The following is a 245,746-nucleotide window of genomic DNA, read 5'->3' as shown; positions in this document are numbered from 1 at the left end:
ACTTCACAGAGCAAGGGTTAAGGTGCACATTCCTCAGACGGTGTCTAATGGAAACCTTTAACCTACCACCTACCTCACTGCTCACATCTTTGCCTAGTACTTCTCTTGAAGACTTCCAGTTAGAGAATTTATAAAGCAAATAAGAACCTGTTTGCTTTGTTTAGTTTCCTCTAGGAATCAGAAAACAACCTTTGGCACAATTTGGGATTAGATCCCTAAGACGAGAAGCAATATCTTTCAGTGTTTCTATAGCTGTTCTCACCTGTGCTCGGCCTTTTCCAATTTTTCTTGCATGCCAAGCCATCACTTGGATGATTCTACAGGCATTGTCTGTCCTGCCAGCAAGCTCTGGCTGAGGGCTGGATTCAAGGGATATGGATTCAGTTTAGTACTGGATGAGCATGCATCTCTGAGGATCTGGCACTCAGCGAGTACCCTAAATGTTTGCAGGGCTGAGCTGGATCAAATGGGTGCATCTGTGAGGGTCCTGTCAGTGGTATACTGGAGCCAGCTGGTACCAGCTTGTGAAAGCCAATTGTTAAATCTTCAGGAATTTTGCATGCCAGTTGTTAGACACAGCCACTGTTGAAAATTAATTTATATAAACTTGCAATTAAATAAATTATATTAAAAACAAAAGTAATAAGGAGAAGCATTTTCAGAATGGAAAGCAATGAGAAGACTAGCAAAAATTGTCAAAATCAACTTCTTCAGAACTCTAGAAATTAGCCAAAGGTTTGAACAACACAAGGAGCATTTATTAAAGAAAAATGGCTGACCTCAGTAAGAACTGTGAGCTTTGTGGTGTTTTCACTTGCTGTAGCCACATTCTTCTCTCCCATCTCCGTGGTAGTCTTGAAAAACATCAGCCTCACAACCATGGTAGCTGTGAAAATGAACAGCCTAGCTAAGCTACTGGAGGGGGCAGAACAGGTTTGGAGCTCTCCAGAAAGCTGCATCCCCAGAAAACTATCACTATTTGACCTGTCAGGCAGCTCCCTAGAAAGACATCATTCTCAGGATTTGTCTTTATTTGACAGGATTCAGAACTCCCTTAGTGCAAACAGCACTACCCACAGTTTGTTGAAAACAATCAGTGGCAACTGTTTAACATCGCAGCTGCCTGAGCCAGTGACACCAGATGGCTGATAGAAAATGTAAAAGAAAAATTCAGGAAATGAGGTGACAATGGACAGCTGATTTGGAAAATAGTCTGACAGTTCCTCAAAATGTTAAACGTAGAGTCACCATATGACCCAACAATTCTACTCCTAGATATACACCTAATATAATTGAAGACATATGTCCACATCAAACATTGTCCACCGACATTCATAGCAGCATTATTTATAATAGCCAAAAGGTGGAAACTATGCAAATGTCCATCAACTGATAAATGGATTAACGAAATATGGTATATCCTTGTAATGGAATATTATTCAGCAATAAAACAGAGTGAAGTACTGATACATGTTACAACACAGATGAAACTCAGTGAGACCAATCAACACAGATGAACCTCAGCATTATGCTCAGTGAAAAGAGCCAGTCACGAAAGGTATATTGTATGATTCCATTTTTATGAAATGTCCAGATTAAGTAAATCCATAGAGACAGAAATTAGGTTAGTGGTTGCCTAGGGCCAAGGGAAGAAATGGGGAGTGACTGCTAATAGGTATGGGGTTTCTTTGGGGGGTGTTGGAAATATTCTAAAATTAAATAATGGTGATCATTGCACAACTCTGTGAATATACTAAGATCCATTTTAAAGGAGTGAATTTTGTGGTTTGTGAATTATATCTCAAAGTTATTATTAAAAAGCAAAGGTTATAAATGCTAAAAAGTCAATTATTTTGCTACATTTACTGTTATCTATGCTTTGAGGTGATTTACATCTGTTGTAGCTATATAGTATAGCGGAAATGCTATATAATACTGTACTACTGCACAACTCTTGCCAACTCTGACTCCAGTGATATCATGTCTATAGCTTGAGTATTTACACCATGGAAATTGGCAAACATTACTAATCAAGGCTCTTTTCCTCCCAGAGAGCCACTTGTTATGTGCACTAGTGGTCTTGCCATAGGGCACCCTCCATAGGGTTTCTATGACTGCCGCTTGCTGACTTGAATCCTTTTTTGTGGTTGCATTACTTTAATTCAGCTTTGAGCAAATAAAGAGACCATGCAGCTTGGAAATCACCTCTTCCTAGTTCTCTGTCAATGAAACAAAAGCCACACACCTCATCTTCAACTTGCCTTCTAAGTGCCTTTGTATGAAGTCCTCACCTTCTGCTGCCTTCTAGATCCTCTGTCTAAAGTTGACTGAGTCAAGGACAGCTCGCCAGATGTGGTGGCCTTTCAGAGCCCTGAGCCACCACCCATTTATGGAGGTGGGGCCCCAATATGGTAAAAATGAATGAGTGAACAATGCTATCCCCAAGATAATTACAGGATTTATAAAAGTACTCAACAGACAGTGAGATTCAGGAATGGAATACCACTTTAAAATCACATTATGAGCATATTTTTCCCAAGCTCATCAAGGTGAATGCCTTCATTTGGAAGTGAGTTTTACTTAACCATGACTTACAAATCATTTTCTATATCTCAGGTACTGCTCTAAGCATTTTATGATAACTCTTTAAACTTTATCTAATTTTAGGATATTTTCATCATCCCTAAAAGAAGCTCTGCACTCATTTGCTGTCACTCCCCATCACACCCCTCCTTCTAGTCCTTGGAAACCACGAATCTACTTTTTGTCTCTATGGATTTACTAATCTGGACATTTCCTATAAATGGCATCATTCATTATGTGGCTTTTTGTGACTGGTGTAAGCTATTGACATTCCCATTTTACAGATGAGGAAACAGAAACAGGGGGGTTAAGTACTTTAGCCAAGGTCACATAGCTAGTAAGTGGCAGAGGCAGGATCCAAACTCAGGCAGCCTGGCTCCAGAGTCCTTGCGAGTCTCAAAATCAAAACTGAATAATGTCAAAAGCAAACATTGAAGGACTTTTGTGAATATGAGCTGTGAACCAAATTGCCCTATGTGTGCCCCTCAGGTGAGAGGCCCTATTAGGGGTTGCCTCCTGGCGGGGCCAGAGGTAGGGATGGGGGAAGAGAGGAGGTGGGGAAACAAATACTACCCTGAAGGCAATAGTTGCTCAAGAAAATAAATCTGTTGCGAAAGACAGATTCTCCTCCTGGGATGAACACTTGGGTCTTTTCTCTCTTTGGCCTGCCCAGAAGCTGAATTCCTTCCCATATTGAGAAACCCCATGATATGAATCTTGGTAGTAGGAAGGTCACCTCCCACTATGAAGACTATGGACCAGGCATGCCCTCTGGGGCCCCAGCAGCCAGGGTATAGCACATCTTTCCAGGTCCAAGGTGATGCTGGCAGCTGCGTCATCCTGGCACACAGTTCCCTTCTGCCCAGCCTGCTTGGTGGCTGCCCAGCCCCCTTGGTGGCTGCTCATGTCCTAAACCCAAGCCCAGCTCTTCTGTGGCTGTCCACTGCTCTCCAGCCACTTCTCAGCCCCGTGCAACCTCTCAGAGCATCAGAAGATCCTTGAAACCAACTCTCAGCTACTTCAATCTTCTGCAAGGATTCTTGGTGGCTCCCTCCCGTAGGTCCAGCCAGCACCCTCGGGGCTGCTCCTGAGTCAGACCCTCAGGTATTCACCGAGCATCAGCTGCAGTCAGTCACTGCACTGGGCAGAGAACATGATGGACACCTCTGCTTGTTGCCTCCCTTGGTGACCCGTCCCTGTCACTGTCTGACCCCCTACTCAACATCATCATTCCCCAGAGCAGTTTTCACTCTCTGTGCTCAGGCTTGTCGCCTGTTGCCCTCTGCTGGAACAGAAGTCCCATGTAGGGACCCCTACCTGTTGAGTTCTCGGCTGCATCCCCACTGCTAGAAGGTGCCCGGTGCCAGTTGGATCTCCGTCCACCACTGTTGAATGGCTGTGGGTTTGTGGCGTGTCAGGACCCAGGTGGGCTGATGTCTGTGTGTCTGGCCAATGCACCACCTCAGTCTGCAGGGTGAGCCAGAGGCGGGGCCACATGTGCATCCACTCTCCTCTGGAAGCTTCTCCAGGAAAATCTGGTGCAGGCTTAGCCCTCTTATCCTCATTCAGCCAGACACAGGGTTTTACTGTAACTCCTTCCGCGTCTCTCCACGCCCACTGTGCTCCCACCTGAGCACTAATGCCCAGCTGGGTCCCCGGCTGAGCCCGCAGTCACTGTGTCACTCTCCCTCTCTCCCATCTGCCCCAGTCCGCCTTCTGCAGTGTCTTCTTCCTAGATGAAGGTCTACGCGTCAGTCCTCTTCCGAAAGGCATCAGTGGCACTTGTCCACCAAGGGCCTCCCACTGGACTGGCCAGCAGGCCTTCCTCAGCCTCCGCTGGCCTCTCCTCCTGCCCTGCCTCTCTTCCACTCCCACCGACCCCTCACCTCGGAGGTGTTCCCTCCATCTAAAAGGCCCTTCCTTCTTGCTGTTGATGCAGCCTGGGTTGCTCTCCACACCCCTCTCCTGACTGCTTCCCCAGTGTCTGTGGACCGAGGGCTTCTCCAGGGCAGGGCGTGTGTACTGCTCACATCTGCTCCTTACCCGTCATTCACTTGTGAATGTCAACAAACTTTGGAGGCGGCTGTGATGTGTCGGGCCAGGTTGAGGCACCAGAGTGAACAAGAAGATGAGGCCCCTGCTCTCAGGAGGTGGTGTCCCAGGACAGGGAGCGCCAAGGCTGCTTTGGGAATCCCCTCCTGACTCAGCTTCCCTTGCCCCAAACCTGTAAAACTGAGGCTGATGTACAGGGGTGAGCACCTGCATCAGCCCCTCCAGGCCAGCCTGTGCTGGGGGAGTTTCACCAGGGGGAGGCTGGTACGTGGGCACAGGGTGGCTGGGCAGGTCGGGCGGGTGCCTCGCCCGGACCCATCAGCCAATGCACACCATTCTCTGGCTCTTCCTCGGCACTAGGAAGCGAGGGCTGGGAGCTTCCGAGTGGAGGGACTCCTAGGGAGGCTCCCCCAGCAGTGCCACCCTGACCCATCCGAGGTGCCCTTGGTGCCCCAGGGCGGGCAGCAGAAGCAGGAAGTTTCCTTATTCTTTATTATTTCCTTATTCTTTCTGTCTGTCTACCCCCGAATGTTGGGGAAACAAAGCCTTCATGGGACCCCAAAGACGAGGACAAGTAAGGAATTGACTCCGCCAGAACCCAACTGGCCAGAACCTGGGGCCAAAGTCACCCAGATGAACCACAGGCCGCTGTTTGCAGTTGGTGCCTGATCCTGCCTGCGCTCCTTTTCGGGCCCAGCGCCCAGGAGGAAGCCTCGGGTCACCAGTGCCACCCTCACCCCCACCTCGGCTGCCGGAGCCCAAGTCAGGGAGGCCCAGGTGACTTCCTGCACCTCCCCGCGCCCCACCTGCTTGAGCCTGAAGCTGTTTAGGGCGGTTCCAACATCTGCCAACAGGCTGGGCCTGAACGTGTGGCTCCTCTGTTGCTCAGTGAATTTATTACTTACTAGCAGAGGGAGGTGTGGCCGTTTTTTAAATTGCCAGATTTGATTAAAACAGGTCTCTTCAGGCTTCCCTGGTGGTGCAGTGGTTGAGAGTCCCCCTGCCGATGCAGGGGACACGGGTTCGTGCCCCGGTCCGGGAAGATCCCACATGCCGTGGAGCGGCTGGGCCCTTGAGCCAGGGCCGCTGAGCCTGCGCGTCCGGAGCCTGTGCTACGCAACGGGAGAGGCCGCAGCAGTGAGAGGCCCGTGTACCGCAAAAAACAAAACAAAACAGGTCTTTTCGCTGCTCTTTGCACATCTGGGTTGTAACCATAAACCACAGTTCTTCCGGGGGGCAAGTGTGTGTCCCTCTCTCTGATTCCAGGGACAGACAAGCCAGATTCTGCTCAGGATGCTCAGACAGGAGCTGTGTCCTGGGTGACACACAGGCATTTCTGGTGCGTTACTTCATTACGTTGCAGAATGACCCTCTGGGGTCGGAGCTGTGCCCATTTTACAGGTGCGGGCATTGAGGCATCTTAATTTTCCCTGAGGATGATGAGGCTGTGGGGTGATATTGGGTCAGCAGCAGGAAGGGCTCATAGGGGGGCTGACCTTCCGCCATGGGCTTCACTTGGGTCCAAGGCCATAGTCTCCCTCCTCACACCTGTTTCCTCTTGGGGGAGATGGGCCATGTCCCAGCTGCTCACCTTTCCTCATGAAGGGTGAGGCTGCCATCTGTGGACAGGTAAGGCTCGTGCCAGGCTGGGTGGGCTGGCAGAGACCCCGAGGAAGGACGGGGCAGAGGGGACCTGGGCATCAGGGACCAACACCAGGTCTGTCCTAGGTCTTGAGAGGACAAAATACCTCCAGCAGCTCTTCAGCTGGACACGGGGCTTTCCTGCTCCTGGGACTGTCAGGCGTGGGTGTGAGGGATGTCTCCGGGCATCCCTGGACCCAGCCTTCGTCCTCCTCTGCTCGTGCTGTGTTTATGTGTGTCGTGCTCAGCCACGCCCCAGATTCCTTTGAGAACAAGCACCTGCGACTTTCTTCTTATCAAGATAGCTATGGAGCCGAAGCCATGGAAGCTAATGATTCCCGTGGGGAAAACCAATTGCAAACTCCTTTGCCCTCCAAGAAAGCATTTCAAAGAAAAGACCCGAAGCCTCCTGAGGCATTTAAATCCAGGCTGGTGAAAGAGCTGGAGGTGAGACGGGGTGAGGCGGGGGAGACTGAATGCAGAGGGTGCCCTGGCTGATGAGAGGCCTGACCAGAGAACCAGGGTCCAACGGGGCTGGCTGTTGGGTACCCAGAAGGGTCTGATGACCTCACACAGGCCCCGAGCACAGAAACTCCAATGAGGAGGCATAAATAGCGGAAAATCACATCGCAGTAAGGCTGGATGAGAAAGGGAAGTGTGAGGCAAGAGAGAGAGAGAGAGAGAGTCCATACAGAGGACAGAGGCCAAAAGGCCTTAAAAGGCAAGAAGGGGGTCAAGACCAGAGTGACCACGTTAACAAGGGAAAATGCCATGTTGCCATGTTAAGTTAAAGGAGGCAGCATAATCCCATGTTCATATTCATATGCATATCATACATATCCATAAGGACTAGACAGAAATCACCAAAACACTAGAATAATAACATGCTTATGTCTGAAAGATAGAACTATGGATGTTTCCATTTTTTTCTTCCTTCCGTTATTTATTTATTCTTTTCTTTTCTTTTTTTTTTGGGGGGTATTTTCTCACTTTTCTATAATGAGCCTGAATTATTTTATAGGGAAAAGGGCAGATTGTTTTCTTTGTGTGTTTATTTTTGTTTTTAAGCTGGTGGATTTTTACAGACTCGACTCTGTGATATCCTGTCAAGGACAGAAACTTGGTCACCAACCAGCATTGCTTCCCAAGTAGAGAATAGTGAAGAATTTTTAAAATATGCTTTCCGTAGAGGAAAATATTCCAGATGACAATAAAATGATAATATCCATTTCTAAACATTTATATTCATGGCATGAGGGCACCGCTGCTCCTGGCCGAGCCAGTCCGCATTTTATTTTACACCTTGGGCTCTACTTGCTTGATTATGTACTGTTATCCTCACCAACTCGCTGAATCTGCTGCTTGCTGGGAGGTGTTAAAAAAAGCCCTTTTTTGGAGAGATAATTGAATCGGCTGAGGGCAGTGGAGTGTTTTATTTTTGGTGGGGTGGTTGGCTATGTTCCAGGTACTCTCTTTAAATCTGACCTGAAAGAGTGTTGCTGTCTGGTGATGACGGGTAGCTTTTCCATTTGGCTCTTCTGCATTGTTTCTGTGTGAGGTACAGATGCATGGAGTTGAAATTCTATTTGTCATGTCTTTATTCAAATCTGGGTATGTGTGTCTATGTTCAGAAGGAAGCTGGAGTCATGAGCTGGCTTGTCTGGGGACAAGACATCCTTTGTGGATTTTGGAATATCTAAGCAGAAATCGGCACCTTTCCACAAGTCAGGTTTGAGGGCTCAGGGGGTGCTATCTCCTTTACGCGAGAACAGGGAAGGTTTGACTGGTTATTTTTCTCTGTATTGATTACAATTATTTATGGACTGAGTGAGTTGATGGGATGTTTTGGCAATAGGTTATTTGGCTTTAGTCCTGCTAGTGAGATCCAGCAGAGAGAGTCTTTGAAGACACTGGGCTCTGAGCAAGCAAACGTTTTCAAATTATTATTATGGTAAAATATATGACATAAAATGCAACACTTTATTTTTAAGTGTACATTAGGTACATTCACATCGTTGTGCAGCCATCACCACCATCCGTCTTCAGAACCTTTTTTTTTTTTTTTTTTTTTTTTTGCGGTACGCGGGCCTCTCACTGCTGTGGCCTCTCCCGTTGCGGAGCACAGGCTCCGGACGCGCAGGCTCAGCGGCCATGGCTCACGGGCCCAGCCGCTCTGCGGCATGTGGGATCTTCCCGGACCGGGGCACGAACCCGTGTCCCCTGCATCGGCAGGCGGACTCCCAACCACTGCGTCACCAGGGAAGCCCCAGAACCTTTTCATCTTCCCAAACTGAAACTCTGTCCCCACTAAATAACACCCCTCCCCCTCCCCCAGCCCCTGGCTACTACCATTCTACTTTCTGTCTCCATGAATTTGACTCTCCTAAGTGCCTCATATAAGTGGAATCATGTACTATTTGTCCTTTTGTGACTGTCTTCTTTCACTGAACATAATGTCCTCAAGTCTGGTCCACGTTGTAGCAGGTGTCCATTTCCTTCCTTTTTAAGGCTGAATAATACTCCATTGTAAGGATAGACCACTCATCTGTTGGTGGACACTTAGGTTGTTTCCACCCTTTTGGCTCTTGTGAATAATGCTGCTAGGAACGTGGGTGTGCAAATAACTGCTCATGTCCCTGCTTTCAATTCTTTGGGGTGTATATATACCCAGAAGTGGAATTGCTGAGCAAGCAGGCATTTTAATAGAAAAGGAGACGAGGCCAATTGGAAAGTCTTCTGGCTCCGGGTCCTTGGGGTCAATAACACCTGCATCCCGGAGGGACCCCAGGAAGTTTAGAAAATGCAGCAGCACTGAGGCCCAGAACATCAGTTTGGGCTGGAAGCGTCTTCAGAAGCATGGAGCCCAAAGCTCTCTTTGTGGATGAAGAATCTGCATTGAGTTCAGGTCTTACAGTGAGACAGTTCCTCTGTCCTGGTCATGAAGCCTGAGCCCTTCTCCTCTTAGGGATAAAGAAGAGAAAGCCGAAACTCCAGAGTAGGAGTTGTAGGGGGAATTTTCTGCTGGATCAGGAGTTACTTGTGCCCAGTAAGAGCTCGCCACACATGCATTCACTTCTCCTGAGGACGGAGGTGAATTTCAAGAGGCACCACACAGATTGAATTACATCCAAAGTGACAGGCAAAGCATTAAAAAGTGCGGCTGATTAAATCCTAGGGATAAGCCCCTGTCCATCAGAGATCCCCTCCACACAGACATAAATCAGAGGCTCCGTGCAGCGAAAAGCCCTCTGAGATTCTGGTTTGGCAACAGCTGTGGAAAGTGCCAGAGATGGGCGTCGTGGCCTTTTGTCCTTCTTTCTGCCTCCCAGTGCCAGCCACGGGAGGCTGCCAATCATTTTCCCAGCCTCCTTTGAAGCTAGGGCCCTGCCATGTGACTGTATTCCACCAGTCAGATGCATGGGTGCCTAGTCAAGAGGCTAGAAACAGGAGCAGGCATATCCACTTTGAAGCAGGGAGGGAATCAAAGGGAATGTTATTCTAACGGGGTTCCCATCTAAACCTGTTCTGTAGTGTGCTTGGGGCTTGTTTCTGGTGGTGTAGACTCCAAGCCAGGTTCTCCAGCCTTTCTGGAGATTGTGAGTTACTTAGCACCCTTTAACACATCTCTTTTCTGTTCAAAGCAGCTAGAATTAGTTTCTTTGGTTACAACTAAGAACCCAGGCTGATTCATCAGATTACTGGTTATCAGTTAGAATTAGGTTCAGCTGTGAATATCGGTGACTCCCAAATAAGAGAGCCTTAAACAAGACAAAAGTGTATTCCTTTCTCATTTAAAAGTCTGGGCCAACAGTCCTGGCAGCACGAAGGCCCCAGATGTCCTGGCTCCTTTCAGCTTCCTGCTCTGCCATCCCTAGGGTGTGGTCCCATCCTCATGGTCCAAGGTGGCAACTGGAATTCCAGCCATCATATTCACATTCCAGATTACAAAATGGAAGAAAGGACAAAGAAGGGGCAAAGAGTTTGTCACAGCTACCTTTCAGGGAAGGTTACTGGAAACTTAAAACTCATTAGCCATTCTGGAATTCAATAGTGGTGATGGTTGTACAACTTTGTTAATGACACTGAAAATCACTGAAATTCCCTTTAAAAAGGGTGAATGTTATGGTACATGAATTATATTTCAATTAAAAAAAAACTTTTGGCCTTTCTCACTTTCTGAGATGGCCCACACTCTGTCTGTGGAGTGTGTTTCTCTCTAAATAAATCCACTTTAAAAAAAAAACTTTTACTTGCTGTTCAGCATCTTCTCCATTGTCCCATTGGTATATAAGATAATGCTAAAAGAATTTCCTTGAATGAAGTTTTACAGAAGGCAGCTTGCCTTCTAATCTATGCACCTTTGGGATTTTAGAAGAAATTTTATTCTTTACTGTAAAAAGGAACTGCTGTAAGAGTTGGAAACTTTGTACCTGTGTACATATATATTTTGGCAATAAAGCAGCATGGGCTGAGAATGCACTGAAAAAAAAAACCTCATTGGTCAGAACTTAGACACATAGCCATACCTAGCTGCAAGGGAAGCTGGGAAATGTAGGCTTTTTTCTAGGTGGCTGTGTGGCCAGCTAAGAATTGGGGCTTTCATTTACTGGGGAATTAAGGAACAGCAGATATGGTGGAGAGTTGGCAGTCTTTGTCAGAGTAAAGGGACACAGAAGAGGGTATTCAAACACTTAGAAGGTTTAGGTCTTATCCTTTAGCATTCCCACGCTAGTCAGAGTCCTGGAATTGGTGTCTTTGTTTTCACAAAGGCACATCCCCCTGGTTTCTTATGACCAAGCCCCAGTTAACTCAGAGTGGTTAATTTTAGCATCCCAGACCCTGGCTGGAGAATACAGCCCCAAGTGGCCTACAAAAGCCAAGGTGAAGATGTCTTACTGATAGAGGGTTTGAAGAATATGCTCATCCCAAGAGGCCTTCTATGTGCCACTCTTGGGATCTGGGCATCAGAAGTTCGTGTGGTACCCAGACCAGAGGCATCAGCATCATCTGGGAACATGTTAGAAATGCACATTCTCAGGCCCCAGCCTGGAGCTCCGGCAACAGAAACTGGGGGCGGGGCCAGTGATCTGTGTCTAAACCAGCCTTCCAGGGGGATCTGATGCTGCTGTTTGAGAACCACCCAAGACCACATACGGGGATGCAGTAGCTCTTCCTCTTACAGAGCTGTCTTCACGGGGTTGCATTTTGTTCATGAGTGTAATTCCCAACATCTTGAGCATCATAGGTGCTCAAGAATTATTTGTTGAATGAATGAATGAATAAGATGTTCTTGGCTCTCATGAAGGAAACTCCATTGACATTCACTGCTGATTTTGCTGGGGGGATATCGTTCACACCACCCACCCACCCCCATTCCCTCACCACCCACCCACCCCCATTCCCTATCTCTTAGATCACACTCCACATGAGACATTTATTTTCAAACTTAGGGCCAAAAGAGCTTGCCTCCCCTGAGAAATGGATATTGTATCAGTCAAGGTCCCATCAGGATCTAGATGGCACACTCAAAATAAGATCATTTTAGGAGGGTTTTTTTACAATGGAGCTATTTACAAAGGTGTGGATAACAGCAGTCAAGTTGTTATCACCCCTGGCTGCAAGGAGTAGGGAAGAAGGAGTTACCAGACCCAGGAGGGGAGAGAGCTAGGGAAGGAGGGATGACCTTCAGTTGAGAAGACAGCCAGCTCAAGGCAACTTAACCTTGAAGGATGAGGAGCTGGGGATGGAGGGGGAGATGACTAGTCCAACCTCACTCTCCTCTCTCCTCTGATCTCACGCCAGAGCTCTGCATGGAGTGAACTCATCTAGAAGCTGGAGGGCACAGGAACCTGCTGGTACGGTCCATACAGTGACAATATGTGGGACAGAGACTGGCCTGGAGAAGGGCTGAGAGTAGATCTGATGCAGTAAAGGGGAGATATCTGGTGTCCCTGACAACAAGACAGATGTAACTGATGGCATCTCCCTTTTCACTTTGCCTGCCAGGAAGCTCTGAGCCAAATAAGAGGCTTGTGCACAGCAACTACGTCAGCCTTTGACTTGCCTTTTGACTTCTTTTGTCCTTAGCTGTCACTTTTTTTTCCCATTTAATTGGCCCTGTTTCCTTCCTCCTGAGTTATGATGATTTTATTGCATATTTTCCTTTTGTAAGTCATCTCAGCCTTTGTGGCAGGAATCCTGGCACAGATACAAGGGTTTTGTTTTGTTTTGTTTTTTGGTTTTTGGGTTTTTTTTTTTTTTTGGCCACGCCACATGGGATCTTAGTTTCCTGACAAGGGATCGAACTCACTCCCCCTGCATTGGAAGGGCAGAGTCTTAACCACTGGACTGCCAGGGAAGTCCCCAGATACAAGTTTTTTAAATTAAAAATAAAATGTCTCAAATGGCTAATTTGTGCCAAACTTTGTAATAGGTACTACAGAATGTAAACAAACAAACAAATAAACAATAGGTGAAATGCAGCCTCTGTCCTCAAGGAACCCCAGTGTACGTTGTGAGGGCAAATTTCAAGGGTGCAAAGACTCTGCGATGAGGGAAAATAAGTTTGAAGCCATTTGGAGGGAGATGGACTTGCTACAGTCTCTCTAAAGATGGGTGAGATCACACATCTCTTTTGTCTGTAAAGGTAAGCACAGGACTGAGGGCTCTGCTTATGTGATCAATTCCGGTTTGTGCTCAGACCATCCAGGAGGATGATAGGAAAATCCAAGAGGGCATCACTCCCTCAGCATCAGGCTCCCTTTGTCTTCATGTTTCATCCATGCTGATGAGATCAATAAGGAGAACCACTGGGGTCCATGGCACCCAATGACGTCCTGGCATCAGGGCTGGCTGATAGAACTTTCCGAGATGACAGAAACGTTGTATATCTTTGAGCTATGGTAGCCACTGGCTACGTGCTGGGCACTTGAAATGTGGCTGGTGTTACTGAGGAGCTGATGTTTTTTATTGTGGGAAAATATACATCACATAAAATTTAACACGTTAATCAGTTATCATTTTTAATTTACCATTTTAACCTTTTAATCATTTTTTTAAATAAATTTATTTATTTTATTTATCTATCTTTGGCTGTGTTGGGTCCTCATTGCTGTGTGTGGGCCTTCTTTAGTTGCAGCGAGCAGGGCTACTCTTTTCTTTTTTTTTCTTTTTTTTTTTTTTTAAGATGTTGGGGGTAGGAGTTTATTAATTAATTAATTTATTTTTGCTGTGTTGGGTCTTCGTTTCTGTGTGAGGGCTTTCTCTAGTTGTGGAAAGCGGGGGCCACTCTTCATCGCAGTGCGGGGGCCTCTCACTATCGCGGCCTCTCTTGTTGCGGAGCACAGGCTCCAGACACGCAGGCTCAGTAGTTGTGGCTCACGGGCTTAGTTGCTCTGCGGCATGTGGGATCCTCCCAGACCAGGGCTCAAACCCGTGTCCCCTGCATTAGCAGGCAGATTCTTAACCACTGCGCCACCAGGGAAGCCCCTAATCATTTTTAAGTGTACCTTTCGGTGGCATTAAGCACATTCACATTGTTGTACAACCATCACCACCATCCGTCTCCAGAAGCTTTTCATCTTTCCAAACTGAAACTCTGTCCCCATTCAACACCAAGTCCCCATTCCCCCTCCTCCAGCCCCTGGCGAATGCCATTCTACTTTCTGACTCTGTAAAGCTCACGATTCTAGGTACCTCATCTAAGTGAAATCATACAGTATTTGTCCTTTTGTAACTGGCTCTTTCACTGAGCATAATGTGCTCATGATTCAACCATGTTGTATCAGGTGTCAGAATTTCCTTCCTTTTTAAAGCTAATACCCCACTGTATGGATAGACGACATTTTGTCTATCCATTCATCCATTCATGGGCACGGGTTGCTTCTACCTTTTGGTTATGAATAATACTGTGAGCAAATATCAGTTCAAGCCCCTGCTTTCACTTCTTTTGGGCTTATACCCAGAAGTGGAATTGTTGGGTCATATGGTAATTCTATGTTTAATTTTCTGAGGAATTGCCATACTAAGGAACTGAATTTTACATTTAAATGTAAATAGTCACATGTGGCTAAAGACCACATACCAGACAGCACAGATACAGCTCCCACGGCCCTCCATTCTCTCTTGGCATCAGCATCTTTTGAGTGACACATCCTTCAAAAAGGCAGAAGTTTCGGACAGTCTACCAAATGTACCAGGGCCGTCACTTGAAACTTTTCCCCAAGCGTGCGGCATCTCTGAGAAAAGGTTCATCTCAGAGACATGCAGGTGGGGTACTGAATATGCAAGGGGAGGGGGAGGGTAGTTAAATATTGGGGGCCTTTATAAAGGACACTGACCTACATCAAACCAAAAAACCGCACAGCAAAAGAAATCATCAACAAAATGAAAAGGCAACCTTCAGAATGGAAGAAAATATTTGCAAATCATATATCTGATAAAAGGTTTATACCCAAAATATATGAAGAACTTACACAACTGTCAAAAACAGACAAATAATCCAATTAAAAAGTAGGGAGAGGGGCTTCCCTGGTGGCGCAGTGGTTGAGAGTCCGCCTGCCGATGCAGGGGACACGGGTTTGTGCCCCGGTCTGGGAAGATCCCACATGCCGCAGAGCGGCTGGGCCCGTGAGCCATGGCTGCTGAGCCTGCGCGTCCGGAGCCTGTGCTCCGCAACGGGAGAGGCCACAGCAGTGAGAGGCCCGCGTACCGCAAAAAAAAAAAAAAAAAAAAAAAAAAAAAAAAGTAGGCAGAGGAACAGAACAGACATTTTTTTCAGAGATGACATACAGATGGCCAATAGGTACATGAAAACGTGCTCAGTGTCACTAATCATCAGGAAAATGCAAAGCAAAGCTGCAATGAGCTAGCATCTCACACCTGTTAGGAGGGCTGTCATCAAAAAGACAAGAGATAAGTGTTGAGAAAAGGGAACTCTGTGCTCTGTGGACGGGAATGTAAACTGCTGCACCCACTATGGAAAAGAGTACGGAAGTTCCTCAAAAAGTTAAAAAGAGAACTTCCATGTGATCCAGCAATCCCACTTCTCGGTATTTATCCAAAGGAAAGAAAATCACTATCTTGAAAAGTTATCAGGATGGAGGAAAGAGGGGAGACCGGTCAGGAGAGAGAACACTGCAGTCATTCAAGCCGGAAGTGATGGGCTAGGTGGCAAGGACAGAGATGAAGAGAAATGAGAGGACTGGAAAAAGCCTCCCTAGATGTAACCCACAGAACGTGGCCATCAATTGAGTACAGTGGCCGGGGCGGGGCAGAAAGCAAAAGGGAGGCACGTGGGTGGCTCTGAGTTTCTACCTTGTATAGCTGCCCATGGGCTTTAGCCAGGGCCCTGGCCCATGCGCACGTATTAACTCATTTAATCATCCCATCAATCCAACGAGGTAGGTACTATTACCAACTTGATTTTACAGATGAGGAAACAGAGGCACAGAGAGATTAAGTAACTTGCCCAGAGCCACACAGCAAGCTGGGATTCATACCCAGGCAGCTGGCTGCACAGTCTTTAAGCTAAGCAACCACACTACACGGAGTCTCTGCAGTAAAAACCAGACTAAGAAAAAGAAGAAAAAAAACGCAACCCCAAATATCTGTACCTACTGATTACAGCTGTGTACAAACCCAAGGCCCTCAAGAAAGATTAAAAGATCATTCGGAGAGAGTGTGGGGTTTAATGATGTGTAGGTATTTTTTCCCCTGAAATTCACTAGAGTTTCTCGTTCAAAAAAAAAAACAGGTCTGGGGTTGCAAAGCACTTGAGACAGGCAGTAGTCAAAGGTTTATGTCCCACATCACCAGGGCTTGATGTGGCGTCTGCAGAATTCTCCTTTATTGCTTCAAGATTGGCTGCCACCTGGGAGTCCTTCTTCTCAGCCAGAGCTGCATGGAGGAGGGAACAGTGGACCCTGTTCAGAGACTCTTAAAGAGACAACTTTCCCTCAAATCACAGTAAGGCCCAACATGTGGTTGTCAGCTCGTTTGAAAGGACATTGGGACACTTTGAACACCTCTGAATTCATTCACTCAAAAACACACAACACCCACCGTTTGCCTTTTTATTCCTGCTGTTCAGATGTCTATGAGCCATGGAGAGAGTTCCAGGTGGATCATATGTTCCCCATCTCAGCCCTTTTATTCCGCCACTTGAGTTGTAACCAGGCAGGTCCTAGGCCGGGTTGAATAGACACAATCCTCGCTGGGTCCCCAGTGACTGGATTAAATACTCACTAAAAATGCTCAAGAACTATTCATTGGCTGATTGATTGAATGAATGCATGCCAGTGATAAGGAAACAGGTGTTAGAAATACAAGGTGTTTGGGGCTGTAAAGGAGGTAGAGAGCCCTGGAGGCACCTAGCCAGCCTGGGGGTATCCAGCTTAGGTGTATGTGTTCTCTGCACAGGGGAAGCCCAGGGGCAAGTGTTAGAGGCTGCTGTGGGGCGCACTGCAGGGCGTGTGTTAGTGCCCAGAGGAGGTGGCCTGGGGAGAACAGAGGCCAGGTCATGGGGTGAGGAGTTGCCAGCTCCAGGGTTTGGATTCTGTCCAGCCACTGTTAGGGACTGCTGAAGGGTTTTTTCACTCAACTTTTTGCTGGGGACATTTCAAACATGCAAACATAGATGCTGGAGTGTAAGGACACTCCCCACCCTGCACACACCTGTCACCAGCTTTAGCAAACCTTCAACTCAAGGCCAGCCTGGTCTCACCCCCACCTGCTCCTTGCCCCTCCTATATTACCACACAGCAAATTCCAGACATCCTGCCTTTTCATTTGTGAATATTTCATGGTGCATCTCCAAAAGATAAACATGTTCCATTGAAACAAATATCCACAAAAAACAAACAATTCCTTAATATATCCAAATCTCCAATTCCACTGAAGGTTTTTTTTGTTTTTAATATTTTATTTATTAATTTATTTATTTTACTTTGGTTGTGCTGGGTCTTAGTTGTGGCAGGCGGGCTCCTTAGTTGCAGCCGATGGGCTCCTAGTTGCTGCTCGTGGGCTCCTTAGTTGCGGTTCTCCAGCTCCTTAGCTGTGGCATGCAAACTCTTAGTTGCAGCATGCATGTGGGATCTAGTTCCCTGACCAGGGATTGAACCCGGGCCGCCTGCACTGGGAGTGCGCAGTCTTAACCACCATGCCACCAGGGAAGTCCCCCATTGAAGGTTTGTTTGTTTTTGTTTTTGTTTTTTGGCTGTGTTGGGTCTTTGTTGCTGCACGCGGGCTTTCTCTAGTTTCGGTGAGCAGGGGCTACTCTTCCTCACAGGGCGCAGGCTTCTCATTGAGGTGGCTTCTCTTGTTGCGGAGCATGGGATCTAGAGCGCAGGCTCAGTAGTTGTGGCGCACGGGCTTAGTTGCTCTGTGGCATGTGGGATCTTCCCGGACCAGGGCTCGAACTTGTGTCCTCTGAATCGGCAGGCGGATTCTTAACTACTGCGCCACCAGGGAAGTCCTCCACTGAAGGTTTTGAATGGAGAAATAACTAACACAGTCTGGTTGACGTCTTACAAAGTTGGAGGAGGGAGGTTGGATCAGGAAGGTGGGAAACCAGGTAGGAGGCTGCGGTGTTCCACCAGGGGAAAGCTGACCGTGGCCTGGACTTGAGGTGAGCAATAGAGATGGTGCAAAGGCTCAGGTGTGAGAGGCATTGTGGGCTATGGTGCCCCCATGATGTGGAATCTGATAAGATGCAGAGGGGGTGGCATGAAAAGGAAGAGGTGCCCTGGGCCATCTGCCCTTCCAGGCCCTTCCAGACGTCAGTGGCACACACGCCTGCATCTTCCCACTCCTCACTTGCTCACAGCATTTCCTCTGCTTGCAAATCCCTTTCCACTCCCCTCCTCAGCCTGGTGAAGTCCTGCTCCTCTCTTGCTGTCCAGTGTTTACTTGTGATCAAAGGAGGATGAATCACTCTCACACAGTGTATCGATCGTGTCCTTCATTTTGTGTTCTGATGTTTTCACATCTGGGGCCTGCTTAACCCTAGAGGGACCGCCGCTCCCAGGGTTAGCCAAATCCTGGAGACAGTAAATGACCCAGGTGCTCCTCTCCTATGCAAACCAACCAACCCAGAGCCCAACCCCCAACCCCCTCCTCTATGGGGCTCGCACACTCTGGGCCACTAGCCTCCTGCCCTCATCACCCAGGGCAGGTACCAGACAACTGGGGACAGTCCCTCTGCCCCAGTCTGCTGAAATGATCCAAACCAGCCGATATTAAGCCTGCTCACTCTGCCTCGCCCATTCCCTCCTGAAAAAGCCACAATAAAAGGTCTTGCCCCCAGCTCCCCCCTCCCTCTGGCCCCTGACCAACGCTGGTGCATCCCCCTGTGAACCTGCATGGCATGGTGTGCCCCTCCTCTTGGGAACTTGGTGAGTAACCAATTCTTTTTTGATGGCAATCATCTCTTGATCTGCTGGCCTCACTATACCTCACATTTTCTATTAATTTTTTTTGGAGTATAATTTTTTTAAATTAATTAATTTAATTATTTTTGGCAGTGTTGGGTCTTCGTTGCTGTGTGCGGGCTTTTCTCTAGTTGCAGCGAGCGGGGGTTACTCTTCATTGCGGTGAGCGGGCTTCTCATTGCGGTGGCTTCTCTTGTTGTGGACCACAGGCTCTAGGCATGCAGGCTTCAGAGTTGTGGCTCGTGGGCTCTAGAGCGCAGGCTCAGTAGTTGTGGCTCACGGGCTTAGTTGCTCTGAGGCACGTGGGATCTTCCCGGATCAGGGATCGAACCCATGTCCCCTGCATTGGCAGGCGGATTCTTAACCACTGTGCCACCAGGGAAGCCCATACTGGAGTATAATTGCTTTACAATGTTGTGTTAGTTTCTGCTGTACAACGAAGCGAATCAGCTATATGCATAGCTACATCATCTCCCTCCTGGACCTCCCTCCCACACTCCCCCCACATCCCACCCATCTAGGTCACCACAGAGCACTGACCTGAGCTCCCTGTAGCAGGTTCCCACTAGCTATCTATTTTGCACATGGTAGTGTATTTATGTCAAACCTAATCTCCCAATTCATCCCACCCTCCCCTTCCCCCACTGTGTCCACATGTCCATTCTCTACATCTGCGTCTATATTCCTGCCCTGGAAATAGGTTCATCTGTACTATTTTTCTAGACTCCACATACATGCATTAAGATATGATATTTGTTTTTCTGACTTTCTATTAATGTTTGAAACACACAGTTTTGAGCTGGAGTGTGTGTAGCATGTGGATGGCTCGTGTGTTGTAGGAAAATTCTTCGTTGGCCTGCAGAGCCCTCCACTTGGGCACATGGTTTTCTACCTTAAAGTTTGAGTGAAGACACCATTATGCATCTATAATAAGAGAAATGCTAGTGATTCAAATGTGGGTTTCAAGGAATTTCAACTATCCCCACCTTCATTCAGTGCAAACCCAGCTCTGCCGCCTATAGCTGTGTGACTTCGGGTCTGTTATTTTACTTCTCTGAACCTCAGTTTCTTCTTCTGTAAACAGGGACCTAGCTCTTTGAATTATTTTGAGGACTAAATGCAAAAAATGTATGAACTGTATTCACATAACTGAGTGTTCAAGAAATCACACTTGCAACAACTCCTGGCACTTGTGTTTAAACACCAAGTGTCAGATCCTCAGATACAAGCTCTGAGCCCCAGGCACCTGAGCTAAGAGCAGATTGTGGCCTCCCTCCATGGAGATGCTGGCAGGGCCTTGGGCTTGAGTTCCCAAGGGCTGGCCATTCAGCCCTGCCTTTTGGTGTGAGCACAGCAATTACATGATAGCAGCAGAGTTTTCACCTAATTACGGTAAAAATGAACTTCCACCCCTTGGAGACAAAACCCACAGTTAACCAGGGAGGGGTGCCGGCACTCACTTCTGCACCTGCTATTCTATCAAACACTTGGGCCTGGGGATGAGACCCCCCCCTCCCCCTAAATTCCTTTCTTTTGATTTTAAATTAGCCACCAAACACTCTTGTTTGGGAAGGTCCCCTAATCAAGATGCCCAGGGAGCCACTGATGGGCAAGTTCAAGGAAGGATGATGAAGAACCATGAATGTGGCCCCCCAATGTTTCTGGGGAACTCAACTTGGGCTTTTCAGACCTGCCTCCCCTGGCCCCTTCTTGGTTTCCCTGAAAGGCACTGGTGATTTCAAAGTCTCCAAAGACAGCTTTTAGCTAAATAGTCTGTACACAGAAAGGACTGACCCTGCCCCCAGATAGGTCTGGCCTTTGCCCTCAGCTCCTAGGAGGTGATCTGTAAGCCTTGGAATGTCCTGCTGATAAGAGTGTCTTCATTTACCTGGGGGCCTTGGGCCATGCCAGACAGTCTAACAATGTCATTTAGAGTGAGGGTTTGGGGCCATGGAGTATCAGCTTGACCTCTTCACCAGTTTTTCCACTAATGTCCTTTTTCTGTTCCTGGGGCCAATCCAGGATACCATGTTGCATTTAGTCATCCAATTTATTTTTTTCTTCCAGTTTTATCGAGATATAATTGACACACAGCACTAAGTTAAAGTGTGCGATATAGTGATTTGAGTTACGCACATGGTGAAATGAACACCAGACTAAGCTGAACACGAGAAGCTGGCGGCCAGTGATCAAGTCCTGATGGCTCTGGGCTGGTTGCTGCAGAGGCTGCGGGTCAGAGTTCTATTTTACTATATGGTCTGGCCATTGTTGGTCTGTATGGTATTCAGAGTGATTCATGCCTGCTTCAGTGTTGGGTTTCTACTGTCTCTTCCCTTTCTTTTGTAAAGTATATGCTCCCCTTGATTTACATGCAGATAACCAACAACCACCAGGGCTGCAGGCTTCCTCCCCGTGTCCAGTGAGGGTCTGGGAGGCTGCTTCCAGTCTTTCTCCCAGGAGCCCCCAGCCAACGGCAAACTAAGGGCAGTGTAGGGGGAGCAGACCCCACCTTCCAACTGCAGGCAAGGAGGTGCAAAGGGACTTCTCTGGTGGTGCAGTGGTTAAGAAACCGCCTGACAATGCAGGGAACACAGGTTCGATCCCTGGTCAGGGAAGATCCCACATGCCACGGAGCAACTAAGCCCATGCGCCACAACTACTGAGGCTGTGCTCTAGAGACCATGAGCCACAACCACTGAGCCCACGCGCCACAACTACTGAAGCTCACACACCTAGAGCCCGTGCTCTGCAACAAGAGAAGCCACCGCAATGAGAAGCCCGTGCACCGCAACGAAGAGTAGCCCCCGCTTGCCACAACTAGAGAAAGCCTGTGCGCAGCAACAAAGACCCAACGCAGACAAAAAATAATAATAATAATTTAAAAAAAAACAACCCAACACTAACTGCAGCAAATTGCATAAAACTTAAACCAACTGTAATTCTTTTTTTTCCCGAAGAGGAGTATTTTATCATTGACATTGTTGAGAGTTGCTGGCACAAGGTGATCATAAAAAGCAGACAAATGTTGGATCAAGCTTATTGTTATTAAATCCTCAACAGATAATGCACCTTTTTTTTTTAATCTTTTTTTTTTTTTTGGTTGCTTTGGGTCTTCATTGCTGTGCACAGTCTTTCTCTCTAGTTACGGTGAGTGGGGGCTACTCTTTGTTGCGGTGCGTGTTACCAATTCGTAACAGTTCAGTGCTGTTGGAACCGACTTTTGGCACCGTTTGTGTCTCTCACCCCTGTGGTGTTTCTTCATCTTCCAAGAACAGAAACTGTAAAGACCAGACCCAGAACTTGAGTTTCTTCGGTTCTGTCATCTCACATGACCACTTGGGGATTTGCATTTGGGCTTAAAGTTTAAAACCGTGAAATAAAGTGCGAATTGCGAGGTGTTTTTTTTTTTTTTATTAAGTGTAACATCCAGTTCACATGGGAAATAGTTTACTGATTTTGGATCATATCTTTAAAAATAGAAATGAATTCTTTCCTAAATCGATGGTTTGAAAACCAAGGAACAAATCTAGAAAATGATCATCTTTACATAATTATTACTGAAAACAATTTTGTCTTATAGAGAAGGGGAGTGTTAAAAATCATCTGATCGGCGTCGCATAAACTTGGCCCACCAAGCTGCAGGGGCTGGGGGGAGGGGGTGGGTGGGCCTTCGGGATGATGAAAATGTTTGCATCTAGATTGAGGAGGTGTTTAAACAACATGGTGAATGTACTAAATGCCACTGAATTGTTCACTTTTAAATGGTTAATTTCATGTTATGTGAATTCCGTCTTATAAAAAGAGAAAGGAAAAAAATACCTTCACGGGCCACGTCGAAGAGGTGCAACCACCAGGATAAAAACCAAGAGGTGGGGAGATGCCTCCTCATTCTTTTTTTTTTTTTTAATTTATCTATTTATCTTTATTTATGGCTGTGTTGGGTCTTTGTTTCTGTGCTAGGGCTTTCTCTAGTTGTGGCAAGCGGGGACCATTCTTCATCGCGGTGCGCGGGCCTCTCACTATTGTGGCCTCTCTTGTTGCGGAGCACAGGCTCCAGACGCGCAGGCTCAGTAATTGTGGCTCACGGGCCCAGTTGCTCCGCGGCATGTGGGATCTTTTCAGACCAGGGCTTGAACCCGTGTCCCCTGTATTGGCAGGCGGATTCTCAACCACTGTGCCACCAGGGAAGTCCCCTCCTCATTCTTTACAGTGGAAGAAAGGAGAGGCTGCAGGTCTGCCCTGATAGGAGGCTGTCGGCCTGGGGATGCTGCAGCCAGACATCCTGTGTGATTGCAGCGGAGCTGTGTGGCTTGCTCTGTTTGGTCCTAAGTAGAAGTGGGGACAAAGAGTCAGGAAGGGGCAGTTCTTGACGGAGTCCCAGCTGTCTGGGGCCGGTGGCTGCAGGGGTGGTGGTCAGAATTCTATTGTCATCTGTGGTCTGCCCACTGTCGGTTTGTGTGTTGAGTCTCAATGGAAGGCACGGGCAGTAACACACCTCTTCCCACACAGGGCAGTGAGTGTCACAGAAGGGCAAGGTGGCACGGGGAGCAGGTCCATTACTGTCAGTGTCTGCGTCCAAGAATTTGGGCTCTGAGCGTCAACTCCGGGCGGAGTCCCGGGCTCTCCACTTAGTTCGGGCAAGTGCTGGCAGGAGGCGTGTATTTGTGGGCTAAGTGGTGGCACAGACATCCAGTCCAGGGGACCATCAGGGACGTGCCCTTCCTCCCATCCCTGCCCACTCCCCTCTGCACCCCTCCCTTGACCTCTCAATGCCTCATTTTCACCCTGAGACCTGCCTGCACTTGGCCCCCACCCTAAGGATCACTATAAGAGAGGCTGGGCTTCCCTTGGGTGGAACATTCCTTCCTGGAGCGGTCCCAGGAGGGCGGGGCTCTGGGTGTGGGGCGAGGGGCACGCCGAGAACACCTGGGACCATTTGCCAGCTATGCCCAATACCTTCCAGTCAGACGGGACCCAGCGCTCTGGGTTTTGTTTCTGTAGAAAGCAAAAACCCTCCATTGTCCCAAACCTGAAAAACAAGCCCAGCCCAGCGCTGCTGAGGGAGCCCAGCGACATTCTTCTGTGTAGCCCTTGGCTCAGAGATCAAGGCTCCTAACCTCCATTCTTGAAGAATATTCACGTGAGAGCTTCAGGGGGAAGGCAGGAGCCAGGGACTAATTCGTGCTTTCTCAGAAACTTCTGCACCCAGGAGAACCCCCGCGTGATGCAGGAGAGAAAGCAGGGGAGCCCCAAACGGCACCAGGCTTGGGATTAGGAAAAGGTGGCCATGGTGCTAGGGTGGCCTGGATCCTGCCTGGTGGGTGAAAGGGGAGATGCTGGGGGCAAGGCCTGGCCTGCGTGCCCAACATGGCACAGCCAGTGAGAACGTGGGGTGTGTGCTGTGTGCGCAGCCCGGCCCGACCTCAGCGCTCCATCTCCCGGGTGCCCTGTGGTCCAGGGCCCACCACTTCTTGTCTGGGGACGGCAGTAGCCCCCTCTGCCTCCTTCTTGCTTGCTGGGGTGGCTTCAGTAGTGTTACCCCCAAATTCACATCCACCTGGAACCTCAGAATATGACCTGACTTGGAAATAGGGTCTTTGTAGATGTCGTTACTTAAGCATCTCCGGCTGAAATCATGCTGGATTTAGGGTGGGCCCTAACTCCAATGACTGGTGTCAGGGCACAGAGACACACAGGAAAACAGTTCACGTGATGACAGAGGCAGGGATTGGGGTGATGCGGCCACAAGCCAAGGAACACCTGGAGCCACCAGAAGCTGGAAGAGGCAGGAAGGGTCCTCCTTTGGAGCCTTCGGATGGAACGTGGCCCCGCTGACACCTTGACTTTGGACTCTGGCCTCCAGAATAAGAGAATACATTTCTGTTGCTTGAAGCCACCAGGTTCGTGTGATTTATTACAGCAACCCCAGGACACTCATACACATGCCCTCCGACCTGTGCCCCGACCCCACCCCACCCTGGAGGGCTCTCTCAGGTCAGAAGGCATTCCACCCCCTCCCCATAACATCGGGCCCTTGCCTGCCTCTCCCCTCACCCCCTCCCTCCCTGGACTCCACCCCTGAACTCTCATTTCCTTGAAAACTTCCACTTCCGGAAACTTCTGTTCCCAGAAAAATCTGCTGAGTTTGTCCCCACCTCCGGACCTTCATGTTTATTGTTCCCTCTTCCCGGAATGCCCTTCCTCTGGGTCAATGGATCTCCACGGGGTGATTTCGCCTCCCAGGGGACTTCTGGCGATATCTGGAGATATTTCTGATTTTCACCATGTGAGGAGGCTGCTACAGCATCTAGTGGGTAGAGGCCAGGGGTGGGGGGCTGCTCATCACCCCACAGGGCCAGGACGCCCCCACAGCCAAGAATTACCCTGCCCCCCAAGGACCGAGGTAGAGAAACCCGGCTCTGGATCTTTCCATAACTCAGTCCTCCACTTTCAGGCCTCTGCTCAAACGCCACCTGTTCTTAGAGGCCCTCCAGACCATCCTGTGTGAAGGGGGCACCTCCTGTCACTCCCTTAGCCCATCACATGGCTTCACTATCTTCATGGTCCCTATCATTGTTTGAAACTATCTTGCCTGTTTATTTTGACTTAAAGTCTGTCTTCCTCCACTAGGGCGCCGTGGCGGATTTGCACAGCCACTGCGGATGGAAATTTTTACTGTCTAGCCATCTCCCCACCAGTCCGCACCCCCAGAATCCCCAGGGAGTCATCAACTGAAGGGTTGTTCTTTTCCATTTAGCTAACAGATACTTTTTCCCTTCTCCCAGGTCTTTGTGTGGAGGTGAGCGCTGCCAGCCTGGACCTGTCTGAACAATCATCACTCCACACAGTTTTTCTAGCACTTTCTAGTCTTGCCAAGGCTGTGAGGGTCAGCATCACCTCGCACAAAATAAACTGTTCTCCCCGAACACACCTCCTCAGCTGCATGTTTCCTCCTGGTCTAGACATGCAGCCCTAGAACCAGGAGATGCTGGAACTGAGGTTCCTATACGTCCACTTCGTTCAGAATGAGAACCCCAAAATAACAGAAAGGGGGCTGTTATGAGATAAATTGTGTCCCTCAAATTCATGTGTTGCAGCCTCAAACCCAGGACCTCAGAATGTGACTATAATTAGACATGGGGCCTCTAAATAGATGATTAAGTTAAATGAGGTCATATGGGTGGGTCCCCATCCCTTCTGACTCATGTCCTTATAATTTAGAACACAGAGATGCACAGAGGGAAGTCCAGATGAAGACACAGGGAGAAGATGGCCGTCTATAAGCCAAGGAGAGAGGCCTCAGAAGAAACCAACCTTGCCAACACCTTGATCTTGGACTTCTAGCCTCCAGAACTGGGAGAAAATTAATTTTTGTCGTTTAAGCCACCCAGTCTGCAGTTGTGGTGACAGCCCTAGCAAGGTGACACAGGGACCAACCCCTCACTGCTCATGTACTCACAGGCAGGTCTGCCTCCCCTCCCTGAGGCTCGCCGCTTCCATCAGTGAGATGAAGAGAATAAGACAGCTACTATACACCTACTTTCTCGAGCTGTTATGAGCAGTGAATGAGTCAACATTTCTTGAGCACTAAATACATGCCAAGCCTTTGCTCATGATTTATTTTGCATTTATCTTGTTTGATCCTCACAGCAACTCTCTGAGATAGGTTCTGTTACACCCATGTTATGGTTCAGGAAACTGAGCTCCAGAGAGATCACATAACTTGCCCAAGTCCACACTGCTGATAAGTATGATGACTACAATTTGAACCCAGGTTTGCCCGACTCCAAAACCTGGGTACTTAACCATAATGAATACAACGTGCTGGGCACACAGGAGAGCCCAGTAACTGTTAGTTGAATTCTCTACAAAAGGCTGAGCTACTTAAAGTCTCTGAGAGAGGATGTAACTTTAATCACTTTTAAAGAATTGAAGATCACTGGGGTAACTTAGAGCACCTTCGGTTCAAGTCTATAAACATTTACTGCGTACCTATAGTATTTTAGGTGCTTTAGGGAGAGATACTGCTCTGAGAGCTTATAATTTATTTCTGGAAAAGGCATGTATTATTCCCCAGAGTTTTTTTGTTTGTTTTTGGATTTGTTTTGTTTCGTTTAGTTTTGCAAGGCAGGAGAGAATACCTGTATTAGTTAGCTACTGCTGCATAACAAATTACTTCAGGACTTAGTGTGGGTGATTTCTGTGGCTCTGGAATTTTGAGAGGGCAAAGTGGAGATGGCTTGTCTTTGTTTTTTTGGGTTTTTTAAAACTATTTTTAATTATGGTAAAATATAAATAACATAAAATTTATCATTTTGACCATTTTAAGTATACAGTTCAGTGGCACTAAGTACATTCACAATGTTGTACAACCATCACCATTATTTCCAGAACTTTTTGACATTCCAAACAGAAACTCTGTGCCCATTAAATAACAATTCCCCATTGTGTTGTCTTTGCTTCTTAATGTTTGGGTTCTAAGATGGAATTCTAGAAGACTGGAAGGCTGGGTACTGGAATCATCTCATTCACTCACATATCTGGCAGTTGATAGGCTGGGGCTGTGGGCTGGAACACCTATACATGGCCTCTTCATGTGACCTGGGCTTCCTCTAAAAATGGTGGCTGGATTCTGAAGGCAAGCACTGAGAGAGGGAGAGAGAGAGAGAGAGAGAGAGAGAGAGAGAGAGAGAAAGAAGAAGAAGAAGGAAGAGAAGAAGAAGATGAAAGAGGAGGAAGAGGAGGAGGAGAAGGAGGAGGGGTGGGTAGGAAGCTGTATTCCTTGTATGGCCTCATCCCAGAAGTCACATAGCCTCACTCTGGCTGTGCCCCATTGGATGGGGCAGCCACAAAGTCCAGATTCATGAGGAGGGCACACAGACTCCACTTCTCAGGGGGAGGCAAGTCACTCAATTTTTGTAAGAAGAGCACGTAGGATGGATAAATATACTGGTGAGGCCCTGCTCGAAAAACACAATCTGTTGCACTTGAGGAGGCTGAATACATAAGTGCTGAGACATTTCTAAGTATGGATATAACCATGGAGGGATGTGGCTGAGCGTGGAGGAGGTGAGTTCTGGTCTTGACAGGAATATAGGATTTTTCGCGGTGGGGAAAAGATAGTAAAGGCAGTCAATGCAGACTGGAGAAGAGCTCAAGGCTTGGCTACTCCTGTTTGTCATGTGTGGCCGGCGCTTTTGGACTTCCGTGGGACTCAGCAAAGTGATGCCTTGTGACCAGCAGAGCCACAAACATCCAGCCCATGTATGTGGGGTTGGAGTCAGAGCAATGAGCCCAACAGAAAGCCAGCATGGAGATAAGTTTAGAATCTACTACAGGTGTTCTCACAGATGAGTGCAGAGGGATTGGATCCTCTGATAAATAATGCTGGGACAACTGGTTGGGTTATTGTGAATGAGAATAAAATTAGACTTCTTAGCTCTCACCTTATGGTATCAAAATACATTCCAGATGGATCAAAGAATTTAATTAAAAGCCATAAGGGCACAAAACACATTTAGTTGAAAATGTTTATCTGATCCTGCGGAGGGGAAGGTCTTTCTGAACATAAAAAGGAACAAATCATCAATAAAGGAAGCAACTAATAAGGAACATCCTCTGTGGCATTGCTTGTAAAAGGGAAAAGTCAGGAACCCTCAAATCCAAAGGTGGAGAATTGGTTAAATAAGTTATTAGATACATCTGCATGTTTAAATACCATGTGATCATTAAGAATCACGTTCTTAAATAATATTTAAGGATATAGGGTGTGAGATAATAGAAATTATATACTGGTTTCTGCCCCTGGTTCCTGGCGCAGAGCTCCTAAACCCCTTGTAATTTCCTAAGCGATAAGAACGCTAAGAGCACCTCCTTCTAATATTTGTCTTTGACCCTTCCCCTGACCCAGGGCTCTTAAAACCCTGGTCAATTCCTACATGAGAAGAGCACGAGGAGCATCTCTTGCTCTAATGAGGTGGCTCTTGATGGGTTCCTGGATGGGGGCCTCCAGAAAGACCAAGCCACGATTAGAAGCTTGGAATTTTCAGCCTTACACCGCATCCTCCAGACAGGGGAGAGGGGCTAGAAATAGAGTTAATAATTTATCATATCGGGGGCTTCCCTGGTGGCGCAGTGGTTAAGAATCCACCTGCCAATGCAGGGGACACGGACTCGAGCCCTGGTCCGGGAAGATCCCACATGCCGCGGAGCAACTAAACCCATGTGCCACAACTACTGAGCCTGCGCTCTAGAGCCCATGAGCCACAACTACTGAGCCCACGTGCCACAACTACTGAAGCCCGCGCGCCTAGAGCCTGCGCTCCACAATGAGAAGCCACCACAATGAGAAGCCCCTGCTCGCCGCAACTAGAGAAAGCCCGCGCACAGCAACTAAGACCCAACATAGCCAAAAATAAATTAAATAAATAAATAAATTAAAAAAATAATTTATCATATCTACATGAGTATGTCTCCATGAAATCCCAATAGGAGGGGGTTCAGAGAGCTTTCAGGCTGGCAAACACATCCACATTGGGAGGGTGACACACCTCAAATCCATGGGGACAGAGCTCCTACACTTGGGATCCTCCCAGGCTTCACCCTATGTATCTCTTCATCTGGATGTTCATCTGTATCTTTTATTATATCCTTTAATATACTGGTAAACGTAAGTAAGTGTTTCCCTGAGTGCTGTGAGCCACTCTAGCAAATTAATTGAACCCAAGGAGGGCGTTGTTGGAACCTAGCACGGGTGATAACTTGGGCTTGCGACTGGCACTGGAGTGGGGGCAGGGGGCAGTCTTGTGGGACTGGGCTCTTAACTTGTGGGATCTGACACTGTCTCCGGGTGGACAGCGTTAGAGTTGAGTTAAATTGTGGGACACCCAGCTGGTGTCACAGAGAATTGTGTATTGTGGGGAAAACCTCTTCTCATTTGCTGACCAGAATTGTCACAAGTGAAATGTTTTCTCTTAGTGAAGGAGACTCACAGGTGAAAGAAACATATAGAGAAGAGCTGGGGTTTTCCCTACATGGAAAGGAAAAAACTAAGGGAAAATGCTCAGGCTGTATTAAATGAAAAAAGTGGATTGCAAAATATTGTAATTATACCATGCTATCCTTTGCTATAATTTTAGCAATGGCTGAGGTTCTATTGCTTCCTATGTACTCAGCACTGTACTAAGTGTTTATATCACTGAAATTTCCCCAATGACCCTGTGAGGTAGGCACAGTTAATATTCCCATTTTACAGGTTAGAAGGCTGAGGTGCAGAGAAATTCATTCCTTTGCCTGAGGTGGCAGTTAAGCAGAGGAGCTGGGCTTGTAACCCAGGCGTACCTGTCTCCAGAGCCCTGGCGAAAAATCACTCAGGGGCCATGAATTTCCAATTTTGTAAGAAACAAACCCCTCAAAAAATGAATGGAGGGCTTCCCTGGTGCCACAGTGGTTAAGAATCCGCCTGCCAGGGCTTCCCTGGTGGCGCAGTGGTTGAGAGTCCACCTGCCTTTGCAGGGACACGGGTTCGTGCCCCGGCCTGGGAAGATCCCACATGCTGCGGAGCAGCTGGGCCCGTGAGCCATGGCTGCTGAGCCTGCGCTTCCAGAGCCTATGCTCTGCAACGGGAGAGGCCACAACAGTGAGAGGCCCGTGTACCGCAAAAAAAAAAAAAAAAAAAAAAAAGAATCCGCCTGCCAATGCAGGGGATGTGGGTTCGATCCCTGGGCCCGGAAGATCCCACATGCCACGGAGCAACTAAGCTCGTGCACCACAGCTACTGAGCCTGCACTCTAGAGCCCACGAGCCACAACTACTAAGCCTGCGTGCCACAATTACTGAAGCCCACACGCCTAGAGTCCGTGCTCTGCAACAAGAGAAGCCACGACAATGAGAAGCCCGTGCACCGCAAAGAAGAGTAGCCCCCGCTCGCCACAACTAGAGAAAGCCCGTGCGCAGCAACGAAGATCCAACGCAGCCAAAAATAAAAACAAATTAATTAATTAATTATTTAAAAAATGAATGGAGCAGAGGGATACTGGAAGGATAAAGGCCCAAATGTTAGCTCTGGTTAAGCGTGGGTGGTGAGATGATTTTCCACACTCTCCACAAAGTTATGTTGCTTTTAAAGTAAAACAAATTTAGGGAATTCCCTGGCGGTCCAGTGGTTAGGACTCCACACTTTCATTGCCGAGGGCCCAGGTACTGACCTAAGATCCCCCAAGTTTAGCGGTGCAGCAAAAAAAAAAAAAAAAAAATTGAAACAAATCTATAAAACCCATATAAAAGAAGGGGCATACGCTATATATAAGTCCACACCAGCATGTCATAAAAAACTCTCCTCTCTTGCGGTCTGTAAGGAATTTGTAACCACGGGCTCTGGGGGTCCCCATGAAGAGACACACCCATAAATGCCCAGAGCAGCACAGGGCTCCAGAAGATGCCCAGAAAACACTTGATGGTCAATGGCTACAGTGGAAGTTTAATGAAAGCAGTTTCTGAAATGAACTGCCATTGCCCTAAGGGCAGCAGACGCAGCTATAAGGGACCTGCTGTGACAGGACAACGCTGCTCTTTATATTTAAGGAGGGCCTCTCAGTGCTGCCCCTCTAACTCATGCCTGGGGACCCCTCACAGACCGCGCCACCAGATAGGCCACTAGGTGGCGCGCGTCAGCCCGACTCGACGACTGGTCCAGCCAACACGACGGACTCTGGTTGCCGTGGATACAGCTGGGCGGGGGCAGAGCCAAACTGGAGCCGAGAAGGAAGGGGCTGGTCTCATCTGTCTGCCACCCTCCTGTTACCAATCCCCACCCCATCGCCTCCAATCCTGTTGCCCCACCCGCAGCTCTCAGTTTCCCTGTCTTTAAAAGGCAGAGACTGGGGAGCAGTGGAAAACAAAAGGAAAACTTTTCAGCACTGCTTTTTTTTTTTTCTTATTAAAAGTTATGGAACGGTTCAAACATACAGAAAACTATACGGAGTAAAAAAAACTCTCATGCACCCTCCATCCAGAATAAATATATGTTAACGTTTTTGTTTTACGTTTCTGATTTTTAAGAAATCCCCTTTGAAGAGGGAAGAGATATGGGAACATATGTATATGTATAACTGATTCACTTTGTTATAAAGCAGAAACTAACACTCCATTGTAAAGCAATTATATTCCAATAAAGATGTAAAAAAAAAAAGAAAAGAAAGAAATCCCCTTTGGATCCCTCCTGAATCTCACTTTCCTCTCCCTGGAGGCAAAATCCCTAACTTGAAGTTGGCCTGTATCCTTCCTGTCCATGCTTTTCTACTTTCACTACCTCAGTAGTGTCCATAAACAATGGAGAGTATTGTTTTTGCTTTCAAATGTACATTTTCACACCCAACATAGCCTTCAAACTGCGTTTTCACCCAACATATTGTTGAGATGTCTTCTTTTTTTTGTTTTTTGTTTTTGCGGTACACGGGCATCTCACTGTTGTGGCCTCTCCCGCTGCGGAGCACAGGCTCCGGACGCGCAGGCTCAGTGGCCATGGGTCACAGGCCCAGCCGCTCCGCGGCACATGGGATCTTCCCGGACCGGGGCACGAACCCGTGTCCCCTGCATCGGCAGGCGGAATCTCAACCACTGCGCCACCAGGGAAGCCCCGAGATTTAGTCTTGATAGATGTTCATTTTAACTGCCTTATAGACGTCCTTTGTTTTAACATACCCATTTTTATTTTGTTTAAATATGGTCATTTCTATTGTCTCCAGTTTTTTGCTATTACAAACAATGCTGCAGTGAACATACTTGCTCTTTGCTCCCGGTGTCCCATACAAGAGATTCTCTCTGGAATACGTTTAGGAACACGAGTTCTGGGTCGTGAGAGACGAGCAGCCTCCAGTCACCAGGGACTGCTGATTGCTCGGTAAGTGAGTGAGGCAATCTCTACTCCCACCAGCAGCGTGCAAGTTCCCATTTCCCCAAGTCCTCAGCAGGACTTAGTGTTGTTTCCCTTTCCATTTTTCAGCTTCGTGTCTTCCTGCCTACTCCTCAGGGAGGTGAGAGGAGGTGGCTCACGGATAACTGTAGCTGATCTTTGAACTGCATCCCTAGTGGACTTTTAAGAATATGTTTTGCAGCTTCTCCTTTTGCACAGACCTGTGGGGAGTAGGGCAGGCTCCTGCCCTGGGTACCATTGGTTTCTTCTAAGTGCCCACCATGCCATCAGAATGAATGCCCTTGACCGCACTCCTTTTCACCTCTGCTTGCTGCCTTCCTCCCACCCCATCTCCTCCCTTGCTATGCTCTTAACCTGCCCAGTCCCAGCAGAGTCAGCAGAGCAGGGCTGGCTTCCTGGGTGAGTGACACGTGCAGTTGGCAGGACCCCACGCTCAGAGGGGTCCCATGTTTAGCTTCATGCTCTGCTCTGTCTTGAAATTCTTAATAATTTTCTCTTTGAACCAGTGTTTGTTGAGTGAGGTCCGATGGGACAACGGCACAGGTACATAAACAAGAGAGACACCTGAAATAAGCATGTCCGTGGTTGTCTGTCAACCCATTTGCTTAATGGCATTCCTGATGCTCCAATGGACCCATGATGTGTGTGAGTTCAGGGAGGCTCAAAGCTAGGATAAAGGGTAAGTGAAACGGGGTCCATCCACACCATGGGATGTCATTCAGCCTTAAAAGGGAGAAAGTTCTTAAAAGGGAGAAAGGCCGCAACATGGATGAACCTTGAGGACATTAGGCTCAGTGAAATAAGCCAGTCACAAAAGGGTAAATGTTGTATGATTCCACTGACATGAACCTATTCTAGGTTCCTAGAATAGTCACATTCATAGAAACAGAAAGTTTGAGGGAGGTTGCCAGGGGCTGGAGGAAGGGAAGGTGTGGACTTTTTGTTGAATGGGGACAGAGTTTCAGTTTGGGAAGATGAAAAAGTTCTGGGGATGGATGGTGGTGATGGTTGCAGAACAGTATGAATGTACTTAATGCCACTGAACCATACTCTTAATCAATGGCTAAAATGGTAAATTTTATGTTAGATATGTTTTACCTTAATAAAAATCATCATCACCAGCAAAAAAAAAAAAAAAAAAAACAAAACCCCACTTTCCTTGAAATTAGGTGGGACATGTTTCATGCTGGGGGAAAGGCAGGTCCAGATGGCAGCCCTGAGTGTCTGTGGACCAGTGAGCACATCAGTATAACCCCCTTGAAGGAGCCCAGCCCCTTTGCGTGCAGAGCACCGCAGACCGAAATGTTCACCCTGCCAGCCCTCGGTGCAGAGGCGGGAGGCGAACTGCCTGTCTCCCTCCTTGTGAGGCTCTGTACTCACTCCCCCCCTCAAGCTATATCAACTGCACCACCAACAACAGAGGACAAAACAAAATAAAAGTCGTCCACACCAACACAAACATCTTTCTGCCTTCTGGCCAGTCTCTGTTCACCTGCAGGTGTATTTTTACCCAGTTTGAGTCAGCACAGAGACACTTTTGGATTCTGCTTGTCTTACTTTAATGTTGTGGACACTTTCATACATGGCTGCAGTCCTCGTGGTTGTTATTTTTAAGAGCTGGGAAACAACATCCCATCTGGTCAATGTACCATAATTTATTTTGCCCTTCTCCTACTTTTGGACGTGTGGCCTGTTTTTAGCCTCCCACGAATTTAAGGAGTGGCCTGGCCAGCTGAGCACTTTCATGCGTCAAGATTTCGTCCTTGAGTCTCAGACCAGCATGAGACGATGTGCCCTGGCCGCGTCCCAGCGCGTCTCCAAGAGCCCCAGAAGCTAGAGCAGGCGCTCAAAGAACCAAGGTTGGGGAAGGGCCTGAGGCATTAGTGGACCCCAAGAGGACCCCAGAAGGGAGCACACACTGTGGGACACAGGTACCTACATGGGCCACATGGATGCTGCCAAACTTTTGCAATTTCAAGTTCGAGGGAGCCCAGGGCCAGCCTCAAATTCAATAATTTCCCAGAAGGACTCAGAGAACTCTGCAAAGCTACTGTACTCATGGTTATGGTTTATTATAGCGAAAGGACATATATTAAGATCAGCCAAGGGCAGAGGCTCATGGGGCAGAGTCCAGGCAGGTTCTACACACAGAGCCTCTAGCTGCCTCCCTCCAGTCGAGGCACGGACAGAGCTTAATCTCCCAAAGAATGAGGTTATGTATTGATCGGTTGATGAAAATGTGATCAGAGGCTGGTGGGAACCTAACCCCATATTTTCCCCATGAGCAATGGTTCTGTGTTCACTAATTCAGTGTTGGCGGAGATTTTATAGAATATAATGACCTCGAATAATAGGAATTGACTGTAAGTGAAGTCATGGGTGGGATGAGAATATCACAGAAGACAGCATAGGGTAAAGGGGGACAGCATCCAGCCTGGTGCAGGAGGAGGGGCCTGAAAAGGAGACTGGGAAGGCAGCTCCAATGAGGCAGAGGAAACTCCACCAAGTCCAGCAGAAAGAACCTTCTGGCATCTCTCCTGCCAAGAGGACAGGTGAGAACAGGACTGAAATGCCCCGGCTCTAGTGACATGGAGGTCATTATTGGTGACCTCAGTGGCAGGGTGGGGACAGACAGGGGCTCGAGAGAGCATGGGGGATGGGAGGCTGTTAGTTTAGAGACATCTTTTGGGGAGTTTGGCTGTGAAAGGGAGAAGAGAGAAAGCTGGTGTTAATTAAAGGGGGTGAGGGGTCCTGAGAGTGTTCTTTTTTGTGTGCTTTGTTTCCAATGAGAGAGGCTAAGGTCTGTTGAAAAGCTGAGACGGGGAGGATCCAGTGGCTGGAGAGATGGGGTGGGGGTGGGGAAGAGGGAGGGGTCCAAGTCCCATAGGGGGGCCGGATGGAGGGAGGGAAGAGGGGCATTGGGCGTTTCTAACTGGAGGCTCCCAGGATCTTTGTGAAGTGGGAGGTGAGGCCACTGGTGAGGGGGTGTTGGGGGGAGGTAAGGGGCAGAGATCCGAGGTTGGAGGAGAGAAGGGGGAGGTTGAAATAGTTATTGCAGAGTGTGGGGGAGTGACAAGACCCCAGAGTCACCGGGGAGTACTGTGGGCCCTGGGGGACGGCCGTGGAGGATGTACAGCAGAGCCCCTGAGTCCTCTGACTCTCCAGGCCCCCCGCCCCCCTCGCCCTCTCCCCAGCTGCTCAGGGCCAGACCCTGAGAGAGCACCTTGCCTTTGTTCCTGAAATCCCACCCCCCAAATCAGCTGGCACCAAGGTAGCAGAGGGTATCTATGCATAGACATCTGAATTTAAAAGATGTCAACATACAAACTACCACCATCTCAGCCCAGGGAATAGAAAGCAACTGTGGGACATGTTTACAAGATCCAGGGCTTTGGGACGGTGGCTTTAAAAGGGGTTTTGTGGTCACCTCTTTCTGATTTCGAAGGATGGCCCCGTCCCCACAGCCGGTGCAGGTGGAGGAGAACCAGAGCCCGTCTCCCCACCGCCCTCACCGCAGGCGCCATCTGTGCCTGAGAACAGCTCGCCCCATGTGGCTGGCTCTGTTTCTGGAAACCAGCAAGAGGATGAAGCATCTCTGATGTGGAGCCCACAGGAGACCCACATGTATGCAGCAAGCAGGCCAAAAAAAGGCAGTCCAAAATAGATTCTGTCTTTGGCAGAAAATGACTTAGTGCCAGAATGGAAAAGATTGACCAAAATGAGCCATTTTCAAGGCCCTCTGAAGGAACATGCATGTGGAGAACGGTGAGTTCAGAGGTGAGAGCCAGCAGAGAAGGGTCGAGAGGGCTTTTCCAGAGCTTTCTCTACATGTGGGCAGTGCTGCCTTCCGCCTGGGCCGCAATGCCGGGCCTGACCCTCAGCGGGCCTTGAGGAAGCCCAGATGCCTCTGGTCAGTGTGACACTGGGGGTTCTGAACATCTCTCCTGGGTTGGTCTTAGTGCTGAGACCAGGCCCAGCTCTCATGGGAAGCCCATCACCCAGGGCTTTCTGCCTAAAAGAGGTCCGAGAGCCACGATCCCAGGAACAGGCTGCCTTTCTCCAAGGGGCCTTAACCCCAAATGGTGGGTAACTGGGGGATTTCAGGATGGATGTGGGCCCCTGGGGGATGCAGATGACCAGGTCACAGGAACCATCTCCTAGGATGCACTGAAGGCAGAACCCGTGGGAATCACTTGGAAGGAAGACCTTACTAGAAAAACACAATGATATGTATATCAGGACATTTCTAAGAACAGCATGAGAAAAACCACGGTGGTTTCCAAGAAAACGGCTTTTTAAACGTTAAGCAAATCTGCAGGCAGCAAAGGAAAAAATAGATAAATTGGAATACCTCAGAATTTAAAACTTGTGTGCATCTAAGGACACTATCAACAGAGTGAAAAAGCAACCCATGGAATGGGGGGAAATGCAAAGCTTATATCTGATAAGGGGTTAATATCAAACATATATAAAGAATGCCTACAATTCAACAACACCCCCCCCAAACAATATGATTAAAAATGGGCAAAGGGGGACTTCCCCTGGTGGTGCAGTGGATAAGACTCCACACTCCCAATGCATGGGGAACAGGTTCAATCCCTGGTCAGGGAACTAGATCCCACATGCATGCCACAACTAAGAGTTTGCATGCTGCAACTAAGGAGCCCACAAGCCACAGCTAAGGAGCCCACCGGCTGCAACTAAGATGCAGTGCAACCAAATAAATAAATAAATAAATAAATAAATAAATATTTTAAAAAATGGGCAAAGGATTCAAGTTGACATTTCTCCAAAGAAGATATACAAATGGTCAACAGGAAAAGATGCTTAACATGTCTAATCATTAGGGAAATGGAAATAAAAACCACAATGAGACACCACTTCATACCCATAGGATGTCTACTATATTAAAAAAAAAAAAAGACAATGACAAGTGTTGGTTAGTATGTGGGAAAATTAGAACACTAGTGCACTGTTGTTAGGAAATGTAAAATGATGAAGCTGCTGTGGAAAATAGGATGATGGTTCCTCAAAAAACTAAAAGTAGGGCTTCCCTGGTGGCGCAGTGGTTGAGAGTCTGCCTGCCGATGCAGGGGACACGGGTTTGTGCCCTGGTCCGGGAAGATCCCACATGCCGCGGAGCGGCTGGGCCCGTGAGCCATGGCCGCTGAGCCTGTGAGTCTGGAGCCTGTGCTCCGCAATGGGAGAGGCCACGACAATGAGAGGCCCGCGTACCGCAAAAAAATAAATAAATAAAATAAACAAACTAAAAGTAGAATTACCATATGATCCAGCAATTTCACTTCTGCATATACACCCAAAAGAACTGAAAGCAGGGTCTTGAAGAGATATTTTCACACCCATGTTCATAGCAGCATTATTCACAATAGTTAAAACGTGGATGCAACCCAAGTGTCCATCAACAGATGAATGAATAAGCAAAACGTGGTAATCCAATGGAATATGATTCAGCCTTACAAAGATAGGAAATTCGGACACCTGCTACAACATGGATGGACCTTGAGGGCATTATGCAGAGTAAAAGAAGCCAGTCACAAGAGGACAAATTCTGTATGATTCCACTTAGACGAGGTACCTGGAGTCGTCAACTTCATAGAGACAGGAGGTAGAATGGTGGTTGCTGGGGGCTGGGGGAGGGGAGGGAATTAGTTTAATACGGATAGTTTCAGATTTACAAGAGTTATGGGGATGGATGGTGGTGATGACTGCACAACAATGTGAATGTACTTCATACAACTGAACTGTACACTTGAAAATGGTTAGGATGCTAAATTTTATGGTATGTGCGTTTTAACACAATAAAGAAAAACATTTTGCATTAAAATACAAAAATACTATTGAACTAAAAAAAATAAAATAAAATAAGTACAAGATTCCCTTTCGTCAATTTGGAGGAAATCTGGAAATCTACCAACCCGGGGGACAGTCAGCAGCTTTGGGTCCAACATCAGCGGGGTCCCCAAGCGTCCGGGAGACGAGACCCCCTCCACTGACAAGGAGGGAACAAACCAGGGAATCCCACCCTCTTTTCCTCTTTCCAGCATCTGAGTCAACGCTGATTCTGTTCCTTTGCCCCAAAACAAAACCTGAGCTGCATGGCGCAGGATTGGTTTATCCCGAAGACACTGGCAGGCACGCCCTGCCCCCGGGCACCGTCTGCACACAGCAGGGACAAGTTAGCACATTTCAGAGCCTCTCTGCTCCCCTCTGCTGCCCGCTCGTCCCTTGGCTCACCCTGCATCCTGGGGCGCAGCCTAGCACTCGTCTTCGTCCTTGGCTCTGGGCTTAAGAAGTTTAAACTTTCTGCTTAAATCATAAGAAATTCGATCTGGCCAAGCACTTTCCCCAGATTTAGCCACTTATCCTGTTTTGTTTGCAAATATCAGGTGCATTCTCTTAAGATAAAAATAGCGAGAGGTCATTATCTGGCAGGGCCCTGTTTGGATGCCAGGCCCGGGGTCTGTGCATGCGCTCAGCTTAGGGTGTGTAACGGCGGGGAATCCCACAGGAGGCAGCACCCTGCTGCCCGGACACCCGTAGGGCCCCATCCAGGAGCACCCAAAGGTGAGCCTGGGGAATCTCTCTACATTTCTCCAGGAGGAGCCTGGAGGTTGAGTATGTGCTGCCAGAAACTTGGGGGGAGGTGATTTCTGACGTCAAGTCCCTGGAGTGTGGGGACTAATTGGAGAACTGAGGCTGGGGCCAGGCCTGAACGTCTCTGAGGGGCCCTTTCTTGGTGGGCTCAGGACCCTCTTTCAGGCCAGACCCTAGCGATGAGCTGATAGGAAGACCACCTGTGGATCAGCAGGCACAGATGCAACCACTTCTTCTTCCCCCTCCCCCTCCCCTCCCCCTTCCCCCTCCCCCTCCTCCCCCTCCTCCCCCTCCTCCCCCTCCTCACCACGTGCCCACAGGGCAGTCAACAAACTCGCCTTGAAAGATCCCTCAGCTACGAGATCTGCCCTTAGGACCAGCAAGTTGGTCCCAGCGACAGCATGGCTGGCAGTTAAGAGCCAAATTCTAGTGTTGGTGACCTTGGGCGAATCTTTTCACCTCTCTGAGCCTCAGTGTCCTCATCTGTAAGATGGGGATGTTAAAGTAATATTCCCTCCTAGGGTCGGTTGTGACATTTAAATGAATTAATTTACATACAAAACACTTAGAACAGTGTCTGGCACAGAATAAGTTCTATATGATGTTATTATTGTTACATTCTAATGAGTGGAGACAGACCTCCCCACAAGTAAACCAATGCCTGAGATAATTTCAAAGACATAACATTTATGAAGAAAACAAAACAGGGAAGGCAGACCTGAATTTGGGAACATAGTAATATGCAAATCAGGACATTCCTAATGACTGTGGGAGGAAAACCATAGTGGTTTCCAGTTGACTGGTCTTTCAAAATTTAAGATTTAATTACCCAAGTAATACACGGGTTACACATAATACCTTCTCCATATGAAAATTTGAAACATCACACATAAGGCTGACGTGAAGCAGCTTCAGAGAGGGTATGAGGCTCACCCAGGACCCCACCCTCATCCCTGGCATCTATTTTTATTGATTCCTACCTGCGTCATCCTGCTCCCAGAGAGATGAGTTAGTTCACGATAGAAAAGAGACGTTGCCTTGGCCAGTCATAAAGAGATTTATAAGTTCTCTGATCTGTTAATTAGATAAGTTCTTTTGAGTCCATACTGAGAGCTGCTCTCTGGGGGGACCATTCCCAGGCAGGACCCCCTCCCCAGCACGGCTATTTCTGGCTTCCTCTGAAAAAAGTCATAATGACAAGGCAGAAGGGCTTTTCCTTACCGTCCTCCGTGGCTGCAAACCTAATACCTCTTTCCAAAGCATTAGCTCAGTGTGGTGGAGGCCAGGTCCAGGGATCCACTTTTCTTGATTAAATGGAGAATGCATTTGCTGACCAGAAGTTCTGGATTCCAGACTGGGTGTTGGACTGGATGCAGTGTCTGTGGGGCCCCGCTGGCAGGGGCGCCAGTGCAAGTCAGCCCTGGGGATGGTGACCAGGAGTGCATGTCCTGTCCCCAGATCACAGGTGTGAATGGGCCAACACAGGAATGGGCCTGAAATGTGGGGCTTTCCTCTCCTTCTGTTTCTGAGAACGCCTCCCTCATCACCAGACTCCAAACTCTCAGGCTTCATTTTGGTTTCAAGTGTTAGCAGAGGCAGACTGGGGACAAAATAGTCCAGGACAAAGAGACTCACTCTTGCTTGTCACTTCTTAGCCCAGCCATGGCGATGACCAACATTGTGTCCCAAAGGACACAAAGGCTACTCTGTCCAGCAGCAAAGGTGAGGGCGTCTGCTCTCTTCCCCAAGTGAGGAGGGTCCTGGGGTGTCAGAGCAGCTGGACCTTCAGCACTCAGTCCAATCCTCTTGCTTTCAGATGAGGAAACTAAGGCTCAGCGGGGGTTGGTTTCTCCAGGGCCATCACAGGGCTTCCAGTCTCCTGGGTTCTGCTGCTGGCATAGAGACCACAGCTCCTCCTGTAGCATCTGGAATGCAAGGGAGTGGATTACCTTGAGAGACAGCACAGGATCACAGTTAAGTGCACAGGCCCTGGGCTCAGTCTGCCCAGCCTCGGCCTCTGCTTGGCCACTTACCAACCCCAGGACACCAAACAGCCATTTAATTCCCATTTAATAGCCATTTCTCCTTAGGGAGTTCATTTGTAAGACGGACATAAAAATAGAAGCTGTTTCATACAATAGAGCCCAGTATCTGACACGTGGTTAAGTGTTCAATAAATTCTGGATATTACTGTTATTAATTTTGACATCTTTCATTGAGACCTCTTTGTGAATTAGAGAAAATTTATATTCTGGGGAAGGAAATGAGAGCCTTCCTTTGCTATCTGTGGCCAGGTCTGTAAATCTGAAATATTGCTTCAGTTGCCATTAGCATCCAATCATGCCTATAGATAGTATATAAGTAAAAGTCTATCTGTGATGACTACTTCTAGATGTAGATACCTCGGCCCCTCTAGAAGAGGATATTTGATATGATTTCCTTAATGACTGTATGCCAAATACATCCTATAAAAACACCAAATCACTTCACAGCCACTAGGGTGGATACAGCAGCATTATTTACAATAGCTTGAAGGTAGAAATGACTCAAATGCCCACCCTGGATGAATGGACAAACAAAATGTGATATATACATACAATGGAATATTATTTGGCCACGAAAAGGAATGAAGTACTGACACCTGCTACAACACAGATAAAGCTTGACACAAAAGGACAAATATTCTATAATTCCATGTATATGAAATATTAAGAATAGGCAAATCCATAGAGAGCAAGTAGATGGGTGGCTGTCAGGGGAGAAAGAAGGGGGGAGTGAGGAGCAATGGCTTCTTGGTGTGGGGTTTCCTTTCGGGGGCGATGAAAATGTTTTGGAACTAGATAGAGGGGTGGCTTACAACATGGTGAATGCCTTCGATCCCACTGAATTGTTCACTTTAAAATGGTTAGTGTTATGTGAATTTCACCTCAATAAACACACACACACACACACACACACTCGTTACCCATCTATGAGGAACTTCCGTGGAGATGGAAGATAAAAGCATGAGGCACTGATTTACGTTGGGCCACATCTTAAGTTAAAAACAAAAGAAAAAAATAACCCTTAAGGGTCTCTGTATCTTTTTCAGAATCTGGCAGCTTCAACCACAAACCTTTCTTTTGGAAAGGAAATTATGGTAGCTGAATGGGATGTAAATGGGATAAACTTTGTCAGGTAAAAATCCTGGAGAAGGGAAAGGGGGGGTAGGAAGACACAAAGGTGATGGATGTTAACTAGACTTACTGTGGTGATCATTTCTCAGTCTATACAAATGGCGGATCCTGATGCTGTACACGTGAAACTAATATATGTTAATTATACCTCAGTTGAATAAACAAGACACAAAGGAGTTACTCCTCTCTACTAGTACAGCATCAATTGGTGATTGAAAAATTAAAACATGATATTTTATAAAAGCCAAAAAAATGATAAAAATTAAAACAGAATTTTAAACACTCCTGTAGAGATATCAGGCCCTAGTTTAAGAAACGCTGGCTGGGACATGAGCTGAGTTAGTGCCTGGCCCCAGACCTTCCAGCCCACCTGTGCCAGTCAGGGCTGCAGGCCAGGCTCCAGGAGTATGGGCTGTGTGTTCCAGGTGCCTCCCACCTCTCACCTCCTTCCACCTCCCGGAGCCCTGTCGCACCCGATTATATCGAGGCCTCCTTTACAGAATAACTAAGTTATTCTGAGTAACTCGGAACGCTCCGTTCCGACGAGAACACGCATGCCTGTGTGGTGGGGCAGAGGTGCCCAGATAGGCCTCAAACAAGACACCACCGACTCCAGTTCTCCAGGTGGCCTGGCCCCGAGTGGCTGTGTGACCCGGAGCACCTCCCTCAGCCTCAGTGCCCCCCGAGGCCCCATCTTTAAGATGAAGCAGTTGATCACTGAGTGAGCCTTGAGATCAGGATGCTCTAAAGTTCCAAGGATTCCTACCGCTTGGAAAAAGTGGCCCCGGGCTCCACTCCCTGCTCCTCCCCAGGCTCCGTGGGACTCGGTGTGCTCACCTGTAGCATGGGGAGAATGATGCTCACCCCTGGCCCACACAGCAAAAAGACATTTGACTATCTTACAAATTCTAAATACCTTTTCCGTGAAATTTCTCAGTATTGTCATAGCAACTCGTCAAATCTAAGTATATTTGATTGTGATCTCCCATAATTTGAAATTTAAATAGTATTGTGGTTCTGTATATTATGTTAAAAAATTAAGTATGGAAACCTTTCTTCGTCTATGAATGTTTGAATTAAAAGAAAGTAATGGAAGGATTGATAAAAAAAAAAAAGTTCTCCATTCTGGATGATGCGTCGGATGAGCTATGAGTCCTGGGAGGCCCCACCAGCCAGGCAGGTGTCCTGGGGGCTGACAAACATGCTGTCTTAGTAGGAATTTTCAGGGACCGACTGCCAGGGCAGTGTGCTCAAATCTCTAATCCAGGGACCCAAATGGGACATCCAATTAGGTAAACCACCAACAGCTCCTGCTCTGCCCCACTCCCTTACCTGCTTCCCCAGCCAGATCCCTGGCTATGAAGGGGACCCAATGCTGGAGTCACCCTGGAGGCGGCTCAGGACCCAAAGACAAAAAGCCTGGGTTTGGTCCCATCTAGATGACCTTGTTCATGTGGGAGAGCCTTCTGGAATTAAACTCCATCTCACCCCATTCTGAGGCTCCATGCTTTCGACGCCACACAAGAACATGCTCGCTGCCCATGTCTTTGCCTGGGAATCTCCCAGAAGTTCTCAGCATAGATGAAAACCTCTTGTGAAGGCGGGAAAGTCCCCAGGCCTAGGGAGCTGGGAGCTGTGGCTCTGGGTCCCCATTGCGTGAAGGCATACAGCCCTTGTCCCATCAGGACCAATAGCCAAGTCAACATGTGGGGTGACACAGCCATGGGTCCCCATGGGCAGAACCAAAGGTGAGAGACTGTGGCAACCCACAATGTGGCATCTCAGCCAGGAGTGAAAAAATACAGCAAAGAGCAGCCTACAAAAGGATGTGTCTTTTTTTTTCTGTGCCGACCCTCGTGGCTGCCCGGCCTCCCATGACTGGGTGCCTTTGTCTGTGGGATCCAGTGGAGGCATTGATCTGACTGGATTGCAATGCCTGGGACAAGGAAGCAGTTAAAAGCTTAGAAAAGGGAAATTCCACTAAACATTGAGATAGTGGCAAAGTAAAGTTAACCTGGATGAACCTTGAGGGCACGATGCTAAGTGAAATAAGCCAGGCACAGAGGGACAGATGTCATATGATCCCACTTACATGAGGTCCCTGGAGGAGCCCAATTCATAGACAGAAAGCAGAAGAGAGGTAACGGGGGTTGGAGGAGGGGGATGGGAAGTTAGTGTTTAATGGGGGCAAGGCCAGTGTCATCAGATTGCTTAATTTTCAAAAGAACTAGAAATCCTGATTTCTAGGTTAAGTTCATTGGGAGTGAATTCAAAAAGTTAAAAAAATACTTTGTAATCTAACACTACTCAGGCCAAATAAAACCCATTTGTTGGTTAAAAAAAAAAAAGAGACTGTCATCTGAGGCTTCACCCATGAATATGAACTTGAACTGAAGTTAGGGGGCTGTGGATTTCACTTTCATTCATCACAATATTTTGTCTACTCTGAAGGTAGAGCTAGGTTGTCTGCTGTCACGATTGCTCCTGTGGTGTGTACAGGAGGTCCAGTGCCCTTTGCCTGTGTTTTGGGACCTCACCTGGCTGTCACTCTGTCCCTATGGGGACTTGTCTGCCCCATGGCTGCAGGTGTGAGGATGATCCAGAACCACCCAGACCTGGCTCAGTCTGAGCTCCTGACCCATCCAACCACATTATACTTAGGCCTGTTCTCATATTCCTGCCCCATCGCTGAAAGCAGGAATGCATGAATGCATGCATGCATGAATGAATGGAAGGATGGGCGAGTGGGTGGATGGACGAATGAATGATTGGGTGGGTGGGTGGATGAATGCATGTGAATGAAGGAAGAGGGTAAAGGCCCCTTTCCTGCCCCTGTGGCACTCAATCACCTGGACTCCTAAGCGGCGTCGTTCAGCTCCTGGCCCTCTCTCCTCCCTATGTCTGTGCCCACGACCAGCTCTTCACTGCCATCCCTCACCACCCCTTACCCCCGCCGGCGCGCCATTTCCTCTCCTCCCTTCTCTGGCTCCTTAGTTCCCTGCACAAAACTCCCTCCTCCTCCAGCTTCACCCCAAATCAAACGGCCTCATGCTCCTCGGGTTCTGCACATGGAGGCTGGGAGATAGGAGTGCTTTTTCCCACCAGAAGCATCGGGCACACTGCAGCCAGCTCAGCCACAGAACAGAGAAGACTTTACGCTTGAAACCAGGGGGACCAACCATGATGCAGTTGGTAATGAAACACTAGTTAAAAAAAAAAAAAATCAGGGCCTCCCTGGTGGCGCAGTGGTTGAGAGTCCGCCTGCCGATGCAGGGGATACGGGTTCGTGCCCCGGTCTGGGAGGATCCCATATGCCGCGGAGCGGCTGGGCCCGTGAGCCGTGGCCGCTGGGCCTGTGCGTCCGGAGCCTGTGCTCCGCAACGGGAGAGGCCGCGACAGTGAGAGGCCCGCGTACAGCAAAAAAAAAAAAAAAAAAAAAAAAAAAAAAAAAAAAAAAAAAAAAAAATCATAAAAATTTAAAAGGCAGGGCTTCCCTGGTGGCGCAGTGGTTGAGAGTCTGCCTGCCGATGCATGGGACACGGGTTTGTGCCCCGGTCCGGGAAGATCCCACATGCCGCAGAGCGGCTGGGCCCGTGAGCCATGGCCGCTGAGCCTGCGCATCCGGAGCCTGTGCTCCGCAACGGGAGAGGCCACAGGAGTGAGAGGCCCGCGTACCGCAAAAAAAAGAAAAAAAGTTAAAAGGCAAACAAGTTGGGATAATATTTGCCACAAGCCTGACCCACAAAAACTAAGTAGCCTTATCATATCAGGATATCACACAAATCAAGATGAAAAATACTAAGACATAACGAAAGTAAGTTATTTTAAATATATATATATATATAAAATGAATAATTGTATGATACATATGACCACACACATTAGAAAAAAAATGAATAAAAACAAGATACCATTGCTTTGTCTATTAATTTAACAAAAGAAACAATGATAATATTTGAAGGTGTTAGAAAAATGGCACCAATAGACTTGCTTGATGCAGGGTTGCCACAAACCTTCAATTTGTAAAAAATACAGTATCTGTGAAGTGCACTAAAGGGAAGCACAGTAAAACAGGGTGTACCTGCAGTGGTCCAGCTTTATTCTTTTGTATGTGGCTGTCCGGTTTTCCCAACACCATTTATAGAAGACGCTGTCCTTTTCCCATTGTATAGTCTTAGCTCCTTTGTTGTAAATCAATTGACCATATAGTGTGGGCTTATTTCTGGTTCTCTATTCTATTCCATTGATCTATTTCTGTTTTTTCCTCTCTGTCAATACCATACTGCTTTTATTACTATAGTTCTGTAATATAGTTTGAAATCAAGGAGCATATGCCTCCAGTTTTGTTCTTTCTCAAAATTGTTTTGACTATTTGGGGTCTTTTGTGGTTTCACAGAAATTTTAGAATTCTTTATTCTATCTCTGTGAACAATGTCATTTTTGAATTTTGATAGGGATTGCATTGAATCTGTAGATTGCTTTGGGTATTATGGACATTTTAACATATTAATTCTCCCAATTCATGAACACAGAATATCTTTCCATTTATTTGCATCTTCTTCAGTTTCTTTCATCAATGTCTTATAGTTTTCAGTGTACAGTTAGTTCTTTCACCTCCTTGGTTAAATTTATTCCTAGGTATTTTTTTCCTTACAATGCAGTTGTATGTAGTGGTTTCATCTAGTTGAAGAAATTATGGATAAATATTTTTCTTTTTATTGTTTCCTGTAATTTCACCCTGATGCACCTATATTTCCTCAATATTCAGAAAAAGTCATTTTTTAAAGGAGGGGAAAAGGAAAGAAAGAACTAACTAAGCAAACATAGCATGCAGAAAGTCACCTTCATTTGCACACCTGAGCCAGGTCCCTGGTGGGGGAGGAAGGAGAGTTGAGAATCAAGCTTCCCAAGCAACATTCCCTCCAAACACAAGACTTGGGACCATGGTTAGAGCTAGTTCTGTGACCCCAAGCAAGTTACTTAATCCCTCAGAGACTTTATTTATTTATCTGCAAAGTGGGTGAATAACACCAGTACTTACAAGCTTGCTTCGAGGGTCTAATGCTGAACTGTCCAATATGATAGCCGCTAGCCACATATGGCTATTTCACTGTAAATGTATTAAACTTCAGTCTGTCAGTCCTACCGGTCACATTTCAAGGGCTCAATAGCCACATGTGGCTAGTGGCTCCTGCATTGGACAGAGCAGATACAGAACATGTCCATCAAGGTGGAAGATTCTGTTCAACAGAGCTGGTCTGGGGCATGTGCAGTGCCCAGTCCATCATTAGGACCCAAGAAGGCCAGCTGTGATTATGATTCACTGTGAACTCTCAAATCTAGGCCCACTGCAGGGGTAAGGGAAATGAGGAGAAAGCCTCTTGCTGAGAACTTAGGAAAAGGAGAAAAAATAGTGGAGGTTTTGATGCTGAGGAAAAGAGTACAGAGCTCTTATGACTTCAGCTACCCTCCAGGATGGATGCCCGTCAAATTCCTCCCTGGCATCAGCAGAAGACGACTCCAGCGGCAAACTTGTAGGTTTCTCCCTTCTCCAGAGACAGAGGCCACCTTTCATAATGAAGTGCTAGAGAAATCTGTGGTTACCTTCACTTCTTGGGATTGGCAAGGGGAATAGCTTTCCCTCAACTGGATACAAAATTTCTGAATCATAAAAAATGTTGCTGTGATAACCTTCATGTTTTAGGCAATTCTGTTTCAACTGCAATGATTTAAAAGGAGTGTGTGTGTAGTCAGCTCTTTGGGGAGCTACAGAGAAAGAACCAGAATTATTTTGCCCTTGGCTGTATCATCCTCATTAAAATCTGACTTCGTTCATTCCATGGAAGTTAAGCCTGGGGGAGGAGGTGTGGGATAAATGTGCCTGGGAGAGCTGCATTCAGTATTTCACACTTTAGCATTTCCCAAATTAGGGAAATGGGTCACCTCCTCAGGACTGCTTGATCCAGCTGCCAGCTCGGGGTCAGAAGCGAAGGCAAACTGGGACCTCCACCGTAAGTCCTGTCCTCTGGACGCACATGGGGCGGGTGGGAGGGGGAGGGTGTCTGGCTGCTTATTGCACCTCAATATTGGCCCACCCTGCGAAGTCCCATTTCAGCCCCTTAAGAGCCCCCTCTGGCAAGCGCACCTGTGTTGGTTTCCACAGCTGCAATCACACTCACTGGGTGGTGTGAAGAGCTGAACATCAGGACTTTCCAACCCAACCCACAGGGACACTCTTTCCTCCCAGCCCCTGCCTCTGCCTCCTGTCCACGGGGTCCCTCCATTCAGAGAACCATCCACACAGTCCATGGGCAGCGTGAGGTTGACCTTTCAAGGGGTGGTTGAACCATCAGTGTACAATTAGCAGTTTCTTGGCTCATTTGGGAGCACCCAGAAATGCCATCCTGGCGACGGAGGGAGTTATGATGCTCCTTATAAGAGCCTGGCACTGATGCCGTAAGTGTGTTACTAAGTGTCTCTTGCTCCTTGGGCAAAAAGTCTTGCGGGAGAAGGAGTGAAGCTGAACAGCTCAGGGAAGTGGGATACAAATGGGGCTTTTTGAATCTCTAGGTTACCGGTTCAGCTTGGGTCCCAGGGGAGACACCCAAAGGACCCCTCCCCCACTCTCCACAGGAGAAGCCGGGAGTCCTGGTCTGTCCCTGAGGAGGTGAGCACCTGGCAGCTAAAAACCCAGGTCATCCCCATGGTCAGTGTCAGTGGTATTTACCAGCAGTCACTGACCACATCTTAAACAAGACCCCATCAGAGGATGCAATGTGGCACCCAAGGGCCAAGACCAGCCTGCAGAGTGGTTTTTCTTTTTTTTTTTTTGCGGTATGTGGACCTCTCACTGTTGTGGCCTCTCCTGCTGTGGAGCACAGGCTCTGGACGCGCAGGCTCAGCAGCCATGGCTCACTGGCCCAGCCGCTCCGTGGCATGTGGGATCCCCCCAGACCGGGGCACGAACCCGCGTCCCCTGCGTTGGCAGGCGGACCCTCAACCACTGCGCCACCAGGGAAGCCCCCTGCGGAGTGTTTTGATTGGCCCATGCAGAGTTTGAGAAAAATTGTCCCTACCTGCCCATATTGAAAATTTTGGAGATTTCACGTGAAAAAAAAATCTGCATTTTCAGATTCCCTTGAAAAATGAGAATACCTGGCCACACTGAGCCCACATTCAGGCCCAGCAAGTGACCATGGGCCAGGCTTCAGGAGCAGCACCCCTTAGGACTGGTCACGGTGCCCAGGGCCTCTCTCCCAGGGCCGCATCTGCACAGACCCTGTGGACACCTAAATGCTCCATTCCTGCTCAGAAACCGCAGTCACTCCCGAGGGCGGCTCTGACCAGGAAGGACTCCTCGGGGCCCAGGCCAGAGACCCACGGCAGCTGTCCCAAATGTTCATAAGTACCTTCCCACACATGGCCTCACTTAACTCTCGTAAAAGCCCTCAAGAGGGAAACAGAACATGGTAAGCACCTGCAGCAGGACATCATTTGGCGCAGATAAATCTGCCTACATGATGGCCTGAAATAACTGCAGAAGGAACCCCCGCTGGGAGGAATGGGGCACGGCTAATCGGATAAGGTGATCTGGCCTGGATCATTGGGGAACTTCTTGTTCCTGGGTGAAAGCAGCGATACAGGAAGACAGTTGGAACTGTAGAGTCAAAAGGAACTGGGAGAGAGTAGAGAGTTAGGGGCCAAATCGGGGGAGCTGATGGAGGGCGGAGGCGGGAGACCATTACGGCCCAGCCAGGACTCAGCTCCGAGGGCAATAGCGGCCCCTGGTGGACGTGACGAAGCATGCTTCCCCCCGTTCCCCGAATATTAAAGCTGAAGACAATCATGGTGAAAATGATGGACAGCTGGGTGGGCAGCCCCCCACCATCCAACGTACAAAACACGTGATTTTAAATACCTCTCACAACAATCCTGTGATTAGTGCTAAAATCATTATTCCTTTTTACCGTTGAGGAAACGCAGGTTCTGAGAATCAAACTAACTTCTTATCACATCGCATGGCTGTGCCGGATTAGAGCGGAAGCGCCCTGGCTCCCCCACCCAGGGCTGACCCACTTCAAAAACAAAAGCAGATACAGCGATTCCACTTCTGGTCATACGCCCCGAAGAACCGAAAGCAGGGCTAGATATCTGCTCATTCATGTTCATAGCAGTATTATCCGCAAGAGCCAAAAGGATAGAAGCAACGCAAGTGTCCATCAGCAGATGAATGGTGGTCCATCCATACAATGGAAGATTATTCAGCCTTAAAAAGGAAGAATATTATAACACCTGCTGCAACATGGATGAACCTTGAGGACATGATGCCAAGTGAAAGGGCCAGTCACAAAAGGTCAAATACTGTGTGTTTCCACTTAGATGAAGTCCTTAGCATCATCAGATTCATTGAGACAGACAGTAGAATGCCGTAGGTGCCCTACAGTAGGGTGACAGGGGCTGCGGGAGGGGGGAGTGGGGACTTAGTGTTTAATGGGGACAGAGTTTCAGTTTAGAAAGATGAAAACTTTCTGGAGATGGATGGTGGTGTAATGTGAATATACTTACCTGACCTGTATGTTTTCCCTTTACTGAGCAAGGATCAGATGCTCTCTCCCTTCTCTCACACCTCAACCTTCCTTGCCTCACGACACTCATGAAAGGAAAGACTTTTGCTGCTGGGCCCTCGAGAGGGAAACAGAACATGCCTTGTTCCAGGCAAGGCTGGTGGGTGCAGGCATCACTCATCTCTCTCCCCCAGAGCAGGGCGGGAATCCATTCTGTCACTGCAGACTCAGGCTCAGGGCGGTTCAGGCTTGGGGGTGGGAAGGGGCTCCTCTCTGGCTTGTTCATCAACCTGGTGCCAGCATCACCCCAGCTGAACAACCTCTACACGTTTATCACCTTCCCTTCCATCCCGGCTCTCCAGAGTGCGGTCAGGCCCTTCCAGCCGGGACCTGGGGTGCAAGGTCTCCTCTGAGCATGGAGAATGGGTGGTTGAAGGTTCCACAGGGCAGCAGGGTCCCAGATGCCCTTGTGACTAAAGGAATTAGACTCCTCACAGCTTGTCTTATAATCAGCCACCGAGTTGCTAGCTTGATCCAAGAATTCTCTGCAAAGTCTGTAAAAAATACATCCTTGGTCTTGCCTGTTTGGACTACAGTCTTTCATATTTTTGCCTTCAACGTGCTCCTTCTCAGCCTGATTTACAACAAACTGGCAACTTTTAAAATGTACAATAGTCAACACTTTCTTCACCCAGAGAAAACTTTTCCAGTGAGGATTCCCCCACCCAGTCAACGGAGAACCACATGAAAAGGGCAACTTCATTTACTTTACAAAATAATAATGTTTATTGAAACATCAGTTTGTCTTATTCTTGCTGCTGGAGCCAAAAGAGTGAGGCAGGTCATGTTTTTTGCGCCCCTTGCTCCTGGAGTGCCCTTGTCTGCAGGGGGCAAGGATACATGTGCCAGGGTCAGATTGCTTCAGCTCAGCCCCAGCTCTATCTAATTTACTAAATTTGAGCACAGCCCTCAAGCCTCAAGCTTCCCCATCTGTAAAGTCATGGAGTTAATAATTGTAACTACATCATATGTCACACAGTGCTGGGCACAGAGGAAGTCCTTTAAGAAATATTATTATTATTATTTAGTAAGGACAATGCCTGATTGTTTTCTCTTCCTCACTGTAGGCATTTCGATGGAGAACATGGAGAGGAAGAAAGGACGTGAAAGGACTAAGGGGTGAGGGAGTAGATGCTGTTGGTGCCTCACCCTACCCTCTTGCCCACACCAGAGGGATTTACCCAAAGTTTGTACATGATACACTTGGGGCTTGATCCGAAGCAATCTGGCCTTAGCACACTTAGCTTTGTGACTTTGATGGACAACTCCATGTGCCAGGAACGCTGGAAGTGCTGGGGAGGCAATGGCCCTAGGTTGAGCATCCCTCAACCAATCAGGGACGGGAGTTGGTGGATATTCTTACACAGTCTGGAAGCCGGAAGTCCAAGATCAAGGTGTCAGCAGGGTTGGTTCTTTCTGAGGCTGTGAAGGATAATCTTTTCCAGGCCTCTCCCCTATCTGCTGGTGGTTGTCTGGCCATCTTTGGTATTTTCTGGCATGTGGATGCATCGCCTCAGTCTCTGCCTTCATCTTCACATGGCCTTCTCCCTGTGGTGTGTCTGTGTCCAAATTTCCCCTTTTTATAAGGACACAGTCATATTGAATTAGGGCTCACTCTAATGACCTTATTTTGACTTGATCACCTCTGTAAAAACTCTATATCCAAAGAAGGTCATTTTCCGGGGTACTGGGGTTATGACTTCGACGTATCTTTTTTTGGTGGGTGGACATAACCCAAGCCATACCATGTGGTAGGAGTTCTGCGTTTGCTATGATGAGGACAGGAAGAGGACAAACACAAATAAATAACACAGGCCACGGACAGCTTCCTCTGCCTTCACCAGCATCATCAAGACCTTGGTCTGAATCAAGTCCTTAGGAAACCCTTCACGGCACCCCTCTCTCTCCAAGCCATTTCTGCTACCCAGCTTCAGGGAAGCTTCTCTGAGAATCAGGGGGATGTTGCTGAAGCTTCAGTTTTCAGAAACACGTGTGTGTGTGTACTACTGGTGCGGTTAATTGCCACCACCCACCTCAATGAATTATTAATATTTGAAACCAGATATAGCCTTTTACAAATCGTTTACAATTCACAGATGGAAGCTGCATAAACACGACTGATGACTGTCTGCCCTAGGAATCAGCAGTGCACTCACGCTCACCAAACGTATTTTGTCAGGATCGGCTCACTCTCTTTCCTTAGATCCAGAGCCACAGATTTCCTCGTGGGCTGCTGAATCTCATGTTATCGCATTGATATATTTTTTTGTCCTTTTCTGGGTGATTCTGAGACATGTGAATATGTGTTCCATGTATATTACAGTGAATACGAAAAGCAAATACCTTACCTTCCTTGTGGAGTTAATTTTTTAAAGGGAAAATAAAAGAAAATGCAGGATGTTCATCAAATCTGGATAACATTATTTTATTTTTTAACAGACTGATATTCTTGATGACACTGTGTACACTTGCCTATGTTGTCAGACTATGGATCAAGAGGCATCACGTGAAGGGTTCAAGTTATGTGGTATTTTTAAAAATCATGTGAATTCACTACTTGTAATCCCATATTCTATTCCCATGAACCCCTTTTTAGCATGGACTTGGTTCCCAAACTATGTCACTTAGCCCCCAATTGGGGTTTCAGTCCAGATTTATCCATTGGAAATAGGATGTGGTGGGGAAAGTAAATAAAAAGTAGAGAAGTATAAAATAGTGAAGAATTACAGGGTGAGGGGCGAGAGGCTGCAGAACCAGCGGAACTGCCTGGAGGCTGAGCAGCCCCACGTGAAGAGCTAGGCCTCCACCCCCAGAGAGTGGCCCGGGCTCAGAGCATCTGGGACTTTCTCTATGGGCATCACAGAACCTATGGCCTTGGGAGAGGCCGGTACGGGTAAGATGGGGACAGGCAGGCTGATGACCCCTCAAGTCCCTTCTGCAAGATGCATAGAAAGTATCAGCAGACACCAATCATTGTTTGTGCTTGACAGATGTGCCTCCAATCTTGAGACAGCATGTGTGTCCAGAGTGGTCAGGTGGTCACCAGGCCCCGGCCTCAGGGCCTCACAGCAATGACTGTCCTCCCAGACCCACATCATGCCCCGCCATGAAGATGGCGTGTCCAACCGTTGAGACACAAGGAGTGGAGTCCAACTGCGAGAGCTACCCAACTACAAACTCAGAGGGGACAGTCCTCCCGAGAGCATTTTCACTTCTGATACAAACTGCATGTTCGGGAAATTCCCCGAAACCCCTCTCAAGTCTGGTAATTTGCTGAAGGTCACAGAACTCACTGAGAGCTGTTGTACTCACGACTATGGTTTATGATATCAAGGATCCAGAAGAAAGTCAGCCAAGGGAACTGGCACGTGGGCAGGTCCAGGAGGGTTCTGTGCACAAAGATTCTGCTGTTCCCTCCCACGGAATCACACAGGGGACATTATGCACAGGGTACTGCCAGCCATCATGCTCCAGTGCCCAGGGTTTTTGCTGGGGCTCCATCACACACAGCCCAGTGGCTTTGCTCTCTGTCGCCCCTCCTGGAGGGAGGGCTACACCTGCCCCAAACCCTGACAAAGATGCTCCTTGACTAAACTTTAGTCACTAAGAAAGCTCAAGGCAGCCAAAATAACGTGCTGCTTGAGATACACTCTGGCCCAACGCCTGCTTTGCCTAACGGTTCTCCTAAAACAGCCCCCTCGCCCACTCTTGGTCATTTTCCACTCCCCTGACTCTGCTTGAGCCCCTGCCCATGCCTCCTGAATGCTTTCTCACCCTCCCTTTAAAACACGCCCAGTCACCTCTGCACAGATCAGGGTTGAGCTCAATTTATACAGAAGCCCCTCCTGTACAAAAAGCCTGAATAAAATCTGTCGTCCTGCCCATCACCAATGTCTGGCTCTGTTTCGCTTTGGTATAAATTACAATAAATCACACTGTTTGACGGTCCGGTGGCCAGAGCCCCCGCAAACAAAGACACCCCTATCAGGCAGGACATTCCAGGAGCCTAGAAAAATCACCCCCCAGTAGCCCAGGGCAAAGGGCAGCCGTCTCTTGGGGGTAAGGTAAATTCTTCTCTCCACGTGAGGGCAGCGCTCCAGGCCCTGGCCTGGCAGAGAACAGCTTGGAGTGCTGTGGCTTGGGTGGGCTTCCTGGACCCGCCGGCCCTGGGATGTGGAGACAGGAAGAGGAGCCTGTGGGCTAGGGGCAGTAGGAGCCAGCGAGGGGACAGCAGAGAGCGGCCATGGCAGTCAGCAGTCCTCTCAACTGCAGCCGGGAAAGAGGAGGGTCTGGGGTCCTGCAAGGACAGCCAGACACCACTGACAGGGCTTCTTTATGGTGCCCCCTGGATGAAAATGCTTTAATAAAATTAGTGTGGTAAGGACACTTAACGTGGGATCTACCCTCTTAACAAATTTGCAAGTGTACAACACAGTGTTGTTAACTACAGGCAAAATATTGAACAGAACTAGAACTTATGGAAAGACCTTTTACAACCCCCTTTAAAGATGAGAAAACTGAGGTTTGGAGAGGGCAGTTGACCTGCCCAAGACAGGAAAGTCAATATGTGGAGATGTATACGGTACACAGTTGCCTGGGGCACCTCATTCCACGTGTTCCTTATAAACACCTCTCACTGCACTTAGGGGCAGGTCTTATAAGGACCATTAGAGCTGAGAAAACCGACTCAGAGAGACGACGGGGCTTGCCTGAGATCACGCAGCTTCTAAACGCAGCTGAGTTGGAACTGGATCCCAGCTCTTCTGCAGTTGCCTGGCACTGTCTATGCAACGTGCATGTGCCCGTCCCAGAACGTGCTGGAGGATGGGGCGGGAACTGCGGCCCCTGCAGTCCAAACACAGAGTCCCAGCCATCACCATGTCTCCCTCTGCTGGAGTTGGTTGGCTTTTAGGATACAAAGCAGCTCAGCCGCTTAAACAAGAAACATGTCTAAATGCTTTGCCAAAAAGAGATTCAGACACATGTTAATAAATCTCCAAACCGTTTCCCTAGTGATGGGCATATGGTGACATGAGAACATGAGTTCATAAGACAGTAACAGTGAGCCCCTCCGCTGTGTCTTATTTGCATGTTAGTGTTTTCTTGTTTGTTTGTTTATTGTTTCCCTTCCCTGGAAGGTTAGCTTCATGGCAGTGGGGATCTTGTGCCTTGATCAACACTGTATCTTCAGCAACTTGAACAACAAAAGTTGTATTCAATTAATGATATCCCACCCACAGACACACAAAGGGCCCTTTATGAGAAACACATGCTTAAGCTCCAGCCCAAACCCCCAGCTTTTAAAAAGAAGAATTTGATCAAATGTGACCTCAATTAAATCGGTCCGAATCCCTGAACATATAACCAAATATTTCCTCATTTGCTTTTAACTTGGACAACGTTTAATTTGGTTGCTTATGATAATATTTGTTTTAAGAAGGGTTTCATTATATCCTTGTTAACACATTTTGGTTTTGTGGGCTGATTTTCTTGATTTAAACTACAACTTTCTTCCCTCCATTTTTCTGCCCTCTGCTATGATGCTGTGGTTTTCACTCCAGGATTTCTGTGCCCTCTGACTTGTCTTCCTCTGGTGACACCACAGGAAGCTGCAAAACTTATGTCCACAAACAGAATTACCAAGGAGTCTGGAGAACTCAGGGTTCCATAGGAAATAAATATTCTGGCATCTATACACACATAAAAATTATTTAAATTTCTTATTTACTTATTATCAAGAAGCTTAATACATTATACAGTCTTTAACCAAAAATCCTCCTAGTAACTTACAATTTTTAAAAAAAATTGTGGGGGGCGGAGTCAAGATGGCAGTGTGGGAAGACGCTGAGTTAGCGTCTCCCCATAACTAGGGTGGCTGCCAGCTGCTGGGGTGTGACCCTGATGCCCAAGGAGGGAGGAACCCCCAAGTGAACTGGTAGGATGTCAGGGGACTGAGGGGGGAGGAGAAGTGGAGGCTAGACAGGACCAGCGCCCCTGAGGCCCCAATATCAGAAGAGGCCGGTGGGAGGGGCCCTCCAGGAGGAGTGGGAATGAGCGAGGGCGTTTGCTCCACCCACTCAAGCCCAGGAGGCCTGCTGGGCTCCCAGGTGAGGTTCCCGCCCTCTGAGACCAGGGTGGGGGGCACGCCTGGGCCCCTTCTGTTCCGTGAGCCTAAGCTCCACCCCCCCAGCCCCCAACCCTGAGGGTCCTGAGCATTGGCCCCACCCACCACCCAAACCTCACAGCCAAGCCCTTCCCCCTTTTTATCTTTTTCTTTTATTTTTCTTTTCCCTCCTCCTCTTTTTTACTATAGTGATACGGTTGTACCTTCCGGTGTTGATTCATCTATATTTTTATTTTTATACTCTTTCTAACATATCTGTTAGTTTCTTAGTCTAATTTTATTTTTTACTTTGTTATTGTTCTCTCTCTCTTTTTTTCTTTTTGCCACCTCACACAGCTTGTGAGATCTTGGTTCACAAGCCAGGGGTCGGGCAGAAGTTCCTGTGGTGGGAGCTCTGAGCCCAAACCACTGGACTAACAGAGAACCTCAGACCCCAGGGAATATTTATTGGAATGAGGTCTCATGGAGGTCCTCATCTCAGCACCAAGACCCAGCTCTACCCAACAGCCTACAAACTCCAGTGTTGGAAGCTTCAGGCCAAACAACCAGTAAGACAGGAACACAATCTCATGCATTAAAAAAAAAAAAAAAATGAGATGGCAAAAAGTATGTCACACATGAAGGAGCAAGGTAAAAACCTACAAGACCAAATAAATGAAGAGGAAATAGGCAATCTACCTGAAAAAGAATTCAGAGTAATGATAGTAAAGATGATCCAGAATCTCAGAAATAGAAGGGAGGCATGGATTGAGAAAATACAAGAAATGTTTAACAAGATCTAGAAGAAATAAAGAACAAATAAACAGAGATGAACAACACAATAACTGAAATGAAAAATACACTAGAAGGAATCAATAACAGAATAACTGAGGCAGAAGAACGAATAAGTGAGCTGGAAGACAAAATGGTGGAAATAACTGCCAAGGGGCAGAATAAAGAAAAAAGAATGAAAAGAATTGAAGACAATCTCAGAGACCTCTGGGACAACACTAAACACACCAACATTCAAATTACAGGGGTTCCAGAAGAAGAGAAAAAGAAAGGGCCCAAGAAAATATCTGAAGAGATTACAGTCGAAAACTTCCCTAACATGGGAAAGGAAATAGTCACCCAAGTCCAGGAAGCACAGATAGTCCCATACAGGATAAACCCTAGGAAAAACACACCAAGGCACATATTAATCAAACTAACAAATATTAAATTCAAAGAAAAAAATATTAAAAGCAGCAAGGGAGAAACAAAAAATAACATACAAAGGAATCCCCATAAGGTTATCAGCTGATTTCTCAGCAAAAACTTTGCAGGCCAGAAGGGAGTGGCAGGATATACTTAAAGTGATGAAAGAGAAAAACCTACAATCAAGATTACTCTACCCAGCAACGATCTCATTCAGATACGACAGAGAAATCAAAAGCTTTTCAGACAAGCAAAAGCTAAGAGAATTCAGCACCACCAAACCAGCTTTACAACAAATGCTAAAGAAACTTCTCTAGGCGGGAAACACAAAAGAAGAAAAAGACCCACAAAAACAGACCCAAAACAATTAAGAAAATGGTAATAGGAACATAATAACCTTGAATGTAAATGGGTTAAATGCCCCAACCAAAAGACACAGACTGGCTGAATGAATACAAAAACAAGACCTATATATATGCTGTCTACAAGAGACCCACTTCAGACCTAGGGACACATACAGACTGAAAGTGAAGGGATGGAAAAAGATATTCCATGCAAATGAAAATCAAAAGAAAGCTGGAGGAGCAATACTCATATCAGATAAAATAGACTTTAAAATAAAGACTGTTACAAGAGATAAGGAGGGACACTACATACTGATCGAAGGATCAATCCAAGAAGAAGATATAACAATGATAAATGTTTATGCACCCAACATAGGAGCACCTCAATACATAAGGCTAACAACCATGAAAGGAGAAATCGACAGTAACACAATAATAGTAGGGGACTTTAACAGCTCACTTACACCAATGGACAGATCATCCAAACAGAAAATAAATAAGGAAGCACAAGCTTTAAATGACACAATAGACCAGACAGATTTAATTGATATATATAGAATATTCCACCCCAAAGTGGCAGAATACACTTTCTTCTCAAGTGCACACAGAACATTCCTCAGGATAGACCACATCTTGGGTCACAAATCAAGCCTCGGAAAATTTAAGAAAAGTGAAATCATATCAAGCATCTTTTCTGACCACAACGCTATGAGATTGGAAATCATTTACAGGAAAAAAAACTGTAAAAAAACATAAATACATGGAGGCTAAACAGTGTGCTACTAAATAACCAAGAGATCATTGAAGAAATCAAAGAAATTAAAAAATACATAGAAACAAATGACAACAAAACCACAATGACACAAAACCTATGGGATGCAGCAAAAGCAGTTCTAAGAGGGAAGCTTATAGCAATCCAATCTCATCTCAAGAAACAAGAAAAATCTCAAATAAACAATCTAACCTTATACTTAAAACAACTAGAGAAAGAAGAACAAAGAAAACTCAAAGTCAGTAGAAGGAAAGAAATCATAAAGATCAGGGCAGAAATAAATGAAATAGAAACAAAGAAAACAATAGCAAAGATCAATAAAATTAAAAGCTGGTTCTTTGAGAAGATCAACAAAATTGATAAACCCTTAGCCAGACTCATCAAGAAAAAAAGGGAGAGGACGCAAATCAATAAAATTAGAAATGAAAAAGGAGAAGTCACAACTGACACTGCAGAAATACAAAGGATACAAAGAAACTACTACAAACAACTCTAGGCCAATAAAATGAACAACCATGAAGAAATGGACAAAGTCTTGGAAGGGTACAATTTTCCAAGACTGAACCAGGAAGAATTCTAAAATATAAACAGACCTATCACAAATAATGAAATTGAAACCGTAATTAAAAATCTTCCAACAAACAAAAGTCCAAGACCAGATGTCTTCACAGGCAAATTCTATCAAACATTTAGAGAAGAGCTAACACCAATCCTTCTCAAACTCTTCCAAAAAATTTCAGAGGGAGAAACACTCCCAAATTCATTATATGAAGCCACCATCAACCTGATACCAAAACCAGAAAAAGATATCACAAAAAAAGAAAATTATAGACCAATATGATTGATGAGTATAGATGCAAAAATCCTGAACCAAATACTAGCAAACAGAATCCAACAACACATTAAAAGGATCATACACCATGATCAAGTGGGATTTATCCCAGGGATGTAAGGATTCTTCAATATACACAGATCAATCAATGTGATACACCACATTAACAAATTAAGGAATAAAAGCCATACAATCATCTCAAAAGATGCAGAAAAAGCTTTTGACAAAATTCAACACCATTTATGATAAAAAACTCTCCAGAAAATGGGCACAGAGGGAAACTACCTCAACATAATAAAGGCCATATATGACAAAACCACAGCAAGCATCATACTCAATGGTGAAAAACTGAAAGCATTTCCACTAAGATCAGGATCAAGACAAGGATGCCCACTCTCGCCACTCTTATTCAACATAGTTTTGGAAGTCCTAGCCATGGCAATCAGAGAAGAGAAGGAAATATAAGGAATACAAATTGGAAAAGAAGAAGTAAAACTGTCACTGTTTGTAGATGACATGATACTATACATAGAAAATCCTAAAGATGCCACCAGAAAACTACTAGAACTAATCAATAAATTTGGTAAGGTTGCAGGATACAAAATTAATGCACAGAAATCTCTGGCATTCCTATACACCAACAACAAAAAGTCAGAAAGAGAAATTAAGGAAACAATCTCATTTACCATCACAACAAAAAGAATAAAATACCGAGGAATAAACCTGCCTAAGGAGGTGAAAGACTTGTACTCAGAAAACTATAAAACACTGATGAAAGAAACGAAAGATGACATAAACAGATGGAGAAATATACCATGTTCTTGGATTGGAAGAATCAATATTGTGAAAATGACTATACTACCCAAAGCAGTCTACAGATTCAATGCAATCCCTATCAAACTACCAGTGGCATTCTTCACAGAATTAGAACAAAAAATTTTACAATTCATATGGAAACACAAAAGACCCCGAGTAGTCAAAGCAATCTTGAGAAAGAAAAATGGAGTTGGAGGAATCAGGCTCCACAACTTCAAACTATACCACAAAGCTACAGTAATCAAGACAGTATGGTACTGGCACAAAAAGAGAAATATAGATCAATGGTACAGGACAGAATGCCCAGAGATAAACCCACACACATATGGTCACCTAATTTACGACAAAGGAGGCAAGAACATACAACAGAGAAAAGACAGCCTCTTCAATAAGTGGTGCTGGGCAAACTGAACAGCTATATGTAAAAGAATGAAATTAGAACACTCCCTAACACCATACACAAAAATAAACTCCAAATGGATAAAAGACCTAAATGTAAGACCAGACACTATAAAACTCTTAGCGGAAAACATAGGAAAAACTCTTCAACATAAACCACAGCAAGATCTTTTTTGACCCACCTCCTAGAGTAACGGAAATAAAAACAAAAATAAACAAATGGGACTTAAAAGCTTTTGCACAGCAAAGGAAACCATAAACAAGACAAAAAGACAACCCTCAGAATGGGAGAAAATATTTGCAAATGAAACAACAGATAAAGGATTCATCTCAAAAATATACAAACAGCTCATGGAGCTCAATATCAAAAAAACAAACAATCCAATTAAAAAATGGGCAGAATACTTATATAGACATTTCACCAAGGAGGACATACAGATGGCCAAGAGGCCTGTGAAAAGATGCTCAACATCACTAATTATTAGAGAAATGTAAATCAAACCTACAATGAGGTATCACCTCATGCCAGTCAGAATGGTCGTTATCAAAAAATCTAGAAACAATAAATGCTGGAAAGGGTGTGGTGAAAAGGGAACCCTCCTATTGGTGGGAATGCAAATTGATACAACCACTGTGGAAAACAGCATGGAAATTCCCTAAAAAACTAAAACTAGAACTACCATATGACCCAGCAATCCCACTACTGGGCATATACCCTGAGAAAACCATAATTCAAAAAGAGACATGTACCACAGTGTTCATTGCAGCCCTATTTAAAATAGCCAGGACATGGAACCAACCTAAATGTCCATCAACAGATGAATGGATAAAGAAGATGTGGCACATATATACAATGGAATATTACTCAGCCACAAAAAGAAACGAAATTGAGTTATTTGTAGTGAGGTGGATGGACCTAGAGTCTGTCATACAGAGTGAAGTAAGTCAGAAAGGGAAAAACAAATACCATATGCTAACGCATATATATGGAATCTAAAAAAAAAAATGGTACTGATGAACCCAGTTGCAGGGCAGGAATAAAGATGTAGACATAGAAAATGGACTTGAGGACATGTGGTGGGAGGGGGAAGCTGGGGCGAAGTGAGAGTAGCATCAACATATATACACTACGAAATGTGAAATATTTAGCTAGTAGGAAGCAGCAGCATAGCACAGGGAGATCAGCTTGGCGCTTTGCAATGACCTAGAGGGGTGGGATATGGAGGATGGGAGGGAGGCTCAAGAGGGAAGGGATATGGGGACATATGTATGCATATGGCTGATTCACTTTGGTGTACAACAGAAACCATATTCCAATAAAGATCTATTAAAATAAAAAAAAATTGTGGAGATCTCCTCCACTTCTGGCCAAGATGAAATATCAGGGACTGGATGAACCCTCCTGCCTTAAGCACCTACAAAACTGGACAAAACATAAGAAACAGCAGCTTTTAGACACTGGATGCAGGCAGCATTGGACAATGATCCCTGATAGAGGGGGGAAATGAGGCAAAGAGTTTCTAGGCTGCAGTGCAAGGAGGGGGACCCAGGCAGAGCCTGGAAGTCTCCCTGAGTTAAGAGTTTGGGGAGGGCAAAGCAGCAATAATTTGCAGGGCAGAGTGCCACAGAGGAGAGGGTGCTTAGAAAGCCAGCTCTGGACATTTGCAAAGGAGCCCTCTTGAGTCTTCAGCTGAGTATCATCATCAGCACATGCACGTGAGGAAACTACCTGGAGTCAGGGGGGGAAATGCTTGAAATAAGCAGGCAGAGGCCCACAGATTGCTGGGAATTGTCTTAACAGGCAGAATGAAAAGCTCCATAATATACAGAGCATGAAGTCAAGTACTCAGAAGGTGGGACAAAATTGGTCCTAAAGTAAAGATTGCTCTGGTTCTGTCTGACAAAGCTTAAAAGCAAGGCTCAAATGGATCAAACTACTTCCAAGTAACTTAACTATGTCCCAGAACAAAGCTCAAGAAGGTATTTTTTTTAACAGAAGAATATCCAACACCCAACAAGGTAAGATTCACAATATCCGGCACCCAATCAAAAATGACCAGACATGCAAAGAAGCAAGGACTATACCCCATAATGAGGAGAAAAATCAATCAAGTGAAATCACACAGATAAAACTAATAGAAAAAGACATTAAAATAGTTACTACAACTACATTTGATATAGTCAGGAAGATTGAGGAAAATGTGAGCAGGTTAAGAAGAAACATGAAAAAGATACAAAAGACCCAAATTGAACTTCTGGAGATGAAAAATACACTGAATGGGATTAACAGATTAGACACTGTAGAAGAAAACAGTAATGTACTTGAAAACACAGCAACAGAAAAGATACGACTAAAATATAGAAGGAAAAAATTCTGGGGAAAAAAAAAACAAACCAGGCATCAGTGAGCTATAAGACATCTTCAAGAGGCATAATAATATATGTGTAATTGAGTCCAGGAAGAAAAGTGGGAGTAGGAGAAAGAAAATATTTGAAGAAATAATGGCAGAAAAGCTTTCCATACTATACTGTAATTGCTGTGCATCTATTGCCCATAAATATTTTTTCTCCATTTATTCCCAGCTCCACCCCATTTTTGCTGGATAAAAAAATAAATCCTGGACAGAATGTCCTTTACCTATAAATGCTTCAGAGTGCGTACAGTGTTCTTTTTAAAAAATTTTTTTATTATTTATTTTATTTATTTATTTTTGGCTGCGTTGGGTCTTCGTTGCTGCATGCGGGCTTTCTCTAGTTGCGGCAAGTGGGGGCTACTCTTTGTTGTGGTGCGCAGACTTCTCATTGTGGTGGCTTCTCTTGTTGCGGAGCACGGGCTCTAGGCATGTGGGCTCAGTAGTTGTGGCTCGCGGGCTCTAGAGCACAGGCTCGGTAGTTGTGGCACACGGACTTAGGTGCTCCGTGGCATGTGGGATCTTCCCAGACCAGGGATTGAACCTGTGTCCCCTGCGTCGGCAGGCAGATTCTAACAACTGCGCCGCCAGGGAAGCCCCGATGTTCTTTTAATAATACCCAACATCCTTAGAAATTCTTGACTGCAGAGCAGGAAAACCTAGTGTTATTTATATGGAAAATTTTAGCTCTGGAATTTTGCATAAGTACATATAATATTCATGAAGTCTTTAAATTGCCCTGCAGTTACAGAACTGCAGCAATTAAAATCTTTATGCAAATGGAAAACTAAAAGTAGACAACTATACCATTATTTAAAAGTTGGCACATTTACCTCACATCTAGATGTGTGTATTCGTTTTGCTTTCCAAAAATGACTCAAGAACTAAGGAGTTCAGTGCTGTCATTATCTATTTACTTAAATACACAGCTAAACTCACTTTCTCTAAATGCACAGGATATGTGTTGCCTAAGTGCTGAACAGCCCTCATGGATCCCTAGGGCACTGCTGAACATGTTTATTTCCAGAATTTCATTTTCTTCTGTCGCTAGAAGTGATTCATGTTTCTTAAAAAAAATCGCCTCGGCCTGACAAGCTAAGGGAATGGTGTGGTCATCATCCACTACACCTTCATGATGTTCTAAAAAAAGCACTGACTTTCAGGCCAGGTGGGGATCTCTCCTCCTCTAATTAGTTAGGCTTCTCTCCTCTGGGTTCTGTGACGTTAATACCACTCGGCATCAGCATCTTTCATTTGGAAGCAATTGTGCGTCATTAGTGAAGGCTCAACTCCCGTAAGAAGCAAAACCAGCAAGAAAATTCACCGTGTCCCGGTTTTCTAGGCAGCATCCTCCAAGATCACAGCCAGGTGCTTAATAATTTAGCCTTTTGGGCAAAGTTCTCGTTAGAATAGGTCAAAAACATGAATAATTCAGGGCACTGGCGAATCATACTGCTCAGCTGTGCTGACACTGGCCAAAAATACCGTAAGCACTTATAAAGAGGCTCAAGGTGACTAGATCAGGTGGCTGGGTCATGATGACACCAAATTTGGTTAATGGGAATCCCAGGTCAGATCCAGTGGTATCAAACTACAGGCACTGTCTGCTACGTTTTACAGGTTGTTGAAGTCTGAAATATTTCACAAAGTAAAACTTCCTGCCAGGAAACCACATTCTGTATCTCTAGTCTTTTCTCTCTCTCTCTCTCTCTCTCTCTCTCTCTCTCTCTCTCTCTCACTTCCCCAGATCACTCTTTCAATCCTCAAACCCCAAAACATCTTCATCCTCAGCAGGTGAACTTGCTTCTTCACTGAGAAAACAGAAACCATCAGAAGAGAGCTTTTTACCCCTCCCCCAAACCCATTTGTCCACCACCAGCACCTGCAACCCACATACTCTGCCTTTTATCCTTATGTATAGGATGCTCCAGCCCCATCCTACCTAAGCCAGCTTCTCCATGTGGACACAGGACCCCATTGCACTCAAGGACATCACTCCAATCACTCTCCTCTCAGTCATTGATTTTTCACTGTCTAATAAATCTTTCTAATTGGTGTACAAATATGCTGTTATTGATCCTATCTTTAAAACTACAGGCAGACCTCTGAGATATTTCAAGTTTAGTTACAGACCACCGCAATAAAGCGTATCTTGCAATAAAGTGGGTCACAATACCTTTTGGTTTTCCACTGCATATAGAAGTTATGTTTACACTATACCATAGTCTGTTACGTGGGCAATAGCATTATGTCTAAAAATAGTGTACATACCTTAATTTTTAAGATACTTCATTGCTAAAAAATGCTAACCATTATCTGAGCCTTCAGCAAGTCATAATAGTGACATCCAAGATCACAGATCACTAAAACAAATATAATAATAATGAAAAAGTTTGGAAATTGCAAAAATTACCAAAATGTGACACAGAGACATGATGTGAGCAAAGGCTGTTGGAAAAATAGCACTAATAGACTTGATGCGGGATTGCCACAAACCTTCAATTTGTAAAAAATGCAATATCTGTGATACACAATATAACGAGGTATTCTTGTAATTCTCAATATGGATGTCTTACTTCGTTTAGGCTCCTATAACAGAATACGACAGACCGAGTGGCTTAAACAACAGAAATTTATTCCTCACAGTTCTGGAGGCTGGAAAGTCCAAGATCAAGGCACTGACAGATTTGGTGTCTGGTGAGAACCGTCTTCCTGATTCACAGCCAGCGCCTCCCAGCTGTGTCCTCACATGGCAGAAGGGGGCAAGGGAGATGCCTGCAGGTCTGTTTTATAAGGGCACTAATCTCACTCATGAGGGCTCCACCCTATTTAGGAGGTGATTAGGTCATTTAGGAGGGACCTAATCACCTCCCAAAGGACCCATCTCCTAATATCCTCATACTTGGGATTAGGTTTCAACCTTTGAATTTTGGAGAGATACATTCGGTCCATAGCATAGGCACATGGAAAGATGCTGAACAACATAGTCATTAGGAGAATCCCACTACTAATCAATGAAAACGTCCTAATTTTAAAAAAGACCTGCCATACCAAGTATTGGTGAGGACATGGAGGGGACTGGAACTCTCTTCACAGCTGGAGTTGCTTTCTCTGTGTGAACGGGTGTGTTACCCAGGTGCCGATAAGATGTCTTGGGCTCTTAGGTTACTTTTCAACATGTTTTCTCTCCTGAATTTAAAATTCTTTGGAAAACAGGTTGACAGTGTCTTAAAACTCCTATATGACGCAGCTTTTCCACTCCAGCTTCCTCCACTGAAGAATCGGGATTCCCAAGGCACGTCCTCCCTCCCACCGAATAAAAAACAACCACCACCATCACAACCACCACCACCTGCTACAACACAGCCCGTGTCAGCAGTGGGGCTGCCCCCATGTTCAAAGACTTCTTGCCAAGAAGTTTCTGAGCATTTTTCAGTAAAAACCTATCCTTGAAGTTTTTGCTGTCTGACCAACTCTGTGATTTATTTGATAAATGTATCCATTTTTGACCAAGGGCAAAAAATATTAGGAGAGCCCCAAACTGCTCAGGCACATATGAAATGTTAGAGGAGAGAAGAAACAAAATGCTTTAGAAGGCTGATTCTTTCATGAACGAGAAATGTGAGCATCTCCATCTCAACTTACCGATGGGCTGCAGGTAACATTTAATGGAGACTAAGTGAGTTAATTAAGGAGAAATAGCAACGAAACCCAACATAACGAGAGAGGCCGCAGCTCTCACTCCAGGGCACCCTCTTCTTATCTGTCTGCTCTTCCCTAACATACAGGTGCTATGGCGGGGGGTGGGGGGAAGCTCCTTGAATTGGACAGATATCCCCCTGAGAATCAGACCCGGGAAAACCATCTAATAAGAGAAACTTCAAGGAAGGGGGGCACTGTCATCCAGAAGTTCTGGAGTCCACAGACATCAGGGCCAGGTCCAAATCTAGGAGATTGTTCTAAAGCCTCAGGGGCCCCTCATGTTCTTATCTAGGCATGATCTTGAACAGATACACAATCAGAAGATGTAGGAGCTCCCCCTCGCTCTGACTTTTCCAGCTGTCTGACCTTGGGGAATTCACCCAAGCTCTTAGAACATCACTTTTCTTATTCATTTATGCAATAAACTTTTTAAATAAGATCCTCTATACACACATTGATTTGCTACTGAAAATTGAAACAGCACATCAAAAATTTTCATTACAATTCAACACGCTCTGATAATGCTCTAGCCAAGCTACCCAACGTTTTCTTTACGTTCGTTCCTTCCACAGAAGTTAATTTGTTTCAAATTCTTGATATTGGGTTTCCTCTTACACACAGGAGGCTTCTAAAACAGGTAATACTTGAGACTTACTAGTGCTTCTTTGTGTCAAATCAAAGTGGAACTAAAGGATATTCAAGTCATTCAAATGCAAACTACATAGATTCCTTATAAGTTACCTGTATTGAGGAAGAAAAGAAATGCCAGAAAAAAAGACATCACAGAACTTATAATATAGGTTATCAAAATGTTGGTACACAGTCTGTCTTATATGCAATGAATTTTTATCGAGTACCTATTACATGCCTGGCATGACTAACAAAATTATTAATTAACTGGTTGGCTAATTAATTAAATATTACTGGTGTAGAAATAATAAATATAAAATGATCATGTACATCACAGAGCGCCAGAGATCTCGCTGTGTACATGAGATCATAGAAAATATATATATTGGTCTCTGCCCCAGCTCCTGGCACAGAGCTCCTGGACCCTTGGCATTTCCTAAGTGATGAGAGCACCGGGAGCAACTTTTGTGCTAATATTTGGTCTTTAACTCTGGTTTCTGACACCAGCTCCTAAGTGCCTTGGAATTTCAGGGGTGATAGGAGTCTCTTGTTCTAATGAGGTGACTCTTGGTGGGCTCCTGGATGGCGGCTGGTCACCAGAGAGACCAAGCCACGATTAGAAGCTCAGAGTTTGAGCCCCACCCTGCATCCCCCAGAGAGGGGAGAGGAGCTGGAAATGGAGTTAATAATTGATCATGCCTACGTGAGGAAGCCTCCATAAAAATCTCCAAAGTATGGAGTTCAGCGAGCTTAATTGAGTTAAACTGTAGGACACCCAGCTGGTGTCGCAGAGAATTGCTCATTGTGGGGAAACCCAGCCACACACATCTGGTGTCAGAAGTGTCGTGAGTGGGGTAGGGATGTGAGAGTTAAGGAGAAACACAGGAGAACGGAGGGTTTCCTAGACAGTAGAGGATCCATGGCAGTAAACGCAGGCTGTTCAAGAGGGGAGTGCAGCCCATGATCTCAGAAGGTGCTGGTGGATTGGAAAGCTTTGCCCACATCTCAATGTCAGCCTTTTCTTCCTACAATGCTTCTCAAAGCCCGCAAAGACACAGCCAGGCAAAGGCTTATGTGCTAATGAATTAATAGATGTTTGCCATCAATTCCACTGAGTCATTAAAGTAAATCTCAAAGAGGAAAAAAAAGACGTAAGTGCTGCCATCTCTGGGATGATTTTAAGGCGTTAGAAGGGAAGGCAGAGAGAAGGAATTGTCCTCTCCTGCAATATTTGGGTAAAAAATGCTGTGGCTTATGCTGTCCTCTGAGAGCCAGTGAGAAGGCTAAGGGAGCGGGTATTGGGGCCCCGATGCCCATAAGGGATCTAAGGATACCCAGAATGCCAGCTGGACCATTAGTGAAGCCTGCAGCAATGGATCCAACATTCCAAACACTCAGAATACAGTCCTAACAGAAAGCTGGAGGAAGACCTGAGAAAGAAGAGGAACTAAAACCCAGGATGCATCAGTGTTCTCACAAGTGGGGTGCTCGGCCCTTTCAGACCCTCTCCTGAACCCAAACTTTCTGCAAAGCCATTGGCAGATGACATCTGAAAAGATTTCCTGCAGTTCTGCATCCCCTCCTGCTGCCCACCTCGGTCTCCCTCCCACCTGTTCACCTCCCACCTCCTCTCACCTAGCAGCTCCCACCTGCATTGCCCCAAAACACTCACATTCATTGTCCCCATGTGCTAAGCCTCATGGACATTCTCAGGCCTCATCTGAACCCCGCAGAAGCATTTGACACAGCTGATCCATCCTTCCCTCTCCAAATATTCTTGCCCTCGCTCCCGGCCCTGGCATTTGCTGGCCCAGGGTGACAGTACAGAGGCCCACGCACCATATGTGTGAATTACAAGTGATGCAAAGAAGCATTAGAGTACATCGTGCTGTGCTCCAACCTTGACAAATGCCTTCTCATAGCAACTGAACCACAGCTATGGCTTCTTTGTTTTTTTCTAACATTTTTGGCAGAGGCGATTGACATCTGCAGAATTCTTTATACATTCTCATAGCAGCCTCTCCACTGACTGGGGCCAGGGCAGGCCCTTCCTAATGACAATCATCTCACTGGGACTCTGCTCTCTGTGTCTTACAAAATTAAGCAGTTAGTCCAGAAACTGTAGAAAGAGCAGGGAACCAGGAAGATTTCAGCAGGAAGCTGAGGACTGGCACATTCTCTGGAATTCAGCTTAGTTTCCTCATCTATAAGGAAGCATCAATACCTGTCTTTCAGGAATGTTCTGAGACGTGAGATACATAAGTGCTTCACACACACTTTAAGTGGATAGGCTGTGTACGGCTTTTTGCATGAACAAAATAGGCAAAATATAAAAAATGAGTAGCTTTTATTATTTTATATGTCAGTATTGCCGGGTCAACAATGTTTGGATGAATAATAAAACAATGATGAAAACAAAAAAAACCTCACCCAATTAGGGGAATTGCCTGGCAGTCTAGTGGTTAGGATGCCACACTTCCACTGCAGGGGGCACCGGTTCAATCCCTGGTCGGGAAACTAAGATCCTGCATGTCATGTGGTGCGACCAAAAACAAAAACAAAAAACAATGATGTACATAATTCATAAATTATTGTATTTTAAATTGTAGAATTTGTTTTTCTTCCCTTCTTTTTAGCAAAAACTATGTAATGATATCATAAAAGTTTCACATAATTAATGTTCTACTGTCAATAATGAGCTCAAGGACTAAAAAATAAAATGTAGCTGTAGGGACTTTTCTGGTGGTGCAGTGGTTAAGAATCGGCCTGCCAATGCAGGGGACACAGGTTCAATCCCTGGTCCAGGAAGATCCCACATGCTGTGGAGCAACTAAGCCCATGTGCCACAACTACTGACCCTGCGCTCTAGAGCCTGCGAGCCACAACTACTGAGCCCTCGTGCCACAACCAGTAAAGCCCACATGCCTAGAGCCTGTGCTCCGCAACAAGAGAGGCCACTGCAATGAGAAGCCCATGCACCACAATGAAGAGTAGCTCCCACTTGCCGCAGCTAGAGAAAGCCCGCACGCAGCAATGAAGACCCAACACAGCCAAATATAAATAAAGAATAAATAATAAAATGAAACTGTATTCAAAGTATGACATTTGAATATATTTTCATCAAAAATGCATATTAAAGGTAAAAAATTTAAAAATCAAAATTATTTTTGTATGTTTTCACAAACTTGTTTTCTTCTAAAGCATTCAAAGTCAGCTATTACAAATAAAAGGTAAACTATGAATTATAGTTAAGGAAATCCAAAATTTTTAATCAAAATGATTTAAATAAAATGAAAGTTTTTAATGTTTTAAAATATTCACTGAATTTCATTAAACCTTGCTAAATTTTTCTAAACATGACAGTTCACAATTCTAATATTCAATGTCTAACTCGTTGCCAACATAAAAAATTTATATAACACTTCTCTCATGTTACACCTAGACCTATATGTACACAAATCAAAAATAACATGAGTTGTTTAATACTGCAAATTTTCCTAGTCGCCATGTGCAATTGTTGTAACTAACAAGCTGCTCTGTGAATACCTCTGGAACTAAACCATACAAATTAACTATAACTATAATACAAATTAAAACACCAAGCAAAGGAAAAAAATAGACATTTAGCACTACCAGGAAACAATACTTTGTTATATGAGAATCTATCATATTCACCGTATCTGAGAAAAAGGATTTGATGACTTAATTTTGTATTGTTTGTTTGTTTCCTAAGGTTCCCGCCACTCAAATCTTCCCTCATCCCCTGTCTCTGGGATCGGAGAGGCACAGCCTCCACATCTTCAGACACAGTTGTCTTTTGTTTTGAGGACACAGAGCAAGAGATGTGAAGAAGCATTTTCCTGGGACCTGAGAAGTGTCAGCCAGGCGAGTGGATGTTTAGTTACAAGTCCCCCCAAGCTGAAGTGACAGGAGGGCCCGTGTTTCCTTCTCTTCTCTCTTCTCCATTCTCCCTGCTCCTCCCCTTCTTCTTCTTCTCTTTCTGTATTTAACCTTCACACACACACACACACAGAGTGCATGTAAGCCAGGCTAGTGGCTTGTTCATTCATTTACTGAAAGTGCCCCAGCCTAGCCAGGTATCATATGAGTGCTTACTACCCTAAGTGTAGTCCAGATACATGTTATGCTAAGTCAAGCTATCCTAACATTATCATATCTTAAAGTACTGTATCCTGTCTTGCCCTTAGAAATTCCCCCTAAGTACATATATACAATGGAATACTACTCAGTCATAAAAAAGAACGAAATAATGCCGTTTGCAGCAACATGGATGCAACTAGAGATTATCTTACTAAGTGAAGTAAGTCAGAAAGAGAAAGACAAATACCACATGATATCACTTATATTTGGAATCTAAAATATGACACAAATGAACTTATCTACAAAACAGAAACAGACTCCTGGACATAGAGAACAGACTGGTGGTTGCCAAAGGGAAGGGGGGTGGGGGAGGAGTGGACTGGGAGGTTGGGGTTAGCAGATGCAAACTATTATGTACAGGATGGAAAAACAACAAGATCCTACTGTATAACACAGAGAACAATATTCAATATCCTATGATAAACCATAATGGAAAAGAATATTTAAAAAAAAGAATATATGTATGTATAACTGAATTACTTTGCTGTACAGCAGAAATTAACACAATATTGTAAATCAACTCTACTTCAATTTAAAAAAAAGAAATTCCCCCTAAGGAAACAGGTCCAGCCCACACATGACCCTGGGTCTGAAGTGAATTATCAAGGGGAACAGGTGGGTAACTCTAGATTTCCACCCATATCACTGTACAGAGGCATCAGCTAGATGTTGAAATTCAGATTTTTTTCAGGTTTTCTAACTTGTCACTCAGGAGTTGCTTTCCCATGGGCCTTGGAATTTAATCACCAACATTTAAGAATCTCAGCTCTTAATGTCCTCAAATTTGCCACAGTCCTGCAAGACATTGGAGACTCCCTTAGACTAGATGGGGAATGACAAAGCATGAGGGATGTTTTCAACCACACTGGCCACTGTTTAAGTAAGACTTCAGACTCCCACCTGATCCACCTTACGACTACTCACGTCTCCCAGATGAGGCCAGGCCCTCTGTCCTCCACTGCAGGGACCCCTGGTGCTAGTAAGTGCCAGACCGTGAGGATTGAGGGTGAACAGGACACACATACAGTCCCTACTTTTCAGCAGATTCCAAGCAAACAAAGAAGTAAACCAGATAATTTCAGACCATGGTAAGTGCTCTCAAGAAAAAAAAAATACAGAGTGATGAGATGAAGGCAGCAGTCAGGGAGGAAAAAAACTTTTCCTCCAATCTCTTAGGTTCAGTTCATGGAGCCTGTGAATTAAACTGACAAAAGACAGGTTAACAGGAGAAAAGGTACAATTTTATTTTTCCTGCATGGGAGTTGAGAGGAGAGAAGATGCAGACCTACTAGAGAATGGACTTGAGGATACAGGGAGGGGGAAGGGTAAGCTGGGACAAAGTGAGATAGTGGCATGGACATATATACACTACCAAATGTAAAACAGATAGCTAGTGGGAAGCAGCCGCATAGCACAGGGAGATCAGCTCAGTGCTTTGTGACCACCTAGAGGGGTGGGATAGGGAGGGTGTGAGGGAGGGAGATGCAAGAGGGAAGTGTATGTATATGTATAACTGATTCACTTTGTTATAAAGCAGAAACTGATGCACCATTGTAAAGCAATTATATTCTAATAAGGATGTTTAAAAAGAAAAAAGAAGCAATTAAACTTGGGGGCTTACATACCATTTTAACGAAGGATGATAAATTCTGGAGAAGTGACTAGACAAAGGAAGGGAGGTTTGGGCTTCTGGGGGTGATAGATCATGGGGAAGTGACTAGGAAATACATGGGGAACTAACGGAAGATAAGGGTTCTTTTAGAAAGGACTGTTTATGCAGACTCATCCTGGCGTCAACTCTCCACCTCCAGTGATGAGTTGCTCTCCCTTTCCTGGTACAGGAAAAGCACTTTTCTTGCAGGAAATTTATAACCTGCTTTAGGCAGATAAGGGCAGAGAAGAGAACCCTTCTTGCATTTGTTGTTTCTCAATTGTCTTCAGCCCAAAGTAGTCCAAGTGGCATATTTTTGGGCAGCATATTCTGATCCCCTTTAGGGCCAGAATGACTTCTCTTTCTGAGCTCTGAGGTAATTTTCCTCATTCAGAGGGTACAGCCTGGTTCTGGTTAAGCATCTCTCATCACAGCCCTGCTATGAACATAGGAAGCACCCCAGCTCAGCGTCTGGGTCTCCTCTGGTGGAAGTCCACAGAACCCCACGATCGTTCAGCCCAGAGGACAGAGAGAGGCTGCAGCCGGCCACGCCTGATCTCACCTCCTCCACCCAACCACGCCTCAAGGCCAAAGTCACAGGGCAGGACCCTCTGTCCTTCTCTGCTCAACCTTGGGGGAGTAGCAACCACTTTTTTTTTTTTTTTTTTGGCTGCATTGGGTGTTTGTTGCTGTGCGCGGGCTTTCTCTAGTTGTGGCAAGCAGGGGCTATTCTTCGTTGCGTGGGCTTCTCAATGTGGTGGCTTCTCTTGTTGCGGAGCATGGGTTCTAGTTGCACGGGCTTCAGTAGTTGCAGCACGTGGGCTCAGTAGTTGCAGCACACATGCCCTAGAGCACACGGACTTCAATAGTTGCAGCGCATGGGCTCAGTAGTTGTGGCTTGTGGGCTCTAGAGCACAGGCTCAGTAGCTGTGCTCGTGGCTTAGTTGCTTGCAGCATGTGGCATCTTCCCGGACCAGGGATTGAACCCATGTCCCTTGCATTGGCAGGCGGATTCTTAACCACTGCGCCACTGGGAAAGTCCCACAACCACTTTTTAAAAGTAAACTTTCTATTGAACTATAACACAGGTACAGAAAAGTGCTCAATGCATTTCTATAAAGTAAACACACCCATGTAACCAGCACCCAGATCAAGAACCAACACTCCAAGGTCTCCTAACCCCCAGTTACTGTCCTCTCCTTTTCTAGCGCTTTGGATGAGTTTTGCCTGGAATGTCTTTGTTTTAAAACAGCAATAAGGGCAACAACAATGGCCACCATTTATTCCTCATTCACTGAGTGCCTGGCCCAATGCCAGGTGCTTCACCTGGATTACCTGTCAACAACCTATGTATGGAGTAGGTTGTATTATTATCTCCACTATAAAAGGGGGAAATTGAGGCTCAGAATAAGAGACCTGCTCAAGTCCATTCATTCCAACGTATTTACTGAATATTTACAATGTGACAAGGAAGGTGCTGGTGAGAGACTGAATATAAAAATGGAGGGCTTCCGGGGCTTCCCTGTTGGCGCAGTGGTTGAGAGTCCGCCTGCCGATGCTGGGGGTTCGTGCCCCAGTCCAGGAAGATCCCACATGCCGCGGAGCGGCTAGGCCCGTGAGCCATGGCCGCTGAGCCTGCGCGTCCGGAGCCTGTGCTCTGCAACGGGAGAGGCCACAACAGTGAGAGGCCCGCGTACCACTGAAAAAAATAAAAAAATAAAAAAACAAAAAATAAAAATGGACAATGGTCAGAGCACATGTGAAAACAGAACTCTGAGCCACCACTCAGGAAACCAGCCTATAAGTCAGAGTTGTAGGAAGTCAGAACACTATCTCCAGCAAGTAATCCAGGAAGCCAAACTAACCCCTGTAACAGTCGGCCCAAAACAATGCGGACTTGACTAATAACTGACAGCTCCCCTCATTTTGGTTCCTGCTTCCAACTTAGGACCAATCAGAGAAAGCCAAATACACTCCCTGACATACTCACATAGGATGTCCAGCTTCTACTAGCCTGCCTCTGGCTTCCCCGCTGACAGCCTCCTATCAGAGCATATCTGAGCCTTCCTTTTTTTTTCCACTATAAAGCTTTCCTGGGCTCCCTGGTGGCACAGTGATTAAGAATCCGCCTGTCAATGGAGGGGACATGGGTTTGAGCCCTGGTCCAGGAAGATCCCACATGCCGCGGAGCAACTAAGCCCGTGCGCCACAACTACTGAGCCTGCACTCTAGAGCCTGAGAGCCACAACTACTGAGCCCGTGTGCCACAACTACTGAAGCCCTCACACCTAGAACCCATGCTCCGCAACAAGAGAAGCCACCTCAATGAGAAGCCCGCCCACCGCAACAAAGAGCAGCCCCTGCTCGCTGCAACTAGAGAAAGCCTGCGTGCAGCAACCAAGACCCAATGCAGCCAAAAATAAATAAATAAATTTATAAAAAATAAAATAAAATAAAGCTTTCCTGCTCCTCTGCCTGCCTTCGGGGCTCTGCCAAACACAAGTGATGGTGATCGACTCCCTTGCCTCAGGATGCTCTGAATAAATAGCCCTTGCATGTTCTCATTTGGTTGGTCTTTGTTTGTGTCCACATGGGGAAACAGAGTTGAATAAACACAGCCCCTGCCCGTGCCCTCGTGCGTCTTACTGGCCAGTGGGCAGAGAGACACTATTCAAGCAATCACAGCAAGTGGGACCGTGCAGCTGTGATTTTGCTATAAGAGAGAAGCATGGTGGTTCAACTGCCTGTGAAGTGGGGGGTCTGACCTGGTCTGGGAGTCAAGGAAGGCTTCCTGGAAGAAGTGACACTTGAGCAGAGATATAAGGGCTGTGTATGAGACATCTATGGTGAGAAGAAGGAGAAGAGTTTTCAGGTAAAGTCAACAGTACAAAGAGGCCATGGATGGCGGAAAGGTAACTCGAGGGACTGAAGCGGGAGACAGTGTGAGATGAGGCTGGAGAAGTCCTCAGGGGACAGATCAGGCAGGGCCTTCAGGGCCATGGGAAGGACTTCTGTCTTTATTCCAAGAGCAAGTGGAACCCAGTGAAGGACTTGTGGTTTAGCGGCAGAGGCGGGAGAGAGGGATGGGGAGCCATATGCTTGAAGTTATAGGTTGAATCGTGTGCCCCCCACAAAAGATATGCTGAAGTCCTAATCCCCATCCCTCAAAATGTGACCTTATTTAGAAATAAGGTCATTGCAGATGTAATTAGTTAAGATGAGGTCATACTAAAGTAGGGTGAACACAATCCATTATGACTGGTGTCCCTCTAAGAAGAGGACACAAATGGAGAAGATGGCCATGTGATGATGATAGAGGCAGAGACTGTAGTGATGCAGCTACAAGCCAAGGAATGCTGAGGACTGCCAGCAAAACCAGAAGCTGGCAGAGGCAGGGACGGATCCTCCCACAGAGACTTTCAGAGGGAGCATGGCTCTGCTGTCACCTTGATTTGGGCTTCTGGCCTCCAGAACTTGAGACAACAGATTTTGTCACTCAGTCTGTTACAGCAGCCCTAGGAAACTAACACAGGTGGGTTTTTAGAAAGGTCCACCCAGTTAGGTTGGAAGGGGAACCCAAGTGGATGAGGCTTGGCCAGTTAGGAGTTCACTGCAATTATTCCCCAAAGAGATGATGGTGGCTTGGACTAGGATGGTGACAGTGGGGCATGGAGAGAAGATGAAGTTGAGAAACGTTAGAATGTGACATCCATTGAGAGAGTATGGAAGTAGGTCAGCTGTGCTTTTATCTACAGCGTCATAAACACTGAAAAAGCCTCAGACACTTCTAGGAAATTAGTCACCAGCAAGGCAGCTGGGGTTGGGCATAGGCAGTGATGACATCTCCGAGAGGCCAGTGGGTCAGGAGATGGGTCAGGCCAGTGTGGCTGGAAAGACGACATCACAGAGCTACACAATCAGCAGGTGTGTGGGCTCAGAGTAGAGGAAGTCTGAAAGATTAAGAGGCACACCAGGGATTTGGATTGAAACAGGTGACTGGGGACAGCATCAAATATCCGAGACAGAAGTGTGATCTCAGAGTCCAGGGCCCTTGGCAGTAGCAAAGTCCAAATACACAGCCTGGCCAGAATCGCCAAGTTCCCTGCTTCCTGCTGCCGGGCTTCCCCACTGCAGACATTGCTAGTCGACCCAGGCATCCATTCCTTCCACTCTGGGAAGTCCCTACCAACCGAGTGGAATGCATACACAAATGAAATACTCTTGCAATCCCAGGACAGGGGTGGGATTCAACAGGGGACTCTGAGACCTCTCTGGACACTTGCAGACCTGCACTTGGTCCCTTGATCCTCAAAAGAACCCAGGGAACTTGACGGAGCAGACACTTGAATTACCCCTATTTCCCACAAGAGGAAATTGGGACCCAGAGTTACACAACTAATAAAGGACAGATCTGGGCTCAAATTAAGGTCTTCTACTTCTAAAGCTTCCTTCTACTCTTTCCCCAGAGCAGCTGTGAGTTGGTGGCCAAAATAAGGAAGATTACTGAATCAACATTTTTACTGCAGTAAAATACTCATAACAAACATTACCATTTTAACCATTTTAAGTGTATAGTTCTGTGGCTTTAAGTACACTCACACTGCTGTGCAACCGTCCCCACCATCCATCTCCAGAACGTTTTCATCCTCCCAAAACGGAATCTCTGTCCTCATTAAACACTAACTCCCCCCCCACCCCGCCCCCACCTTCTACTTTCTGTCTCCATGATTTTGACTCCTCCAGGGACCTCATATTAGTGAAATCACAGACTGTTTGTCCTTCTGTATGAGTCAACATTTTAACCCCCAGATTGCACATGGTGGAATTCAAGTCAGGATCCTAGTTACACTGTTGATTCAGACATCATGTTTACTGGGTCTCTGTTATCTTTAGTTTCTATCAGAAAAACAGCATGAAAATCTAAAGTGTCTTGGTTTAACCCATATACTGTTTTCATTTAAATGAGCAGATTTTAAAAAATGTCTTTATCTCTGTGGACAGTTGTAAACCTTTCCACAGAAAGGACTCAGCCAGTTTCTATGGCAACTTAATGTCAGCAACCTAATTTCTTGAGACTTATTTTCAGAAACTGTTTTTTTAAAGGCTGGGCAAGTGGATGCTGGCTGGTAATCTTGTTTTCAAGTTCTTTTTTGCTGTTTTTATATATCTATTCATCAAATAATTTCCGAGTACCTAACGAGGTCTGGCATGTACTAGGCATTGGGGCAACATCATGTGGGCAAGACAGAAATGGTGCTGACCTGAGGTTTGGTAATTTAAGAAATGCTGTAGGGACATAGAAAACAAACTGATGGTTACCAAAGGGGAAAGGTGGGGAGGGATAAGTTAGGCATTTGGGATTAACATATACACAATAATATATATGAAATTGATAACCAACAAGGAAAAGAATCTGAAAAAGAATATATATATATATGAATATATATATATATATATATATATATATATATGTATATAAGACCGAATCACTTTGCTATATACCTGAAACTAACACAACATTGTAAGTCAACTATATTTCAATAAAAAAATAAAAACCTTATAAAATGCAAAAATAATGCTGTAGATGTTCCTGAGAGAAACTTTTCATTGATGATACTAGCAAAAGTACAGAGCAGGGATGGGGGTAGGGAAATATATCTGGGATCAAATTGAAGATGACTATCCAGGTTGTACCCCCGGGGAAGAATCTGAGGCCCTTCTCTAAAAAACCACTGAATAATTCTGTTTGCAACATGGGATCAGTTTTGACTTTTAAAAAACTTGAATTCAGCCTTAAAAAAAGAAGGAAATCCTGTCATATGCTACCACATGGATGAAGCTTGAGGGCATTTTGCTAAGTGAAAGAAACCAGTCACAGAAAGACAAATACTGCACGATTCCACTTCTAAGGGGCATCTAAAGTAGTCTAACTCTTAGAGACAGAAAGTAGCATGGTGGTCGCCAGGGGCTCAGGGAGGGGAAATGGGGATTTCTTGTTCAATGGGTATAGAGATCGGTTTTGTCAGATGAAAAAGTTCTAGAGATTTGTTGTCCAACCATGTACATGTAGTTAATGCTACTATATGGTGTGTACACTTAAAAATGGGTGAGATGGTAAATTTTATGTTATGTGTTTTTTTACCACAATTTTTAAAAAAGAGTCTAGCACAGTGATGGCCACATAGAGACTCTATAAATGTTTGCTGAAAGTAAAAACAAACAAACAAACAAAAACAAATCATGAGGTCCCAAGTCCTGGCCTCATATATTTTCTGCAAATTTTACCTATGGGGTTGGGAATGGTTGGTTGTTTTCCTTTTTGCCTTTTTAGTGTGTGCAATTTAAGATGTAGCTGAGAGCAACATGGATGCAACTAGAGATTATCATACTAAGTGAAGTCAGAAAGAGAAAGACAAATACCATATGATATCACTTATATGTGGAATCTAAAATATGACACAAATGAACCTATCTACAGAACAGAAACAGGATCACAGACATAGAGAACAGACTTATGGTTGCCAAGGGGGAGGAGGTTGGGGGAGGGATGGAGTGGGAGGTTGGGATGAGCAGATGTAAGCTTTTATACGTAGAATGGATAACTGACAAGGTCCTACTGTATGGCACAGAGAACTAGATTCAGTATCCTATGATAAACCATAATGGAAAAGAATATTTTAAAAATGAATGTATGTATGTGTATAACTGAATCACTTTGCTGTTCAGCAGAAATTAACACACTGTAAATCAACTATACTTTAATAATAATAATAAAAGATATAGCTGAGGGCTTCCCTGGTGGCGCAGTGATTGAGAGTCCGCCTGCTGATGCAGGGGACATAGGTTCGTGCCCTGGTCCGGTAAGATCCCACATGCCGCAGAGCGGCTGGGCCTGTGAGCCATGGCCGCTGAGCCTGAGCGTCCGGAGCCTGTGCTCCACAACGGGAGAGGCCACAACAGTGAGAGGCCTGCGTACTGCAAAAAAAAAAAAAAAAAAAGATATAGCTGAGAAAAACCAAAGTCAAGACTTTTTTGGAAAGTCATCTAACCAGTGCCATCCCCTGGGCTGGACAAGTCCTTCGTATCCATGTGACACTGATTTCGAGTCTGTCAGGCTTAGACTGAGGTCGGTCTCACGTGTCCACAGTTTCAGAGGCTGACCACAGGCCTGCCTCTGGCAGCAGCTTCTAACATCTGGGGGGCACTTTTCAGTTTACAGAGCACCCCCAGATGTGTTTACCTCTCTTCAACCACTGTCTCCTCTTTACCAGGCCTCTGGTGCCTTTACACTTTGCTAGCAGGGTTGGTTTGCAGAATCGAAAACTTCGTTAAGGATTGTTGAGGTTTCTTTTTGAAAATTGGTTGTTCCCACCCACATTCCCTTGAGATATAAATAGAAAAAAAAAAGAGGTTTAATTAGTAAAGCAAGACATCTGAGCTACGTCCACCTGATCCTTGAAAAGGAAATCTGAGAGGTTCTTACTATCGCTTTTTCAATCCTATATAAGGTAGGTCAGTAAGGTAGCAAAACCGCATCTGGTTTTTTTTTTTTTTTTTTTTTGGCTCTTTCAACTCTTTTCCCTGATTCTTCTTAGAGGAAAATCTAAAACGGTGAGTAGCTGGTGGGCCTACCAGACCCCAGACTCTTCTTTCTTACACGCATTTATATTAGGTTGGTGCATGCTGTGCTCAGATTCTCTTTTCCCATGGAATTGACACATGGATGGATTTTGATCTCTGGTAGATGCGTTTTTTGATGTCTCTGATTCCCATCCTTCAGGACAGATAGCAACCCTTCCATAGAAGGTCTGCAAGCAGCCCAAGCTCTATCCTTCCCTAAATGGAATTTGCAACACTGCATTTCTCTGGCTGGTGTGTTAAAATGCTATTGTATTTGTAACACGGTTTACTTCTGAATGGTTTGTAGATGCCTATGTAAGTGGTCGATGATGTAATTATAATTTTTACAAGAAAACAGAATCGAATTGTTCTTTAGGTTGTATTTTTAAAGTTCATCTTTAACTCCATTCAGGAGAGGGCACTGAGACACAGGGGACTGGGATCTTCTCGATATTTGTTTTTTTATTTGGATATTCTGTCCCAGCTCTTAATACAATACTATGCTTATCACATTTAAAAATTTTTCAACAAATTTGCATTTTCTGTGGGCCTGGGGGTGTGGGGGGGTGTAGTCCCCCCAGACGTGCATGTTTCTGCTTGCCATTCACCACATCTTGTTTATTCTGTGTGAACAGGTGGAAAATGAGCATCACAGATGTCCTTAGTGCTGATGACATTGCAGCAGCCCTGCAGGAGTGCCAAGGTAAAGCGGAAACAAGGCAGGGGTGGGTTTCTCTCACGGACCTCTACCTCCCGAAAAGCTACAAAAATTAAAATGTGAACTTTGCTGAAAATTCATGGGATCAGAGAAAAACTTATTAACTAGATAACTACAGTGATAAAAATATGAGATCTGAACATATGATCACATTTCTGTAAGGTGAAAGAAACTTACTAAATGTGAAAAAGAGGAATCGGTGGATGCCATGTAGCCTGTTTGAATCTCATGATTGCATTTCTCCCACCAACTAGACCAGTGGTGCTGGCGTCTTGGATACACAGCCAGTAAAAAGAGCAGGGGGAGGCACAGAGGAGAGAAGGCGAGAGAAGGGGAGACGGACAAAGTCAAGTGGAGAGGGAAAGCTGGGAAGGGGGAAAGGAGATGAGAGCACAAAGCCATCCAGTCTTGGCTGCTTCAAAATCTCGGTCCCTGTAGCTCAATGCTATTATGAAAAGTAGTATGTTTAATAACCTATGTTTTCAGCACTTTGGCCCAAAGACAGAATGCAATCCAGTGAGCATCAGAATAACCCATTCTCTGTTCTTCAGACCCGGATACTTTTGAACCCCAAAAATTCTTCCAGACATCGGGCCTCGCCAAGATGTCAGCCAGTCAGGTGAAGGATGTTTTTCGTTTCATAGACAACGACCAGAGTGGGTACCTGGATGAAGAAGAGCTGAAGTAAGCTTTGTCCTAAGCCCGTCTGGCACCCCAACAATGCTAGCTGGGGCTGGGGTGTAGTGGGGGCCAGCCCCCTAAGTATCCTTCAGTGTCCAGCCTTGATGCTGGACATTGATGCTGGACACTCAGCAGATTCTCATGAAAGGGAAGAACATGAGTCGGTGGGCCACATATCTACCCATGCAAAATACTAAACATGGGCACCAAAGACTGTGGGTGCAAAAATTCATTAGTCTTAGAGGTTTTCTTGGGCAAACAGACTTATAACAAAATTCTGGAAAGATGTTTTAAAACAAAATGCCCACCGTTCGTCTCTACAATGAAGGAAGCCTTTGCCTGCTAAGATCTTGACTGATTATTGCAACTGTTGGAACAGACAGTTTGCTTCAAGAGAAAGGGGTAAGCATAGAAATGTGTGTGGGTTTTCAAAAATCTTTATTATCTTGTAGGTTTTTCCTCCAGAAGTTTGAGAGTGGTGCTAGAGAACTGACCGAGTCAGAAACCAAGTCCTTGATGGCGGCTGCAGATAATGATGGAGACGGGAAAATTGGGGCTGATGGTATGTTCACACCTGTACACAACATAAGAGACTTTAGCTCAGGCAGCATCTGGGGCAGGGAGCTTAGGCCATGAGATCAGACGGATATGGGTTAAAATCCCCCTTTCTTAACCTTGCTGAGCCTCAGTCTTCTCATCTGCAAAATAGAACTAAAGTGAGGATGCAAATGATGTATGTCAAGACTCTGGCATGATTCCTGGGGATGTACCATAGAAGCTGGTCCCACTGGTCACTGTCTATGAACCAGAAAATACTCTTCACCTGACCAGGGTACTAGCTACTTTCCTGGCCAATTATGTGCAAGACACCCTAATGCACCTTGAAAATAATGTAAGAAATCTCCACCAGTGGGATGTGAGTCTCTCTGAATAAGGGAAGGACTGACATTCTCAAGTATGTCTCATGCTAAAGAGTCTACTGACTTGAGTAGGAAAGCCTCTTAGCTTTCAAGGGGTTAAACAAATACGTTTTATTGGACAGTAGCCCGAAATATTAGAGAACAAATAAATCAATCATCATTTATGCAGTCTTCTGTATGCAGAGCCTTATATTCAAACTTTAGCATAATTGCATGGCTGTAGGACTATGTTTATCTGATTTTGTCAGGTTGCTTACATGATTTTCACCTTTGTGCATGTCAACCCAGGAGAACTTATGTGTGGTTCTTATGGTGGTACTAATTAAAATGTAAAACTGCTACTTTAGATCCTCATTTAAAAAATCTATTCAAAATGATACCACTATAACTTACTACATGAGACTTAACGCACCTTGTATAGATAGGTCAGAAAAATAACTTAGGTAAGGGAAAGTTGATTTATTTAAACCTAACCATGAAAGACTTCCAAATAAGCAAAGCTTACCGATAAATATAAAGCAAATCCCCAGTTTTCAATTTTAGTCTGTAGCATCCACACCTTATTATTATTATTATTATCTTTTAGTAATATAAATTTGGGGGGTAAGGTTAGGGTTCAGTAAAGAAAAGTTAGTTCAAAGTCCCGCTCTATTAAATGTTTCCTAAATATGCAATACATAGCTACTTAATAGAAAAAGAAAACCTCCCATTTCTGTCCTGAATTGACCAGACAAAAGGTTGAGTGAGCAGATTGTTATGGGCCACTATACTGAATTCACTCATTGTCAGAGAGAAATAAACTGGGTTGGCAAATTCTAACACAAGGGGCTCTTATCAAAAAACTAAAGATGTTTGTTAGATTAGGCAGGAAGATGGAATGCTGCAGACTGTCAGGACCAGTGGGCAGTGACACCTTTTCTTCCTTTTGTGCCCTTGGAGGGGGCCATGCCCATCATCTGACAATCAGCTTCATTCCCTTTCCTCTTCAGAACTCTCACTGGCCATAGCACGTCTGTAAAGTACCAAGCCATCCTCGCTGACCCTGTTCTCACCTCTTCTGTTCTAGAATTCCAGGAAATGGTACATTCTTAAAGGGCCCAGACTATGGAGATAGAATCAGCTGGAAGGCCTCCAAAGCCCCAGGAACTGGGACACCCCGCATCCTCCCCCTAATTTATTTATTTCCCCCAAAATGCTTCTGCAATTTGCCCATTGTTTTAGTTAGGTCATAAGACAGTCATCCGTGACTTTTTGGTGGTGGGTATGCCCTGATGACTCCTGTAAGATCCTCAGAAGACAAAAAATGCCTTTTAAAAAAATCATCCAATAAAGACACCTTTCTCATCATCTGCTGATGTGTGGGTGTGGTTTTTTTCCTTCGAGAGGTAGAGGGATGAAAGTAACTTGGAGACCGAAGGCTTTTAGGAAGAATTCTGGTCTTACCAGGCGTCAGGCTAGGGTTTTCTCAGCGATTTATCTGAGTCTGAAATGCCTATGAAGAGATTTTAGCCAGCAGAAAGTCATGCTTGCTTATGTGTTTTCTGCTACTGGGTGTTAGATTGCCATAAGCGAGATTTAAGTTAAAGCAAACAGTACAAGACAGGAAGAAGTGCGAGGCTACCGTGGCCCTAAAGCTAAGGAGACTTGCTATGCTGGTTGAGACAGGCAGACATATTTTCCAGCCTTTTTTTTTCTTAGAAAAACAAGCTATCAGACACTTGCCGGCTCTGACCCGTTCTCCTGTCTCCCCCCTCCCCCTCCCTTTCCCTCCCCCTTTCCCTCCCCCACTCCCCCAGTTCTCCCTCCCCCTCTCCACTTTCTCAGCCACTACTTTCCTGGCTCTTATTTGATACCACCTGAGCCAATTACACCCAGAATTGCCCGAACATTTGAGGCGAGCCTCAGGGTCCCATTACAGGACTTTCATTAGGGTGGGGCAATCTCAAGCCAGGAAATTCTCATTAGGCTGATTTCCAGGTGGCAGGTTCAAGCTGTTCTCTTGGGCTGACCCCCGGGTTGAGGACTCCTGGGAGGAAGCAAGGCATCTTCCCGGGAGCTCGTTTAAAAGCTCGCACTTTTTACCCCGACACAGAAGTTAACAACGCCCTGGGGGCCTCTCCTGGGTTTGCTGCCATCCTGCTGAGTAGCTTAGCAACTCTGAACTCCTGTTTTTTGGAGGGTTGTGGCAGAGCAGCTTTTCAAAGTGTGGGACATGTACCACAAGGGGGCCTCAAGATGATTTTAGGGGGACAGGGGTCAATACTGTTAAATTTAATAACCGTGTATTTATTTTAATAGGAATCAGGAAAATAAAAGCACAAACCTGATTTCAATATCGCCGCTTTAGAATGAGGCTATTAGACATTTGAAAGTGTACCGATTTGAAGATTTGAAGAATATTAAGTCACGTTGAAGGGACAAAACTCCTAAAGGTCGTTTTCAGATGAGTCAAACTGGGGAAATCTAGCCTGAAAATGAAGCACTCTTTGGGGAGAGCCAAAGAATGGAGCTGTGTCATGTCACGGCTCTCTTTTCCCCTCTCCCGGTACACACCTGCGCCTTCATGCTCTCCTCATTCCCCGGCCATCCTGGCAGGAATTGGGTTAGTTCCTCCCTACCTCTAGCTTCCCTGGGTATGTGACAATGTCTCCCACGTACCAGCAGAGGGCTTTCCGGGCCAGTACTGATGACCTAAGAGCCCTGATTCCTAAAACAATCCACATGTTGCCTTCACCGCGGCACAATGTGGATACTCTGATCCTCCTGATATTTCATTCACTCTGTTGGCCCTTCCCAGCTAAGGGCTCTTCATCCCAACAGTTCTGAAGGGGGACACTTTAAATAACTCAGCATGATCCTGTAGCCCTCTTTCCACGGGGCTCTGGCTACCATATGCCTCGGAGAAACAATGTGAATGATGATGCTTTTAAATAATGGTTATGAGCTTTTAATTGACTAAGCAATCCATCATCCACTGGAGCAGCAAAGGCAGCCTCAAAGCATCTAGTAAAGATCGTGGATTTCTGTTATTTTTTCCTGTCACTCAGGAGGGGACCTGTATGGGAATAATCACTGGAGGGGTTATTTGGAGCACCCAGGGGACACTGTGTCATTGGATGTTACTGATGTTCTGAATGTCTTGGGGAAGTTGCTTAGAGGATGGATGAATCGCCAAAAAGGATGAATCGCCACAAATTTTTCATACACAGAATGATGGTCGGTTATTCACGAATTGTGTTCATTCTACTGTTTCAAAAGTACAATTCAAATTATTTTTGCCCATTTCAATTACATCACTTTTTCATTCTTCTAACCCAGTCTTAGGAATTTAATTTCAGTCTCTATCAATAGATAATAAACAGCAATCAAAAGGAGCCATCTCTCTATATTTAACACCCAAAAAATGTCAGCTGGTATGCTTAAATGAAACAAAAATCTTGTGTGGTCTTGATTCATACCAATTTTTAATTATGTTGTTTGCATCTGGGGTGTTTGGGTCAGGGGGTGAGTATTCTACTCTGAATGCAGGTAATAACAGCTCTGGGCATTTGAACATATCTGTGAATTAGCACTTTTCATTTGGGGGGTTATTTTTCTGGGTGAGTATTCTACTCTGAATGCAGGTAATAACAGCTCTGGGCATTTGAACATATCTGTGAATTAGCACTTTTCATTTGGGGGGTTATTTTTCTAAGTTGAAATTTTGTAGAAACATTAGCATTTCCAAATTTTAGTGTTAAGTATAATTTGAAAACAAAAAACGTTTTCAAAAATTTCCTTAGTTTTAGTCATCATGTAAATATAGTACAAACAACTAATTTTTAAATGGGTCCTATTCAATATGTGCCTCATGGAAAAAAAAAGTGAAAGGACATATAGCAAAATGTTAACAGTAGTTATCTCCAGCTGGTAGGATTACAGAACAACAGATGAGCATGAAGGCTTTTTCAGTGGGGGAGCATAGTAACTAGAGAAAACAAAATACAGACAGGTAGAATTCACCCAATCAACCCACCTCAAGAAAGCATGTTCTCAGCAGTAGAATGATGTTATTTTGACTTTGAAATGAGGGCCTAGATTGCCTAGCAGGTCACAGAGCTGAAAAACCTGGTGTCTCTTATTTTCCCTAATTGCTAATAAAATAGGGTGGCAACAGTGGCTTTAATTTGGACTATTTTTACTTAACTATAATTTTAGTTTATAGTTTGGTAGTTATAATTTAACGGAACACGATCGCAAAGTCAGCTTCGTGAATGTGCTTAATTGTGGAGACTAATGAAAATTATTAAAATATTTGAAACGTTATTTAGTATCTTGCTTCAGCCTCTACACCCTATGAAATACGTAAACAGGTTTTCGCAGTTCTTTCCAGCTCCAAAACAAAGTGTAGCAAAATGGTGAAGATGTGAAATATTTGTCTAGTTGTTCAGGTTTACAAGCTACATAGTTAATTCCATGTAACGACTGCAGTTTAATTTTGTGTAATGAGTACTCGGGAATCCGATTTCAAGCAAAAACCTATCTTATATCTCTTCTGCTAATGTTAAGGTATGGTATTACTTTGCAAACACTTAAGAAGACAGATGAAATTGGAATCACCGGGATCGTTTCCATCTGGCCTGTTAATTTATTCACTGGAAAGGCTATTCATTTACATAATGTTTTAACTGGTTCCAAAAAGTCGACTTTTTTTGGAAGGGGGTGGATTTTGACATCATTTTCTTACGGGTTCTACAATGAAGGTAGATGGATTCACACCTTAAATTGTAAGGTATTTCAAACATACATCTGAGACTACACAGATATGTAGCAAACACCTGTGTACCTACTGCCTCACTGTACCAAACCTTGGCAGGAACTATCTGGTTGCTTTGTAATATGTCATCTTGCTTAGGCTGTAGGTATCTGGTTAGGGTGGGCCGCAGGAGACATCTTGCCTGGGATTAGGAGGATGGGAGTGAAGCAGCCATGGTACTGATGCTCCAGAGGTCGGTGCGGGGGTAGCTTACCTGCTGGCTCCCCTCTTTGCTGCGGGGCCCTCCTTCTGCTCCCAGCTCCAGGTGCGCTTCCTTCTGTGACAAAGGACACCAGCCTTTCCTGAAGGACATCAGAGTTGGGAGCAGTGAGAGACTGACATGAGTTCCAGTCTGTCCCTAGGGGTTCCAGTTTGTCCTCACTCTCCCCCTCTTTGCATCCATCTTCCCTTCCTGTCTGCTCTGCAGATTTCAAGCTTCAGCATCAAATGAAGGCAACAGCCTTATAGAGACTATTGAACCAGACCTCACAAGCTCATAGTACCTGTAATACATACATTTATATATATCACTGTATATATTACGTGACTACATAATTGCATAATACCTGTAATTTGTATCTAAAAAGTTACGTTATATGTAATACACATATATATATTTTCTAGATGGTTCTCATTCTCCAACTGAACACTGATTTACCAAATTTCCTTCAGGTTTTTCTTTTTCTTTTTTTTTTTTTTTGCAGTACGCGGGCCTCTCACTGTTGTGGCCTCTCCCGCTGCGGAGCACAGGCTCCGGACGCGCAGGCTCAGCAGCCATGGCTCACGGGCCCAGCTGCTCCGCAGCATGTGGGATCTCCCCAGACCGGGGCATGAACCTGCATCCCCTGCATCGGCAGGCGGACTCTCAACCACTGCGCCACCAGGGAAGCCCAGGGATTCATTTTTTAATAAAAAGAATCACACATTTTGGAAGATCCTTTACGGGTGATCACAGGAGGAGACGGAGATAGAGGACAATTTTAACTGCAGGAGAGAGATGTACCCTCAGGATGAAGGTCACCTCTGAATGACACAGTCTCTGGGCTCTAAGTCAACAGAGAAAAGATCGATTACTTGACTCATGGGTCTGTTATTTCTGCCAGCAGAGAGGAAGTGGCTCTTTGTACAGGTGGCCTTGGAGGTGTATATCACACCCAGACCTCTAGCCAGCAGTTTCCTCTTGGGGCTCAGTACTGAGATGAGCGTAGGGAGGAGAGAACTCAGTAGAATGTCTGATCAGTCTGTACCCGAGCTCTGTCTGCACAGCATGCAGCAGACAGAACTATGAAGGGGGAAAGTCCGTTTCTCCATCCTCCCTGTTCCTACCTCCATAACTGATCCATCAATACACTTACACTGTGTCCTTTAAGGCAGGCATTGCACTGCACAATAGGAACAAGAGGATGACTCCAATTGGGTCCTACCATTGACAAGCTCACTTTTCTTGTTAGTAGGGAGACATACATATGTGAGAACATGTCTAGAACCTCCCTCCCTGGAACTGTGTCTTCTTACCTGGAACTGTGCCTATATCTTATTCCCCTGGAATTTTGAGTCCACAAATTCTTTTTCTTTTTTTCAGCTTTACTGAGGTATAGTTGACATTTAAAATTGTAATATATTTAAAGTGTAGAACGTGGTGATTTTATATACGCATGGATTGTGAACGGATTCCCACCATCAAGTTAAGAAACACATCCATTGCCTCATATATTTACTTTTTTTTATGAAAACACTTAATTCTACTTTCTTAGCAAATTTCAGTTATACAGTACAGTGTTATTAGCTATAGTCACCATGTTTACATTAGATCCTTAGACCTTATTTATCTTATTAACTGAAAGTTTGTACCCTTTTACCAGCCTCTCCCTATTTCCCTCACCACCACCACCCAGTCCCTGGCAACCATTGTTATTCTACTCTGTTTCTTTGAGTTCCATTTATTTTTTAAAAGTTTCCACATATAAGTGATGCCACACACTATTTGTCTTTCTCCATCTGGCTTATTTCACTTAGCATAATGCCCTCCAGCCTCATCCATGTTGTCACAAATGGCAGGATTTCCTTTTTTCTCATGGCTGAATAATATTCTCTGTGTACATACATGCCACATTTTGTTTATTCATTCATCCATCAATGGACACTTAGGTTGTTTCCATACCTTGGATATTGTGAATCATGCTGCAATGCACATGGGAGTACAGACATCTCTTCTAGATAATGATTTCATTTCCTTTGGATATATACTCACAAGAGGAATGGCTGAATCACACGGTAGTTCTATTTTTAACTTTTTGAGGTATCTCCATACTGTTTTCCATAGTGGCTGCACCAATTTACATTCCCACTCATAGTGCACCAGAGTTCCTTTTTCTCTACATCCTGGCCAGCATTTACTGTCTCTTGCCTTTTTAAAAATAAACCTGACTGGTGTTAGGTGATGTCTTATTGTAGTTTTGATTTGTATTCCCCTGATTAGTGATGTTGAGTAACTTTTCATGTACCTGTTGGCCATTTGGATGTCTTCTTTGGAGAGATGTCTATTCAGACCCTTTGCCCATTTTTTGTTATTTTTTTCTATTGAGTTGTATTAATTCCTTGATATTTTGGATATTAACCCCTTATCAGATGTGTGGTTTGCACATATTTTCCTCCATTCCGTAGGCTGACTTTTCATTTTTATTTTATTTATTTATTTGCGGTATGTGGGCCTCTCACTGTTGTGGCCTCTCCCATTGCGGAGCATAGGCTCCGGACGCGCAGGCTCAGCGGCCATGGCTCACGGGCCCAGCTGATCCGCGGCATGTGGGATCCTCCCAGACCGGGGCACAAACCCGCGTCCCCTGCATCGGCAGGCGGACTCTCAACCACTGTGCCACCAGGGAAGCCCTCTCAAGATTTTTTAATTTCCCTTTTGGATTTCTTCTTTGACCTATTGGTTCTTCAAAAGCATGTTGTTTAATCTCCACATATTTATGAATTTTCCAGTTTTCTTCTTGTAACTGACTTCTAGTTTCATACCATTTGTCATTGGGAAAAATGCTTGATAGGATTTCAATCTTAAATTTATTAAAACATATTTTGTGGTGTAATATATGATCCGTCCTGGAAAATGTTTCATGTGTGCTTAAGAATGGTTATTCTGCTGCTGTTGGTTGGAATGTTCTGTGTATGTCTGCTAGAGCCATCTCGTCTAACATGTAGTTGAAGTCCAATATTTCCTTAGCGATATTCTATCAGGATACAGGACAGTGAAATTCGTCCAGAGGAGCCTACTCCCTCTGCACTGAGCCCAGGAGTACAGCCACTGGGAGGTGCTCTTGAATCTGTTTAAAAACTGTTTTTTGTTTGATGTGGTGCTGTGGGACTTGTGAATGTAAGCCTGGTTGGCTGTCAAAGCCAGGTAACTTGGGGTCCACACTTGGGTGGCAGCTGTAAATGTTGGGGCACTAGATGTATGGACAAGGTCCTCCAGGAAGAAACGGTGACTTGGTTTCACTGTTGGAGTGAACCAGTGGGAAAGTCAGGGAAAGCACCCATCAGCTATTTGGGGCGTCAGGAGGATCACAGTCAGACTTTACATGAGTGCTAAATTAGAAGCAGACCCTTAGGCAGCAGCTTGGAAAGTATGCAGTCAAATCCCTTCCATGGAAAGACAGAACGATAGGCATTTTTGTCTGCTCCCTCTGCACTGAGCCTTGGGGAAACAGCCATTGCACGTGCTCGTGTGCCCAGTAAGAACTGCTCCTTTGCTTGCTATAGTCCTGTGGGTCTGGTGGATGCAAATCCCACTGGATTTCAGAGTCAAGTGTTTTGGGGGACTGGCCCTCAGTGAGACTCTTAAAAGTTGAGGTGCTGGATGTGCAGTCCAAACCCGTCACTCCTCAAGGAGAAGCTAGAAGTTGGGGATTTCCTCCCAATCGTATGGAGCTGTGCAGGAGGTAGGGCTTATATGGCAAGAGTGTGTCTTAGACTTTGCTGCCCATTTTGATGTGGGTATTTTCTCATTCACCTTCCGTGTGGGAGTCATTCAGCTAGTTTCTGGATTTCTCTCAGATGAAGCGACTCTGTGTAGCTGTACGTTCAGTGCATTTGTGGGTCAAAGGATGCTCAGGAGCCTCCTACATCTCCAACTTGTCTCCCCTTCTGAGTTCACAAATTCTCTGTGCAAAGGATCTAATTTTCTATTTCTAAAACTGGACTTAGTTTTGAATCCCCATCATGCTGGGTGACAGAATCATAATTCAGGATGACATAAGGCAATCAGCCTCCTCCTCACCCTTCTTTCCCTGGTTGGAGAGAGGAAGTGGGTACTCCAAAGCCCTTCATGGGAAAGGAGTATCTGGTGCTGAGTCCATACTAGTGACCACTGAGTCATCCTCATTCCTCTCTAGTCTTGTGGGCTTCGGTGGTAGGTCCACCTAGGCCACAGATAGCTTCTCTTTGTCCTCATCTTATGGCATCTCAGGTCTGGCTTTCTCTGAATTACTTCTGTGCACAAGTAAAACATTTGGTTGCTTCCTGCATCAAAGTAGCACTTACCGCCTAGACACTCACGTGGCTATGGCTACCCTACTGTTGTTGCATCATGCTTGACACTGAGGGAAACTCTGCAAGGCTTGCCACCTCCCCAGCTCCACAGGGAACAATGTACACATCCACATCCTCTCTCCTCTGAGATCTCCAAACACATCTAAGTATCTATCATCATTACTCCTCCCACCTCACACCCAGGCAACACCCTAGGACTGTGAGAGAGGGGGATGCATCACTACCTAAGCTTTCTTGCTTCCTTGGCTTTTGAAACTTAAAAGCATTTTGATTCTGGTTTGTTTGGTTTTTTTTTTATCATCTCTCTCCTGTGGCAATCAATGCAACTGACTGAACGGGGCACAGGAGACAAAGTAATCAAGGAAGGAGAGGCATGCTGGGGAGAATGCTATAATGCTATAAAATGTTATCTTACCACATGTATATAGTACTTTGCACTTCATTTGTATCATCTAATATAATATTTGCAATAACCCTTTGAGGCAGGTACTAATCCTCATTTTTCAGAGGAGGAAACTGAGGTCAAAGAAGTTAAGTGAGTAGTCAAAGGTCATACAACTGGTAAGTGACAAAACCAGAACTAAAATTCAGGTGTTCCAACCTAAGCCCTGGACTCTTTCTACTACTCTTCCAACAGCATTTGTTCTGAAACAGAGGAAAGAATTCTTTAACCTGGAGTTTTCAAATTATGGTCCCTGGAGCCCCAGGGTCCCATGCAGGTGCTTTAGGGTCCCCCAGGGAGATAGAGATTGAGGGGCAGGTAGCTCCTGGAAAAGGCCAGAGGGACGTACTCTGAGGTCTCAATCCTCTCACATTCAACCAGGGTAGCTCTGTATCTATTTAATATACTAGAAGTTCTGACAGACTTTGGGGGGGAATAAAAAGGGGAGAGGGGATTTTGTTACCCTAAAATTCTTTGAAAATTATTAATGTCAAAACAAGTCTTTCTAACAGGAGCATGTCATACACTAAAGCAAGTTAGGACAGTAATCTTTTGTTGAATAATGATTAAGGGCTGGGAACTACTACACATACAATCATAGTCCCATTTAATTATTTTTTTTTCTTGCCCGGCACAGTACGGCTTGCAGGATCTTATTACCCAACCAGGGACTGAACACAGGCCAGGCAGTGAGAGTGCCAAGTCCTAACCATTGGACTACCAGGGAGTTCCCACCAATTTTTTTTTTTTAACTTATTTATTTTTGGCTGCATTGGGTCTTCTTGCTGCACGCGGGCTTTCACTAGCTGCAGAGTGGGGTCTGCTCTTCATTGAGGTGTGCGGGCTTCTCATTGTGGTGGTTTCTCTTGTTGCAGGGCACAGGCTCTAGGCATGTGAGCTTCAGTAGTTGTGGCACCTGGGCTTCAGTAGTTGCGGCACCTGGGCTTCAGTAGTTGTGGAATGCAGGCTATAGAGAGCAGGCTCAGTAGTTGTGGCGCACAGGCTTAGTTGCTCCGTGGCATGTGGGATCTTCCCGGACCAGGGCTCAAACCCGTGTGCCCTGCATTGGCAGGCAGATTCTTAACCACTGCGCCACCAGGGAAGCCCCACCCATTTAATTCTTAAAGTGAAATTCCTACTAGAAAAGAATTTACTATTACTTATTTTACATATAAGACACAGAGACTTGAGAAAGGTTACGTAATCAGTCCAAGGATGCACGCCTAGGGAGTGACAGAGCTAGAATAAGTACCCAGATCTGTCTCATGTCCAAATTGCAACACCGCCTCCCTAAACGTGAAGGCCTATTCTGCCAGGCTGGATAAGAAGTCCTGTTTCCAAACCTAATCTGTGAGGGATAACCTAAACTAAAATCTTGAGTTTGGTCAAGCGGTCTGCTGCAAGGGCCTGAACTCCAAGTGCCAGACATAATGAGCCGTTCCAACTGCCACAATTCACAGGCCCCAAAAGCTGAAAAGGGCGATGCCCTGCGCTCCAAGGTCTAGGACTGGGCACTATGGGGAGATGCCACGCTCTGTCCCGCTTAGGCCCCACACCGCGCCTCGCCACGTGCAGCAAACTTTCTCCCTGAAGCCAGAGGAATCCGCGTACGGCGCAGTCCGGACGGTTTGGTTTGATCCAGCGGTCACCTGAGGTCTCTCAAAGAGGGAAAAAAAAAAGCCCACAAATGCCAGAGGGACCCTGTAGATGATGAAAATGCGCAAGTTGCTTGGCTGAATGCACGACCGCCCCTAAAGCAGGGGCTTCCTTTGCACCTTCACACTACCTTCTACAGAAAACTATGTCCGTTTCATTTTTCTTTAAACACGCAACCCTCGCCTTCAGCCAGGCCAGAAATCTGCGAACAAACTAAAAAAACCGATTTCACCCTCAACTTAACTCTTACAGTTATAAGAAACACCTACCCAGGACACAAACGTGAACGAACCCGCACAGGCGCGCCAGAAGGGGAAGGTGGGCTGCGAATTCTTCTTCCGGGCCGGCAGCGGCCACTTCCGGGACGACGGCGAGCGAGGCGGAAGTGCGGTCTCGCGGCAGCTGTATTTGGGCGGGCAGAGGGAGGCTCCCGAGGCTGGGGGGCCGGGCCGGGATGGCGGCAGCGGCGGCCGGGACAGGAGCTGGGGCGGCCCAGGAGAAGCAGTTCCCGCCGGCGCTACTGAGCTTCTTCATCTACAACCCGCGCTTCGGGCCGCGCGAGGGAGAGGTAAGCGGAGCGGGGCCGCGCGCGGGCGTCCGTAAGCGGCCGAGGAGGGCGTGGGGCGGCCGTCGGGCCCGAGCAGCCGCGGGGTGCGCCCTGGAGGCGGCCCCGGCCCTCCCGGAGCCAGGCAGCATCTGTCACCCTGCCCTCGTCGAGCGGCATTTACCGGGCTGCTTTGTGCCAGGTGTGTGCCCGGGCCAGGGGCTACGGCGGGGGCCAGACAACGCGGGCAGGGTCTGTTCTAGGTCCTGGATCAAAGCCTGTGTATTGAGTGAAGGTTCGTCAGGCTAATCACTCCACACAGGTGGAGTCTCTCTTCTCTACATCAATCCTGGGTGATTAAAGTTGAGTTTACGTCTTTGTTGCTAGAAGTCCCCGCCTAGAAGCTTGGAACAAGAGTGGGAGACGGTAGTCCTTTAAATGCAGGTTTGGGGGATCTTTGGAGAGGTTTTTTTTTTCTCCAAATTAATAAATTAAATCGGATGGGGGCGGGTGGTTTTTTTAAATGGTTATTTTTTAAGGTGGGGACGGTGATTTCCTCAACGGATGTCCGGCGGTAGGTTGTGTTGGCAGGAAATCACGGTCCTTTTAAAGGCTGTCAGTCCAAATGCCTGTGAACCTGCTGGGTTTAATTTGTGGGGAGGTGTAAGTCTGTGCACCTGCACACACGCTTATTTCTTAACAAGCGTTGGTGTATTACAAATTAGCATGAGGAAAGAAATCCAAAGACTGAGTTTTCAGAATAGTTGTCTAATGCTATTTCAGATGGCATATGATTTACTGAATATCACAATTACCTTCAGGCAGGTGGGCGTTGTTTACACCGTGAGGAGAAGATAATTTTTGTTTTTCTAAAAAAGCGTCCTTTGGGCCTCCCTGGTGGCGCAGTGGTTGAGAGTCCGCCTGCCGATGCAGGGGATACGGGTTCGTGCCCCGGTCTGGGAGGATCCCATATGCCGCGGAGCGGCTGGGCCCGTGAGCCATGGCCGCTGGGCCTGCGCGTCCGGAGCCTGTGCTCCGCAACGGGAGAGGCCACAACAGTGAGAGGCCCGCATACCGCAAAAAGAAAAAAATTAAAAAAAATAAATAAATAAAATAAAAATAAAAATAAAAAAGCGTCCTTTGTTTTGTTTTGCCAGCTAACGTGTATGGCATGAGAGGTTGACAGTAAATGTAGCACTTTCAACAGCTAAGATGGAAAAAAATGCTTATGTCAGTGTTGTGATTCTGTTTCTTCATACTTCAGGAGGAAAATAAAATTTTGTTTTACTATCCAAATGAAGTAGAAAAGAATGAAAAAATTAGAAATGTCGGATTATGTGAAGCTATTGTACAGTTTACAAGGTAATACTTTTCAATGTGCTTTTGCAGAGTTGAGTGAATTCTTAAAACTTATGCTAGAGAATTGTCCCTAACATTCTTTTAACCTTTTTAGGACCTTTAGTCCATCAAAACCTGCAAAATCTTTACATACACAGAAGAACAGACAGTTCTTCAACGAACCAGAAGAAAATTTCTGGATGGTCATGGTATTTACATACACAGTACACCTTTTTGAATTTGTATTATAAAGTGATGGGTGATCTTTACTGTTAGGAATTCAGGAAAGTCCTCCAGTCATTGCATCTGAGGAGAGTTACAATAGGGTTGGTGGCAGTTTAAAAATCAGACTCCTGTTTGGTGTATTTGTTACTGAGGCTCTTTTAAGAAGTTTTGAGTTGGGACATGTCCAAGTTTTTTAATTTAGGGGAAAATTTAAAACATATATTTGATACATTGTGTAATTTCAGTTGATCAAAATTTGTAGGTTGTTAGGAATCCCATAATTGAAAAGCAAAGTAAGGACGGAAAACCAGTTGTCGAATACCAAGAGGAGGAGTTGCTGGTAATGTGTCATTTTTTATTTCATATTTTTAGAAAAAAATTTGTTAGTATCTTGTATTTTTTAGTATTAGTATTTAGTGTTATTATTTTTTCAGATTTAAGCTATGTCACTTCTGCAGAAGTTTCTCAGGGTACACACAGCAAAGTTTTATGCTTATCATTTCCATTAGCACAATCTTATAAAAATGTATATGTACCGTCTCTTACGAATGCCTTCTACTGATCATCTGTGTTTAAAGCCCTCCTAAAAATTAGGCTTACTGGTCCGTAATTGAATTTAAATACCTCTTATTTTCAGCACACACCTACTATAGGACCAAGTTTGTGAGCATTGTATTGCTTTGCCAAGAGTCACTGTACCTTTGCTATGCAACAGACTTCTTTTGCTTTCCCTTAAATTAAGATCTGTGCCATGTCTTTGTGTTGTCTGTAGGACAAGGTTTATAGTTCGGTGCTCCAACAGTGCTACAGCATGTACAAGGTAAGCGTGACGTGCTTTCTGAATTGAGAGTCTAGCCAGTTACCCCAATTTACATGGGATGCTTAAAATAATTCTTAACTCTTTACATGACTGCAAGGTGACTATGTGTCCATTTTAGGGGGAGGAAATAATGGGGCCTTTGAAACAGTATTGAGGCTTATGTGTGCACTTACTCAGTACTGAGCCCTTCTCTCTTCCCAGACTTGTGCTAGGAGTATATCTGCATTAGTGAACAGCAGAGTCCATGTTCTTGAGGAAAGTACATAGTCCAGGTGTTTGCATGATTGAAGGATCTGGCAATATTATTTATGTAAACTGAAACTTAGGTGTGAGTTCAGGTTAAAAAAAAAATGTCCAAAACAGGTGATTTTATAAAATTTACAGTATCACTTAACAGTGTTTTGGTGTTTTGTGACTTATAACTCAGGCTTTCCCATGTAAATATTTTCTATATTCAAAAGGAACTGGGGGATGAAATTAGCGGAATTAATGTAAAAGGAAAAGAAGAACTTGTTATATTGGGAAATTGAAGGACATAAGAAATTGACTGTTTTTTTTTTTTAATCTTTTACACCATTAGCTTTTTAATGGTACATTTCTGAGAGCCATGGAAGATGGAGGTGTCAAGCTCTTAAAAGAAAGATTAGAGAAATTCTTCCATCGGGTAAGTATTTTGAATTTTATTTGTAATCTTGGTAGTTGTCCAAACAGACTGTTAGAGAGAGACACAGACAGGTTTGTTTCTCACATACAAAAAAAATCTAGAAGTTGGAAATGGCAAAGAGCCTCAGGCATAGTGTGACAAGATCAGACCAGTTAGGAGACTCATTAGATTTGCACTTTTGAATTAGAACTTCTTGACATTTGTACACAGCTCCTTAAAGCATCTTGGAGATGTCTTTCGGCTTCATCCCTGTCCCACTTGTGTCTGTCCCTGTGGGCTAACTCAAAAGCAAACTTCCTGTGTGGTGGATCAGTTAACTAGCAAAATCTCACATTCTTACAGATCGATTATGTTCACTAAACAGGAGTAATCTGTATTGACTCAAGGTGAAGTCTGTGGCTGTGACACAGGCTTTCTTCCCTTAGTGGTAATTAGTGTGATTTTTCTTTCCCAGCTGATGTGAACGTGTCTACACAGTTGCCATTCTCCTTCAATGTAAATTTTTGCATATTTGACCTTCCCCTGGTCAAATCCAGTTTATCTTAGAGAAATGACTCTCAATTTATCTTTCTCCCTACACTACCTTTGATGTCTATTTTTGAATTATTTTGTTTTTATGAAGTACTTTTCTTTCTTGTTTCTTCACTTTAATGACCATAATTATTCACTCTGACTGTCCCCTCTTCCTCTTCTTGTCTTAATTTCTCTCCTGTCCATCAACACTGACTGTATGCCCTTCCAGCGTGATTTTAGTATAAGATGGCCCATGATATCATGTGTGGAGGTCAATCTAATCTGAGGAGCACTGATATGAAGACTTAAACGCTTCAAAGAGAGATAGCACAGTGCTGAATGAACACTACTTATGTTTGAACTTAATTTTTTGAAATTGGTACTGATTTCCAATCCAGTTCCCTGTGGCTCACCCCCGTGTTGGTCTTGGCAGTGTGCTGTTTGCTAGCATGTATTGTACCATAAATTAAGACTAATTGTTTTCAGTTGTCAGAGTACTATCTTCAATATACTATTAGTAACTTTTTTTTTTTTTTTTTGCGGTACGCGGGCCTCTCACTGTTGTGGCCTCTCCCGTTGCGGAGCACAGGCTCCGGACGCGCAGGCTCAGCGGCCATGGCTCACGGGCCCAGCCGCTCCACGGCATGTGGGATCTTCCCGGACCGGGGCATGAACCCGTGTCCCCTGCATCAGCAGGCGGACTCCCAACCACTGCGCCACCAGGGAAGCCCTATTAGTAATTTTATGCCTTATTTTTTTCCTACAGTATTTGCAAACGTTGCATTTGCAGTCATGCGATCTACTTGACATTTTTGGCGGGATCAGCTTCTTCCCATTGGATAAAATGACTTATTTGAAAATCCAGTCCTTTATTAATAGAATGGAAGAAAGCCTGAGTATAGTCAAGTACACTGCCTTTCTCTATAACGATCAACTCATCTGGTAGGTATACCCTACGGCTTGGTGTGTAGAAGAAGAAAGTCTTTTAGGATCATAAAAAATAGCAATGACTCCGTTGATATCATGTTGTCAAACTGGAAGTAATAGCTGGTGGGGGGTGGAGGGGTAGGATGCGTCTTTTTAGATATTGTTAAAATAAGGCAGTGATTGTTTAAACCAAAATTAGGGTAATTTTGTTTAAAATTACCAAGCAGGGGTGTTTAAAACTGGTTCCACGGAAGACAGAGAAAATGTTAGGCTGAAGAATCCTTTTTTTAAAATAATTAATTAATTAATTTATATTTGGCTGCATTGGGTCTTTGTTGCTGTGCGTAGGCTTTCTCTAGTTGCGGCACGCGGGGCTACTCATTGCGGAGTGGGGGCTACTCATTTCAGTGCGCGGGCTTCTCATTGCGGTGGCTTCTCTTGTTGCGGATAATGGGTTCTAGGCACACGGGCTCAGTAGTTGTGGCTCGCGGACTCTAGAGCGCAGGCTCAGTAGTTGTGGCACATGGGCTAAGTTGCTCCGCCGGGTGTGGGATCTTCCTGGACCAGGGCTCAAATCCATGTCCCCTGCATTGGCAGGCGGATTCTTAACCACTGCGCCACCAGGGAAGTCCCAAGAATCCTTTTTATTTTGGTATTTTTCCAAAAACATCTTCAAAGAAACAGTATGGTAAATGTGGAAAGCATAATTTTCATACTTTAAAAAATAAATTTATTTAGTTTTATTTTTGGCAGTGTTGGGTCTTCATTGCTGCATGCAGGCTTTCTCTAGTTGCAGTGAGTGCGGGCTCCTCATTGCAGTGACTTCTCTTGTTGTGAAGCACGGGCTTTAGGTTGTGGGCTTCAGTAGTTGCAGCACACAGGCTCAGTAGTTGTGGCTCGTGGGCTCTAGAGCACAGGCTCAGTAGTTGTGGCGCACAGGCTCAGTAGTTGTGGCGCACAGGCTTAGTTGCTCTGCAGCATGTGAGATCTTCCTGGACCAGGGCTGGAACCCGTGTCCCCTGCATTGGCAGGCGGATTCTTAGCCACTGTGCCACCAGGGAAGCCCATAATTTTCATACTTTCTTTTAAGAAAGCTAGTTTTTAAAAAATATCCAACAAGTTATAAGCGCTATAAAAACCAGGAAGTAACCCACTGTCATCAAACTGTGTTTGTGTCCTGTAGTAGGGACAAATACATAATTTCTTTGATGAAAGCATTGATACTCAAGAAGCAAACATAAACTATTATTAAAAACTTTCAACTCCCGAACACGGAACTCTGGAAGAGCTGTGTGAACGTGCCTGAGATTCGGGGAGAGGTCCCTTAAGACTTGAGTGAGAGCCAGCCTGTCTGTTCGCAACTGAGAGTGGTCTGCCTGTGATGAGCCGCTGAGGTTCACGGAGGAGCAGCCAGCTGAAAGCCCTCCGGCAGCTGCTCAAGTGCATTCGGTTTTTGTGTTTGTATCTTCTGGCATGTTGTTTGTGCTCCGAGAACGTTGATGGTGACCTCAAAGCAGATGGTAGGAAATACCTTAGAGTTCTGTTTGGACCGTGTTGCATCTAACTCGTGGATTTGGTTTTAGCAGCGGCTGTGAAAGGATTTAGCAGTGGCTCCTCCTTTGTTGGGAGGAGGGTGTCAGTTGACTATCTCGCCCAGAGTTTTTGGCCTGTTTTTTGAGAGAACTTTCTTTTTAGTGAATTGATTTCCTTTTTCAGGGGTGAATGCTTTTTTTTTTTTTTTTTTTTTTTTTTTTTTGCGGTATGCGGGCCTCTCACTGTTGTGGCCTCTCCCGTTGCGGAGCACAGGCTCCGGACGCGCAGGCTCAGCGGCCATGGTTCACAGGCCCAGCCGCTCCGCGGCATGTGGGATCTTCCTGGACCAGGGCACGAACCCGTGTCCCCTGCATTGGCAGGCAGACTTTCAACCACTGTGCCACCAGGGAAGCCCAAGGGGTGAATGCTTTTATGAATAAATGCCTTAGCTATTTCTTAAGTTAATCAAAGTTGACCAGACTCTTTGATCTTGGCTAGATTATTTTACATTCAACACTTGACAGTGACGTAGTCTGTATTATAGACTAAACTGATCCTACCTTGAAGGAGTCTGTTGAATGATGGCCACTTCATTCTCGGTAACGCTCCCACTGAAAGAGATTCTCGAATAACTTGGCATCGCCACCAGAAACAGAGTTGGCAGGCTCTGGAGAAGTGCACAGATCCCGGACCACGGCTGTGCGCAGCTCACAGCGCTGGAGTTGAGGCTACACTCAGAGCAGGTGTGGAGGTCTTAGAGCAAAACAGGTGAAGTCCATTTAGCATTTAAGTAAAAACAAGGCACAGAGTCATATATAAAACAGAAAGAAAAATCAGTCTTGAGAAAGTAGTAGCATCTCATGCACACAAATGAATCAGCTGATCAGAAGAATAATTTTTCTTTTTTTAAAATCATTCATATCAAATGACTATTTGCAAAACTTTGAGAACATCTGTACTTCTGAGCACCAGTAGGCTGTTTCCTTTTTGATGTGAGCCATTGACAGAGTCCTGAATCATGTGGACCTGTCAGTACAGGGTTTTGTTTGCTTTTATTTGGTTACTTGTGCTAAGAAAGGAACTCTTGTTTTTTTGGGGGGGGTTGTTTGTTTTTACTTTTTATTTTGAGATTATTGAAGATTGGCATGCAGTTGTAACAGCTTTTCTCCAGCGGTGACATCCGGCATGATTATAACACAGTGTTACTTCATTTACTTTTGTTGGGGAGCAGGAGTCGGGATGGGGGTGGCAGGTACTGGGAAGAGGGTTGCTACAGTCGGAGCTCGTGGACGTTCCACAGCCCGGGCAGGCCTCCCCATAGGCAGAGTGAGAAGCGCCTACTTGCTGCTTCATGTTCTGAACAGCTGGCTGTGACTTATTTTCTTTTTAAATTTTCTACCCAGAAAACCAGCATCAAATTACTTAATGCCTAGCATTAAATCTTAAGTGCAATAATAAATGCAAAGCCCTAAGCACAGCACACATAGTAAGTAGTTAAGAAGTGTCTTCTGTTTCCTTTTATAGGGTGTTTTCTGCTCAGTGTCCTCTGGTCTGGAGCAGCATATAAGCATATAATGCAGGCCACAAATATCGTTTTAAGTTTTCTAGTAGCCACAATAAAATAAAAAGAAACTGGAGAAATCAATTTTAACAATATATTTTTTTAGCCCAATATATCTCAAATATTTTTTCAACATGTAAACAATATAAAAAATTATTAACGAGCTATTCTTTTTGTGCTCAGTCCTAAAAGTCCAGTGTGTATTTTACACTCATTTCTACCAGCCACATTTCAGGTGTTCAGTAGCCAGATGTACCCAGTAGCTACCGTTTCTGGAAGCGCAGCTCTGGAAGAAATTGCCCAGAGCATGATTCTTTATATACTGTCTGCTGCTTACCATTAGCAAGCTCTCTCCACCAGGATTTATGTCTTGAATGGAAAGTAACATCCAGAGCCTGTTTTGTGTCTTTCTCTTTCTTTCCTCAGTTATTTCCGCAAAAGAAGAGAGTGGGGGACCTTCTGTGTGTTTGATTTGAAAGGGTCCATCTGCCTGGTCGGCTGCAGGTTACTTTCAGAATTGGTGTTGTCACAGGCCAAGTGCTGACAGTTCTCAGCTGTTGCTGTTTTGGCCTCACCTTTGGACCCGGGACTTCGTTCTGCTTGGCAGGAAGCTTCAAACCTGCTTCAGGGTGTTTGGCCCCTTTAGAGTTTTAGCTGTGGACAGACATTCTGAAAATGGGAGAGGAGAGGTGGTGTAGGAGGAGGCGGAGATAAGACAAATGGGAGGAGTCCAGGGAAGTGGGCCGCGTTTCTGTGCCGAGCCGGCCAGACTTCTAACATAACCTGCGATTCCACTGGGAAAGAAGACAGAGCCCCTGGAACGTGGTGCAGAGCCTTGGTTTATATCAAGTTAGACTTCCTCAAGGATTTTTTCAATTATCTTGAATAGAAAAAAAAACCCCAGATACAGAGTCATTGTCTGTTTATATCCTTATCTGAAAAACCGGTTTCAGGTAGAGTCCAACAGCCCCTGCTAGTTTCTCAGTACTTTTCCAGGTGCCACTTATTCTTCCCTCGTTTCAGATTGGATGGTTTGCCCAAAAGTTTGTTTCTTTCTCTTCCCACTTTTTGCCTACACTGAATCGAGAGAATTAAAATCCAAATACATTTCTGAGACATAGCATTTTAAGTTCCCCATCTACAGCATAGCAGTATGTTTAGGATGCGGGGTGAAAGAAAGTGGCCTTACCGTGTAACCCAGAAAGTGGACAGAAACCTGCTACCTGAAGGGGAGTGTCGCAGGTGCTAATGCTCCCTGGATAATCCCATGTGGTAGGCAAATCAAATCTGCTGTGACTTTTTACTTCAAATGGCATATAAAATGCAGGACTATGTAGTAGTAGCCTTTAGCAGGTCAGGGTAGAGTTCTAGTGCTGGACTCAAGTTTAATTCATTCCATTCTTGAACTTTCCATCAAGGAAAGGGCTTCTTGATATCATGCAAAAAAAAAAAAAAAAGAGAGAGAGATGAATTTTTATCACAGAGCAATGGAAAGACAGAAGACCAATTCCAGACTTTTAACACAGTGCTTTTCTGATGTTTCAGGAGTGGATTAGAACAAGATGACATGAGGATTTTATACAAATACCTCACCACATCTCTATTTCCAAGGCATATCGAACCTGAGGTATGATGGGGTACTAATCTCTAGATAAATAGATAGATGGATAAATAGATATATAGACAGACAGACACACACACACACACACACACACAGACACACACAGATTTGGGGGTGGAGTAACTTGGTGGATGGGGCAGTTCTGATCTGTATTTTACATTATTAGTGTGATGTTTAGTCATGTAGCTGTCCGTCGGTATTCATGGGGGATTGCTCCCAGGACCCCCAAGATACCCAAATCCACACACGTATGCTCAAGTCCCTTGTATAAAATGGCATAGTATTTGCATGTAACCTACGCACATCCTCCCTTACACTTTGAACTGCCTCTAGGTTATTATAATACCTAATAAAATTGAAAAAAAAAACCCTAATACAATGCAAATGCTATGTAAATAGTTGCCAGTGTGCGGAAAATTCAAGTTTTGCTTTTTGGAACTTTCAAAAGAAATTTTTGCCCCAAATATTTTCAACACGCGGTTGGTTGAATCCACAAATGTGGAATCTGCAGATGTGGAAACCTCAGATATGGAAGGCCAACTGTATATATTTAGTGTGTGTCACTTAGCACAGAAAACCACGTATGTCAGCTTTTCTTCATTTTGTTACGTTCAAATGCAATTGCAAAGCTATGTTTTTAAAGGGAGCAATTCATTGAGTAGAGGAAATACTGGATTTTTAGGTCGGGTTCTGGGAACTCTGAAAATGCCAGGGATCCTGGACAAAACAGTGGTTAATTCTGTGGTCTTTTCATGTACAAACATGAGATCTGATTTTGAGTTGATTTTATACTTCCCGCCTGGCTTTTCCATTGTGACAATTTCTCAGTTTTCTGCAGAGAACTGTAAATACTACTGCAGTGTTTTCTGCAAAGTATGTTTTTTTAGCTTTAGTTAGGTTGGAAGTGAACAGTGTTCATAAACCATAACATTATCATTTTGACCCAGGAGCGCATACACGCACCCTCTCCCTCGCTCTGTTTTTTAAGGCCATGACTTGAAACAACAGGAAAAAAGTCTCTTTGATAAGAAATCTCAAGGTTTGGAGAAGGACCTGATCCTGCACTTTGCTCCTTTCTGGGTAGTTTGAACACAGTGGCTAATGTTTGTGGAGTGTGTACCATACGCCAGACACGGTGTAAGTGCCCAGCACACTTGCATTATCTCATGACATCCTGACAGCCGTCCTGAAAGCCGGGTACCTTATCTCCATCTTACAGAGGGGAGACCCAGGCTTCGGGGGGCTTACATGATTTAACCCCGTGTCACCCAGCTAGTAAGTGACGGAGCCAGGACTTGATCTCGGGGTCTGACTAATGCTAAAGCACCTGCTTCCAACCACACCCTCAGAAGGATCCTTCACGAGGCTTTCCCATGGTGGACAGTGCTGTTGCAACAGCAGAACACTCTCTTGGTGCTTTATTATATGTCTAAAGAGCCGGGCTTATAAAATAGGAATGTACGAAGTGGCAGTGAGGACATGGATGTGTGAGGACTTCTCTCAGTACAGGCTGCACGTGTGAGAGCTGTGCATTCTCACTATTGGATTTACTGGTTTTCAATCTTTCATTTTCAGTTACACGCTAGAATTTTATATAGACTAGAAGAACATCAAAAAGTTTTAGAAGAATAATAAGTTTTAGCTAATGTGACTATTAGATTTGGAATTTTTTTTCATTTCCTATGCGTATTGAAGTAGTGTATCTTCAGCAGAAGAAACCAGGAATGGGTTACAAATATAGATCTATGAGGAGGCACCATGTCATGGCTGAAGGCAGGGACTTTCAGGTCACACAGGCCCCTCCACTCAGGGGCTGGGTGTGTTGGTGAACTTCTTCAAACTTGTTTCCGTTTCTAGAAAATAGGAAGACGGCATTCCCCATAGGGGTGATATGAGATAAAATTATGTAATTTATGTCATCGCCTAGCACATATTAACCACATGGGAGATTTCATTTATTGCTGTAAAAGGAACTAAATCAGTATGTGGAATTTAGGGCACAGTGAAGTTATGATATTTCTGTTTAAAACCAGTGAGTTCTTTCTGTACCTCTGTAATCCCCCCTCCTTTTTTTTTGGTGGGGAGGAATGTGGAAAATTGATATAGAAAAATGGCATGGAGCCAACTAGTAAATAAAAATGCTGTTTTTCAAAGCTTTGAATATAGGAAATCTAATAAGTCACTTGTCAACATTAAATTTGTTTACAGTTGGCGGGAAGGGATTCTCCAATAAGGGCAGAAATGCCCGGAAATCTTCAACACTATGGAAGGTAGGACTTCTGTCCTTTGATAGACAGTATTGGATTTTATTATCTTTTTTGGTAAAGATAAAATCATGAACACTGAATTACCTTTGTGCTACTTCACTGACAATAATCAACAAAGGAAATTCTTTTGTTTCCAATGCATTAAAACGATTACTTTTTTATATTCTGATCTGGTGTTTTCTAAGTAATGTCTAGCTTCCCCAAAAGGCCGTATATTAACACCCTTATAGGAATGCACTGTTTATATATTCCTGTTTATAATCTGCCTAATTGAATGAAGTCATCTCTGTGCTTCCTTTTCAGATTTCTCACTGGACCCTTGAATCTTAATGATCCAGAAGCAAAATGCAGATTCCCCAAAATTTTTGTAAATACAGATGACACATATGAAGCTCTGCATTTAATTGTTTATAAGGTAACAGTGGCCTTTCTCTCCAGGGTTACAGATTGATACTAAAGTAAATCTTGCACAGGTACACTAGTCGGTGCGCAGACCTCACGTGTTTCTTGGAACAGGTGTCACAAGTTCTGATTACTGTAAAACTCAAAATGGGTGCTTTCTGGAGTAAGAGGGTTACTTTCAGTCCCCATTAAACTGTAGTTCTGTGATTAGCAAGAGTCACTGTCTGAGGCTGTGACTCAAATGTTTCAAGTCCTGCACACGGACAGATCAGAGGCCGTCAAGGCCGGTGTTGCCTATTGTTCGATGCCTGCCCACACTCCAGTGGATTCTGCCTTCGCTCTGATTTTAAAGTTGTGGACTTGCTAATTCCATAAGGATAGTATGAGTTTCTGTCAGGATATTATCTTGTAAGGATGTATATTTATGTTAGGTTGGTTTATTTTTATAAATTTATTTATTTACTTATTTTTGGCTGTGTTGGGTCTTTGTTGCTGCGCGCGAGCTTTCTCCAGTTGCGGCGAGTGGGGGCTACTCTTCGTTGCAGTGCGCGGGCTTCTCATTGCGGTGGCTTCTCGTTGTGGAGCATGGGCACAGGCTTCAGTAGTTGTGGCACACGGGCTCAGTAGTTGTGGCGCACGGGCTTAGTTGCTCAGTAGCATGTGGGATCTTCCCGGACCAGGGCTGGAACCCGTGTCCCCTGCATTGGCAGGCGGATTCTTAACCACTGCGCCACCAGGGAAGTCCCTGTGTCTTTCTTTAAAACAGTTTTACTGAGATACAATTCACACAGCGTGTGTTCATCCATTTAAAGTGTACATTTCAATGGCTTATGGTAGCAAAGTTCAAGGGTGCCCAAGATCACCTTCACTTCTCACACAAACTGCTAGTTCAGTTCACCTTCACTTCTCACACCAACTGCTAGTTCAGGGGTCCTTTTGAAGTCTTTGTCTGGTTTTGGTATCAGGGTTAACACCCTGTTTTGTTTTGTTTTGTTTTTTATAAACTTACAAAGGGTCTAATCAGTTTTTTTGTTTTGTCTTGTTTTTTAATTAATTATTTAATTTATTTATTTTTGGCTGTGTTGGGTCTTCCTTTCTGCGCGAGGGCTTTCTCTAGTTGCGGCAAGCGGGGGCCACTCTTCATCACGGTGCACGGGCCTCACTATCGCGGCCTCCCTTGTTGCGGAGCACAGGCTCCAGACGCGCAGGCTCAGTAGTTGCGGCTCACGGGCCTAGTTGCTCCGCAGCATGTGGGATCCTCCCAGACCAGGGCTCGAACCCTTGTCCCCTGCATTGGCAGGCAGATTCTCAACCACTGCGCCACCAGAGAAGCCCCCTAACACCCTGTTTTTTGGAAGACTTTGTGAAGGATTGCTGTGAATTCTTCTTCAAATGTTTGGTCACAGTGAAGCCACCTACATCTGGGCTTTTCTTTGTGGGTAGTGTTTAAATTGTTAATTCGTCTCTTTGCTTATTATAGATCTTTTCTGATTTTCTACTCCTCTTTGAGTTAGTTTCAGTGGTTTGTATCTTTCCAGGGATTTGTCCATTTTAAGTTATTCAAGTTGATGTACAATTTTTCATAATATTATAGCCTTATAATCTTTCTTTTCCTTTAAAGTCAGTAATGCTGTCTCCTTTCATTCCTGATTTTAGTAATTTGAGTCTTCTCTCTTTTTTCCTTGGTCTAGACAGGTTAGCTAAAGATTTTTCAGTTTTGTTGATCTTTTCAGAAAATCATCTTTTGATTTCGTTTTTTTCCTCTTCTGTTTTTCTGTTCTCTATATTTCTGCTCTAATTATTGTTATTTCCTTCCTTCTGCTTGCTTTGGGTTTAGTTTGCTCCTCTTTTTTCCAAGGTCTTAAGGTGGAAGTTTACATTATTGATCTGAGATCTTTCTTCTTTTTAATACGTGTGTTTACAGCTATAAAGCTGAGAGACTGTAATACTAAGATGTAGTAGATTGTCTTTTATAACCATTCCTCCATTTGCTGTCTGCTGTTAGGACAATTTCCCTCTGGAAATTTAAGTGATTGTTTTTTATATTTTTCTCCAATGATGGTGTTTCACTGGGGAGAGAGCATTAATATGTGGATTGGGGAGGTGGATGGGGCAGGATTGTCCATGAGTTGACAGTTATTGAGAAAGCGACGGTCAGTGGGGTTCACATATACCATTCTGTGTACATTTTTAATATATTTGAAATTCTTCAACTTTTTTAATAGAGACTTTAAAAGGCACTTAAAAAAAAATCAACCTGTAAGGGATCAGTTGTGCAAATGCCTGAGGCAGACATAAGGGAAGCAAGGTGGATCAGGCTTCAGGACCCTGTGACACACAGAGTTCGTCTCGCAAGGAGACCAGCCATTGCGCAGGTCTGCCAGGTAGTGACCAGAGTGAAGAGCCAGTGGTCCCAGATCTCTTGACGCTTTAGGAGAGGCTGGAAATTGGAATTTTGGTAGAAAACCAGTTGGCATCTAAGTCAGAATTACTTTAAACACAAAGAAACACCTATATTGGATGGAACTGGCCTGTAAGTCACCCAGTTTGCAGCCTGTTTCTGGGCAAATAATAATTATGATTCGGTTACAAAATAGCATAAATGTTATTAACTTTGGCCACTTAAAAATAAAGTTAACAGCTGATAGAGGTTGAGAGGCAGAAGTGGGGAGAGGTGCAGGGACAGGGGCAATGTTAATATACTCATTCAGAAGTGGCAGTTCAGGAGCTTGTGCCTGTGACTGGTGGCGTGAGAAGTGAGCCATTTGAGGCTGTAAGGTGACCCTCCAGTGGAGGAACTAGAGGGGCTGTAAGCTCTGGGGGTGGGGGGAGCGGCTGGAGAGGGGCCTCATCCATCATGATGCCGGAAGGCGACAGTGGTGTTAACCGTGTTATCTAGAACATTAACAGTGGTTGCCGGGGGAACAGGCCTCAGAGAAGGAAGTCTTTTGCATTTTCATCCTAAGCCTATATGTTCTGTTTGACCTTGTTTCTAACACTATACATTGCTTTGATAAATTTAAATATTTGGGGCTATTTATTTATGATGTGGCTTGCTGTAGGTTCCTGTTACTTACTCATGTCATAACCGCAGTGTTTGCTATAGTAGAAAGTGAGACAAGGTGACATTAATTTGCTGTTTTTTTTAACCTGTGTTAATGGAGATCATCAAACATTCACAAAAATAGATTAGAATAATGAATACCAGGTACCTATCACACAGCTTAATTAATAATATGCTAATGTATCATCTCTCTTCTCTACATGTCCTGGTGTTTTGGGGTTTTTTAATAAATTTTATTTATTTATTTATTTATTTATTTATTCATTCATTCATTTATTCCTTTCTTCCTTTCTTTCCTTCTTTCTTTTCGTTGGGTCTTCGTTGCTGTGCTCAGGCTTTCTCTAGTTGCGGTGAGCAGGGGCTACTCTTCATTGCGATGTGCGGGCTTCTCATTGCGGTGGCTTTGCTTGTTGTGGAACACGGGCTCTAGGTGCGAGGGTGGTAGTTGTGGAACACGGGCTCAGTAGTTGTGGCTCGCGGGCTGTAGAGTGCAAGCTCAGTAGTTGTGGTGCATGGGCTTAGTTGCTCTGCAACATGTGGGATCTTCCTGGACCAGGGCTGGAACCCGTGTCCCCTGCATTGGCAGGTGGATTCTTAACCACTGCACCACTAGGGAAGCCCCATGTTCTGGTTTTTTGTTAGAGCATTTTAAATCATCTCCTCATTTCCCTTATAAATAGTCCATTTTGCGTCTCTAACTAATAAGGACCTCTGTTTTAACATCACCACCCTGCCATTATCACGCTGGACCAAAATAACGTTAATAACTTCCTTAATACCATCTGTTATCCAGACCCTATCCAGATTTCTCCAGTTGACTAGAAAAGTCTTTATAAAGTTGATATATTTAAATAAAGATTTAAACAAGACCACTGCATTTGATTATTTAAGTCTTCATTTTTGTACCATTATCTAATCTTTGGTTTCTTTTCTCCCCTCCCCCCGCAGGCCATGAGTGCAGCTGTGTGCTTTATGATTGACGGTAGGTACACACCTGTATCTGGTTTCACCTGATTAGCTAAGGCTTTTCTCTTTACACTTTGCTGTGGTCTGTTCCTAAATGATAAACAAGTTGTCGTAGCAACAGGGAGGCTGTATTAAGCCTCCATCTGGGGCCTCTGCCATCTTAACCAGCTATTTCTAATATCGTTAAAGTCCCAGCTTTCCTGCTTCTCAGCAGTAGGACCTGGGCACCTTTCTGTGCCTTCCTGCCCGTGAAACGATTATGGGAGTACCCATCTCAAAGGGGGCTTTAGGATTAAATGAGGGAATATTTGTAAAGTGCCAACAGTGCCTGGCCTGTGAGTGCTGTGTAGTGTTTGTTAAATAAATATTTGACCTTCCTAGGTCTACTGGGGGTAGGCAGTCAGTTTACTACCCCGCAGGGAGTGCTTCAGTCAACATTCACAGTGGGATAGTTCTTTGCCTCTTTTTCATCTTAAATATGACTAATTCTGGCTCCTCTGTTTCTCTTCTATTTGGGAGGGGAGGGGGATCTGATCATTTAATTATTTCCCAGATCAGTACAGTTTTCATTTGAATATTGTTGTTAAGATGGTAAAATGAAAATTGACCTTTTTAACACAGTGTCCTCACACTCACTGGTGTTTCTTGAATTACTTGTTAGCTTCTATCCAGCCTACGTTGGACTTTTGCCGAAGACTGGACAGCATTGTTGGGCCCCAGCTTACAGTGCTGGCATCTGATATTTGTGAGCAGTTTAACATCAACAAAAGAATATCTGGGTTTGTACTTTGCTTTGTGTTTGCTTTCAAGCATTTAACTGGCTCTGGAAGAATAAGGGTGGTTTTCGCTTAGAACATGGATGGTGTTAAGGTTCGTATAATCTCTGAGTCCAGAGAACAAATGTGTTGTTTGGTCCTGTCTGCAAAGCTTCCTAGGGAGCTGTTCCTGACTTTTTCTGCCCCACAGTGACGGTCGGGGCTGGGTCTTCTCTTAATGCATCCCCTCAGCTCTCCCCAGTGGTGGTATGAACGTGTGGGGTTAGGTGTGCTAGCTCTGCCTGTGGTCTTGGCCTTGTGAGTTCACTTTGCATTCCACATGACCCGCCCGGGCTGTGAAGTCCACACTGGCAGAGGTAATCAGCAGGGTTTTGCTTTGCATAGATGGAAAGCACTTTGCCTCTCGTGCAGAAGTGTTCCTGGTGAGGTTGCCTGTGACGTAAGCCAGTAGGCGTTGGTGCTGAGTCTGGCGTCTTGAAAGGCTCTAGGCTGAGTATCAGGAGACTCGAGGTTAAACTCACCTTGGTTCTAAAAACACCCTGAAAAGTCACTGAACCTCTTTCTACTCTTTTCTCAGTGCAAAGTCGAATGACTGTAAAGTGCTTAGATGGGAAGTACTTTAAGGAATAAAAGGCTTCTTTATATGGGCTTCGCATGTGTTAGAGAAGTTACGAAAATGCTGCGAATTTATATATAACCTTGTGCTTGTAGTGAGCATATGTTGTATGTATGTGGTCTTACATAAGCACCAGCCCACAGAGAGGTCCCACATGGGCTCCAGCTGAAAGCACGGGTAGGTTTTGTATCTGCAAGTGGAGTTTTACTGCTGACAGCTTACATAGTTTTAGAAAAGATACAGCCAAGGAATGAAAGTGCCTAACCAACTTACATCTTGACAGTGCTGTTTAATCTAATTTTTTGACCATGAACCTGCCAGATTTTCAATTCTGAAGGAAGCATGTGCCTTAAATCTGTGTTGGATCATGCAAGTTATGAGTGGAGAATGATCAAGTGTAGTTACCTGCATCCCCAAACCCTTGGGAGATGACTGGACATTTTAACTGCTCTGCCAGTGCTTTCGGCAGATGTGATGAATATCGAGTAATTCACTGACAAATATCCAGAGGTAAACTTGCTGTCTCGAGTACTTTTTATTTTACAAATCAGGTTAACCCTCTTTGGGATTGTACAGAAGAAAGGAGATGGCCTTGGATATTAATTATCCTATCATTAGACAGCAGTTTTCTCTCTGATATTTTATTATGAAAATTTTCAAACATAGGAAGGTTGAAAAAATTGTACAGTGGATACACATATACCCCCACTTGGATTCTTCCGTCGGCATTTTGCCATGTATGTTTGGGCACAAATCTGTCAATTCCTGTCTAAAGGATAATTTCTTGACTGTTAGGAGAATCACTGCACAGTACCATTAGCCCCTCGAGGATAGGGTACCTGGCAGACGTGATGGTACAATAAGTGCCACACAGTTTAGGGGTGTGCCCAGTAACAGAGCTTCTAGGAACGTAGTTCTTATCTTTGAAACCGTGACCTGAAGATGGTTCTTGATGCATCTGAGATGTTATATGTAAGGAGCTTTGATTGCCAAACCGTAACCATCAACTGACTAAAGATAAAAGCTTTTGAGTACAAAAGGTAATGTAGTTTTCTTCCAGAAATCCTTCTGACCCAAATCAAGCCACTTTATGTGCCAGTCCTGGGACCTCCATAAGTCATATCCCAGAGAAATTAGAGGCAGCCCTGAGGGAGGAGAGACCCCAGCCAGCAGCATGTCAGGGGCATTGTTGGGGGGCAGAGGGGGCTATGTTAGCCAGCTGTCCTGATCCCAGAGACCAGCTCAGGGGCCTCTGTTCTCTCGGCTGCAGCCCCCGCTAGAAAGTGCCCACGGGGCTGTGCACTAGTGTTTAGCGTTGAGTCCAGATTTATAAACTGCAGCTCTTAACGTTCCTTATGAAATTGGGGTCAGCCCTTTAAAGAATGGTGTGAAGTAGGTTTGTTTGGCGATCGGTTTCTATTCCTTTGTGGGCCACCTCAGTTTTTTTCTTCTCCAGAACTTAAAATTCTATTATTTTTATTTATTTTCTTCTTTTGAGAGTAATTTATGTCCTTAATTTTTAAATGATTCCAAAATAGAAATATTGGAAATCTTATTTGGCTTCTGTCTTTCTGGACTTGTACACGCATATAAACACAGTGACATACACACATGGTGTTTTTTTACACATGGACTTTTGAAAATATATCATGCTGTAAATCTGTAGCTTTAAATAAATAAATATATATATATATATATGTATATATATATATATATATATATATATATATATATGGTATGAGCATCGGTTTAAACCAATAAATACAGACCTACCTCATTCTCTTTAATGGCTTCATAGTATTTAATAGGAAAGATGTGTTCTATTTGCTTACTCGTTCTCCCATTTAATGGTTAGGGCTGGTTATGGCTATTAGTATTACAAACAGTTCTGTATTGAACAGTCTGGTACTTAAACACCCAATTATCTCCTCAAGAGAAATCCCTAGGATTGAGCTCTGGGGCAAAGGAAATGCACATTTACCATGTGGCTCGGCTCCTGCAAGGGTGGAGCCACCTTCCCCTCCCGCCCGTGCCACCAGCTCCCGTTCTCCCTGCTCTCTCGCATTTCAACAGTGACACTGAGGTTGGGCGTCTCCTCATCTGTTTATGGGCATTTCTGTCTCCTCCACAAATTGTCCCCGTCCTCTGGCTCTTTCCATTGAAGTGCTTTGTCTTTTTTCTTTTACATCAGTACTCCTAATGTAATACCCTTTAGTCATGTTGCATCCTCTCTCCTTTATATTTAGTCAGTTTTATTAATCATTGCCTTTGGATTTGTCTTTAGTGGCACACTTGGGGCCTTCCACCCCAATATTGTAAAAATGTCCCATTTTTATCTCTGGTACATTCCTGGCTTTATTTTCTGTGTTAAATTTCTAATTCACCTAGAATTTTTAAGGGCTTGCAGGAGGGCTGTAACTTAACATTTCCCCCCAAATCGATGGTTTCTGAATCTGAGACTTCAGTTTTTGTGTCTTTCACACACCCCTATTCACTGGCCAATTCTAATACTAAATTTGAAAAGGCAGGAAGGAGGAGGAGGATGTAGAAAGTTATTAGAAAAGGAGCCTCTTTCCTGTGAGCGATTTTTTTTTGGGGGGGGGGGTTTGCGGGCCTCCCACTGCTGTGGCCTCTCCCGTTGCGGAGCACAGGCTCCGAACGCGCAGGCTCAGCGGCCATGGCTCACGGGCCCAGCTGCTCCGCGGCATGTGGGATCTTCCCAGACCGGGGCACGAACCTGTGTCCCCTGCATCGGCAGGCGGACTCTCAACCACTGCGCCACCAGGGAAGCCCAGCAATTTTTTTTTATAATCCTTTTTTATCAGTCTTCTTGAATCAATGTGTAAAGTAGCCCAGTTGCCTAGGAGGCTGACTGTGCTGGGATTCCTCCCACAAGTGAGGAGTGTAACCATTAGCAGTAAGGGCTGGTTATGATCAGACCCAGGATTGGACATGGGGAGGAGCAGGACGAAGGCAAGATGGGAGGAATTGGCCCCGGCTGTGGTCAATGGTGTTTAATGGTGCAGCATGGTGGAGGAAGTCTTCTTTGTCTTAAGTTTGGTCTGATTAGTGAGGAGTGGCCAGTAGCCATATTCATCTAGAAATCATCTATCTGGCAACCTTCAGCTCTCTGGAACACAGCCCAGAACAAATGAAAACCACAGCTGGTCCCTGCTCCCAGCCAGCTGCCCAAGTCCACAGGCGAAACTCTGCGAGCAGTTAGGTGTGCACTGAACATCTGGTCATTTCCTCCCCAGGTTCACAGCTCACAGTAACCTTTCCAGGTAGGCTTTGGAAGTGTGGAAAGGTTTTCACATAACTGGTCCTTAAACATTTAAGTCTTTGGCATCTCAGTAAAATTGATGCTCTTTACTCATGGGAGATATCCCTGTGACCTCTTTTTCTTTATATAAATTTCTTTTACTTTTGGCTGCATGGGGTCTTCGTTGTGATGCGCGGGCTTCTCATCACGGTGGCTTCTCTTATTGAGGAGCACGGGCTCTAGTCGTGTGCGCTTCAGTAGTTGTGGCACGTGGGCTCAGTAGTTGTAGCTCACGGGCTCTGGGCGCAGGCTCAGCAGTTGTGGCGCACGGGCTTAGTTGCTTTGCGGCATGTGGGATCTTCCCGGACCAGGGCTCGAACCCGTGTTCCCTGCATTGGCAGGCAGATTCTCAACCACTGTGCCACCAGGGAAGCCCTGCTGTTTTTAATGTGAGCAGCTCTTGTTTTCTTTTATTAACAGTACATTGCAAGTAACTGGTTTTTTCTGTTTTCGTTTTTACATCATCCTTCATGGTGGGTGGAGTGGAAAGAGGCCACATTTGCCCCTGTCCTAACTACCTAAATAACGTCTCTCACGTGAATGTCCGTGTGGGATTACAAAAGGAAGAATTCCGGTCTTCTTAGAAGAGTGTTGTACGTGTTACAAATGAGAGCAAGAGGAACGCCACGCAGAGTGTGAGACAAACAACCAGAACTTTAAGCCTGATCGAAGGTCATAGAAATTAGTCTGTCCAAACAACTAAATTTACAACTCTTTCCTAATTTCTTTTAAAATTTTCATCTTTCCAGACAATTTTTCTTGTAGTTATACTTGCTTTTCTTAGATTAGGGGCCTACTAAAAACAAATTCTGGTTTTATAAGAATTCTGTTTTCATTTTCCTGGGAACTGAAACATCCACATTCTTTCTCTGCTTACAGGTAGAGTATTACAGTAGTAACCCACTTCCCCGGAGGTCGGATTTCCGGCACCCTCAGCTCCCCAGTGCGTGGCTGCTCCCCCTGTAGTAAGCAGAGAAGGCTTCTGGCCCCCAGTGGCAGGGCTGCCTAGGCCTCACGCAGACCCCCGATTGTGAATTTAAGGCACAGTGAGAGGTGAGGGAAGGGAGGCCCCTGAGAGCCGAGTGGCCCAGCTGTCAGGGTGGCTCCCCGAGGGGTCTCAGACTCTGACCCGGGAGACAGCGAAGTAGCATTGCCCAGTCATCCAGAATAATAAAAGGGTAAATCCCAATTAAATACTTCAGAGGAGGTTCATACGTTTTAGAATGATCTCTGAGTAGGATGATGAAAGCTTTGTTATTTACAGTGCTAAGCTTCCATTCTGTGGCAGTTTACATACATGCAGCTGTGGGATAAATGAGATGTACGGGGGTCAGCAACCTTTTTCTGCAAAGGGCCAAACAGTAAGTACTTTAGGTTTTGTGGGCTGTGTATGTTCCAAGTACTCAACTATCCTTTAAGCGTGAGAGCAGCTGTAGACAATACATAGGCATATGGGTGTCCCAGTAAAACTTTATTTAGAAAAACAGGGCCTGGCTTGGTCCCAGAGCCATAGTTTGCTGATCCCTTCACTGGAAGGGTAAGTGACCTGCATTGATTTACTTTGTTTTTTGTTTTTTAAGTGAACAAATAACTGAGTGACTGCCATTTATAAAACACTGTACTTGAAAAAAAAATCACATATGGTTAAAATATTTGTGGTTTTAAAAGTACATACTTGAGCTCGCTGGGAAATTCAGTCATTTTGAATACCTCACGGATATCAGATAAGTTACTGCTGAATGTTACGTCTTAACTGAGGTTCTTTTTTTTTTTTTTTTTTTTTTGCGGTATGCGGGCCTCTCACTGTTGTGGCCTCCCCCGTTGCGGAGCACAGGCTCCGGACGCGCAGGCCCAGCGGCCATGGCTCACGGGCCCAGCCGCTCCGCGGCATATGGGATCCTCCCAGACCGGGGCACGAACCCGTATCCCCTGCATCGGCAGGCGGACTCTCAACCACTGCGCCACCAGGGAGGCCCTTAACTGAGGTTCTTGATTTGAAGGCCCAGCCATTGAAAATACCACCTTAGCCATTCCACATTTAGAGTTTTTACAGTGTAGTTGTACGTTTGGGTAATTGTTCTTTCAGAAAGTTACCACCTCCATAACATGTTTTCACAGGTCTGAAAAAGAACCCCAGTTCAAGTTTATCTACTTCAACCATATGAATTTAGCAGAAAAAAGTACAATTCACATGAGGAAAACACCCAGTGTGTCACTTACATCTGTTCATCCAGATTTAATGAAGATTCTGGGTGACATCAACAGTGATTTTACAAGGTAATTCTAACCACCTCACCAGTTAGGTGTCCACTTTCTAATAAGAGACATTAAAGGAATCATCTTCAAAAACCGAGTGACCCCAGGCCCCTTCAGAGGTCTTGACCACCTCCCTGGGCACCAGTTCCAAACATCATTAAGCCCAGAAGGGGCTGGTCACTCACAGGGGACTCCCTGAACTTTTCACATGGCTCAAGTTTCCTGTTTCTTGTTTTAGAATGTTTTTCACAATCCAGCTATATATATAAAATAAACAATTGTGTTTTGAAACTCTTTTCTTCCAGGGTGGATGAAGATGAAGAAATCATCGTGAAAGCAATGAGTGATTATTGGGTTGTTGGGAAAAAGTCTGACCAGCGGGAGCTGTATGTTATTTTGAATCAAAAAAATGCAAACCTCATTGAAGTAAATGGTAAATAGGGTTTGGTATTTGAGCAGAATTTTAATGCTACTGATATTTAAAAACTATCTTTTCAGTGTACTAAGGACATGCTAAATAGAACAAATCATGACTGTTGAGATTTTAAGCAGACGCCCCTGTTGCTTAAAAGAAATCATCATTTGGCCTATGCGGGAGTGGGACAGTGGGGCAGTGCACCCCAAGTGTCAACTGTAGGGACAATCAGGTGTGAGGTTCCTTCTGCAGACATCTTCTGGGGTGTATTACATTTTTCTCTTGATACCAATACTTGTATTAATAGTCTATGCATTAGAAACAACCTCAGGGAATACATGCCTCATTTATTTATTTATTTATTTTTGGCTGCGTTGGGTCTTCGTTGCTGCACGCAGGCTTTCTCTAGTTGTGGCGAGTGGGGGCTACTCTTTGTTGCCGTGCCCAGGCTTCTCATTGGAGTGGCTACTCTTGTTGCGGAGCACAGGCTCTAGGCGTGTGGGCTCAGTAGTTGCAGCTCGCGGGCTCTAGAGCACAGGCTCAGTAGTTGTGGCACACGGGCTTAGTTGCTCTGCGGCATGTGGGATCTTCACAGACCAGGGCTGGAACCTGTGTCCCCTGCATTGGCAGGCGGATTCTTAACCACTGCGCCACCAGGGAAGCCCCTACACGCCTCATTTAAAACGGGAATTGAGTAAAGTCCAGATAATGACACCACTGTTGGAGCTCCCGATCCACAATTCAGGGTTGCAGCTAGAGTTTCTGTGTTTTTGAATCCGATCCCTCAAGATTTTAGAAGTTGTGCTCCTCACCCCCCAACCCACGGGTGTCTTAGACACTTTGGGTTTGAGCTGTCTCAGGCCCAAAGAAGCAATGTTACATAGTGTTAAAGTCTCCTGTACGTCAGGTCTTTTTTTCTTTCTCTCGACTTAACATTTCTTATCAAGGCTTCTGAGATTTAAGATCAAAATTAATGCAGACCTTTATTTATGACCAACTTTACTCCAGGGAATTTAAGGTACTCATATATATTATATAACCTTTTAAGTGAGAATTTCTATACCTTACTCACTGTTTTCTGTTCTTTTTGCAGAAGAGGTCAAGAAGCTGTGTGCGACGCAGTTCAATAACATATTCTTCTTGGATTGACTGACAAGGGCTCACCGAAACATCTTTTAAAAAAACAGCTCAGCAAACATTTTGTTTACCATTGCAGGTTATTGGTCATATTATTGACTGGATTAATGACAATAGTAAAGCAATACTTGCTTTGAAGAATCAAATTTCTACTCAGCCTGATGATCCCCTGAGGTTTTTAGATTTTAAATATTTATGTGGAATTAAAGGTAGTCAGCTACATCTCTTTCATTCCGTTCTTTTGACATTATGTGACTATTTTACTGGAAAATAAGACTAATAAATTGTTAAAGTTTTTAAAATTCTGGTCTTGCATTGAGTCTCTCTGGTTGCTTGTTTGTAGACCACACCAGCCATGGGTCCCTGGTTCATCCTCAGGAATATTCTAGCAGCTAAAGGTGCTCAGAGTTGGGATTCCTTCCCCGGTCCCTAGGCCTGAAGTGGTAAACTATGAGGCATTTGCCCAAAGTAATTGCTGGACTTGGTTTTTATCTTGAGCAATAATGTGATTTTTAGACCACAAATAAACATCAAAGAACTGATGTTCTTTGCAAGTGCCCCAGTGTGCTCCAAACATAAAGCCACATAGAACTCCCAGGTAGGCACAACCCCACCTGCATGCTCACAACTGAGATTAAGCCTGGCAGGATTTGATTTAACTTTTGGTGGTCTGGACATCCCAGAGTTTGGTTGAAAACTAGCCGGGCACGGTCTGGAAAAACCGGTACCAACCCGGCCCTAATAGGAGCTCTCCACAGCCCCCCTGCACCCAGCCTGTGAGTTAGGGTGGAGCAGGGAAATGACTTCTCATCTATTTGCAGTTCTTTTCATTGTCACCCGCTAATTCACAATCTCCCTTATGATTTCCTCTTACCCCGTGAGTTACTTTAAATGGTAAGTTTTAGTTTCCAGTGATCTTAGGCTTTCTTTACTGTGTGTTTATTGCTGACTTAGTAATTGCAGCAAAAATAGATCATGGTCTCTGATGTATTATTTGAAGTTGTTGCAGTTTTCAACCTAAAACGTAGTCACTGTTTTTGTCAGTGTTTATTCTCTGTTGCATCCTGGTTGCTAACTCTGTGTTAGTTGCAACTTTGTAGTTTGGTTGGTAAAATTATCTGTATCCTTACTTAAGTGTGTGTCTTCCTGATCTATTTCTTCCCTCATGATTGTAGTCTTCCCTGTAATTCTCTCTGCTCTTGCAAGGCTAGTATGTACAATGTATGTGAGTAATGCATCTCTTTGGTTGTTGGTCCTTTTATTGTTTGTTATCTTTATCTGTATCATGCAGATGTTTGCTTTAAATTCTGTTTTGTCTGTTCTTAATATTGCTTGTTATTCCGGTCATCTTGATTAGATTGTCCTGGTACATCTTTTTCTATATCTTTATTTTCATCCTTTCTATCTGGTTTTAAGATGTTTACCTTGTGAAGAATAACATTGAAGTGAATTTCTGTTTCTTTTAAACCCAATCTAATTATTTCTGGGATTTTGAAGGGGAGGAAGAGGTGAGTTAACCTGTTTGCTTGGTGATGACGGGTAGATTTTTTCTTTCCCTGTCATCTTTTGCGTTTTCTGTTTCCATTCTTTTTTTAATTCTTTTTCCCAGCTTTATGTCAGATGATAGTTTCCTTCCTTTTTGCTAGTTTGGAAACTTCAGATTGTATTTTTATGCTTTTGGTGGTTACTCTTATATTTAACACAACTATTAGCTGTAACATCTTCCTAACAGACTTAAAGTATTCACTTAACTGCTGACTGCACACCTGGCTCTTTATCCTACATTGTTCGGCCTTTTGTCCATGCAGTGCTGTTTGCGATGCTGTGGGAATGGATGGGAAAGGACCAGGGAAGAGGCCATGTAAGAGGCAGCATGTGAAGGACAGGTAGGATGTGGGCACAGGGCAGTTACAAGGGGCAAAGGAGAGGTGTGCCAGGCTCAGGGGAGAGGGCCTAAAGAAACGTTTAAACAACTTCACTCCCCACTGGTTTTATCAGATTCTAAATTTAATCACCAGTTTTATACTTGGATTTAAAAAAAGAAAACAATACACATTTAATACCCACATCTGTGTATTTTTATTCAGCTCAGTTGTCAAAACGCAGGCATTTCAGGGCTTTCCTGGTGGCGCAGTGGTTGAGAGTCTGCCTGCCGACGTGGGGGACACGGGTTTGTGCCCCAGTCTGGGGAGGATCCCACATGCCGCAGAGCGGCTGGGCCCGTGAGCCATGGCCGCTGAGCCTGTGCGTCCGGAGCCTATGCTCCGCAACAGGAGAGGCCACAACAGTGAGAGGCCCACGTACCGCCAAAAAAAACCAAAAAACCCCCAAAAAACAGGCATTTCAGTGATCCAACCATATTAGAAACCCAAAACCCAGTGGGCCCAGGTAGTGGTATTTCAAGAAACACTTAGACAAGAAGTAAAACACAAGTAATTTTATTGGGTAGGAAATTTGTTACAGGCTTTGGTTCTAAATTCCCTTCACACCTGCTTGTTCTCGTGGCTCATTTACAAACCCAGTGACGTCTACTTTTTCTTTCTCTTATTTGCAATGGATTTGGTGGACTGGGACACCACTGTGTCGTCTTTCAGGAGGCTCAGCGTGAAATTCAAGGATGTGGCATCCACTGGTTCCTTGATCACAGTGATGGCGACCTCATAGTCTTGCCTTTTGGTCTCTTCCTCTCTCAAGCTGTTCAGCCTAACAAGAAGCAAACACAAGAAGGTATCTTTTTTTGTCTTTGAAATTTCAAAACCGGTTTTTATGTTGTATGTGGTGTAAAGTAGTCCATACGTGGATCTCAATAGTTTTTGTGAACAGAACTAAACTGTCATCACTTTGCCTGAAATAAAAAGTGGTGCAATAGCTAGATAGTTTAAGACAAATTTTCACACATCTAAGATGACCTGTGACGCACTTGTCTCTGAAGCAACTTAGCTAGTAAGTAGCCTTTTAAAATACTGTTGTAAAAAAATAAAATACTGTTGTAGCCATTTTCCTTAAGTCTAATGCTCTCTTCCACAGACCAATGGGCTTGAGATGCCCTTTACAGAGGTCAGACATTTGCACTTGGGACTGACCTGTCTGCATGGAACTAAGCCTGGACAGTGGTTCTAGAAAGGTAAGTGTGCGGCCTTTGCTAGGTGCTCACCACGCACCATTGTTCTCGATGCTTCACAAACACTAGCTCACTCAGTCCTCACAACAGTCTACAAGGTATCACCTCCACCTTAAAGATGCAGAAACAGGCACACAGGGACAGACCTCACCAAGGTCACCCAGGTGATATAAGTGATGGGGCTGGGATGTGAACCCGGGCAGTCTGGATCTATGTGACGCTGCCTCCTCATGGATGCCTGGGGATGCCTTAGACAACCAGGACAGAACTGGTGGCTACGGGTTCCCAGCTGCACATGAGGACGTGCCGCCCCTCGGAAGGCGGAGACTTTTTTTTTTAATATATATTTTTAGATTATTTTATTCATTTTTTTTTTTGGCTGCATTGGGTATTCGTTGCTGCATGCAGGCTTTCTCTAGTTGCAGCAAGCAGGGGCTACTCTTCATTGTGGTGCGCAGGCCTCTCATTTTAGTGGCTTCTCTTGTTGCGGAGCATGGGCTCTAGGCGTGTGGGCTTCAGTAGTTGTGGCTCACGGGCTCAGTAGTTGTGGCACACGGGCTTAGTTGCTCCGCGGCATGTGGGATCTTCCCGGACCAGGGCTTGAACCCGTGTCCCCCTGCATTGGCAGGTGGATTCTTAACCACTGTGCCACCAGGGAAGCCCAGAGGTGGTAGACTTTTAATGAAAGTGTTTGGTCCTGAAGCTTATGGTGGCTACAGAAGACAGGAAAGAAAGATGCCTGAGAGCTGGGCGGGAGGGAGGGAGGGAGGGAGCCGAGGGGTTTCACTGAGTTACCTTGCCTCCAGCTCCTCATTCTCCACCTTCCTCTGAAGGGCCATTGCTTCATTATGTAGCCTGTTTTCCTTTACTTTCTCCTTAAGGGTTTCTTCATGTTTATGTGCTTGGAAGAGAGTGTTCACAAAAAAGATGTACATGTTACTGATCCATGTATTGAATTTTTCCTTTTGTTCATCCTTGGATTTTTCTTTTTTCTCTGGAAGAATGTTTGATTAAAATGAGCACTAATACAGTCTTGCAATAACTCTGGGGTCTGTGTTCCTGTTCCCCAGTTCTGTCACTTCCTGTGCTGGGCTGAGTGTCCTCATCCCCCCATAAGGTGGGTGACACTGTGCTTCTCGTGGGCTTGTGAGGATTAAGGTAACTGCAAAATGCTTCAGGGACCACCTGGAACAAGGCTGGCGTCAGCTGACCACAGCCATGATTGTCAACGCTTCCTTCAAGTCTCCTGGTACCTGTTATTTTTTTCCTAAATAGCTTAAATATTTTGGTTTTCTAAAATTAAAATCTTAGAAAATTTCTTAACCTATGTCGAAGAGATAGCTGCACCATCACATTCACAGTGGCACCATTTACAACAGCCAAGACAGGAGATGGCCTAAGTGTCCCTCAACAGATGAATGGATAAAGAAGAGGGATATATACACAGTGGAATAGTACTCAGCCATAAAAAGGAGGGGAGCCTGCCATTTACAACATGGATGGACCTTGAGGGCATTACGCTAAGTGAAGTAAGTCAGACAGAGACGTACAAATACTGTATGATCTCACTTATAAGTAGAACCTATTTAAAAAAAATACAAACATATAAAAAGAGATATGTGGTTACCAGAGGAGGGAGATGGGGGACACTGGAGGAAGGTGGTCAAAGGTACAAACTTCCAGTTATAAGGTACATAAGTACCAGGGATGTAACGTACAACACGATGACTGTAGCTAACACTGCTGAATGATTTCTGTGGAAGCTGTTAAGAGAATAAACCCTAAGTGTTCTCATCACAAGAAGAATTTTTGTATTTATGAGATGATAGGTGTTAACTAAATGTATTGTGGTCATCATGTCACAATACATGTAAGTCAAGTCATTATGTTGTACACCTTTAAACTTATACAGCACTGTATGTCAATTATATCTCAGTAAAACTGGGGAAAGAAAAGGGGAAAAAGATCAATACCTTGAAAGGGAACCCTGTCAAGCAAGGGGGCAGAGTTGGGAGCAGCTGTCCCAGCCTAATTATATTTTAAAAGATGGTTGTACATTTTTATAAACGTTAAATCATTTATAAGCAACAGTTTGCTAATATCAAAGTTCTATTATTAAAATACTCACCATTTTGAGATAAAAGACAGGTTAGCTCCTTTCCTGGAGATTTAAAATTCATTTTGGAAGTTTTTCCATCACTTAGAGACTTCTTGATCTTGGGCTTTTTCTTTAGAAAAAAAAAAAGAAATCATAAAGCAAAATATAACTTCTGCATCATTATGGACTAAAACTAATTTTCTACATTATAAATAATTAGAAAAGTCTTAATGAGGCCATTATCTTTATGCTAATTTGACTATTTTTAATCTGCCTAAAATTTGACTTTTTAATCTGTATGTATGTCCTATTAAGGAAATGAATAACAGAGCTATTGTATCTGCTGGAAGGCTTCCCCCAGGAAACCAACGACTAGAAAATACTCCCTGGGTCTGTTGGGAAAGTATTAATCCATCTCTTAGTGGCTTTAATTACTATATATATATATATACTATATAAATATATATATATATATATAAACCATATATCAATACATGCTGTTTATGCCTACATTTTTATCTCCAGTAGATCCCATCCTTGAACTCCAGACTTTGTCTCCAGCTGCCACTTGCTGTCACCACGTGGATGTCTCATCAGGCACCTTAAGTCTGACATGCCCAAACCCAAGCCTTTAATTTCACCCCCAAAACTCATCTCCTCCTCGAACCCCAGTCCTCCCCTTCATGATAAATGGCAGCTCTGTTCTTCCAGTCGTTCAGGCCAAAAAAAAAACTTAGGATCATCTTTGCCTTCTCCTTCCCTCTCAAACTGCACAGCCTTCAAAATACATGCAGATAATTCCAAGAGCTTCCTTACGGGTTTGTCAACAGCAAAGCCATCGTGAGCCTACTGACCCCCCTTGCTCAGGGCCCCCTCCTGGCCGGGCACTGCCTCACTCAGTGCATCTTCCTGGGCCACCCCAACGTGGCTACACCTGCTGCTACACCCCTTCCAACACCCCAGAGGTGCTCCCGCCTCAAGGCCCCCGCACAGGACAGTCTCCCCCCAGCTGCGCTCAAGTGTGGCTTCATCCGAAGACCTTCACTTCCCACCCCACCCTGTCTCTCAGTCTCCAGCGCCTGCCTCGCTTTCCACCGCATCACTGATCCCTCCCAAGTGTAAAGAAGTATAGCACTGCGGTAACAGGTGTAAATCCTGGAGTCGAACTGCCTGTGTGCAAACCCCGAGCCCCAGCTCCACTGCTTACCAGTTCTGTGACGGTGGGCAAGTTACTCGACCTCTCTGTGCCTCAGTTCCCCCTTGGAGCCGGTGAGGCACCTACAGGTCGTGTGGGCATTAAATGAGCGGACCCCTGGGAAGTGCGTAGCACCTGGTAAGCACCCCGAGGGTGTTCACTCTTCCTGTTCTGCACGTGTCACCACGTCCCTCTCTGCCCCGAATGTGACGCCCACAAGAGGACGGGCTTTCTGTTCCCGCCAGAACCCTGGCACCAGAAGAGCCCTCACCACATAGCAGGTGTGCAACAGCGGTAGATAACCATGGCCGCGGCACTGTTTTCATGGTTAGCTGTGAATACAGACCTCTGATTTCCTTATCTTGCTCGTGTCAAGCAAGACTCCTAACTTGCTTGAAGACGACTTAGCGCTGCCGTACTGCACCTCAGATTCCTGGCTTCTTAGCGCACTTGGACTCCTGTTCTGGGTGTTCTGATCAATGACAAACACACAAGAGGATTTCTATTTTCCGTGGAGACACACGTGCACATGATTTTAACGTGGTGTAATTGATTTACAATGACCTGCACATAACGCACACTATGACGGTGAGTTTTGACGTGTCTACACCTGTGAAACCATCACCTCAAGAGAGTGGACATATCTATCACCCCAGGTTTCCTGTGCCCCAGGAAGCCCTCTTCCCTCATCCTCGGGCAACTACTTACTTACCTGTTTTCTGTCACTACAGATCACTTGGCATTTCTAGAATTTTATGTCATTGGAATCACAGTGGTATGTATCCTTTTCTGTCTGGCTTCTTTCACCCAGCATAATTAATGCACCCATGCTGTTGGCATGTGTCATGAGTTATTTCACTGCTGGCTCATTCCCCATTGCATGGTTATAATAGGACTTGTTTATCTTGATGGATGTGCGGTGCCAGACTGGAAACCAGACGTGAACTTGATCGGATGGTTTCTGAGGCTGTCCCCAAGGCCAGCGTGTCCGTGTGTGGTTACTGGAGTCCATGTGCTGCCATCCATGCAGGCATGGATGAGTTTAAGGTGGACATGACCCAGCCCCAGCCGGTGGCCAGGCTCTTGGATGACCTCGAGGGGGCGTATCTGCTGATCAGGTGGACTGTGTGCTACTGAAGTTGAACCTGCACAAGGGTCCAAGGTACATCCTGGGACTCGTGGTCAGAGGCGCTCCTTAGATGACCGACAGTGAGAGGTCTCCCTGAGTGAGCAGCTCTGGCGAGTTTCCCAGCTAGGGTTTCCGCTGGCCCCCAACACTCTCCCTTGTGGCTCCGAATGAAGGACTCAACGATCAGAAACCTTTCCAGCCCACTACCCTGAAACCCCCGCTCCATCTGACCCAGCGGCTAGATCTTTCGGTCAACGGCCTACGCTGTCCCTGCTCCCCCAAGGCTTTGGCGTGAAGCCCAGTGTCCAGCCCCATGAGCAGGTCCCGTCCTCTGGGACGCGCCCAGCATCCTGCACATGCTCGGGAGCTGTTCCTTGGCATCTGTGCTCTGTGACGGGCGATCCACTCTTGTAAACACTAGATCATGGGATGAAACGTTTCATAAAAACCACCTCAGATGCCGTAGGCCTCGTGGTCCAGTCAGGGGAGCCCCACACCCCTGAGGGTGTTGGTAGGCGCTCTGACACTCATTACGTATCTCCACTATCATAGGTCATGACCAGAAAATACATTTTCCCTAATGTAGAAAAAAGACAATACACTCAGAATGTGAAAAGTCTTAAATTATTTAAACTATTTCCTGAAGAGTTACAAAAGCCCAAGATAGTCTTGATGATGGTTTAACCATTCCAGAATAAAACCCATTCCTTACTCTGTAAATTCTAAGATATTATTTGTTACCTGATTTATCATTGTATAAGTGCTTCCAGCTTCGTTTCCAGACAAGTCATCATTTGGAAAATTTAAATAGAATTTAGTCGATTGGTTAGTAACAGAGATGAGGGCGAAGCTTAACAGAGCTTCAAAGAATTCCAGGAAAACCAGCTGAAATATAAGAAAATATAAAGGGTCTTATTCATCCTGACACACTTCGAGGTGGACCAGCAGTTCTTCTGGGTGTTTGTTCTCCGGAAAGTACCACCTTGTTCAACACTCAGGCATCCTGGGCGCACACCAGTTTGCAATAAAAACTACAGCATTTAAAAGATATGTGAGGATGTATATTCTCTCCTTAGTTTGTAAGTCATTTTTCTATCTGCCGGAAACATTTTATTTTATATTAGCTAATTGAGGACAGTCACTTTCAGAAGTATTTCTTTTTTTCTTGGACAACTAGAGAAGTGGCACCTGTAAGAGTTGGTGCTGGAATGGCTAAGCCCTCTGGAGATGCTGGGATAGGGTGAACGTACTTTGTACATAAGGAGGATATGAATGGGGAGGGGGGTTGCAAAGGGAAGACTGTTACGGTTTGAACTGTGCCTCCCAAAAAAGCGTTGGAGTCCTGTCCCCCAGTATGCTCAGATTTACAGATAATCGAGCTAAAGTGAGGCCATTGGGGTGGGCCCTAGTTCAATATGGCGGCCGTCCTTAAGAGGGAAATTTGGACCCACAGACAGAAACATAGAAAGCAATGTGAAGAGACACAGGGAACAGACAACCTCTACAAGCCAAGGAGAAGGGCCTGGAGCAGATCCTTCCCCACAGCCCTCAGGAGGATCCAATTCCAGCAACACCTTGATTTCTGACTGTTAGCCTTCAGAACTACAGGCAAGATATGTTATATAAGACAAAAACAGGTGGCGGGGGCGGAGGTTAGCAAGTACAAATGTCCTGAGGTAGGGGTGTGGTGGGTGTATTCAGGGAACAGCTAAGCGGCAGGTGTGACTCAGTGTCAGACGTGGACCCAGAGAGGTGGCCGTGCTGGCACCATTGGTGCCAATCCAATCTTAGTGTCCAAGGTAGAGCAAACAGCCTGAGTTGGATCTGTACCGTTCGTGACACCTGTTTACAAACCTCAAGTTTAAAGTTGCTGTCAATTCCATCATGCATGAAAGGATTATCCTCTGCTATGACCTCCACAAATTTGCTTGCTGTTAATTCTTTATTTATCATTTTAAAGCTCTGTAAAAGAAACAACCAATCAAATCATATTGGCCAATAATTACAAACAGCTATATATTTTTAAAGTTAGTTTATACCAATATAGCACTTTAAGGAGATGGTCTAGAAATAAGTATCTTAAAAACTGGTAATTTTGAAAAGCATTCTGGATTAACATTGGTATTTACCTCTCCACTCCTTCCCTAATCCCTCTAAGACAACAGTAAAGATTTTTTTAGAGGCATAAACACAAGACAGAGAACGGGAGAGTGGATGACCCAGATGTGAGATATCCACACAGCTCTGCTGGTGGGAAAGCGCTGGACCAATGGGCTTAGCGGAACAAGAAGCTGAGAGCTCAGGGAGGCAAGTCGAGTCCAGCTGGAACTCAGGAAGGAGTCGGCTCTGAAAGCCGTGCTATGGGTAAGGCTGAACACAGGAAGGCTCCCAGAAAGTCTAGGTGAAGACCCTTTCCACATCTAGACTGAAAACAGAAGGTTGACTCGCTGGAGATACTGAACCACAGTGCATTTGGCTCCCCTAAAGTCACAGTCCTGCTGAAAACAAGAATTAGGGGAAAGTGCATGTTGGTAGGGTCCTCCCTTCACACTGACCCTTCGCTCCACTCTAAGAACTATGAAAACCAGGTTCATATCCCCCAGGCAGGAGTTAGGAGAAATCCTACCCTGGAAAATCGAACATCCAAGAGAAAAGCTCTGTCAGCCATAGGCTGGTGGAGGGTCTTCCCTGGCAGTCCAGTGGTTAAGACTCCACACTTCCAATACAAGGGGTTTGGGTTCGCTCCCTGGTCAGGGAACTAAGATCCCACATGCCGCACGGCACAGCCAAAATAACAAAAGACAAAACTGTAGGCTGGGGAGGAGAAAGGGGAGAGGTGGGGCAGTTTCCTGGCTTGGTTACTCCACAGTGAAACCTAATCTTTGACAAGTGCCGCTCATCCACAAGAGCTTCCAATCAGCCTTAATTTATTTTATTTATTTATTTATTTTTGGCTGCGTTGGGTCTTTGTTGCTTTGCTTGGGCTTTTCTCTGGCTGCGGCGAACGGGGGCTACTCTTTGTTGCGGTGCGTGGGCCTCTCACTGCGGTGGCTTCTCGTTGTGGAGCACGGGCTCTAGGCACGCGGGCTTCAATAGTTGTGGCACATGGGCTCAGTAGTTGTGGCTCGCGGGCTCTAGAGCACAGGCTCAGTAGTTGTGGCGCATGAGCTTAGTTTGCTCTGTGGCATGTGGGATCTTCCCGGACCAGGGTTCGAACCCGTGTCCCCTGCATTGGCAGGTGGATTCTTAACCACTGTGCCACCAAGGAAGCCCCCAGTCAGCCTTAGAGTGCCACAGTCCTATCTATGAGTGGATAGCCAAGGTTCACCACACATGCTATGGGGAAAGCCTTAATATAAAAGCTAGAGAACAAAACCAACAGATGTGGGGAAGGGAGATCGGGACTTGGAAGGAACAGAGGCAATCAATGTAAAAAGCCGAGAAAAAAAAAATTCCATTTAGCTCCCCCACCCCCAATTCATTTCTTCAGTGGAATAAGAGAGTTTGCATCCATGTTTTAAAAACAAAATGCTTAAAAAAGGGACAAAGGATTAGAAATTTAATAGCAGAAACTCAAATAGAAGAGGAAAGATAATGCAGGAAATCTCTCCTAAAGAACAAAAAATGACAAAGATATGGATGGTCAGAGAGAAAAGACTAAAATAAAATTAAATTAGTCCAGGAGGTTTGACACCCATGTTCCACAAAAAGGATGGAGAAAATGGAAGGCAGGAAATCTGAGCAAGTAATTCCAGAGCATTTTGCAGGACTGAAGGGCACAGATTTCCAATGTTAAAGCTCACAAAATACATGTAAAAAGACAAATACCAAAGCTGCATCACTGTGAAATTTCAGAACAAGGATAAAAGTAGATTGTAAAGTATCTCAGCGAGGAAAAGAAATTACATCAAAATGATTGAGAAGCAACAGTAATCAAGACAGTGTGGTACTGGTAAGAGGATAAACATACAGATAAATGAAATACAATTGAAAATCCAGAAATAAAGCCATACATCTATGGCCAACTGATTTTTGACTAGAATGCCAAGACCAATCAATAGAGGGAAAAACAGTCTTTTCAACAAATGGTGCTGGGACAACTGGGTATCCACACACAAAAGAATTGTTGGACCCCCTACCTCAGACCATATATTGTACAAAAATTAATTCAAAATGACCTAAAAGTAAGAGAGAAAACTCAGAAGACAACATAGAGGTTAGTCTTCATGATCTTGGATTGACAGTGGATTCTTAGACTTAACACCAAAGGCACAAGTGAGAAAAAAAACCCAGATAATTGGACTTCATCAGAAACCAGCAAAAACAGAAGGTTTTAAATAAATCAGAGTCTCATAACATAACATACTCAAATGTCTGGGTTTCAGTGGGAAATCACTGACTCATGGTGCCAGAACCAGGAAGATATCAAACTTAATGAACAAAGACAGTCAACATATGCCAACACCAAGATGACAGAGAATACAGAATTAAGTGACAAAGATTTTAATTAAAATGCTTAAATGAGCCATTACAAACAGGCTTGAAACAAATGGGGGGAGAAAGAAAGTCTCAGCAAATGAATGGAAGAAATAAAGCACTAAATGGAAATTTTAGAACCAAAAACTATAATAATTAAAAACTCAATAGATGGGCTCAACAGCATAAAGAAAGGGATAGAAGAAAGAATCAGTGAACCTGAAAATGGAATAATAGAAATTATCCAACCTGAACAACAGAGAGAAAATAGACTGAAAGAAAAAAATAGACACAGGGACCCATGGGCCTATAATAAAAGATCTAACATTCATGTTATCGGAGTCACAGAAGGAAAGGAGAAAGAAAGGTGGGTTGAAAAAGTACATGAATAAATAATGGCTGAAAACTTCTTAAACTTGGTAGAAACACAGACCTACAGATCTAAGAATTTTAGTGAATCCCACATAAGATAAACCCAAAGAAATTCACATCAAGACACAAGTCAAACTTCTGAAAACTAAAGACAAAGAGAAAAATCTTGAAAGTGATAGTGAAACGACACCTTCCTATAATGGAAAAAATTCACGTGACAGCAGATTTCTCATCAGAAAGCACGGGAGCCAGAAGGAAGTGGCACAGCATTTTTCAAGTGCTGAAAGAGGACTATCAACTCAGAATCCTCTAGCCAGAGAAAATATCCTTCAGGACTGAAGGGGAATTAAGACATTCTCAGATGAAGGCAAACTAAGAATTTGTTGCTAGCAGACCTACCTGAAAAGGATGGCTGGAGAAAATTATCTAAATAGAAAGGAAATGATAAGGAATCCAGGAATTTCAGGAAGGAAGAACAAATATTGTAAGCAAAAATATGGATCAGTACAATATACTTTCCTTTTCCTCTTGAGTTTTATAAATTATATTTGGCAGTTAAAGCAAAAATTATACTACTATCTGATGTGGTTCTAAAGGTAGGTAGAGGAAATATCAATTATATTATAAATGGTAGGGGGTAAAAAGATGTAAAGGGAAGTAAAGGTTTCTGTACTTCACTCGAATTGGTCAAATGATGACACCATTAGACTGTGATAAGTCTAATATATTTATAGATAGATACTCAAAAAAACACTATTAGATCAATCAAAATGAAATTCTAAAAAATGTTTAAGTAACCTACGGGAAGGCAGGAAAAAGAAAACAAAACCAGAACAAACAAAAATCAAAAAATTAAATGGCAAACTTAGACCTAACAAACCAATTATATTAAATGTACATGCTCTAAATACACCAATTGAAAGACAGATACTGGCAAATATTGCTGGTGGGACTATAAAATGATCCAGCCACTCTGAAAAATAGTTTGGCAGTCTTTTTAAAAAAATTAGACAAATACTCACTATATAACTCAATAATTGTCGCATGAGGCATTTATTCCATAGAAATCAAAACTTGTACACAGTTGTTCATACTATATTTATTCTACAGCCACAAACTATAAACAACCCAAATGTCCACTGATAGATGGATGCATAAACAAATCATCACGGTATATCCATCGAATGGAATGCTATTCAGCAATAACAAAGAACGAACTATTTATACATGCAACAACATGGATGAATCTCAAAATAACTATGCTGAAAGAAGCTACACAAAGAGAAAATAGAGAAAAGAGATACAGAGGATATAGTATTATAAACTATTTTAGCTAGAGTCCCAGAGTGAAAAAATGGTTCTGAAGCAATGATTAAACAAGTAATAGTGGAAATTTTAACAAAACTGATGAACAATATTAATCCATGGATTCAAGGTAGCAGGTAGCAAGTTGGAGAGATTCTTACTGGCCAAATATGGGACAATTTGACCGTGGGGGATGGAGGGAAGACTGAAGTGGATTGAAACACATCAAATATGTGTAAGTCCAGGAGTTATAATGATATTTTCAAAAGCTCATTAGTCACTGTTGAAGAACTGCCAGGATATCAACTCATTCTGAAAATTAATAAAGGGAAAAATTGAGCATTTATCCTTCCTTTCCTGTGTATTTCAGAGTCATCAAATAGCTGATGAGGTAAAGTTCTTCTTTATATCGGATTCACAGCTAAGAAATGCAGATGGAATGATAGAAAATTACTATTGTGGGACCCTTAAGGAAATAACGGATGTTAGCAATGACTGTCAGGGCTACTCGAACCACTAGGGAAACGTTTATGGGGAACGTTGAAATGGAAGGATTCTGCTGACACCATATGACCCACTGGTTGATCTCAGCATCACTAAAAGGGAGCATCCCTGACGTGACACAAGAGGAAGTAGCCAGAAGCACCTGCAGCTTTGTCAGGAAAAAAACAAAACCTGAGGGACTTCCCTGGTGATGCAGTGGTTTAGAATCCACCTGCCAATGCAGGGGACACAGGTTTGAGCCCTGGTCCAGGAAGATCCCACATGCCGCGGAGCAACTAAGCCCGTGCACCACAATTACTGAGCCCACGTGCCTAGAGCCTGTGCTCCACAAGAGAAGCCACCACAATGAGAAGCCCGTGCACCACCACGAAGAGTAGCCCCCACTCGCCACAACTAGAGAAAGCCTGCGTGCAGCAGTGAAGGCACAACACAGCCAAAAATAATAAATAAATAAAAATTAAAAAGCTTTTTTTAAAAAAAACCTGAATCTAATCAAGCTTCTAATTCTAGTGACCACTTTGATGGGAATAAAGGGGAAAAGGAACATCTGTCATCAACTCTCTAAGGATGCAGCCAACCAAAACTGAAGTCTGACCAGTCAATCTACAGGGACAAATGGCCTCATTTCATCAATAATAAGGGACCACGGAGAAGAGAGAAAGTGAATAAACAGCTGTATAATATTCTATCCCAAAAAACCACATACTTCAAAAAAATTATTTCCTATCAATACTAGTTTTTCGTATATATGACATTTAAATTTGTAAAACCAGTTTTTTGTATACATGTGACACTTAAATTTTTTACATCACTCTATCCCCTATTAGTAGTCAATCCTTTTAGTTTTATCCTTTATCTACCCACAAGTATAAATTAAAAATATCATGAAAGAAAAACTACCAAGAATATGAGAATATTGTATAAATTAGATGGGCCTCCCTGGTGGCGCAGTGGTTGAGAGTCCGCCTGCCGATGCAGGGGATACGGGTTCGTGCCCCGGTCTGGGAGGATCCCATATGCCGCGGAGCGGCTGGGCCCGTGGGCCATGGCCGCTGAGCCTGTGCGTCCGGAACCTGTGCGTCCGGAGCCTGTGCTCCGCAACGGGAGAGGCCACAACAGTGAGAGGCCCGCGTACAGCAAAAAAAAAAAAAAAAAAAATATTGTATAAATTAGATATTCTCACTATTTTCCAAACTAATAACTTTCTTAAATCACTTTTTTGAGGAACAGTAGTTTTTTTTTAAGTGACATCCATCCCCCCATCTTCCTTTAAATGGAAAGGTCTGCATCAGTAAAGATGCTGGAGGCCCCGCCGACCATACCCCTCCCCCCTCGCAGGGAAGCCCATTGGGCAGAAGCTCCTTCTGTTTCTCTTCCACTATCACAGGCCATTAGAGTTACTCTCCTCTGCTGATGGCTACGAAAATTTATCTCAGACCTTCACCTTGTTCCTTGCACATCATAGCTAGAATATTTTGCCTTTCTTAAGTTAAAATCAAAGTACCTATAAATATAAAGCCAGTATCAGCCATGAGTGGTTACCTTCAACATCCAGAGGAAGTGTCTCATGTCCATTGTGAGCTCATGGGGAGGGGCTGCATTTGGTCTGCAGTAAACTGTGTAGATCTCCCAGCACTTCTCCACATAATTCATTGAATAGAGTGTCCGGTGGGCCTCGCAGAATAAATTGCCTAAAGATGTAATGGAAAAATAAACATTCAAAAGATGATTACAAAACTCTATTTTGGAAAAAAGTATGATAAATATAATCCTATTGGTTTTGTATTTACCTTTTACACGGCAGGCATTTGGGCGAATGTTCTCATTCATCAGTTTTGTAAAACACAGAAAGAGTGATGGGCTTCTGTCTCTGTGATTAAGAAGATACCATAATCACTGCTCCTTCCAGGAGGTGGAAATTAATTCCCCTCCCCTTGAGTATGCGGTGGGCTTAGTCAGTGGCTTCTAACAAGTAGAGTATAGCAAGGGGAAAATAGTAAGTCTGCAGTAGAGAAACCTGGCTGACAGCACTTAACCATGTGATCAAGGTTAACATCCCCAGTAATGAGACAGATCGACATCATTTACCTGATAGGATGGTATTCTTCCCCCAAACTCATAACCTCAGTGTGATGATGAAAAAAATCAGCAAACTGAAATCGAGGGGCATTTTACAAAATAACTGACCAATATTATTCCGAAGTGTCATGGTCATAAAAGACAAACTATCACAGCAGTAGGGGACTAAGGAGATGTGATAAATACAAGGTGGGATCCTGGATTCGGTCTTGAAACAGAAAAGGGAAAAAACTCAGGAAGTCCTAAAAAAACCTATAATTTAGTTAATGGTGTTGTAGCAATGTTAACTCCTTAATTTTGATAAGAGTACTATGGTTCTGTAAGATGTAATAATTAGGGGAAGCTGGATGAAGGGTATATAGGAATTCTCTGTGTTACAAGAATTGTGTTGGCAACACTCTGTAAATCAACAATTATTTCAAAATTTTTTTAAAAAGATACAATATCAATTTTGCTCTGAGAAAGACAGGAAATTCTGGTCTAAGGAAGAGCTGGTGGTGACTGTTTCTGAATAAAAACTTGAGGGCTATGTGCAGAATTGAAACATGACCCATGTCGGAAGGGTTTTCAAAATTTAATTTTGTTTCTCGCAGTTTTGTGGTTAATATTTGTGGAAAACTTTTGTTTCTGATCCTTCATTTCAAGAGTATGAAAAATAATAATATCAAAGAAAAAAGAACAGTATCATAACAATCCTAATGGTGAGCTCAGCCCTCATCCTATCATGGGGTCCAGAAGGAGTACTTACTGGTATTCTTTATGATGGATGTGGTAAGCCAACTGCAGGAGATAATTCAAAAATGTTCTCAAAAGTATTGTTGTAAATGGAGAATGAATTTCTTCAACTGGTATGTCCTTATTGGCTAAAACAAGAAAATTGGGGAGGATGCCTGGTGGTCTCTAGAACCTTCTACCTTACTTGCTCCTGGTACACAACTCAGAGAACTGAATACAATGGAGTACATTTTTTTCCTAGAGACTACCCTGAACAGCATATAAGCGTCCACCTAAAAATTAAGGTCCACACGAAAGAGCTCCATCTGGTCACTTTACAAGAAACTTACAAGATAACTTGTCCTGGTGTTTTTCAAAGTGGTCTGAGCCACAGTCTGATTAACGCTGCTAATTCTAAGTGGGTTTGAAGTGTGTTTCAGACACTGAAATTTGAAGTAAATAGGCGTTAGTTCTAACATCAAGAAGGTGATCTGAGGCCTTCGAGCCTGCCTGCCTGCCTGCCACAATTCAGCTGAAAGGAATAAAGCCTTCAAAGTTGTTAATTTTACTGCAGGGACTTTTCAACTTGAAATCAAGCCCAAGCCCAAGATTATCTAAAGCCTTTTCTTTCTTTTTTTTTTTTTTTAAAAATTAATTTATTTACTTTTGGCTGCATTGGGTCTTCGTTGCTGCACGCAGGCTTCTCATTGCGGTGGCTTCTCTTGTTGCAGAGCACGGGCTCCAGGCATGCAGGCTTCAGTGGTTGTGGTGCACGGGCTCAGTAGTTGTGGCTCGCGGGCTCTAGAGCACAGGCTCAGTAGTTGTGGCGCACGGGCTTAGTTGCTCCGCGGCACATGGGATCTTCCCAGACCAGGGCTCGAACCCATGTCCCCTGCATTGGCAGGCAAATTCTTAACCTCTGCGCCATCAGGGAAGCCCTCTAAAGCCTTTTCTAGGTTATTCCAAGCCCTCCCTGATCCTCTCTGCTTGTGACCTGACAACTGGGCGGTTTGGGGGCTTTTTTTGGTGGGGGCAGATTGTTGTTGTTTTCTCAGGGATAGGCAGGCTTCTCTGTAAAGGGCCAGACGGTAAATATTTTAGGCTCTGTGGGCCAGCCTCTGTCACAGCCACTCAGCTCTGCTGGTGCAGGGCAAAAGAAGCCACAGACAAGATGACAACAAGTGAGCATGGCTGTGTTCCAATAAAACTTTATTTACAAGAACACGCAGCTGGGCTGGATTTGGCCCACGGGCCGACTTTGCTGCCCCTGCTAGAGATGGTCTTTGACTGTTGCTGTTATTTCACGAGATTCTCTCCTCGGTCACATTTTAAGCACCTTGGGAACAAGACCATGTGTTGCTTTTCTGGAACACCTCTCCCAACATCTGCCTTCCTCCCTCCCTTAACATTTCCTAACTGGTGTCAGGGTGCTGTGATGTTATACTACTCTTTAAACCAGATGCGAAGGATCTGGAATACTCACCACTTAGAACCCTGTCCATCTCGGCGAGGGTTATTTTATGATGATGGAATTTGCAATCTTTTAGAAACCTCCAGAAGTGAAGCTTTGTCATCAGAAAGGTGTTATCCAGAGAGTGATCACATCCTAGGCTGCTGTAAAAGCTATAGATTCTTCTTAATTCTGTAATATTTCTTAAGATAGCATGTTCCACCTGAAAAGGGAAAGCCATACATATCTTCATCTTACCTGATAAGAACAAACGTAAAAGAAAACCTGTTTTCTAAATTAAACGAGGTAACACATGCAATAGCATTTACCTCTTACCACTGTAAGAGCTCAATAAATGTTATATTCTCCCCACCCATCCCCAGGCCAGTAAAGTGCAATTTCTGAGTAAAAGTAGAAAGACATGCTGTTATCTGGACAGTGGAATTACTTTCATACTGCTCTGTCCAATCCTATCCTGTTTCATCCTATCTCAATGACAGCGATAAAATTCTCTTGTCTATAGATCGCTATCCCTCATGGACACAGACACAAAAATCTTCAACAAAGTATTAGCAAACCAGGGAATTCCCTGGCGGTCTGGCGGTTAGGACTCCACACTTCCACTGCCGGGGGCCTGGGTTTGATTCCCTAGTCGGGAAACTGAGATGTCACAAGCCACACAGCATGGCCCAAAATAAATAATTAATTAAAAATTTTTTTTAAATAAAAGACATTCAATACATGACAACAGTCATCAACTGCATCTTCCCAGGACTGTGGAGAGTCTGCTAATGTTTTAGCCTAAAATATAAATTTTTAACAATACAGAAGGTTTTTACCTGCTTCTTTTCTTCTGATTGGTCTCTCTCCGGGTACATTTTCAGCAACAAACTGAGATCCAGCTCGATGCTCGAGCCTAACATGGAATTACTTTCACTGCCATCAAGCTTTCTGATGATTTCTAGCAGATGAGGACAAATATACAGGATAAATGTGAAAAACAATGTTAAAATATTTCAATGTCACGTCAAAATGATTTTCTGCAGAAGTGTGACACAAGAGTATTCAAAAACCTATAAGAAAGCAGTTGCTCACAGGAAACTTGTGTTTTCTGATGTATTAGGTGTATTTTTGATGCGATGTTACACATTAATTTGCCTTTAGCTGACAGGTGGGCGCTCCCTACCGGCACTGATGGAGGATCTGCAATACTGGTTCCTGAGGGCAGATTCTGGAGTCGTGTCCAGGTAGCTGATCAGTTCACCTTCAAGATTTGGAAACTCTGCTATGTGGTCATTGGAAAATGGGCCATCATACACACGCCCATTCTTAAAAGTTAATCGGCCCTGCAGAGAGAAAAGTAACTTTTTGCAGCTTAGGAAAAGCGTTTTTAGAAAATCATTGGTAGGGACTTCCCTGGTGGTCCAGTGGTTAAGAATTCCCCTTCCAATGCAGGGGACATGGGTTCGATCCCTGGTCGGGGAACTAAGATCCCACATGCTGTGAGGCAACTAAGCCCGAGCGCTCCAGAGCCTGCGTGCCACAACTAGAGAGCCCGTGTGTCCCAACTACTGAGCCCACGTGCCCTGGAGCCTGCGTGCCACAACGAAGACCCAATGCAGCCAAATAAATAAATAATTTTTTGGGGGGGGTGGTTTTTTTGAGGTACACAGGCCTCTCACTGTTGTGGCCTCTCCCGTTGCAGAGCACAGGCTCTGGACGCGCAGGCTCTGCGGCATGTGGGATCTTCCCGGACCGGGGCATGAACCCGTGTCCCCTGCGTCGGCAGGCGGACTCTCAACCACTGCGCCACTAGGGAAGCCGTAAATAAATATTTTTTTAAAAATTATAGAAAAAACCATTGGTAAACGTACATCAGTATCTTTTTCAAGGGTTTGGAGGCTTCTGTTTGCTTGTTAAGATCTGCACTTAGTCCACATACAGTCAGGCTCCTGGAGTCTCTTGTCTCTCTCCTCTTCCCGATCCCCCTTCTCTCCCCTCACTGTATCTGCCCCACAACCTCTCCCCAACTTTAAGCACCCCTAGGTCACAGAATGTGGCTTATTAAATATGCTGATGACCAGCAGAGGTGCCTATCACAGAATGGGGACTCTCTTGGTAGTTATCACACCCAGGCCAGTGGTTGGTCTGACTCAAAGGTGGGCAGATGACCCCCAGTTCAGCTCAGTGAAGCTAAAGATGTTTGTGGAAAACCTCTCCAAAAAGAGTTTCTTCTCTCCTTCTACTTAGTGGGGTATGTAGACGTGAAGCCTGGAACCACAGCAGCCATCTTGCAGTCATAAGGGAGGGCAGCATAATTGTGAAACTGACATGGTAGGAGACATGGATGGATAGAGGAGAAACCCTGACGTCATGGAGCTGCTGAACCAAACCAACACTGAAACCCACATTATTCTTTATCATTTACGGAAGATTAACCTAGATTTTCTGTTACTTGCAACCAAAACCACCCTAACATACACACACACACACACCAAACTAATTAAATAACCTCTAAATACAAAGGAAATTGATGATATGTTAGAAGTTATTTTAAAATTTATGATGTATTTTTGATGCATTATCCATTTTGCATAGGATAATCCTATGCAAAATGGATAATGCACTTTACTAGACAGAGAATGACATGCCTTTACATAATCTTTAAAATGTAATCTTCGAAGGTCTGTACTCACCATGCCATGTTTTTTATTGGCAACCCATTCTCCCTCATACATGGCTCCACTGGCATAGTAGAACTTTCCATGGCCATGACGGTATCCATTCACAAACTCTCCTACATATTCATTTCTCAAAGGATACTGGGAGTAGGGGATTCTCTTTAGAAACCATGTGTGTGCGCCAAAACCATTCTGAAAAGAAAGCAGATTTCCATGAGAAATGCTCAAAATGTTTCCTCTTTTTACCCAAATCCATTTAAAATTAGGTATGAATCAAATACAGGGACTCATTTGAAGGGGCAAGGAGCATGCATGATGGAGTCTCACAAACTTGGGTTCAGCCTCAGCTCAGTTATTTACAAACCAGCCCTTTGACATAAGGCTAATTAGTTAAGTCCTCTGGGTCTCATCTATAAAGGGAAATAACATCTACCACAGGTTGGATGTAATAATTGAAAATAGTGTATATAAAGTGCCTGGCTTAATATTATTTTAAATTTTAATTATTTTTAACATACTGACTGATAAAAATATTCCCTCCTCAATTCCACATTCCAGAGGTAACTACTAGTTGGGTTTGAAATTCATCTCTGTTTTCCCCAGGCACATACAATCATACTTAATCAACATATTATATACATATATAAAGACATACACAATTTTTTCAACAATGGAATGTTTCTATATATACACCATTCTTTTTCTTTTTTTAAATCCTATCTGACTTTATTCATTGTTATACAAGCTTACACAGCTTGGATATATATACCATTCTGTAAATTCTGGGTATATACTGAAGAGAAATGAAAGCAGGGAATTGAACAAACAATGTGTACACTCATGTTCATAGCAACATTTGCAACAGCCAAAAGGTGGAAGCAACCCAAGTGTCTGTTGAGGAATGAATAAACAAAATGTGGTCCATCCATACAACGGAATATGATTCAGCCTTAAAAAGGAAGGAAATTCTGACACACGCTTACAGCATGGATGAACCCTGAAGACAGTATGCTAAGTGAAATAGGCTATTCACAAAAGGACAAATACTATATGATTTTACTTAGATGAGGTATCTAGAATAGTCACATTCACAGAGACAGACAGTAGAATGGTGGGTGCCAGGGGCTGGGGGGAGGGGGAAGTGGGGAGTTATTGTTTAATAGGTACAGAGTCTCCGTTTTGCAAGGTGAAAAGAATTCTGTGGATGGATGGTGGTGATGGCTGAACACAGTGTGAATGTACTTAACACTGAACTATATACACTTAAAAATGGTTAAGGTGGGGCCTCCCTGGTGGTGCAGTGGTTGAGAGTCCGCCTGCCGATGCAGGGGATACGGGTTCGTGCCCCGGTCCGGGAGGATCCCACATGCCGTGGAGTGGCTGGGCCCGTGAGCCATGGCCGCTGAGCCTGCGCGTCTGGAGCCTGTGCTCCGCAACGGGAGAGGCCACAGCAGTGAGAGGCCCGCGTACCGCAAAAAAAAAAAAAAAAAATGGTTAAGGTGGTAAGTTATATGTATATTTTACCAACATTAAAATTAAAAAGAATAAAACAAAGTTGGAGTGGCCATATTCATATCAGAAAAAGTAGAGCTCAGAGAAATAAAAATCACCAGGGTTAAAGAATGACATTATAAAATTATAAAAAGGGTCAACTCACCAGGAAGACATAACAATCCTAAATGTGTATACACATAACAACAAACTGTCAAAATACATGAAGCAAACAAACTGTCAAAATACATGAAGCAAACACTGATAAATCTGAAAGGAGAACAGACAAATGCACAACTATACTTGGATACTTAAACACGCTTCTCTCAGAAATGGATAGAAAAAGTTGACAGAAAATGAGTAATGATATAGAAGATCTGAACAACACTGTCAACCAACTTGATCTAACTGACATCTACAGAAAACTCCACTCAACAAAATCAGAAATACATGTAACATTCACCAAGATAGACCAAAATAAACCTCAACATACTGAAAAGAAATGCAATTATAGACAGTATGTTCTCTGACCACAGTGGAATTAAACACACAAAAAAAACAACAGAGAAGTATCTGGGAAAATACCCAAATATCTGAAAATTAAACAACATACTTCAAAATAATTTATAGGCCAAAGAGGAAGTCATGGGGAAATCAGAAAATATTTTGAACTGAACAAAACTTAAAAAAACATGATATATCAAAATAAGTGGGATACAGATAAAGCAGTGCTAAGAGGAAAAATTATAGTATTAAATGTTTATATTAGGAAAAAAGAAATGTCTCAAATCAATAAAGCATCCATACAACTCTAGGAAAAGAGCAAATTAAACCCAAAGCATGCAGAAGGAAGGTAATAACAAGAATAGATATCCGTTATTTTGAAAAACATCAAAGAAAACAAAACTAAAACTGGCTCTTTGATAATTTTAATGAAATTGATACATCTCTAGCAAGACTGATGAAGGAGAAAGCACAAATTACTAATATTAGAAGAAAGAGGGACCATCACTATAGATCCTATATATATTAAAAGAATAAGGTAATGTTATAAACAACCTTGTGCCAATAACATTAACAATTTCTATGAAGCAAGCAAACTCCTTCAGTATAACACAAACTTCCACAGCTTACTTAAGAAGATATAGATAACCTGAATAGCACATTATTTACTAAAGAAATTGATTTTATAGTTAATATGTAGTTAATTTAATCATCCCACAGACAACTCCAGGCCCAGAAGGCTTCACTGGCATATTCAACTATATGGCTAAGGAAGAGATAATGCCAATGCTACAAACTTCCAAAAAATTGAAGAGAACACTTCCCAATTCATTTTATGAAGCTGACATTACCCTGATTACTACAAGATGACAAGATGTTATAAGGAAATAATACTATAGATCAATATTCCTCATGAACATGGACACAAAAATTCTCAACAAAATATTAGGAAATTAAACCCAGCAAGATATAAAAAGGATAATATCATCATGACCAAGTTGGGTTTGTCCCAGGAATGCAAGATTGGCTCAACATTTGAAAATTAATTAATCTAACTCAACCAATCAACAGACTGGAGAAGAAAAACCACATGGTCATCTGACTGGAGGCAGAAAAAGCACTAGACAAAATTCAATACCTATTCATGATGAAAACTGTTAAGCAAATTAAGAATTACAAAGTGCTTCCACGGGGCTTCCCTGGTGGCGCAGTGGTTGAGAATCTGCCTGCCAATGCAGGGGACACAGGTTCGAGCCCTGGTCTGGGAAGATCCCACATGCCATGGAGCAACTGGGCCCGTGAGCTACAACTACTGAGCCTGCGCGTCTGGAGCTTGTGCTCCGCAACAAGAGAGGCCGCGATAGTGAGAGGCCCACGCACCACGATGAAGAGTGGCCCCCACTTGTCGCAACTATAGAAAGCCGTCGCACAGAAACGAAGACCCAACGCAGCCAAAAAGAAATAAATAAATTTATTTAAAAAAAAAAGTGCTTCCTCAACCTGATAAAGGGTAGCTACAAAAAACCTACAGCTAACATCATGCTTGATGAGAGACTGAATTCTTTCACACTAAGATCAGGAACAACCTGAGGATGTCCACTCCCTCCACTCCTAGTCAATATCACAAAATATCCTGGAGGTCTTAGCCAGTGCAATGAAGCAAGAAAAAAAATGGCATACAGATTAGAAAGAAACATAAAGTTGACTGTATTTGCAGGCATGGTTATCTAAATTTAAAAGTCCTAAAGAGTCTACAAAAAAGCGACTAGAACTATTATGTGAGCTTAGCAAGGTCCCCAATTAGTAGGTTAATATATAAGATGTCATCAGAAAATCCTAGCTATATAAACTATATAAAATTAACCATAGAAAGCTTTCCTTTTCTGTGCAGGAAATACATAGCTTTTTTTTTTTTAATTTATTTTTGGCTGCATTGGGTCTTCATTGCTGTGCGTGGGCTTTCTCTAGTCGCAGTGAGCAGGGGCTACTCCTCCTTGTGGTGTGCAGGCTTCTCATTGCGGTGGCTTCTCTTGTTGCAGAGCACAGCTCTAGGCACGTGGGCTTCAGTAGTTGTGGCTCGCAGGCTCTGTAGTTGTGGCACACGGGTTTAGTTGCTCTGCGGCTCGTGGGATCTTCCTGGACCAGGGCTCGAACCTGTGTCCCCTGCATTAGCAGGTGGATTCCTAACCACTGCGCCACCAGGGAAGCCCAATACATAGCTTTTAAAATGTAAATAGTGTGTGTGCTTCCTGACTGTCCTTTGTGGTTTGTGAGAAGTGCTGATTGCAATACGTCTTCAGGAAAAGCCAAAATTGGGCACCATGCCCCCCACTTCAAAGCAACTGCTGTAATGCCAGATGGTCAGTTCAAAGATATCAGCCTATCTGACTACAAAGGAAAATATGTTGTGTTCTTCTTTTACCCTCTTGACTTCACCTTTGTGTGTCCCACGGAGATCATTGCTTTCAGTGATAGGGCAGAAGAATTTAAGAAACTCAAATGCCAAGTGATTGGTGCTTCTGTGGATTCTCACTTCTGTCACCTGGCATGGATCAACACACCCAAGAAACAAAGAGGACTGGGACCCATGAACACTCCCTTGATATCAGACCCCAAGCGCACCACTGCTCAGGACTATGGGGTCTTAAAGGCCGATGAAGGCATCTCATTCAGGGGCCTTTTTATTATTGATGATAAAGGTATCCTTTGACAGATCACCATAAATGACCTTCCTGTTGGCCATTCTGTGGAGGAGACACTGAGACTAGTTCAGGCCTTCCAGTTTACTGACAAACATGGGGAAGTGTGCCCAGCTGGCTGGAAGCCTGGCAGTGATACCATTGAGCCTGATGTCCAGAAGAGCAAAGAATACTTCTCTAAGCAGAAATGAGCACTGGGCCACTTTAGGGCCAGGCTGCAGCAGGTGGCCATGAGAACAAAAGCTCTTTTGTACTACCGTCATGCTTAAAACACAAGACTTTACACTCAGCCCAGATGTGGTGTGGGAGAGGACAGGCCTTTTCCTGCAGGCATTGGGGAGGCCAGCCTTTCTTCCTCTGGAGGGAATGGCCTGAGCTATATTATGGGGCAGGCAAATTGATGTGTATAGTAGTAGGGTATCACTTTTGGTCTTTTGTAGTTTTATTAAACTTGAGCTGAGACCTTGTTGATTCTTCATTTTGGGGGGACATTAGCCTTTGAGTGTAAGAGGAATTTACTTTTTTGCTTTCTCTCTTTAGGGGAAAATGAGGTGTGAGAGTGCCCCAGAATCAGGAAATTATATTGAGGGGAAATGCAAGTAGGTACAGGGAATGGGCCTTGAAGCAAGGTCTTTCATTTTACCATATCTGGAGAAGAGCAAGGCCTACTACAGTACTGGCCAAGGCACTGCAATTTATGCTATAGGCTGGCTTGCAAGTTAAGAGCCCAATGAGATTACTGACATTTACTTTTCACTACTGGGAGGACTGTATGAAGACCTGAAGCTTGGCCTCTTCTGAGAAATGCCTGGCACTGGTTCTGTAAAAAGATCAGAGTTAAGAGGCTTCAGTACCTTTGGAGCTAAAAGGGGGAGGGGGAGACAAACACAGCACTGGTGTTCATCGGGTAAGCTGTCTGTGTCAAAAGCACAGTGCTGAGCACCTCTTGGCTTCCCTGGGTTTCTATCCTTGATTTAAGGGTAGTTCTTGTCCTCATATCATTGTCCTGAGGGAGGGTTGTCAGTGGGGCAAAGGTGGATTCCTCCTGAGCTCTTGAGGGTAGGGAAGATTCAGGACTGAGAATCCTTCTGTATATCATGTGGTGCCCTTCTAGACACCATCCAGACACGGCCACCCCAGCCTACCTACCCCCTCCAGTATTCAGACAAGCAAGAACTATGAGCAGTGGTATAGGATTCCCAGGGCCTTCAATAATAGCTTATTATATGCCAGGCACTATTCCGTATTTATTCAGTCTCCACAATAACCCTCTGAGGCAGGTACTGTTATTTAGGGGATAGTTGCTTCTTAAGCCCTGTAACAAGTAGCATCTTGAAGCACTGCAGAGAAACGGTAACAGGTAATAATCCCATATTCCAAGGCAGCTGGCAAGTCTGGATCTGCTTTGGTCTTCTGACCAAACTTCAAATTTGAGCCTTGTTATCTTCATTTAAGATCTCTACTATAATTCTTTATCAAAAATGATCACCTTGTACCCAATAAAATCTTGTCTAGCCAAATAAGTCCAAATAAATAAATAAATAAATAAATAAAATGTAAATAATAGTCTCAGTCCTCCCAAGAGTCATGTGACTTATGAATTTGCTAATGGAAGAACCTCGCTTGTGAGACCTCTAGAGAAAACTAAATACTAATAAAACAGCACTTAAAAAAAAAAAGGTCAATTTAGCCATAAAAAAGAATGAAATAATGCCATTTGCAGCAACATGGATAGATCTGGAGATTATCATACTAAGTGAAGTAAGTCAGAAAGAGAAAGACAAATACTATATGATATCACTTATATGTGGAATCTAAAATACGACACAAATGAACATATCTACAAAACAAAAACAGACTCACAGACATAGAGAACAGACTTATGGCTGCCAAGGGGGAGGGGAGGGTGGAGAGGGATGGATTGGGAGTTTGGGATGAGCAGATGTGATCTATTATATATAGAATGGATAAACAACAAGGTCCTACTGTATAGCACAGGGAACTGTATTCAATATCCTGTGAGAAACCATATGGAAAAGAATATGAAAAAGAACATATATACATGTATAACTGCATCACTTTGCTGTAGAGCAGAAATTAACAGTGTAAATCAACTATATGTCAACAAAATATGTATTTTTTTAAAAAGGCTGATTTAGACAAGTAATCATAATGTGAGTTTGTGAGTTTCTAAATTTAACACAGCTTGAATTTCAGATTACCATGCAATACCCTACACCAAATAATTCATGGGCTGAGGATCAGCAGAGCACCCACCTCTGGGTGTATTCTGCTAAAACCAGCTAGCACAGTACCTGGACCCCCTTTTCCCACTGACCGGTGTACTCTTCATTAGCTGTCAGCCACCTCATCCTGCCTTCCCCATGACGCATACTGTTCTCCCACTGACCTTCATATACATTTCCAGATTTGTAACTAGGACAAACAAAAATTAAAAAATATCAGTTATCTCATGTACAACATTTACCTTTAAGACTTTCTTAAACTTTCTCCCTAAATACCTTTGAAGAAATCCAATCCTTGTGCCCAGACAATCTTCCCTGCATTTAAATTCAATGAATAGGCATGTGGTCCATAAAAACAATCATCTGGGTGGGTGGGTGGGGGTGGACAGAATAAATCACTTTGTAAAAACTTCTGATTACTTAATAAGGTGACAGTGGGTAAGAATAGTGTTTTTAATCTTTTTAAGTAACTCCCTATCGTATTATGATTGGTTAATATTTTGCCCCCAAATATTTGAATCCTTAAAATACTTGGCTCCATCAGCTCAATCTAAAATCAAGTTGATATGTCAATATCCCTCAGAAAATATGAAACTAACAATGGATACCCATGATTAATATAGAAAACAAAGGGAGGCAGTTTCTACGTATAATAAAGTGAAACAGTATGATTAGCCATCATATTTAATATGGTGTTTTTCTAAATTTTCCGAAGAATACTTCATCCCTGTTGAGATTATATTGGGGTTAATTTAAATATTCCACCCTGCTTATATACAAAACGTGTTCTCTGTAAGTTCTGCGCCTTATCTTTAAATAGCCTATGTGAAAGTTATCTGGGCCCACAAACGCTTTTCGCCAACACCCCAAACATGGTGGGGGGATACCTACCACCTTATCCCCCAGCCCTTTCTGATGTTGTGCACCCAGTCTCCCTCGTACCAAGAGGTGCCCTCTTGATTGTAATAAATGGAGCCCTAGAACAAAGAATATCATTTTTATAAAATCATCGAGCCTCATAAAACAAATGCTTTTTTAAAGGTAAAGATTAAAATGAATGATTTTAAGGAGTCTAAATGTTGCAGAAAATGTCATCCTTAGGTAAGACATATAATCCGTGTTATGTTTCTGGTTTGTGATGAAGAATACTGTAAAGTGCCCAGCAAGTGAGAATGAGATCACAAATCAGTTACCCCTGAATAACAAAGTGTCACATACGGGATGAAACGACTACATCCATTACATTCAGTATATTCAGTAATTATTTGTCAAATAAGTACCTAAAGAAATCCTATTTTTGTTGTCACCTAACGTGAAGAGTAGTACCTTCCTTATAACTGAAGGTCACTCTCTTTTATGTACCAAAACCAGTTTGTTTTATCCATTTTGACGTCTTATTTTACTGCCTCCGAGCATAAGTGAACACGGTGTAATTTTTCTTTGATGATTCCTTTAAGGGAGTGGGAGTAGCCACTGTGCAAAGCATTTGGATCTACACTAAATGGCCTAAAATTGCTTGTTTATTCACTGGTTTATTTCTGTGTGTGTGTGTGATTTTTCCATCTTCTTCCTCATTATCACGCTAACTTGTTCCTTCTTGCAGCCATCCTGGTGCCTCCATCTAGAAGTCACCATCCCCAACTCCCCCAAATATCTGAACGGATCTGCTTTGAGCTAAAAAACAAAACAACAGAATGTAGAACACAAGGGAACAGTCTAAATCTGAGTAAGGTGATGATTATGAAGATAGACTTTCTTTTTCTTTTGACATTTTCTAAAAACAGTGCTACAGTATTTTATCGTCCTATGTAAAAGTGAGACAACAGAACCACAAACAGCAACCTCGCTTCAAAGTACCCATAACCTACATTGCTGGTGAGAGTGTAAACTGGTTTAGCCACCATGGAAAACCGTTTGGCGGTCCTTCAAAATGTTAAACACCAAGTTACCGTAGGACCCAGCAATTCCACCCCTAGGTATATAACCAAAAGAACTAAAAACAAGTACTCAAGTAAACCTTTGCACTCATAGTCTTAGCAGTACTATTCACAGTAGCCAAAAGATGGAAACAGCCCAAATGTCCATCACTGGATGAATGGATAAACAAAATGCGGTCCATCCATACAGTGGAATATTACTCAGCTGTAAAAAAGGAATGAACTACCTACAACACGGAAGAACCTCAAAAACATGATATGTGGTGAAAGAAGCCAGACACAAAAGGTCACATATTGTATGATTCCATTTATACAAAATATCCAGAATAGGTAAACCCATAGAGTGAGAAAGCCGATCGGTGGTTGCCCAGGGCTGGGGAGGTGGGGAGTAACTGCCTAATGGGTATGGGGTTTTATTTTGGGATGATGAAAATGTTTTGGGACTAGATAGAGGTGGTGGGGGCATAATATTGTGAATGTACCAAATGCCACTGAATTGTTCACTGTAAAATGGTTAATTTCACGTGATGTGAATTTCACCTCATAAAAAAAAAAGTGAATATACCCTCCACAGCCCCCCACCTCCTGCTCTCCGTGTTTGCACATCCTATTCATAGCCGGGGGTCGCGTGGCTGCCTCACCCACCTTGCCGTGTCTCTTGCCGTGGCACCAGTGGCCGATGTAGGACACGGGCTGTGTGCTGCACTTGAACAGGCCGAATCCGTGTCTTATGCCATTGACCACTTCTCCTTCGTAGGTGCTGCCGTCTGGCCACGTGTAGACGCCATGGTTCATGGGGATGTTTTTCACAAAGTCCCCCTAGGGCAAAATGGTCATCAGTGTGGCAGAAAGAAGGCAGTGGAGAGATCCCTCATCTTGTGGGCTGCTGGAGATGCGGATACCACACCGGTCTCTCCTCCCTTGAAAACGGCTGAATACCCCCTCCAGCTCCCACCCGCCTCCTCCCATCTCTACACATCCCATCCTCCCACACCTGGTCCCTCCACCGGGCAGAAGCCCAGGTGGAATGAGCTATCGGGAAAGTTGTGTGCAGACTAAGCTCGAAGAAGCCAGCAGGTGACGTGGTACAGTGGTGGTTTCCAAGCCTGGCCTTGAGAATTTTGGATTCTGGAACCTGCCTCGAAGGCGGCTAATTCACTGGGTTCCAGTGTTACCCCCAGGAGATGCTGACGATTAGCCAGGCTCAGGGATCACTGGTGGAAACCCTAATATACTGCAGACACACCAGCCAACCACCTGCCCCAAGATGAGCGGCCAGCATGCGGTCCCCCGACACCTCAGCCCAGAGTCATTGGGTTCTTTTCCGGGAACACGAATTCCTGGAGGCGAGGTCCCAGCAGAGGTCCCAAGGGGCCACCCAACCTCCCGGAGGATGCTTCTGTGAGAGCCTGAATCCTGCACATAAACCCTCCCCTGACTGGGTGTTTGTGTGTCTGTGATGGGGGTGGGTCTGTGTCTGCAAGAATGAGCCCCACCTGACCTTCCAGAGCTGATGAACCAGAGGTTCAGACCAGGAGGCGGGGCTTGGGGGCAGGGGGAGTTTCCCGGGAAAGACTGGCCTGAAACGGCAGTTGGGACCTAATCCTCTGGCCTCCCTGGACCTCGGCTGTTCTCTCCCCTCCGTGACAATGAAGGTGGACCCTCCCCTCACTCTTCCCCAGCCTCATCTCCCACTGCCCAGTCCACTTAGCTGCCCACCTGGCCCAAACGTGACTCTTTCCCTCACCTGGCTGTTGTTTGCATGTGAGCCTTATATCCCCTGCTTTAAATACTTTCATTACGACTTATGAACACCATCGCGTTAGCAGCTCTGCAACTGTGATTTTCAGGGCAGCGTTTCAGGCCCACACACACTGTAGAGGCACCGGTCTAAAAATACACATTCCCCGACCCGGCAAGACCGTTAAGTGAGGCCCAAACGCAGCACAAGCAGCCAGTAGAGATAGCTAGATCTGAGTGAGTGGGTATGGTTTGGTCTCTAGAGAAAAAAGGTACAGAAGAGAGTGTATAACAAACTATTTATGGGGCTTCCCTGGTGACACAGGGGTTAAGAATCCGCCTGCCAGTGCAGAGAACACGGGTTCGAGCCCTGGTCCAGGAAGATCCCACATGCCGTGGAGCAACTAAGCCCGTGCGCCACAGCTACTCAGCCTGCAGTCTAGAGCCCACGAGCTACAACTACTGAGCCCACGTGCCGCAACTACTGAAGCCCGCACGCCTAGAGCCCATGCTCCACAACAAGAGAAGCCACTGCAATTAGAGGCCCACGTACCGCAACAGAGAGTAGCCCCCCCTCGCCGCAACTAGACAAAGCCCACGCACAGCAACGAAGACCCAATGCAGCCAAAAATAAATAAAATTAAATCTTAAAAAAAAAAAAAACTATTTGTGTTTGCAAAAAAAATGGGAGAGGCTGAAGAATACCTCTAGAATATACAAACGAAACTGGAAACTGGTGACAATTTACAGAGGGTCCCCTGCGGTACCAACTAACTTGTCACCTCTGTTCTTTGGTTCTATGGATATTTTTTAACCCATGTGCTGAGTTACTTTTATGAAACTAGTATGTTTAATTGTGGGAACCTGACCATTAAATCACGTAATTCATTTAGAACTATAACATACTATACGCTTTACCTCGTATTTCAATCCATCAGCCCAGACGTAAGTCCCCCGTCCATGCATGAGTCCTTCTGAAAACGTACCCTTTGAAACAGAGCAACAAAGCGTTAGGCCCAATCTTGATTTACACAACTGCCACCCAGGGATTCAGCTTTTAAAATGGAAACATGTTCCACAAATATGCTTGTCCAGTGTTCAGCTGGGAGCTGGCACCACACTGGCGTCCATCCTGTTCTAAAAAGGATCTGAGGAGGAGTCCAAAAAAACCCAGTTCCCTGAAACTGACACTAGGCAGTGCTGCGCAGTTGTTACACTGAGCTGTAAATTCAGCCTTCCTCACCTAATTAAGCTGTTGGAAAACTCTAGAGTTCAAAAGAACTCATATGCTTTGGGCTTTGCATTTCAAAGTTGAAGGGTCTTTTGAAAATTATTTAGACTAGATTAAAACCATTATCTGGATATCAGAAATTATGACATTTGTCAACGTCACACTTTGTTTTCCCTTACTGGGAATTATCAGTACGTGTGAGCGTGTGTGTGTGTGTATTGACACAAACACAGGTATACATAATGTACAGTTGTCCATATGGTTCATTTAGAGTGTCTATTGTTAATGTATAGGAACTAGTTGTTAAAAACTTCACACACCTGAATGTCGCAGTGCAATCAGAGAAAACGCGTATAACATTACACCCAGTTCTTCCTGGGAATCACTTCTTTAGAGGAGGTGGTGAGGTCAGGGGTTGATGACTGGAGAGAACCGAGAATCTATGTAAACAGTGCCCTGACGCAGTGGTTCTAGACTCGACTGTGCATCAGAGCCACCGGGGTAGGGGGAGGTGAAAGCACAGATTACTGGGCCCGCCCTGCACGCTGGAGCTTCTGATTCATCACAAGTTCTGGGCTGGGGCCCAAGAATTTGTACTCTGTACAAATTCCCAGGTGCTGCTGCTGGTCCTGGGAACACACTTTAAGAACAACTGCCTTAACTTCACCAGCGAGAAGGTCCGTTATATCATCCATCCAGGTGAACCTGGCCACACATCAGGCAGGGCTGGCACTCAGGGAAACTGGGGGCAGCCAGAGATCTTCCAACTGCAGGCTGAGGCTCTCGTTTGGATTATGGAATCAATCGTGGTAGCAAGAAGCAGAGTTTTGTTTTGTTTAACAGAGTATTGATAGAACAGAAAGGATCACGCTTCATCTACATGGGAAGGGCAAGTGTTTCATGAAATGTTTGTTTTCAAGTTTTCTCTTTAGGAAATTGTGATCTAAACATGTGACCAACACAGGTCTGACCCCTGTGGGTCGTGGGGCTACTGGGTCGTTCCACTGGGTCTGCCTCCTTCACCATTTAAAGGAGATCCAACTGATGATTACTTTCAGTCGGAAGAATCTGAGTCTAAGGAAAATATGCAAAGTTTACAAAGCAGGTAGCTGGCAGCGAGGAAGGGGGCTCCTCCAGAAATAAAGGGGTGTTTGCCTCTCATTAGTGGGAAGGGCAAGGCTGCCTGGCCGGGCTTGAGCTACCAGGTGACTGCACACCTGAGGACACCCAGGGTTAGCAGGAGCTGTGATCACATCCTCAGCAGCCCGGGCGGGGTTTATCCCGTGTGGTCAAGCACTAGGTATCTTTGAATGGTATACACACTGGTGCCTTGTAGAAGCACCACAGCGGTGAAGGAAGATTCTCATCAGGATAAAGAAACACTATAAAGACCAGAACTGGCAGAGGCCAGACGGGACAGTCATTTTAATGAGTATCATCCAGCCATAATAAATGGTGTGGGTTTTTTTTGTTTTGTTTTCTTTTGTTTTGTTTTTGGCCAGCTGCATGGCTTGTGGTATCTTAGCTCCCTGACCAGGGACTGAACCCGGGCCCTCAGCAGTGAACGTGCAGAGTCCTAACCACTGGACCACCAGGGAATTCCCATAAATGGCATTTTTAAGAGTTTTCATAACACAGGAAAATGAACATGTTATATGTTCATGGGAAAAATCAGGATACTGAAACCTGTGCCTTTTGACCTCAACTACAAAAATCTGTTCTCCTATAATCAGCACATGTTCCCTGGATAATCTGAACGAATGGATGGATGACTACTGCCACTGTAGCATCATTGATAAAGACAAAAAATGAAAACACCCCAAAAGTATCTAATAATTATGGCATAGTTCTGAATGGTAAATTAGAGCACTATGCAATATTTTAAATAATTATGGAAGAGGGAACGGGAATTTAGTGCTTAGTGGGAACAGGGTTTCAGTTTGGGATGATGAAAAAGTTCTGGAGATGATGGTGGTAATGGTTGTTCAACAATGCAAATGTACTTAATGCCACTGAAACTAACACTTAAAAATGGTAAGTTTAATGTACATTTTACCACAAACAAACTTTTAAGTTATGGAAACCATACATTAATACAGCAATGTATTCATAACTGAAAAAAGATTCAAGGTGTTATCTACAAAATTAATACACCCATGTAAAAACACCGATCCATCCATTCAAGAAATAAAAGAGGAACTTCCCTGGCAGTCCAATGGTTAAGACTCCTCACTTCCACTGCAAGGGGTGTGGGTTCGATCCCTGGTCGGGGAACTAAGATCTTGCAAGCCACGCGGCAGCCGCCCCCCGGAAAAAAAAAAAAAAAAAAAAAAAAGAGACACATCAAATTGAAAACATTTATGGCAAAAGGATACTGGGATTTTTACTCTTTGTTTTTTACTTTAGTGACCTTAATGTTGTTTGTACAAAATAAAACTTGGCAAAAGGAAAAAATCTAAAATGACTACTTTGTACTAAAGTAGTCATGTTTTTACCTTAAAATATGTACTCAGGGTTCAAAATAAAATCAGCATCAAGTACTTCCAATTTCTTTTGAGGAATCAGTGGACTTTCTGAAGATGAAAATCTAAAATTATCACCCTGCACTGTCTGCTCTGCTCAGTCCCAAAAGGTATAACTCACGTGATAGGTACAGCCTCCTTGAAAGATGGCAAAGCCTTCTCCCTCATACAGTCCACGGACTTTTTCCCCTTCATAGCTACAATGAAATAAAGCTCAAGGCAATGAATCATGTGAGCACACCTCAGTGACTGTGTGTTAAAATACGTAATGAACATCAATGAAAAAGCACAAATATCTCACATTCACTCAACAAGCATTCCCCGCCGAGGACCACTGTGTGCCTGCCCCCTTCTAAGTACCAGAGCTGCAACTGTGAACAAATTCCTGCCCTCGGGAGTTTATGGTTCAAAGAGGAGAGACAGGGCTTCCCTGGTGGCGCAATGGTTGAGAGTCCGCCTGCTGATGCAGGGGACACGGGTTTGTGCCCCGGTCCGGGAAGATCCCGCATGCCGCGGAGCGGCTGGGCCCGTGAGCCATGGCCGCTGAGCCTGCGCGTCCGGAGCCTGTGCTCCGCAACGGGAGAGGCCACAACAGTGAGAGGCCCGCGTACCGCAAAAAAAAAAAAAAAAAAAAAAAAAAAAAAAGAGGAGAGACAGACAGTAAAAAGGAAACAAATGAACAAGATAATTCTAGATCGCGTTCAGTTTTTGTGAAAGAAATGATCGGGGAATGTGATCAGGAGTAAGGAGACGGCTACTTGTAACAAAAAACCTGGAGAAGAGGATCCCCAGGAAGAGGAAACAGCAAGTGCAAAGGCCCTGAGGCAGGAAAGAGCCTGCCGGCTCAAGTTCAGCTGCACAGCTGGACCACACTGAGTCGGCGAGCAATGGATGGGAGGGAGATCAGGGGAAGAAGAGGCTGGGCTGTGATAAAGACTTGCTATAAAACTGAAAAGCTCTAGGAGGAATCATGAGAGGGTTTTAAGAGGTGGGTTGGACAAGACCAGATTTACGTCTTAAAAAGATCACTCCAGCTGCCGTGGAGAACGGACTGTGTTTGGGGGGGAGCTAACTGCCAGGAGGGAGTAGTGGGAGGGGAGAGAGATGGAGGCATATGGAATATTCTGGACAGTTTTCTGTCTGGGGTGATGAAAACATTCTGAAAATGGGTAGTGGGGATTGTTGCATGACATGGTGAGTGTATTTAATGCCTCTGGATTTATACTTAAAATGGTTACAATAGTACATTTTATGCTATGTGTATTTTACTATGATAATATTTAAGATTTTTAAAGATATATTCTGGACATAGAACCAACAAGGCTTGCTTACGTGCTGCCTTTGCGGAAGGGAGGTACCGAGAACAGCACCCAGATTTTTAGTTCAGCACCAAATGGATAATGTGTGATGTGTCACCTAGCTCGCCTCTAGGCTCTGAGGTAAGTGAGGTGGAAAACAAATGGACTTGTGATAGCTATGACCACACTGGGCTTATTCCAAGAATCCAAGGAAGAGTAAACATTAGAAAACCTATAAATATAATTAATGATATCAGCAAATCAAAGAAGAAAAACCATGTTTATATCAAGATGCCAGAAAAGTATTTGATAAAATTCAGCAATCATTTTTTAAAAATTCTAATTAATGGCAGTCACTATGGAAAACAGTAGGGAGGTTCCTTAAAAAAACTAAAAATACAGTTACCATGTGATCCAGCAACCCCACTCTTGGGCATATATCCAGAAAAGACAGAAATTCTAATTCAAAAAGATACATGTACCCCAATGTTCATAGCAGCACTGTATACAATAGTCAAGCCAGGGAAGCAACCTGTGTGACCACTAGGCTGTTGTGGAAATGACAGAAGGTGACGTCCGAGACTAGGTTGTAAAAGACAGAGGCTCCCAAAGCTTGCTCTCTCTTGATCACTCTCCAGGGAAGCCAGCTGCCATGCTGGCAGGACACTCAAGCAGCCCTGCGGAGACAGTCCACGTGATGAGGAACTGAGACTGACGGCCACCCCAGGGAGCCACTGCGGAAGACTGCCCAGCCGGCCAAGCTTTTAGACAAACCCGGGCTGACATCCTCGCTGAACCTCCCGAGATCCTAACCCAATGCCATCCAGCATCCAGCAAAGCTGCTGCCAGACTCCTGAGCCCCATAAACTACGTGATATTTATTGCTTTAATTGTCATGTTTTGGGGTGACTTGTTACATAGATAATTAATACAGGGAGTGATGTAAACCAAGTCAGCATTAGGAAGGTATATCTACGAGGCCTGGGGAGAGAGGCTAGAAGCAGGGACTCTTTAGGAAGTGAATCCAATGGCCCAAGCAAGAGGTATGAAGACAAGTCTGTGCATAGTGAAAAGGACGAATGAGAGAAGCATGGAGGAAAAAGAAACACAAAAGGCAGGGGGAGGGAAGAGATTAGTTCTGCGACTTGGAGCCTGGATGCCCTGATAGAAACAGGGACCAAGGGAGGAGCCAAAGGCTGGGAGAGAAACAGCAACGTTTAGAGGAACCTTCTAAGGTGCGAATACTCATTTATTTCCCATTAAGAACCTGAGGCTCAGAAAGGTTCGGCGATGGGGCTGATGTCCTAGAGCTAAGACTCAAATCCAGATCATGGTACTTCAAGTCCTACAGTCTTTGCGTTGGGACACAGAAAGTTTGAAGTCCAGTGGACGATGTCCACTAGGGAGGTAAAAATCTGAACCTAAAACTCTCAGAGAGAGAACAGTGCTAAAGACATAGATGTTTACCGTCATCTAGGGAGACGGAAGTAAAGCTACAGTAAGAGATTATCAAGAGACAGAGAACAGAGAGCATGAAAGTCATAGAAAAGGGAGCATGGACGATGCAGCTCATTAAAATCACCTTTCAAAAGAAAAAAAAATCACCTTTCTACTATGAGTTTAGTCAGAATGGGCTCTTCATACAGGGTGGTATCTTCATTCAGCAGATCATCATTTTTGCACTCTCTCTTGAGTCCTGGTTCTTTGAGCTGCATGTCCAACGGTGGCACAGCACCTGGGGACATATCTTGCCTAGCAGCGCTGCCATCTTGTTTGGAAAACTCTGTATAATCGGAGAGAGATGAGGGAGAGCAGGCCAACTTATCCTCTTTTTTATCTGCTCTTTTCTTTTCTTTCACCATTGCCTTTAGAAGACCTAAGGTTTGCTTTATATAGGTAAGTATCAAATGACTCCTTTGGCTGAAAGCTGTTTGTTTTCAAGGCGTTGATGAGTTTTATCTGAAAAATAAAAATTATGTCTCGCTTTACAACGCCAATGTCATTATCATTCTCTTCCTACAGCCTGAAAAATTAATTACAAGTATCGAGTCTCACCAGTTTATAAAAATAATACTATTTCAATATTGCATTGGTTGTTTCCTAAAATTTTTTAAATTGGAACCACCATCTACCACTTTTTTTCAAATAGTGCTCCAGTAAGAAGAGCAATCCTGTGTGTGAATAATACCGATTTAACCTCTAAAATCTTACAGGCCACCAGTTCATACTTTAAAAGCCCGTCTCTTCGTATGTCAGCATGGCAAAGTACTCATGAGCTGTATTGCCCCTTCCCAGCTGTTACTTGATGTCCTTCTGCTTCAGTTGTCAAACAGGAGTAACAGCACCTTGTCTGGTTATAAGGATGAGATGATGCACAAAATCCCTACGGATCAGTGTGCACAATCAATAATGAAGTGATTATTTTTTCACTTTCCGGTTTTTGAACTTGAAATCATCGGCTACCTACTCCCTAGGACAGCACTGCCAGGGTCAAGCAAAAAATCTTGTGCTAATTGTTTGCCCAAGGTCTTAAGAGCTGAGGCACAGGGCTCCAAAGCCACAGTTTCTGTAGCCTTCCCAAACTGGCCCCACTGAAGACATCCCGGTGCATCAAGCAGGACGCACAGGTGAGTCCCGGGGTGCAAGGCAAGGTCCCTCTTCACGTGCCTGCGGGGTGCAGTGGACGCCCCATGCCCTCCTCTACCTGCATGGCATCCTCTGACATCCTCCCGCTCACCCCACCTCTAGGCTCTGCTCTCACCATGGTCCGGCTTCCCTCTTCCTCAAGACTCCATGACACTTCCCTGCCCTGCACACCCCACTCCACGACTGTCAGCGAAGCAAGCTGCTCTCGCTTCTAAGCTCTCCTTTACCATAGGCTTTCTGGTCCTCCATCATTGAAGCCTGAGCTGCTAATAGAGCAAACTTACTTGCTCGTGGCGTGTTTCCTATTAACTTTTGTATATCTTCTGTTCTCCCTGCCTTTAGACTCTATCATCGACCGTTGACCTTCCTCAGACCGCACAGGAGGGGCGCGCATTCTCTGAGCTGGGGGTTCCAGCTCGGTCCTTACCCCTTCCCAGGGCCCTCCCGGCCTACCGCGCACCTGCTCGGGTCCTCGGAGGCCGAGAAAGAGCCGGACCTGGCCCTCATGTCCGTCGCAGCGCAACCACGGCCACCGGCCTGGGACCCCGGGACCCCGCGGGGGAGCTCACCTCGCTGGGGACGCCGTGGGGCTCCGCCAATCCCGGACGGAGGCGGCGCGGCGTCCTGGTCCTGCCGGTCTCCAGGGAAGCGCGGGCCCCGCCCCGCTCTTAAAGGGGCCGCCGCGCGTGCTCAGCCCTTAAAGCAGAGCTCTGAAGCTGGAAGCACCTGACCAGGGTTTTCCCAGCTCTACTAATTACCGCGCGCGAGGCCTCTCTCAGCCTTTATCTTCGCTGTAACACTAGAATAACTCAGGTGTTACTTTTTCATTATGGCCCTAAATGAATTACCCCCAAAATAGTGGCTTAAAGCAACACAAGTTTATCATCTCACAGTTCTGTAAGTTAGGAAACCAACAGGACTGGTTCCTTTGGCGGCTCCAGGGGAGAATCTATGTCCTTGCCTTTTCCAGTTTCTAGAGGCCGCCTTCCTCCATCTTCGAAATCAGCAACGTTCCTCTCTCTGGCCCAGCTGGGAACATTCTCCACTTTTCAGAAGCCACGAGCTAGACGGGGCCCACCCAGCCAACCCAGGGTACTCGTCCCATCTCACCACCCTTCCCTTACACCTGCGGCGCCCCTTGGCCACGTAGAGCAGGTTTTCAAGGGTTCTGGGATGAGGACAGGTGGTCTCTGGGGAAGGCCTGCCTCCCACAAACCCCAATATGCAGAGTTCTTGCAAATATTAAGTCTTTCGGACAGGTCCACCAGTGCAGTGCTTGCACAAGTGGCGATGATCATTACTCGGCTGCCTCCTTACACCTAAGGAATTCTAAGTTTGTAAATGGAAGGAAGCCCACTGTCTGGGCAAAGAGGTCAAGAGCAGGGTGTGGGTGGGAGGTCCACACTGGCCACTGTACCCCAACTGCCATCTGGACCCCGCAGAGGGCATTTTTACTTCCATTTCTGACAGAGTTCAAATGGGACGAGACTCCATGAAAAACCATTTGACAACAGACAGGGATTCTTCCACCTCCAGTACCAGTCAGTAACTAGACCATCTTGCAGTTCACACTCCCAGAAAACCAAATCACAGCATCAAAGTTACAGAAAAATCAAAGCCTTTTATTTCCCCTTGCCTACAACGCTCTTTACCACCCTGGCTGCAGCGGGGAACATTAAAAAATAGAGACCCCCAGGAGTGCCCTGGTGGCCTACTGGTTAGGATTCCGGGCTTTTGCTGCCGTGGTCTGGGTTCAATCTCTGATCAGGGAACTGAGATCCCGCAAGCAGTGCGGCACAGCCAAAAACAAACAAACAAAAAAACAAAAGAGACCTCACCCTACCTGGTCGATTTCTTCCAGCTGGACAGAGAGTATCCCTTGGGTTTTTTTGGATTATCTTCTAAATTTAATATGCATCAGGGTTGAAAATGACTAACTCAAAAGGACCATAATTTTCAATTTATGAAGTTAAACCATTATGGGCTTAATCATCATTAAGAGCTGAAAGTGGCAGGCTAAAATACGTCGGGCCAGAGCAGAAGTCTAGGTGACTTCCAAAGTGTTCTCTTTTTGTAAAACATGCTCTTGCTGCTACACACCACACACACACACACACACACACACACACACACACGTCTGTTCAAATGTGAAACAAAAAATGTTGCAAGCAATGCTCCATATGGATTGAAAAAGTTCTCATGATCACTTCTAAATGGACCTGATGCATTTTTAAATGGCAGGTTCATTTAGAAACAAACCCCAAAAATGGTTACTTAAAACTCTGCCTTGCAAAACAGAAAAATCTGCAATAAGATCAATAGCTCTTTAAAATGAGGAATGTTAGGGCTTCCCTGGTGGCGCAGTGGTTGAGAGTCCACCTGCTGATGCAGGGGACATGGGTTCGTGCCCCGGTCCGGGAGGATCCCACATGCCGCGGAGCGGCTGGGCCCGTGAGCCATGGCCGCTGAGCCTATGCGTCCGGAGCCTGTGCTCCACAACGGGAGAGGCCACAACAGTGAGAGGCCCACATACCGCAAAAAAAAAAAAAAAAAAAAAAAGAGAAATGTTGTCAGTTTTGAGAAATGACGTCCAGATTGGCAATGTGTCTCATGGTGGGCCTTCCGTGGGGACAGTTCCAGGGATGGTCCATCTCCCCCATGTGGGTGATGAGTTTCTTCATCTCACTTGTGTTAAGAGCAGTTCCAATCATCACCTGCATGTGAGACATGATGGCTTACATTAAAGTTTTACTGGTTTTTGGTTAGAAAAGCAACTCTTCAGAAGCCCTGTTCTCTACAAAGAGGCTGGACAAGATTAAAACAAAAGCAACAATTCCCTGAAAGGTCCTCCCCGAAGAACCATACCCTCTAATATCTCAGCCCTCGGCCTCTTTGTGAAATCCAGCCCCTCCGTGGCTCTGTCGTGGCAGCATATCCTCAGGAGAGACGCCGACCACTCCCGTCCAGGACCAACCAGTCTCACCAGCTCCACCAGCATCCACATCCCAGCCGCCCTGATCTCCCACAATGGCGACTGCAGCGGCCTCCTGACGGGCCCCCCCACTTTCCTCCTCCTCGCTTCAACTCGTCTTCCACTCACGGCCAGTGATTCCTTTTAAAGGCGCATCAGATCACGTGGCTCCTCTTCGAAGCCCCACCCCCCACCTGGATAAAAGCCCAAGTGCATCACCTGACTTGGCACTCACTGGCCTTAGTGCCCACACCTGCGAGCAAGCAGCCCTTCTGCCCCCACTGCAGCCACACCGGCACCCCCTTGCCTCTAGTACAAGCCCACAAAGCGAGTACCTGCCTCAGGACCTTGTCACTGGCTGTGCCCTCTACCCAGGATATGCTTCCCTCATATATCTGCATCTCTCATGTTCGCTCTCCCGCAGGCTGCCGCTCAAATGTCCCTGCCTCCTCGCAATGAAACAGCTCGCCCTGTCTATCCTCTGTAGCCCTCGGGCTGTGCCTGAGCACCCAGGAGAGGCTACTTCAGTTGGGTGCTCAGGGAGGCCTGAGGATGGGAGGGGGCCAGGTGGGCAAAGAAGGCGTGCGGAGCGGGGCATCCAGGCAGAGGGACAGCGGGCGAGGACTTGAGGCGGGGAGATGGCGTGGCTAGAGCCGAGCGTAGGACACGGGGCCCACGGGTGCAGCAGGACAGCCCGCCCCCGTCAGCCCGTGTGCTGCGCGGAGATAGCGCTGCAGCACCAGGGACCCGCCAGCGTGGGGACTGAGGAGCAGCCCATGGCCCCAAAGATCTCTGCGTCACACAAGGACACGGCATTGTGAACACCTGGCCATCAGCACAGGCCGGGCCCAGCTCTGACGCCTACCCCCGACTCCAGGATGGGAAGATCAAGGTTAGGCCTTTATCAAAGAACCATCTGTGGCTGAAGTCAGGTCCTGGGCCCTATTCTCTCATCAAACTCTTGCCTGGAGGAATTTCATCCAATGCCATGACCGTAACTTAGAAAACCTAAACCTTTCTCTCCAGCACTGACACTTCCCCTGGCTCTGCATTCACTGACGTGACTGTTCTCAGACACCTCCTCTCACGTCTAATAGGATCTCAAATACAACGTGTCTAACAGAGAATGCTGAACCCCACCGCCCCCAAAGGTGAAAATGCCGCAGCCCTTGCCTCACCTCCCTCATTTCCGTTGTGACACCCCCTCTGTGGTCTCTTCCCCATGGTCACCCTCCAGCAACTCCTGACACGTGCAGCACAGACGCCCAGGTTCGGACCAGGATCCCAAGGACCCTAAGTGGGTCCCCGGACGGGGCCCCACTCCCATCCTGGTCCCCCACCCCAGTCACACGGGGTCAGCCTCTGGCTTCGCCAAACACCCCGAACCTTTGCACTTGCTATTTCTTCTATCTGGAAAGTTCTTTCCCAAGGGGCTCCAGCTCACCTTCCAAGCGTCAGCTGGGAGGTCACCTTCTCAGTCAGCCTCACCCCGACCACCCGCCTCGCTTCCTGGTGCTCACTCCCCACCCCCATACTGTTTTCTTTACCGAACTTGTATCTGAGGCTGCCGTTATTAATGTTATGTCCATTTCCCCCACTAAACTATAAGCTCCACGAGGGCAAGGACCTCATCTGCCGACCTGTGCCCCCAGCACCCGGACCAGGGCCGGCCACCCAGCGGGGGCTCAAGGGGTCTCTGCTAAGTGAATGAAGGGGTGGGCCTGGTGATGCAAACACACGTGCTCTGCTTTGACATCAGGCTCATCACCAATCACTACTATCGTTTTCTAGAACCAGTCTGAGCAGCAGCAGCCAGACAATACGTAGTGTCTGCCCTTGGGGCTCCTGTGAAAAGCGAGCTGACTGCAGGGTTCTGGATAATCTCGTGCAGGGCCCTTGAGGGCTGGCAGCACCTAATCTTTACCCACCAGTGTCATTAATGCCCATAAGGTCCACAGACGAACAACGTGGATACCCAGCTAACTGCGTGGGAGCGATGAAAGCTCTGAGGACACTGCTTCAGGGACGCTGAGAAAGAGCAGTAATTATGGGTCGGAGGTCTGACCTAAGGCAGACGTGAAGGGCTTATGTGTTACAATGGCTGAGGACAATGGGACTCTACGTACACAGCCCAGAGCGACCATCACCCACATTTAATAAGGCTGACAAGTCAGGGCTAAACTGAGAACTTCCAAGGCCCATGAGCTGGAGGAGACCCACCAGGCTCCTGCAAAGAAGATTTCTTTACTTACAGACTTCCGACAGGCCCTGGAGGCAAACATCTGCCTGACCCGGGAAGGCCGGCACATGACACCGGGGCTGTCGCTCAGCATGAAGATCAGTTCGTCTATGTCCTGGGGTCCAAAGGTCCAGCTTTTACTAGTTGGCAAGGAAATCAATTTAGCTCTTTCAGTGACCGGCGCTAAAAGAAGAAAATTTGGAGAAAAAGCCGTCATTTGAAAAATCCGTTTCATTTGGGTGCTATTTGTAAGGAACATCTGAAAGAGAGGGCAGAAGCAAAACGCTTTTGGGGGAAACCATGTTCATCTCTTATAAAATACGCTGAAGTGTATGACCTCAAAGATCGTTCTCGGGCTTCCCTGGTGGTGCAGTGGTTAAGAATCCGCCTGCCAATTAAGGGGACACGGGTTCGAGCCCTGGTCCGGGAAGATCCCACGTGCCGCGGAGCAGCTAAGCCCGTGCACCACAACTACTGAGCCTGCACTCTAGAGCCCGAGAGTCACAACTACTGAAGCCCGCACACCTGGAGCCCATGTTCCGCAACAAGAGAAGCCACCGCAATGAGAAGCCCGCGCACCGCAACGAAGAGTAGCCCCCGCTCGCCGCAACTGGAGAAAGCCCGCGTGCAGCAACGAAGACCCAACACAGCCAAAAATAAATAAATAAGATAAATAAATTTATCAAAAAAAAAAGATCGTTCTCAGCTCTAAAAGGACACAGTGCTACAGTCCTAAGTAATAACTTACCGTCTTCATCGATAACAAACTCAAAGCCATTCTTTCTGAATATTTCCAGATTTTCTATTAGAACTGCTTCATTGACAGCCGTTAAGTTGAGAGTCTGAGGTCTGAAAAACAGAGACCCAAACTAGACCTTGAAGTCAAACATTTGGCTCTAAAGCAGAAATGAAACTAAAACAAAAATTCTGTGATTCTTTGAATTCATTTCAAAAAGCAACACGAATAACATGCTTTCAGCTATGAGCCTCTCCTGTCACAAAACTCTGAGCATTTCCTTTTAATTTCTTTTTTTTTAAGTTCTTTTTAGAAGTTAGAGTAACTCCAAAAGTAGTCTGCCTTTCCTCAATCTGCCATACCACCCCAATGACTATCTTTTTTAAAATTCTCTTCTCCAATATAACGATATGACCTAAAGATGCTATTTTTCCTCCTCACAATAAAGACAATTTGAAAAGTTGGGTTCGGTCACTACAGACGTTTGAAAACAGAAGAAACAGCATCTGTTTTGCTATCCTGCTCCTTCTGCTTGCATTCTTTTTTTTAAAAGATTTTTTTTTTGATGTGGACCATTTTTAACGTCTTTATTGAATTTGTTACAATATTGCTTTTGTTTTATGTTTTGGTTTTTTGGCCCCAAGGCATGTGGGATCTTAGCTCCAGGGATCAAGCCCATACACCCTGCACTGGAAGGCGAAGTCTTGACCACTAGACTGCCAGGGAAGTCCCCCCTTCCTGCATTCTTTATCCATCCATCTCTCCTCTTGGGTTTACTGAGTGCTTAGTAAGATAGACACCGCTAAAGGCAGGAGATATAAAGCTGAGCAAACACAGACCCATTCTCTGCTCTCATGAAACAAATAGTCTAGTGGGGGAAAAAAGACATTGATCAAACAGTCAAACAAACAAATTGTAATTACAAACTACACTGAGAATCAGGAAGAAGAGACACCCAGGGCCATAGGAGCACAGAGCATGTGAGACTTGGCCTGGAGAGAGAGGGAATCAGGAAAGGCTTCTCTGAGGAAGTGACCTTTGAGCTGAGATCTGGGGCTGAGTGGCAGTTATCAGGTGATGGGGGTGAGGGGTGGGTGCAGGGCCAAGTATTCTAGGCAGAGACAACAGTCTGTAAAAAGGCCCTAGGATGGACCACGGATGTTCCCAGAGCCACACACAAAGATCTGCTTCATTCTGCTTAATGGCTCTGCAGGAATTCATCAGGCCTGTCAAGGGAGAAGGAAGGATGGCCAGAGTATAGAGAACAGGAGAAGAGGGCTTAGGAACAGCTGAAGAGGTCACCAGGGCCAAACTATGCAGGGCCGGTAGGAAAGGATGCAGCTGTGGCCTTTATCCTTTCATCCTGAAGTGTGATCCACGTGGGACCCACAGTGGCCTGTGATTATCCAGGTCAACTTGAAATGCCACAAACGAGACCGTACTTACACCAAATGGCTAAAAAATAAATGACCTCTGTAACAGGGGCAGGAATAGCTCAGTACTATACAGTGGCTCATTCAATGTCTTTACTATTACTACTTACTCCTACTGCAAATAAATATAATTAAGCCATTCTGTAGGATACAGAGTACTCAGCAAATAAACGAGGTATGTTTTCCAGCTGAGTGGCTGTTTTAGTGGTAACTTCTTCATGCTGGGATCTGCTGCTTTTGGGATCTGAGTTAATTATGTAGTTTAATTTCCCAAATGAAAATCCAAGACCTCTCCTTATGACTTCGCTTAAGAAAAGACTTCTGGTTTATATGCTACACCATCACACCGCCTTGTAAAATGGTCAGTGTAAAACATTCAATTTGGCAAAAGAGAGATAAACACCAAATTCTGCAGTGACTAATCACTGGAATTGCTCTACCATAGCTGAGGACAGACACACAGGCACTGCTGACCTTCTGAACGCGTGAATTCCATGTACTCTAAGTAGATATACTCTGTACTATAAATTGCTCTTCATCAAAAGGATTTTCTGGCCAACTAGTGATCAGCATTTTTGAACAGCTTAAAAGAACTTTAAGTATCTTTTGATACTTAAAGAATCCATTAGCTGTGTGACCTTGGGCAAGTTATTAAACGTCTCTCAGTTTTATCACCTGTGAGATGTTGGTGGTAATACATAGTAACTACTTCAAACATTTGTGAGGATTAAATATAAATTGCTTCAACAGCGCCTGGCACCAAATAAGCACTCCATAAATGGCAGGTATGACTATTATTACGCAAAAAGTATAAAAATCTGCTGTAAGGATATGTACAGCCAAAAAATACAGATAGATAGATAGATAGGTATAGATAGGTTTAGACAGAGATAGACACACTTATAGCTAACAGATCTTAAACTTGGGGGATGAAAAAACACTGAAAATTCTGAACACCGAAATGAACTTACGCTATAAGCCTTTGACCCTGGAGAACAGTGTGCTGTTGAAGCATCTCGAAGTTGTATTTCTCATCCGTGGCATGCTGGTCCACTATGAAGATATCTGCATTCAGTTTGGTGATGATAAATCCCAAGTTAAACTGACCAATGATTTCCATTTCTGTAAACATCGTTTTGCTGCATGTAGAAAATGTTAATTAGAAGACATTTTAATTTCTTTTTTTGTCTGCACTGCACGGCTTGTGGGGTCTTAGTTCCCTAACCAGGGATTGAACCCGCACCCTTAGCAATGAAAGCATGGAGTCCTAACCACTGGACTGCCAGGGAATTCCCATTTTAGAAGACATTTTAAAAGATTCCTTCTCGCTTATAAAACACTAATAAAAAAGTACAAAAACATAAAATAGACAAAGTCCCTAAAAAATCCCACTTTCTAAGGATAACATTATTCATTCCTCCAACTCTCCAGGTGACATTAGTTACTACTATTAATGATTTGGTCCATATCCTTCCAGACCTTTGACTATACACTGTTTAAAAAAAAAAACAAAAATGGAATCAATTCTTCATACCGTTTCACTCTCATCACTTAACAATGAATCTCAGATATTTTTTCAGACCCATATATAGAGACCTACTTCATTCTTTTTAATGTCCATGTAGGAATTCATTATACGGATGTACCCATTTGTCTGACAAATTTTCTACTAAAGGACACTTCAGTTGTATCCATTTTAAGAAACACAAACAAAGGTGCAACATCCCTGTACATAGATCTTCTCTACTGTGGATGTATCTGTATGATAAATCCCTAGATGTGTTATTATATATGTATGCTTTACTTTTATAGGAGATCTATAAAAGTTTACACTCCCACCAATATGTACAGTTGTCCCTGGGTATATGCAGGTGATTGGTTCCAGGACCCCCAGGATACAAAAATGCACAGATGCTCACATCCCTTACATAAAACGGCACAGTACTTGCATATAACCTATGCACATCCTTCCCATATACTTCAAATCATCTCTAGATTACTCATAATACCTACTACAATGTCAATGCTATGTAAAATAGTTGCCAGCACGCAGCAAATACAAGTTTTGCTTTTTGGAACTTTCTGGAATTAAAAAAAAATTTTCGATCTGCAGTTGCAGGACCGGCAGATACGGAGGACTACCTGTATATGAGTACCTTTTTGTCAATACTGGATATCAATCCTTCTAATGGGGAGCACCCCCTGCCCCCTGCCCACCCCAGGCTGAGCTTTAGACTTTGTTGGAACAGGCGTGGCTGCATTTCATTCATGAATGAAAATAAGTTGGTTGGAGTAGCAGAGTGCTGGGCCTCCTGCCTGCTGCCAGTAGCTGCCTCGTAGGAGGAAAAGACAAGGGCATCACAGGAGCAAGAGAAGCCGCTGCTCCTGCTGTCTTGCGGTGTCCCTCCAGCGCCCCCTGCTGATCAAGTCTAACAGTGCACGAGGAGAAATGCTTACATGGTTCAGCCTTCAGGACTGCAAAGCAGGGCAAAGAGTGGATTTGGAACTGAGAGGCAATAAACAGGTAACTGGCACAAATACCAACTCCCTGGCTCTGATTGCTCTTCCAGGAACCACCTGGGATGGCTCCGGTTCCCCAGGCAGATTGCCCACGGGAAGAACCTGTGCCGGCCTGAAGAGCCGGGTCTTCTGTGTCTTCAGGAGGTGTATCTCCCACCATAAACTAGAACCTAGCATCTGGCTTAAAGAAACAAAGTTTTACAGCTTGGTATATTTAGTTATAATTCAAAATGCAGAAACAGGAGCTGGTAAACACAACCTCAATATCTTCACTGCTGCCTAATCTTTAGCTCAATACTTTTTCCTGTGCTTCTCAGGAAAGAGTAAACCTCATTAGACCAATAGCTCAGAACAGAAGTACAGCCAATCCAACAGCCGTGCCCTGAAAGCCAGAAGCCAATGCCAGACCCTTGTGGATGAACTTCTCAATGTGACCTTCTGGGGTACTTGTCAAAAATGCTGATTCCTGGGCTCCACACCCAAGATCCGCCAGATCTACTAAAGCAGAAACACTGGAATCTGGCCATACATAGGTCCTGCTTGTTTAACAAGCTCTCCAAGTGATTCTTAGGCATACCAACATTCAAAAACCATGGTAGGGGCTTCCCTGGTGGCGCAGTGGTTGGGAGTCCGCCTGCCGGTGCAGGGGACACGGGTTCGTGCCCCGGTCCGGGAAGATCCCACATGCCGCAGAGCGGCTGGGCCTGTGAGCCATGGCCTCTGAGCCTGCGCGTCCGGAGCCTGTGCTCCACAACGGGAGAGGCCACAACAGTGAGAGGCCCGCGTACCGCAAAAAAAAAAACCATGGTAACAGGTGAACAATACATGTTTGCAAACTTAATTAAAATCTCTATTTAAAAATATTTAAGGAACCTGGCTCTCTTCACTGGCTCCGAGTTCACAACCAGAGAGGTTCATTTCCATTAATTACACACCTTTTAAAAGAACGTTCCTGGAAACCCTTCTCCGTGTAAGCTAGGCACTATGAATAACAAAGAAATTATATAACACTCGGTGAAGAATTTTTTTTTTTCTGCAGTACACAGGCCTCTCACTGTTGTGGCCTCTCCCGTTGCGGAGCACAGGCTCCGGATGCACAGGCTCAGCGGCCATGGCTCATGGGCCCAGCCGCTCCGCAGCATGTGGGATCTTCCTGGACCGGGGCACGAACCCGTGTGCCCTGCATCGGCAGGCGGACTCTCAACCACTGCGCCACCAGGGAAGTCCACGGTGAAGAATTTATAACTGAAATTAGGCAAAGCCTGTGTGGTCCAGGCTAAAAGTGCTATAAAAATGCAACATACTTGCTGAGTTGCACTGTGCACAGGACACAGTACATTTCAGTAACTGGTGACACAAAACAAAGACAAAATTTAAAAAATAAAAACTATTTCAAAAGAATTCATCATTTTTAAGAGTCACAATATTGGACATGACTACTGTCAAGAAAGTGCTGGTGACCAGTGTTTTCTATTACCTGTATTGTGAAGATTTTTCTTTAAATTGACTTTTTTACTTAGCCTTATCTGATGCAATCTTCTTGAAATCATAGCTTTGATAATGTGATAATTTTTCCTCATACATGTTAAAATGGAAAGATGGGAAATAGCAATGTTCCCCAAAGCTGCCCTGAATTCAATGCAGGGAGAAGTCACCATGGGCTGAAAACCTCCAGGAAAAGGAATAAAATTGGGGTCAAGGCGGCCTTGATTGATTTGGACCGATGGAAAAGATGTGCAGAGAAAATCTAAGGAAAAAAATTCTTGCAAGATTTCAGGCTGCAGAACTGCCTGGTGAAAGAGTTCTTTAAAGAAAATTAATGTGATGGATGTGAGAGGCAAGGAAAAGAAGTTGGCGAGTGGAAAAAGTGTTACCTTATCTCTTTTCTTAGTTCATCTTCTGCTGCTTGATTTTCTCCAGGGCAAATCTTTGCCCGAAACTTCCTATAATTTTGTCCACCTTCTCGTTGCTGTTCTTGCTGACATAACTGCTTTATTCGTTTGGCTAAAGAGCTCATAGAAAAGTCAAGGGGCACTATTTTCTTGTTAATTTCAACAGCTACATCCACCTCGGACGCTGAAGCATTCTGAGTTTTCATGGACTCTGGAGGGACATCGGGATTTAAAGGAACCCCTTCTTTTTTAAAACGCTTTGCGTTTGGGGATGAGAGATGAGTAGGCTGCAGCGAAACTCCAGGTCGGGAGCCGCTTTCTTCGTGGTCTAAGTGGCAATTCGTGCCCGAAAGACAATAGTCAGTTTCAGGTAACTTCTCCGAAGACTCCACATTTTCTTGCAAAAACCCATCTTTGGGGGAGCTTGCCACACGGTCACTTCTGGGGTGGCTGCCCGTTTTTGGGGTGCTGGACCCCTCCTCAGAGCCGGCAGATACGCTGCTGTGCCCCCAGCCCTCCTCCGTGTCCACTCTGCCCATCGGGTCACAGGGCCCCTGAGTGGAAGTCATCCCTTCCTCCCGAGGTTCAGAGATGTGCTTCCAGGAGCAGAGGGGCCCTGAAGTGCTAGGAAATGGGGTGCTGCTTTTCTGTCGTGGAGAAATCCGTCTTGGGTCGGTGGCCTTCGGGCCCCGAGACTTGTTCTGCACTGTGTGATGAAGGGAAAAGGCCTCTCTCAGTCTGGAAATGGTCACTGCCCTTTTCTCTTCCCCGCGAGTCCTTAATGGGGCGGGATCATCCTGCTTTTCTGGCACGGGCTTCTCCACCTCTGCCGAATGCCTTTTTATTAAGTGACCTAAGCAGATGTGAACAGAGAAGGGCATCAGGGGCTGCGCGGAAATAGAATAAGGGGCTACTTTTACGTGAACAGGCACTTCACAAAAGAGGAGCTCCCAATGGCTGATCCAATGTGTGAACACAGTTCTACGTGAACCATAAAGGAGACATGAATTAAAACCACAATGTGATGCCACTATATCATCAGAACAGTTAAAATTTTTTAAAAAAATGTTTACAAGGCTGAAGATCAAATGGGATGCTTAAATACTGCTGGTGGTGTTGAAATTGGTACAACTGCTTTGTAAAACTCTCTGGGAACATCTAATCTGAACATGCACACCTGTGACCCCGCACTGCTATCCTACCAGAAGTGTCTACCTGTGCTGGCCTAAACCATGGATGGGGATATTCGTGACAGCTATATTCATGACAGCCCAATCCTGGAAACAACCCAGTTGACCACAAATAAGTCGTGGTATTTAAATACAACAGAATACTGTACAGCAACGAGAATGAATAAATGAATTGTAACACAGGACTTGGATGAATCTCACATACAAAATATTGAGAGAGAAACCAACGATGGAAAAATGTAAATACTGGATGCCTTCAAATTAAAAACAGATAAAACGAATCCATGGTGTTAGAAGTCAGGAAAACAGTTCCCACTGGGGGTTAGTGTCTGAAAAGGGGTACAAGGGTGGTTCTGTGGGTGCTATTTCCTGATCTCACAGCTGATGCACTCACGACACATTTGCTTCTGTGTGCATGCTGTACTTCGATGAAAGGGCTAAGAAGAGGGCGTCGATTTCACTGTGCCTCAAGATGCAGAGGTAAGTTGAGCAGTTTCTCTGTATGGGGTGGCCTCTCTGACCATGCGCGCATGTGTGTGCGTGCGCGCGTGCGCTCAGACATGCCACCACCGGCCCATTCCACAAAGATGTGATGCTCCCTACCATCCTCCGCCCCATCCCCCCCGCCCATGCGCGTGCACGCGCACACACGCATGCACGCAGCCATACTATCCCACGCAGAGTGGGCGGCAGAGATGTGAGGTCAGTAGTTCGGCCGCACCCAAGGCAGTGGTCCTGTGCGCCTCTCCCACCACCCAGCAGCTCCGCCCCACCCTTAGGAGCTTGTGTCCCCACCATACTCTCCGACTGTCACAACTGCTGACCGTGGCACTGGATGAGAGCGCACCTCACTGTCTTCCAAGTCAGCCTCTCGGCGCCCCAACCCCAGGGGTGTTAGGGAATGTGAGGGCAGAGCCACTCTGGGTCCCGCGCCTCCTCTTAACCCCTGGCTTATGGCTCCTGGTACCCTCGGGTTACGAAGCCTCATCCCAGAACGACTTCCTCCCATTGTCACCTGAGCTTTCCACCAAACATATTTTCAGCTTCCTGAGCAGCTCTCTGGTCTTTTCCCTCCGCCGGAGGACACAGTGATTGGGACCCGCCACCTCCGTCTCTGCACAAACAGACGTGGAGCTCGGGGGCAGGTTGGCCTAGAGAAGGGTATCCACCCTAAGGAGTGCATCTGGCTGTCAGAAGGGGTAGCCGCCAGCTCCTGCCTCTGCTACGGAAGGCTGCTGGGGCTCAGCTGTGGACTCCTCCCCGCAAGGTGCCCCGGATGCAAAAGAATAAAACCAACTATTTAAACGAAAGGCTGCTCACTCAGGACCAGGAAGTAAAACAATGATTGTGCATATTTTTACAGAGGTCAAACCAGCTTTGGGCCAAGTCTCATCTCAACATGCCACTCAGTGATGAATGCACAGGGGGGACGTGAGGGAAAATGGCAGAGTAAGGCCCCCCCAAATTCCCTACTCCATAAAAGATAGGAGAAAATGGGTAAAAATGGTCAGAATCAACTTTTTCAGAACTCTGGAAATTAACAAAAGGCTTGCCACGATCGGGGAGTGTTTTTGTTTGGTTTTTGGTTTTGGCCGTGCCGCTTGCCTCGCAGAATCTCACTTCCCAAACCAGGGATTGAACCCAGACCCTGGCAGTGAAGGTGCTGAGTCCTAACCAATGGACTGCCAGGGAATTCCAATGGGGGCGTGTTTATTGAAAGGAGAATGGGTGAGTCTTGGTAAGAATGTATCCCTGGGTGATAACGGAGGTGGCTTGCATCCGTTTTAGTTCAGATTACCTTAAATCTGCAGCTACATACTTTCTAGGGTGACAAGTCCTCTCTGAGTTGGCCATTACCCCCTCTGACAGCCAGATCCACTTCTTGGGGCAGATACTCCTCTAGGCCAGCCTGCCCCCCATCTCCATGTCTATTTGTGCACTGTGCAGAGATGGAGGTGGTAGGTACCCATCAAAATCTGATAGATTTTGTTTCATGCCAAAAAAAACTTTACCTCCGAAAGAATAAGGAAAGTATCACAACAGCTACAAGTTTCATAAGCTGTTTATACACTTGTGTTTTTCTTACCTTCGACATCAAACAGCGGCTGCTGACTGACGGTGAGTTTGTTAACATCACTATCGAACATTCCTATCAAAGACGTCTTTAAAACTGCCAACAAAAGCTTCTCCTCCTGTAGTAAAATTTGCCTTTTATCTGGAGTAACGTTGATGTCGACACATTCTAAAGCAAAATAGAAAAGATGCCAATTGTGTTTAAGTTCACATTTAACAAGAGAGATTTCCCCATTGACTATTTGATTCACTTGCACTTGCCAAAAGCCGTGTCCAGATTCATATTCATACTATATAACTAGCCCTTTCAAATAAACAAGGAAAAGATGAATAATTTTTTAAACAGATGAAATATGCAAGCATTTGAGTAGGTAAATTGCAAAAGAAAAAAAGCAAATAAACCCATGAAAAGGTACGATAAAATTGCAAACTAAAATGTCATTTTTATCATCTATTGAATCTGGTTAAAAATTATAATACCTAGTACATTGTTGGTAGGTGTGTAAATAGGTATAACAGGATCCCATTCACTGACCCAATGATTCTACTTCTAGAAATTTATCTTAAAGAAATAATCAAAAATATAGGTAATGATTTATCTATAAGAACAGTATTTAGGGCTTCCCTGGTGGCGCAGTGGTTGAGAGTCCGCCTGCCGATGCAGGGGACACGGGTTCGTGCCCCGATCCCGGAAGATCCCACATGCCGCGGAGCGGCTGGGCCCGCGAGCCATGGCCGCGGAGCCTGTGTGTCCGGAGCCTGTGCTCCGCAACGGGAGAGGCCACAGCAGTGAGAGGCCCGCGTACAGCAAAAAAAAAAAAAAAAAAAAAAAAAAAAAAAAAAAAAAAAAAAAAAAAAAGAACAGTATTTAAAGTTCTAAAAACTGAAAACAACTAAAATAGGCACAAACATAAAAGTTTACAATCAAGATATATCCACACAGGGGCTTGCCTGGTGGCGCAGTGGTTGACAGTCTGCCTGCTGATGCAGGGGACACGGGTTCGTGCCCCGGTCCGGGAAGATCCCACATGCCGCAGAGCGGCTAGGCCCGTGAGCCATGGCTGCTGAGCCTGCGCGTCCAGAGCCTGTGCTCCGCAACGGGAGAGGCCACAACAGTGAGAGGCCCGCATATGGCAAAAAAAAAGGTATATCCACACATTGAAATACAATACAGCTATTAAAATCATGTTTCTGAATAAACTTTAATGACATGGAAGAGAAAATGTTCACATCTAAGGATAAAGAGCACAAAATTACCCACAATTATTTTCTCACTCCAAAAAATATGGATATATATCATTATATATATATATTTTTAAGGTGTGCACATATATATTTCTAAGCACCTAAAAAAATATTGGATAACAATAAACCATAATATTAGCAATCAGAAGAAAAGTATCTACATGAAATGAATTATTTTCAAAATCAGGGAGAACATTTAGTCTACTTTCTCCCTTGGCTGACATGAAAGTCACATTTTCCGAAAAATACAATTAATGTAGTTTCAAGTAGAAAGCAGGAAAGTCTGTATAAAAAATAAAAGTCTAAAAAGATTTTTTTTATTAAAAAATTTTTTTTAAGTCTATAAAAATACATATCACCATTAATTGTTGCTATAAAAGTCTCTTTCTGGTCATATCAGAGCTTTATAATCTCATTTTATTCTTTTAGGAGTAAGTCACCAGGGACTTCCCTGGTGGCACATTGGTTAAGAATCCACCTGCCAATGCAGGGGACACGGTTCGATCCCTGGTCCGGGAAGATCCCACATGCCATGGAGCAACTAAGCCCGTGCGCCACAACTACTGAGCCTGTGCTCTAGAGCCTGCGAGCCACAACTACTGAAGCCCGTGCGCCTAGAGCCCGTGCTCCGCAACAAGAGAAGCCACCACAATGAGAAGCCCGCGCACCTTAAAGAAGAGCAGCCCTCACTCGCCGCAACGAGAGAAAGCCCATGTGCAGCCTGAAAAAAAAAAAAAAGTCACCAATTTTACTGAAATGTCAGTGGAACTTACCCAAATCAACAGAAATGTTAAGAACAACAAATGGATACTGATGCCGGTTATACATGTGATAGACCTCATTCACAAGTCTGGAAACCTATACAAAAAACAAAGATTAGAAAAGAATAAATGTTTCCTTCCCCCAGTTTCTAATAACATGCTACTCTAACCAACCATTAAAAGGATACATTTTGAACAGCTTTCTTGAGGTATAATTGGCCTAAAACAAACTGCACTTAAAGTATACAATTTCATAAATTCTGACATATATAAACACCCATGAACCCATCCCCACAATCAAGATAATGAAGATATCCATCACCCAAAAAAAGTCTCCTCTTTCCTCTCAAAGGGGTATCTTTAATCATAGATTCATAAAACTGAATCTTTTTCCATACTCAAGATGCTCTTAAAGAAATGTCAATAAAATGAGGTGCGGTTTAAATGTTCATAAAACACATTTAAATGTACACAGAAATGTATTTATATGAATTTATAATTAGATTATTAAATGGCATTAGGGATAAGCCATAAAATCACACCAATTACAATACAGGTTAAAAATTTAGAAGCTGAGGGACTTCCCTGGTGGTCCAGTGGTTAAAACTCTGTGCTCCCAATGCAGGGGGCATGGGTTGGATCCCTGGGTGGGGAACTAAGATCCCGCATGCTGCATGGAGCAGCCGAGAAAAGGAAAAAATAAAATAAAATAAAAACTTCTATGCTCTATACGCTAAAACATATTTTTAAAAAAAGATAAAGAGAAGAAAAATAATAGAAGCTGAACCATATCTGGTTGATAGAAGTAATTTTGGGGAATCCCCTGGTGGTCCAGTGATTAAGACTTGGTGCTTTCACTGCTAGGTATAATGTTGCTGAAGATGCAAAGTCAAAACTGACCACTAAAAGTGCTATAATCATATCAAGATGATCAGTTTAAGTTTGAGGCAGGAGTAATCTGGGCCCTTATTCTCCTGGAAAATGGACAGAACGAAGAGAAAATACAAAAGCATACGCACGTGTGTCAGTCTACACCAAATAGTCTAGATAATGGTGACTGTTTTAAAATGTTTACTTTCTTCTAATAGTGATAATTTTTACGATAATAAATATATTGGTTATTAATATGTGTCCATATGTATGCACGTGCACATATATATAATTGAAACCACTGTATGGTAGGTGTTTTTAAATGCCTAAAATAAGATGATTTATAGATAACCAACAAGGCTCTACTGTAGAGCACAGGGAACTGTACTCAATATTCTGTAATAACCAAAATTGGAAAATAATTTGAAAAAGAATAGACACATGTGTATGTATAACTGAATCACTTTGCTGTACACCTAAAATTAACACAGCACTGTAAATCAACTAAACCCCAATATAAAATAAAAAATTTTTTTAAAAAGAAATTAACAGTGAGACATTTTAAAGCTATTTTAAAAAAGATTTTAAAATGACAATATAGCATTGTCTGTTAAAATAAATAATATCAATATATTTGCATAAAAACATGTTTTTAGAATAAAATTGATTAGAAGAATGAAAAAAAAGATAAAGTAATGTTTCTGAGTCAAAGTCCCAAGTTCCATGTAAATTGCCTGTGTCAGAAAATGTTATTTAATAAAAAATAAAATTAAAACTAAAAGCTAAAAGAAAAAACTAATCCCCCCATATTTTGAAATACCTTTGCTGGGTCACAAGGCCGCCGATTGATAAAGAAAAACTGTCTGTCCGTTGAACTTCTTCCCACACCGTGAGCACAGTGAGAAATAAAACCTGAGATACTGTTCAATGTTAATGCCATTAGGGCAGGATTCCAGAGCAGAAAGGATCAGACACACATCAAACGGCACAATCTCAAAGTGAAAAATAAAAACATAACCCCTGGTGACAAGCTGACAAGTATTAACATTTCAGATAATGTGTATCTGTGCTCCATTCTGCTGAATCATTAAGGAACACAGACCCTCTGGAATGTTCCAAAGCTCCCATCGTTGACAGATCCTCCATGGGCAACCCAGCGGGTTCAAAACTGATTCGTTTCAGCTCTCACTTTCCCTATTAAATCCTTGGCCTCCACACAAGGAGTGGGTCTCACCCCACAGTCACATTCTAGAACCTTCGTGCAGTCCCCACCAAGCTGTCCAGGAAGCCCAAGGACCTGTATCCAGTCTCTTTGCCCACATTCCCCGCCTTTTCAAAATCTGTTCTCTTGGGATTTCCCTGGAGGTCCAGTGGCTAAGACTCCGCACTTCCAGTGCAGGAGGCACAGGTTCAATCCCTAGTCGGGAAATTAAGATCCGTATGGTGCGGCCAAAAAATAAATATAAAACATAAAATCTGTTCTCAGTTAGCAAACTTCTATTTCCTATGGCGTTGGTTAAGGGCTTCACCTGAGATTTACCCCAGGGATATTTGAGTTTCCATAAGAATGATACCTTAGCATAAAAAATGAATCCCTGGGCTTCCCTGGTGGCGCAGTGGTTGAGAGTCCACCTGCCGATGCAGGGGATGCGGGTTCATGCCCCGGTCCGGGGAGATCCCACATGCTACGGAGCAGCTGGGCCCGTGAGCCATGGCCGCTAAGCCTGCGCGTCCAGAGCCTGTGCTCCGCAACGGAGAGGCCACAACAGTGAGAGGCCCGCGTGCCGCAAAAAAAAAAAAAAAAAAGAATCCCCATATTTAATTTCAGGGATAAGCCAAAGGCAAGTGGAGGCAGGGTAAGCAATATGGGCCCAATTCTGCTTATGGAAAAATGTCTATTTTTCTTACACTAAAAGTAATGATGCTGGATTGGATTCTGGGTAAGGCACGAGTTAAAGGAAAAGCACCCCTACCCCTCTATGCCAGGCCCTGACAAAGTGAAACATTATACATAATTTAAGAGTTATTCTAATTGTTCACTAAACAGAGCCTCTTCTACAAATGCTAATTTAATAAGAAACCCCCTAAAATGCATCAGTTACCCAGAATATTGCTTACATTAAGAACCTGACTCCTCCATATAAATCCTCTTTCTCAGCAATAACACTGCCTACAGTTTATAATGGACATAAGAAACTATAAGCTTTAAAATCACAATCTTTAAAAACAAAACCAAAGGAAAAAAAAACTCAAAAAAATTGTTTGATCGTAATTTTCCTGGCACCAATTAACTTACCAAAACAGGTTATGCAGAGCCTGGGAAGAGCTCAGCCCGTATTCTTCACGGACAGTGTCACTAGGGGGCAGCTGCACAAAAGGGATGAGGCTTTGCAACTGAAAGGAATCAAGGTTTACAGTTATTTCCTAATAAAGCAAGAACCGGCCTGACTTCAGGAAGGAAGATATAACGAAGGTTTTGTGTGTTTTCCTTCCTAGCCAAGCTATCCACATTAAGAGGACAAAGAATCTCAATAGTTGCATTTTGCAGTTCTATAATGAATAATTTTGATTTATTAGCAAGATGAAACACTTGTGCTCCTACTTATCCATAAACAATACATTGCCCACAATATTTTTTTTTCAAGGAGAGAGTAAAAGTATTATTTTAAAACTTGCAGCTCCTAACATTAATTTTTGTGATAGGGACATAGTCTAAAAAAAATCAATTCTTAGAATTTATTCTTTATGCTATTGGAAAGGACAGTAGAAACCTGCCATAATCACTAGAGCAATATGCATAGAGCAATAGAGTAATAAAGTGTTTTTAAACAACTGGCCACCCAGTTTTTTGTTTTAGAATGATTATTTTCATTGTGTGGTGGTGGATGGATAAGAGTGAGCTTCGGTCTAGAGGCTAGGAGATCAGTGAAAAGACTGCCGGAGAGCTCCAGGTGAGAGATTTGAGCACCTGAATCAAGAAAAAAACAAAAAACAAAAAAACAGGCCACCACTACCTGTTTCTGCCCAAATACAGATCCGATATTTTCCTTCATGCTGGAGCCTCCACTGGTGCACACCACAGGCTGCCTCTTACCCTGTCCAACCTGATTGGTGCAACTTACACGGATGCCCGCTGAAATGATACAGTAGGCGTGTAAGACCTGGACCATCTTGGAGAACTCCTGTTTAAAAAACACAAACGCAAGGACTCAATGTTACTTCAATCTTACAAGAAGCGCATGATTCAAGTTATACAGTCAATTCAAGGTTCTCATATCATCTCACAAATAAGGCAAATTATTCCTGACAGAATGATCCATGAGTTGAATCTCCCTATGTGGTATCAAAGGGAAATCAGAGGATAAGGTTCTTGACCACACTTCCCTCATTTCCAAAATGTCCAGGCCTTCTGCTCTAAAAATCGAGAAGTATGTTCCCTTTAACCTTGAAATCCCTCCTCTGGAAATTTATCCTTGTAGAAAGACTCACATAAACAATCAAAGATCTATTATGAAAGGGCTTCCCTGGTGGCACAGTCGTTAAGAATCCGCCTGCCAATGCAGGGCACACGGGTTTGAGACGTGGTCCAGGAAGATCCCACATGCCACAGAGCAACTAACCCCATGTGCCACAACTACTGAGCCTGTGCTCTAGAGCCCGTGAGCCACAACTACTGAGCACACATGCCTAGAGCCCGTGTGCCTAGAGCCTGAGCTCTGCAACAGGAGAAGCCACCGCAGTAAGAAGCCCGCACACTGCAACGAAAAGTAGTAGCCCCCGCTCACCACAACTAGAGAAAAGCCTGCACACAGCAATGAAGACCCAACACAGTCAAGCATAAAAATAATAAATTAAAAAAAATTTTTTTAAAGATATATTATGAAAATGTTCATTGAAACAATCTGTAATTGTGAAAAATTATAAACAACCTAAGCAACCATCAACCAGGGGCTAATTAATTACAGTATATCCACATAATGGTGCCATGATAAAAAATAAGGTAGTTACCAATCGACCAAAAAAAGGTATCTACAATATACTATATTAAAAAGTCAAGGTATAGAACAGTATATGATCCCAATTGTTTAAAAAAAATAGAAACATATGTATAAAGATTGTATATACATGTATGCATTTAAAGTCTAAGGGATATAGGGACTTCCCTGGTGGTCCAGTGGTTAAGACTCCACACTCCCAATGCAGGGGGCCCGGGTTCGATCCCTGGTCAGGGAACTAGATCCCACATGCATGCCGCAACTAAGAGTTAGCATGCTGCAACTAAAGACCCTGTACACCACAACTAAAGATCCCGTATGCTGCAACAAAGACCCAGAGCAGCCAAATAAATAAATACTAAAAATAAAAAATAAAAAAATAAAGTCTAAGGGATATAAACCAAACTCTGGGAGATAGGCAGAGACAATACCAACTTTCTACTGCACACAATTCCATGTGACTTAAATGTTTAATATTCTCTGTCACTTGATTTCATTTTTTTAATATTTATCTGGAAAATTTTTCCAAGATTTATAAATACATGAAACTAAAAGGAGTCTGGAAAGATTCACCAAACTGTTAACAATGGTCATCCCTGGCAAGCACAAGTTCTTTATGCCTATATTTTCTGAGACACCAATTTTTTTTTACCATAAGATACAAAATAATAATAATAAAAATTTTCTCTGTACAAAAAATTTTTAACATTTAAATTAAAAAACATTTTTAAAGTTTCCTGTATTTTTCCAAAATTAATGAAGTTATAACTACCGCAAATTGCTTTAAAGGTAAAGAAAGTTTTTAGCAGCATATGTTTAAGTAACGTTTTTGATTATAACGAATATAGGTACAAAACAGAAAAGTACAAGGAAGATGGCAAAAAGCACAAGTGATCGCACATCCAGGAATAACCACTGGTAGCATTCATGCGTCTACTCTCCCAGGCTTTTTTCTATGCATATTTTGGCCAGTTGCTTTGTTTTTACAAAACTGTAATCATACACACACACACATACACACACACACACACACACACACACGTATGATTGTATGTGTATATATATGATTACGTATATACACATGTACATATACACATAGACAATTTATAACTGCTTTTTAAACACAATTATATAATATTTATCTTTTTCATTTTCATTCCAATTCATAAAACTTGTAATGATTCACTTCTCAGGGAGCCAAGAAAAATGACCTTATTAAAAAATAAAGATAGAATAAAAAAATAATGCTTGTCTTAAAAGACTCATTTCCCATATTAGAAGACCTCATAAACACAATGATGATTCTTTTTAAGAAAAGAAAAGGGCGGCTTCCCTGGTGGTGCAGTGGTTAACAATCCACCTGCCAATGGAGGGGACACAGGTTCGAGCCCTGGTCCGGCAAGATCCCACATGCCGCAGAGCAACTAAGCCCGTACGCCACAACTACTGAGCCTGCGCTCTAGAGCCAGTGTGCCACAACTACTGAAGCCCTCGCACCTAGAGACCGTGCTCCGCAACAAGAGAAACTACTGCAATGAGAAGTCCACGCACCGCAATGAAGAGTAGCCCCCGCTTGCCGCAATTAGAGAAAGCCCATGTGCAGCAACAAAGACCCAATGCATCCAAAAAAATAAATAGATAAATAAAATAAACAGATTAAAAAAAAAAAAGAAAAGGGTAAATCACTCAGAAGTTAGGTCTTTGAGGGGAAGAAGGAAGCTAAGCACTTCTCCAAAAATTAAGGGAAGAGAATGAACGGGAGTGCAAACCACCCTGAGTGATCTTGGACTACATTTGGGCATCACACTCTCTAGACTCTTGGATTCTGAATTTACCGTACCTTTCTTTTTAAAATTAATTTACTAATTAATTTATCTATTTTTTGTCTGCACTGGGTCTTTGTTGCTGCGCGCAGGCTTTCTCTAGTTGCGGCGAGCAGGGGCTACTCTTTGTTGCGGTGCGTGGGCTTCTCATTGCAGTGGCTTCTCTTGTTGCAGAGCATGGGCTCTAGGTGTGCGGGCTTCAGCAGTTGTGGCACGTGGGCTCAGTAGTTGTGGCTCGCGGGCTCTAGAGCACACGCTAGTAGTTGTGGTGCATGGGCTTAGTTGCTCCACAGCATGTGGGATCTTCCCGGACCAGGGCTCGAACCCCTGTGCCCTGCATTGGCAGGCGGATTCTCAACCACTGCACCACCAGGGAAGCCCTACCGTATGTTGTTGGTTTTTTTTTTTGCGGTACGCGGGCCTCTCACTGTTGTGGCCTCTCCCGTTGCGGAGCACAGGCTCCGGACGTGCAGGCTCAGCGGCCATGGCTCACGGGCCTAGCCGCTCTGCAGCATGTGGGATCTTCCTGGACCGGGGCATGAACCCATGTCCCCTGCATCAGCAGGCGGACTCCCAATCACTGCACCACCAGGGAAGCCCTCTACCGTACCTTTTTAATATTTCTTTGAAACTCCTTATGGCGCACAGGTAGCGTATAAAATAACTGCTGCACACTGACTGTCGTCCCTCTGGGTCGTGGGTAGGGGGTTTTCTGGAGGATTTTTCCATTGTGATCAAACACCAGTCGAGTCCCAACCTTCGCAGATGTGTGGCAGGTAGAAATGGTTACATCACTGTACGAAAAAGCCAGCAGAGCACAGTCAGCTAGAGACTCCCAGGTGCCGGTCATCATGTGCTCATTTTCTCACTTCTGTTCTCTCTAAACTCCCCTAAAAAGATGATGATCCCTCCGAGATCATCAAGAGAGTTTAAATGCGTGAGGAGTCATCATAAAATCCAAGGTTTGGCCCAATAGATAGTGAGAGAGTTCTATAAATGTTTGTTTTGATAAAAGCTTTGATACTTATTTTGGTTAAACTGCAAAATAAAAGATCTCAAAACTTACGTATTCACCAATAAAGATTTATTTCTCAGTTTGGCTACTACTGTTCTAACAAAATCTTAGAAGCTGTTGTATAATTAAATAAGTGCTTCAGCTAAATTTTTTCCTCAACATCAAAATAAATTAAAACCAATAGCATATGGCATCTATTGTGTATTATCTATACGTTACTTTTAAATTGAGAAGTTACTGCTTTAATAAGGGTAACAATTTTTTTACAATACTATTTGCTTCATTTCGTTCATTCATTGCTCACATTTCAGAAGTATTACCACTTAGGTTGGTAGTAAGATAAAACAGAATGCAGAAGTTAGTAGTTGAGACATTCAGATGGAAAAGTGTAAACAATAATGATTCTAATCATACTTTTTAATTTTCAGAGAGATTTTTATAAGGGGTCAAGTTAGTGGATAAAATTATTGCATCACCTCAGTGCACAGAGTGAGCTCAGAGCTTCCCCCCGAAAGCCAAAAGTTTCAACCTGAGTGAGGTCAGCAAACTCCTGAATCTTAGAAGTGTGATGCTTCAGAGCTGAAAGAGAGGTGGAGAGTAAGGCCGAAGAGATCGCAAGTGATACAACAATGACCACACACAATACCCACCCAAGTGACTGGTTTTAAAAAGCTGTTTTGTGTTTCCTAAGACAGTGTTACCCCAAACTCTCAGACATTTGGCCCAAATATTTTAAAATAGGATTAGCAAAATTCAACTTACTTAAGCCTTCAAAGTTTTCTTCTTCTACCCCGCATCCATTGTCTGAAACTTCAATGAGCTCCACTCCATAGCCTTTAAGCCTGAGCTCTAGAAAGTTTAAAATATTGATTTCTCAAATTGATCCATGCAGAAAGGCTTTAGAGTGACAGTATTTATAACTTACAAAATGCAACTTTGAGTCCTAACTATATTTATTTAGATGTACTACTGTCATTTTGTATATTTTACTTTTTAAAGTCCTTCTTTGCTATTTACTAGCCCAGATAAAATAGTTTTGTTTGTTTGTTTTGCAGTATGCAGGCCTCTCACTGCTGTGGCCTCTCCCGTTGCGGAGCACAGGCTCCGGACGCGCAGGCTCAGCGGCCATGGCTCACGGGCCCAGCCGCTCCGCGGCATATGGGATCTTCCCGGACCGGGGCACGAAGCCGTGTCCCCTGCATCGGCAGGCGGACTCTCAACCACTGCGCCACCAAGGAAGCCCTACTCTTTTTTTGAGGTTATAAAGCTAGTAAAATATGATCCTAGGGAAAAAAAAAATATATGATCCTAGGAAGTCTGATTCCAGAACTTGTTCTCTTTAATGACTGTGTTAAAATTATCCTCTTGAAGGAAAGAAAAAAGAAAGAAAATAAAAACAAAACTATTGGGCTTCCCTGGTGGCGCAGTGGTTGAGAGTCCGCCTGCCTTTGCAGGGGACACGGCTTCGTGCCCCGGTCCAGGAAGATCCCACATGCCGCGGAGCGGCTGGGCCCGTGAGCCATGGCCGCTGAGCCTGCGCGTCCGGAGCCTGTGCTCCGCAATGGGAGAGGCCACAGCAGTGAGAGGCCCGCGTACAGCAAAAAAAAAAAAAAAAAAAAAAGTAAATTCCTTGTGCCTTAATGTCCTCATTTGTAAAATGGAGGTAATAATTATAACAATAATAATAATTCCAATCTCATAAAGTTATTCTACAGATTAAATGAGGTAACCCATCTGTATAGTTCTTAGCACAATGCCTGCTTGGCACATAGTAAGAACACAAAAAAGTTAACCGCTATTATTATTATTACTACCTAGCTAAATACTAGGCACATAATAAGTGCTAAATTTATGTTTAAAAAATAATAATTTCTCTGTATATCAATACCTGATTGTCTTATTACAGTAACAAACATTTCTTGAATAAAACAGCATAAACTGATTATTTCTTGTGGTTTAAAACTCTCCCAAACTTACCAATGTTAGTGGCACTGGCATCCACACTATTTTCTACCAACTCCTTCACAGCAGTGCTTAGACTAAGAATCACTTGCCCAGAACAAATCTGATGGACTGACTTCCGATCGATAGGTTTGATGGCCTTAGCAAGTTCTGAACTAAAGAAACAGGTTACAAGAAACAGCAAGGAGGCAATTATGCATTTTCATCCTGGTTTTAACTGTGGGAAACGATTCATCTCCGTTAACAGTTAATGTGTCTAATCCATTCATTATATTAACATATCCATTTATTATATGCACAAATACAAATGTTGGTCTAAAATCCTTAAACATCTGTCAAAAAGTCTTCTGAATAGATACTTCAAATGAAACAGACATTTAAAATCCAATTAAACTGGGATCTACGTGGAGGAGACACATCCCCCTAAAGCTATGGGTGAATAATCTTTTGCAACAATAGGATCTTCTTTCTTGAAAATTGAAAGCAATGTTTCCCACACAATTTGAAAAGCCAAAATTTTGCGGGGAAATCCAGTGTTCATGTCAAAATCAAAACCATCTCAGAAATCAGGTACCAGTTGGGTAACTATTCCTATTGTTGCCTACAAATCCCCACTCCAAACCCAGGCTGCCAGCTCCTGCCTTAGCAAAGGCCCTCACAGTTCTGGCTGTACCTACCTTCAGAATTTTCCAACTGGTTTGTCTCCATTTTCTCTCTACTTCAATCAATCCTCCATGCTACCACCAGAGTTACTTTAGAAATCACAAATCTGGTCAAATAATTTTTCTGCTTTAAGAACTTACTAGCAGACTTCCCTTGTGGCGTGGTGGTTAAGAATCCACCTGTCAATGCAGGAGACACGGGTTTGAGCCCTGGTCCGGGAAGATCCCACATGCTGTGGAGCAACTAAGCCCGTGCGCCACAACTACTGAGCCTGCGCTCTAGAGCCCACGAGCCACAACTACTGAGCCCACGTGCTTCAACTACTGAAGCCACCACGCCTAGAGCCCCTGCTCCGCAACAAGAAAAGCCACAGCAATGAGAAGCCCGCACACAGCAACAAAGACCCAACACAGCCAAAAAATAATTATTTAAAAAAGAAAAAAACTTACTAGCATCCCACTGTCTGCTATATTGTTTCAAATCTAGTCACAATTGAACCCCAATCTACCTTATTTTGTCTCTCTCTCAAGTCCTCCCATTGCCAATTCCTCTACATTCTGGTCACAGCGAACAACTGTTTCTTGAATATCACAAGCTCTTTTAGACACTGCATCTTGCCCATACAGGTGTGTAGCCTCCTACTCCTCTGCCTGGTAAACTACCTCTTGTCTACATGTTCACTAATTTAGCAATTTCTAGTAAAAGGTTTTATTGATAACTTGAGTGTAACTGAACACAGGAGCATCCCTGGGAGGGAAATCTTTGGGTATTTCCCACAACATATAACACATAATAGACCCTCGGTAAACCCTTGTTAAAAAAAAAAAAAAAGAACAAACATCTTTACTCTTATTCGACCTTGCAAAGAATTCCACTCAAATTTGTCTTAAATGGAAAAACTGCAGATGACACCACTTAAAATGGAATAAAGTATCTCTAAAAAAATTGTTGATATGGCAAGACACCATAGGCTACAGGTCCATTCCTGATATTTATTTGGAGGAGTGGAGATAAAACATTTAAACACAGACAGCAAATCTGGATTCAGGAATCTGACACAGTGCAACAGTGCTACCCGAAGATTCGCTACCCCTAATTCGGTGTAGCTGCGCCGGTAATCGCATACTCGAGATACAGAAGCAATGCGTTTTTTAAAACTGTGCGCCTCAATTTAGCATGTGCCTTAAAGCCTCCCCGAAAATAACCCTCAATTTTAAAAAATAAGAGAGAGCAACCAGGTAAAAAGGAAATTAATTCCGTCTACTGGGATTTCAAGCTCCGGCTTCAGGTCCACAGATGCATGGCGGCGACCCAGCAGCGGGCCGAATCCCCCGCAGACCCCGACCTCAAAGTGCACCCACAGGGCGGCGGGTTGGGGGAGCGCCGAGGAGCCTGGCCTGGGGCCTCCGTGCGGCCGGCTCGCCCAGCGCCGCGGTCACTTTCCCCTCAGGGGTCTGGAACGTTGTGGGCCTTAGGGCGACCGCGAGTAGTGGCTGCAAGCTCGGCTCACCTCGGCCCCTCGCCTCGCTCCATGGATGCAGAGCCTGACTCTGGAATCGGAACAATTTGCGCCGCCGCTCCCACGGTGGGGGGAGAGGGAATCCCGCCACCCTGCCGCCCATTGGCTGCTTCCGACACTGTGTCCCGCCACTTCCGGATAAGGCTACGAACGCTTCCCACCTCTCCTTCTCGCTGATTGGTTGTGTCAAAGGTCGAGTCCATGACGTTGAATTAGCAGGGGCCAATTAGAGCACAAGAACTGAGCTTTCCCGGACGCCAGCCTCCGGGTCGGAAAAGAGGTGGCAGCAAGCTGTCGTGGACTTGGACGGTTTCTGAGCGTTCGTGTCTCTCACCCGCCACCTTCCCTCCCTTGGGTTCCACAATGCCGATGTACCAGGTAAAGCCCTATCACGAGGGCAGTGGATCTCTCCGTGTAGAGCTTCCCACCTGCATGTACCGGCTCCCCAACGTGCACGGTAGGATCGGCAGCCCCGCGCCAGCAGCGAGCCACGTGCAGGTAGGAGCGCGCGGCCCTTGCCCCGGCCCCGCATCAGCCCAGTGCCAGGCGCCAAGGCTCTAGTCCCACCGCCCGCCCGTCCAGTGCTCAGGCGCCCTGGCTCCACCGCGGCCTCGCCCCGCTGCCCTCTTGTTCAGTGCGCACGCGCTGCCGCCCTGGTCCTCCCTTGGAGGACTCGGGGCAGGGGTCCTTCCAGGCCCGGACCTTGGGACCCTAACTGTCGCGAACAAACCGTGGGTACCAGACCCAATCGCCTACCCCACTCTAGCCTCACGCGCCCGCCGGCCTCCGAACGACCGTAAACTCTTAACTATTAAAATAGCTATCCATCTGGTATCTTTTTCGCTTATGACTAAACTTTTATATGACGAAATTTTACCCACAGAAAAGCGAATAGCACGTAAATGCTCGTTTTGAGGAATTATAAAGCGAATCCCAGTGTCACCACCACTCAAGTTAACACGTTGTCAGCGCCCCACTTAAAACTACCCACAAAGTTCCCAACTTCCGCGGTCATTACGTCCTGCTTTTCTCTCTTATTTTGTCACCTGAGTATGCATCCCTAAACCATGTAGTCCTGGTGTAAGTGGAAGCATGCAGCGTGTGCCCTGCAATCTGGCTGCCTCTTCTAGATATGATTTGAAGAATCCCTTTGCTGCCATGAGAAAGCAAAGCGTTCGTCCTCTGCGGCCTGCTGCTCCTTGGCTTGACTGTGCCCCCACGGCTTTATCCATCCCGCTGCTCATGGGCGTCGGCTGATTTTGTATTTTAGGCTGTTATGAATTATTCTGCAGAATATTCTTGTACACGAGCAGGCATAAGGTATATACTAAGGGATGGGATCGCTGGCTCAGTGGGCTGGCCTGTCTTCAACTGGATTAGATTGTTTTCCAAAGCGGTCATCCCGGTTTATGCTCTTCACCCGCAGTGTTGATGCTGGCACCCTCCCCAAAGCTGGTGGGTGTACAGTGGCATCCTAATGTAATTTAGTTCATATCTCTGAGACCGCTAAATCGGTCGAGCCCCTTTTCATGTTTATCGGGCATTTTTTTTTTTTTTTTTTTTTTTTTTCGGTATGCGGGCCTCTCACTGTTGTGGCCTCTCCCGTTGCGGAGCACAGGCTCCGGACGCGCAGGCCCAGCGGCCATGGACCACGGGCCCAGCCGCTCCGCGGCATGTGGGATCCTCCCGGACCGGGGCACGAACCCGCGTCCCCTGCACCGGCAGGCGGACTCTCAACCACTGCGCCACCAGGGAAGCCCTATCGGGCATTTTGATTTCACCTCTTTTGTGAAGTACCTGCTCAACTTTGGCTTTTTTTTATTAAGTGCAAATACACATTTTAATTTTCCAACTGGAGAGACTTTCTGTCCATTCTGACTCAAGATGAGTGAATAGATAACGTTCGTGGCGTGTTTTCACTGTCATCCTTTGTCTTAAGACCTTTCTGCCTCGATTGGAAGGGCGGTGGTTAGTTTAGTTTGAAACCAAATAACAACTGTTGTCTCACTGTAGAGCTAAGGCAAAAACGCAGGCATGGTCCAGTATCTCTTCACCTGGAGATTCCCATGCAGGCATGGTCTCGTGCCCCTCAACTGGACAGCCCCATGGAATCAAAAAGAAAACCCCAGAGTGGGGAGCATAACATCTCTTTTGAGACCAAGTCCCCCTTTCTTTCTTTCTTTCTTTCTTTTTTTTTTTAAGTCTGCTGCCTAACTTCCTTTGGGCATTTAACTGTGAACTTGCAACTTAGAAGATGATAACTTAGCAGATGATAACAATGTGGATAGATCATTAGAAATCTAGCATCTCCAGGAGAAATGAGAGCGACACAAAGAATAAAACGCTTCTAAATCCATGTAAAATAACACAAATGGATAAACACAACATGCCAAGTCACAGTCTCTCCTGAACAAGGAAAACAACAGGCCAGCATTAGAAGGTGCAGTAGGTAAAGCAGAACTTGAGCATATTGCGTTCCTCAGATCGAGCTATGCTGGGCTCTTATCACAGGCCACATTACACACGCAGTACTGGGTTCAGTCTTCAGTGAGTGTTGACGGGTTTTGAATACAGTAGGTGCTTCGCCCCTGGTTGGGCAGGGACCCGACTGCCAGTTGTAGAAATGAGCAAAGTTGTACACAAAGAATGCACACATACAGTCTGGATTAAAAGATTGGAAGTATTAGGAGGACTGATACTGAGTAACATCAGGATATCACACAGGTGGCAGCCTTACCAGTCACACATTTTGCACACTTATTTCCAGTCAGCACCACATTATTTAATTGGCACACTGAACTCTATCCTTCTTTATCCCACCCAGATGGTAGTCATCTTGCATTTCTCTGCTGTTTGATCTTAAACAAGAGCAGCAGGTGAGGGGAGCTGAGATCGTGGAGATCCAGCTCTAGGGTAAATCGGCATTAACCAGCCGAGAGAAGGGGGAGGGGTGTTGCAGACAGAGGGAACCTGATGAGGAAAAGCCCTGTGGCAGGTGGGGGCCTGTGTGTTTTAGGGTCCAAAGAACAGCATGGCCAGAGCCCAGAGCAATGGGGAGAATGATGGGAGAGGAGGTAACCAGAGAACCATTCATACAAGCTATTTATCAAGCTGTTTATCTTAGGCTTTTTAGCCTAAGAGGTTGTTTTGATTTCTGGCTGCCATCGTAGGGATGGGTGGAGTGGAGGGGTGGACCAGAATGGATGCAAGGTGACCAGTGGAAGTAGGCCAGGTGAAAAATGGTGTCTTGGACTCAGGCATTGACCATGGAGGCACACTTACAAGCCATTGGATTCCAGAAAATTGACAACAGCTGGTGATGAATTGGCTCTCCGAAGAGGGCAGTGTTGTGAGTGACAAGGGGAGAAACAAAATGTTCCTTAAACTCACCAACATACAAATGTGAGCAGGCACTCTTCCAACACTCACATTGTATCATGAGTGCATGTTTATTTTTTATTATTTTTTAAAATAAATTTATTTATTTATTTTTGGCTGCATTGGGTCTTCGTTGCTGCACGCGAGCTTTCTCTAGTTGCAGCACGCGGGGGCTGCTCTTCGTTGCGGTGCGCAGGCTTCTCATTGCGGTGGCTTCTCTTCTTGCAGAGCACAGGCCCTAGAGCATGCAGGCTTCAGAAGTTGTGGCACGCGGGCTCAGTAGTTGTGGCTCGCAGGCTCTAGAGCGCAGGCTCAGTAGTTGTGGCACACAGGCTTAGCTGCTCCGTGCCATGTGGGATCTTCCCAGACCAGGGCTCGAACCCATGTCCCCTGCATTGGCAGGCAGATTCTTAACCACTGCGCCACCAGGGGAGGCCACGGGTGCGTGTTTATAATAAACTCAAGGTCATTGCCTATTGACCCTTTTGTCTAGTCATGAGCGTCTTACTCATGCCTAACCTGTTCTTTGTTCTCTTGACTCAAATGGATTATCTTTTGTGAGAGCTTGTGAATCTGAAAATAGGTTGCACAGTGTGACTGCTGGGAGGTTTCTTGTTATTGCTTTGTAAAGTAAGTTGGTCGGGACTTCCCTGGTGGAGCAGTGGTTAAGAATCCGCCTGCCAATGCAGGGGACACGGGTTCGAGCCCTGGTCCAGGAAGATCCCACATGCCACAGAGCAGCTAGGCCTGTGTGCCACAACTGCTGAGCCTGTGTGCCACAACTACTGAAGCCCGCGCACCTGGAGCCCTTGCTCCACAACAAGAGAAGCCACCACAGTGAGAAGCCCATGTACCATGGTGAGGAGTAGCCCCCGCTCACCGCAACTAGAGAAAGCCCATGCGCAGCAACGAAGACCCAACGCAGCCAAAAATAAATAAATTAAATAAATAAATAAATAAATAAGTCTGTAGAGATTTGAGATTTATTTCTCAGCAAATATTGGGTTGGCCAAAAAGTTCTGTTACGGAAAAACCCAGACAAACTTTTTGGCCAACCCAATGTTATTAGTTACTTATGGTATACTAGTCCACTGTACCAGGCAAGAAAGATGCAGAGATTCAGTGAATGAAGGATGTGAATATTCCCTCTTTATGAAGTGATACATTGCAGCAGTGAAAAAGTTCTAGATGATTCTACGATAATGTGAGTGCCAGTATTGCCTAGAAAATGATTTGGGGAATGAATCATTTGACCCCCCCCCCGACATACTTCAAAGCCTAAGGACACTTTCTTTTTAACCTGTGTGTGCTCCCTTTTCCCTTCGATTAGTGTGACTGATTACATCCTCACCGCCACCCCCAATCTTTTTCTATTCATTTACGCAAAGTATTTTGAACTAGTTTGATAGAAAGAACAATTTGTGTTCGTTTTCTCTCATTCTCTGTTCTTAAAGACGAAATCACCTGAAATAGGAGTCCTCCAATTTCAAAGTGGCTTTCAGGCACAACATTATTTGTTTTATAGCATTTGGGGATTGATTTGCAGGACCTGTTGGACTGGGGCAAATGAGATGATTCTGCTACCTTTTTTTTTTTTTTTTTTTTTTGCGGTACGCGGGCCTTTCACTGTTGTGGCCTCTCCCGTTGTGGAGCACAGGCTCCGGACGCACAGGCTCAGCGGCCATGGCTCACGAGCCCAGCCGCTCCGCGGCATGTGGGATCTTCCCGGACCGGGGCACGAATCCGTGTCCCCTGCATCGGCAGGCGGACTCTCAACCACTGCTCCACCAGGGAAGCCCTCTGCTACCTCATTTTAATGTCTTCTGAAAGGTGGGAGGTTCGAACTAAGTGGAAGACAACTGATCAAACAGACTGCTTTGATGTGAGAAGAAGTGAACGTTCTGACGTTGGTCTGTTTAGGAAGAGCCGGATGCATCTCTTCAAGCTCTTGAGTCCCGCCAAGATGATATTTTAAAACGTCTGTATGAATTGAAAGCTGCGGTCGATGGTCTCTCCAAGATGATTCAGACGCCAGATGCGGACTTGGATGTAACCAACATAATCCAAGCTGACGAGCCCGCTGCTTTATCGACCAGTGCATTGGACTTAAATTCCGTGCTTGGAAAGGTAAGTGCATCTAGAAAGCTAAAGAACATCAGCGCGCTAGGTGGATACTAGTGCTGGAAAATTTTGCCGGTATGATTAAAGCCTTGGTTTTCGAGTTTTCAAAGGTGGTGCAAAAAGCACATTCCTCCTCTGATTGTTCCTTTGCATGGAACAGATTCATGAGCGTTGAGTGAAGCCAGGCAGGCTCTAATGCAGCTTCTGGATTTCTCAGAACCGGTGGAGAACAGGGGCGGGGATCCTTAGGCGGAAGAGGGAGTCAAGAGTCCCTGCTTCCTGCCACCCCAGGCAGCTCCCGGCAAACTCCGAGCCCTGGAGAAATGGTCGTTCACTCAGTACTTCTCTGAGGTTCAGCCGAGTCAACCCTGACTCTTTGAGAGTGGCCTGAATTTCAGAGCCTTGGCTGTCCAGGCACAAAAATCCCACCGATCCTTTTGCAATTTGTTGCTAAAAGCCAGTCACAGTCTCATACCTCAGACATATTTTGCTTAAATTCAGTTTGCTGTGTTAAAATTCAGTTGCATCAGCCACCTTTAATGTCAGTCTACAGGCTTCAGTTGATTTACAGGACAATCTGATACGCAAAGAAAGAATATCTTGTTACAAGTGGGTGCAAGAGGGTTCATCCCGAGAATCCCTGCTAGCACCCTCCCCTAGAATTGGTGGTAGAAAACGGCCCTGCTTAAAGACCTAACAAGTGGAGGCAGTACTGCCATGTCTCCCCCAGAGCTGTTTTTGGTAACGTCCGTCCCTCTGCACTCATGTATCCCTTCATCCCCCAGTTTGTGTTTGCATGCACCGGGGGCCCATGAGACCCCACTCAGCCAGTCCCCCAGGGAGCCAGTCTGCACAGGGGATGAGTCGGTGAGACAGCTGTGCCGGGTGTCCCAGCATGCCGGGGGGCCTCCCAGAGCACATGGTGCTTCAGATAAACCTTGATACCGCAGAAGGCACAGCATCAAGTAACACGATATGTTCAGAGAAATGCAGAGCATCAGTCAGGAGTGGCAAGACCAGAGGCCAGATTGTGGCCGGCTGTGGACAGAAAGCCACAGTTTGGCCTCTGTTGTATCATATGAGTTCATTAGTTATGAAGAGCGGATGTACAGAAATAAGATAGTCCGCATCTAAAGGCCATGCATGTTGCAAATCAACTATACTTCAATAAAATAAATTTTAAAAACAAAATAAAATAAAAAGGCAGTGTGTTTTGGCACTTTAATTCACACCTAGATTTTTAAAATCTCCCTGAGTGAAGACCCTTTTCCAAGGGGCTCTTCATTGACACGTCACTCAAACAAATTGCTGTAGAAACTATATCCTGTCGGGCATTAGAAAGATTTAGTAAATGGAGTAATAACACGTGTGATTTTTTTTTTAACTTAGGGACAAATAGAGGTGTCAGTCCTAACATGTTGTACTAATTTGAGTAGAGTCACCTTTTATTTATTGGAAGCAGCATTGCAGGGGTGGAGGGTTGGAGTCGGCTGCTGTCCCCTGCTTCCTACCGAGCCGAGCCCCCTTGGTAGCTTCCTTCCATCCCCAGCACTCGTATCCTTGGCTGCAGGTGGGGTGACATTCGTACCTTCTTCCCGAGGTGACGATTCTTTAGAGAAGCCTGTTGGGGTTCCAAGCACAGCACCTGGTACGGTGTCAGCACTCGGGTTGCTGTTGGCGTCATCTGCTCTGTTGGGGTTTTGCTCCCCAGGATTACGGGGCACTGAAGGACATCGTGATCAACGCCAACCCCGCCTCGCCACCCCTCTCCCTGCTCGTGCTGCACCGGCTGCTGTGTGACCACTACAGGGTCCTGTCCACCGTTCACACGCACTCAGCGGTCAAGAGCGTGCCGGCAAACCTCCTCAAGTGCTTCGGCGAGCAGACGAGGCAGCAGCCGCGTCACGAGTACCAGCTGGGCTTTACTCTGATTTGGAAGGACGGTAAACGGAGGGGCTGGGTGACTAGGAGGCAGTGGGGGATGGGAAGGGGGCGGTCCGCAGCTGCGCAGACTCCTCAGCTGCTTGCGGTCAAAGTCTAGAGAGCTTGGGCGGGGCGGGGCGGGGCGGGGCGGGGCGGGGTGGTGTGGTGGGGGGTGTTCTACGAGAGAAGCAGGCGCTCCTTGGCCCAGAGATGCTCTCCTTCCTCTGGGAAGGTGAAGGTCTGAACTGAGAGCAGTCTCCGAGGGAATCCTGTCTAACCAGCCAGGGCAGGGGAGTCACAGCTGTCACGGCCGTCTTGCCCTCACATTCCAAAACCCATCATTATGGGGACACCGACGTCCTCTTTTAATGGACATTATCCATTAAAGGGTGGCAGGATGTCATTTATTCATTATCTCACTGGTGTGTGCGCTTCTCCCGGTTAAGTTCTTACAGAGGGAATTGAGTTCATGTCCATCCATCGAGGCCTTACGGCCCTCAGCCACACACTGAGGGCCAGGGTGAGGGCAGCAGGAGGTCCTGGCCCGGGAGATGGGACCCCTGGTCTCCAGGCCTCATGCCCCGATCCTTAGGCACAGGGGTTGGAACAGATGGTCTGAGGTCCCTTCTAGCTTGAAAACTGTCATCATCAAATACCAGAAATGGTTACTTTATAACTTACAGTTTGCACTGTTTAAACCTGCAGTTTAAACTTTCTTGAATATTACTAACCTTTTGGAGACCGACTAAAACTGCGATTTTCTTGAAAATACACTCTCCCTGGCCACCGGTTCGTGACTAACAGGGACTCCCCGTGCCACGCTCTACGAGCACTTCCTCCGGCGGTGCTGCCCTTGTTGACATTTCATGGAGTGCTTATTTCTTTTCAGTGCCGAAGACTCAGATGAAGTTCAGTGTCCAAACGATGTGTCCCATCGAAGGAGAAGGGAACATTGCACGCTTCCTGTTCTCTCTCTTTGGCCAGAAGCAGGATGCTGTGAATTTAACCCTTATAGATAGCTGGGTAGATATAGCTATTTTTCAGCTAAAAGAGGGAAGCAGTAAAGAAAAAGCCGCTGTGTTCCGTTCCATGAACTCTGCTCTCGGGAAGAGCCCCTGGCTCGTCGGGAATGAACTCACGGTGGCGGATGTCGTGCTGTGGTCTGTTCTCCAGCAGACGGGGGGCTGCAGTGGGACGGCACCAGCCAACGTGCAGAAGTGGATGAGGGCCTGTGAAAACCTGGCGCCTTTTCACACGGCCCTCAAGCTCCTTCAGGGAGCTTCGGTCACTGATTTTAAAGGGTTTAAATTTTAAGGATGGTGCTGTTTTGTGCCTATTATTGGTAAAGGGACTTGTACTAAAATCAAAGTCTTTATCTAGGCCAGTGGTTAAATATCAATAAATGCATCATATAATTAATTTGTGGTTTTCATTTTATTTAAAATCCAGCAACATTGTATGCAATATACCGTGACAATTGCCAGCTACGTGGCAGGCACACTGGGGTACAAATATGAACGTATCATATCACTGCCTTTGAGGAATGTAGACTTGGGGAGAAGCAAGTCTGTGAGGAAGGAGGGAGCCCGTGGGAACAGCGCAGTGTGGAGGGTAGGAAGGCCAGCAGCCGTCAACCTGGAACGGTGCAGCTAGTGCGTGGGCCTGGGCTTGGGCAGTGATGGGTCCAGGGCACACTTAGGTCTCTGCAGTAGAACCTAGAGGAGGACTTGGTGGTCAACAGGCAGAGTTCAAAAGAGAAAGAACAGCTGAGGATGAGGCCTACACTTTCACTTTCAGAGACGGGATGGATGGTAATATTCAAGTGAGAAGTCCAGGAAAAGGAGCGTGTGGGGTAGGAGAAAGGCAAGAACAGAACAGGTTTCGTTTCGAGCAGTCTTAGGTTCAAAATGCCAGCCTTAAAAGGTACTTTCACAACCTCACTTTAATAAGTCTTATACAGGCTTACTAAACACAATTAGTTATACCAGCCATACCCTAATAAAGATTGAAAATTTACATTCCAGTTGACTATTTAGCTTAAAAAGTCCACTCTCATATTTACAGAGCCTATTGAGGCTAGACGGGCACACCCCCGTCTTTCAAGTCACCCTCTTAACCTCTTTGTCTCGAGAGAGGAGACTTAGCTGCTTCTTTAGTTCTTCAATTTCTTTTTCTTGCTCTAGTATCTTCATCTGTAGGGTGAGATTAACCTGTAAAGAGAGAACATTTTAAGCTCTGTTACAACGGCTTCTTCCTTTACTTTTAAATATACAGGCCTGCCTCTCTTTGCACAGTTCCAGTATGCACGGATTCCAGTTCTCACAGCTTATTACGCGTCACCCAGCAACGTGGGTCAAGTGTCAGTTATCAAGGTATAGTGACTAACTGCCTTAGCGCTTCAGTCCACGAAACACTATGTGACCCACCATACATGTCATAATCAGGACCAATCATCACTTCCTTCAACGGCTCTGGTGGTTGGCCACCGTGCACCCGTTAGTCGGTTCACACACAGGCAGTGTGTGGAGCTGTGCTGCCTCCTGTCTCCCGGTGATAAGCCCACGTGACATTTTTGAAAGAGGGAACTGGCCAACGAAGATGAAAGTACAGCAAAGTAATGAAAAGTGAGGATGCTAGAAGTGAATATCAAACTCACGGTGTTACAGACCCAACAGCTGATCGTGGGAATGCTGATCCCCCCACCGTCAGACGCACTGAGTGAAGACTGCTTATCAACGTGAACAGGAAAAGGATGAAGATGTCCCCAAGAAAAATTCACATTAAAAGAACTCTTGGAGACAGATCATAACATCAAAAGTGCCAAAGATAAAACGCCAGAAACGGATCCAAAGTTAGCGAGGGGTATGACAAGTCACCAAGGCATAGAAAAGATGCTCACTCCGTGTCCTAAGTTATAGGACGAGATGAAGGTGGGCACTATTCAAACTACTCTGGAAACACTTTAATTCTCAATTATAGTTTTATAATTTTTTTCATTTCCATATACATCTATAACTGATAATAAGAGTTTTAATGTTCTGACAAACATTTTTAAAGGTCATGGGATGACTGTGACTTTTCCCATTGATCATGAAGCTCCTTTTGTATGCCGTGAGCGCTGCGTGGCCATTTTCACAGTCCTGCCCCACACAAGTGCAGAGTGAGGGCCACCTGTCTATGCAAATTTATCTGTGCAGGTATATGCACAGGTTACTTTATAAACAATTCTACAAGAAGGAGAAACCCTTACCATTAACAACAAATAACTACGGTCTCTACTCTAGCTTCACAGGGAGTTAGAAAATTCTCTCCATACATGGATATCAATTTAACAACCACATCTGCTATTTTCAGAGACTGACAGAAAAGCACTACACCTACCTGTTTACCGTTCAATCTACTAAAATTCACTGTTTTACTTGAAAACAAACAAGCCTTAAACAAAAGACAAATCAACTAACCAGTTGCAAGTGGTTCCCCAACTCGTGTGCATCAGAACCGCTTCGAGGGTTTGTGGAAGCACAGAGAGCAGCCCCGTCTCCCCCAGATGTCTTTTAATAGGTCGGTGGGGGAAGCGGGGGGTGTCTAAGAATTCTGTCGAGCTCCCGGTGATTTTATGCTGCACTCTGGAGCCGGTGCGTCCACCCAGTGCCGCTCACAGGCTGGGTATAAATTACTCGGAGATCTCGCTACAGTGCAGGTCTGGGATGGAGCCCCGGAGCCTGTGTTTCCAACAAGCTCCCAGGTAAGGCTGATGCCGCTGGTCGGAGGACCCACTTTGAGTAGCAAAGCACTAGAGAACCTGTGAATTTCTCTTTGAGTCAAGCTTTTTTAAGTCTTAGAAAGTTTCTGTGTATACCTGGCACTGAAACGACATGTCAGGAAGGAGGAAGGGGATGGGCTGCCTGGAGAAGGACCCCCACAGGACAGAAAACCAGACTCCGCACTGGGATGCTGAGGTCTCAGGGTGGGTAAGGCGGTCTCGGCCACAGATGCTCCAGCTCCCCTGAGAATCACTGCTGTCCTATATCCTTTGGTGTGTGTGCCATTCTACTAGTAGATACTTTATAATAATTCATAAAACGCCATATACCATAGTTGGAAAGGAAAATTAAAACCTTTTGACTTAGCAAGATGAGGCTCAAAACTGGAGCCCATGTGACCATTTTCAGAGTAGACAGTTGGCAGTGGTCATCTAGCTTACCTGACAAGTACGCCACTGGCAACTCTGAGAATGGGTTGAAATATTTTGTTTCCATAAACCTGATTCTAAGCTCAACTGCTCCTCGTGAAGTGGGATTCACAATTTAAACAAATTCCATTTTAAGCTTCATATTTCCCCCAGTATTAAAAAAATCATACATACATTTCCAGAATTTTGGAACAGTTCACTCTGCAGCAGCTGAACAGCAGACGGCCTCTGGGATGAGTTCTTTCTGGTTAAGTGCTGGATGTACTTGGCTTGGACGGGACACCTTTTACTGAGGGACTCGGGGATCTGTCCACTTCTTAAACCCGTTAAAACATGTGCTCGCTCCATTTCTGTCCCAAACGGCTGAAAGAGCTCCAGCAGGATAACACCCAAGCTATACATATCTGACTGAAAAAGGGGGGAAACGGTCAATGAGTAGTGAAATACACAGAGTAACATTTCCATTCCCACCCACCTTCCTTTCAAAAGCGAGAGGATTTTCTACAGAAGCATGATTGACAGTCCCTACAATGGAGGGAACATAGCGGGCTGGTTCGTCCCTCACAGAGGCAGGTGTCTGCCAGCTGGATCTACTGTAGGTGATCTACAGACAGATGACTGTACTCTTGCAATGCCCAGCTCTAACACCAAAAAGGGGCATCCAGGGGCACGAAGGACTGAGGGCCATGCGAGGGGCAGGGGTGATCCTGGCCACCCAGAGCGGTCACTACCATACAACTGACTCCACTGCTCCTTGAAAACCCAGGCCAGGTGTAGCCTGAGAGAGACATGAGAGGTCACCGAGGGTCCCTGCAGCCTACCCCGGTCCCACCTCTGCCTCCGCTCAGAGTTAGGCATTCTTGGTAAAGTTTTAGCAAACTCTGCATAAAACCTGTCACTTTTCCTAAAAACAGTCTTTTAGGAAGGTGTTTACTACATAGGATTTTCGGAGCTGCCATGGTTTTTCTGGCAGCTCTTTCCCAATCACTAAAAAGTTGAATGATTCATCAAAAGGAAGAAAATTTACTAGGCTGTTGTTTTGAGAAAAGAATTTACTTTAACATTCCTTCGAGGAACGAGCTGGATTAAAACTTTTCCGCATCTTCATTCAACCTCAGAGGGAAGCAAGTGTCATGCTTGTCAGGGGCACTGATTTACCTAAGCTTGAAAGCAGAATGAACGGCTGAAAACAGACTCTGGTGAATCCTGCCTTCCTGAGGGGAAGGTGATATCTTAAAGGGAAAGCTCATTGCAAAAATTATTTTGTGACACCCATGGATTTGGAAATAGTAAAATAGCCTTAAAAAGTCAGATTCAGTTGAAAAGTGAGGCTTTGCACTATGGTAGTTTGATGTAAGAGATAACCTACCACACTCCGCTATTTCCAAATCACTTCGACGTCAGACCTTCCACTGCATTTACTGTACTTTTTGTTACTTATGACTGCAGGGTGAGTCCACTGAAAGGGGAGAAGGGAACAAACACTACCTTGGCATCATACTCGGATCCTTCCAACTGCTCAGGGGAAGCATACAGGCAAGTGCCCACTCTGGAGGTATGTGTGGGTGTTCCTGTAATTTGAAAAGCCAGAGATGAAGCATGACAGGGTTAGCGTTGTCGACATAAAGACCCCTGACTGAGCGGGGCTTTACAGCTCCCAAGGAAATGAGAGTTGCTTTCTTTTTAAATCTCACCTTTGCTGTTAAGTCTTTAGAGACAGTGTTCAACCATGTCTCTCTCTCTCTTTTTTTAATGCAGAAACAAACAAAAACCACCACCAAGATAAACTTACTCTTTCCATTTCCATTGGCCCAGTCTGTGTTCTGTATGATGTCTGCACAGGCCAGGCCAAAGTCTCCTATTTTTACTTGCTGATTGGGGCCATGAAGAAAAATATTTCTGGGCTGTAAACAAACAGAACAGGTCAACTCCACGGTGTTCTAGAATGAATAGTGAAAACATGTGGATGTTGAGAGTTTTCAACTCAGGAGCCAAAAGCCCCTCAAGAATTAAAAATGAGAGCAGTGGTTCTCAAACTCGGCTGCACATTAGCCATCACCGGAGGAACTTTAAACAAATCTCAGCGGCCAAGCCACTCCCCAGACGGACTGAATCAGATTTCCTGGAGTGGACACAGGCATCGACATTACTTAAAGTCCCCAGCTTATTCCACTAATGTAGAGCGTGCTTGTGCACAAGTGCATTTCAGCCCTGACGGAACCTCAGGGTCACCGAGAAGGTTTTAACAACTACTGTCCTCTCAACAAGTCAAAGACTTTGATTATTATTATTTTTAATGAAAACACTGATGTTTTTTAAAGCTCCCAGATGATCTAACATGTTAACCAGGGTTGGGGACGGCCAGGTCACACTCTAAAGGTACACATTTCACTCTATTGAAGCAATCATCACAGACCCAACACATTTCCCGATGGAAGTACCCCCAGACCAGTGGAAAACGCACCTCTGTTGGAGGCGGGGTGGCATTCCATTAAAAACTAGAAAGCGTTTAGCTTAAAAGTTAGGTCTTCTTAATGTAAATGTTTTGTTTGTATAAATTCCCTTATTTTAGCGTTGTCGGGTTTTTTTTAACAGTAGCTGAATGGGAAGAGAAAACAGAAACAATCTTAGGTGCAAGACGATAATCCGGATACGCTTTTGTGGCTAAGTAGAAAGTCCTGGAAACTGTGGTCCTGTATCTGGCACTATAGATACAGGAACAACATGTGAAAAAGTTTGGTTCTGATATAAAAATGCATCATCTTCATGGATACCATTCTCAACAGTTCTAGAACTGAATGGAAAGAATAGAAAGAGACTGAGACTGACCAATTCTGTAACGTGTTTGCCCTGAATTCTTAAGTCCCCCCTCGAAGTTGTACTCATGGGAAACATAACCAAGAGAGGCAGCAGGGGGCTGGTGGTTGACGGGGCCCAGGCCCTGGAAGAGGGCGCAGTGGTGTCATTCCACACCAGGCTCTACGAGGCCATCCTGAGGGAGGGCGGCACCGCACTCCGGGCTCTGCTTAGAAGCCACCTGTCAACCAGCCCATGGCCGTTCTGGCCAACTCCACCAGCTACAGATCACTGCTGAGCCAGGTACCCGCGTTCTCTTCTCGGTCACTTTTAGAAAAAAGACGTGATGCTTCAGAAGGAATGCCACCTGATTCTTGAGGACTCACTACACCTGGCTGCCTTCACCGTGCCCGAGGCTGGATGGTCCACGCCGAGCACACTGCACACCCAAAGCCATGTTCTGCTGAGTCTGCTACGACTCCTTCCAGGGATCACAGGGGCACTGACTGAGCAGAGACTGGGGCTTGCTTGGCTGGAAGAACATTAATGTCATCCTCTCAAATGTGCCAATGATGATTATGTCTGTGTGCTGGAATTCTTTCTCCCTTTTTTACATATAGTTTTTCATTTTCTGAATTTTTATACAGTAATTATTACCCTTATAACTTAAATTTTTTTCAGAAAGTCACCCTCTGCCCTTATCTTGCAGTCGTGCTGTAAAGGCCTGTGTGTGTGTGTGTGTGTGTGTGTGTGTGTATAAAGAACTCGCATAAACAGCTCTGCTAATCATAGACAGAATACAAGCAGCATTAACTGTGAAACCCTGAAAGTGCAGGTTATACTACTGATGCTATGACTTTGGCAAAGGCTTAAAAAGCAAAACCTACTTGTCAATGACTCTGGGTTAATGTAAGGACTAAGGGACTTGATAGCAATTGCCATTAATTTTACACAATGAGCTCTTCACAAGAATCAACTTTTGAAGCTTTAAGTAAATTATATCTGCTGCCTTGGTAAATCTGCATTTATGTAAAATACAGATTTTTATAATATCAGTATAAAATTGACTGGTTTGGGGTAATTTAAAACAGGCAAAAGAAGAATTTCAATGACATAACAGAGAAATACTGAACCAAAGAGATGCTAAATACAATTATTTCCTTTGAAATAGCAAGCTAACACAATTATTCTAACTATATTGGGCTACTTGTATTTTTTCCCCCCAAAGCAGACGCAGTCCATCATCCCCATCCACCTGGCCGCGGAATACCGCAAGGCACAGAGTTTGCTTTGTTTGTTAGAACATGGTGCAGACCCAGAAGTAAGGTAAGTTAACTCAACAGGTGACTGTTTCTAAGTGAGGACACACACGATCTGTGTTCCTTTCCTGGTCATGTCTGGACTCATCCATTCTCCATGGGTGATGGACTACACGTTACCACGTTTGGAATAAACCAATTTCCTTACTGACTAGATGAGATCTTCTGAAAAACCGGAAATACAGGAACACAAATCAGTCAGCCCCCTTAAAGCATCGTGAGTATTAAGCACTCAGCAATGGTGTTGTGGAAAATTAACTCCTGGTCACAGCCCTCAGGGAGTTTAACAACCTAAGTTAGATATGAAAAATAAGGAAATGGAGAGCTTCCCTGGTGGCGCAGTGGTTGAGAGTCCGCCTGCCGATGCAGGGGACACGGGTTCTTGTCCCGGTCCGCGAGGATCCCACATGCCGCGGAGCGGCTGGGCCCGCGTCCGGAGCCTGTTCTCGGCAACAGGACAGGCCACAACAGTGAGACGCCTGCGTACCACACACACACACACAAAATCTACACTTTAAAAACAAAACAAAAGAAAAAAAAAATGGAAAGAGGCAAGGGATTTTCTTGGAAAGAAGTTTATCTTGCTTCCCAATATACCTTCACCGCCTAAACCAATGCTGACACTTCCTAAGTGCCCAATAAATATCATCTGAATGAATGGGAGAAGTTCATGGTATAAAAGAGAGTCGAGCCCCAAATCCTTACCACGCTCCGGAAGGGCGCCCCACCCCGTCTTGCTCTCACCCTGCCCCCGAGCCTCACCCCAGCTCTGCAGGTCCTCCCAGGACTGGACCATCACGTTCCCCCTCCCCACAGGATTCCTCAGTACACCCTTCCCACCCTTTCTCGCCCTGGGTGGGGCCTGCAGACCTCCTGAGAACTTTGCCCACTGGCCTGTTTACTTAGCTCTTTCGGATTAATGCTTCCACACCTGACTGTAAGCTCTGCAGGGTGGGGACTGTGCTGTTTCCCCACACCCCTGGTGCAGGGCTTACACTAAATCAACAGGTGAACTGAAAGTCATCTTCTAATCCCAGTGGAGCAGTCAGATGCTCATAAGAGACCTTCCCTTTTCTCTGCCACAATCAAGGAAGCTTGGAGGCAATCCTGAGAGATTTCAGGAAAGGAGATGAGGGCCGAGTTGTCAAACTGTCACTCCGCCTGCGCTGGGGAGGGACTGACGATAAACTCCAGCTGCAGCCCCTGCCATCCACACACACGAGTGAAAAGGCCAGGTAGAGGAGCAGGTGCGGGGCCACCAGGGGACTGAGTTAGCGGGCGTTCTGGCCCTTCATGGCTCACTTCTGTGAGAATCCCGGATCACACTCGAGTCCGCACAATTTTACTGAATGGCTGCTAACTCAGCACAGCACTGAGGGGCTGTGGACACAGAGCTAACTGAGATGCAGCCTGGAAGAGGCCACCGTCCCAGCAGGAGTAACAAAGCTGACACGAGCTGCGACAGGAAGCTGGGCCCCTCCATGCTGTGATGCATACCACCCTGTCCCCGCAAGACGCTGGGACACCCCAAGAAATTAAACAGCAATGCAGATTCTCAAACACTTCTCTAGAGTAATTACGAGGGATTATCTTAAATAAATGTTGCCTTCTTAAGTAGTAGCTCTCCGCGTCGAGCCATTCCCACTGTGAACTGAGCGTAATCTGCCATCAGTACCTATTCCAGAGACACAAGAGGCCTCACTATGCTCCACCTGATGCTCCTGCACTGGCCCATCACCTCTACCATGTGGACGAAGCCGGGGAACAGAATCCAAAGGATCCTGACAGACATCCAGAACGATGCAGTCCTGTGTCTCCGCATTTTGTGCGAACACGGGGCCCAGGTGAATGTGCGAGTGGACAGCAACAACGGGCGCTCCCGGCTCCACCTGGCCATTACGTACGGGACCTACCCAGTTCTCTCCATCCTGGCCCAGAATGGTGCCCAGGTCAACGCCATAAACGAGTCCAGCATGACACCCCTGCACATGGCTGCAGATATAGTGAATAAGGAGATGATGGAAACGCTCACTGCCCACGGGGCGAACGTCAACTGCACCGTCTCCTCCACAGGCAACACGGCCCTGAAGCTGGCGGTGTGCACCGTGGCAAGCAAGGCCGGCCAGCTGCTGGCTGCAGGCCTGAGCTGCATCCGCCTGCTGCTTGTTCATGGAGCCCAGGTGAATACGCAGGACCATGAAGGTCAAGCCGTGATCCACAAGGTGTGTTTTGGAGGCAGAGAGGCAATAATCTCTTGCTCGAATTTGAAGCCAATGTTAACATATTAACAAGAAATTGGGAATCTCCGATATATATGTACCTTCAGCGCGGTTCCAATATAACAGACACGGCACTTCTCACCAGGCTGCTTTACCACTCTTATCCTTTGAGATTGACCAATAACCAAGGAATTCTACCTGCAGGAATCATGCTCCCAGAATTCCACCTCCTAAGGGAAACCCTAATAAAGTTATCTCAAAAACCCTTATCCCTAGAGGACAACTGTAAAAGAAATGTCAGAAATATTTATGGGGAGAAACAAAAATAGCACTTGAAGCGACTTCTCCCAGGGAAGATCTGGAATTCTGTATATGGTTATTATGATTTAGCTCACCTCCTGAAATAAGATCTCAAAGTTGCACAGAGCCACAGAACTTCAGTAACTCACGTCGCATTTTCTGGCTAGGCATGTACCCAGAAAATACTTAACCCATCACCTTATACATCCCAAATGTACAAACTACTGGTTCTTAAACCTTTTTCAAAAAATAAACCGATTTGCACATTAACTTTTTCTTCCTAAATAGTCTTTTAAATGCATTTCCCATGATTTAATTTTTGCCCCAAAAGTAAATAAATTAATTTAAAACTCTCAGCCAAAAAAGTAAATATATTTTCTCTCTCTCGCTCTCTTTTTTTTTTTCTGGCCATGCCGCATGGCTTGCGGGATCTTAGTTCCCCAACCAGCGACTGAACCCGCACCCCCAGCAGTGAAAGCATGGAGTCCTAACCACTGGACCGCCAGGGAATTCCCTATTTTCTCTCTTTCTTGATAGTCTTTTATAAAAATTGGAATAGTCATTACAGATTTTTAAAACAGCAGAAAAAAATTTCCCATGTTAAATTTCTTTTAAGAGGGATAATTATAGAAACAGATTTTACCTCTAAGGCAGAAATGAGTATTTTTGTCAGCATGAAATACATTTAGCATCATCAGTTATATTAGTACTCAGAGCACACTTACTACCTGAAAACAGCTAGAATTTTCGAATGCCCAAAGATTACTCCTTTTAAATTCAATCTAAAGTTTTCACATTCTAGACCTATGGAACAATGATTTATACAATATAAAGGTAATGATAACCTCTGAAGTAAATAAACTAGGGTACATGATCTCATTTAATTCAATAAACCAATACCCAAGTCACCCCTGTAAGCAGCTGTCAATGATTTAATCTTCCCCACTTACCTTTAGATCTCTGTGTACAATTCCCATGTTATGTATGTAAAACACACCTTCCACCAATTCTTGAAAAATTTTTGTTGCAACACTGGCCATAACATAAGGACCTTTAAGTTAAAAAAAAAAGTTTTATTTCTCTAATAGTTTTTCACTTGTTACATAACATCAAAATGTAATGAGGGGACTTTCCTGGTGGCGCAGTAGTTCAGAATCTGCCTGCCAATGCAGGGGACAAGGGTTCGAGCCTTGGTCCAGGAAGATCCCACATGCCGCGGAGCAACTAAGCCCATGCACCACAACTACTGAGCCTGTGCTCTAGAGGCCGTGAGCCACAACTACTGAGCCCACATGCCACAACTATTGAAGCCCGTGCGCCTAGAGCCCCTTCTCCACAACTACAGAAGCCACTGCAATGAGAAGCCCATGCACCCCAACGAAGAGTAGCCCCCACTCGCCACAACCAGAGAAAAACCCGCGCACAGGAATGAAGACCCAACGCAACGAAAAATAAATAACTTTATTTAAAAAAATGTAATGAACGTAGTTATAGATACATTAACACCTGACACCACACAACATTCAGACTGTCAACAGTCAATACTCCACAATGGTTTCAAACCTAGAAATCAGCAAACAAAGAAGCCACTGCAAACTAGCTCCCAAGAGTCGATGGACTTCTGTCACCAGAAAGAGAGGACCTCTCATGTCACTCAGAGCCCCTGTATTAACTGCTTTGTAAACAATTCTCAGGCATCGGGTGGCTAGATTAAACTACGTTTCAGTCCCCTTCAACCCCTGACATCTGGAGTTTAATGCTAATAAATCTGGTGTCCTGGCCCGCTGTGGATTAAACACATTATTACAAATAACAGAATATGAAAAAAGATAAATTATTTTAGCCCAAGGGGTGAGCTTCTATTGCCTGGAAGATTTGGAATGCTGCATTTTCCAAAAATGATGGACAAATGAAGTAGAGGGGGGAAAAGGTAAATGAATTAATCAATCTATCAATAGCATAACATAATATGGGAATTTAGAGAGTGGAGAGGTTTGGTAAGACTAAATCAGGGACTTCCCTGGTGGCACAGTGGTTAAGAATCCAACTGCCAATGCAGGGGACACGGGTTCGAGCACCGGGCCAGGAAGACCCCACATGCCGCAGAGCAACTAAGCCCATGCGCCACAACTACTGAGCCTGCGCTCTAGCGTCCACGAGCCACAACTACCGAAGTCCAAGCACCTAGAGCCCGTGCTCCGCATCAAGAGAAGCCACTGCAACGAGAAGCCCGTGCACCGCAACAAAGAGTAGCCCCCCGCTGGCCGCAACTAGTGAAAGCCCCTGCGCAGCAATGAAGACCCAATGCAGCCAAAAATAAATAAACAAAATAAATAAATAAAATCATAAACCTATTGTTTACCTTTGAGCATGAGAGCACCACATGCTCCCTTCTCCCTGAATGAGCCAACTTTGTTATAGAACTCAAACCTATTCCACACCCTCCTTTTACACTGTCTAGCACATAATTTAGGGACCTCAAGTATTTAAGACAGAAAACTGTGTGTGTGTGTGTGTAAAAACAATGGTTCCAGGGAATTCCCTGGTGGTCCAGTAGTTAGGACTCTGCGCTTTCACTGCCGGGGCCCGCGTTCAGTCCCTGGTCGGGGAACTTAAGATCCTGCAAATCTCATGGCGCAGCCAAAAAGTAAATAAAAATTTAAAAAATAAAACAAAAACACTGGTTCCACTACAAGCACCTCTAGTATGAACCACCCCCGCCCCCACCCCACCCCTGAAGTGACCAACCTGTCTGGGAAGAAACGCAAGGAGGGCTTTCTGACTTTCCCAACTATTCAGAATAACTACCTTGCTTTGGTCTGTCTTTAATTTGGTTTTCCTTTTAACTCACCTAACACGTCCAAACGGTAGGCAACTGTTGGAGGATTCAGTAATTATACAGACTTGCTCCAGTGATCACAGTTTCCACTCAGTGCTACATCCTTTACAGGCACTGCTTTAATCCTCACAACAACCCCATAAAACAGGGATGATCCACATTTTACAGGTGAGGATAGAGACAAAACTGTTAACTGACTTGCCCAAAACCTTCTAGCTGGTGAGTACCAGAGCCATGACTCAAACCCAGGTGTGCCGCTCATGGGAGTGTTGGGAATGATTCACGTAAAAACTGTGATTGATGTAAAGCTGGACACACAGGGCTGGAATGCTACAAAGATAAAACTTATTATTTTAAAATATTTTTTAAAAGAAAAATATACATCCTGCTAGCAGCATGATCCATCTCTTGCCTTCACTGTTTTGACGGGTTTATCGTACTGGATGGTATAGATTAGAGTTCTCACCCCACACTTCGTTAAGGACTCACTTTCCAAACGTAAGCTTCAAGATCAACTGCACATGGGGCTGGAATGAACCATTCTCTTTCCACAAAGATGGGCACATAGCACTATAATGCGCATGCAGAAGGCCAAGGATCCAGTTTTACCGGGCCCTAAAAATACCCCACGCACCGCTTACCATGACTGAACTGAACAAAGTCTGGCATGTTCTAACTTCATGGCAAACAGAGGGGCACTGAGGAGCTGCTGGAGAGAGACATTATGTCTCCGTCTCCACGGTTAGCTAGTCTAAGATTCTGAGTAGGCCAACTGACCCGTGTTTTAGGCCAAATAAAGGGTTATAGTGTCACTAGGAGTGAACAGCAAATGATTAATGATCGATATTTAGGTGAGCCTTTACTTAAAATCAGGTCACTCGCATCCCCTATTTTGATCATCTACCGCAGTGAATTTCAACTTTGGCCGCACATTAGAATCAACAAGAGAACTTTCACAAAAAAATAACAAAGGCCAAGCCCTATCCAAGACCAATTATATAAAAATTACTGGTGTGGTCCCAGACAACACCCTTTTTCTAAAAAGATTTCATTTTTAAAAACAGTCTTTGATTTATAGAAAACCTGAGAACACAGTTCCCACTTACCCCACACCCAGTTTCCCTGTCACCAACACCTTACATCAGTCTGGTACATGTCACAATGCACTGATCCTGATACAAGTCCACAGGCTATTCAGACGTCCCTAGTTTTTACCTAATGTCCTTTTTCTGTTCCAGGATTCCATCCAGGATACCACATTACATTGAGCTGTCATGCCTCTTGAGGGTCCTCTGGTCTGTGACAGTTTCTCAGACTTTTCCTGTTTATGATGACCTTGACAGTTTTGAGAAGTACTGGTCAGGTGTTTTGTAGAATGTCCCTCAGTTGGGATTTGTCTGTTTTCTCATGATTAGACTGGGGTTATGGGTTTGGGGGAGGAAAATCACAGAGATACCGTGACCTTCGCATAGCTTCTTATCAAGGGCACATACTATCAACATGAGTTATCGCTGTTCATGCTGACCTTGATTACTTGCTGAGGGGGTGTTTGTCACGTTTCTTCCACTGTAAAGTTACTTTTTTTATTGACAACATCTTTTTAAAAGTTCCCCAGGTGATTTCTACATGCAGTGTTAAGTTGAGAACCAGTGTTATAATATTCTACAAATATTAACCTAACAGAGTACTTCTAGAGGCTATTGTATAACTGCAGGGGAGCGGGGGGGGATATGGATCTTGAGGGAGACAAACTTTTGACCACATGCCCTTCTATAAGGGTTTCTTTAAAGGTTTCTTTATATAGAAGTATCGCATTTTCAGTCTTTTTTTTTTTCTTGGCCACACCGCACAGCATGCAGGATCTTAGTTCCCCGACTAGGGATTGAACCCATGCCCCCTGCAGTGGAAGCACAGAGTCTTAACCACTGGACTGCCAGGGAAGTCCCAAAGTATCACATTTTCAGGTTAAAAAAATAAAACAAATATTTAAATTTTCCCTTCAAAAATTTTTAAAAGCACTTTTCTACCTGAAATCATTATACTAAATTCTAGCATAGTACTCTTAAATATCAAAAACCTATGTATCTATAACAGAAAATATTAACTTCCAAATACCTACTTATATTTTAAAAATGTGATTTTTCCCCCAATCTAAAGCACCTGGAGGCAGAAGGCGGCAGATATGTCTGTAGTTCCCAGCCCAGCTCTCGAACACCCACATGGTACTTACATGCGGATTCATCCATGCTCCTCTCCCAGCCCTGCTGGTTCCTCTCCGTGATCCAGTCCCACAGCGAGAGCTCACACAGCTGCATCTGGATGTGCAGCATCAGGTGGTACTGCACCTAGGGGGCGACACACCGCTGGCTCCCATCTGCACCATTTAGCGGACAAATGCTCCCTTGCCTACCCCAGGCCAAGCACCAGGCTACGTCCTGTGGACAGAGACTACAGACACAAGCCTGCCCGAGAAGCCTGAAGTCTAGTGAAGGAGACAATACTTAACACAACGCGTCACGACCCAAGTGGGCAGAGGCAGGCCCGGCTGGGGTTAGGCAGGTATTAAATGGAAGAAGCTCTTGAACGTGACAGAGTCCGTGGGCCTGAAACTGTTTAGTCTGCTCTCAAGATAAACAGTTTTTAAAGCTGAAGATAAAGCATCAGACTGGCTGTATGGTATTCTACTACTCTATGGATACCCCAGAGTGTGCACACACTTTATCTGGCTTCACATAACTAATAATTTGTCCAAGAAAAAAGTAAGCAAAAATTAAGCTCACTGTAGCCCATTCAGGAAAATTTTCCAAAGTATTACAGAGCAATGAATTGATTCTGATGAAAGGTCCCTTAAACTCAACTCCTTTATATTCTGGGAACCTACTCAAAGTTTTTTGTGTTTCATAAAAATACAGAACCTCATATTCCTGGAGAACCAGGATTAATTCTACGTGCGAGCGTACAGATGGTATATACAGTTTTGTGATTCCAACACGACAGGTTATGCGCAGACCTTGTTAACGTTCAAGTTTAAATACTAACACTCAGTAAGGGTGAGAGCACCAGCACATCAGTGTAATCCTAATTACTGTAATTAGGACACTGAAAGCTGACCTGGTGATCTGCCTGGGACTTGTCTCCTAAAGTCGTGTTCCAAAATACAGAAAATCTTTCTGCATAACTGTATTTTGATAGCATGATGCTAACCAACCACAGAAACAGAACGTGTGTGATGCTTCCTGCTCCAGGGTGTACCTAGGAGATGCCCCAGTCAGGGAGGTCAGAAAAGGACCAGGAGGAGTTTACTAAGAGAAGGAGGGAGGACCAAATACACGGGCCACGTGTCAGGAGGCCGCGCGAGGGCAGAAGAGCAAGAGCAGAGGCAGGGAGGGGGAGCCGAGGAGGGAAGCCGGCTGCAGGGGAGGGCCGGCCACGTCTAATCACCGTCCTCCACGCCGTTATTACAGGGAAACAGCAAATGTGCAGGTTCTGGGAAACTCATCTACCTCCATTTGCCCCAACAAGTTTAAGTTTTCTTCAGAAGATTCCTCAGTGGATGCGAAATTCTCTTCTAGGTCTGAATTATGCCGAAGTGGCAGCCGATGCCCAACAATCGATCTGGAAGACTGGTCAGCCACACCTTTTTCTTGGGGCTCAAGGGACGGTTCAAATTCACTGGCATCTCTTGTGACTACACTGGCGCCGTAGTTCACCAATCTATTATTCTGATTTTCAACGCCAGATTCTCCCAAGGATTTTTCTCCTTCTGGGGTGAATTCGGCGAAGATAATGGATGAGCTGTTACTTTCATCACTTTTAACATCACACTGATCTCTGGAGGCCAAAAAAAAAACAGTAAAGATAAAAACCAATGTAAAAAAAGATCCAGAGCACCTCAACTGTTCCTTCAAGCCTGTATGAATCTGACTGGTAAACTCCTGACAAAAGAGACAACCAGTCTGTCTAGCAGCAGCATTTACTTAAAAATACTGACAGGAAATACCTGAGAGGAGGAAGAATATAACTTAACATTTTGTAATGAAAATAAGCAAAAAGAAAGTCCAAAACACTCCTGAGCTCCTAGTTGTAAAAGGCAAAGGCGACCCAAAGCAGGTGACTGGAGGTAACATCTAGGGCATGAAAGGACACGGCAGCCCACGTACCTGGGGTCCTCCTGGTCAGAGATCACTTCCAGAGACGGCAACTGAATAGAAATTCTATCTGCTGAATAGAAACAAAAGGAAATCTTCAAGCAGCCCAGTTTTCTAATTTATAGTCAAAGGCAGAGCTAAAATACATAAGTAAGACCAAATGAGACAAGAAGTTAAAAATGTCACGACCTTCTGGCAAAATGCAAATACACCAAGCTTATTCAAATGACTGGCAGATTTTAGAAAAGACAAAAACAGAGCTGTTCAACTACGCGAGGGCTCATCGAACCTTCCGTACAGGACCTGACAGTAAATATTTCAGGTTTTGTGGGGCCTAGGGGACTCTGCTGCCCCTACTCAACTCTGCTTTCGTAGTGCAAAAGCAGCCAAAGATAACACACGTGAATGAGCCTGTGTTCTAATAAACTTTACTGACACTGAAATTTGAATTTCATATAATCTTTACAAAATAATTCTTCCTTTAACTCTTTAAAAAAAAATTCTCAGCTTGTGGGGTGCACAAAAACAGACATAGGCTTGGTGTCACCCACGGGCTGAAATTTACCAACCCTTCAACTGTTTCATCTAAAACCACTCACCTTGCCTTTGGGCCATGTGAACATGTTCTATCCAGGCAGTGTGATAGCCTACAATATTAGGATGCTGAAGACCAGCCAGCACCTTAACTTCCCGTAGTACCTGAAGAAGAAACATACTTAGAGCTAGTTTTTACTGACAAATTTGTTAAATATCCATGGTATTAAATAATACTTGTTCCCTCTGTACGAGGAATCTAGACTGTATTAAAATAATGGGAATACTTTTGTGAGACACAAATGCAGTTGTTGTTTTGGTTTTTTTTTCTGCGGTACGCGGGCCTCTCACTGCTGTGGCCTCTCTCGTTGCGGAGCACAGGCTCCGGACATGCAGGCTCAGTGGCCATGGCTCACGGGCCCAGCCGCTCCGCGGCATATGGGATCTTCCCGGACCGGGGCACGAACCCGTGTCCCCTGCATCGGCAGGCGGACTCTCAACCACTGCGCCACCAGGCAAGCCCTGCAGTTGTTATAGCAACTAAATAACTGACATGCATATAGCACTTTACACTTTTCATGGCTCATATATAATCATTCCCTCATTTCATTGCTACAAGTAAGTCCAGACCTCCAAGGTAAATAAAACCATTCTTGTCACCACTATTTTCAAGGGCAGGAGACAGAAGTGGCTTAGAGGACTAGGTCGTTTGCCTGGGACCACACAGCATGTCAGGGAGAAGACTTGGACCTGAACTGAGCACCTGTGTTTTTCATAAAAAGCTTGTTATATATTGTATATGAATAGTTTACTTAAAAAATTAATTTCTCCAGCAATGACCCTGAAATGTGGTCAACCTAAAGTGCCTATAAAAAATTTAAGTCAAATAAAAATTTAATCTTGATGTTTATTTTATGGTAACCCATTCCTAGTAAACTGCAATCCATACCACCAAGTATTTCCCAAATACACACAAACACACACACACAAACTCTTTCAAAAGGACCTAAATACTCAATTATTCAAAATAAGTAAATGTTTTAAATCATACCTTCATGCAATCTGTTTTAGTTGCACCCTTAATCAGGATTTTTTTAATTGCATAGTACTGACCATCTAATTTATTCCTGACCTAAAAGTAGAGGAAAAGACAAAGTATATCGTATCATTAAATCCAACTGAATAAAGAAAGTTCTTTTAACCTGACCTTAGGTAATCCAAACTAGCCAAAGAGATAAAATTAAGCTAAAGACACACGTCTTGGGGAATTCCCTGGAGGTTCAGTGGTTTGGACTCCATGCTTTATGCATTCTCTTTACTATGTTCAGAGAAGTCAGCCGTAGTCAACTAGACTAATAGTTTTTCCAACTGTACTGACAGTCCAACTCCTAGAATCTCTAGGTCTGAAGGATGGGAATGTTAGCAAAAAGGCTATGTGCAAAACACAGCAGCAAAACTTTTGCAACTAATAGATTTTTTTAATAAAAATTAACTACAGAACAGAAACTCAAAGTTTCCAGAATCCACCTAAATCACCAATGTGGTTAGGAAAACATTAAAACCTGCCCACTTCCCTGTAAATGACAAATCTAAATAAAAAGTAAACATACATGATTTCTAGGAATTTTCCTTTGAGCACTTTAAATAATAATAATGAAAACAACTTCTGCAAATACATTGTTTAGAGTAGGGGGTCAAAACAAATATGTGGAAAACCACCTTGTAGACTCTTCCATATCCACCTTTTCCTAAGATGGCAAGCTCTTCAAATTCATTCAAGTAACGTGAAGTTTGTGCTTCAAAGCCTACTTCCCTTGATCTGAAAGTTAAACACAATCAATCAATCAATCCCCAAACATGAGAGAACCAAAATGTTCTAAGACAGACCATGTCCACTGTATTACTAACCTGGCAAACCTCGTTTATCACTAAACTGTGATCATTTGGAAAGGATGAGCTAAAATGAAAGTTTTCATTCTCCATGAAGAAAACATTTGATAATAAGCTAATCAATAGCGTAATAGAGATAGCAAGGGGATCATTAATTTTAAGTATTTTACCAGTAATCTGTGTTCCAATTAGAAATTATTGTTTTAATAATTATTAAGTTAATATTATTATTTATTATTATTGTTTTAACAGGAATCCTAAGGATGACTAACAGGCAGGAGTTAGTAGCTAAGCTCAGTGATAAGTTTCCTTAAATTTCTTAATGATTCAGACCAGTAACAGATTTTAAACGAGCATTTCCTACATACAGCCGAAATTCAGTGGTGTTCCCCTGACAGGGACTGGATGTCAGTGCTCTGAATTAAGAGTGGGGCTTATGGAATCCACATGGAATTGCGGGGGAAGGGTGATCAAAGTGAGAATGAGAAATCTTACAAAGTTTTTAGCAAATCTTAAAAAGTTTTTAACCTTACAATGTTTTTAATTTTCATAAACTACCCTAACTACGTTATTTTTAACCCCACTACTAATTTCTGATTAATTCAGGATTAATTCTTAATTCTTAATCCTGATTTCTTTTGGATCAGTTTACTCCTTGCATAGTCAAAAAAGTATTCAACACATACCTGATCTTCTGGATATGAGAATTATCCTCACAAGGACCCTAAAATCAAAAAGTTATTTTTAAAAAGCATTTTGAAAATTTCATGGAATAAGGAATCTATCAAAATTCAATGTTAGATTGGTATAAATGCTCAAACTAATATTAAAAAAAAAAACACACCCACCCAATGGCTTTTTCAATATTACTTAAGAGTGTGCAATTAAAGACATTTTTCTATTAACTAAAAGATCACTCGTGAAAAAGCTATATTCTTGCCATCCAAGGACAAAGCTGAGATTTACCAAGGAGCGCCACCGGCAAACAACGCCAGCTTCCCCTTCACATAAAAGCAGAAACTGACCACTGCTCCCATGTCACCGTTCCAAGCCCCCAGCACCTTGTGCCTGTATGACTGCACGTGTCTCCCTGCCTCTGCCCTCAGTCCCCTTCTCTATGTATTCTCAACACAGCAGCTGGGGAGAACCCGTTAAAGTCAGATTATGTCACTCCCATGCTCAGAACCCTGCAACACTTCTCATTTTACTGAGTGAAAACCAAAGACTTTAAAACGGTCTCCAGATCCATCTCCATCTGCCCCTCCTCTCCCATGTGCCCCCTTGCTTACTCCACCTCTGCCACTGGCTGCCTGTCAGCCTCACAAACATGCCAGCACACGGCTGCTCCTCTGCCTGGAATGCTTTCCCTCTGCGTGATTCATTCCTCAACCTCAGCTCCTTGCTCCTGTCTCAGCGAGGTCCTACCTGCCACACTACACGGCCCCTCCCAACATTTTCTAATGCCCTTCACTGCTTTATGTTTCTCCTTAACTCTTACCACCACCTAACACCCCATGTATTTTTCTTTTTCTACTGTTTACTGCCCGCTCGTCAGAACATCGGCTCCCTGAGGGCAGGGATTTTTTTTTTTTTTAATACAGCAGGTTCTTATTAGTTATCTATTTTATACATATTAGTGTATATATGTCAATCCCAATCTCCCAATTCATCCCACCACCACCCCCACCCCAGGGCACAGACTTTTATTTTGCTCACTGCCTGAACCCCAGCTCCTACAAGAGAGCCTAACACATAGCAGCCATTCAATAAACATCTGTTGAATAAACAAATGGAAGTTAACGTTAAACCTATGTTATAATCAGGATTTCAGAATGCTTTAAAATACAGTTCTCTTGAAATGAGAATGTTTTTATCACACTCCAAGTACATTTCTTAGTGCTTACCTGACGAACTCTCTCCTTAGCTGACCTCATTAAGTGCATAATAGCTCTGCTGTGATGTAGCCTCAAGGAGCTAAACTCACCACTACACGCGAAGGATGACAGCAGCCCCATTTTGATAAAGGTCTGACAAAGTACTATAAAAAAATATGGAAAACAATGATTAGAAAGGCCATCAATGAGATGGCAATTTTCAAGAATACACAGAAAATAAAGAGTCATAATAATAGCCTCTATCATAAAAAAGTTATGTTTACGCACACATTACAGCTTGGAGACTGATTCTCTGAAGAGATGGAATGATTGGTTACACTCATTGATCAGGGGCTCATCTGTTATTTCTTACCTGACACTCTACATTCTACAGTTATTTGTTTACCATCCTTGGTCAGTCAGTAAAGTACTAAGTTCTGTTTTAAAAAAGGCAAGAAAAAAAAAGGAGGGAGAGGGGTAGTGTAAATAAATAAAAATTTAAAAGGCAGGAGTGGAAACAAATGATTAGAACTGACAACAAAAGTGAATACGAACAGTTGTTTTCAATTATGGAATATCCTTAACCAACATACAAAGAGCACATCTGAGATGTATGTACAGACCAAATACCCAGGGGGAAGTCAAGTCTCAAGTCACAAGACCAGGCTGCTCAGAAAAAGAAGTTTCTACAAAAGTGCTTGGTTTTTACTCGTTCAAGGAATACAGGTACTACAGAGAAAATTCTATGTGAAAAACTCTCCATTTAGATTGTCAACTAACTAAACCACATCAAAAACATTTACTTAAATATCCTTTATTTTGAACACCATGACACGAAGGAAGAAAGGAAACCGAAATTCACAGTCAGAAGAGGGAAACAGTAAGTAAAAGGTAATAATGATATTAACACTCTCATTTCTCTTTAAAAAATAATCAACTTTGTCTTAAAGTTCAGGCTTTAAAAAGGCTGTATATAAGGAATTTTAAGACATCTTAAAACCAGCAAGATTCACAGCTTTGCTTTAATCAGGAGCGAGAGTACTATATTAAAAGCATTATAATCTGCTTCTCTATACCAGAAAATAATCCCCGGGTTTGGAACCTACAGAACACCCCCTTTTCTATGACCCATCCCCCCCAACACATATTCAAGAAAATAAGTGTATACTGGACAGATAACCTACAGAACACCCCCTTTTCTATGACCCATCCCCCCCAACACATATTCAAGAAAATAAGTGTATACTGGACAGATAACATTTTTACCATTTCTTATGTCCCATGAAGCTTATCAAAATGATAATTACCTTTAACTAAAAACATTATGTTCTTCTAAGATCACATAAAAGTATCTGTAAATTTAAGGCTTTCTAACACCAAACAAGACTTGGGAAGACTTTTGGTAGAAAAGACACTTAGAATCTGTGGTGTGGGCTACTCAAGAGTTCAATCTATGAAGCTGAACCAGCAATGCCATAATCTGTAACTCTACTCATTTCTGTGCTTGCTCCTCAGACAAGTAACCTATGGCAGGAATAAACATTTTCAACCACCGTGATTATTTTGATCTTTGTCTCGGGCTCCTGACACACAGCTCCACAGTTATAAAACTCTTATAATCTTCTGAGTGACGGGGTATTAGGAGCATCTTTTGTCTTAATATTTGGTCTCTGACCTCAGTTCCTGACACAAGAGCTTCTCAGAGCCTTGGAGTCTCCAGTGATGAGTCTTTTTGTATGCTAATGAGATGACTGGTGGCTGGAGCCCCTAGGTCACTTCAGGATGCGGGCTGGTCCCCACAAAGACCAAGCCTTGATTAGAAGCTTAGAACTTTCCACTTCACACCCCCATCTTCCAGGGAGGGGAGAAGGGCTGGAGACTGAGTTAATAATCAAGCATACCAACGTGATGAAGCCTCAATAAAAAATCCCTAAAGTACAGGGTGGGTGAACACATCCACTTGCCAGGAGGGTGGGGAACCCAAACTCTGTGGGGACAGAAGGTAGAGCGCTCTGGACCCTCAGGACCTCACCCTGTGTGCCTCTGTATCCTTTATCATATCCTTTATTATAATACACTGGTAAGCATAAGTAAGTGTCTCGGGCTTCCCTGGTGGCGCAGTGGTTGAGAATCCGCCTGCCAATGCAGGGGACGTGGGTTCGAGCCCTGGTCCGGGAAGATCCCACATGTTGTGGAGCAACTAAGCCCGTGCACCACAGCTACTGAACCTGCGCTCTAGAGCCTGCAAGCCACAACTACTGAAGCCCGCGTGCCTACAGCCTGTGCCCCACAACAAGAGAAGCCACCTTAATGAGAAGCCCGCACACCGCAATGAAGGGTAGCCCCGGCTCGCCACAACTAGAGAAAGCCCACGCGCAGCAACGAAGACCCAACACAGCCAAAATAAATAAATAAATAAATAAATTTTTTAAAAGAAGTAAGTGTCTGCCTGAGTACTGTGAGCTGTTATAGCAAATTATCAAACCTGAGGAGGGGCACTGGGAGCCCCCAATTTGGAGCCAAGTCAGACACAAGTGTGGGGTAACCTGAGAACCTAGGGACCTCCTACTTTCGACTGGCATCTGAAATGAGGACAGTCTTGTAGGACTGAGCCCTTAACCTGCCAGATCTGACACCAACTCCAGGGGGATAGTGTTGGAAGTGAATTGTAAGACACCCATCTGGTGTCAGGAGAACTGGTCCGTGTGGGAGGAAAGCCCCACACATTTGGTGTCGGAAGTATTCAACGTGTAGAGGAAAACAGTTTCCTTCAACGACACAAAACACAACCGTTCAGGGCTCTGGGCAAAAATGAGTTCCGAATCAATACCTGGGATTTTCATGTACCTGTTCACCAACTAACCCGTAACAGATCTTCGAAAATTGCATGAATTATCACTTATAAATCAAAAAGAACTACCTTTTAAATACACACAATTTTGTGGTGATTAATCTTTTGCACGGTCCCCAAGGATGATATTCATAAGGAATTACCCAAAGGAAAACATAAAATAAGTTTACAAGATGTACTACTAAGGCTTATTTCACATTTTTATATACCAGCTGCTTCTCAGACTGACAGCGTTAAACAACAGAGTAATTTTACAAGTTTTATTTAGCAAGGTTAATTTATTCTTACTAACATTTAAACACCTGTCTTGAATGAAGCAGGTTTGGTTCGTGCACATGGCTCAAGTGTTCCAGCAGAGAAACCAGCAACAGCTGGTTTGCAACTGCAAAAGGGAAGGTCGGCTGCTGTAGGGGTCCTTTCAGCACCTGGAGTTCTGCGGGAACATCAGATTCTGCAAATTAAAAAAGGAAAAAATTTTTAAGAAATGGTAAACATATCTCGTAATGACAAAACAGCATATTCTAATTAGGAAAACACACTATTTAAATTTAAGGAAATAAAAAGCAAAACAGTAGTTAAGGTGAGTGGGGTTAATCAAGAGAGACATTCTGGAATTGAGTTTTTTTTTTTTTTTTTTTCTTTTTGCGGTATGCGGGCCTCTCACTGTTGTGGCCTCTCCCGTTGCGGAGCACAGGCTCCGGATGCGCAGGCCCAGCGGCCGTGGCTCACGGGCCCAGCCGCTCTGCGGCATATGGGATCCTCCCAGACCCGGGCACGAACCCGTATCCCCTGCATCGGCAGGCGGACTCTCAACCACTGCGCCACGAGGGAGGCCCTGGAATTGAGTTTTGAGTTGAATTCTGGAAGGACTAGCAGAGAGATGCCAGTTCGGGAAGGGAGGAAGTGCTGGTTAGGGATGATGTGTACAAAGGTAGAAACAAATAAATATTCCAGCAAACAAGCAAGCAAGCAGGAACAGGATGGCTTCCTTCCTTCGAGAAAGAAGTTTGGCAGCAAAGAAAGAGAAAGGGAGGAAGAACGGAATCTTTACTCTGAGCTACACACTATGGACCAGGTGGGGTTTTGGGGGGTTTTTTTTTTTGCGGTACGCGGGCCTGTCACTGTTGCGGCCTCTCCCGTTGCGGAGCACAGGCTCCAGACGCGCAGACTCAGCGGCCATGGCTCACGGACCCAGCCACTCCGCGGCATGTGGGATCCTCCCGGACCGGGGCACGAACCCGTGTCCCCTGCATCGGCAGGCGGACTCTCAACTACTGCGCCATCAGGGAAGCCCGGACCAGGTGTTTTATATGCACAATCTCATCGAATCCTCCCGAAACGCCCTATGTTACCATTCCCATTTTACAGATGCAGACACTGATCTCATTGAGAGGTTAAGGAACAAGTTAGCAGGCAGATCAGACTGACTCCCAAGCCCATCCTCTTTCCACTGAACAAGACCAAGCGGACAGCTGAGTTGGCACTTAAAGCTGACAGTCGTTAGGTTCTCACGCACTGTTTAATACATTATTTAACCGGCCGAAAACACAATGCAGGAAACATGTTTGAGGAAACTGTTCTGGACACGTGATAGGTAGCCTGGAAGGAGACATGCAAGAGTCAACAAGAAGGGGCTTCCCTGGTGGCGCAGTGGTTAGGAATCCGCCTGCCGATGCAGAGCACACAGGTTCGATCCCTGGTCCGGGAAGATCCCACATGCCACAGAGCAACTAAGCCCGTGCGCCACCAACTACTGAGCCTGCGCTCTGGAGCCCGTGAGCCACAAGTACTGAGCCTGCGCTCTAGAGCCCGCTCACCTAGAGCCCGTGCTCCGCAACAAGGGAAGCCACAGCAATGAGAAGCCCGCGCACAGCAACGAAGAGTAGTCCCCGCTCGCCGCAACTAGAGAAAGCCCGCGCGCAGCAATGAAGACCCAACACAGCCAAAAATGAACTTAAAAAATAAAATAAATTTAAAAGAAAAGAGACAACAAGAAGTCAGGGTGAGCCTATAAAGCAGGTAAGTGACAGAAATGTGGAGGAAAGGACAGGTCCCAGAGATAACAAGAAAGAAATGGACGGGTCAGGATTTAAAACACTAGGAACGAGAGGAAGGAGAGGTTAACGAGAGTGAAAACTGGTAAGAGGGGCTGTTGGATGAGAGATGAGTTCAAACTCAGGAGCCGCTGACCCATTCAACTGGAAATGCCCTGTGGAGACAGGGCCCAGGTATCCTACACCTTCTCAAATCAGCCCCAGTCGAAACATTTTATTCCACGCTTCTCTATCAACTACTAAAGGTCCTGGAAGGGAGGTTTTGAAATTGAGACTTCATTCACCAATTCACCTCTCCGACCTGTAGGTGGCCCAAAAAAGACCTGCATGAATGGAGATGTGCTATTCATTTTAAATGAATACTTATGGCCTGAATATGAGAAAGAAAAAGAATGGAAAATGTGGCCATGTAAAAACTTCTCTATGTAAAGACATCTTAAAGTTAAACTATGAATCACAAAATCAGATACAGTACAGATACCTTTACTGTACATGACAAGAAAAAGGGAATAAAATTTATATAGCACTCTTACAAGCTAGTAAGAAAATGAAGCACAATTAAAATTCAAATAGGCTTAACGAAACTAGTAGGTAATGACATACATAGTAAAATAACCACAGTACAAGAGTTTGCCATCAGACTGGTAACTATTTAAAGCCTGGAATCCTTGGTATTGTTAAGGGCACAGAAAACTAGATACTTTCAAACACAAGGGGGTGTTTGCAACCTTTGACAATACACTGTAGAATTTCACACGTGCAAAACTTTACTTTTGGAAATGTAAACCAAGGAAATAATTAAACAAAGCACAACAAATATATATGTACAAGGTGTTCAGGATAACAAAGTATTAAAAATTTGTTAAGCAAGTTATACACATATAATAGAATACTATGTAGCTGTTATAAATGATGGTGTATAGAAAGATAATCATAAGTAATCCTGTATCAAGTCAAAGAAGCAGGCCATAAACAGTAACACTAATGAAGGTGAGGGAGATAGTTTCATACAAACCAATGCAACCTTTCTGGTTATCATTTTAGCAAAACATATCAAAACTTTTTTTAATATTTTTCTTTGACCCAACAAATCCTACTTCTGTGGGTCTATTCTAAAGAAATAATCAGGTATTAACAAAGATTAATGTATACACATGTCAAACCCATCATTATTTCTAATGGTAAAAAAAAAGATAAATCTGTTTTCCACCAATACAGCGAAGACTAAATAAGTGATAGTACAGAATGTGATGGTCTTAAAATAACGTTCTTAAAGACTAATTTGTCACAAGAAAATGCTAATAAAAGTTCACATTTAAAAAGCAACATAAGGGGCTTCCCTGGTGGCGCAGTGGTTGAGAATCTGCCTGCCAATGCAGGGGACACAGGTTCGAGCCTTGGTCTGGGAAGATCCCACATGCCACGGAGCAACTGGGCCCGTGAGCCACAACTACTGAGCCTGTGCGTCTGGAGCCTGTGCTCCTCAACAAGAGAGGCCGCGACAGTGAGAGGCCCGCGCACCGCGATGAAGAGTGGCCCCCACTTGCCACAACTAGAGAAAGCCCTCGCACAGAAACGAAGACCCAACACAGCCAAAAAAAAAAAAAAAAAGATTAGTTTCTAAAAAATAAAAAAATAAAAAGCAACATAAGGTAATTCCCTGGTGGTCCAGTGGTTAGGACTCTGAGCTTTCACTACGGGGGCCTGGGTTCAACCCCTGGTCGGGGAACTAAGATCCCACAAGCCGCAAGGCAGAGCCAAAAAATAAAAATAAAAAGCAACATAAAATTTTTACGATCACGATTTTAAAATATATTTATTTTATATCTATATAAATGTACACACACACAAAAAGAATAGAAACATCAAAACAGACAGAAATCTCTGCCCCGTGCTTTCAATGAAAGAGGCTACAAAAAGAGTGAAATTAGTGAGCAGCTGTTTTATAGTCTGCCTGTTTGATCCTTCATATCTAGGCATCTACCTGGCATACGGCAACTCTCAGGAAATATGTGCAAATGAATACACCAAATTATTAGCAGTGAGTTCTCCTCAGAGATGTGAATAAGTACACTTCCCCCTCTTCTTCCTTTATGCCTTTAAATTTTACATATGACTTCTCTAAATTTTTATCTTGTCTGGACGACGAAATCAGACAGAAAATCTTGAATCCATTCAGAATACCTTTCTTTGACAAACAGTTTTAAATGCAAAATTCACCCAAAAAATTGTCTCTAGCTAAGCCAAAATGTAATGTTTGTATATTTAAATTACAAACAGTAATCCCTGGGCGATGAGATTATGGTTTTTCTAATTTTCTTCTTCATGCTTTTCTACATTTTTAACATACTCTCTAATGTGAAAAAAAAATTTTAAGTACTGAATTGTCAACAGTGGTGAGATTTTTTTAGGAGGGTTTTCTGCTTCTACACTTTCCTATTTTTACATTCTCCTATTTTCTACAATGAGAAAATTCTACTTTTTAACAAAAAAGAATCGTTGCTCAGTGGAGTCAACTGAACCTAATAAATCAAGAAAATGACAACTTTAAAAAGACCAATGGACAGACAGCCAAATGCAGGAAGGAGTAAAACTGAAAGGAAATGAAGGCTGAGGCTGAAAGCTTCCCATTTCACAGTTCTGGTCAAGAGAAAAGGAAGAGGTTAAGTGGCTGAAAGGAACGGTGAGGTCAAGTTCTCTTATTAAAGAGTAGGAAATGGTATCTAAACCCGATGTGCATTAGAGTTCTAGAATTCTGCCAAGAAGGAGGGGAGTAAGACAAACAGGAAAGGGATGACCTGATTCAACTTCCTGAGGAAAGTATGATCCAAATGGTCCATTATTGAATTAAAGAACCTGTAGAATTAATCTGAGGTAAAACATTTGTGTCAGATGAAAGAAGGAAAATGAATGAGTCTGACAATGGGCTTACTGTCGGCCCTCCTTCTAACGCCATGCTGTTCCACAGGAAAAAAAAAACTCTGATCAAAGGCTGATGCCTTTGAGTCTCTCTCCAGGAGACTCCCTACAGGATGAGCTGCTAAAGAACACAGGTGTTTCTTACATCTAGGTTGCAACTTTTCTGACACTACCATTGGCGGGCAGTGACCTCCTCACATCAATACAGGCGACCATCAAGAAATCGTCTACCTACTGTTTGAAGTCTAGAAATGAAACTACATTTCTCACACACCTAAATTTCATATAAAAAGATAAAGTATGTCTGGACATTCTGGGCTTCTTTGGAAGAAAAGGCAATACGTAAATGCGGCAGTATTATTAGTAACCAAAGGAGGAGGAAATTTTTAGAAGCTTATCGACGATCACTCCCTTCAAAAATAATCTTCGGTTTGCAGAAAACCTTATCACAATGTTACAGAACAGACAGACTTGCCTGTTTACAGCTGGGACTTCTATGACATAACGCTTTACACATCATTGAGCTGCTATAATATGACACGTGGAAAAAATCAGTTTGCCCATTGCAAAGTAGTTATCTTACAACTGTCCTGTGCTAAGGGCATACTTAAATCGCCCTCACAGTCTGTTTTTGTTTCTCTTTAAGATCAAGAATTGTAGGTAGTAATAAGGATGAAAATCAAAGAATTTAAGGAATAAATTAAGACCTTTTCAACTCAGCTTGCTCCTTTAAATCCCTACAACGTGTTAATATTTGTTTCATGCTTCAACTTAACATGTATTCTCTGTAATCATTCTATTCGAACTACCACATAGTAAAAACCTCCCTGAATCAATGTATTCATTTTTTATGGCACAATTTTATTTTTAAAATGGCCATACAGGGACTTCCCTGGTGATCCAGTGGTAAAGAATCCACCTTACAATGCAAGGGACGTGGGTTCGATCCTTGGACAGGGAACTAAGATCCCACGTGCCGCAGAGTAACTACACCCGCGCGCCTCAACTAGAGCCCACTGAACCCTGGAGCCTGCGTGCTACAACTAGAGAGAAAAAACCTACACGCCACAACTAGGGAGAAGCCCACGTGCCACAACAAAAAGAGCCCATATGCCGCAACTAAGACCCGACGCACCCCAAAAAATAATTAATTAATTAAAAGTCCATATACACTGCTATATATAAAACAGGTAAACAACAAGGACCTACTGTATAGCACAGGGAACTATACTCAATTCTTGTAATAAACTATAATAGAAAAGAAACTGAAAAAGAATATATATGCCTATGTATAACTGAACCACTTTGCTATACACCTGAAACTAACACAACATTGTAAATTAACTATAATTCAATTTTTTTAAGTGTACATCCACTAAGGAAAAAAAAGACCACATTCTGAGAACTTGGGATATTTGTTGCTACTGGGTTACAGAATATCGATAGCTATACTACCATCATCAATATATTTACTTTTTAAATACATGCTTTCCCCACTCCCTTATTTTTAGTTGTCCAATATCTAAACTGAGCAGACGTTACATACCAGACTCTCTCCATTTTGGCCCCTATTTAATCTTAGTTCTGCTCATAATTATATGCTGTAATGCTCACTCCCAATCCTTATGTTGATGTCTGCAAGGGCTTAGCCAACTACAAATGTTACAGGGTTGACTGTCCACATGAAACCTCCCTCCCTTCTGATACCAACTGCAAGTTTGGAAAAGTTCTCCAAATCACTCTCATGTTCAATTTAAAAAAAATTTTTTTTTTTTTGCCAAAACAACTGGTTGCAGCTAAAGAGCCGATTGCACTTTCATTAAAACATTAGAGGGCCTCCCTGGTGGCGCAAGTGGTTGAGAGTCCGCCTGCCGATGCAGGGGATACGGGTTCGTGCCCCGGTCTGGGAGGATCCCATATGCCGCGGAGCGGCTGGGCCCGTGAGCCATGGCCGCTGGGCCTGCGCATCCGGAGCCTGTGCTCCGCAACGGGGGAGGCCACAACAGTGAGAGGCCCGCATACCGCAAAAAGGAAAAAAAAAAAAAAAAAAAAAAAAAAAAAAAAAAACATTAGATACTCTGAACTGGTTAGACTCAATGCTGTAAGTACCTCTCGCTTTATGAATAACTTGACTGGCTTTGCCGACTTAGCCCTATCTCCTAGAAACCAAAAGCCTCAAGAAAACTTGGGCTTTTTTTTTTTTTTTAACCGAAGAGGATGATGTCCATACTGCCTCACTATGAAAAGTCTTTAGATACGCGATTAGTGAAGCAAAAGACAAGAGAAGATACAAATTAAAACTCTTAACCCAAACTGTTCAGCGCATAGGGTCTGCAGAGTTCCATTCCAGTAGTTTACAAAGCTCAAGCTCAACGCCCGACAACACCCCGGGGCTCGGGAGATGGAAAAGAGCCCAGCACGTCCGCAGCCCCGAGTCTACAGAGGAAACCAAGGAACAGAAATGTAAGCGATCGACCAAGCTGCAGACACCTGTTTCAACACGAGTTCACCTAACCCAGACGGCCCGCCCGCCGCCCCCATACGGCACCGCTGGGTCCCGGTTCAAGCCCGGATCCAGACGAACTTGTCCAGGTCCTGGGCCGAACCTCGCAGCTACCTGCCCGCCCCGGGGATGAAGGTGGACGGGGGCAGGGAGGGCCGCCGCCGCATTCCGGGTCCCTCACCATCATACTTGGGTTCCGAGCCCTCGGCCGGGAAGTCGATGGCAGGCGGCGCAGGCACAGCCCCTGCCGCGTCGCCCTCCGCCTCGCGCTCCCGGGCCCCCAAGATATCCCCCAGCATCGCCCGCCGCACGCGGGCTGCAAGATAGCCCTCCCGCCACCCAAGCGCCGCCTCCCTATTTACTCCCAGCGGCCGCCACCGGATCCGGAAGTAGCCCCTCGGAAGGCGGAAGACCTGCCCGCCCCCCGGGCGCTTGAGGGGGTGGGCCCTGCCTCAAGCCCCGCCCCCCGCCCCTTCCCCTTCGAGGAGGGGAGCTGGTCCCGTGCCGGCGGACCCCAGGTGCTGGCGCGTGGCGGGCTTCTCTGCGGGCGGCGGCTGGCGCGGCGTTGCGGGAGGAATTGGGTGGCCCCTACGTGGAGTCGACCCCGGCCTTTGCTCCCCGCGGTTCAGCCCCACTATCCTCGAGACCTGAACACCCGACGAGTCAGCGCTCTCACTTCTCACGCCAAGACTCGGGTGCTAGTGTAAGAATCGGATGTCTGCAGGGATGCTGATCTAAATGTTTACTTTTTGCGGATACAGCGGTGACTGTTAATTTGTCGTTTATTTTAAAAAAAAATATCAAAAGCATCTACAAGACTCGTCTCAAGGAGAACTGAACATATTTTGGTGAACCGTTAGGCCACAGCAAAACGGGAAGTGCCAAATAGATTCCAGAGTGAATCAGCCTAATAAGAATTCCGCTGGTTTTGAGAGGACTTTCACAAACCTGAGACAGGCTTTTCCAAGTGATCCCATGGCCACACTGGACCAACGGTGGTTTGAAGCCATTGGCTGCAAAAATCCTCTTTGCCCTCTGGCGATGTCTCTGAAGACTTGGTCGCTGACACAATGCTGTTGGAAGTTGATTCTTAGATCGCAGATCAGATAACATAGCTGGAATAAAAAGCGTTTGGGGGAGTTCCCTGGCGGTCCAGTGGTTAGGACTTGGCGCTTTCACTGCCCTGGCCTAAATTCCATCCCTGGTTGGGAAACTAAGATCCCGCAAGCAACGTGGCTCGGCCAAAAAAAAAAAAGAAAAGCCTTTCAGATTTGGGGCCTCAACCCCAGTGCGATGTGCAAAAATGGTATTGTTTAAGAATTTTATTTGAACTTCCCTGGTGGCATAGTGGTTGAGAGTCTGCCTGCCAATGCAGGGGACACGGGTTCGAACCCTGGTCTGAGAGGATCCCACATGCTGCGGAGCATCTAAGCCTGTGTGCCACAACTACTGAGCCTGCACTCTAGAGCCCGCAAGCCACAACTGCTGAGCCCACGTGCCACAACTACTGAACCCCGTGCACCTAGATCCCGTGCTCCACAACAAGAGAGGCCACTGCAATGAAAAGCCCGTGCACCACAGCAAGGAGTGGACCCCGCTCGCCGCAACTAGAGAAAGCCTGCGCGCAGCAACGAAGACCCAACGCACCGAAAAATAAATAAATAAATATTTTTAAAAAAAGAATTTTATTTGATGGAACTTCCCTGGTGGCGTAGTGGTTAAGAATCTGCCTGCCAATGCAGGGGACGCAGGTTAGAGCCGTGGTCCGGGAAGATCCCACATGCCACAGAACAACTAAGCCCGTGTGCCACAACTACTGAGCCCAAGTGCCACAACTGCTGAAGCCGGCATGCCTAGAGGCCGTGCTCCGCAACAGGAGAAGCCACCACAATGAGAAGCCCGCGCACCGCAACGAAGACCCAACACAGCCAAAAATTAATTAATTAATTAATTTTAAAAAAAAGAATGAGCAAAAGGATTTAGCTTAAAAAGTTATTACTTGCAACACTAATTGTAATACCCAAAACAGGCAATATAACTGGTTAAATAAATTACAAATATCAATACAATGGCACACTTTGCAACCATTAAAAATATTGGTATGCATTATCTGGTTCTCACCACTTTTCCACCACCACCAGAATGGAGAAAAAAAAAAAACAAAACTCATTCTGGTCAGAATAGAATGAAAGAAATCTTTCTAGAAGATGACCTGCAATTTATAGTTAAAAGCTTCTAAATAAGCATACCCTTCCACCTATATATATAGGTGTATATCCAAAGGAAATAGAGTGGTGAAAAAAGATAAATACAAGAATGTCCATCAAAGTGTAATTTATAATAAAAAAAAGCACTGAAATAATCCAAATTCCAAACAGAAGAGCAGTCAGGGTACATCCCTGCAATGAAACCACATGCAGGCAAAAATTGGAAGAAAAAAAAAAAGCACGTTCCTTTCTTGGCTTCCATGATATCACACAATTTTAGTTTTTCTCTATTTTACTGGCCCTTCATCTCAATATCCCCTTCTGGATCCTCCTTCTCCAAATGTATAATTCTGTAGGGCTCTTGTCATGTCACTCCAAATTTTGTCAGGAGATAACCACATGCACCGCTATCACTTTACATACCATCTATAACCTGACAACTCCCAAATGTATCTCTGCAACACAGACTTGTTCTTTTGGATGGCTTAAAAGCATCTCAAATTTGTCTGAACGTGAACTCGTGATATTCCTCCTAAAACTTGTTTTCTACTACCCTTCTCCATCCATTTAAATTAGCACACAATCCACCCACTTGTCCAAGCCTGAAACCTGAGAGTCAACTTGTATTCCATATCCAGAATATATCTAGGCTGCCTACAAATTAATAAAAAATAAATAAATAGAAACATGATACATATAAAGATGTAATATTAAGCATACAGGTAACCAAAAAGTAACCCCTAATGGCCAATAAACAGAGGAAAAGATGCACACCTTTCACTAGTTACAGGTAAGTGTAAGATAAACAATGAAATATTTCAAACTATCATTTGCAAAAATTGGAGTTTTTGATACCGAGGGTTAGTGAGGACATGGAGAAAAGGAACTATCATACATTGCTAAAGAGCTATTTAGGGATATTGGGTGAAGCTGAAATGGTGCATACCCAAGATCCAGTAACTAATTCCCCTCTTGGGGACTTCCCTGGTGGTCCAGTGGCTAAGACTCCACGCTCCCAATGCAGGGGGCCCGGGTTCGATCCCTGGTTGGGGAACTAGATCCCATGTGCCACAACTAAGACCCAGCACAGCCAAATAAATAATAAGTAAATTTTAAAATATATTCTAAAGATAATAATTCCCCTCTTGGTTCTCTTTGGACACTCCTATCTGTGCCTAAGGATATGTGTATAAAGATATTTATTGCAACATTGTTTGTAACAACAATAATACAAAAATAGCCTAATATCCATCAGTAGGGAAATAAACATATATGCAAACAAATATTATAGAACAGTTAGAATGAATCAACTAGATATACTTGTCTTATCATGGACATTTAAAACAACACAGTGGGGAATTCCTTGGCGGTCCAGTGGTTAGGACTCTGCGATTTCACTGCCGAGGGCATGGGTTCAATCCCTGGTCAGGGAACTAAGATCCTGCAAGTCATGCAGTGTGGCCAAAAATAAATAAATAAATAAATTAATTAATTAAAACACAGTGAAAGTTGCAGAAGCCTTATTTTATATGTAAAATAATGTTTACTGAGAACTGTGTCAGCCTCACTCACACAGTTCTATGTGCTTTTACAAATATTAACTCATATATATATACAAATATTAACTCATATATATACAAATATTAACTCATATATATCATATATGTGTAACTGAATCACTTTGTTGTACAGCAGAAATTAACACAACACTGTAAATCAACTATACTTCGATAAAATAAAACAAAATTTTTAAAGGCCATTTCACTGGTCTATCAAGCCAGCTGCTTCAGGAAGGTAGGGGACATGGTAAGACCAGAGAATTTCATGAGCATAGATCCACTGCTGCACTTCACTTGCTGGAAAGTGAGTTCCTTGATCAGAAGCTCTGTAGAATACCATTTCAGTGGATAAAGCATTCTGTAAGTCCAGATGGTAGTTTTGGCAGAATAATTGCATGCAGGGAAGGCAAATCTCTACCCAGAGTAAGTGTCTAGTCCAGTAAGAACAAAATACTGCCCCTTCCATGATGGAAGTGGTCTAATATAATCAACCTGCCACCAGGTAGCTGGCTGATTACCCCGAGGGAATGGTGCCATATTGGGGGTTCGGTGTTGGTCCCGGCTGATGGCTGATTGGGCCCTCAGCAGTGGCTGTAGTCTTGGTGAGTGGACGCCCATGTTGCTGAGCCCACCCATAACCTCCATCCCTGCCACCATGGTCACTTTGCCCATTGGGTGATTACAGGGGCAACTGGGGGAAAAGGCTGACTGGTATCCACAGAATGGTTCATCTTATTGACTTGCTTATTAAAATCCTTTGCTGAGGGACTTCCCTGGAGGTCCAGTGGTTAGGACACCACACTTCCACTGCAGCGGGCGAGGGTTCAATCCCTGGTCAGAGAACTAAGATCCCACATGCCACACAGTGCGGCCTTATTTAAAAAAAAAAAATCCTTTGGTGAGTATTCACTTGGGACAAAAATATCTTCACCTTTTTCACCCATCCAGGGACGTGTATCCACATATCTCTTCCCCAGACTTCCCTGTCATCAATTATAGACTTGCACTCCTTCCAAGTCCCTGACCATACAACCAAACCATTGGCTACATCCCATGAATCGGTATATAATCACATCTGGCCACTTCTCCTCACAAGCAAAATGAATAACCAGATACATTGCTCAAAGTTCTGCTCAGTGGGAGGATTTCCCTTCACCATGTCCTTCAGGGATGTCCCAGAGAGGGGCCGTGGTGCTACAGCTGCCCGCTTGTGGGTGGTGCCTGCATACTGTGCAGAAGCATCTGGAAACCAGGCCCAAGTCTTCCCTTCCTTTGTATATGCTCTGATCATAGGCAACTCTCCATAAGGCCATACTCGTAGGCATGGAGAGAGAGGGTATTGTAGCAGGAGTGGGAACCGTGAACATTTGAGCCACTTCCTCATGTAAATTATGTGTGCCTTCAGGGCCTGCCTGGGCATGATTTCACTTCCATTTGGTGATGCAGTGCTTCTGCGCATGCCCAACTTTATGGCTTGTTGGGTCAAAGAACACCCAGTTCATGATAAGCCATTCAGGTAAATAAGATGTAGGATCTTACTTCCCCGACCAGGTATCGAACCCACGCCCCCTGCACTGGAAGCACGGAGTCTTAACCACTGGACCACTGGATCCTTGGGAAGTCCCAAGGATCTCTTCTTTCAAGGCAGACACAGAGCTTCCACGTCAGTTAAAATCAAATCCGTAAGCTCATCCTTTTCTTTCCCCTCTTTGTCCAGTGACATTAGGAGTCACCAGTCAATCTCATTAAACTTGTAACTTTAACAAAATGTTTTAAATATTTATTTATTTATTTATTTATAGCTGTGTTGGGTCTTCGTTTCTGTGCAAGGGCTTTCTCCAGTTGCGGCAAGTGAGGGCCACTCTTCATCGCGGTGCGCGGGGCCTCTCACTATCGCGGCCTCTCTTGCTGCGGAGCACAGGCTCCAGACACGCAGGCTCAGTAATTGTGGCTCACGGGCCTACTTGCTCCGCGGCATGTGGGGTCTTCCCAGACCAGGGCCCGAACCCGTGTCCCCTGCATTGGCAGGCAGACTCTCAACCACTGCGCCACCCGAAGGGAAGCCCAACAAAATGTTTTAAGGTATCATATACAAGGTCACCCAGATCCTTGCTTCTTATAAGTGTTTGATTAGGAGTATCCAGTGGTGAGGCTTGGGGCTTCCCTGGTGGCGCAGTGGTTGAGAGTCCGCCTGCCGATGCAGGGGGACATGGGTTCATGCCCCGGTCCGGGAAGATCCCACATGCTGCGGAGCGGCTGGGCCCGTGAGCCATGGCCGCTGAGCCTGCGCGTCCGGAGCCTATGCTTCGCAACGGGAAAGGCCGCAACAGTGAGAGGCCCGCGTACCACAAAAAAAAAAAAAAGAAAAGAGTATCCAGTGGTGATATTTCCTGTATCTCTTTTGCCACATCATGCCATGGACTATGAGCATTCTCTTTACCTCTAGAAATACAGTCACTACTCTTTGCCACATCTATTTCGAGGTGAGAATGAAGACCATTCTCAGCAATCAGATTGTCGACATTCCAGAAAATGTTGACATTACTCTGAAGGGACGCACAGTTATTGTGAACGGCCCCCGAGGCACCCTGCAGAGGGACTTCAATCACATCAGTGGAGAACTCAGTCTCCTTGGAAAGAAAAAGAAGAGGCTCCGGGTTGACACATGGTGGGAGAATAGAAAGGAACTGGTGACTGTTCGTACTACCTGTAGTCATGTACAGACCATTATCAAGGGAGTTACACTGGGCTTCCGTTACAAGATGAGTTCTGCGCATGCTCTTTTACCCACCAATGTTGTTATTCAGGAAAATGGTTCTCTTGTAGAAATCCAAAATTTTGGGAGTAAAAAATACATCTGGGGCTTCCCTCGTGGCGCAGTGGTTGAGAGTCCGCCTGCCGATGCAGGGGACATGGGTTCGTGCCCCGGTCTGGGAAGATCCCACATGCCGCGGAGCGGCTGGGCCTGTGAGCCATGGCCGCTGAGCCTGCGCGTCTGGAGCCTGTGCTCCGCAACGGGAGAGGCCACAACAGTGAGAGGCCTGCGTATCAGAAAAATAAAACAAAAACAAAAACAAACAAAAAATACATCTGCAGGGTTCGGATGAGGCCAGGTGTTGCTTGTTCAGTATCTCAAGCGCAGAAAGATGAGTTGATTCTTGAAGGAAACAACATTGAACTTGTGTCAAATTCAGCTGCCTTGATTCAGCAAGCCACAACAGTTAAAAAAAAGGATATCAGAAAATTTTTGGATGGTATCTATGTTTCTGAAAAAAGAACAGTTCAACAGGTTGATGAGTAAGTTCTGAGTGATCCAGCTACAGAAACTGCAAGAGGCCAGACTCATATGTGATATTTTTAAAATGAATAAAATCTCTTTTGACTTGGGAATTTTTCTTAAATTGATTATCCTTTCCAACTATTTGGCCAGTAAGTAGTTAAGTAGATTCTAGTGTGGTAAGAACAATAACAGAAGGAATGAGTGGTTTTTTTTTTTTTTTTTTTTTTTTTTTTTCTTTTTCCCGTACGCGGGCCTCTCACTGTTGTGGCCTCTCCCGTTGCGGAGCACAGGCTCCGGATGCGCAGGCTCAGCGGCCATGGCTCACGGGCCCAGCCGCTCCGCGGCATATGGGATCCTCCCAGACCGGGGCACGAACCCGTATCCCCTGCATCGGCAGGCGGACTCTCAACCACTGCGCCACCAGGGAGGCCCGAGTGGTTTTTTTTAGTAAGACTTAATGGGAGAAGTGGCTTGAAGGAATAGCAAGGGTATTTCAGGCAAGAGGAACATGGGTACTGGTGACAGGTAACACTGTGGTTGTTCATTATTGGATGAAGAACTTTGAGAGATGTCCTGAAGGTATCTGTAATTTTGCAGAGGCACGAATTTGAATATTTGTGAGGCAAGTGCCTGAGTCACAGTAACTTTGTGTGAAAAGCAGCTGAGAAGTGATACAGTCTTAGTAAGAATTAGGAAAATTAGAAGATGGAGTTAATTTATATTTGTGATAAACATGGTTCCTGTGGCCCAAGGTTCTCTCAGTTTTACCCTAATTTCAGCCATTTACTCCTATGTCCTAGTCCTTGATATCTAAAAAAAAACTTATAACCCTTCTATAATCTCTTCATTCCATGTGTCATGCTTCAGATACACTACAATACTAGACTATCTTAACTCAATAGGATTGCCTCTAAACCTCTTCCTTGATAGAAACTCCAACCTTATGATTTCTCAGGCAAAACATAACATTCAAGTTTGATTTCTCTTACATACTATGTGTCTAGTCTATCAGAAAAATCTGTGGGCTGTCCTTCAAAGTAAGGTATGTTCAAGGAATAAGCAAGAAAAAATAAAACCTATTTGGAACATAAAAAAAAAAGATAGGAAAAAGAAATAGTCACTAGTCTTTCAACCTAACTTAATTAGAAAGCCAATTCCAGAAAGCCCAGAGCCAACTCAGAAAACTCACCCTTAAGTTTCCTCTCCTCTAGAACAACTCCTGGTATCAAAATCTGTGTAGTTAGTGTTCTCCAGAGAAAAAGAACGAATGGGATGTACGAAGAGGGGGAAGTGGCGGGAGGGAGTGGGGGTGGTGGTGGTATGAATTGGGAGATTGGGATTGACATATATACACTAATATGCATAAAATAGATAACTAATAAGAACCTGCTGTATAAAAAAATAAATTAAATAAAATTCAAAAATTCAAAAAACATTAAAAATAAAGAAATTGTCTCATGCAATTATGGAGGCTGGCAACTCCAAACTTTGCAGGGTTCACTGGTATGCTGGAGACCTAGAGAAGAAATGATGTTTTGATGCGTCTGAAGGTTCAAGTCAATCTTTTTGTTGTATTCAGGCCTTCGACTGTTTGGGTGAGGCCCACTTAGATTATGGAGGGCCAGCTGCTTTATTCAAAGTCCACTGATTTAAATGTTAATCTCACCCCAAAACACTCTCATAGAAACATCTAGAATAATGTTTGACCAACTATCTGGGCAGCATGGCCCAGACAAGTTGACACATAAGACAAGTGAGACACTGAGATAGAAAGGGGGTGGGGCAAAGGAGGGGGTGAGGAAGCACATCAGATTTCAGGACCAGAGGAAACCTGCCTGAAGAGGCCTCTTTTGAGCTGTCACTTGAATTAAAAGAAGGCATCATCAGTATTAGGACCCGGGAGGTGTCCCGAGAGAGAAAGAAAGTACAAACACCCTGGGGTAGGAATGAATTTAGTACATTTCAAAGAAAGAAAGAGACCAGGAGAAAGAAACCGGAGTGGCAAGAGAACTGGTTACCTGTTGTGATGGGTCAGCCTTTCCACTGCACTTAGAAGAAAATTCAGAGTCCTCTGTAAGGCCCACAGGGCCTTTCAAGAGCTACCCCAGCCTTCCTTTTCAGTCTTCAGTCGCGCCACTCTCACGGCAGCCTATGGGACCAGGCCGATAAGCAAGACCCATGACTTACGCATTCATGAGGGAGGGACAGAGCAGAGATTGTTCTCAAGGTCACAGTTTCTGGAGCAGGGACAGGGTCACACAAGAAGTAGGATGGAAATCTCAGTAACTGAACAATTGGCGATTGGCTGCATAGATGGCCTTCACCCACCTCCTCCACCTATATTGCATGGACAGTAGAGCTTTTTCTTCATGGTGAGGTGAAGACGAACTCTCTAAAGAGATGGAAATTTCTTTGTGGCAGGGGTGGGAATCACAGAGTGGGGGCTGGCATCCCGGAGGAAGACTCCCTCTTTTGGGCAGTGTAGGCGTGCATCTGTGTACATCTAGGTGTGTGTGTCTGTGTGTGTGCACAAATGCCTACCCAGTCTCTCCTTTACCTCCCCCATCACTAAGCACCCCAATGTGAAGCCTTCCCACCAATATCCACATGGAATTCAAAGTCACCTCTCAGTTATGGGGGAGACATCAGTAACCTCAGAGGATGTCCCTCCTAGCTACCTTTATCAATCATCCTGTTACATAAATAATTATGGCTGCCCAACAGGAGGTAAGTGCTATAAACCTTAATAGAATCAGTGGTATGTCCATACGTGTTTGGACGTAATGAGATGGGAGAGGTAGAAATTTCTCATCTATATGGTGGGGAGTTAGAAGATACTGTCTCAATTGGATGGGAAAAAAAGGAGAAAAAAAAAAGTTAAGCTATAAAATATTTCAACTGAAAATACCAGGATGCATTTTTGTTTGTTTGTTTTTTTTGCGGTACGCAGGCCTCTCACTGTTGTGGCCTCTCCTGTTGCGGAGCACAGGCTCCGGAAGCGCAGGCTCAGCGGCCATGGCTCACGGGCCCAGCCGCTCCGCGGCATGTGGGATCTTCCCGGACCGGGGCACGAACCCGTGCCCCTGCATCGGCAGGTGGACTCTCAACCACTGCGCCACCAGGGAAGCCCCAGGATGCATATTTGAAAAAATATTTAATATTACTTAATGCCTCTGTTTCCATCCAATATGAGCTATGTAATGCAGAGCTAGGGCAGTTTGAGGTAACATTTTTTTTAAGCTCCTTGAGACTAAATAATGAAATACTGCACTATTAAAAATGACTTTTAATGTCTCTTTTGAGAGTCCCTGAGAACGCTCTATTTTTATGTTCATACTCTTATAACCCTCACACCTTAATGGTGGATTTTATTTCTCAAATTATTCAAAAAACTTCGTAAGGATACAGTTCTATTTTACCATAACTCTTAAAGCCCTGTGTCTCCCCCTTTCCTCCCCTACGCACTGCTGTCAGTTTAGCGTATGTTACTCCAATCTTTCCCTATTCATTGACAAAGATATGTACTACAATGGAACAGCATTGTTTTGAGAGGGTTTGTTTTTGCATAAAACGATGGCTAAATACATATTGTTGTGCAACTTGCATTTTGTTCTCCACTCTAAAATATGTCCTGGGGAACTTTCCATATGGGTATAACATAGTATACTCACATGGAAAGTTATATGTTATACACAGTATAACATAATTTAGCCGTTCCCCCAGGTGAAGGGGAATTAGGTGTCTCCGGTAAGTCAATATTTCAAACAACTCGAAAAGTAACATCTGTATCTAATGTGTTTACAGGGAGTCCCACCACAGGTAGCTCTGATTTAAACCAATTAACCTGTCTCAGGTTAATTTGTAAAGATTTGTAAAGGAGATTCATTTGTAAAGAAGATTCTGCTATCACCTAAACTTACAGGGTTACATGAGGATTAAATAAATTGACATATTTGGGGGCAGCCCTTTGTAACTGTTATCCAATGCAGTTATTTGGAATGACTCCTGTTAATAAGTAAAGATCCTAAACATAAAAGTGTAAGGACGTAATTATGGAAAGGAACTTCATATTCTTTAATACCTCCCTGTTCCCAGTAGCTGTGTAAAGTAGCTCTTCCAGGAGCTAACATCAAATTTGCTGCCCAGGAATCAGAGACCCAATCTCTAAAATTTTACACTATTGAAATTTTGTTTGTGTATTATCCTTTGGAATTACCTGAAAGCAGTGCCTGAAATCACCAGTGCCTTAATGGTGCATTTCTTTTTTGGAATCCAACATAGAGGTTAATGTAGAGGAATAAGAGGGAAAGCTAAAACAAAATCATATATGTGGTAAAACAAAATTTTTACTCTTAATAGTATCATACAACAGGTAAAATCTTCTGGGAAACATGAAAACATTTTGAGTCAAGTTCCATATGACCATTAAACTCTATCCCCTCTTCTTTTCCCTTTCTAGAATTAAGCACTCTTTACTTTTTCTGTCCAGATCTTTCTCTGTTCACTTCTTTGGCTAGCCATGTGCCCATAGAAAAATATATATAATATTTTGGACTTTAGTTTTTGGATTCTTACTGAATGTTGTATTATTGTTTTACAAATTGGTTTATTAGTCAGCGATTTGACTCTGAGGACTTCTTTCATTACTGCATTTTAAATACTACTCACGTGCAGAGTTTCTATGACAGTTAGGTGAAAATACTTTCAGATCCCCCAGCAAGAGTGGATTTGTACTTATGAGCAACATTATTGCCTAGGAGGCCCCCTTTCTGACCACCACTGCCAACTTTTTATGCCAGTGTCCCCCACTCCTCTTATTTGCCTAGTAGATCTTTCACAGTTCTGTTTTTTGGCCATTCCCTTGTAGATGGTGGAACCTGTAAAATGCAAGTCTAATTCTCCCTTCCTCATGGTGTCGTTGAATGTAATTAATGAGTTAACATGTAATTCACATGTACAGAAGAGGTACCGGGCATATAATACCATGATAAGAAGTATTATTATGAGATCACTGAGAACACTGAGATCAGAGAAAACACCCTGGTGGTAGCAAAACTTCTTTAATCCTCCTTTATTGAACTGAGATATTTTTCAGAAAGATGAAAAATATGTGAATTTTCTCCAACAGCTCTTTAAGACAATCTACTCACTGAGATCTCCCTTGTTCTCTTTTATTTCTGCTTTTTCATACACTGCCCCATCTGCCTAGAAAATCCCCCTGCCCCTAGCCTGCATTTCTGGTCTTACAGTAAATCTGTGCCTATACAGCTTAATATTGAAGAATATATGTTCGGACACTAATTGTGAGATCATGAGCAATGTACTTAACCCCTAATCTGTAAAATGGAAATATTAATTTGTACCTACTTCATAGTCTTGTTGTAAAGAGTAAATGAGTTAACATATCTAAACCATTTAGAGGAGGTGCCTGAGGCATAGGAACCTTTCAGCTATTGGCTGGTGTTAACACCTTTGCTTAATGATGATCCTTCCTCTTTGCTCCTAGGTGGCTGATTCTTCCTGCGAACGAACGCTGACCAACACCACTCAGGTCAAACTCTCTGACCCTGGTGGTAGTGTCGGCTCCTTAGTCCTTCACCGTTAGAATCTCCCTAAGCAGAAAGATTTCTTTTCTTTCTTTTTTTTTTTTTTTGCGGTACGCGGGCCTCTCACTGCTGTGGCCTCTCCCACTGCGGAGCACAGGCTCCGGACGCGCAGGCTCAGCGGCCATGGCTCACGGGCCCAGCCGCTCCGCGGCATGTGGGATCCTCCCGGACCGGGGCACGAACCCGTGTCCCCTGCATCGGCAGGCGGACTCTCAACCACTGCGCCACCAGGGAAGCCCAGAAAGATTTCTTCTGAAAGGGTATAATCTTGTATCTTCAACACTCATCCAGGTGAGTTAGACATTATGCTTCCTTTCTCTCCATTTCTTCCCACTGCCCCTCTCCTTGAAACCTGCAGGGTCCTGAATTCCCTGGCGGTCCAGTGGTTAGGACTCCACACTTTCACTGCTGAGGGTGCAGGTTCAATCCCTGTCAGGGAACTAAGATTCTGCAAATTGCACAGTGTGGCAAAAAAAAAAAAAAAACAAGAAACAAGAAACCTGCTGTGTCCCAAGAATGTAAATGTTGTATACGTGTGGTTAAGTTGGTGCAGCCACAGAAGGAAACGAGAACAAGACTTGGAAGGAAGAAGTTGATTATACTCCCAGGTCCCAAAGAAGGGGTCACTACATGCCATGCAAGGGCACAAGGAAAGCAATAGGTTTTGGTCAAGTGGCACAAGACAGGAGTGAGGGACAAGTCTGAGCCAGAGCCTGGATTGGGTTTCTATGGGAAAGGCAAGGCACAGCAGAGTGAGCAGCTTGGGATTGGCTGGTTGGAATAATTCCAGCAGGCTTTGGGCCATAGAGGTATCTCTAGTGGCCTGGTACCTGGCCCTGGGGTGATTTAGGGCAGAGGAAGTATTGACTCATGTGTGAGAGTTAGATAAGAACAAGGCAGGATCTACAGGCTTGGGATTGGTTGGTTTGCATGGGTTGATTGAACCCTTTGCTAGCTCTAAGAATTGGCTAGCTCTGGGAGGGATACTCTCTCCTGGCCAGCAAGCTTTTTCAGATGTCAAAACGTCCTAAAATACAGAAAATAAAAACACATGATTGGGACTTCCCCGGGGTCTATTGGTTAAGACTCTGAACTTCCAATGCAGGGGGCATGGGACATGATCCCTTGTCAGGGAACTAAGATCCCGCATGCTGCAAGGCCAGGCCAAAAACAAACAAACAAAAACCACACGATTGGGGACGTCCCCGGTGGTGCAGTGGTTAAGAATCCACCTGACAGTGCAGGGGACCCAACACCCCTGGCCCAGGCTTACAACCTTGGCCCAGGCAAACACTGTGATGTCATCAGGCTTATAACCTCACTTAATAGGGTCCTGCCAGCCATGGGCTGGCAAGTGCCAAATGAACAGCGACTTCTTTTGTGTGAGCATATCTATTTCTCCTTTCCTCTTTACTTTCCCAAGTAAGGTGAATTACTAATGGATCCTCAAGCCCAAACTGTTTCTTGATACTCCTTATGTCAGCGGACATAATTAGGCCATACTGAGGCCTAATTTTATTTTATTTAAAAATGTATTTATTTATTTAGGCTGTGCCGCATGGCATGTAGGATCTTAGTTCCCCAACCAGGGATTGAACCCGCTCCCCCTGCGTTGGAAGCTTGGAGTCTTAACTACTGGACCACCAGGGAAGTCCCTGAGGCCTAATTTTAGTGATTGGTCTAGCGGCCAGAGGGGGCTATGGGGCAGATCCTGGAAAATGCATTGTCTTGTAGGGTACCTGCCTCATTTGAAGCTTCTGCATAGTCTTCAGATTGGGGGGTGGGAGTTGGCCACTTCTACAGGCCCCAAAGGTTCAGAGGAGTCTGAAGTTCTACCACTGTTTGGTTCTCATCCCTAGTCGCATCCCTAGCTCCTTCTCAGAGCCCAGACTGTGGTGCTGGGGATTAACCATGGCTGAGGAGTTGACCATTTCTAAAGCTCAGCTCATTTTAAGTGAACCTGAGCCTGGTCCGCAGAACGAATGGTCTGCTGTCTGACTGCAGGTGATGGTTACAACAGGCTCCTAAGCAGGCCCACGGGCTTTGCTGTATATTGATGACGGATTGACCAGAGGCAGTCATTTTCCCTCTTTCAAGCATCAGTGGCCACCTAATTTCAGTTTAAAAAATTACTATTTCCCCCACGTCCTCAATCACCAGAGAGATTGAATAAGCCAATGCATCCCCATCTACCTCTCTCCCACCCAGCTCCCCCAAGGTGAGGGTCACCACACAGCTGTCGGCATCCCAGCTACCACCTGAAATCTTATCCTTAGACTCTGCTTCTTAGGACCATTCCTGGTACCGACTCTCTAAGCTGGACCACCGAGGGCTTGAGACAGAATTCAGATGCATAGGATACATCGAGGGAGTGTTAAAGGGAATGAAGGGAGGGAGAGGGCAGGGAAGAGTTAGGGACAGTCTCAGTGGGAGATGAGCTTCCTCCTGATTCCATTGGCTCTGGAATGTAAACCGCATCGCAAGACTGGTCACTAATTGAGGCAAGGTCTTTCTGAACCCCTGCGTTGGTGAGCCATTGGTGTAGACTGAAAGGGGGGAGGGTAGGTGGGCTTAGCCTCCCCAGAAGGCAGCTCCCCATCAGCCAAGAACAGTTGTCAGAAGGGGGCAGCTGTGGGTTATTAGCAACTAACATATATAACAGCTGGGAGGGGAATTCGTGAGTCAGCCAGCAAAGTGGATCTAGATGGGGCATTAACAGAGCCCACCACAGGCTCCCTCATTATCTGGAGGTCCTTGAAAAATCTGATTTACTCCTCTTTGACACCTTTTGCTCTTTGATCGTGTGATCACCCGGACTGGGAGGTGGTGCACTTGGTGTCAGTTCACCTCTTGCCTAAAAACAGTTTTGGTCAAGGTAACTGGCTAAGTAATTAGTGTAGGTCCCACAGCTTGTAAGAACAGAGGCAGAGTGAAATCTCCCAACAGCATTCACTTTGGATTAAGCTCTGGTCTGGAGGAAAATGAATTTCTGGGGCAAAAGCCAAAGACCCAGCTGTTTGAAGGCAGGGACTTCCTAATGTCCTTTGTTAACTACTCTATTTATGTCATGAGTTTGCACTAAAGTGACCCCAAAATTCTTTAGAGGAAAAGGGCGTCTATGTTTGCTTTCAAGGCGCGGAGGAAGGAGCAGGGGGCTGTGTAACAACCCCTCCCCTCCAAAAAATTCTGTTCTGGAGAGAATGCCAAGGGATTCTTTTTCTTTTTAATCTCTTTTCCTACTCTACTGTATTAGGACGTTGACTGCAGGGGCAGTTTGTCAATAGGATATGAAATGGAAACTGATATTAGAAGCCAAACTTCTCATGTGACTTCCAAAGGAAGCATTTTGAAATAACCACAAAGCTCAGGTATTAGGCATTTGACTCTTTAATTCCTCCTTATTCTGTATTTAATCACCTGCAAGTCATTTGGAAAAGGCAAGCAAATTACTGGATCCATCCCTATGGCTATTCTTTTCTTCCAGGTCTCTTATTAGTGTTGCCAGGACCGTACAGGTGAAATTTCATAACCATTCTTCTTCAGGAAGTAAACTGTGGTGTTAATCCCAAAAGTGGGTACTGAACTTTGGAGGTCTGGAACTCACCTTTTCCTTTTTTGTTTTCTCAGACAACTTCAGTGTTCTGCTCCAAACGCACAACTGCTATTTTATCACTTCAGTGATTTCTTTCCATAATAGTGAAATTAGCACCACTTTAAAAGACATAGCAGGGAGCAATAAGATTCTGATGGCAGCTTCATGGAAGAACAGACACAAGCAGGATTTCTATAAGCAGAAGTAGGAGTGGGGTGTTTATAGGAAAAAGGAGGTTATGGCTGGGACACAAAAGAGGAGAGGGAACTGTAGGCCTTCAATGCCAGGTAAAGGAGTTGAGACTTTTCCGTGGGCTAAGAAAGTAGCTAAAGGTTCTTAGGAGGGGACCAACATCTGACCTGTGTCTTTGAAAGATCATCCTGGCCGCAGTGTGGAAGCTGAGAGTGGAGTGACCGTAAGGAGACTGTGGGAAGGCGAGGGGCGAGACTAGGAAGGTTGCCCCGGGAGGGTGGGGATTACAGCCCGTGGGTAGGTTGGGTGGGTGTGACCTGGTGTAAGGGGTTAGGTCAGGAAAGGAAAGAGAAGAGAGACAGAAGGAGGACTCGGCTAGTGCGGGAGAGTGCCACGTCCCTAATCAAAGCAGGGAACCCCACAGAGAGGAGCAGGGTCGTGGTGGAGGGGAGATGACACGATCAATCAATTCGTTCTCTGCTCGACCTCGCGGTGGAGACATCCAATAAGCGGCTGGAAGTATGGTCTGGCCCTCCGTTGCAAGAGCAACGCTCGGATCTCAGATGAGATCGTGACGGGATAGTCGGGGGTCTGCCTTTTCTAGAGCCGGGTTTAAAATTCTCCGCTTCCAGTAACAGTTGGAGAAGTCTGATGGTGCGCTGGAGCACCGCTGGGTCCGGCGTTC

General features: G+C 44.6%; 8 protein-coding genes and 1 pseudogene across 15 annotated transcripts; 6 read left to right on the top strand and 3 right to left on the bottom strand.

Annotated features, from left to right (window-relative positions):
* Positions 1-82,173: 82,173 nt before the first annotated feature.
* On the top strand, positions 82,174-85,101 carry OCM2 (oncomodulin 2; the record flags this gene model as incomplete). Its single annotated transcript, XM_082645768.1, has 4 exons — positions 82,174-82,393; positions 82,960-83,092; positions 83,542-83,651; positions 85,076-85,101. The coding sequence occupies exons 1-4, from the start codon at positions 82,333-82,335 to the stop codon at positions 85,099-85,101; spliced, it is 330 nt and encodes a 109-aa protein (XP_082501894.1). The 5' UTR covers positions 82,174-82,332.
* A 10,731-nt stretch (positions 85,102-95,832) lies between these two features.
* On the top strand, positions 95,833-120,722 carry CCZ1 (CCZ1 homolog, vacuolar protein trafficking and biogenesis associated). Its single transcript, XM_082645589.1, has 15 exons — positions 95,833-96,021; positions 97,262-97,359; positions 97,451-97,544; positions 97,823-97,900; positions 98,333-98,380; positions 98,961-99,044; positions 100,324-100,499; positions 105,124-105,205; positions 107,408-107,469; positions 107,770-107,881; positions 111,881-111,914; positions 112,560-112,677; positions 118,731-118,889; positions 119,174-119,301; positions 120,377-120,722. The coding sequence occupies exons 1-15, from the start codon at positions 95,908-95,910 to the stop codon at positions 120,430-120,432; spliced, it is 1,443 nt and encodes a 480-aa protein (XP_082501715.1). The 5' UTR covers positions 95,833-95,907; the 3' UTR covers positions 120,433-120,722.
* Positions 120,723-122,861: 2,139 nt separating this feature from the next.
* Positions 122,862-160,507, bottom strand: RSPH10B (radial spoke head 10 homolog B). 4 transcript variants are annotated; one of them, XM_082645841.1, is made up of 20 exons: positions 160,319-160,507; positions 158,818-159,171; positions 156,036-156,111; positions 153,080-153,148; positions 151,067-151,240; positions 149,376-149,461; positions 148,554-148,674; positions 141,560-141,736; positions 140,050-140,209; positions 139,703-139,824; positions 138,897-139,086; positions 137,448-137,562; positions 136,411-136,490; positions 136,163-136,311; positions 129,818-129,925; positions 128,705-128,848; positions 127,181-127,306; positions 125,670-125,769; positions 124,337-124,535; positions 122,862-123,123 (listed from the first exon to the last, which is right to left on the bottom strand). In XM_082645841.1, the coding sequence occupies exons 2-20, from the start codon at positions 159,072-159,074 to the stop codon at positions 122,949-122,951; spliced, it is 2,628 nt and encodes an 875-aa protein (XP_082501967.1). In that variant the 5' UTR covers positions 159,075-159,171; positions 160,319-160,507; the 3' UTR covers positions 122,862-122,948. The 4 variants fall into 4 exon arrangements, with proteins under 4 accessions (XP_082501967.1, XP_082501968.1, XP_082501969.1 ...); XM_082645842.1 differs by having other exon boundaries at positions 124,337-124,442; XM_082645844.1 differs by lacking the exons at positions 122,862-123,123; positions 124,337-124,535 and adding an exon at positions 126,847-126,917 and having other exon boundaries at positions 125,694-125,769.
* Positions 145,791-146,429, top strand: LOC309817239 (peroxiredoxin-1-like; annotated as a pseudogene). Its single transcript has one exon. The product of its transcript is annotated as a peroxiredoxin-1-like (transcript).
* A 952-nt stretch (positions 160,508-161,459) lies between the features above and the next one.
* On the bottom strand, positions 161,460-188,976 carry PMS2 (PMS1 homolog 2, mismatch repair system component). Of its 3 annotated transcripts, none has more exons than XM_082600364.1 (15): positions 188,757-188,976; positions 186,599-186,738; positions 185,384-185,470; positions 185,098-185,200; positions 184,217-184,400; positions 180,803-180,970; positions 180,085-180,182; positions 178,609-178,708; positions 176,931-177,015; positions 174,926-175,081; positions 171,632-172,502; positions 168,209-168,376; positions 165,817-165,917; positions 165,082-165,251; positions 161,460-162,572 (listed from the first exon to the last, which is right to left on the bottom strand). In XM_082600364.1, exons 1-15 carry the CDS (start codon positions 188,966-188,968, stop codon positions 162,429-162,431), a joined length of 2,787 nt encoding a protein of 928 aa, XP_082456490.1. In that variant the 5' UTR covers positions 188,969-188,976; the 3' UTR covers positions 161,460-162,428. The 3 variants fall into 3 exon arrangements, with proteins under 3 accessions (XP_082456490.1, XP_082456491.1, XP_082456492.1); XM_082600365.1 differs by having other exon boundaries at positions 186,599-186,733; positions 188,757-188,908; XM_082600366.1 differs by lacking the exons at positions 161,460-162,572; positions 165,817-165,917 and having other exon boundaries at positions 165,109-165,251.
* A 50-nt stretch (positions 188,977-189,026) lies between these two features.
* On the top strand, positions 189,027-197,606 carry AIMP2 (aminoacyl tRNA synthetase complex interacting multifunctional protein 2). 2 transcript variants are annotated; one of them, XM_082600368.1, is made up of 4 exons: positions 189,027-189,263; positions 194,064-194,270; positions 195,976-196,207; positions 197,077-197,606. In XM_082600368.1, exons 1-4 carry the CDS (start codon positions 189,129-189,131, stop codon positions 197,499-197,501), a joined length of 999 nt encoding a protein of 332 aa, XP_082456494.1. In that variant the 5' UTR covers positions 189,027-189,128; the 3' UTR covers positions 197,502-197,606. The 2 variants fall into 2 exon arrangements, with proteins under 2 accessions (XP_082456494.1, XP_082456495.1); XM_082600369.1 differs by having other exon boundaries at positions 189,028-189,143.
* EIF2AK1 (eukaryotic translation initiation factor 2 alpha kinase 1) lies at positions 197,607-228,995 on the bottom strand. The gene is given in 16 exon segments (XM_082600367.1): positions 197,607-198,296; positions 198,299-198,397; positions 200,554-200,787; positions 201,868-201,950; positions 202,172-202,283; positions 207,964-208,064; positions 212,083-212,197; positions 213,356-213,683; positions 214,013-214,073; positions 214,600-214,699; positions 215,586-215,666; positions 216,254-216,353; positions 217,111-217,148; positions 218,329-218,462; positions 221,442-221,600; positions 228,807-228,995. Coding segments are annotated over 16 exon segments (1,896 nt in total). The 5' UTR covers positions 228,925-228,995; the 3' UTR covers positions 197,607-198,263.
* Positions 202,857-207,954, top strand: ANKRD61 (ankyrin repeat domain 61). Its single transcript, XM_082600370.1, is given in 6 exon segments — positions 202,857-203,414; positions 203,417-203,478; positions 204,407-204,501; positions 206,179-206,741; positions 206,744-207,039; positions 207,043-207,954. Coding segments are annotated over 6 exon segments (1,245 nt in total). The 5' UTR covers positions 202,857-203,263; the 3' UTR covers positions 207,121-207,954.
* Positions 228,996-234,575: 5,580 nt separating the features above from the next.
* On the top strand, positions 234,576-235,692 carry LOC309816794 (large ribosomal subunit protein uL6-like; the record flags this gene model as incomplete). The annotated part of the gene is made up of 2 exons (XM_082644563.1): positions 234,576-235,235; positions 235,469-235,692. The coding sequence occupies exons 1-2, from the start codon at positions 234,803-234,805 to the stop codon at positions 235,690-235,692; spliced, it is 657 nt and encodes a 218-aa protein (XP_082500689.1). The 5' UTR covers positions 234,576-234,802.
* Positions 235,693-245,746: the final 10,054 nt, after the last annotated feature.

The sequence above is a fragment of the Mesoplodon mirus genome (assembly GCF_964341445.2).
Source record: "Mesoplodon mirus genome assembly, chromosome: 15".
Classification (NCBI taxonomy): Eukaryota; Metazoa; Chordata; class Mammalia; order Artiodactyla; family Ziphiidae; genus Mesoplodon; species Mesoplodon mirus.
The sequence above is the reverse complement of the archived record's forward strand: the minus strand, read 5'-3'. Positions and strand labels throughout refer to the sequence as shown.

Bases quoted from the DNA above. Each gene is read 5' to 3' on its own strand.
- CCZ1 (XM_082645589.1), top strand. From the start codon at position 95,908: ATGGCGGCAGCGGCGGCCGGGACAGGAGCTGGGGCGGCCCAGGAGAAG. The intron at 97,545-97,822 runs GTATTTACATAC...CAAAATTTGTAG, and splicing joins AAAATTTCTGGATGGTCATG to GTTGTTAGGAATCCCATAAT. The intron at 105,206-107,407 runs GTATGATGGGGT...ATTTGTTTACAG, and splicing joins CAAGGCATATCGAACCTGAG to TTGGCGGGAAGGGATTCTCC.
- RSPH10B (XM_082645841.1), bottom strand. From the start codon at position 159,074: ATGGTGAAAGAAAAGAAAAGAGCAGATAAAAAAGAGGATAAGTTGGCC. The intron at 127,307-128,704 runs GTAACAAATAAT...GTCATTGATCAG, and splicing joins CTTATACAATGATAAATCAG to AACACCCAGAACAGGAGTCC. The intron at 125,770-127,180 runs GTCTGTATTCAC...TTTTTTCTAAAG, and splicing joins GCAAGATAAGGAAATCAGAG to AAAAAGCCCAAGATCAAGAA.
- PMS2 (XM_082600364.1), bottom strand. From the start codon at position 188,968: ATGGACTCGACCTTTGACACAACCAATCAGCGAGAAGGAGAGGTGGGA. The intron at 180,971-184,216 runs GTACGGTAGAGG...TTTTTTAAACAG, and splicing joins TTCAAAGAAATATTAAAAAG to GAGTTCTCCAAGATGGTCCA. The intron at 175,082-176,930 runs GTAAGTTCCACT...ATTTTGCTTTAG, and splicing joins TAACATTTCTGTTGATTTGG to AATGTGTCGACATCAACGTT.
- AIMP2 (XM_082600368.1), top strand. From the start codon at position 189,129: ATGCCGATGTACCAGGTAAAGCCCTATCACGAGGGCAGTGGATCTCTC. The intron at 194,271-195,975 runs GTAAGTGCATCT...TTTGCTCCCCAG, and splicing joins TAAATTCCGTGCTTGGAAAG to GATTACGGGGCACTGAAGGA. The intron at 196,208-197,076 runs GTAAACGGAGGG...ATTTCTTTTCAG, and splicing joins TACTCTGATTTGGAAGGACG to TGCCGAAGACTCAGATGAAG.